This window comes from Setaria italica, chromosome II (assembly GCF_000263155.2).
Source record: "Setaria italica strain Yugu1 chromosome II, Setaria_italica_v2.0, whole genome shotgun sequence".
In the NCBI taxonomy this organism is placed as follows: domain Eukaryota; kingdom Viridiplantae; phylum Streptophyta; class Magnoliopsida; order Poales; family Poaceae; genus Setaria; species Setaria italica.
In genome coordinates this window covers 46,487,360-46,690,841 of record NC_028451.1, presented here as the reverse complement: position 1 = coordinate 46,690,841, position 203,482 = coordinate 46,487,360, and the positions used below count along the sequence as shown (strand labels likewise).

Below are 203,482 nucleotides of genomic sequence, written 5' to 3'. Positions count from 1 at the left end.
ACGAATCAAAAACTAATTCCACAGTTTTGTTATACTTTGCGAGACGAATCTTTTGAGCCTAATTAGTCAATGTTTGGACAATAATTCACAAATACAAACGAAATGCGAGTTATATATTTATGGCAAAATTCCAACTTTGACACTCCCACATTAGGAACTAAATAAGGCCTGAGAGACGAGACGATCTTGCTGATCGTGCAGTCATGCGGCCTTGATCAGATGTGAACGCAGGTTCATCATCGGACGATGCCAACTTTGGTCAAAAGGGGAAAAGAGCGATGCCACATGGCGTAATGACTTGTTTCATGTTGCGCAAGGGTACTGCTCTGTTGCTTCGCTTTCGATTAAGTGCAAAAGATAAGTTTGTCATTAGCGCGCTATTTCTGGGCCTGGGCCTCATGTATAGACCGAGGAGACTATCCTGCTGGTCCCTTTCTGGGCCTGTTTGTGGCTAATTCATAAGTATGATGGTCTTACGCCAAGCACAGGAGATAGACGCACGAGCGTGGCTTGCGGGCAGTTATGAAGCACCTTGCACATGACGATTTAATCCGGGTTGTGGTGCGACTCTGGGTAATATAGCACGCCAAGTGCAAAGCGATTCACGAGAATACGTTACAAAACCCGTTGTCGACTCACTGCTTTGTGGAAAGGTTCGTTGCTGAGCTAGAGCTGGTTAAACCATTGGGGAATGTTCGGCAAGTGGGCAAGGTTACAAGTGGATTCTGCCTCCACAAGGGGTCATGAAGATAAATGTGGATGCTGCAACATCGAAGAACTCCAATATCTTTGCAGTGGCAGCTGTGGCGTGTGACGGAGCTGGCAACTTCCTTTTCACCTCAGCTCTAGTGTTGGAAGGTATTGTCGATGCTGAAACGGTGGAAGCGATTGCATGTCGGGAAAGCCTTGCATTGGCAAGTGATCTCTTGTTGCAGAATTTTAGAGTTGCAAGTGATCGCGCCAATGTAGTAAGAAGCATTCTGGGGAAGGGGATGGGACCATATGATCCTATAATACAGGAGATTAACTCTAGAAGAAGATGTTTCGGAAGGGTTGAGTTCATCCACAAAGGTAGGCAGTCCAATGTTGATGCACACAGAATAGTTAGAACTGCAATTTTATCTTCTTTAGGAAGACATGTGTGGTTTTTATCCCCACCCGATGGGGGTTTGTAACTCTTATTCAGTTTAATAAAGGGTGAAGCTCTAAAAAAATAAGTATGATGGTCTGCTTGGTCCGGCTGAATGGCTGATAACTAACTTTGCAAAATTTTCTTCAAGATTTTCTTGCCAAAAATGTCTACACAGTTTTAGGAAGACTCTTTGAAAAAGCTGCTGTAGAATAAAAATTACGGGCTAAGTAAGAAATTAGGAAAGCTAGCGGCATTCAAACAACTTACACAAATAGGGACCGACAAAGCTTTCTAGATGGCCAAACTCAACTATGATCATGCCTAGAAACCTTGCTGTTGTTTGGCTGGAAGCCAAATTTTAGCTATCTAAGAGCTTGTTTGGATCCATGAGCTAAATTTTAGTTCTACCCTTTTAGTTCAAAATTTAGCTCTTGGGATCCAAACAGGTGGGCAAAAAGGGACAAAAAACTAAATTTTTGACTAAAATTTTTAGCCCCCAAAGAGACCCTAAATTGGGCTAAAAGTGGTCCAAGACCACAAGTTCCACCCCTGCCCCCCTTTCCTCTCTCCTCCGCGTGGTCCCTTGCCCTTCCCACACTCCCTCTCTCCTCTACCTCCAACGCCCACCGTCTCCGCCCGACCCCGCCTCCTCCGACCGGCCCGCCGCCTCTGGTTGGCCTCCCGCGGCCTCCGCCCGCACGTGCGCGGCGAGGGAGAGGAACGCCGCCAACGCCGGGTCGAGCAAGCCCGGCGGCACGCCGGGCGCGAGCGGCAACGGCGATGTGGAGTTCTGGTTGTTGTGGTGGTGGTGGTGCTGCTGGTGGTGGAGAGGAGGGGTAGGGAAGGAGGGTAATAGTGTCTTTGTTGAATGGACTTTAGTCCATTTTAGTCCATGGATCCAAACAGTCCAGGAGAACTAAATTTTAAAGGCTAAACTTTAGGAGCTAAAATTTAGCTCATGAACTACTGATCCAAACACCACCTAAATAGGGGATAGCGAGCCCGATCCTTAAATGATTTTTTTAGTATCTCATCGTACATCTAACCAAATTGCGGCCTCGTCGTGGTTAGTCACAAACAAACATTAGCCCGGCATTCAAAGGTTATATATAAACAGCTAATCTTGTGTCAATAGTAAATTTATGTAAATAGCTGCATACTTATAGGCTACAAATAATCTTGTGTGTACTAATTCATCGAGAGAAATATATGGGGATGGAATTTGTCTACAAAATACGACCATTGTTTCGAGGATGAAATTTGTCTTTTTGTTAGGGGGAAGTGAGCTAAGCTGCTAAGTTGCAAGCCATGCTCCATTTTTTAAAAAAAATTAAGATAGTATTTGGTTCGTGCTAAGGTAATGTAAACGCAAAGGGAATCAGATTACAGTGTATTTAGAGGTGGAATAGGTGATTGCCCTCTTTGTTTGGTTGCACTCTGGTAACGTAATCAGATTACTGTGTGGGTGCTATATCTGATTACGATGGGGGAGGAGGGGTAACAAGCTTGTATAGATATTATTTAGGTAAGGGATTCGATTACAGTGTCAATTGATTACAAACCACCGCAACCAAACATATGTAATGGGATTCATTACCTTCAGTAATCAGATTACGTTACATTTGAGCCAACCAAACACTACCTAAGAATGGTCACCCTTCTGTTCATTGTTTTTATTGTATATTGCTCCTACTATAGTTAAATATTTTTCAAAAGTAGCACCAATTCAACAAAAATCAAGGTATATTTAAAGTAGCTCGAAATATTAACGTGCATATAGTTTGACAACCAAAAGTGGAGATCAGCATTAATGAACGGACCTAAGCCAACGGCTTTCCCGATAACCAATTAACCATCTCTCAGCAACTGATCAACGGTTGAGCCGAAAGCCTGCGTCAGATCCAGCTCCAGAGCTCCTGGCACGCACCAGCAGTTCAAATTCGAATTGGAGCGGCGAAGACCCCATCGGCCAACGGCCATTACTGGTCGCCGCCTCTGACCGCCCCGCTCCCAGCCTCCCACTCCACACTCTCGCCACCTCACTCCGCCGCATCACTGCCCCACCCCGCCCGCCTCCGCCATGGCCGCGCCCGGCGCCAGCGCCGGCAGCCGGCGCGCCTCCACCTCCCGCCCCCGCCGCGCCTCCGCGGCGGCGGTGGAGTCCAACGAGAACGACGACCTCGCCGCTGCGCCCTCCACCTCTTCCTCCGTATTCGCACACCCCGCCGCCTCAGTTCCGCATTTCTCGCTGCCCCCGAGGTCGCCGCTCGCGGCCATCGCGGATCCCGGGCGGAACCCGCGGTCCGCGCCGGTGACGCCGAAGTCGCTGGCCGGCACGCCCAGGGCCTGCGTGGCGGGGACTGGGGCCAGGGACCGGACCTCGTCGGTTGGGGCGGCGAGGAGGGTGTTCGATCTGAGGGATCTCGGGGGTCCGGAGGTGCCTCTGGAGGTGCCGCACTTCGAGCTCGACGAGGACCCCGCGTTCTGGAAGGATCGCAATGTGCAGGTATGGGTGTCTGTACTTGATCCTTTGCCCTCCGTGATGTTTTCCACCAGCAGCAATACAAAAAGTACATAATCATCATGTGTCAATTAGATTGGCAACTGCGCCCCCCTAATAATAATGGCCTAGATGACGATCAAGTAATCCTAGTGCTATTTTGGTTTAACAACGCAAAAATCATACAAGTATATGTAGCTAGTATCATTTAACTTGGCTGATACATTGTGAAGGCGTGACATGCTCGTTGAGTTCTAATATTCCATTTGACTGGGAGTGTGCATCATGCCAGTTTGTGACTAAATATATGGCCAAATTCGATACGTATACAGACACCCTTTATGGTTTCTGAAGCTATGGCGAATGCGTGAACTTTTGTTGTGGTTTCTACAGGTGTTGATACGAATAAGACCAATTAATGATACCGAGAATGCCACTCATGGTCAGAAAAGATGCTTGCTGCAGGATAGCTCAAAGACATTGAGCTGGAATGGACCTCCCGAAACAATGTTCACGTTTGACCATGTTGCATGTGAAACAATATCACAGGTGTCTAGTGTACTAGCACTGTTTTCTATTCCCTTCTGGATCAGTTTCCTTTAGCCTAAGCATTTTTTTTTGTCAAACAACAATTTAGGAAAAGCTATTCAAAGTTGTGGGTCTGCCAATGGTGGAGAACTGCATGTCTGGATACAATGGCTGTTTGTTTGCCTATGGTCAGGTAAGACAAAGCTGTACTATACTGTGTCCATAGAATAATTCATCTATTTATATGTGGTTTGATAATGATATTCCTATAGACGGGAAGTGGGAAAACTTACACAATGATGGGAGAACTTGCCAAGTTGGGCAATGAGCTTAGTAAGGACTCTGGCTTGACACCTCGCATTTTTGAATATCTGTTTGCACGGATAAATGAGGTAAGGTGTCTGTATGTTATGTGAATACTTTACTGAACCATTGTTGATCGATAGACTTAAATGTAACAAATGTGAAGGAAGAAGAGCTCCGGAGAGAAGAAAAGCTTAAATATATCTGCAAATGCTCTTTTCTTGAGATTTACAATGAACAGATAACTGATCTACTTGAACCATCATCAACCAATCTTCAGGTGAGCTAATTATGAGTGGGAATTGCTTCCTCTTGTATGAACTAAATGTGAAATCTAACTTTCTATTTTTCACTCTAGATCCGTGAAGATATAAAGAAAGGTGTATATGTTGAAAATCTTATGGAATGTTATGTGTCATCTGTTGAAGATGTTATGTTGCTATTGCTACAGGTGCTCGAATATTTTTCTTCTTTATTATCCTTCTATTGGATCTGAATATCTAGGTGCTGTGCTTGTTAATTGATAACTTCAATGAAGTTTCTGAAATGTTTTCTAGGGGGTTGCAAACAGGAAAATGGCTGCCACAAATATGAATAGCGAGAGCAGCCGCTCACATAGTGTCTTTACTTGTGTAATTGAGAGCCGTTGGGAAAGTGATTCGATGACACACCTTCGTTTTGGGAGGTTGAACTTGGTTGATCTTGCTGGTTCTGAGAGGTGAGTTACATAATAATGTAGCAATCTTTTCTTGCTTCACAAATACTGACTGTGTTCAAACTAGGCAGAAAAGCTCAGGTGCTGAAGGAGAACGATTGAAAGAAGCTGCAAACATTAATAGATCATTGTCTACCCTTGGGTAACCTTCTGTTCTCTGACAATATTCTACATGCACTTTGGTGTCGATCATTCTCTTTTGGACCTGAGACAAAAGTAAATAACTACACATGTCAATCCAGCTGCAAACATATTATTTAGCACACGGCGCACTTCATGCTTATTGTAACCACTTGCAGAACTTATATTGGCATAGCAAATGTAAACCCTTGTACGTTAAGTTTTGCAATTCAACCTGTACTTTTTATTCGAGGAAAAGAAATCAACCTGTACTTTTTATTTTAAAAAAACTGCTCTATTTCATAACCAGACAAAAAATACTCGTGCATGATATTGTTGGTTAACATTTTTAGAACATAACATATGTGTGGAAGTTCATTATTTCTGCGAACCTTTGTTATAAGGTATTAAGGTTCTTTATTATATCAGCATATATGCATATTTTGTTACTAAGATTGATATGCTAGCATGAGAAGTTGTGGTGTAAGAAGCACCAGTGCACCAGTCACAATCATAATCCATCTAAGTCCTCTTTCAGGCTCGTTATCATGACTCTAGTGGATGTTGCAAATGGGAGAAACCGTCATGTTCCCTATAGAGATTCAAGGCTTACATTTCTCCTCCAGGTTAAAATACAGAAAAAAAAGCATGCTCCTGAATGTTTTTCCCCCTCTCACTGTGTCCATTTTTCTCTCTCTGGCTCATTATCATATCTTTCCAGGATTCCTTAGGAGGGAACTCTAAAACGACAATTGTTGCAAATATCAGCCCATCTATTTGGTATCCATCTTCTCTATGTTCATCTTACATTTAGCATTTTTCTAGATACTTCACAATGTGCTTGACTCATTTATGGATTACTATATTGCAGTTCTTCCAGTGAGACATTGAGTACATTGAAGTTTGCTCAACGTGCGAAGCTGATTCAAAATAATGTACTTATTTTTCAAGTGTATCAAATTTGTTAAGATATGTGAATTTTCCCTGATGACTTAATTGGGGATTCATTTACTTATTCTAGGCAAAAGTAAATGAAGACGCTTCGGGAGATGTTATGGCTTTACAAAGGCAGATAGAGGAACTAAAGGTAAAGGTTGTTTTTGCAGAACTCCTTTGTCAAATTAGAGGTGATTCTTTGTATAATGCATGACTTCATCCTAACAGGATCAACTGACATGCTTGAAGAAGCAGCAAAATTGTCCTGGATCACCTGGCTTGCAGCTGCTTGATTCAGACTTTGCGAACGAATTCAAATCTTTGTGTGGAGTAGATGATCAACCAGACTGTGATCTGAATGTACTAAAGCAAAAGGTCACAGTGCATGATTTGCCCTTTTGGTAATATATAGTAACATACAACTAACTACTCATACATTAAATAACAGGTTAGTCACCTAGAAGATGTCTTGGTTGGGAGCCTCAGGAGAGAGAAATCAGCAGAGACCAAGATTGGGAAACAGGAAGCGGAAATACAGCATTTGAACCGTTTGGTAATATTATATTCTGTTGAAGATATCTCAACTGCAGTAAAGAAGAGAAAATAATCGCGTATATATACCCAAATAATCTGAACACAACTTTCTCCTTATATAGGTGAGTAGTGTTTGCTTTTTCATACGGATATTAGCTATCTCTTTTGACAGATCAACCTGATGGAATCTGATGCACAACGCTTGAGGAGGCGACTCGAACTTCGTGGTGAAAAACAAAGATTGCATTCAATGGATGAAAATGCTGCATTGTACCAGGAGATTCAGCTATTGCAGGAACAAATCAATGAGAATCCTCAATTGACTCACTTTGCTTTGGAAAACAAGAGATTGATTGAGGAACTTACAATGTAATATTTCAATATTAAATTTTGAATTCCTAGTGGTTTTTGTTGCAGACAATAAATTTTACATAGTAACTTGGGATCTTTTGATCATTTGATGAATAAACCGGGTTTAGCTTATTCTACTTCACTGACATACAGGCTTCAAAACTTCTACAAGCAAGGGGAAAGAGAGATGTTACTAACAGAGATATCTCTTTTGCGCAATCATGTATATTCAACCCGCCAGAGTTTCTTTCTGCTCTTTTTTTGAAAAAAAATCTTACATGCTATTCTGATACTTTCCTTTTTGTAGTTCCTTCACATTCTTGAGCAGAAATATACAACAGCTCCGAAAAATGTAGAAACTCAGGTGTGTTCTCATTGGTTTTGGTTCTTTACTTATTTGCATCGATGTGGTTTCTGTTCTCTGTTTCAAAGGAAGCCAAAAGCTTAGCCTAAATTTTTATCGAGCAATATCATTATATTATAAGCTGTAAGGGGAAGTAGGACAAATTAGAAGTTTAACTAATTTGCTGCATCATATAATGGAGAACAACATTGTTCTAATTGGATGCAATGGCTTTAGGGTGATGAGACCATCAAGGAGCTTGACAATTGCAGGAAGGAACTGGATGCATGCTTAGAAAACAATGTTCTGTTAGCTCGGTGAGTATTTTTACATCTGTCCTACATCTCAATGTATACTTATATATAGGTTTTAATTATCACTGTTTCTGGGACCTTAAACAATCTAATAATCAATTGACCATTCATGTTGATTGCAGTGAAGTAAATAAACTTCGCTGTGAACTGATACAATACCAGAAGGCTTGCACAAATCAAGTAAGTATGGCGTTTTCACAGCCTCCATTATTCAGTGCTTGAATGCTCATCTTCTTTCATATCTTCAGGTTGCTCCTGAGGCAGAGGAGAATGTTGTGGTCACAAGCATCAATGCAATGGAAAATGTGGGATATTTACTCTTTTGTTGTATATAACCCTTAATTATAGGTTTAAGACAACACGTGACTTACATTTTCCTGTTATTTTGATCACAACAGAATCAAGCTGGACAGAATTTTTCATGTTTATCATCAGATGATGTTAGCAAGCAGTTCATGCAAGCAGGGACCATGGCTAATATTTCAGAATCATTTCAACTTGAGTTACCTTATGAAATTGATAGCGAAGATCTGGAGTCACCTTCTCATTTGCACTATCCAGAAACACATGATTTATGTCATGCCCATGAAAAAGCTCCAGTGATGGGTATACATTTACATGATGAGACTTTATTATGTCAAGAGAGTGAAATGGTGAACTCTAGGAAACATCAATCACATGAAGAGTTGGAGCGCCTTAAAAGAACAAATCGAGAGCTCACAGAAAAGTTAGTCATTATGGCTGAAGAAAGTAACAGGCTTTCAGAGATTATTGTTGCAAAAGATGTAGAAATTGCTTCTTTGTCTGAAGAATGGGAGGCTGCAATTTTTGATCTAATGAGCTTCTTAACAGATGGATGTAGATCACTAGATGATGCATATCAGAACATTGATAATATGATTAGCTCATTTCCTCACAGTAGTAGTTCTGTAAGTGAACATGTGGAGAAGGCTATGAAAGTTAGCATTGAGAAGGAAAAGATGATCTTCAAACTTCAAATTGAACTACAAGCTGCACAGAAAATTGGCAGGGAAGTGAAGGAAAAGTTGCACATTTTAAGAGGTGCAACTCTTGCTATTACTGAAGCTCAGCAGTTGGATAATGAAGAAAGCTCTCAGGAAGAACTACAACTAGTAGGTTTATTGCACCAAAAGGATTGTATAATACAAGAACTAAAGAACCATTTGAAAGCAGGAAAATGTCGCTTTGCAGAAACAGCAGAAGAACATTCTTGTAATGACCTAATATTGCCTGATAATTCAGTTGACATGATTGAGGAACAGCCTGATGAAAATGAACCAACAGGTCAAGCTAATCCAGATTACCAGGTAAGCTCCAAGCTAATAGACAGCTACATGTTTGGATGCATGCATCTGATGAGAATAGTGGCAGATATTATTTCCATAGACAACTTAACCTACTAATGTTGAAACGGAAAATATAACTGATAGGATCTCCTGTATAGGTGAACACAAGCAATGGCTGACTTTAACCTTCCAGAAGCGTGGTTCTTTATTAAAACTAACCAAGTCCATTATCCAACTTCCTACCAGCTCTCACTATCACTTCTTCAGCCCTACTGTAACTACACACCAAGTTGTAGGCTATTTATGTTTTCTTATTACATTATTTTACTAGGAAACAATCGCAATGATGGTTCACAAGCAGATCATGTACCATTATGTATCAGAACTGTAGAATGTGTCAATCCGTATTTTAAAATTCTTGATCATTAAGAAACGCAAAAGTTAACTTTTATGTGGAAATGGTACTAGTAGATTTGGCATCAAAATACACTCTCAAGTTTTGCTAACATATTATTGAAAAGTTAGTGGTCAATGATGATGCCTGTTCATATTTTGTCAGACATTTATGTAGAAACAGAGTATCATGCTAGACCAACATAGAAAAGTTAAATCGAACAGCAGTTGTCAGGCTAAGAATTATGCTACATAGACCTTTGCTATATGAAGGCTTACTATATTTGCAGCTAGACACTAGTATAATCAATCATGTTTCGTAATATGTACAAAGTGATTTATCTTCCATACCATCTTTAACATATAGTTTTACATGGGTGATGACATCAGCATCACCGATCAGAATATGCGATGGAAATTATGTTTTGATTGAAATGATATAAGGACAGAAAAAATACAAGCTTTCTTCATACACCCCAGTTGATGTTTTCTGTCTGGGTTATGAAAATATGATTGATAATGTGGAACTTCATTGTGCTAAACCTTGCAGTCAAAGCTTGATAGCATGCTACATCTTGTTGAAGACAAATCAAATAAGGTTCTGACCTTATTCTCAAATTTTGAGGCGGCTCAAGAAACCATGGAAGAGGCTGAACTTATGCTTTCAGCTTTGTTGAAGGTCAATGAAGAATTGAAACTTGAAAGAGATAATTGTAGGCAAGCGGTGGAATTGTTATTGTCTGAGAAAACTTCTCTGATCAGTGAGTTGAAGGAACTTGAAGCATCAAGTTCTTGTACATCACAGAGGTATGACAAATTGCACCAACAGATAAATGATTGTGTAGTAGAGATGGCTGAGCTTGCTTCTACAATAAGGGGGTCGTTTCAGCAAATGCAAAGGGTCTCTACAGTAGAACTCTTTGCTCTTTGCTCGGAGATTATTACTTTTGGCCAAGACTTGAAGAGATGTATAAGGGAGTCAAGGTCATATATAGTTAACATGGCATCACTTATAGAAGAAAAAGGCAGATCTACAAAGCAGTTCCAGCACCTCAATGCAAATACTTCTGGGTCTGCTTGTCAGCAGGTAGAGTCGCATACATGTCAATGCGGTAGCAGCAAACCTGACTTTTCTCAATCTGATTATAGTACAGATTATGCATCACTCAGAAGAGAGTTTGACAGGAAGATTAATATAGCAGAAGGATTGTCTTTTGACCTCAAACTACTGCAAGAGTCCACCTCAAACGCGAAAGATATGAAAGACAAAGCTGATGAAATATCTACTGCCCTTAGCAATGTTCAAAGAGAACTAGATATAAAAACTGATGCAATGGAAAACATGTTAAGAAAACAGAAGGCACTTGAGGAAGAACTGGTTGAAAATGGTGCTGTACTCACAGTTTTAAGATCAGAGTTAGAGAGATCTCAAAGTTTATCATCGGCGCTATTGAAGGAGAACAAAGATCTGAGAGTAATGTTGGAAGAGGAAACTGTGAAGAATAGTGAAATAAAAGTCCTGTTGGAAGACAAAGTTAATGTCATAGAGGGATTGGAGAGCCAGATACTTTTGCTAAATCGTTCTGAAGTGGGGCAATTAATGTCAGATATTGAAGAATTAAAAAATAACATTAAAATAATGAATAGTAATAGGGAAAATCTCCAGGCAGAGATACTTACATTAAGGGACAAGCTTGAGATGGCAATGGCTTTATCTGAGGAAAATGAAGCTGCTGCTATTGAAGCTCGTCAAGTAAGTATATTGTATTTGGTTCTTGCCCCATCCAAAACTCGGAATTTAATTTGAATGTGTTCGCTCGTCATGCTTCTGTAGACTGCAGAGATCAGTAAAATCTATGCTGAGGAGAAAGAGGAGGAAGTTAAGATTCTTGAACGATCTGTTGAGGAACTTGAAGGAACAGTAACTGTACTCGAGGAAGAGGTACGGGTTCTTTATTTCTCTTCTTCCTTTTGATGCTTTCTCGGCTTATCAGACAACTTCTCATAATGAAATACATGGCTGCTAAATAGTGATTACAATGCATATATGTCATTGATCTGAATCAAGCCACATTAGACAGCACAATTTTCCATTTGCCATTGGATTTAAGCTTTTCTGATGTAACTATGCACGGATTGGTGTGTGAACATGGAGAGCCATAGATTTGTATACTTTGTTGCATAGTATTAGCTGTGACATATTCTTGTTTTCACTGAAGGTATGCAACCTTAAAGAGGAAGTAAGGAGCTATCAACTACATAAACAATCTGAAGACCAATTACAAGCTGTTGGTGACATGCTTTCTGTAGAAAAAGCATCAAAATGTGATGCTGCTGGGGAATTGTGTCAAGGGAAATGTCATCTAGAAAAGTAAGAATTCTATTGAATTGCTTTTTTGTTATTAGGCACGCGTAAGATGTCTATGTGAGCTTGTTTCAGTTGATTGCATTTTCAATGTAGAAGATTACAAGCTGAGATTCTTGCACATCAAGATGTTAGAAAGAGGATTGAACATCTCACACTGGAAGTAAAACATAAAGATGATGAGGTACTTGTCTAACTGTTTGAGATTTTGAGTCCTGTCTTCTCTTAATAATTCTTCTAATACGTGTTTCATTTATACAGATTAGGCAATACAAAGAGCATATTGCTGAATTGGTCCTGCACTCAGAAGCACAATCTTTGTTGTATCAGGAGAAGGTATGGGCACTGCTTATGCTATTTTGTAAGTATCATTACTGCAGATATGCTAATAATTCTTGTTGTACAGTATCATGAGATGGAGCACATGGTTTCAAGACAGAAGTTTGTTCCACATGAATCCAGTTCTGATATTGTCCATGCCAAAACTGAAAAGCCTTCGGGGCGAGCAAGAGGATCTGGTTCACCTTTCCGGTGCATATCTAGCATTATTCAACAAATGAACTCTGAGAAGGATCAAGAAATTTCAGTGGCACGCCAACGAATTGAAGAACTAGAAGGGTTGGTTAGTGGTAAACAGAAAGAGGTAACATTTGATCTTTTGTTTTCGCAATAGTTTGGATTGAATTATTTGGCACTTGTCAGTATATGTTTTTGTCTCCTTTGGTAAACAGAAAGAGGTAAACAGCTTATGTTTTTTTCTCCTTGACTATAGATATGCTTGCTAACCTCGAGACTGGCTGCTGTGGATACCATGACGCATGATATTATAAGGGAGCTACTTGGCGTCAAACTAGACATGACAAACTATGCTGTAAGTGGCAGAAGTTTCTCCAAGCTGCTAAACGTTAGGTGTCACTTTTAAACAATTCATTTAGTGAGATTTGTTGTTCGCATGTCTAGAATTTGCTTGACCAAGAAGAACTGCAAAAGCTGCTAATAGCATCCCAACAACAAATTGAACAATCAAAGGCGAAGGTAGGCCACCAAAAACTCTGTGCTACAAAGTTGCATCATACAATGAGATGGTATTCCTCATTTTTCTTCTGTTTTGCCACTGCAGGACACAGAACTCGAGGTGCTCAGAGAAGAACTTGGTCGTCTCATTCTGGAAAGGGACAGGTGAAACTTCTATTCCTGAATGTTCATCTGATCATTTTGCTTTTAGCTGAAATTACTAAATCAAGTGAACATGCTGCATTTTGTTTCTTTCAAGCTTGCTTGATGACATGGACCAAAGGAAGACAGATCTATTGGAGACTCAACTGCTTGTTGAACAGCTTGAGCAAAGGGAGCAAATGTTGGAAACGCAGATCGAAATATTGCAGGTCAGCATTCGAGAGCTTCCTTCCCAACATCATTCCACTACTGACCTGCAAATTATATGGGGGCATTTCCTCATATGCCACTGGAAACTTTGAGAAACGCTGCAACATATTTCTATTCAGCCTTCCCAGACTGACAAATGCTAAACTGTACTTGTGTGTTCTTGTATAGTTGGAGAAAGATAGCCTTCAACAGAAGATAATGGAGATGGACGAGACCATGGAGCTGCTAGTCGGATCAAATCAACCAGATACAAATCTACGAATGGTGAAATGCCTTTACTAGAAAGTAGAAATGCTGACCACTCGGCAGTTAATTTTGCGTTCTGATTATCGGAATATTCCTGCAGGGTGATCATGGCAGCAGCGAGTTCAGCAGGAGGCTAGCTCAGTCGGACATGCTCCTCTCCCACGCGAGGCAGGAACACTCTCGCAGCCACGCGACCCGAAGCTCGAGGGCGCATCATGGCCGATATCGCTGAAGGATTGCTGGTGCGTCAGACGTCGGACACCGCTTGTGTTTGCAGATTGGCAGCGGCACGACCACGTAGGGACTTGTACAGATTGTTTCGAGAGCTGAGGTCCAAACGGCGATGACTAGAAAAAACTCTCGACGTGTAGTCTTAGGACCTGCGCGCCTGTAAATCTGATAAGTGAGAATGCAATGTACGCGTTGCTTTTGTGAAGTGTTCTACATGGTAGATTCCGGCTTTCAACAAAGATTTAGTTCCCTGAACCGGCTCAAAATGTCACGATCTCACCGAGATCGTTTCTGTCTTGTACAATTGTGACCGACGTTTACGGGCTACGGCTCCAGTTGAAATAGGATCGCTATCACAGGGATATGAAGTTCTGAACCTCGCTAAATATCAACAAGAGAAATGGTCAAGATTTCAGAACTCTTGAAATGGATCGATGTACATGATTCGTTCGAAAAAAAACAAAAGAATCATGCACACTCTTCGAGACGCAAATCTCAACGCGTCACAAAGCTACTGTTAATTGTGGCAATAACGACACCGAGCAAACAGCTCAGTCTGTATGACGGAGTATCAAAAAAAAAAACTCAGAATAACTGAGAGCTCGAGTACTGGGCCGCCGGTCCTCAAAACCCCTCCGTCCGTGGTGGGTGTGTGCCAGCCTGCCAGGCCCAACCCAATTCCCCCGAGCCGACGAGACCTCACTAAACGGCCGCTCCCCGCCACCGCCTGACATCATCCAGCGTCTTCCGGTCTTCCCCTCCTCGGCCTCGCCAAGTCGCCATTCCAACGGCCGCCGAATTCGAATTCACACGCACTCCAGAGTCCAGACTCCATTCCAATCTCCCCCGCCTCGACCCCTCCCCTCCCATTCCCTCCTCCCCAACCCCCGACGCTCCATCTCCGTCGACCTCCGATCCCTCTCGCTCTCCCGCCGAACCCCATGGCGTCTCGAGAAGGTACGAGCGCGCCGCGCCCGCCGCGCGGAGAGATCGCACCGCCCACTGCACTAACCCGCTTGCTCCTATCCTCGCGCAGGCGACACGTGGTCGGAGATCGTTGCCAGCGGCGGGCTCCGGCCGCCCCACATCGGCGTCGTGTACGGTCGTCGCCGGGTCGAGGAGTCGTCAGGCCGGAGGAACACGGATATGTAAGGGTTCCTAGCCGCTGCCGCTGCCGATCGTTCGGCGGTTTGGTTCTAGGTTTTGTGGATTTAGGATTGCCTCGGTGCGATTGGGTGACGCGTTTCCGGTATCGTGCAGGAGGGGCAGCTTCGGCGGCGAGCAGCGGCCGAGCTTCGCGCCGAGGAAGCGGACCAGCTGGAATCGGTCGCTTTCCATCAGGTGCGCATACCTTGGATTTCTTCAGTCGCAATATTCATAGGATGGGCAGGCGGCAGCTGTTGTTTTCACCATTTTGGCTCCATTTTAGTTAATAAATGTCCATTCGCAATGTTATATATCATCTGGGGCTTTCTGTAAAACAGATATTATAAGGCCCCCACTCCACTCCAACCTTGGTAGATATGTTATGTGTTTTTTTTGGGGGGTGGGGTGGGGGTTGGGGGTGGGAGGGGGGGATTAAGGGTCACATAAGAGTGGATAGTAGAGGATTTGATCTCCAAAGCAATCCACTTTGAGTAAAAACCGTGAGAGATTTGAAGCCGCCTCATTGGGTCCTACGATCCTACCTCTCATATTTGGCTTTATCGCATAGTGGATTGCTTGTTCAAAGCTCTTACTTCAGCATAGGAACACCCTTCGTTGTTGTTTTTCTTTCCCGGAGAATTTGCAAGTGGACACTCTACAATCGTTGTAATTGCTATAGGGTACTGAGGGGATTCTATTTGCTCTTATTAGACTGATAGAGTTATGGTATTTCGCCAGGCTCCAGTTGTGGGGTTGGGAGCTTGCACAATCACAAACAAGGGGAGACGTCCCTCCTGATAATTTTGTAGAAGGGAGGAATCAACGCTGGGTTGGTTAGCTCACCATGTATGGTGCTAGCCTGCAAGCCAACTCACCCAGATTTATTATCTTTATGTTCTTATCATTGCTTTGGGCTTCCATTTATCCCTTAAGCTTTTATGTTCAAATTATGGAATAATCATTAGGTTCATGTAATGTCATTTATTTCCATACTTAGCTAATGAATGAGGTTAAGTGGCGTTATTTTAGCAAGTTTGTGAACCCTATGCGGCATTAACTCAGCAAGATCATAGACCTCTCTAACACAGATTCCAGTTATTAAAGATTGAAACGTAAGAAACCAGTAGGTCTACAGACCTATTGTGAAAACATGCAAAACTTATGCTCAAGAGATACTATAGGTAGTTGTATCATAAAAAAATAATGGAATGCAATTATCTTCTCTGGAAGTTGACATGCACTGTCATCTGAGTACTAGAATCTAATATACTTTCTGTGATTTAGCTTGTTCCTATCATACGTGGAGATTTGACACATTAATTATGAAGTTTGGCAAGTTGTAGTGGCATTACTCTCAAGTAAAGTTTTAGCTTCTAATGATGTTTTGATTGACAGAGGACGAGAAAGTATCTTTGTTGCTCCTGGTGCACATCTTCAGCAACAGAAACCCAGCAGAGCACAAAAAAGACCACCCAAACCGTGCAACCGAGTGGTGAGTCTAATATTGCTACAGGCCTATTTATTAATGTAGTACTTTACTTGTTAAGCTTTCCAACACTGTTCACAGAAGAAAACTCCAAGTGGCCCTCTGGATTTGAGGAAGGAGAAGGCATATTTTGAAGAAGTTGATGCTTTTGAGCTCATCGAGGAGAGTCCTTCTCCGAAGACCTTTGGCTCATGGAACAGAGAAATGGAGCAGAATCACATTATTCATGATCTTCCTGCAATATTGGAGAGGTGGAAAATTTCCAAGCTTGCAAGACGTGTATCATCCGAGCCATTGTTTCACATAATGGAGACACCAATTATACCATCTGTACTTAGTAGCAATAGTACATCTAGTAGTTTATTTAGAACCCCTGAAAAAGATACATGGTCAGGGACACACACCACAGGAAGAGCAATCCCTCTAGGATACACTGATATCAGTTTAAATAGCACCGCAAAAGAAACCAACATCTTTACATCATTCAGTAAACTGAACATTAAGGAGGAGCCTGTTGAAGCCAGTATTCCATGGAGTGGTGAAGCTCTGACTGCTTTTGAGCAGCTCCTGATGGTTTGCAGGCAGTCTGAACCAGTTACACTGGCAGAAGTTTTCTCTGCTTATTGGTAGGTGTTTTAACCCTTTATTAACGTGAATATTGTTCCATTATTTTCTGTATGTTTTTTTTTGGTTCGCTGTTTTAATGAAGATGTTCATGAAAATAGTGAGCCAGGAAGCATCAAGAAACTGGGTGAAGGCACATATGGGGAGGCCTATAGAGCTGGAAGGACTGTGTGCAAAGTGGTTCCTTTTGACGGAGACTTATTAGTCAATGGAGAAACCCAAAAGGTTTATTTCATTCATTGGTGTTCCCCAGTCTGTAGAATTCTGGTAATCATGATGTGATTGTGTTTTGTAGAGATCGGAAGAAATACTTGAGGAAGTTTTGCTTTCTCTGACGCTTAATAATCTAAGATCAAACCAAGCTGATGATGAGAAAAAAGATTCATGCAATGGCTTCATTGAGACAAAAGAGTATGTGCCTTCATCATCTTTGCAGTGGGAAAATACATAGACAAATTTAACTGTAATTGTAGCTTATCTGAAGAACCTGTATGCTTTGAAACTTTTGCAACACCATTTATCTAGAAATTGTGTTGAATGATTAAAGCCTGGCATGGTTACCAATAGTTTTGACCTTGTTTGCGCAAAGGTGCATAACAGTAAATACCCTGATTTTGAGTGCCACTCAAGATTATATTTCTTGCAGCTTTCGGGTTTGTCAGGGACCATATGACCCTTATCTGATTAGTGCTTGGGAAGACTTTGATGCTAAACGTGGATCCGAAAATGATCATCCAAAGGAGTTTACAAGTGAGCAGGTAAGTCCTCATTTCACAGAAACAAAATATCATTTTACCATTAACCATTGTGGTGAATCATCAGAAACAGACCATGCCTGTAAAGTATCTATTTCTTACATAAGCAACTTTTGTTTCAGTGCTATATCGTCTTTGTGCTAGCTGATGGTGGCACTGATCTTGAAAGTTTTGCTCTGGTTGACTATAATGAGGCTCGCAGTTTACTGGTTCAGGTATGGACCATGCATTTCCTAAGAGTATATTTTTGACCTGAACTACAAAGTTTTAAGGATAACTAATATTTCTTTTATTAATGCAGGTTACTGCTTCCTTAGCAGTAGCTGAAAGTGCTTGTGAATTTGAACATAGAGATTTGCACTGGTTTGTCCTCTCATCACAGCTTCAGCTGATTCATGTTTTTAACTTAGATTCTCAGTGCCAATATCATTCCATATATAGTGAAAACAGCGCTCCGATTTATGACATAATTGAGAAAATACATCCCATACTTAAATGCATTTACTTTCACAGTTCTATGCTATTTTAAAATGCCAAAACTGTTTTTTGTCATCATTAGAGCTGTATCAGTTCATGTTGAGCTTGATAGAGCAGGTGGGTAGAAAAATATAGTCATGCCTGAATTCTAGGTATGAAAGTTTCTAGTTAGCGTTAGATTTAAGGAATGGATAGTGTGACTTGCTATGAAAGTTCCTATTGAGAATGCTACCAAGGGTGCTATAGTGTGATTTGCTATGAAATTTCCTATTGAAAATGCTATCGAGCGTGCTCATATTTTACTTACCACCACAATGTGCATGGCATGGCAGGGGTAACATTCTTTTGGCTCAAGAGGAAACTCCAGACACAAATCATACAGTGAGGTTTGCTCTTCAAGGGAAGAGGATGAATGCAAAAACTTTTGGTCTGAATGTCTCAATAATTGACTTCACCCTTTCTCGGATCAACACAGGTACCCCTTTGAATTTTAGTTCAGAATTCTTTGGTGTCCTAATTGAATCATAGAAATCTCTTAAACCTGGATGTTACAACCTACTCCCTCCATCCCAAATTATAGGTTGTTTTGGCATTTGTAGGTTCATAGTTTTTGCTGTGCACCTAGATATACACTATGTCTAGATACATAGCAAAAGCTATGAATCTAGAAATGCCAGAACGACCTACAATTTGAAACAAAGGGAGTACTAACTTATCCAAATACATTAACTTCATTTCAAGAGCAGAAGGTAGACACTCAACAAACACAATACCGACATCACCACCCACGCACACATGTGTGTGGAACTGTGGGTCTTCTACACGCTAGAAATTTACCATGGACACCAGTGTAAAATCTAGGACTCAAGCTTTGGTGGGCTGTGGTGCACACCTGTCCTATCCATGCAATCATGTGCTGGCTTCCTACAAGTATGTTAACTTAATGGTGAACAGAGAGTGGAGAATGCTTTGTAGATAATGACAAGACAATATATGTTAATTCAAGAATAGCTACCACTCTCGCTCTTATTCTACTGAACATTTTATCATCATAATTGGATCTATGAAGAGAGTTGGGGAGCACTGAGATAATATGGTGATAGCCAATGAGGTAGATTTATGAAACATTTATTGAAGTTTGTGCCTCACGCAATCAGCATCAACAACCTTTTGAAACTTCATGTTTCCTAGCGCATAAGTGATTACGGGTCATTTGAAGAATATTTGTACATCACTGTAACATTTTGCCTCACTTATGTTTCATCATCCCTTATTGTTGTTCGCAATGTTATTTTCCAGGGACAGCCATTCTCTTTCTTGACCTGTCTGCGGATCCTGCATTGTTTCAAGGGAAAAAAGGAGATAAGCAGGTTTGCTTCCGATCTTCCAGAAAGTAGTATGTTAAGACATTGTGTGTTTTCCTAATGTATATGGATATCATGTGTGCAGGCAGAAACATATCGAAAAATGAAAGAAATTACCCAGGAACACTGGGAGGGCAGGTATATATTACTCAAGCGTCCTTTTTCTATTGCACATGCCAAGTTGGGTTTCCATTATAACATGAAAAAAATGTTAATTGTGCATGAATATCAAGTAATATTTCCCGCAAGTTCGATAAATAGACTGGTAAAAAGAACTTTGAAATGGATCAGGCACTATTTTCCATCTGAAAAACATGATTGCAGGACTGTTACTGATGCTCCACTTGTTGATTGTTGTATTGCAGCTTCCCAAAGACCAATGTGGTGTGGATAATTTATCTTGTAGATATGGTGCTACACAAGATGAAAGCCCTTGTGAGTTCATCTTTCCCCTATACTTTCCAATCGTTACTGATTTACCTGTGGCCGGCGCATAGAGTCTACCTGAATTTCTAACCTTTGTGAACACCTTATGCTAGGCTCTTGGTGCCAAAGTGGACCGGGAGCTCCGCTCGTTCAAGAAACGCCTGGCGTCGTGCGAGTCCGCTAGAGATTGTCTCGCCGATCCCTTCTTCAGTGATCTGCTGTTGGAGGAGGATCCACAGGTCACTCCAATGCCGCAGCTGGAATACGATCTGTGAACTAGCAGATCGAATAGCTGTGGGGTTCAGGGTTTTAGGGTTGGTTAGGCTTATCGCCGTGTGACCCAGAAGAAACAGAACGGGTCGAACGCAGGCTCGTCAGCCCTGGGCGTGCAAGAGAGCTTGCTGTTGGCTGTTGCCCGGGCGCCTTTTGTAATTAGGGTGTGTAATTTATCTCGTTGGTCCTGGCCGTGGCCGGATTCGGGTGCTTCTGAAGCCATGTTAATTCAAGTGTTCTGCTGCAATGACCTGTCTTTCTTGGCGGATTCTGCAACCCTGCTACGTTGCTATCCTTTCCCTGTGGAGAGACGAGAGGTGTGGGCATGCTGCGCAGGTGCAGGCGACACCGGCTAGGGAAGCACGGAACCTTGCGTGACAGCGTTAAGAGCATTGAGAAAATCAATCCCCTTCCCCCGTATTCCTGGTTAAAAGGGATTGAGAGGAAAAATATAGTTCCATCAGATCCCCTTTCACAATTCTCTTTCCTTGTAATTTTTCTCAATTCCCTCTGTCCTCCTCCCTCTCCCCTTTCTTTTCTCAATCATCCTTTTTTTTTCTCATTCCCCTTTCCTCCTCTCTCGCGCCTGGCTGCCATGGCCGCCCCTCCCCCGCCAGCGCCAGGCCCCGGGCCCGTGCGTGGCCGCCGTGTCGCTGCCCGGCCGTGGCCGCCGGGCCACCCGCATCGGCGCCCGCGCGAGGCTGCGGCGCCGCCAAGGCCGCCACGCCTCCGCCCCATCCCGCTGTCGCGCGGGTCGTCATTCCCCACGCCGGCAGCTCGCCATCCCCCGCCCGAAGCTCGCCACGCTGAGCCGACGCCGCCGCTCCCACCCGGAGCTCGCCCTCGCCCACGCCGGCCGCTCACCGCCCCTGCCCGGAGCTCGCCGCGTCGAGCTGCCGCCCGGAGCTCGCCCTCGCCCCACGCCGGCAGCTCGCCGCGCCAGCCGCCGCCGCCGGGCAGCCATGGGCCACTTCTGGGGCACATGGCGGTCTACTACTGGCCGGATCGAGTGTGGCAACAGTGGGATCTTTTGCGGTTGTAGGTAGATATGTGTTTCTCAATTTGGGGGACAATTTTTTCTCAATCTGCAGAAGAAGTTATAGGGGAATGAGAGGGGAATGAGTTTTCTCAATCTCCTGGAGATGCTGAGCGGAGGTTAATGCGGTGCGGGGGGGGCAGCGTTATAATCTCTGTCGCTGAAAACCGAGGACGGGCAGAAACAGAGCAGACGAGTAGCAAACTTGACCTTCAAACAAGCTCACAAGCCAAAAGAAACATGAAAAATCAGAAAATTCACAATCTCACATCACTACCGCGTATGCACAGACAACCAGAAAGCCGGGGGGTGATCACGAGTAATACACACAACACGACTGCCGCTAGGAACACAAAGCTACTACTCACCAATGGGGAAAGAATGGATCGATGCAAACACCGACAACGAGACAATATACAAGCGAGGAAAGAATCGTGACATCGTGTTATGTGGCTCACAAGAGCCATTCGCAATGCTCAGAGTCCTCCGAAAGGGTCGATGGAGAGCAGCTTCCTGTTCATAGCAGGAGGCGCCAGGCCCGGGATGTCCCTGAGGCTCTTGTTGTGCGGGTTGACAATCTGCGAGAAAGGCGGGCTTGGTTATTGATTGTACAGTGTAGGAAAACGGAAAACCCTAACTATGAAGTAAACTGACAATGGCCTAAATGGGTTAAGGGAAAAGAGATGAGCAGGGTATGCTTGGGTTCAGTAACAGCTAGCTTCTTCACAACTGGGGGCAGTTGCATCACCATTCTTTATCACCATAGGTTAGTTTTTCAGTTAGCTGACAATTGTCTTACTTTTGCTCCTAAAGATGCAAGGCTCAAGTTGCCCACCTTTGTTTCACAATATTTAATGAATTTTTTATATTATTATTTTTTAAAAATGAGGAATTCTGAGAGAGAGAAAACGTGGACAGTCGACAGTTCTGTGTCCAACAAATGAGATTCTGGTGCTGCTATGCCAGAACTGACTCAGACACGCGGAATTGCACTACTAAAGGTATTGGCTTCTAGTTGTACTTTACCTTAACAACAATTACCTCAACTAAACACCAAGCAAAACTAATCCTGTTTTGGAAGAGCAAAAAAAGGCACCAAATGCTACCTTGCAAAGAAAATAACATTACCTTGACAACAATTATTGCAATAACACCGCATACAATCAGAAACAGGAACGCCATAATGCATTTGTCAGTTGCAACCTGAAATAACAGATCTTTTTAGTCCAAGTACTGTCATTTCACATATCAAATGAATGAACATACACGCAGACAGAGAGTACCTGGCGACCAATCTCTTTCACCATTTGACTAGCCTTCTTCAGGGAGAAATGAACAGAGTCAAGCTCATTGCCAATTCTCTTCATTTGTTCTGTCTGTAAAATTGGTGAAAGGATCTTTAGATAACAAGGAGATAACAAATTTAGACCAGAAACTAAAACTTATCAAAGCTAACCCTGAAAACCACATGTAGTACAGTTAACCTATCAAGAAATCAGATTCTAAGTAAATGGGGCTCTGCCTTTACAAACATGCACATTGATGCAAACTACAATATAGAGGAAAATGTAAAGGGGGAAAAAGCGCTCCTATAGCCCATAATAGTTCAGTAGTACATCCAATTGAAAGTCTGAGAAAATAAATTTAAGTTTTATGTTCAGTGCGTCCAAGTAGGGGTTAGCAGAAAGCTTAATGAAAAAAAATGGTGGAAAACAAACAGGCTATTACACTCATGATTGGATAGAAAACACCATTCTAGAAAACTTACTTGCTGTGTCAGAGTTGCAGCAGTCTGAGCTCCAACTTCAACAGTTTGTGCTACAACCTACGAGAAAAAGGTTCCTGTAAAATTCATTATGGAAGAGCTGAAGAAACTCACTGTTCTTTTCTTCTCCTTTTAGAGGCTACCCGAGTATGTGGAATTGTTGATAATGGAGTCTTTTCTACTCCTCAATGCAATATCAGAGATTCTACTTGTTGGTTAAAAAACGAAGAAATAAAAGGAGTGTGCTAGTTGTGTACCATTTTTGAACGCTCAATAGCTTGGTCAGTTTGATCCATTTGTTTCCTTCCAGCGCTAATGAGTTCTTGATTTGACATTTCTGTAAGGTCATGCAGGCACATCAATGATAAAGTTTTTTTTTCTCGAAAACATCAATGAGAAAGTTAACACGAATAGTGTTTCAAGAGGATTTTACTAGTAATATTAAAAGTTAATGATGACCTGATGCCATTTGAACTGGTGTGTCCTCAGCCACTTGATCGTTACCAGTGTCGAATAATTCGATCCTCTTATTACCAAGGCTACTTTGGTACCTGCAACACCAAAAGAGTTGCAATGGATACATATTAGAATGAAGTGAACTGTGATGGAGCAAAGCATCACTGCAGGTGTAAATACGGAAAGGGGCACTCAGTTTCAGCATTTGAAACATTGCATATTTCAGCTCTAAAGGCATCGTAAGATAAAGAATTGAATGTACTTACGTTTTCCTCAAGGTGACATAGGAATTCAACTCTTTGATCTGTACTAGCACACAAGAAAGAAGATTACACTTGTGCAGGAAAACGACATAAGATACACTAGTGGAGAAATAGCTACAGTACCAACCATGAACTGCTTCTTATCATTTAGCTGTTTGTTGACATCAGGAGTGTTCTTTTTCTCCTCATCTTTGAGAATGCGATCAAATTCTTTGATCAATCTGCAGAAAAACAGGACACATTGACAGAACTTAAGACATCCGCGAGACTCGAAGATCTGAATTTTGCTCATTCGAGTTCCTATAAGTTACGAATGGCACGTCGACGGGAAAAGGTAAAAGTATCGTTCAGTGTTCACGCGGGGGTGGCTGCATCGAACAGAACACGGGGTGGAGTTCAGCCAGACTCACCGCTTGCACTCCCTCATCTTGCCGGTGAGATCCTCCAGCTGCTTGGACTGCCTGTTGGAGTCCTTGATCTTGTCCATCTTCTGGAACCCCTTTCTGCAGCGAGCAGCAGCAGACGGAGTTAGCACACGAAGGTAATAAACTGTAAAGCAGCTGGCTGCAATTGCTGCAAAAAATCCCCCACTAAGGCCTCAGCTGAGTCCACTTTGTTCGAGTCGACGGCAGGTAAAAGCATCCGGAGCGCGAGCCGGGACCGAATTTGGCAGGGAGAGGAGCGCATTGCGGCGGGGGGAGATCTGACTCACTGGAGGTCGCGGAAGATGTCCCGGATCTCGCCGTCCACCTGCTCGAGCTCGGGGCTCATGGGCACGTCGCTCGCCATGGCTCCGCGCTCCGCCTCGCAGGATCCACCCACCACCCAGAGCAGCGGCGGCGGCGCCTCCTCCGGAAATCGTGTCGGGGTGTCGTCAGCCGTCAGTCAGCCCGGCATTCCGGTGGGGAGGGCGGCGGTTGGCGGCGGGAGGTGGGAGGAGTCCAGGTCCAGCCAGGAGGGGGGTGGGGTTGGTGCGAGCCGTTGGGTGTGTTGGGCCCGGGCCGAGCTGCGATCCCACGCGCATGAGCTGTGGCGAACTGTGTCCGTGTGTGAGCTCGCAGCTCGCACGCAGCAAGTCCAGTAGCTGCTCTAGATGATGATGGCACGCTAGGGGTGATAACTTGTACTCGTAGCTCAGGTTATCTTTCCGGAGAATTTGATTCTCATCTTCATCACAAAATTTAATCACTCGTTTCCATCGAGTAGCACAGAAAAGGGGACGGTGTTAGGAGGTATTTGAATACTAGTTGCTAAACTTTAGCAGTGTCACATCGGATGTTCGGATAATGATTAGAAGGACTAAACATGAGCTAATTACAAAACTAATTGCAGAACCCCTGTGCTAATTCACGAGACGAATCTATTAAGCCTAATCAATCCACCATTAGCAAATGGTTACTGTAGCACCACATTGTCAAATCATGGACTAGGCTTAATAGGTTCGTCTCGCGAATTAGACTCCATCTGTGTAATTAGTCTATATTTAATACTTCTAATTAGCATCCAAACATCCGATGTGACATGTGCTAAACTTTAGCATGGGTATCAAACACCCCTTAATCGGTGCGCGTACTGCAACGGAAAGAAAAAAAAAGTTTTTTGCGGAATAATAACCGGATAAAGGAGGAGGATGGTTTCTTTGCCACAAAGCAATGCGATGCTAGGTGGCAAGCGCTGTCACGGGCCCACACACCCTTCGTACAGTAGGAGAGTGATCATAAAAAATGTGTATAGTTTCGATCCACCTGCTCCGGCGCAGTGGGCCGCCGTGACGTCGTCCCTTAGTCCAGTGGCCCAGTACAGATGTCATTTGTGTTTGGGCCCTGTTGACCTCAGATCAGTCTCCTATGCTCTCATGACAGAATGACGACTATGCGATGCGGGGATCGGAATTCAGGTTGGTTGACGGCCGTTGGAAGCTTTGATCTGGACAAAACCACACGAGCTCCTGTAATTGGAAGGCTAGCGTCGACAGAACAGGAGAAGCAAAATAGGAAGTCTAGGATGCAAGCAAGACAAAAACAGATAGCCTTACACATGACCTCAGGTCGCTTTACAGTTCGTGCTGTACACCCCGAGGCTGCAATTTGCTTATTTGCACACGCCCACCACCTTCTTCTTCTCTGCTTGAAAGGAAATTAAAGAAGAAAAAACATGAGACGTGCTTATCTAGTTATATTCAGCCAATAGCCATCCACGGTGTAGCCTTTATCCATCCACCAAGGACTCGGCTCCATGCGTATCGACCTTTCCTGTTCCCCCGGGAGAGCGGTTGAAATTATGGGGGTGTTTTCTTCCGGTAACTTATTTTTAGCACGTGTCACATCGAATGTTTAGATACTAATTAGGAGTATTAAACGTAGACTATTTACAAAACTCATTACATAAGTGGAGGCTAAACGGCAAGACGAATCTATTAAGCCTAATTAAGCCTAATTAATCCATCATTAGCAAATGTTTACTGTAGCAACACATTGTCAAATCGTGGACTAATGAGGCTTAATAGATTCGTCTCGCCGTTTAGCCTCGACTTATGTAATGGGTTTTATAAATAGTCTACGTTTAATACTTCTAATTAGTATCTAAACATTCGATGTGACGGGTGCTTAAAAATAAGTTAGTGGAAGAAAACGGGACCTATATTTTCTCGGCAACCAGGCTCTTGCTCAGACCTCGCACGTCAGGCCCCTAGCTACTTGGTGTGTCTTTGCGACAGTAACTCGGTGTCGGTGTTTTATACCTGGTAACCTACCGAGAGGTATCTCGAGGTAGTAGATTAGTTGTTGGAGGATCGTCGGATCTGTAACTCAAAGGTAAAGTGAGGACACAAGACACAGATTTATAATAGTTCGGGCCACCAGAGTAGTGTAATACCCTACATCCTATTTGGAGTGTTGTATATTATGCCCTGCATTTGGGTGTTGTTTGGTGTTAAGGATTTAGTCCTCTATTTTGGTTCTATGAGGTCTTGGCCTACCGATCCAGGATCCCTGCCCTCCCTTATATACTCCAGGAGCGGGATTATTAGTCAGTTATAGGGAGGAGTTCTAGTGTGATTACAAGGTTGAAAGAGCATCTAGGCCCCTAATGGATTTTGGTGAGTTGAATAATAACTTGATTAAAGGTCTAATGAACTCGTTAAGTCTATGAGCAAGTATAATACTATTGGTGAATAATCTTTGTGAAAAAAATTATATTAAATGGCTCATATAGTGAAAAGAACAAGTGTGGTATATGGCATTATTCATCTAAGCATGGAACGCAAGCAATGGTGTAAAATGAGTTGAGGCTTGGTTGATAGCCTCATATTGCAAGATTGCTTGAGTTAAAAATGAATATCATAATAAGGAATATTATGTAAATTTCATGATGGTTATGTATGATATGTGACAAGCAAATTGAGTAAAAGTAGAGGCATGATGGCATTATGATATTAGTTGGTCTCTAAATAAAATGAGAAGCTTGTTATGAACAAATGGGATATAGAAGTCTAAACAAGATATGATCTCAAGTGGATTTCATTCTTAATGTCAAAATAAAGCTAAACTCAATGCGGCAGCGATTAGATGAAGGAATCAAGCAAGTGATTAGCAACGAGGTACTAAGCAAAGTTTGGTCAAGTGGTGATTTGGGCCATGAGCTTTGCTAGGGTGAAGCGGCTAGTGCTCGGAGTATCTTGAGGTATCAAGTCAAGTCTTACCGAGTATAGTAATGGGATGCATCAAATGTTTATTGAGTCAGATGAAGAAATGACTTGTGATCTAAAATTAGGTTTCATTCATACGTGGTTGAATATTGATCCAAGTCACTAGCTCAAGGTTGAAGTGCTCAAACTAAAGTGACAAAGTTGGATGCAGCTCTCAAGTGGATATGTTGAAAAAGTATGGCATGGTTCATGGTAATGAAGCTCGAGAGGATGAATATTGTATTTATATTTTGATCTTGAGTATAGATGTGCGTACTATCAAGAGGGATGCATCACATGGTCATTTGACAAAAGTCTCAGTGCTCAAGTATCCTATGTGAGGGATGAGAGACACAAAAGCCACACGTACACACTGACGGGTCAAGCAGTGGCAAAACAGGAAGCTCCGGTTTTGGAAAGAGGAGGTTCCGGTTTTGGTTGCCACGTGACCGGAGGTTCCGATTTTGGGAAATCAAAAGTGCCAGTTTTGGTCTGACAACTCTAACGACTTATTTTTGAGGGGTGAAGTATTTATACCCCACGACCTCCTCAGTGGCTGGTTGCTATTTTTGCAGTTGCTGGTGTGCTTTCTGCCTGTTCTAAGCTGAACTAAAGTCAAATAGCTCCCCCCAACCCCTTTTTGTGAGGTGGTGTGATTTTTGCTAGATCTTGTGAGTTGGGTTGTAGAGAGGAGCTATTTGAGAGCACTAGAAGAGCATTCATACACTTGAGCACTGGTTTGCTTTGTCAAGTTTCAAGTGAAGCATTTGTTACTCTTGGATGTGTTCCTCCTAAACGGCTAGGCATCACCCAAGAGCTCCCAAGATGTGATGAGCCACGGGACAGTTTGTGCAGGTCGAGCTTCACCTCCGAAAGGGAAGAAACTAACTAGTCAAGTGGGGAAAGGGTTGAGTGCAACCCAGCTTCTTTAGAAGTACCCATCGGAGATGTACGATTCGCCTGTAGTGAATCTGAAATTCGGTGAAACAAATCATTGTGTCTCCTCACAGGTTTGCATACATTTGCATGCACTTCCATTTCATTGTTGATTTTGTAATATTGGTTGATCTACTTGGGTGTTAGTGTTTGTGAAGTGCAGGAGCTTTGTGATCCTACTAAGATACACCATCGGAGCATACTCTCTAAATCTGGTTTGATTTTTACCTTACTTGCTACGCATAAGGTTTGGGGTTTTTTTCTGATCGAGCCAAAACCAGAAGTTCTTTGTTTTGGAAACCGGAAGTTCCGATTTTCAAGCAGACAGAGTTTTAGTCCACTGCTTAATGCATGTGTTTTCTATCTTCGGAAATTCCGAAGATTTCTTCAGAGATTCCGTAATTTGCGGATATTTTTGAAAAAATCCGCAAGTCGCTGATAAACTTGTTTTAAGTGGCGACATTTTCAGGTTACACTTATTCACCCCATAGGCGACATCAAGATCCTTGCATTGGAGGTATTCTGAGTAGCAATTGGCACTTAGCCGTTGAGCTGAGAGCTAGCGGAGCCATTGGAGGTACGTTGAGCGTCTTGGTAAGTCGTCGTCGAAACTTGACCTGCAAAAAGAGATGCATACATTATGTAGCGTAGTTGTAGAATTTGGAACTACTGAAATTTATTCAATGATAAATGTAATGTAAATGTTGTGTGTCATGCTCTTGTTTCATTCATATTTTTCTCGAGTAGTTAGTCTGTTACGTTTAGGCTTCCAGTCCCTGTTTAGTCATTATCACTGCATGTAAGATCTTTGTCTCGTGTACGTGTAGTGGCACTGTTGCTACGGAGATCTTTGTCTCGCATCCTAGCGTTTAGGCATGATAGAAGATCCGTGAAAAGAAGATCCGAAGCTTTCACGAATCAAGGTGTGTTCTGCTCAAGAAGATTAGTGACCGCTAAGAGAAGATATTTAAAATAAGCAGTCGACATTGCGATAAAAAGAGAGTGCGATTGCGCATAAAGTAGTCATTGAGACTTTTCTGCCTTTCGGCGAGGAGAGCGTGTGTTTGCCGCGCATGGGATTTGTACCTCCTTAGGGTGTAGCCGCTGCGAGCCTCCAATACTCAGTGCACCAAACTCATGACCATAGCTCCGAAATTCGATGTACCAAACTCATTGACGGAGCTTCCGGAACTCAGGTTTTGTGGCTATAGCCTCCATAATTTAGTGTACCAAACCCATACATGTCGGTTAACATGCCCTAGGAATAATTGGCAAAATGTAGCTCTGAAGGGTAATTTCCATCTAGAGGCGTACACAAAAAAGTAGTCGGCGCATTCACCAACCATGCTAAAAACAAGCTAGAGAAAAATAATTATTAAAAAAATAACTTAGTTTGATTCATGGACGATTGTCGATGAAGCTGCGACGGTTGTTGATGAAGCCGACTAGTTGGAGTTGATTCCGACTAGTTGTCGACAGTACGAGACCTATCGACAATCAGTTTTCTAAAAACTAGTGAAGACAGGTAGTTGAAATAGTCATTAACGAGCTGGCGTAAGTGTGCGTGTGCCCTACGCATCTATGTATACCAGACCAAGAACGGTACGTACTCTACTCGAGATAAGCTCTGCCTTGAAAAGGTTCAAGCAAGGGAAAATTGCTTACTACTACTACTACAAAGCGAGCCGATCTGGCTTTGATCCGACCGGGTCGGAACCACGGCGTACGTGTCGCCCCTCTCGGGGCGCCGCTGGCAATCCAGTGGTTGGTAATAGTGACCCATCGATCCTCTTGGGCTTTGGCAATGGCATTGGACCACCACACACCTGCCCTGCTAGCTCTCTTGCCTGCTACTCGTACATCCAAGCGCGGCTGCGCCCGCACGCAAACTCTCCTGCCCGCATCCTAATTCTATCCAGGAAGACCGTGCACCTTCCTTCCTTCCTTTTCGTTGCGCGGAGGCCGGAGAAGAACAGGCAGCTCATCATCATTCATCAGCTTCTTCTTCATCAGAGCACACGACTCCCCTCCTAATATAAGCAGCTGCCGGCGCCATGAGCTAATCCAGGTCGCAAACAGACAAGCGCACAGCGATTCCCATCCGATCCGAATCCGACCGCCTCGCTCCAGGCAGCCACACTGTGCGGCAGGTGGGCCCAACGGCTCGTACCAACTGGACTGGGACTGGGACTGGGAGCCGAGGGGATTGTGTCCCTTGGCCCTCCACGTCAGTGCTGGGGACCTGCCAATAATTCCGCCCAAAGTAATGGCTGAGGCGAACTGGATGAAAAAACCTGACAGCAACAGGAGGGAGAGGGTCTTTGCTCCTAGCCATGGATTTGATTTCATGGTGGGCTTGCTTCAGAGCCTTTCATCATCTGATTGCTGCTGCTCTCCTTCGTTCCATAATGGCCGCACACAATTTGGTACTCCTAATCATTTCATATAGTAATAATAATTATGGTGTTATATTTCCAAGTGTCCACACAAGAGTGTGGATCTACTGGGACGTAGTAAATCAGGAAGAAAAATGATCTCTTGCTGATCGCTCCGATTCTTTTAAGTGTTAAGTGTTAAGCGTAACTTGGACACGCACGTTGTATTCTTGTTTCTTAATTAGGATCGACAGTATGATGTGCTTGTCTAATTCAACCATAGTAAAGTAGACTAAAGTGTGATGTTCCCACAGTCAAGAACATATACATGAATCTCCGGTATGGTTGGAGCTCTACAAAATCAGTCAATTCACTCTATAGTTGAAAGTTGAAACTCTCTCAATGACCATACATACAACTTTCGAACCTTTTTTCCCCTTTCTCACATATTGTAGCAACTCAACGTGGATTCCCACACCACATAAGATTGAGGCCTAAAAATCCTCATGAAGCAATTGCCAGAATTCACAACAACATGGTGAAACATTTAACCTCTTCAAGAAGGAAGCATGTAGCCTCCTCAGATTTGCCTTCTATTCCTCCGCGCTCGTGAAACCCAAGGAAACCGGTCATGGAGTTGCCTTTTGCTCTATCTCTCATGTGTTTATAGAAGAGTGGTTCCGAGAGGTTGCAGCTTGCAAAATATCCAACCACTTACTCTAGTCACATCGTTTATAGATTTTTTTTCTCTCAAAGCATTTATTAACATGCATGGATAGAAGCATGGTGCGTTATCCTTATCTAATTCAACGGCAATCAAAGAAGACCGTTCAGCATAGCAATTCTTCTATTGTGCAGTACAATTGGAGGTCCTCAGAGCCACATATAAACATGTGGACTTGCTATTTTACTCTATGGTTGGAATTATCTTTGCAGCTCCTATCATAATATACAAAACTTTTGAAGATTCTAGCAATTGCGACCTCCCCTGCTCAAAATTAACCATGGATATATCCCTCGGAAAAGATTGAGGATCAAAATCCTCTTAGAGCTATGGTCACCATTCACTCCCCCACCTCCTCAATGAAAAATCATGCACCCAAAGCTCGATCAGCAACCGGTCATATTCTATGATTTGTTGTATGTGGGCCAATGGGGGATGTCTTGTGGTGTGGATCCAGCAATGGATACTGTCCATTAGTTGGTGCACATGAATCACTCCTTTTTTTAATCCTGCTAGTGGCCCTGTACCAAAAATTCCTCTGGGAGAAATCATGGTCGCCGGTGACAGTGACGGCAATGACAGCATGCTAGCTCTGGGTTCTAATTATCCCAAATAGTGGTCGGATTAGCACTGATGCGCCACTCTTTGCTTAACGATTGTTCCACCTTTAGCAAAACGGGTAGGGAAAGTCATTTCCAATTCCGTTTAATCTCACACACAATACTCTGCCTCGACACTAAAGTCTCAACACGAACACACTTTTGCCGAAGAAAATTGGTAAAGATCTCGAGATTGTTCCATGAAAAGCACATGTGGTTCTCTAATTCCCAAATCCTCGCGGATAAGCCCATGGTTCCTCGCACGCTATTGGGCCATGGTCTTAACCGCCTCCCTCCCCGATTCGGATACCGTCCGCACAAACCGTTGCAGCGTCTGACAACTGGGCCAGCACACCGGCCCACTGACAAAAGGGCCCACCACAGATCCCTTCTCCCACCCCTCTCTGGGCTCTGGCCCGCCTTTATAAGCGCTCCGCCATTTGGCTCTCTCCGTCGTGCGTCTGTTGTCCTCGTCCCGCCTGCCTTGAATGGCCGCCTCGCTCGCTCGCTAATCCCACCGGTGAGATTGGGCGGTTACTGGCTGGTTAAGATGGCGGCGAGCGGCGGCGTGGTTCGGGGTGCGATGGCGTCGGAGCCGCTGGCGAGGGCGGTGGCGGAGGAGGTGGTGCGGTGGGGGAGCATGAAGCAGACGGGGGTCAGCCTGCGCTACATGATGGAGTTCGGCTCGCGCCCCACCCCGCGCAACCTGCTCCTCTCCGCGCAGTTCCTGCAGAGGGAGCTCCCCATCCGCATCGCACGCCGCGCGCTCGAGCTCGAGTCCCTGCCCTTCGGGCTCTCCAACAAGCCCGCCATCCTCAAGGTCCGTCGATGCCTCCCACGCCTCTCTCTGTCCCTGCCTCTCCAAATTAATTTAGCTAGTTTTTACTCGATGTTTCATTTGAGTGACCATTTCGCTGTCCTGATTGTTTGTCCTTGTCTCCCATCAGCTCGTGGGTGATTTGACAGGCTTGGTGCACCTCTGTTCATCTGGGATGGAAATTTGTTTTTCAGACTAGCATCTTTCATTCACTGTGGTTGGCTTTCGGTTTAGTTCCCAAGTAACTGAAGTAGCTTTTTTGGGATTCTTAGCAGGACTTCGATTCCGAATATAAGCAGAATTTTAATTCCGAATATAATTCTGGAAACGTGGTTCACTTATGGGTAGATGCTGCTTCCTTTTCTTTCTTTCTTTTTAGGTCTGTTTCTTTCGATTCCACTCGTGGTACAGCATTCACTCTCATGTCTCATTTTGATTTGCCACTAGAAAATTATTCTTTGATTCCTCGTTCTTACGAGATTGTAGTTGCATTTGTTGGAGGAACAACAGGTTGTTTTTTTGGATGAGAAGGAATCTTTAAATGTGGGAGATTCTTCCTTTTGAAAAGCAAATTCTGGGAGATTCTTGCAGCCTTGCTTGGTGTCTTGCTTACTATTTTTTTGGCCTAGTGGGTTTTTTCATCTCCTTTACCTTTCCTGGTCAATACTATAATACCTGAAGTCAGCAAAGAATGTATATTTTACTGAGAGACAGAGATTTCGTTAACCAAATGAATATTCTTACCAAATTGACCATTCTGATGTGGAAGTGGCACCGATGTTTGGTCTATTAACAATTGTTTGTTTCTTAAGGTGAGGGATTGGTACTTGGACTCGTTCCGCGACATCAGATACTTCCCTGAAGTGAGAAATCGGAACGATGAGCTCGCTTTCACAGAGATGATTAAAATGGTCAAGGTGCGGCATAATAATGTGGTTCCAACAATGGCTTTGGGGGTGCAGCAGCTGAAGCACCACCTGTGCCGCGCAAGGAATATTCCCTTTGGATTTGATGAGATCCATGAGTTCCTTGATCGATTCTACATGTCAAGGATTGGCATCCGCATGCTGATAGGTTTGCCAACCTTCGAACTTTTTTTTTGTCAGGAGCTTAATTTGTGAAGGGTAAAATCTACTGGAAAATTCGTTCTTGTCCAGTTTAGTACTTGGACATGCTATGCCAAATCTTCTCTCATTACGTGGTAGTTTGTCTAGAAGTTACTGTAGTAACGGGAATACTACCTTTTCGCCGAAACCAGTCTAGTGACGAAATTTCTCTGTAAATCTATCAAGCAGAGTGCACTTTTCAGCCTGGTTTTTTTTTTTTTGCTAAACTCTATCTTGGGTCAGGTAGAATAGTAGAAAAGAATTAGATTTGTGCCACTGTATCAATTACACTATCCATATTTGCCACCACTGTGTAAAATTTGTTCCACTTTAAATTGAAACATGGAGCATATTATTGGCCCCATGCGTAGGTCTAAATCAAATAATTAACAGGAATCGAGTCTCTGTTGTTATTAGATGCGTGGCCTGAGTTATTCGTGCTTGCTTAATTTCAGGGCAGCATGTGGCTTTGCATGATCCTGAACCAGAGCCTGGCGTCATAGGCCTCATCAATACAAAATTGTCCCCCGTACAGGTGGCTCAAGCTGCCAGCGAAGACGCCCGTGCTATTTGTTTAAGGGAATATGGATCAGCTCCTGATATTAACATTTATGGCGATCCAAATTTTACATTTCCGTAAGTCTTATAATCTCTCGTGAGTTACCTTTGACGGCTTGATCTTTAGTGAGGATATTGTTTGTGGTTGTGTTGTCCTAAAATATGTTTTATATTCAATTTGGATGCCTCTTATAGCTCACATAGTTTGGCTGTGTTCATTTTTATTGAAAATAAATATACAAAAATGAAATGCTAGCTTACTCTTTGACTTCACTGAATACAGATATGTGGCATTACACCTACATCTGATGTTATTTGAATTGGTGAAGAACTCCCTTCGTGCAGTGCAAGAACGATATATGAATTCTGATAAAGATGTTCCCCCAGTTAGAATTATAGTTGCTGATGGAGAAGAGGATGTTACTATCAAGGTAGTAGTCTGACATCACCTATCATGCATGAACTGTTGGTACAGCTATTTACTGATGAAAGCTAGTCTGGAAAATTAGTAAATTTCAGGATATTTTTCATTGCAATACTATATTTAGCAACTTCATAGAAACCTGTAAACTTATCTAAAATTGATGGAACTTCCACTGGCATTTCGCTGAAATTTAATGCAAAGTGCAATAATATACCAATCAACTTAATTGTAACTTATACAAAGTCAAGTGCTAGATATAATTCTCTTTTATGTGACAGCTATTTTTTTTCTAAACTTGTTTGTGGACCAAGGCAATACGTATTTCTGCATATGGAAAACTAAATATGATGTTCACAATGTGATGTTTAAGCTTGAACGCTTTGCTAATGCAGGTTAGTGATGAAGGTGGTGGGATAGCGAGAAGTGGCCTCCCAAAAATTTTCACATATCTGTATACCACTGCAAAGAATCCACCTGATCTAGATGGACCTAATGAAGGAGCAACTATGGCCGGATATGGTTTCGGGCTCCCAATCAGCCGCCTTTATGCTCAGTACTTTGGTGGCGACTTGCAAATCATCTCTATGGAAGGATATGGTATGGTCATACTCCACTTGGTCGACTCATATTCAGTCAGCACGAATTAACCATGTTTATCCGCAGTTCATGTGCTACAGCAGTATTGTTTCGTTGTTGTAGGTACTGATGCTTACCTCCATTTGTCACGGCTGGGAGATTCAGAGGAGCCCTTGCCTTGACGACTCGATTTGATGTCCTGATCTTCCTGTAATTAGGATGTTCTTCTTCTTGTAATACAATCCGGTGCTGGTCTGCAAATATTGTCCTGACGGGCCAGCCACCTATAGCTATAGCTGGTTGCTATCTTCTAGTCCCCTCGATTCCATCGTTCAGCTCTGCTGCATTGGGAGCAGAGGCACTCATACTTCTGTTATTAGTATGATCCCTCTGCCGGGTTTCAGAAAAAATAGTCCATCAATCAGCATTGTTAGCAGTGGCCTCCCAGAAATTAGCATTATAAATGGGCCCTTGGAGCGTTGATGCTGATCGCAAAGTGCAGTTCACTCTGAGTAGCAGCTATTTCATCAACTGCACCTTGTTGTACAGAGTCTGAATTCAGCACTGTGCAGTATTTGAAGTGGTATAGTTTCATCAACAAACAATGAAGACCCTTTATAAAAAAAAAAGCAATGAAGACTGGGGTGGTCTCTACAACTACAAGCTGTGGTACCTCTAAGCTCTGGTCTGATGAATTGTGGGATCAGTGATTCAGTGTTGCAGTCTTCGCATTGAGCCCAGCTCAAGTTCCCGTGATGGAGAAGCACCGCCCTGCTGCATACAGGGATTTCTCAACCAACTTGAGTGATCTGCCATTCGCGTGATGAAGCTCTCTGCCTCTCTGGTCTGCTGCCCCTGCTCTGTGCGATGTAATCACTCCCGTGCCTGATTGCCTGAAGGAATAAAGTTCGGCTTCACAGAGAACGAAAGCAAATGCAGTGTCACCGCCTCACGCCTGGAACCTCTACCAGCACCAGCAGCATATTTGGTCCCTGAGAAAATCCTCGCACGATGATTAAACATCTATCTGAACTCGACTACTGCCTGTTAAATTAAGAAGACTAAAAAGTTTGAAACGGAGCGTCATCCTGTCAGTGTTGGTGGAGCCTTTAAGCTCTGCTCGTGCAGTTATTACGGGAAAGGGACACAGATTACATTACAACTACAGATCCCAAATCCCCAATCCTCTACAAAATTTTATGAGTTCTGCAAGTCACTGAGCAGTGGGCCCCCAGGCACGTGACGTGCACGTGCTAGCTCTGAACAGAACCTTCTGTTCCCCTCCGTGTGAGATTTGCAGGGTCGCAGCTGCAGAGGATGAGAAGATACAAAAATGACGCACGGTTGCGGCTCGCATGCCGGGGCTCCCCCTCGCCTGCTGCAGAAGATCGAAGGCACAGTGCCAGCAGCCGTGTAAAGCGGACTGGGAAGAGCTCCGGCAGCCCCACGAGAGAAGCAAACCGAAACCAGCGAGCAGCTTTCCGCTCTGCCGCAGTCGGTTCGGCGTAACCCTTGTGGATTTTAGCTTTCTGGTTTTTGCCTTTTGACGCGGCGGCATTGGCTTTGTTTTGCTTTTGCTTGTCCTCCGGTGGTGCAACTTGTTCTTATGCCAGTATGTTGTAGTTTTATTTGCTTTGCTTTGCTTTTAGGTGGTTTATGGTATGTACCCTCCATTAATGAAAGGTCATCCGCTTGTAAAACCCATAAATGTAACTTGGCATCTTCCATCGACCAAAAAAGTATATAAGAGCAAGATGTTTAGATGTCCATAGGCTAACATTTTTTCCAAGTAGTTGAAGGAATATTTTCGCACCACTTTTTGACGGTAGAATGTATTATTTAAGTGATCTGAATATGTTACTAGAATATTTTCTTTTTACTAGTTACACTTGAATAACCATCGAGCCTCATATGATACTAACTTTTTTCAGCATGACTTGAACTATATTAAATTGCATGACATTTTGAGAAGGTTCTTATTAATATTTTTATCTACATATCTATAAGTGGATATAGGTCCTCTTTAAGTTTTTTTTCATTAATTTTGGGAAACTTAGAAATACAAATTTAGCATTAAAATCGTAGCAAGAGCGGTACGAAGAAGGAACGAATATATCCATCTAACATGAGACGAGTTGAGGATGATATCTACTTGTCTAGTGTGATCGTCACATCGTTATGTGTGTGTAGTATTGTCCCCATGAATTATTGTTAGCTAAAATTATGTAGCTTCTTTTAGATTAAACATTTCTGGAGTAAATAGAACTATACTAGTTTTATATATCTTATATTTCCTATAGAAACACTTAGGTATTGGGTTCATTCAAAGAAGAGCTTTGTTTACATATGACATATTTATATGATTCTTAACCAAAATATAAAAATATAAAAAGCTCGATTTACTTTACTGTGCTCGTTTGCAAAGACTCAAAATTATCTAGCTATATTGGAACTATACAAATGAGTTGTGTATGAAACATTTCCCTTTAATGAAACTTTAGAGAACTATCCACAAGATTTAGGTTCATGATCTTTTGATCCTTTGGATTGGACTCCCTGCGGTTCTATGTTAGGAGAACTCTATGTTGCAAGTGACCTTATTTATACAAAATCTTTCGTAATGGAATCCATTTTGTGCCATTAGAGAAAGGAAGTTCATTACAGGAATAGTATCACAAAGCTTAATTTTTTTAATACGGGATGTAAAAACAAGGAAACCAACCTGCCCCCTTATTATAAGCTCTCCACTTGGCAGCAAAATTGCAACACTTTTTTTAAACAGAAAAACAGTACCTTCCTTCAAGGCCACCTCGACGCCGCCGCCGTCGCAAACCATAAAAAACCCCCAACCCCCCCCGTACTCGCCGGCGAAACCGGGGCGGGCGGCGGCGGCGACTATGGGGGAGTACGCAACGGTGAAGACCTCGGTGTGGTGGGACATCGAGAACTGCCAAGTCCCCCGCAACTGCGATGCCCACCTCATCGCCCAGAACATGAGTTCCGCCCTCACAGCCGCCGGCTACACCGGCCCCATCACCATCTCCGCCTACGGAGACACCAACTGCGTCCCCAACCCCGTCCAGCACGCCCTCTCCAGCACCGGCATCGCCCTCAACCACGTCCCCGCAGGTACGGATTACCCCGCTGCCCCGTACTCCCCAACCAGGCAACCACCCCCAATTGTTCCCTAATGGCTCGTCGCGAGTTGATCCGCTGAACCCTGGCCAATGCATGCGGATTGCGCCGTTCCGATTGCCTCTGAACTGAATAGCCGGGTTGCTGCACTAGTCACTTTCAACGCTTTCGTTTGCGTCTGTTCGATGGATCTGTTGTGATACTTGGGGATAACTGTGGAAGCTTAGGGTTTGGAAGTTTCCTTATCGGAGATGTGTTCATCTGATGGTTTTTACTTTTTTTGGCTTCTGGATTATGCTGGCATTGGTGGGGTTGCCGGGTGTGGGTTGGGAAAGTGATTGATTTAGAAATTTTACGATGTTTGACCTTTTGGTTTGTTCGTGGAATTTTAGAAATGTGGTTTCTCTCGAAGTGATAGCTGGTGGGATTGTGGAGTCTGCTGTGTTTGTTTGCTTTTGTTTGTTGACCAGACTATTGATTATATTTACACACTATGTTTTGAATTTTCTAATTATCATGTATTTTCCTTTGATTTAGTGTATTTAATAGGTTGATTGTTCCCATGGTATATTTTTTTATTATCCTGTTTTTTCTTAGGACTAGTATAGTATCTGAACTAATTTTTATTACAATTACAAGCATGCGTGCTAGTCTTATATCTATTGTAAAAGCTACTTTCTTTATGAATGAGCAGGGGCGGATCCAGGATCACACAACAGGGGGGCTCAATTTTCTCTTCTTCTTCCTCCCTCCTCTCTTTCCCTTCTTCTTCCTCCTCCTTTTCTCCTTCCTCCTCTTCATCTATGTCTAAAATTTGAAGGGGGGGGGGGGGGGGGGGGGGGGGGGGGGGGGCAGGGGCTTTGGGGGGCTCCCATGGGATCCATGGGAGTAGGGGGCGCTCCAGCCCCCACGTTGGATCCGCCCCTGCGAATGAGTAATGAAAAGTACTGTTTAATTAGCATTTCTATCTGTAATATTTGCCGATGTTTGGTTGACTGCACTAAACTAGGATATCCTTACAGCGATTGGCCAGCAGACTTGGCACAACTACCAATTACTGTCATCTGTTTCCAAGTTTAATTTTAACATAGCTTGCATACAATAATCTTGGCACACTCAAGCAATTTTTCTAAAACTCATGCATTTGCACTGAATGTCCAACAATTCTCTGTTCATCTATGCGATGTCTAAATGTTGTCTAATTATTATTATTGTTTGTTTTCTTGTAACAAATGACAGGCATTAAAGATGCAAGTGATAAAAAGATCTTAGTTGACATGTTAATCTGGGCTATTGACAACCCTCCACCAGCAAATTATTTGCTAATATCTGGTGACCGGGACTTCTCAAATGCACTTCATAAGCTAGTACAGAGACGGTATAATATTCTACTAGCACAACCTCCAAATGTGTCTCAAGCACTTACAGCTGCAGCAAAACATGTTTGGCTATGGAAAAGCCTTGTGGCTGGGGAACCACCATTGGCAGAGTCGCCATACATAAGTAGCATAGCAAATGGCAGCATGGATCATTCGGATGCGTTGAAGAACATGCTTTCAGATTCTTCAGATGCAACTCCACACAACAGTACTCAAGTGCTGAATAACATTCCATTTGATCAGCAAAAAGGTGGTAATGGAAAGGGAGATAAACAATATAAAGTTAGGCAACCTCGGAAAAACCAGTCAGACAATGTATCTAAACCAACAAGGACTGAGGAAAACTCAGTTGATGGAGTACCTGATAGTTCTAAAGGAAGCATTGCTAGCCAACCAAATCAATCTCTCACGCCATCATCAGCGTCATTATCTAGTTCTGATTCGCAAGATGGGGCACAGGTGGATCAGCTGAATACACCAAAAGTTCAGCCATTTTCCCTGTCCAAAAAGCCTGTAAAATCTGCTCTTTCCCATCAAAAGAGCGCTCCTCATGACTTTTATCATGGTAAGAAGCCTGGTATGTCAACCGAGTCTTCATCTAAAAATGGTGCTTCAGATGTTAATAGCCATGGTCATCCAAAGCATCAGAAACCCCAATCCTCTCAGCAACCAAGACCACAGAATCCAGTGAATCATCGTCCTCATGGTGGATCTAGCAATTTTCAATCATCAATTTCACATAGAAGCAACTCATGTCCAGCACCAGCTGGGTATAATGGTATTCCTACTGCACCGTTGCAATCCTGGCAAGGCGGCCCACCTTATCATGGACCACCAATCAATTATCCTGATATGAGTCGGCTGAATATTTCTGAATACCCTAGAGGAATTCATAATAACCAAGGTTTGAATGTCAATTACCATCCAAACCATCCTGGTGCCCCTCATATGGTTCAACCTGGTTACAGTGATCATAGTTACAGACCTCCAACTCAACCTAACATGCCTAGCAACATGCAAAATACTGGACACTGGGGAGCCAACCTGGGATGTCCACAACCATCTTTGGACCCTCAAGGTCTTGTAAGATATATCTTAGGTGCTTTGGAAGTATTGAAGACTGAGAAGATTCCCCCAACAGAACAAAATATAGCAGATTGTATACATTATGGGGATGCTAATCTACCAAATTTTGATGTCAAGAAGGCTCTTCAGGTTGCCATGCAGCATCAAGTTGTTGTCACGAAAAAGTTAGGGAAAATGTCATTCTTTCTTGGGAAGAATGAAAATCTCTGGAAATGTGTCAATATAATGGATGATAATGCAAAATACCCAAAAGAAACTCTAGATTCTGTTCATACTTTCATATCTTCTGCCCATGGCTACTCTGCGATAAAGAATTCTCAGTCTAGGTGAGGCTCCATTACCCAGAAATATGTGTCGAATTTTATCATACTTTCCCTGAGGCTGAGTGTGGTTGTACTATTGTAATTCTTTTTTGGTTGTAGGTATCAAGCTGCTGCTATGTTGAAGAAAACATGCCTGAAGAATCTTGCCCTTGGTGAAGTTCTTCAGGTTCTGAATATCATAATCAATACAAAAAAGTGGTTTGTGCCAAATTCTTCAGGGTGGCAGCCATTGTCCTTTAACATAATAGTGGCTGATGCGACTACAGATGCTAGCGGGAATGCTTAGCATTGGTACATTTGTCTGCTCATATCAAATGAACACTTTGAGGTTCTGGTGGTCGGTGCAAAACTGTGTCTGCAAAAGCAAAGTTCTGTTGAAGTTTCCTGGCACAGTGCTTTTATCTGCATTTTGCCAGGTTTCGGGATATTAAGTAGTTTTACACATATCTTAGCAGCAGTGGAATAGTAAGTACTTCATCCCATGAAAAGTGCAATCCTAGCTTTTGAAAAAAGTCCCACAAAAGAGTGCAATCCTAGAAAATAGATCTAACTACCTGCCTAATTAAGTGGTCAGATTTGATTTGCATGCTAAAACTTACTGCATGTGGCCAACAAATGAGGGTATTAGCCTTTTCACGCCACCACTAATCTGTCCTAGAAAAACTAGAATTGCACTCTTCATGGGACGGAGGGAGTAGTTCTCAGACTTGTTATGTCTTAGTGGGAGTCTGTCTGTCAATACACCATTTGGCCTGTTAAAAGAACTCCGTCGCGGTTAGCCTGGTTGCGGTTATTCTTATGGGTGCTAGTTGCTGTGGTAAGATAATTCTGCGATCGACTATAAAGTAGTTCTGAAGGACTATCGCCTTTTGTTCAGGCAGTAAATCAGTTCCTGATGCTGGTGGTTACTATATGCTCTCATTATACCTAGATGGTTTAAAAGGATCCTCAAAATATGAGTTGATTTCGAGGAAATATTCCATAGTATGAGCATAGCTGCTGCTAATTAAGCTACTCTATGAAGCCTTGAAGTCTTGAACTATCATTATTGAAGCCCCATTTTCTACATATACTCACAGCAACGAACATGAATGGATGGATCATGTGAAGTTCAGTGACTCCATGTGGCTCTGGATGATTGATCCTATCTGGATTTCTACTTTTGCTGCATGGCAACGGATTCTGAAATGCAAACAAACTGCATTCAAGACAGTCATGCTATTTGCTGCAAGGTTAGTAGGTTACCTATTTGGTGTCTGCCATTCTTGGGGGAAGGTTTGGAGTAAATCTAAACGCCTTTTGGCGTCTTTCTTTGCTTCTTCCCACTTTAGATGGTGGTATGCATCTTGTAATGCTGACAGTTCTCAAAACTATGGCTGGTTGTAAATCTCATGCTGGTTGCTGATTCTGCTCAGCCCTTTGGTTGCCATGTTGCTTAGCAGTTTAATGGTTGCTGATTTTGTTAAATGCTTTTACATTACATGTTACTGCTGTTGCACGTGTGATCCTTCTGCTGTTAAGAACTCCCTCAAACTTAGAATCACTACGTTTCTGCGAGATGCTTCACGTCTGTATTTTGTGGCTGTGCTTCGACACAGCGTATGCAATTAACAGGTTTTACATTGGTTCATATATCCCATACACTTATCTTGCACCAGAGCATATCATAATCTGAAACGACTAGTTGAAACCCTTCCGTAGTCTTAACAGATGGGTATGTCTGAATTCTGAAAGCAGCTTTTGTTGAAGGCACATTCTGACAGTTCCTTTGATCAATAAACTGTACAACCTTGTCTATCTGCCATGACACCCAACAGTTCAACATAAAGAATGCTTGCCCATGGAGCAATTTCAAAAGAAAGGTCAACCAGTGAAGATAGCAACAAGAAACAGCAAAGTCAGACGAAATTAGAAAGCCAAAACCATATGATTTCACATGCTCGGGAACAACAAAGTCATAACGCACGAAAGTTTGCTTTTATTCAGTGTGTGACTTGTTTACATCTGTACAATGTAAGATACTCTTCTTGCCTATGAATATAGACACAGTACAATGGTTTTCCTCTATGGTAGAAAGGGGTTCTGAGAGGAACAGAGTTCCTTTTGCCGTTGATACGCTCTTCATAAATCCAAAAACGATTTCATCAATTAGGTAAGAAAGAATGTGTTAAGAAAAACAAAATGGAAAAAATTCTAAGTGTGTGTTACCTTGAGGCGCTAAAGGCACCAAAAGAAACTGCTGCAAACATTATGAGTAGAAATGGTGCTTTAACCAGTGCTTTATTTGATCTTCCGTATCCAGTTGGAACACCAGACCGCATAACATGTACTGTGTGAATGATATATCTCATTAGGTTTGGTCGGGGAAAAAAAAAGCTCATTAGCTATATAGATTGTGTGAATGGTTTTCGTAATGCAATCGAGTTTACCTTCCATCCTACTCCCTGATCTTCTTCCTGCAAACGATGGAGGAGATACAACTCATCAGGGAACATCATACCACAGTAAGCAACTTACTGCCTCTAGTTTTCTCAAAGCAAGTAGTGATTATCCGAGTAAGAACATACCATCCTTCAAACAAGAATATGCTTCTGATATCTGCGAAGTATAAACACATGTTTTGTAAGTACAGGGGAGGAAAAACCAAAGCTAGGAATGCACTACAATTGCTTGTGCAATATACCTAATGTCTATGTGGACATATCAATATGGACCATCTCTGATCAGAAATGCCTTGTTGGTCAGTTAAAGAATCCTATAGATACTAGAATAGCATATAAAACTGGCAGCGATGCTTGCTGTAATGCTCAAATCATAAGTGCAGATGAGAATGAAGCAAACAGTTTCAGTCTCTGTACAGGGATTCGACGATGAACAATAGCAAGCAATATTGACGAACGTGCATGGTGGTATTAAGCTCTTTGCTAAAAATTTACCTTACCTCCTTGAATTTTGACTCAGCCTGAGATTTCAGATGCGTTGGGACACGATCGGGATGAGACTCCATGACCATTCTTCTATACGCAGCCTTTACCTGCATCGTAAAGATGAAGAGTACAAACTGAAAAATTCGGAAGCGTACAGGCAAAATCTCCTCAACCTTCGCCCTCTTTGACCAAAATCTACCAGAATCAGCTCAGAAATTGGCGGAGCAGCGACTACGCAACCAGGAGCAGTTCAGGCTGAATCGCATTCGCGGAGGAGCACAGAGAGAGATGGGAATCAAGGGCGGACCTCGGAAGGGGACGGCCGGGAGTAGGGAGGGAAGCCCAGGAGCTCCATGGCCTCGCTGCTCCTCATCGTGCCGCGCCGGCCCCGTCTCCGGCGGCGGCGGCGAGGCGTTGCCTGGTCAGGTGTCAGGTCGGTGGAGAAGGCTCGCGAGTCGCGTACGAATCGAGCGGCGAGAGCCATTCCACGAGCTTTGCTGCCCCCCGGACGCCGCGGTGGCATCTCATCAGCCGTCAGATCTCCCGTCCGCCGATCCGACGGCCAGAACCCTCCCTATGACTGAGAGTAGCAGGAAGCCCGCGCGGTTTCCCTTCTCCCGCGGTCCCGCCGCTGCAAAACTCGAACGCCTCGCGACGCGAGCTCTCTCGCGCGATGCGCGTGCGGGGCGGTGGAGGTGGAGCGGTGGCGGCGCCGCGGCCGGAGCACCTGGCCGCGCACGCGCGCCTCGTCAAGTCGGCGTGCCCGGACGCGTTCCTCGTCACCACCGCGATGCGCGGCTACCTCCGCGCGTGCCTCCCACTGCAAGCCCTCCTCCTCCTCCGCTCGCTGCTGCCGCGGGCGCCTCGCCTCCTCGGCAACTCCTTCTCCCTCTCACTCGCGCTGCAGGCCACCGCTGCGGTCTCGGGATCCGTGCCGGCCACGCTCCGCATCAGCCTCCGCGCCGCGTCCCTCCACGCGTGCGCGCTCAAGTCCGGCTTCGCCGCCGCCGACCTCTTCGTGCGCACCGCGCTCGTCGAGGCCTACGCCAAATCCGGGCGCGCGGACCTCGCGCGCGCCGCGTTCGACGAGTCGCCGCGCAGGGACGTGTTCCTCTGCAACGTCATGCTCGCGGCATACGTTGCGCGCGGCGAGGTTGTGGAGGCGAGAAAGGTGTTCGACGGAATGCGCGACAGAGACATGGTCTCATGGAACACGATGATCCACGGGTACGCGGTGAAGGGAGACGTCTCCATGGCAAGGGTGATATTCGACGGGATGGATGACAGGGACGCCTTCTCCTGGAGCTCGATGATGTCAGCATACACCAAAGGTCGGCGGTCCAAGGAGGCGCTGGAGCTGTGGCGAGAAATGTGTGCGGCCCGTGTCACCCCAGACTGCATCACCATGGTGAGCGTGCTCTCCGCGTGTGGAGACATGGGGGCGCTGGCCGTTGGTGTAGAGGTGCATCAGTTTGTAGAGAGGAACGGGATTGAGGTGGATGTCAAGCTTGGGACTGCTCTTATCGACATGTATGCCAAGTGCGGTGACATCGAGAATTCACTGAGAGTGTTCCACTCTATGCCAGCAAAGGATGTGCTGACTTGGAGCTCGATGATCATTGGGTTGGCCAATCATGGGCTTGGCCATGATGCTCTCGGCTTGTTCTCAAGGATGGTATCAGAAGGATTGCCACCAAATGAGATTACCTTCATTGGAGTTCTTATAGCCTGCACTCATCTTGGTCTCGTCAGTGATGGCAAGAAGTATTTCAGCTCAATGAGTGCAGTGCATGGTGTAGCACCAAAAGTTGAGCACTATGGATGCATGGTCGATCTTTTGGGGCGATCAGGTCATATTGAGGAGGCAAGGCAACTCATCAGGGACATGCCATTTGAGCCAGATGCAGTTATATGGAGGGCACTTCTTGGGGCTTGTCGCATCTATAAGAATGTAGAAGTTGCAGAGGAAGCTATGGCTAAACTGCGAGTATTGGATCCTCATGCCGACGGGCACTATGTCTTACTGTCAAACATATATGCACAAGCAAATTCGTGGGAAGGTGTTGCAGAGATGAGGACCATGCTTAGGAGGGAGAACATTCAGAGAATTCCTGGAAGAAGCTCGATTGAGTGGCAGAACACAATTCATGAGTTTGTTTCTGGCGATAGATCACATCCAATGTCCAAGGAGATCTACAAAATGCTGGAAGAGATGATGGATCGCTTAAGACAAGCCGGATATAGGCCAATGACAGGCTTGGTCTTGCAAGACATTGATGAGCAATCTAAGGAGCGTGCATTGGCTGAACATAGTGAGAAGTTGGCCATTGCTTTTGGTCTGCTAACCTCTCCTGCAGGGTCAACTCTCCGAGTAACAAAGAATCTCAGAGCTTGTGAAGACTGCCATTCAGCTATTAAGCTTATTTCCTTGGTATACAATCGCAAGTTAATCATTAGAGACCGTAACCGTTTCCACCATTTCAGTGAAGGACAATGCTCATGCAAGGACTACTGGTGAAGCCACAAACTTGTACCAAAACAACTGCACTGTGCAGGAGCCGTTATCTTATATCCAAGAGCTTGAGAGTTCCTTTAGTTGAACATGCATCTGAAAGGACTTCATTCGAAGTAACAGCATATCATAATCTCTTTCTTGAGTCGTGAAAGTCAGTCAGGGGCTTCAGAAGGAAAGAATCTTACATTCCAGTATCAATATATAAGAGAAACAAAGGGACCAGGTAACTCAGAAACCCTTATATGTATAGTTTACTCGTTTACATCATATTATCCATTAGGAGAAATTCCATACATGTCAGTTGCCAATTTGTTGTGATCTAAGCCTCTAAAGGCTAGATCCATGACAAAAGGCATAAGAACGCACACTTGTAATAGGTGCGTGGCCAATATACTGTTTTTTAAATTCAGTATATTGTTTTTGTTAGTTTCTGTCTACTGCTTAGTTAGCAGGGGGCTTTTTGTTAAAAGCTACTATTATATCTACCTATTTCTTGTTTAATAGAATCTTGCTTTAAAAGTTGCTGGCTTTTGCATATGCCCAAGTCCTCTGAGAGCGTCTCACACAACTGCATCATTGAAACAAGATGACAGACACAATGAATAAAATATTTGATAAAAATGAAATGACCAGTAACAAATTCAAGCCTTTCAAATACAGGATAGTCAAGGGAGGGAGCAATACCTTTCTGTACAGGGAGCAGTCTCCAGATGACTTCTTTAGCTCGACCACATAAAGAGATTCATTGATCTCAAACACCTGGAATCATAATACCAGTGTTTAGAATAAGAATGTCAAGTAGAAACATCATAAAAAAGAAACAAGAAATGTCTGATAGGAACACACTAGGCACCATTCTAAGACAGCTGCATTAAATTATTTTTAAACTATGAATCTGTTATGTAATATAAATACCTCCGCAGAAATTAATAATGATTCTTTCCCTCTGGAATTTGCTGATCCCTTGCAATCTTGGATCACTTTTAGCTGCAGGACATGATAATATGATTCTCAACGTGCTGATTCTGAACACATAGAACCAGAAGTCCATAGACACATTAGGAGATCACTTACCTTGCCATTGCTCTTATGTACTTGGAAACCCATTTTTCTGACGATGCTCCCAATCTTCTCAAATAAATAAGCTGGGGAATGATTTGATGCAAATCTGATTTTCCTTTCCGAAGCATCCTGCATTTCAAGTTGCATGCCTGACTTTAGTGGAAGGTCATAGCAACAATGAAAAACATCTACATCTCTAGAGTATTAACAGTATTAATGCTCAATATTGACACGTAGTTGTCAATTTCTGGTTCCTGGCTGTTATTCTTTCCATATATCTTTTAGCATTATTACCATCTCAATTGGGACCCTTCCAACTAAATGCAAGGAAATTAAAACACGCTAAAAATTAAATTGAAACAAATGTTGAGCTAACCTCTTTCTCAAAAAATCCAGATAAATCAAGGCAGGAGGACATCCCAATGAGCTGGAAAGCATTGATTTGGTTGATTGCTATGTTGTCTTGAATGCCATTATGCTTCAGAAAACACAGACAAATTTCAGACTTTACCACTCTGCTAAAATCCTGAACATGGTACTATAAAATATAAGTACAGCTCACATAGGTTACCTCAGTCACATTTAAGCTGCCTTCATCCATGCTGATATCTTCATCATCAGTAAATGGCACAGCAGGAGTATAACCTTGCTTGAACCAATCGTGTGCCCTTATCCCATCCACATCTATGCGGGTAATTGGGTTAGGATCCAGAATTTTTCGCAGTATATCTTGGGCACCTTGTGAGAGCCACTTTGGAATGTGAGCATTCCCCTTCAGAATCTAAGAACAAATAAATATCACACTGAGATATGGTTGCATCAAATGGAATTAGCCAAATATGTTCTTGTAATGCTTCATTCCTTGTTCTATACCTTCTGATAAAGGACAACCACATTTTGGTCGTCAAATGGAAGATTCCCTGTAAGCATTACATATAGAATAACACCACAGGACCATATATCAGCCATCGAGCCATCATAACCTTTGTTCAGAAGGACCTAAAAGTACCACTGTCAGCGTTCCCTCTTCCATGTGCACCAATCAAAACTGAAGTAGATAGTAATGATGGAACCATGCGTCCCTAAACCCTAAACAAATAGTGCTTAGGTCGTACCTCAGGGGCTATGTAGTTAGGGCTGCCACATGTGGTATGCAACAAACCATCTTTCTGGAAAAAGAGCCATCATTTTAGCCACAGGCAAAATGATTGAGATTGATTTGATGTTAGAGAAAATGCTGTACCCGTTGATTTTGTGGAAGTGCACTTAGTCCGAAATCAGATACCTTTATGTTTCCTTTCGCATCAACAAGGACATTCTCTGGCTGCAAAAGGTTCAGAAGAAAGGTCTTAATGATGGAATCTTTTTACTATTTCCATCATTGCATGGTATCAGAAAATATCAAGTCTCAAACGCTAGGTTAGTGATTACCTTGAGATCCCTATGATAAACCCCCTTCTCGTGGCAATAGCCTACGGCATCGATTAGCTGCTGGAATAGTTTTCTCCCTTCCTTCTCAGTCAGCTTACCCTTCAATGCCTACATGTATCACAGTTCACAGATTGAGTCCGATATGCATTAGAAAGTAGAAACCGTATTGAAGAATTGGCTCCATTGGTTCACAATGCATCATGACTAGTTTACAGTTAAGGGGCTGAATCCTTACGATTTTGTCAAATAATTCTCCTCCATTTACATACTCAAGGACCATGTATATTTTTGTTTTGCTTGCTGAAACCTGCACAAGAAAAGGTAAGGTTCAGTCCATTTCTGAAACGGATGAATTACGACTATATTCTTGTAGAACTCTATACTTTAATCTAGTGCCAATTTTAGTATAGACTATTACTCGGTGTAGTCCTTGTCAATAAAGGATGCCCTTATCTAACCCTTTCGCCCTTATCATAATAATGGTCTTACTTCTAGAAGTTAAAACAACTTTTCCCAGCCTACAAAGCTTTTGGCCTTGTCTATCTAAAATACCGGCCGAGTCACTACCACATCGGTCTGCCGGCAATTACCAAAGCAGGCAGGCATCGTTTTCTAATACGTATTTCTCTAGCAGGAAGCAAAGCTTGACATGGACATCACCCACTAATGAAATCAGTCAGTGAACCAAACACATTCATCTGTTACTCTGATTAACACTTCACCTATACGTTATTGTATGAAATTCTTGGCGATGTGGGAGTGAGACCATGACGCCCCAAGATGCATATGTGAAACAGTGGGCTCATGCTGTGCAGCCTTCTTTTGCCTTGCAGGACCAAAAGCTGCCTGAAGAAATGCAGAGAGGATGAGTGGGTGACGCAGCGCATCCAATTATTGGGACCGTGCACGCCACTTCTACAAGTGAAAAGCCATTTTATCCACTAGCTGGCTTCCGGACTTCGTACAGGTAACCAGGCAACCCTCAGGACAAGAAAACTCCGTCGCTATCTCGTTCATCTCGGTGTGGCGTGCTGGGAGGAACAGCCGCCATCGGATCATCAGGTCTGACGGCTGGGATCTCACGTGATCCTCGGGTGCAGACAACCCTCGCACACGATGATGATCTCGTCGTCTGCAAGAGCGCCCGATGGCCGTCAGCAGATTTGGAGGATCCGAGACGTGACATCCCGGAGGTTTGTTTTCATGGCGGGATCTTTTTCTTGAATTATTGGTACAGCCAAGTTTTCGTTGAAAAAAAATTGATACAACAAGTCTGCACTGCACCAACTGGAAATAGACCCGGATGAAGTACAATAAAATTAAAAATAAGAGCCACAAGGAAAGAAATCATTCTTGGAATGCAACAGGTGGGGCCTCTTTGTTGGGCAGTCGGAGCTTAATTGGGTTGGGTGATTTTGGTTGAGTTGGGTGGAAATTTTGTACTTCGGCAGGTCCTTTAGGGCGTCCATGTGTTTCTTTGTTTAACGTGGGTGTCCAAGTCAAGGAAAGGAAACTGAAAGTGGCATTACTTTTACTAAACATATGGAGACTATAATGTTATTCAAAGAAGCTTCTCTGATTATTTTTCGGCGAAACATTTAAACAAGAGTATAGACGACTGGGCTGCGGCCTGATTTTTCTATGTTTGGCCGCAGCCTCGAGGTTCACACGCAACTCGCCAAGTTCAACGGCACGGTAGAGCTGCTTGCTTGCCAAGTTGCCATCAGCGGCGCACGCAAATTAATTGCCCAAACTACCCATCCCCTTCCTCTTCCCCATCCAAGAACAGTATTTTTTTAATTCAGTTCAGCAGGAAAGAACGGCATGAAATATAATCTAAGAAACAGGCAGGAATCTTCAAGAACGGGCAGGAATCTTGAGAGGGGAGGATGTGAGGGTGGTTGACCTCGTAGAGCCGGACGACGTTGGGGTGCTTGAGCAGCTTCAGCGTGGCGATCTCCCTCTTTATCTGCGCCGGCCATCCCCAGCACCGGAAGAACTTGGGTGAGCAAAGGATCGATCGGAGGAAAAGAGCGGGGCTGAGAGGGAATCGATCGCCATCGACCAAACAGGACACGCACCTGCTCGTCGATCTTCATGGCGAGGATGCGCTGGCGGTCGAGGATCTTGATGGCGAAGGCGCGGCCCGTCTCGGCGTGGCGCGCCAGCCTCACCTTGCCGAAGTGGCCCTCCCCGAGCGTCCGCCCCATCTCGTACTTCCCCATCCGCATTCCTCCGCCGCCCGCCGTGCCGCGCCGCCCTCGCCCGGCCCCGGTGCCGTGCGTACGAACGGGCGTCGACGCCGGAGCTAGCTCCCTACCTCGCGGCGGGTGTAAGGGCCGGGGCGAGGCTCGAAGACGCTCTCGCGCGCCCGCGCGGGGAACTTGAGGCTGTGCGGCGCCCGGCCCTCGGCGGGTGGAAGCGTCGAGACGTCGAGCGCGGTGGTGGACTGGAGGCTGACCGGCCGGTGTAACGTTAGGTGGAGTCTGAAGAAGGGGACTTGGCTGGGATATGGAGGGAAGCTAGCGGCGTCGAGCCAAGCGGGTTTATACGATGGCGATTGGGGGTGTGTCTCGGTAGCAGGGGACGACGGCGACCGGGCCGGGACCCGCCTCTCAATAATATTCTAGCGTCCGTGTGCTAGTACTTGTCTTGGCCCCCTTTTTTCCCCCTTTCCTTGCATTTTATTTTATGAGGAAAACTGGTCCGGATCATGATGGTGTTCTTTTCATGATTTGGGGAGGCGAAATCATTTTTTTAAAAAAAAATCCTTCGGTTCGTGTAGTTGGTTTTGGTTTCGCTAATGGCCGGAGAGATGTGGGTCGATCGGTCAGTCTCCAAGAAGATAAATGCGAGGATATGGATAAGAGGAAGATGAGGTGGGGTATATGATCGTTCGAAACTCTATTATTGTATAAGACTGCGAATTACCCATTTGCTTGATGAGTTGCTTTCACAGCAGCTTGCGTTGTATCTCGTCGGATCTGCTCTTTGCTTCAGAATATTGCGTACTCCCTTCGTTTCAAATTGTAAGCTATTCCAGGAATTTTAAAGAGTCAAAACTAAAATTATAGAGAAAAATATAAAGATTTATGACATCAAATAGATATACTATGAAAATATAATTGATAAAGAATCTAATGATACTTAGTTGACATCATAAATGTTATTATATTATCATATAAATTTAGTCAAACTTGAGATACTTTAACTCTTCAAGATTCTTGGAATGACTTACAATTTGGAACGGAAGGAGTACCCTTGATTATTGACTGTTTTTTTGGCTTACTAGGTCGATAGTGATGTGAGGGTTATTCCGCCATTATTTGTTTCATTTTTTTTCATAACGTAAAGATGTGGATAAGAAAAGCTGGCGTTTGATCTTTTCAACTCTCTTGTATAAGAGTATAAGACTACTGATGATTACATACATGTTTGGCGCGCACGTTAATTAGCTTTCACTGGGCCATGCACTTTGCTGTGACTTGGCAAATTGGCTGTAGAACATCGTGTTAGTTTTCGTCTTTGCTCATCATTGTAGTGACGATGATGATGATGTGAAAGACCATGCATGCTCATCTGCGTTTTGATTCGTTCGCGATCTAGGCGGGGTTTCTTGACCAGATAGGGTTCCGCACATTTCGACATCCACATTTCATACGTGCACAGCAATGATTGATTATACGGTAGCTAGGGTGCTAACGTTACGTGGTGGTAGCAAGCGCCCGTACTGTAACCATTCCTTTTAATTTGCTGCAAAGCAAACGACCTTTTTCAATTGGTGCGCGGCTAGCGCTGCTCCGATCCTATCTTCGGCCAAGTTCCAGACCGCCAGTTGCCTCGTCGGATCCCCAGCACCACAGGAACAAAGCAAGGCGGAATTAAAATCTCGTGCCGCCGCGTGATGGCCTAACAGTGGTGGCCGGATCGGGGATCGATCGACATATATAATTCGCGTCGCGGTGGCGGGCATGCCGGTCGCCATCCGTCCGGGGTCCGGCCGTCGGCATCGATCCCGAGAGCGTTCACCACCCGCGCGCGCGCGTGCGGTGGGGGTGGGACGGGAGCACGACCCCACGGCGTGGTGGTGGTGGTTGGTTGGTTCATGCGATGCGAAGGCGAAGCTGTCTGGCGATCGGGTCACCGCGCGCGGCTGGATTAATTGGATGGAGGAGGATTGCGGGGACCGGCAGCGGAACGGAGATCGACGGATGGATCGACCGACCGCGTCGCGACGATCGACGCGTCCCCGGGCCGTCGTTGCCGCCAGCCGGTTTCTCCGGAGATTGGGCACGGCAGCAGCGGCGATTGCTATAGCTGGTGGCTGGTGGTAGCTGCTCCCGCAGCGGCCGCCCCGGGGGCGCGACGCGAGGCCAGAACACGTGCGGTGACCGCGGGCGGTGGCACCAGCGACTTCAAAATTTCCTCAGCGACGCACGCACGCATGCACAGCACGATCTCCGGCCGATGTCGTTGCTTGGGTAAATATAAAAACAATAACCGTACGCGCGCGCGGGCCTCTCGTGGCGCGCGTGAAGCACGAGCCGCACCTCAACTCGCATCGCATGGACCCGTCCCACCAGCCCACGCGGAAGGACAGCGGGAGCCACGGGCCGGGAAGATCGGCTTCCGGCCCGCGCGTACTGGGCCTTGTGCGTGTTAGCTAGCCTTTTCTCTCCACTTGTTTTTGCAAATCTTGCCTTTCTTGCAAGTTTGCGCGAGCTGTCTACTTTTTTATACCTGCTCTAAAAAAACGAGAGCCACTACGCATGGTGGACCAGCGTATCCTGCGATCCCCTGTGTCAAGCTGTGGGAACGTTTCTCTCTCAAAAAAAAAAAACAAAAACAAATTGAGAGTGTTTTGGAGGGCCAGATCCGGAAATGGCACAACCTTCATTCACACCCTACCACTTTGGCATGCAGCCGTAGTTGGGTCGTGTTGTGAGCCGTGGATGGAAAGAGGCGAGAGTACATCAAATCCTATGAATCTTTTATAAGGTTTTAGCTTATATGACTTCGAGATGAGGTGGGACTGACTGTGGTAGAACAGGCCAATCATTCATTTGCATAATCATGTGGCACATTTTGAGTGTGCATACCTGCTGGGAGGTCTGGAAAGAGCGTAACGCTCGTATTTTTGATCGCTCGGAGGCACCATCGTTTAGGATCACAACAAGAATCAAGGAAGGAGCGGCATCATGGATTTTAGCTGGTGCAAAGCACTTAGCAAGGCTTATAAATAGAATATGAGTTGTGTTCGTTTGTTTTGCAGCTTTTGTAGCTTCTTCTAGGTTGTAACCCTCTGGTCGGCCTCTTCTCCATTTTAATATAATAGGTAGCTCTCGTACCGGTTCATTTAAAAAAAATTGAGTGTATGGGATGGATGGGTGATTAGTTATTTAATTAAACTTGAAATGCATTTTTTGTTGAACTGTGAGTTTTTTTTATTCCGTTTGAACCACCATGTTAAGTATAATAAATGTAACAAAAAGAAATCCCACATATGTATTTCACACTTGTTGTTCTGAATTTCATTTGTCAAATGCAAAACCCGGGTATTTCACACATGTGGTGCTAGCTGAGGTTCTTGTTCAGAATGGTGCTAACTGAAATTTGACTCGAGGAATGCATAGTGGAAGCTATTGTGTACCACAATTTCAGAATTAATAGTAAGAAGCATTCGCATCTCCTCCTTTTTATTGAATAATGGTGAGTCAAGCACACCCATATTGCATCAATCCAAACCACACATCCCAATAACACATAAAACTAAACATGCATGATGTCAACACATAACACTAGTAAACATACACACGTGTAACTAATCCATCACAACAAGAAATGAAATCAAAACCACATTTTAACACATAAAACTAAACATGCTTGCACTTAATCAGTGAAGACACCCGTGCATCTCTGTATACTCTTAGACGAGCGAGTAGTGAGATCTGATCTCAGGCGACGTAGCACTCGTAGAGCTTGATGTCCATCTTGAGGCGGAAGTAGAAGTAACCCTCGGTGGCATTGGTGCTCAGCGTGGCGACGCCCCGCGACATGAAGAAATCACCGGTGCCACCGACGACAGAGAGGTCCCGTGTCTCCTCGGCCATGAGGTCTGCACCCATGAGGTTGAGGGTGCCCTTGTACGCCTTGGAGTCGAAGACGAGGGTGAAGGCGATCCACACGTTGTACGCCTCCTTCTTGTCGTAGAGGTAGAAGCCCTGCGCGCGCGCCACCGGCTCCGACGTCAGCGCCTGCTCCTCCGTCACCAGGTCGTCGAACACCACGAGCATGCCGAAGAAGGTGCCGTTGCTCCAGTTGGACCTGCTCAGCGCCGCCGACGGCTTCGTCACCGCCGCCGACGTCGCGTTCGCCGTGTTGTTGCTCCCGTTGTAGAGGATGTCGTGGTAGTAGACCGTCATCTTCTTGCACGGCTTGTTGTCGTCGTGGCTGGAGATGAGCCTCCTGCCACCATGAGCGACGCCTGCCAGCCCAAGAAGAAACACGACACTAGCAACGATCAGGGTGAGCTTGGAAGACGATGGCTTCAGGGCTTGCATCGTTAATCGATCAGTACGTGAACCCTGATCTCTATAAAACTAGAACGCTAAACTACACGTTGAGCAGGTAAGTCTTGGTAATTCTTTGCTGTGTTGAGGGCTCGGAGTTTTTACGCATGCCTGCCTCTATTTATAGGGCTGGTTGTGGGATTGGGTAGTACAGTTGATGTGGAGTTAATCGGTTTGGTTCAGCTAGCAGCTAGCCAGTAAGGTGAGGCCGTGAGGGGTTGTCAGATGGGTGGGAAGAAAATTCAGATGGTTGGCGCGGCAGCAGTACTGTTTCGTTGGCACTTCGTGCATCTATGTGTGTTGGTATGATTTCAGTGTCATGTGTGTACATTTCTTAACTAGTGTAGATGCTTGGTGCCATGCCGACTATGTATACAAATACAATGACGATCGATCGATCGATCTGTTCAATTAAACATTGTTGTGTGTGTCTCTCTCTCTCTGTGTATATATATATATATATATATATATATATATATATATATATATATAAAGGGCTCGAGCAGCACATGAACATGGAACGATCTGAGCGTAAGACACGTACGTACTGCGGCCGTTGTTATGTTATTACTTGCACGCTTACCTACTGCAGTGCAGGGAAATATGAGTACACTTGTAGAAAAACGGTCGTCTGTCCCCATTAAGAAATCTCGGATATCCTGATTTTTCTAACCAGAACTAATTAATTGGAATTAAAGGTTTTACGCCAAAATAATATTCTAAAGTCCCAGAGACTCCCCACACGATTTTTAGTTCCAGGTCTTTCACAAGTCATACGATTTTTCACGCGAAATATGCGTATGCGTGGTGTGTAGGATTCGAACCCACAACCTCAAGCCTTTCTTACCATCTCACCTACACAGCACATCAAACTAAGCAGGGGATGCAATCCTTTTGTAGTAACTCGTGGGGACCCTTTAGTCCCGGTTAGTAAGCCCTCGGAACTTTAGTCTGGATTTGTAACATCAACCCGGACTAAAGGATTACTTGCACCAATCGGGATTAAAGGTTTCTCTACGGACTATAAAATTTAGATCCGAGACTAAAACTTCTTTAGTCCCGGGTCTAAAAGCAATTGAGATTTTTATTGAGGATGGAAGACTGTTTTTCTACAAATGTAGCTAGGTAGGACATAGAGAGTAAAAGCAAACGGAGATTCCTTTGGAACGATTCCACTTTTGGAAAAAAGGTGATGACGGTGAACTGAGCTCTCCTATCTTTTCTCTGTAGACAATATCATATAATTAAGCATGGTGTGGTATGCATGGATGAAAAAAATCCAAATTCGGTGGGGCTGCTGATCTAACTCGTGCGCAGATGAGGAGAGAGAGGCCATGCGTCAGCGGCACGCCGCACGCCCAGCCCACTCAAGGAGTTGAGAGCTCAGGAACTTGTAGCTCAACTGCTCAAGCGGTAAACGTTCAATTGGAGGAGCGGGTGATCGTGCGTTCGCAAAGGTGTTAGCAGCAGCAGGTAGCTGGGATCAAGAGAAGAATCAGAGGAACGAATGATTAGCTTTTTTTAGTATAACTCTTTATTTGTCCATTAAAAACGTTCTTGAGGCAAATTTAACAGCCAAACTTGCCTACCAAACTCAGTATAAATCGTACTCCTTACGATGGTGTGAGCATCCACATTGAAGCGAAAATGAATAAAATCAGCAGTCCCAAACTGCACTGCTGTAGCCTTTATCTCCATGATAATATGGCCATGAGCGGCTATTTCTTTCTCTTTGATTCCACTGATCACATTAACATTGTCCAAAGTTAGCATGAAGTGTTGAACCATGAGGTCACTCGCCAATGCCAGGCCTTCCCTGCACGCAATATCCTCAACGATCTCTGCATCTAAGAGTCCACGAATCACCAGCACAGATGCTCCCAGAAAGTTTCCTACAACATCCCTAGCAGTAGCAGCCGCCACTGCCTTGATTGAATTCTTCGAAGTGGCTGCATCGACATTGATTTTTACAAGGCCCAGTGGTGGAGGGATCCACCGAGGTGGAACACCTTGGGTACGTCTCACCGATGCTGCCTACACCGTCTTGATCATCTCTAGGCCAGCTATAAAATTGTTCACAAAACAGTGAGTAGATAAAGGACTCTAAAAAGAGCTCTCGTGGATCGCCTTCCTGCGAGCATACCAGATGGCCCAAAGAGTGAACACCATCCTCATGCTTTAGCGAGCTGATAATAGCCACTAATCATCCCCTAGACTCAGTCTCCTGAGTTTCACTCGTCAGCTGTGTAATTTCCTCGCGTTCCAGAGCCCACACGCATTTCACCATATTACACTCTATCAACGAGTGCTTCCAAGAATCAGACATACTACAGATCAAACAGGTGCTTCGAGTAGCCATGTTCCTATGGTGCAGCGCATCACTTGGTGGCAAGGAGTGATGAGCAAGCCTCCACAAGAACACATGTATCTTTGATGGTACCTTAACCTGCCATAGCGATTTCCATTCATTTTCCTTAGACCTTAAATCTGATCTCCCAACAATATTCTCTAGATACGCTGTAGCTCGTTCTTTATTTACAACCAACATCTTGTAAGCTAAACGAACTGAGAAAATACCCCTCTTTTTATGGTGCCATGCCCAGAAATCCCCTTGTCTCCGAGTGCAAAGGTGTATATTCAGAATCGCCTCAACATTAGACGGATAGAAAACAACATGAAGCTTTTGGACATCCCATGAGGTTGTCGTGTGATCTATCAACCCGCTAACCATTTGCGGAGGATCTGTCAAGTCCATCCTGATGGGGTGAAGATAATTTGCTCCCGGAATCCAATTCATATTCCATATATGTGTTGATTCTCCAGTTCCGATCCTCCTAATTAATCCCCACTCCAGAACTTCCCAGCCATCAAGTATGGATTGCCATATCCGAGAGGGACCCCAGATTAGCATATAATAAATCCACATTTAGAAAGTAAACTGCTTTTAAAATTCACGCACTTAACGAGCTCTCATCCATGAAGATGTGCCATGCCTGTTTTGCCAATAATGCAAGATTAAACAGCTCAATATCCCTGAAGCCCAGGCCGCCCATGCAATTTGGTTTGATCATCTCATCCTAAGCGACCCAACACATTTTTCTTTTTCCATCCTTGCGACCCCACCAGAAGTTCCTCAATAAATTATTGATGTGATGGCATAAACCTCTAGGGAGCTTAAAGCAGCAAATCGAATAAGTAGGTATAGCCTGCGCAACTGATTTAATCAGTACCTCTTTGCCACCCGATGACAAGCACTGCTCCAGCCAACCCTTGATCTTTTTCCACACACGATCTTTAATGTATTTGAAAGCCCCGTTAATGGAAACATCCACGTCTGTCGGCATGCCCAGGTATTTTTCACTCAGAGATTCATTATGGATATCAAGTACTCCCTTGATCACCTCACGAAGAGACCATCTGCAGCCCTTCACAAAATGAATTGAGAACTTGTCCATACTAATTCTTTGTCCATACTAATTGTCTGTCCAGAAGCTTGACAGTAAATGTTGAGTACCTCCTTGATCTCCTCTGCACTTTCTCTATTAGCTCTTAAAAATATCAGGCTGTCATCTGCAAAGAGTAAGTGAGACACCACTGCCACTTTAATCCCATTGAGTACGGACGACTAATTCCTAGCTATTTGCAGGCATGAAAGGCCCTCTACTGCCAATAGAAACAGATAGGGAAAGATAGGATCTTCTTGTCGGATACCCCTCGACGGTTTAAAATTGTCAAGTTTATCACTGTTAAAAAGAAGTGAAAAAGAGATAGTAGTTACCAGGCGCATCACTATCTCAACCCAACATTGGTGGAAGCCCAATCAAAGCATGATCGCTCGCAGATAGTCCCACTCAACTCGGTCATAAGCTTTCCTCATGTCCAACTTCAGAGCACAACATCTCGATTCACGAGGTCTTCTCCACTTCATAAAATGCAGACATTCATATGCTGAGATTATGTTGTCTGTAATAAGACGCCCAGGTACAAATGCAAACTTCTCTTCTGATATAACCTCAGGCAACATTTGCTTCAGCATGTTTGCAACAACTTTCGAGGCGATCTTATACAGAATGTTACAAAGGCTTATAGGCCTAAACTGGCCCAACTCCTCTGAATCTGCCACCTTGGGGATTAGAACAATAAAAGTATCGCTTATTGATGTAGTATTCTCCTCCCCTCTTAAAATCCTCAACACTATTAAGGTAACTTCAGTTCCACATAAGTCCCAATGCCACTATAAGAAGTGTGCTGGAAAACCGTAAAGCCCCGGGGACTTTGCCAAAAACATCTGAAACAAAGCTTCTTTGACTTCCTTCTCTGAAAAGGCTGCAAGTAAGCTGTTGTTTATTGCTGCAGTAACCTTCATTAGGACTGTACTCAACACTACCTCCATGTTATTAGTCCCCTCAGAAGTATACAACTCCTTGTAGAAGCTAGTTGCTAGATCGCTCATCTCCTAGATATTTTCTGTCACCTGTCCATCCGGGTTTTTCAACCTTGCGATCCTATTTCTCCTCCTCCTTCTACTAGCTCGGATATGAAAAAACCTAACATTTCTATCACCTACAGAAAGCCACATAATTCTGGAACGTTGCCTTCACATTATTTCTTTTCTCTATGGTTTAGTTCCAAAATTTTCTCCTTGATCTTAAGCTCCACATGAGTTGGACCCATCCTCTGCGGGTCAGACTGTAGCCGCTCTAGCTCTTGTTTCAGCTTGCCCAACTCCCCACGTACATGCTCAAATGTATTCCTATCCCACCTCACAAGGTGACTAGGAACTTTCTTTAGTTTGCTCTGTAATTCCCACAGGGTCGTTGCCTCATTCTCCTTTTGCTATGACTCAAGCAGAAAGTTAGAGAACTCAGCATGGAATTCCCACATAACTTCATACCTAAATCGTTTCTTTCCTCGAGGCCGCACCTCATCCGACCTCCAGCTCAGCAAGATCAGCACATGATCCAAGGTGCCCGCCGACAGATGCTTGCACTTCACCAAAGGGAAACGCACGCTCCAGTCCGGGGTTGCCAAAGCGCAATCCAGGCGCACCCGGCAATAGGAGCCCCCAGCTACCTTCTTTTCATATGTCCAACTACGACCTTCATAACCTAAGTCATTTAGGCCACATACATCCACCATCTCATGGAATCCAACAATTTGAGCATGGCTTCTCTCCTTTACGCCCACGTGTTCCGTTCGATGTAACACTTCATTAAAATCATTTAATCATTAGTACACAACCATGGGAGGCGCGATGATGACTTGATATGTTTCAACATATCCCACGTCTTGTGCCTCTCATTTGTTTGTGCCTCCCCGTAAACACAAGTCAAGTGCCACGGGTCACCATCCCTTTCCTGGACTAATGCATCAATGTAGTACTAAGAGTAAGGCAACAAAGTCACACTTATATTATTATTCCAAAAAATACCTAATCCGCCACTGCGGCCCGAACTACTGACAGCAAAGGAATTATCAAAACCAAGAGTCTGCTTCAGTCTATCCACCGGTGTCTTGTGCACCTGAGTCTCAAGAACACAGACCATCGATGGGGCAATATCCTTCCCCAGCTCGCGAAGTTCCTTAATTGTCGCGGCATTGCCGAGTCCGTGACAATTCCAACTGAGGCAACTCATTGGGATTGGCGATGCTCCTCACTGGAGCCCGCCCTGTTGTTTGTAAAAAGCTCTTCCTTGCCCATCTTTGCAGAGGATGAGCTAGTTTCCTTTACAGATGTATGAAGTTCTTTAGACGCTTCTGCTCCCTAGGCAGAACATACTATGGTGGAAGAGGAGGCACCCCCAACACCAGTTGTTTCTATGCACTCCTCTCTTTTTCTCCATCCATGTTCATTGTTGCAGCCTTTAGGGGACTAGTTGCAGAACCCTGATGCTCTTCAGTGTTATCCTATAAGTCTGCCTCCTCCGGCATCCTCTTGCAGGAGCCACTGCCCTCAAAAACTTGCTTGTACTTCTCCTTCCACACGCCTGTAGCACGCATTCCTCCACGCCTAGCGTGTCTTCCTCCCGCCGAGCATCCACGCTCAGGTTGACCTCCAGCATTCTATGAATCACCCTTCTTAGGTACAAGATTTCCCCGCACACAGGGTGTCCTAGGACACCAAGTATCTTCTACCGCCACCATCCACTCTCCATATTGCAAGTCCTCCTCCTTGTGCTCACCCTTTCCACACTCTAGGTGGCCGTGGCCCATCATGCCGCAGTGTGCACACAAATGTGCTACCTTCTCATATTTCACCTAGAGGAGCATACTTTCATACCCCTCTGGAGACAGGGTAACAAATCTAGAAAGAGACTTGGATGAGTGGAGATTAATCCTAGCCTAATAGAAATCACCGTCGTCGGTGGTTGTCACCCTCATCTCTACACCAATCACTTTTTCCACCTTGACCGCCAATTGTTTCACACTCCTCTCTGTGTGGTATAAGGGTGCTATCCCATGGATTTGGATCCATGCCTGGACTTTGCTTGGCAGCACCATAGGGGTATCTGTTGAGCCGTCGTATTCCTCCAGCATCAGCACGCATCCGCGAAACAGCCACGACCCCTCTTCCATGATGCGCTTCCGGTCTCCCAAACACGAAGCCTGTACCGCGAGCAGATTATTCACGATAGGCCTGAAGGTGACCTCCCGCGCCGTGTTTCAGGCCGAATGCATGGTCGAGATCAGCGATTGCTTGCTAAAATGCTTCACCATCAATAGCTTCGCGACAACCATCCACTTTACCTCCAGCAAGTTTCCTCTTTCCTTCTTTGCCAGAACCACTCCTTCCCGTTCAGTGTCACTCAGACGCAATTTCTGGAGGAGTTCATTCACATTAAAAGCACCCTGCTTGGCCCTTGCTGTTGCCGCCATCGCAAACAACTTGAGCCTGGGGAATAAAATCAATCTGCACACACCCACGAGCTCTGAGAACTCCTATCCTGCCAAGGCCAGGTAGCTGAGCCGGTCAGCCCCTTGTTCAGCCAGAGCAGGAAGATAAGTAGGAGACGCGGTGCAGGGACAGGGACCAGAACCTTCGTCGGCGACAATTGCCGCTGAAGTCGCCAAACCCTAGGAGAAGCCTAGGTACCCTGGAGAAAATAAAATGAATGATTAGCTAGGAAAGATTCAGATTACATGGGTTTCTGCCTGCCCGCACAAATGCAGCATGCCGACCCAATTTTGGGCCGAAGAAGGTAGGTCTTCGGGGTTCGGCTTCCTGGGTTGCTCCCTCTCGGCCCATCATCAAGAACATCAAGGAGACAAGGATAACAGCATCATCAAGAACTTGCTCGTTAATTGTTTGGTTTAGCTGCGGCAGCTCGAGCCCGATCAGCCCCGCACGATCGATCGAGACCGTACGTCGCACACCAAACTCGGTGGAATGTTATATACTTATATTTATTACTTTGGCTCTCTGTCCGGATTAAACATCATGTACTTCTAGATCCCAGTTGTAACTTACAAAAAAAATCGAAATGTCATTTTCATGTGTTAATCGAGATCGTGTATGATAATGCGGGCAAATGGAGCTCTCGATTGTTATTGGACAGTTGGTATGACCCTTTGCTATAATAATCTATACGATAGTGTGAGCCACGCGGCTCATTTATTTCATGTGGTCAAGCCAAACGAAGCAAGCAAATGCTCACCTGAGAGCAGCAAATTAAGCTTGCCAACCGCCACAGCAACAGCAAAGGTTACATATATGTACAGTGTTGATTGCCTGCAAAACTTTGGGAATGTAAAGGTAATGAGCGATATCTTTTTTTCTTTTTTCTTTTCATTTGAGGATGTAATGAAGAACTAGAGCGCAGCTAAACCTACGTGCATCATCAAGCTCTAGGTAACTAGTCTATAAAGAAGACAGTAGGTCAAGCTACTAAACTCAAAATTCATATTAGACTAAACCTTGCATATTAGAAAATTAATCTTAGTCTTATTGGAAACCAGGACTTTCCAACAATGCAGCAAGCACTTCTTGGTATTGCTGCATGCGCATGTCATACTTTTCTCCCGAAAATGGAAATGTGGAGTCGCCTTTGCTTGCTCCTCACTCATTATCTATCCAACGTAACAGGGAGCAACCGGGCTGAGTGTTCAGTGAGAGCAAAAGAGCATCAATGTATCTAGATGTTGCAGGGGGTTAGTCTTCTGCAGAGTTTCCCTTTGCCTGTCAAATGGTTTCTCTTTCTTCCGATATAGCTCAATCATTGGAAATGGAGCCATCCTGCAAGCGTGCTGGCATATGTACTCTAGATGATTTGATTAGTTACAAAATATATTCGGGTCTATCGGGGATGAGCTTTGGATTCTTGTCACCTGTAAGTCTCTATATGTGCATGCAAGTAACAATTAATGCTACCCATCTTTCTGTGTACAGGAAACCTCTTAGGATGCAGTATATTTTCTCTGAAAATGCCTTTTCAGTAAGGAGTTTTTCACTCACACACACACACAACCTTTATTTGCAGTAAATAAAATTAACTAGTTCCATATATATTAACTTGATTGATTCATAAATAAATTAACTAGCAAACTATATGGCCAGTTTCATCTGAACACTGTATAAATAAATTGATTGATTCATCGTCATTATATGCATGGTTGGTATGACACCAAGCTAAACAAGAAATAGACACACATATATGACACCGAGATCATACCAACATATATATGCACAAAGTGCCAGAGATGAATTGAAATTGTGTTGGCGCCAACCGTGCATATGCTTCCACGATGTTACTTCCATAATTTGCTACCCGTCACCTGAATCAAACCAACTCCACATCGACAGGAGTCCCCACACCAGCTCAATAAATAGGCATGCACAACTCCAAGCTCTCCACGCAACACAACAGCAGCAAGAGCTAGCTGCTCACCTCTCCTGCAGTGTGCTACAGTAACAAGCTGCTTAATAATTAAGCACAAGTCGATCCTGCACTGATTAACAATGCAAGGCCACGCGCCATCTTCCAAGTTCATCGTCATCAGCTCGATCGCTGTGATGTTGCTGCTTGGGCAGCTGGCTGGCGTCGCCCACGGTGGTGGGCGCCAGAGGAACCCGCCGTGCAAGGAGATGACGGTGTACTACCACAACATCCTCTACGACGGCACCAACACGGCGAACGCGACGGCGGCGTTCGCGACGCAGCCGACGCTGCTGAGCCGGTCGGCGTCCATCAACGACACCTACTTCGGCGAGATCGTGGTGTTCGACGACCCGGTGACGGCGGGGCCGGCGCTGGCGTCGGAGCCGGTGGCGCGCGCGCAGGGCTTCTTCTTCTACGACAAGAAGGAGTCCCCCAACGCGTGGTTCGCCTTCTCCCTCGTCTTCAACTCCACGGCGCACAGGGGCACCCTCAACCTCATGGGCGCCGACCTCATGGCGGAGAAGACGAGGGACATCTCCGTCGTCGGCGGCACCGGCGACTTCTTCATGGCGCGCGGCGTCGCCACGCTGCGCACCGACTCGTACGAGGGCCTCTACTACTTCAGGCTCCAGATGGACATCAAGCTCTACGACTGCTACGACGTCTAAGAATGCATATCAAATAATATTGTTTTCACCAAGCACGTACATCAGTACATGTGTTGTGTGTTGTGAAGTGTTGTTAATTTCGCGTCTTGTTGTAATGCATGGATTACTTATTATTATACCTGTGGGCGTTTGGATTGTGTGTATCACATTATATTGTTGTAAGCCGACATGGTTGTATTTGCATGAGTTTAAATATAAAGAGTCAGAGAATGCTTCTTATGACTATGTTCTTATAACTGTTAAAGGACAGATCATATGGTATAAATAACTTGTGGGCAAAGATCAACTGTGTACAGTCAAAGTACGCCTTGTATATACAAATGAATGAAAAGAGAGTAGTTTGCACCGTTATATTCCAAAAATAATCTTGGTTAGCGACGTGTATGGCCAAAACTAGGTGATTTTGGACAAATTTCAGGTAAACAAAACTCTATCTTTCTCTACATATATCTTTTATTAAAAAAACCATCGTTTGGCATACAGTTTTGTTTAGTTGAGTGCTAGATGACATCATGTACACCAATTAATGGCTTGTTTAGGAATTTTTATGACTATTTGGATGGTGTACTTTGCTGGTTGAAATAAAGCCTTCTAAGAAAAGGACAGCACGGACTTGCTGTTGTAAATCCAAAAAAAAGGGAAAAATTTGCGAGCCATTCTAATATGTGTGCGATGTATTTCTTGTTCGCCCAATAGGCAACCGCAAGAAATTCATGCTTGAAACACGCTTTGCAGCATGCCACTGTATGATCGCCTATTTTTATAAAGTTAACTATTTTTAGAGGAAAACAGGTATTTTGTTCAATACCGCGCCAAATTGCGAGCTCATAGCAGCCCAGCTTCCAGCCCCCCGCGGGAGTGAAGAGGCTGACGGTGAGAAAGGCTCTGGGCTTCAATTGCCTCGCAGGCTTGGCCCATCAGCGCCCCTCCCTCGTTGGTCGTGTGCCACTGTGCCTCGTCTCTCTCATAAATGGCAACGGGTTTTATTCGAAAAATGTAATACTACTCCCGTCCTAAATTGCAGGTCGTTTTGATATATATATCTAGACATAGTATATATAGGTAAATAATTTAGAACAAGTTAAATATCAAGATGATCTATAATTTAGAACGGATGGAGTGGTTCCGACTTCCAACACTGAACGCAGTTACAACACAGTGGGAGAGAGAGGATGATCCAAACATGTCTTCGGCACTTCACTTCTTCGCTTCACATTGATAAACTTGTATTTGCAGATTGACTTTTTAACAATTTTATTGCTATTTTAAAATTTAATTCCCTAAAGTATAATAATACGTAGACTAATTCTCTCTTTATGGTGCTGAAGCCGAATACTATTTTTATTACTGAAAGAAAAAGTGTACCCCGTCTCGCTCTCGCTCCTACAAGTTGCGAGCGAACCGAAGGTAAAGCAGTGGACGACGTCCTAGTTCCAGAGCTGTGAAGGAAACGACTATTTCATCAAAGCGCGGCGCAGTATTTGTGAGTCGCCGGTCGATGCATGCAACAATGCTGACGTTGACGAGCGACTATTTTTTCTTAGCGTGCACCATCACTTTGCTTCGTCCTCGCTGGTCTCGCCCTGCTAGCTGCACCTCCAGACTGTTGGAGAGGTACGTTGCACGGACCAGCAGCAGTGGCACGTTTCACCCTTTTTTTTTCTTTATTGGGCATGAGAGGAAGTGTCACGAATAGAAGAGAGGTTGAAGAAAGCAGTACCATGATAACATCTCCCTCTTCAGATCAATTCTGTCTTCAGAACGGATGGCTTACAAACGTCGATCCAAAGAAAATTGAAGAAAAAGGGGAGACGTTAAATAAGATCTCCTTATTTCCATCGTCAGACCTCAGCTAAGACAGTGAGGTAATTAATTTAGTCATCTGCCATCTTTTTCCCTACTTGAAAAGCAGTAAAATGAGACGTAATTTAAGGAATAAAACTCACATCAAATTTTACAATCGTCACCATATACTTATGTCCATACATACCATTACAAATGTGACTCGGATGCTTCTCTTGTCCCTGTCAACCGATCGAGCGTGTCCACATTTAGACTTGCAATTACAGCTACAGTACGGTGAGAGAGGAGCAAAAGGATACGATGATCCAACCATATGGAGACAGTGGAGATGTCATCAACACTTCACTTCTTCGCCTTCCCGCTGATGGATTTACAGTTTACGCATTGGCTTTTAGTAATTTTATTGCTACTATAAACTTCGACTTTACTAGCTCATGCACTTTTTGGAAGGGGCGATCGAGCAAGCGCACAACACAACACAACTGACGCCTCCAACTCCAACCACCCCACGCGCGCAGAGAGAGCAGCCATGCCCGGATAAAAAAAGCAGACGTCTAGTTGCATCGATGCCCAAGCAATTCCTTTACTAGCTCATCAATAACCAGCCTTGCTTTGCTTGTGTCAGAGGAAGCCAAAAAAGCGGCAGGAGGAAGAGTACAGAAGAAAGCTTGCACGTTGCAGCTAAAACTAATGATAAAAACGAAGCATGGTTCCTGATTTGGCATTTGAAGCACTGAACCATGGCACACAAATGCACAATGCGGTGCGGGTGCCCTAAACGGGAACCACTCTTTCACCAAACCGCGGTGCAGTGTACAGATAACAGTGTACAGATACGTGGAAGCGCCCCCATACGCTTTTAAGAGCCAGCAGCCGGCTCACCTCTGGAGGAGGCATTAGCGTGCACGTGCACCATCGCTTTGCTTCCTCCTCACTCGTCTCGTCCTGCTGCACCTACATATACAAACTGTTGGAGAGGTAGTTGCACGGAACAGCAGCCGAGGCACGTTCACTGCACCACCTCTTTGTTTATTGTGAGCATAAGAGAGCAAGTGTCATGATATATCTGGACGGCTGGTTTCAGAACAGATGGCTTAAAAAGGTCTATACAAGGAAAATTGGGGGAAAAAAAACTACTGCATGAACGTTCACATCTTTCCACGTACGATTTAGGGTCAGTTTGGTAGGGCTCCGGCTCCTCCTAAGATGAGAAGAAGCCGCATGAACTACTTTTTTTTTTCTCCGGCTTCTCCATATAAAATGGCTCCGGCTCGTCTAGTGCTCTAGGGATGGAGCCGTTTTTGATTAAACTGTTTGGTAGGACTTTAGCTGGAGCCGTAGGAGAACACGGAGCTAGAGCTCTACCAAACTGGCCCTTGCTAAAGACACGCAGGTATGTACAGATTACCGACAGGTTTTACATTCTCTAAAAGCACGTCATGTTGCAGTTCAAAATATCTGTTTACGTGCTCGGTTAATTGGTTGATTGTTCATTAGTTGTATTGCTGCTGCAGCTCGATCACTATCAGTTCTGCATCATTGGTTGAGCTGATCGCACACCAAACCCGGTGGAATACTATACATCGGAGTGACTCAGCTCATCTGATGCTTCTCTTGTCCCTGGCGACCAATCGAGCAAGTTTACATGTATTCCATGCATGTGTTCATCATCGCGTGGTCATTTCAACAAGTAAAAGTAATGGATCCAAGTATAGTTATCAATCATATGGGCACGCGCATGAGGTTGCAACAAAATCATAATGCCCCATGACATGAGAATAAGCTGTGTTGTGATAAAATGGTCAAGTACTTCCTCCATCCATCCTAAAAATTACTATTCATTTTACCTTTTTACTTTTCTAAGTACATAGCTTTCCATATGCAAAATAAATAATAATTTGGAATGGAGGGAGTACTTAGTACTTGAGGGGGTTATTATACTCTGCACACCAAGGATCAGACGAATATAGGTTTGGCGCGTCTTAATTATGTGTGCCTCACCCGTATGGCTATTTATACAGTGGTAGGCAACTTACTAGACTATGGTAAATTTTTCAACTGCTGACCTAGTCGCTCATTTGGCAAACTATGTATATGTCGTGTATACAATAAATGTAGCGGCCGTTTGCTTTTTTCTAACAAAAATAAGAATATCCAGGTCCAAGAAAAGAGTGTTTTAATTTCATTTTTTTATGATGCGCTTTTTTTTTTGCGCTATCATGAACTTACACAAAAACTTAAGTGTCCATTAGAAATGGTTAATGTGCTGATATAAAAAAAAATGGCCATCCTGCTAGTTTGGGAAACCAAAATCACGCACCCATCTATCCCAATAAAATGTTGTGCCTGTGCTCACCTACTTATTGACAACGAAAAAGGCAAAGAAGAAATTCGAATGGTCATTTTCATGTTTCAGTCGAGCACTTAAAATAATGTAACTGCCATTGGATAGCTGGTATATACGACCATACACCAGCTATAGTAAATAGGGAAAAGAGGAGTCATGCGTGACACTGAAATCTTACCAAGACATATGCTGCTCCAAAACTTTCAAGTTACAACCATGTGCGTGTGCTTCTCATCGCATCCGCCCGTTTCACTAGATCGATCGATCGGGATCAAATTAAACCAGCTCCACATCAACACTCGGATCTACTGCATATTCCCACACCATTTGGCTCTATAAATACGCAATGCACCACTCAACTCACCAACGCAAATAAGAACAAGAGAGCTGGCTATAGGTTCTCACTGATAGTGTCTTCTAGCTAGTCTTGCACCGACGACAGTCTGACACTCAGTCTATTCACTTTCACTCAGAGTCTGACACTGACAATAATGCAAGGCCTTATGCCAACTTGCAAGCTCATCACTGTGATCCCTGCCATCTTGCTGCTGCTTGGACTGATGACCGGCGTCGCCCATGGCCGGCGGCGGCTCGTGTCCAGCCACGACGGCGAGCCGTGCCTGAACATGACGGTCTACTACCACGACATCCTCTACGACGGCACCAACACGGCGAACGCGACGGCGGCGGCGGCGACGCAGCCGACGCTGCTGAGCAGGTCGGTGTCCATCAACGACACCTACTTCGGCGAGATCGTAGTGTTCAACGACGTGGTGACGGCTGCGCCGGCGCTGGCGTCGGCGCCGGTGGCGCGCGCGGAGGGGTTCTACTTCTACGACAGGAAGGAGGCGCTCAGCGCGTGGTTCGCCTTCTCCCTCGTGTTCAACTCCACGGCGCACAGGGGCACGCTCAACCTCATGGGCGCCGACCTCATGGCGGAGAAGACGAGGGACATCTCCGTCGTCGGCGGCACCGGCGACTTCTTCATGGCGCGCGGCGTCGCCACGCTGCGCACCGACACCTTCCAGGGCCTGTACTACTTCAGGCTGCAGATGGACATCAAGCTCTACGAGTGCTACGTCTAAGACCATACTTTATGCATGCATCCGTTGGTAAAATGAAGATCGAAATGCATGACGTGCTGTGCTATTGTTACCCTGCCTTGTTTGTTTTGTTTTGTTTTTCTTTTACAAGACAATGTTACCATGCCTTGTTGGGATGGTTATTACTTCATATTTGTACGCATTTTCATTGGCATATCACGGTAGTAGAACTATGTATTGTGTGTGTACACACGTCTGGGTATGCATACACATGGGTTTTGTGTGCCCATGTGACACCTTTTATATTTTCCAATAAAAGTATAAAATCTCACTCACATAGATACTCCTAGCATCTAGAAACATGAAATGCTTTTGAGTACAACCATGCATGTATTAGCTCCATTTATCCCAGCTGATTTCAACCATTAGATCCTGAGTTGCACTCGGGTTATAGTAAAATGGGTTGTACTTGCTATACAATGCTCGAAAGAAATATGATACACAAATTTAGAATCTTACAAATCTATCATTAGTATATACAAAACTATTTGTTGCGAGATATAGTTTTCAAAACAATTAGGCCGCCTGATAACAAAAGGCCAGTATTTCTATGCTTCGTACTGTGGAAATGAATGGTCAAACTTGCGTATTCAAGACCATATCTTGTTCAAAGCGGCATGTACTATTCTTGAACAGATGAAGTACTATCGAACAGATTGCTTGAGTACTTCATGGGTAGTTCAACTTTAGGTTTGCTAATTAAATCATGTGCCAAATAAACAAATGTTCCCGGCTGTAGAAGAATGCCACCAAGGCACCAAACTACACTATTATATTATCAAAATGAGCGTGTTGTAGCGTCTCAAGAACTTGGCACATTAAACTTGCAATGGTAACAACATTTTTTGTACATCGATGATTGTTGACAAGCAGAGAAGAACATAGGCGAATATCTAAGATTACAATGGGCAATACCCAAATACCTTTGCGCTCCATTCAATCAGAGTTGCACGAACCTAACAAACTAACCTGGTCTATTCCCATGAGTATTGGCAGAGAAGGTTTCCGAGTATCGGTGTGAGAAGATTGATATTGCCACGATCTGGTAGAATCCTTTATCCCCTTCTAAAACCTCTTCACTCCATGTCCATGTTAACCCATCTCTGAGATGTCCTGGAACTCTTGCACGCCCAGGAGTTCAAACTTTTCTGTCCATCATTTTGCTGCTCTAAGAGAATTTACAGTTCATTGCTTATTACACTCCAGGAACTCGTCAATAGTCTTGTTGATTATGCTGTCTCCGGCCTAATATACAGTTGAACCCAGGTCTCATGAATACTTGCTAGACAATATAGCGTATCGGAATCAACGAGAAAAGGAAATAAGCTGACCTTTACTCCAATGGCGAGTGCTGTTCTGAGATTCACCACATGACCTAACCTCACCGAGCCTCCTTTGTTGTCCTTGAGGCACAATACTGGAACCTGCCTTGTAGATGCCAGGGTTGGTATATGTTTTGTTAACCACTTGGGATTGCAATCGGCAGCTACAAGGACAGCCTGCAATGTTGCATTATGAGATCAGGCATATTTGTCAGTTTCAGAATTCCTCATCAAATTGTGGTCATAGATGTATTCAACACTTGAAATTGCCCTTCTTTGCTCTTGACTGAACATGATCACCACATATCCCTAATTGACTCATTTAATTGTTGCCCACAGAGCTGAAACAGAATAAGCTAATGATGTAGAAGTAAAACAATACAAATGAATATGTTTGCACTTTGCAGAAGATGGTATATATTTGGTGCAATAATGTATTATTAGGCATAACATCACAGTATGCAACAAAAATATGTTCAAGTGACCAAAGTTCAGGAATTTTTTTCCTAGGGAAGCAGTAACACACTGATGTCTTCGTCTTCACTAAAACGCATAATGGATTAGACCAAATATGCTGCAATTACGATCACATCTCATTCCACCTAACATATATGCGTAAGAAACTCCAGTAGTCCAAATTCATAGGTAGATTGCTTATAGATGCAAAGAAAACTAACCTGCAGTGGCACCAAAGGAGCTCTACGCCGACCTGAGACAGTTTGTGCTTCACTAGAACTGTGAGCAGAATCAGGGGCAGCAGCGGGAGGCATTCTCTCGAGAACCCTTGTCACATCATTGACCCCGATAGCAAATTGTTTCTGCAATGGCAAAACATCATAATTGCAAGAGAAAAAAAAACATAATGTACTGAGCTTGCTCAGGAGAACAGATGGCAAAATGTTGGTGAAGCCAGGTAAGGATAACATACCTTCATCCATATCTTTTCTGGTAAACCTCCCCTTGAAGCCTTTGCAACCTCTACACTCCTGAAGAAGAAAATATTTTAGGCCTTTCTGAATCTCAGTGGGCGGAGGGGGGGAGGGGGGGAGTGATAGCTGCTGTTACCTGACAAGTTTCGACAATAGGTCGTCAAGAGCGTCTCCTACAATGTAATCTGGAGTTAGTCTGCATAACGAAAGTACACCAGTGAAATAGCAGCGTGAGGAATCGAAAGAGAGCATCAGAAATCATTAACCAGGAAAATAATAATATGGCAATGGGGCAAAGCGCTTACACTTCTTCAGCATCTCTCAACGACTTGGTTGGCTTCAGAGACTTCCTCTTCTTGCTCATCGGCACCAAACAGAGACTGCCAATAGCCCAATACCCAGGAGAGCGGAACGCTACTGCAAAGGACAGAACAGGGACGCTTACGAAACTGAACATTGAGAAATTGAGACTTGCAAGATCGAAGCGCAGTGACTAAATCAGGAACCGTTGGCGGCGCAGGGTCACAAGCTAAGGCCGCGAAACTCGAACCGCGAGCCTCAAATCCTCAGCGGTTTACCTGAGTAGAAGCCGCCGGGCGCCGGATTGAGGTCAGCCGTCGGTAGGTCGCCGGGTGAAGTCCCCTCAAGCCGTCACAGGTGTCAGCGTCGAGGTCACCGCCGGCTGTATTCGGTCGGCGGAAATTGGCAAGCGTAGGAAGGCGGCGTTGAGATGAGCTCCGTGGCCTAGGTTTTCATTTAGTGGGCCAGGATTTGGGAGGCCCTTCCTCCATTAAACTTCAGGCCCATTAACACTCTTCCTGGAGAAATCTCCCGAGGCCGTCGGCCGTCGCAGCGTCGAGGCGGCCTCGAGGTGAGCTGCCCATTGCTAGGAAAACGACAAGCACTCGAGCTGCTTAGGTTTTCATTGCGTGGGCCGGGCCCGGGATACAAGTAGGCCTTTCTTCAGTATAATACAGGCCCGCCAAGCGCTCGCATTTTGACAGAAAAGGGTGATTCTGGTACGGCCTATCTATGGCACTAGCATCTCCTCTCTAACTTTCAGTCAAAAAAATCTCCTCTATAACTTTATACAAATCTTCCCATTTTAAAAAATTATAAATACATATCAAAAAAATACAACTCCAACCTGCACAACTTCACTCAAATCAGGTGCTAAATTGTTCATGATAGAGCTAGTGCTACCTTTCAGTTCAAAAGTCTTTCTAGTACGAGTCTATGATAGTCAAAGAAATAATCTGGTCCATCAAATCGCCAGGGCTTGAAGAGCACAAGCAGATGCGAATAGAATAGAAGCAACGGGTGGCACGTTGCAATCAGCATAACAAACATGTGGATCATTGATGATCTACTTTACAAACCCGAGTTATTTGTAAGAACTCCACATGGCATTTACAACCAACCAAGAGCCAAAATACAACAACACTGCAACCGACCCTGCCGGTGCAACCACGGCTACCATCAGCCGTAATCCAAACAGAACCTACAGCACAGCCATTCCTACGCGTTCACAGCGACACATTGATCCGCGATGGTCCCTCAGAACCGAGGGTGCTTCGTGCTGGGCTGACCCTCCGTGGAGGTGCTGCACCGCTTGAGGAAGCCGTCAAGCGTCTTCTGCTGCTTTGAGGGGCTTGGCCTGGAGTCGATCTGGGAAACATCCAGCGTATTCTCCTGCCCATCCAGCATCTGAAGAACATAACAAAAGGATTGCTTTCTCAGTCGAACTCATGGTGTCGATCATTGTCATAAAAAACTTAGTGTTATGAGGGGGAGGGAGGGAGGGAGAGAACCTGTCCCAGATTTTCAAGTTTGCCTTGAACAGCGTCCCTGGGAAGCAAAGCCAGAACAAAAAACCTACTGAGTACATGACCTAAATCACTACATGTACATAGGGAAAACAAAGTTTCAGGACGTACCACATAAGATCATCTATAGTGTCATTTGAGAGAAGGTAATAAATGTTGACTGATGAAACCTGGAATTGTTAAGAAAATAAGAGTGGAACTTCGAATTATCAACTGAAGGTCCATAAATGTTTAAAAATGCTTACTGATAAATTATCACAGAAAACATTGATGCAGTCCCATCAAATCAACAAATCATAAAATTCACAGCAAAAAAATAAAGGGCTCTGCTGGCTACAAAATCACGAGTGTGATACTCACTTGACCGATCCGGTGGGCACGATCTTCAGCTTGAATAATGTCGCCAGGAGTCCATGATAACTCAGCAAAGATTACTGTACTTGCTGCTGTCAAAGTTAACCCGTAGCCTCCAGCTCTGATGGATAACTACAGTTCTAGGCTCTCATTAGATTTTAACCAAGAACACACTACAGGAAATTTGATTAAAAGAAAATTATCCGCATAGTTTTTAACATTGCATAATACCACGTATTTCGTGGCAGTTAACTAAAAATGTTTTGAAACCTTCATAGAAACAACTTGTTATCTAAGGACCCAAATTTACTATTGCCAAGGTAGAAGTTATCCTAAAAGAAACTAAAAGTATACAATTGCTGACAATTCCAGCCAACAATGCCACAGCTAGATTATTGAGCAGGAACGGCAGCAAATTTCAAAAAAAAAATAGAGAATATACAGTGACTAATTGCTGGAGCTTGAAATATCAGCCACCAGTTATCACCTTCAATATACAGTTTCTTGTTTTCTAATTTATAGAGAAAAAAGATTCTCAACAACTCTGCCAGAAACTTAATGTTCATTAAGCGGGATTTGAGAAAAAAACTAAAATTGAATATTAAGCACAGAAGATGGGTAAAAACGTACCACAGCTGCCCTGATGTCATCCTTATTTTGGAAATCTGTGACTAAGGTTTGTCTTGTAGTTACAGGCGTCTGGCCATCAATTTTGATACACTTCACTTTCTTTTTCTGAAATATGGTGATAAATAGTTGGTCCAGATGCATCATAAACAAGTAACATCAAATACATTATTAGATTCTTACCAAGAGATATTGTTCGATGGCCTCAACCATGTTTTGATGATGAGCAAATATTAAGAACTTGCAATCTGCCTGGATGTAGAAGGTAAGGCAATAGCCGTTACTTGTAAGTTTTGTTCCATAATTCAAATGAGAATAATGGGCCAACAAACGAAACAAAGATCAGCTCTAACTAGAGTTGCATCAAGTTTGTTTCAGTAAAAAAATGAAAAGGAGGGATATTGCCTCCTTTTTTCAAATCGTACACTGTTAAAATATGGTCCCCATGAAAGGAAATGGAACACAGGGAAATTATGAGTACCATGCATAGCTAGTTAGTTGGTAAAAAAATCAACAGGATTATCAGCTTCAGGAAGAAGATACAATCATCATTTGGAATCATGAAACTGGCAGTAGTTAGCAAGTTTGTGGCAGTTTTCTCAATATATGGTAGCATGAAGGTAGAACAAAAGGACAATTTAATAAATTTACAGAATCATAATATCATGTAATCACCTCAATTACAGTGCCCAGGAAATCCAACACAGCTGGAATTTTGGCTGTGGCTGAATCAGTGTAGAGCTGAAAAAGGATGAAACAGAATCATGCATCCAGACTAGTTCAGATACAGACTCATCACAGTGAGCTAAATGAAAGGGGAAAAATGTATAACATGAATCAATCTTGATGCCAAGTGCAAATAACAAAGATGAATACAATTGTATAATATGGAAAAGAATATGCTCCTGATTTCAATGCTAGCTTTACCACTTAGAAGAACGAAAAAGAAAGATGATGAACTTTATGTGAGTGTTTCAACGAATGACCTATCCAAAGATTTCAGAATTAAAATTGCAGTATTACCAAATTGGCTAATTCACATGCCAGAAGCCAACAGAACCTAAAAAAATGCAGAAACTGTAATTTTAACTAAAAGTAACGCATGCCAAGACAAGAATAATATTTCAGCTTTGGCGGAGTTACATGGTTCTGGTTTATAGTAAATAAAAAAGTAGGATACTTGCTAAGGAAATAACGCCCATGAACTTTATAAGAGCATAAAGGGGTGCACTTCCAGATTACCTTAGTGATAAGGTTCTTTTGAGTAAATTTGAGAGAGTCAATCATCTCCTTGGAGTCAGCGGACTCGATTTTGATCTTCAGAGTCTCCAACTAGCAAAATCACACTTTCCTTTAGAATAATTTCAAATAAAAAAGGTAATTTAAATGATTGCACTGATGTAGAAACGAAATAAAAACCAAGGGGAGCATACTTTCCCTCTGTTTCCATGTTAAAAAAATGAAGATGAAGCGTTTCAAAAACACCTAAATGATAGAAACATGCAAAGAAAAAAAGTCCAACGAGCATTTTACTTTTCTAGAATAATATGAGAAGAATAAAATATTCTTACTTTTGACAATTGTGCAATTTCAGTAAATATAAATTATATGACTCGGTACTGATTAAACCAGTACACCATCTGAAAGCTCTTCAGTAATGAAAAATAATCATGTATGGGAGCATGTCGCTCAAACAATGTCACTATATGAAATCCAGATGGGTTGCGCTACCACAAACTAGTTCTGTGCTCTCATATGCTACAATATATCATTTGCAGGGAAAGGATAGAAACAGATAATACCTCATGAAACAGAGCACGGACATATTTCACATCTTTCTCACTTAAATCTAGAAAGATCTGAAAGATTGACGAGAAATGAAATCATTAAGTGTAGTGTATATTCAAGAAAAATACCAGTACAATAAGAACTAAGATCACATAAAAGCTATGCCCCAAAAGATTATCTTACTGACTCAGTGTGTAAGATCATCAAAACAAAATTCAACAGATTTTCTCAATGCTATAGTTTTAACCATTGCAAAGAAACAAGAAGCATAGCCAACATAAAAAGGCACAGAAACAATTGGGCAATGAGGCACTGTTTAAAAGGTTTGTGATAGTGATCAATGGACCTGAGTAACTGTCAGTTTAAATGGAACTCTTGGAGTTGAGCAAAAAGGAATATTTCTAATTTACAAAATGAAGTTAATCAACATTTCTTATGATGATGCAAATCCCCCATGAGATTACCTGTTGTCTACGTTTAACAGGCAACTGTGAAAGGACATCTTTTTTCAACCTACGGATCATGACAGTTGCTTTCATCAGATTATGCAGCTCCTCATGGTTGCTAGCACCTTGATACACCCCGAAAAAGCCCTGAAAAATCATGTACTTATCAGTCACAGTTGGCAACAGAAAATGAAGTAATTTGATAAATCTAGTACTTACACCCTTGCAATATCTATTGCCATACTCGCTAACATTCTTGTACACAGTAGGATACAGTGCCTGGAGCTGGATATGCAGAAAAATTAGTTGTCACTCTACTTTTAAGCATTATTAAACATGTGCAGCTAAATCTGGAAACAACGTTTACCTGAGTAAACAGCTCAATCGGGCGAGACAAAGCAGGAGTTCCGCTAAGCAAAATGACATATTGAGCTTTCTGTGATTGTAAGTCACAATTAGTTCTGCAAATCCGTATATTAATTGGGTAGAAACCCCTACTGGTCACCTAATCAGGTAAGACAATGTTTCCTAAAGCAAGAATAATGTATTTAAAAAACAATGCGGCCTCCAGACCTGATAAAACTATATAAACAATTCATCACGATCAGACTAGCACCATGCAGGACTTTGTGAAAGTTTGGAACTATTTGCCAGAAGAAACTATGAAAGAACTAGGCAAGTACACAAGGCCACTCAAGTGAAGTCTGTGTTATGAGCAAAGTTGTATTGTTCATGTGAATCATATTGCACAGTGCTGTAGTATTGGTCCCAGGTTAGTTGTCTATCGTGTAGCTAACAGATTGTCTGCTAGAGAGAAGTGTTTGTAAGGGATAAGAGATAAAGACAAAATTTGGTATAGAGATTTTGTTAGGAGGCAACCACACCTATAAATGAGGGGTGGTTGGCTGCTAAAGCAAAAATGAGTTGATCTTTTCTTGACCTAAATTCTAAACCACCCGTCTGGTTATCATTCATCCTGATCCATCCAGTCATCCCCATTTGACCGTCTTCAGTATGATGTTTACCTCTAATGATCTGAGGATCACGAAATTGTAATTGGCTGTGATGTAAGCATCTTGTCCAAATTAGGACATCATATTCATGCTCCCAAAGAAAAAGCATTTTCTCATAAGAAATACCAAACCTGCAGAACAGGAAGTGAAGCAATCGTTCTCTTCGCTTGGCCATTCTTCAGAAAATGTGATTCATCAGCTATAACAATCTGGATGAAAACCATTTAAGAGGTTATAGATAGATTAAACATATAACTATTTGTATTTCAATTAAATAGAATCAGAAAACAATAGCGTCACTAGTTCTAGCTGTACATGCATGCAAAATGGAAGGTGTCTGCATTATTGTATCTCTAAATGGTCAGATATTTTCTATGAAAAGTATTTGATCCTTTTTTGGAAGGTTTAGTTTGAAACCTTATTTGTTCCGGTGCAATCAAGTGATAAATCGATCCCCTAACTTCCTAAGTATTCATAATTTAAATAAGTAGCTATACTAATCCATCCTGCAAAGACAGCAACAGAACTCTTATAATATAGTAAAAATACTTCAGACACACGTACAAAAATATCACTCCATCCAGTGCTGAGACAAAACAAAAGAAACCTCCTTCCACAGCCAAGCAATCTCTAATCTACATGAATACTCATATTTATCAAATGAGTTTGATGGTCCTATACTACCACAAATTTAAGAAAAGTGTAAAATCATTTAGGTGTAAAATCAATCCTCTGGATATATTCAATAAGAAAAGTGTTTGTATTGAGTAGATAGATGTCAAATGAAATGAAAAAATTTTTAAGTCCCAAGCAAGTTTGGGTAGGATAGAGGTGAAACCCTGACAAAAAGCCATAGATAAGAGAATAAAAGAGAGGTAGTACTAATAGTACTATAGTAGTAGTAACAATAATAGTATAAGGGGGGCCAGTAGCCTAGGTCATGGATCGGGCACATGTATTGCTGATTTTTATGCGTACCTTTCCAAAGATAGTTCTCAAATGAAATGAAATATACGACAAAATAATCTACCTTGAAATCCAAATCCAGAAGTGTGCTTTGTATTTTGGGAACTACATCGTAAGATATCACATTGAAAACCCCATCCAAGCGAAAATCTCCTTTAGTGTTTGAGTAAACCAATCTGAATCCAGCCTTATGTGATCCTCCAGTTTGTGGCAATACCACCTGAAAAGACAATAATCCATATCCTCAGCATAAGGAACGAAATAAATTTGCATATTATATGTTTAGGACTTGTCAAACTATGTGGTTTACTTCCATATCAAGTTTCCTGTATACATAAGATAATAGTGATATGTCAGCTTACAATCCAAAAAGAACTTTATCCAGGTTAGCCAGGAATTACAAAAAATTTCAATGGTTTCTTTCTTTCTTCATTATGTTGTATTTCACAATATGATCATCATGATATTAACAAATATAGGGATAATTTGCTTCTGGAGAAGAATTCACGAACGTGCTTTTAATTAAACAAGATCACTAGCAGAATAAAACTTTCTAATGGAGAACTAGTGAATGAAAAAGTTTAGGATGTACCAAGATATCTTCCATGGGGATGTTAAGCCAACTCTGAATCATCTATCAAAACAATAAATTATCAAGTTTAGATCTTCCTTTTCCATAAAGAAACTATTGCTAAATGAAAAATCGCCAGGTGCAAAAAATAAGAGGAGCTTACAGATGCCCACTGCAATCGCAAGGAAGATGGAGCGATTACAAGAACTGGCCAGGCATCATGAAGGCAAGAAGCAACAGCAATTGCCTGCATAGGAAATTAGGAAAAAAAATTAGTGCCTAAAAGAACTAACGTGCTTTACTTCCATCAAACTAAATGCCATCGATGATCAGTCTCAAAAATCATGATTCATAAGTCGATAGCACAAATCAATACCATCATGTGAATCCATTCAGCATGAAATGCTAAAGGTAAAACTATCAAACTTTTAATTATTGATTGATGGGTCCATCTGCAGTGTAAGAATTGGAATCAAGTGCAGGCCAGGGAGGTCATGAACGCAGAAAATATGGAAAATAATGATGATCATGATTCAGAGACGATGCTTTACCTGTAATGTCTTTCCAAGACCCATTTCATCTGCAATCAGGGCTCTGCCACCGTGCTGTAAAACAAACCTGCAATTATGTGAAGCATACGGTTAATTATGATCTATTAACCTTATGCAATGATCCAAAGTTCATAGTTAGGCTCCTGGCTTATGGTTACCATACTACCAAGCTCAAGATTTGGCATCTGATATGGTGAATAGTTGGATACCAAACAAAAAAAGCATGAGTAACATACTGTTCATTTTGTTTACAGTATGACTTTATGAGTCAGCAAGTCATAGGAAGTGAGCCTAGCTCAACTGGTTAGAGAGGGAGGTGTGGTCATGCACTCTAACCACCCAGGTTCGAGTCCCCTCTAGCTCGAATTTGGGTGCCTATTTCTTCTTCTCATTGTTTAAGTATGTAATGCACTTGATGTAAATTGAACAGAAAAAATATTTTGGAGGAATATTTGACCACCATCCACCGGTGATTTAACTTTTCCTATAAAATGATTTTAGGGTTACTAAGCTCAATATAATGCAAAACATGCCAATATTGGAATTGATTTTTTCACCATTATGCATAAAATAGAGTTTCAGAATGTTGAATTACCACACCTGATGCCTTCACGCTGAAATGGCATAAGCTTTGACTCAACTTCAGGGGGAATCCTGTCATAGAAACCTTCTCCAAGAAAAATGAGGTTAGCAGCATGCAAAATGTCATGTCCAAAATTCAAAAGAAAATATTAATAACAGATCATTTTGATTCGCATTCTGCATTGCACAATGAAATATTTGGATTTTCATATTTTCATTATATATTTCAAGCGGATACTAAAGAAAGAAAGAAAGTTTATATCTGACAACACCTTGGTGACAAGTGGGTGCAAAATTTACAAGTATACAGTATCTATGCATCGGGTGAATGTAAATTTTATAAGCACAATATGAAACTTTTTGATACCTCGAAGATCTTTGGAGGCTAAAGCAGCCACTAAAGCACGCTGAACTAGAGGATCCAATTTGCGAACCTGCTAGGGAAGTACACTATATGATCAGAATGAATATATGCTCAGAAGTCAAAATTACTCTGCACATGACAGAAATTTCAAGATAGGTCATGTTTGAAGTATTAAAAAACGCAGTTCTCCTGCACGTTCGAGAAAAAGGAGTCTTGAAAAGCTTCCTATGATATGGAGGATGGCATAATGAAGCTTAAAACTTGTGTCTATTGAGTTTTTGCAAGCTGAAAATACAAGCTTTGCAAACATCCTCACATAATTAAAAAACAGACAGAGCTACACAAAATGGACTTGCGGCCATAACAGCTTTGTCCTAACTTCATGCTCATACTTTTTTATGTGCTACATTGAATTGATTATGTTTAATGGCTAACCATGCAAATTATGCAGAAGTTGAGTACTTGAGTAGGAATAGCATATAAGTTAACCAACTAAGCAAGAAGGCAATAAAATAAAATAATCAAAAAGACGTTCTTGCAACAAACAGCATCATAGCTTTCGGGATTACAGATGATAACTGTTACCTCTACAGCTAATCCATGCACTGAATCAAGAACCTCCTCTGCTATTGATAAAGATGAGGGAGGGAACATCCATATCCTATTGTTTTGGATTAAGTAAAAAACGATCAGAATAAACAGTGAAGTTAACAGCAGGCATCAAGTTTTTCCATGTCTAAGAGAATATCTAATGAACATGGAAATTAAAGGAGTGTGTGAAAAGTAAAGAAAACCTTTCTTTCGCATTCCAGCTGGCTTTCGGGATCTTGCGACATGCATCCACAAGTAACTGAAAAATAAGCAGAAGCAAGCAAATTATATTTTGATACAATTCAGGCCCTGTTTGGATCCCATGGCTAAACTTTAGTCCTGCACTTTTAGCCCATTTTTTTGCTATGGGGATCCAAACAGGTGGGCTAAAGTGAGCAAATAGCTAAAATCTGGGCTAAAGTTTTTTGCTCCCAAAGAGGCCCTAAACTGGGCTAAAGTCCCTCGGGGCGGGCGCTGGACACCCCATACCCCCACTCGCATGTGCATGGAGTCATTAAATGAGGGGCAAATCAGTCGTTGTTTGATGAAAGTCTAAAGTTTAGCCCATGGATCCAAACAGCCCAGCAGGACTAAAGTTTAGGGGCTAAAGTTTAGCCCATGAACTAATGATCCGAACAGCACCTCAGTGACACTGACAACCGATTCAAGATCTATTGTGGGGAATGTACCTGGTGGTATGGGAACTTTGCTGCAATCACACCGCTAGAATGGAGGAAAAGATGTACAGATACCTTAGGTGCACTGCCCTGGCTATTATTCACTTGAATGGCAAATGAAAAGAAAAGGATAAATAAACTTAAGAATTAGTTATAGGACAAATTGAAAGCACGAGTAATGATGTTTACCTGCATTTCTCATAGGAGAAAGTGCTTCTACCTGAGAAATAAGTTGAAGGAGTAAAAGTGAAATTGAAAAGTATAGGGGTCACGTTTATTGTAAGCTAGGAATATAAAAGAATCTAAGAGCTGCAGCAGTAAAAAACATCTATGTCTAACAGGTTAACTATTGCTAAAACAGTGATCCTCTCAACACCAAAGGTATCGATAATCCAGCCAGAACCGTCGATTTTATTTTGACAAGAGAAAAGGCTATCGATTAACGTTTGCTTTTCAATCTTGCATGCTAAAATGCAGGACATATAAAAAGACTGTTAAAGAAAAGATATTTTTAACTGGACCTCAAGATGAAGACAACAAATTGGAAATAATCCTACATCAAGATTGAGCTTATTATCACCTACCCTGGTGGTACTTGAACCACAAACATCCCAACAGTAAATTGAACATAACTAGTTACAGACCAGTCGCATCAATGTTGCGCACGAAACTATGGACTTAGAAAACACAGAAAAAATCGCCATTTCTTCAAACTGAAAATCGAGTCGCCAAAAGAACCCAGTTCCACGGAATGACTTGATGAGAAAGCTCTCAAGTATACCACCACATATGCATTGATCGAAACTCGAAACTCGTATCACAGTAACGAACTGCTTCATTAACTCTATTTTTTGAGGGAAAGTCGCTACAAAGTACTAAGAGCTTAAAAGAAAAGAGATAAGAGAACCATTTTCCGAATGGATTAACATCTTCGGAGCAAAGAAACTCCTACAAGTCGAAATCCCCTCCAATCCACTTGTAGAGGGGATTGACCGAACAACAAGTCCTCGATGTGCCTTGCCACAGGGATCCACTAATCCGAGCACCGAGCCAATCCCCAATGCGCCAACAAGTAACCGCACAAAACAGCAACGGAGCAGAGAAGCCCTAACCTTGCCGAAGCGGGCCTCCAAAGAGGCCCTGGCAGCGGGGTGGTTACCCCCGAGAGGCGACGAGGCGGCCGCCGCCGGCGCGGTGGCGCGGGAGGGGAGCGGCGAGACGGCCCCGAGTGCGGGGGCGGGGACGGGGGCGGTGGAGGCCGCGGAGGAGGAGGCCTTCCGCTCGGCGAGCTGGCGGATGGCGTCCCGCTCGATCTGGTCCAGCTGCTCCGCGCTGAGGTCCCAGTCGTCATCGTCGTAGTAGCCGCCCCAGCCTCCGCCGCCGAGGCCCGCCATTTTTGGCGGGCGTTATGATGCGAGCCTTCTTTTTGAGATGGGATGGGTCGATGGGACGATGGGTGAGCACCATCCGAGATGGAGCGACTCATATGTAAGAAGTGGGCGCCCAAAGTGTAAATTCTTATCACGGCTAGCCTTCCAAAATCGTTTATAGACAGCGGATCGACTAATCACAACAGGATGATCTAAGTAAACGCACGATGAAACGTTGCTGCACCTACTAACAAACTGCCGCTACACGGTTCGACTTTGAAATAAAATCTTTGAGTGGATGACCACACACATACCACCCAGGCAGGATTGGTCTACCTTGTCATCCGTCGAGGCGGGATTGGTCCACCTTGTCATTCGTCGGTGAATGGTGGACACAATTAGATCTATGCCTGGCGCGTCCCCGAGGGTTTGAAATCCCTCATCATTCTTGTGTCATGGGAGTTTTGGAAGGAACGCAATAAAAGAGTTTTCCAGCGAAAGTTTAAAAGCTTGGACTAACTACTACGCAAAATCAAGGAGGAAGCACGATGTTAGATTTTAACGGGTGTAAGGCACTCGAGCGATATCTGTCAAATTAAGAAGTGATCACCTTTTTAAGCAAAACTGTATAGTTATCGTACAATTTGCTTTTCTTTTTTCAGCCTAGTAACTCTCTTCTCTATTAATTAATAGCAATCTCTGTCGGGCCGCATTTAAAAAAAAAGATGGATGAGGGATCCTCCGACGTAGACTTCGCGAGTGCCATAAATTTGGGTTCGCTAGATTGCATTAGGGCGTTCGCAATGGTGCTGAGTCAGCTAGCTATTTGAGTGTACAGCTCAGCATGTATCCTATGTGGAGGAAAGAGAAGATGCAAAAATATTCGAGCCGGTGACTTGCTCGTCGCTCAGCTCGCACGCGCGACGATGCGCCAAATCGCTAGCACATCCGTTCTCTCTCTGTGCATGAAAGTACTAAAAATAACAAATAGCTAGCACTATATAGATAGTTGCATGGACTGCTAGCTATTTAGTGCTGAGTTGGATGGCTCCTAGCTAGCAATTAGCTCGGACTGTTGCGGATGACCTTATAAAAACTGGGGCCATTAGCCAAAATGCCTTTTCATCATCTTTACTTTTAATTGATTTAAAGATTTCCTTTACTTCATGGCTCGTGAACAGACCATTATGCCGCTGGATCGAACCTTATCTTCATCTTTCTTCCTTCTCCCGTTCCTCCAGCCTTGTTCTATCTCTCACGACGAACGAGCGGAGCTGGGCCACCGCCGGCCAACGCGGGGCTATACGGGGCCTCGGCCCCGCCTAGCCCCGCCTGAATCGTCAGCAGCCAGCGTCCCACCGCTCCGCAGCGGCGTGCTGCAGCGCGCCGACGATGAAGCACGGGGCCACGGGCCCAACTGCCGGAGAAGAGGAGCGAACTCCGGCTTGATTCGCTGGGCCAGGAGCCATCGCGCAGGCAAAGTCGGCGGCGGCGTCCCCCAATGGCGGGGCCTGCGACGGCCAGTGATGGAGGTCAGCCTGCAGCTTGTGACGACCGGCAGCTAGATTTGCCGCAAGACTGCCCATCTCACAGACTTGACCTCGCGCTCGCTAATGATGACTGGGTGCTTTTTGTGAAAACAAGAAGGCCCCGTGGAGCAATATGAGGATGTCATGCTGTTGAACCAAACACCATAGCAGCTCAAATCAATCTCCAAACTAGCAAATCGAGACCCAATGGAGCACAAATCGACCTTTGCATTACCTAATGTTTGCCTGAATTAAGTTTGTTGCCATGGAATCAAGCATCCGTGCCTTCTATTTTGCCTCGCCGCGGTTCGAACTCCCTCCCTGTCAAGCTCGAGTGCCAGTGTGCCACCAAGGCCCGCCGCCGTGAAGCTTTGCTTGCGTGAGGGAGAAGAAGGCAGGCTGGGGGCAATTCAGCCTTTTCCTGTGGCTAAAGAGGGGAGAAAAGAAACTAAATGAATTAGAAAAGCTGAAATGGCATTCTAGCGTGCAGTCACCGTTTCATAATGTCACTCCGGCGCGAAACTCAAATTTGAATTTGCAAAATTCTGGATGATGGGAGACCAAGAGGAGATGAGGCTTCAAAGGCTTCAGGTTCTCCTCTTTTTAGGAGGAGTTGGAGCCTTATCAAACTGACCTTTAATTTTTTACCATCCTTACGGACAATCACTCTTCAAATGATAGTTTTAGAAATGCTCTAACAAATTACGAGTCCTCGCATATTTGCCAAAATCCTAATGTGGCATGACATATCAGACCTCCAAAATCCTAACGGGAGAGTATTGTACGGGCTCGTCAGGTGATAGACGCGGCGAAATTGCAGCAGAGTCTTGGCTTCCCGTTTGGCTTGGAGGAGGAGAAATTGCAGCAGAGTCTTTTTCAAAAAAAAATTGCAGCAGAGCCGATGGTGCATTGAGCTGGCCATGTTTTCGGTCCTAGAAAATTCCAGCACTGCAAATATGAATATGAATCTTTAAAAAAACAAATATGAATGAGGTTTTTCATAGGAACTGTGAAATTCCATTAACATAAAGGCACACCAAGTCACCGATGCAAGCTGATGCCGGGTGCAACATCCACTCAGCACCTAACAAACACGAGTTAGGTGACTAACATATAGGACCGGACCCACGAATCAGTGACTCAATGACAGGCACATCTACGAGGAACCTCTTCTTCACAAACATACATGAAACATCGATACCCTACCAAAAGTCAAACATCAAATATCAGGAGCTAATGCAGCCATGCGCATAATATGAGTGGTCGCTTGCACAACTGAGAAAACCACGTTAATTGAGCGTGTCATTTTTATAACCCTTCTCAACCGTTCACAAGAAACCGGTACACGATAATAGTGAAACCGATACACGATAATTGCTTAGGGCAACGGGATTCACGTTCGCCCGCTACGGAAAAAATATACACATTAGGGGTCTCGCACGGTACATATGAACTTCCAGGCATGCAACTACAGAGAACGTAACTACAGACAAAGTTCACACCTTGATCATAAGACGAAGTGTTGCATCTCATCTTGATGTCTTCCGTATAAACCAAGAGCAGTGGTAAATATGGGAGAATTACAACTGCCGTGAAGAAACCAGTCAGTCCCAGAAGTGAGCAAACCATATCAAACAAATTGAAGGACTTGGGATCGCCAGAAGAAGAAGAGGTCCAGTTCTGGTACTTCACAATAATAAATTAGTGAGGGGGCACATAGAAGCTAAGGCCAATATGATACATAAACTCCCTCGTCCGAACTGCAGTTCGAAGGTGAACAAGGTACCAACACCGAAACTAAAACAGCATCCGTTCATTGTTCAATCTTTTTCCAACTTCCAAGCAATCAATCCACACAATGACGCCATCTGAGTAAAGCAACCAAGTTCCACAGTTAAGCAGCAAATGCAGTGCGCATATATATGGGCCCTTGTTTTACTTTCCTCTTTTTTCTTACCCCTCTCCCTTCCCATGTCTCTTGAGGCAGAGCAGAGCCAAGGAGAGGGAACACAGGTACCAGAAGGCTTATAGAACAAACCAGGAGGATCTGACAACAACAAGCGTAGTGGCTGCGACGGACATCAGTGAGCTGGTGATTAGGGCTCCCTTGTGTAAAGCCCACCATACACCTGCACAGGCTACCAACATCATAAAAATAATCTGCCATACTGTCATATTCTGACATTCTGTTGTGTGCAGATATATAGTATACAAGTTTCTGTTAAGTGTGGTGCTCTGTCTCCAAATTTGATGCACAAAAACGACCTCCGCTCTCTAGAATGGCTGCGCATAATGTTGAGTAACAAGCATAACACTACTCCTACAGCTTTGCCATATTCTCGCAGTGTAAGTACAGATGCAATCAGATGGGACAGACCATTAACCATTTATTTTATGCAGAGATAACATGGCAATTCTGCATCTTTACAAAAAAGAAAGAAAGAAACATAGCCATGGCCAACAATTCAAGACAAGTCAAGCTTTCACCACTTGGTATATCCCTATTGCCTTCCCAAGCAGATCCATAAAATCGTGCTCATTTACTCTACAAAATCTCCATGACCTTACCAAACATGACTATCCATCATCAATACCACGGAACAGTTTAATCTCTTCAATATAATCATATAACTTCATGATAACACACATAAAACAGAATAAGAAGCCAAGACAAAATAAGAATAATCTGTAATCTTAATAAATTAATTGCAAATGTTCTTCTTTCTATAGGGTACTATACTGTCCACTCAAAGCATACCACTATCAAAGCAAACAAAGCATAAGGAACCTATCAGAGAAAACCAGAAATGGCAGCTAATATCACATGAACAATTAGAACCATAAAGAAACTAGTTCCAAGCCCCAACCCAGTTAACAATATTCTTTTATGGACGTAAAAATATGCAAAACACCTAAGCATCTACACTAAGAATCATAACAAGAATCCTAAAACGAAAGAGCTCTCATCTTATCATGGATCAAGTCCCAGGGGTTGAGGACTTGAGCTCCTCCAGTGTTGCCTTTGCCTGATCCTGCAGCAGCTCGATCCTCTTCAAGTACACCTCCAACTCCAAAATCCGCTGCTTCCTCCATTTCTCCCCTTCCATGGGCAACCCAAGTGGCGGCTCCGGCAGTTTTGTGCCGAAGGGGTTAGTTCCGACATTTATCACTGCACGTATCATCTCCTTAAGTAGTGGAGTCAGGCAACTCTTCTCAGCATCCGAAACACCTGATTGAGGTGACATGACTGGCAACCTGAGAGGCTCTGAGCCATCCATGGTCACTGTCACAGGCATTTGTGTCTGGGGCAGTGCTGGGAGGGAGTCTTCCATCTTGACAGGCACTGACACAGGCAATTGCACTGGCTGAGGGGGCTGCACCATGCTGGTGGCAGGGGCAGTGCCAGCGGCTGCCGCGAAATCCGTCGCGCGCCTGCGGCGTCGCTGTCGCCCCGACGGCGACTTGACTTCCCCATTGGGGCTGGTATTCGCGGCGGCGTCTTCATCGTCAGAGTCAGCCGAGGGATCGCGGCCGTGTTTATTTGTGGGGCGCCAGATGTTGCGCGCGATCTCAAAGATGGCCTGCTCGTGCGGCGAGCGGAAGGAGAAGGTGGCGCCGGACTCGCGGAGCCGGGAGACGCAATTGCGGTACTTGCGCTTGAGGCGGCGGAGCTTCTCGACGAGCTGGCTCTTGGAGAAATCGAGCTGCAGGCGGCGGCGCATGTCCTCGTAGAAGGGGTCGGTGTCGTACTGGTGCGACGCGAACGCCGTGCCGCGCGCGGCGGTGAACTCGGCGAAGCCGCGGAGGATCACGATCTCGTCCTCCTCGGTCCAGAGCCGCTGGAACAGGGGCCGCCGCTCCCCGCCGTTGCCGGAGGTGACCGGGCCGCCGCCGCTCCCGCCCGCCGGGACCGCGTGTGGCAGGCCGGTGGCGGAGGAGGTGGTGGGGTTGTGGAGGCTCGGATCGGTAGGGTCGAGGAGGTGAGCGTCGGCGAAGTCGCCGTCTTCAGAATCGCCGCCGCCGCCGCCGTCCGCGTCGGGGAAGGAGATGCCGGCGGCGGCCGACGGGTCGTCGCCGGTGGGAGGCATTGGATCGGAGATGGGATTTGGAAGGGATTAGGGCTCCGGTTGCGGGATTTGGGGAATTCAGATCGGCGGGGGTTTGGATTAGCTCGGGGTTTCCCCATTTGGGAGGTCGTCGCGAATCTCTCGTCACAGTTCAGCTCGGAGCTGTTACGTCTCCATCCCTCTATATTTTTGTTATTGCATGTTTGCCCTTGTGAAGTTCCAAAAGGTCAACCCTTTTCTGACTCTCTCCATTCTCGACCCTTCACACGCACAATGACACGAGGCCTAATAATAACAAAATTGTATTCGAGGGTTAAATTTGCAATGTGATTAGAGATTTAGAGTGGAAGCAAATTCAAAGTTTCTTTTTTTGTTTTCCGCCAATGATGTTAATTGTGTAGCCAAGTGAGTAGTTCTTGACAGCTTAGTTAAGGATCACACCATCAACCATCAAGTACAGCCACCCACCGTGTATGTGGATGATAGAACAATAAGTCAACGCAATTCATCAACAGAGATTGAGAGGACACGAGTTCATGCATATGTCAAACATGTGTGTTTGAACTCTGAAAAATATGAAAATGTATAGCCAGACATCTTTTGCTACACTTATGAGTTATGAGCATCTGACCTCTGACTAATTGGCATCTTGCAATTCATATGTCTAACTTTCCACAAGCTTTTCAGGGGTGAGAGTGAGGCCTTTCTTTACGAGTTGCACCTTACATGACAATCACTCTCAAGTCTCGAGCCTAGCATATTATGGTCTCTGTCTTAGTTTTGGCCTTCATTGTAAATAATAATAAGTTTTGTAAAAAAATGAATGCAAAATGTTATGTGTTTTAGTAATAATCACTGCTAATACGGTCCTGGATAAAAAAAGTTTTGACTTTTACTACCCAACCCAGATCATTGGGCCAAATCAGCTTTCGTTTCTCCTTAACATCTAATCTGGCCTGGCCCTTCTAAAAGCCCATCACCATGAGCCTCGATCGGCCCATTTGTCCACTCACTAAACCCTAAACCCTCCTTCCTCGTTCCCCCTCCCTCGCCGAGACAACTAGAAGGTACCCCCAATTCCCCAAGTCCCCCAATCCCCCGCCCCGCCGCCATGTCGTCCACGCCGCCGGCCGTCGCGTCCCCCGCTTCCGAGCAAGCCAAATCCAAGAAGAAGAAGCACAAGTCGAAGGACGCCGCTGCCGCCATCGATCCGCCATCGCTCGCCGAGGCCGAGGAGAAGACCGATGGCTACCTAATCAAGCCCCAGTCCCTGGTTCCGTCCCTCGACGCCTCCACATGGCCGCTCCTCCTCAAGAACTACGACCGCCTCAACGTCCGCACCGGCCACTACACCCCTCTCCCCTCCGGCCACTCGCCGCTCAAGCGTCCCCTCGCAGAGTACCTCCGGTACGGCGTCATCAACCTCGACAAGCCATCCAACCCGTCCTCCCACGAGGTGGTGGCCTGGATCAAGCGCCTCCTCCGCGCCGAGAAGACCGGCCACAGCGGCACGCTCGATCCCAAGGTCACAGGCAACCTCATCGTCTGCGTCGACCGCGCCACGCGCCTCGTCAAGTCGCAGCAGGGCGCCGGGAAGGAGTACGTCTGCGTCGCGCGCTTCCACGCCGCCGTGCCTGACACGGCCCGCGTGGCGCGCGCGCTCGAGGCGCTCACGGGCGCCGTCTTCCAGCGCCCGCCGCTCATCTCCGCGGTGAAGCGCCAGCTCAGGGTGCGGACCATCTACGAGAGCAAGCTGCTGGAGCACGACCCCGAGCGCCACCTTGCGGTGTTCTGGATCTCCTGTGAGGCAGGTACCTATGTCCGGACTCTCTGTGTGCACCTTGGCCTGCTCCTTGGCGTCGGCGCCCATATGCAGGAGCTGCGCCGTGTCCGGTCGGGGATCCTGGGGGAGCAGGACAACATGGTGACCATGCACGATGTGATGGACGCGATGTGGTCGCTCGACAACCACAAGGACGAGTCCTACCTGAGGCGCATCGTCATGCCGCTTGAGGTACTGCTTACTAGCTACAAGAGGCTTGTTGTGAAGGACTCTGCTGTGAATGCTATCTGCTATGGTGCTAAGCTCATGATCCCTGGGTTGCTTCGGTTTGAGAATGATATTGAGACTGGAGAGGAGGTTGTTCTGATGACAACAAAGGGGGAGGCCATTGCTATAGGTATTGCTGAGATGACCACTGCTGTCATGGCGACTTGTGACCATGGTGCGGTCGCAAAGATCAAGAGGGTTGTGATGGACAGAGACACATACCCGAGGAAGTGGGGGCTTGGCCCAGTGGCCCTCAAGAAGAAAAAGCTGATTGCTGAGGGCCTCCTTGATAAGCATGGGAAGCCAAATGAGAAGACCCCAGCTGAGTGGCTCCGGAATGTGGTGCTTCCCACTGGCGGTGATGTATCGATTGCTAGCATTGCAGCTGCTCCTGAGCCAGAGAAGGCAAAGGTGGAACAAGATGCTGTCGGCGGTGAAGAGGTCAAGGAGAAGAAGAGGAAGAAGGATGAGGAGAATGATGATGGTGATGCTTCCATTCCTGTGAAGAAGATCAAGGTTGAGGAAGCTGCTGAGGTAGTGGAAGGGGAAAAGAGTGAGAAGAAGAAGAAGAAGAAGAAGAAAGATAAGGCTGAATCAGGATCGGCGGAACTGAAGGAGGAGAAGGTTGATGTGGCTGACGAGAAGGATGGAAGCGAAAAGAAAAAGAAGAAGAAGAAGAGCAAGGAAGGAAGCGATGTCACGGATCCAGAGATTGCTCAAACCCGAGACAGCGCGGAATCTGAGAAGAGCGAGAAGAAAAAGGAGAAGAAAAAGAAGAAGAGTCGAGATGCAGAGGAGGCGCAGTAGGTACAACTATACTCTACCGCGGCTGGTTGTTTACTTTTTTGAAGTTGCAGGGGGCGGTGCTGATGTTTTCATTGGAACTCTTGAAAAACGGTGGCTGTATTGTTGTTTCTGTTATCATACAATGCAGTGAGGTTTTGATCTCTTCACAGCTTAGCTGTCCATTGGGTCGATAACTTTCGAGCTTGCCAAACTGTGATACTCTGCTGTGTTAAAGAGCTCAAGTAACTGTGATACCTTGTTGCATTTTGACATTTGCACCCCACTAGGAGTTTGCTCTGAGTAGCAGTCTTTCGCGATATTGTTGGATTCTCACCAGCTAGGAGTTATGCTTCTAATGTGCTTGTGCTTTAAACCATATGAGAATTTGGATCACTACCCTATATTGCTTTACATGCAAATTCACTGGTGTAGAAAAATCATATGCCAGGGAGATACTACTCTCCGCACTTGGGATGGTTTGTTTTTTTAGTTAGGTCCTAAACGTAAGCGATGCCTGCAGTGCAGATCATTGGGGTTGCCCATCTTCTCCTCTACCTGAATCCTTGGAAGGCCTTGTTATAGTGCAACATTACCCGTTGCTTGAACTGCAGTTGTTTCTGGGCAACAGCCAATTTGATTCTATGTTCCTCGTGCCATATGGTATGGTTGAGTCAGATTGTAGTATCGTCTGTGCACATCTAATTGTGTGAATTGTAGTAGGGGGGCCTGCCGTGCCAACCTGAGCTGCTTTGTTGCCATAACATCGGCTGCCATCTCTTGTTCTCTTCTGAAGTCAGAAGTCAGTCAGCTAAGGTTTCATCAAGCTCTTATATAATGTATGTGAGCATGCGTATGCACCTGTTGCTGCGCCGAGGTGCCGATCGTTTTATTAGCAGAGATCCGATCCCGAGTCGATAATCTCTTGTGCGTGTAAATAGATTTTTGCTCCGGGTGCTTGTAACTCACGCTTCGTTGTGCGAACCCCTTCCCCGCGCGCGGCGCCCCCACCGCCGCTCACGCGCCGGCCGAACCAGCAACGAACCATGCGCGCAACGGCAAGCTTCTTGGTGCGCCGCATGTGCCCGCTCCGCATGGTAACAGAACAGGAACAGCCTCCGCCGTCCGTACTCGTAGGCAGCCGCAACCGACAGGCAAGCGAAAGACGGAAAGGAGAAGAGAGAGGCGTCCTGAAACTTGTTGCCGGACGAGACGAGCGCCAACTAATGCGTGGGCCTGATCGCGTCTCCATGGACCGGCCGGGGGCACTGGGCTGTCCCCCCGCACACACAACAGGCCCAATAGCCTAGATTTTCAAACCTCCTCCCAGCGGCCCGCTTTCCACGATGGGTTTGCACAAGGGGATGGGATTCGATTCGACCAAAAATGGTTTTGAACTGAGAGAATGGGGAATCCCACTCTACTTAGCTTGTTGTTACAGTGAACCTAGGACATGAAGATACGATAGTTTAGCTGGAACCTGGTTTTCAATGGAAACAGGGGGCGTGCTCTGTTCGAGCAAATGTTAATACGGCCAAAAAAAAAAAACGGACGTCATATACTAGCAAGTAGCAACAAGTACAGAATAAAGCGTAATGGTAGAACCTACACATTCGGCTAATTTTCTTTGCGGCTTGAATAATTTTCCCATCCAATAGAAATTTGACACATAATGAATCACAGTATTTTGTGGTACGGGAAATTTTGACTGCAATATTTGATGATTTCAGTCAGTTTTTTGGAACCCAAACAACAAACAAAAAAGGTTGCTGCATTTATTTTTTGGCCGATTCCATTCAGCTTTTCGAGGGAGCATCTACTTTTCTGACAAATACCTTTCTTTTCTCCCAAGTAGTATCTCCTGCCGCCTGATCAGTGATCACAATGCTAGAGAAAGAGGACCTCTTTGCTAAAAAAAGAGTGGAGCCAAAATTTTGCGTTCAAATAGTCTCAATTGTGCACCTGGACTGTAGAACCACATAAGAACATATGAAGTCTATTAATCTGTCTATGAAGGGGAAAATAATATGTAAACTGTTGGACCTATAAAACCACCCCATAATCCCCAAAATCAGCCTGCCATTTGTTCTGATTATCTGGTATCTGTCCTGCATTACCGAGCTTGAGAGATACAATGGTAAGATTGGCCAATACTAGTTATTATGATGTCTTAACCCGTAGCGATTCTGTTAACAGGAGAAGAAACCATATTCAAAGAAACCATATTCAAGCCTGATCACCTTCCACAATGAAAAACGCTAAGATGAAATTTAACACATGCCACAACTTGCATCAAAATAAGTTTCAAAAAGAAAAACAACTTGCATCAGCATTACATACTCAGGCAATTCCATACAGATTCCTCTAGGCAACGCTAAACGTCAGTGGCAAAGATTTTTTTGGGCTGTCATAGTACCAAGTCTACATGTCAGTGCAACCGTATTCAGATCACTTCCCTAGAACATGTGCCGGGAGAATTTACATTTGTAGCACAAACGAGCAGGAAGGATGCTCGGGATTTGTAACAGCATAGCTCGGGATGAGGATCCCAGCGTGAAGACGTACAAAAACAAAACGCAGTAGAGGTAAAACTGTTGACAATATCTATCTTCGGGCAAAACTGTTCGAAGGGTCTTTCGGCACCTTTTGGCACAAAGCTTAATCTGAGGACAAGTTAGCATGTAAAATTAGAACAAAAGATGGCTGCTATTTTAATTCTCTCTTTAGTGTGGTAACATTGCTTGCGTTTAAACAATACTAGATTGCTTCTACTCTAGTTAGCATGTAAAATTGGAACTCCCAGATGAATATTGCAACTTCAGTGGTTTACTTTTACTAGGGTCACTATGTAAGGTACCTAGATAAGTAAAATTGCATCACTAGGTTATGCACTGCAGTTTCGTATGGGAAAAGAATTTTATATAACTCGTATTTTTGGTACAAATGCATCTGACTTTGTTTTGCATCTCTTTGCAGGCGTCACGAATGTTGAGATCGGTACTAGATGCAAGAAACCTTATCGAAGTTTAGGGTTTACCCTACCCTCGGTGTTCCTGCTGGGGAATTCAAAAGAGGGTTTAGGTGACTACCTCGTGACTGGAAGGCATCAACTCTTCATATGCATTGCATTATAACCAAGGGATAGGATCTGACATATCAATGTGCTATTATCATGTAAACAGATTGTGGTGTTGTCATGTTTTGGTGCGCACTCAAATTATGTTAGGCTATCCGCACCGCTGAGCGGTAAGCGGGCCTGTACGTGAAATGTGGAGGTTGAGTAGCTGCAGCGCAGGTCTCTATATGAATCTGTATGTCACCGTTCCCTACAGGGATACTGCAAACCCAGCGTCTGCGCGTTCCTACGCTATCCTCTCTCTCCAGCCCAATCTCTCTCCCACACCAGCTGCTGCCGGCGCCGCGCACGGGACCCCACGCCCACTCGTCGCTCAGCACGTGGATTTGCAGATGGGCATAGAGGTCTCCGCGCGGCAGCATTCCATGGATGGAAATCTGCACAGCGTGTGGGCCCCACGATTTTGCAGATGGGTATACCGCTCGAGCGGTGCTGATAGCCTTAAGCCCCTTACCAAACCTGTCAGTTATTCAACGTAGGTGATTTCTGAGGTGGGACTTGTAACAACTACAGTACCACTGTAGAAGTTGCAGTGCCTGTGGTATATAAATTTATATTCTGGTCAAGGCTGTTCTAATTTCTGAAGGGGAGAATTCAAGTAAACTGCTCACCCACCAGCTATGACTTGTGTATTGTGCATGCTTTATTCATGGTGGACTTTGGATGTTTAGAACTTATTGCTATATTTTTTTTCCACATGTGATTATGTGGTAATCCTAAATTTACATCTGCCTTGCGAGATTAATAAGCTAGCTCGATCGAACTATTAGCTGCTGGAGTTGATTGCCTGCGTGTGAATATAGCTCAACTGGGAGGCGTGCTGTTTGAAGTGCCCAATGAGATTATGGGGTATCGTAGGTGGGCGCTGAAATTGTTACCAATTTAGTAATATTTAAGAATGCATTTGAAATAGTTAGCTCCTGGGACATCGACAAAATACTGACTTTGATCTATTATGCAGGGCTCAGAATTGATGTCCTGCGTGGCTGTCCTCAGATTAAGCTTTGTGCCAAAAAAAAGTGCCGAAAGACCCTTCGAACAGTTTTGCTCGAAGACAGATATTGTCAACAGTTTTATCTCAGTTTTATCTGGTGGTGGTACACTGCAACTGCAAGCTAAGCAGAGTGGGATTCCCCATTCTCTCAGTTCAAAACCATTTTTGGTCGAATCGAATCCCATCCCCTTGTGCAAACCCATCGTGGAAAGCGGGCCGCTGGGAAGAGGTTTGAAAATCTAAGCTATTGGGCCTGTTGTGTGTGCGGGGGGACAGCCCAGTGCCCCCGGCCGGCCCACGGCGACGCGATCAGGCCCACGCATTAGTTGGCGCTCGTCTCGTCCGGCAACAAAGTTTCAGGACGCCTCTCTCTTCTTTCCGTCTTTCGCTTGCCTGTCGGTTGCGGCTGCCTACGAGTACGGACGGCGGAGGCTGTTCCTGTTCTGTTACCATGCGGAGCGGGCACATGCGGCGCACCAAGAAGCTTGCCGTTGCGCGCATGATTCGTTGCTGGTTCGGCCGGCGCGTGAGCGGCGGTGGGGGCGCCGCGCGCGGGGAAGGAGATTGGATTCCCCTGCCCGCTTGGTGCGACAGGGCCCGGCCCCGGCGCCCTGCTCACGGTGGCGCCTAGCCCTCCTTGGCTCCTTGCGCGCGCCACTGGTCCCGTGCAACTCACCAGAAAACCACGAGGATGGCGCGGCGTTTCTGGGGTCTGGCGATCCGATCCGCTGCGCCAACGTCTGTGCCAGTACGGCCGGCGCGTCATGACTTGGCTCGGCTCGCGTCTGGCGCCCGGCCGGGGCGGGGCGGGGCGGAGGCTGCTATTGTTAGATGGGCGGTTGCTTTCGGCCGTGAGCTGGTCTGCTAGTCCGCTCACACGGGAAAGCGAAACCCAATTCATGGCACGCGCGCTCATCCGCACGTCCGTTTCCCCCAGGATGCAGCTGCTGCTGCTGCTCTGTGTGTGCAGCGCTGCACCTGCAGAGACACCCGTCGCCGCTGGGCTCTCGCCTCCCGCTCAGCCAGGTACAGCGACACGACCAGCCATTTCTTTAATCGACCAAAGCTGCTACTAGATGCCAATGTATCTGCCCATCGCTAGTATCGACGACGACTAGCATCGAGACACGGGTCTCTCTCTCTCTCTCTCTCTCTCTCTCTCTCTCATTTTCACCGTTCACATTTGACAGGTGGAGTACATCGTCCGGATCGGACAGGTGGAGCAAATCACATGACACGTCCGGATCGGGCACTAGGCGCGCCCAGCCGCCAGGGGTCAGCTGGCATTCTCTGACTCGTCACCTGCTAGCACCGGATCGCCAATATATTAATTTCTTTGATTCGCAAAAAAAATTCACTTCTTTTTTAAATAAAAAGGTAAGTGATATGATTTCATAGGATCAATCGATATACGAACAAAAAAAAAAAGCCTCGACGGGGACTAGCCTCCCGCTAGAAACGCGACAAGCGCCCATGGTATTATTTCTTGGACGCCATTATATTAGATATTACCCTTTCCGTGATCCGTTTGATCTGACAGGCCCGTTCCGTTTGGAACGAGCACCTAGCCAGCTAGCTACCCTTCTTCCCCAAGAGGCTAAGGGCTGCTTAGTTTTCCCCAAACTCCCAACTTTGACATATGCAAAAAAGAAGATTTTCCATCACATCAAACTTACGATACATGTATGGAGTATTAAATGTAGATAAAATCAAAAACTAATTGCACAGTTTTGTTGTACTTTGCGAGACGAATCTATGAGCCTAATTAGTGAATATTTGGACAATAATTTACAAATTCAAACGAAACGCTACAGTGTGCTACCGTGCTACAACAGTGATTTTGGGCACTTAAATTCAGGCAACTAGACAAGGCCTAAGCTCACCAAACCATGGGTGATTATTCATTTATTCCCAATCCCAGAGTGCCAAGCAAACAGACAAAAAAGATATTGAAAAAGAAAGGAAAAACAGTATTAAGTAATCAATCAAGCAGCCAAACAAGCAGAGAATTAATTTCCACTAAAGAACGGACGAATTAATTAATCAATCGAAGTACAGGGACGGAAATGTGCAGAGGAACTGGGCGATACAATGGATCGGAGGAGGTGCAGCCCGTATCCCGCGGAGAGGGACGAACACGGTGCGCACCATCCAGCCAAAGGGAAGAGAAACTAGAAGAAATTACATCTCAAACGACTGCAGATCACACCAGGCACGACGAGGACACCACACGCACGAGGCCCGGCCCCATCATCACCTGCATGCCCATAATCAAAAGGAAATTAAAGCAACAATTCACTGGAAGCATCAAGAAGCGAGGTGCGTGTTTTGTTTTTCTCTACACGAGCAGTTTCACAGTAACAGGTTGTTGAAGAAGGTGCATGTAGAATAGTACCTCGAAGAGGCCCCTCTACTTGGTGATGGCCCAGACGGCGTAGATGATGCCGGGGAGGTAGCCGAAGAAGGTGAGGACGAGGCAGATCCAGAACTCAACCTGCAAGCAGAGCAAGAGCCATCTATCAGCTATAGCCCCCACGAACACAGTAGTCATAAACCAGCGCACAGTATCATGCAAGTATTTGAGCACGCTGGGGTGCAAATGAGTCAGCAAGAGCTCTGAACCAGAGCTAGTAGATTTTACTGACCCCGCAGCCGAACTTGAAGAAGACCCCGAGCGGCGGCAGGATGATGGCGAGGATGATGTCGATGCAGGTCGCCGTGCCGTCCGACATCTTCTCCTTTATCTCTCTCCTTCGTCTCCCGACCAAGGAAGGCTGACGCCGGGCAGCGAGAGGGCAGGGCAGAAAATATCAGAGCCGAGACGAGAGCGAGCAAGTTGCAGGGTGAGCTTGAGTGCGATGAGCTGAGCTCCGCCCGCCCGGCCGCTTATAAAGGCGAGGCGGCGAGCGGCCACCGGGGGGTGCCGGCACGTGGCCTGCGTGTGCGAAGATGCCAAGAGGCCGGTAGCTAGGGGTATCGGATCCGAAGGTTCCCCGGCCGCGTGCGCCGCGCTGTCCGCCTCCGACGGCCAGCGCGGATCGATCCATATCGGACGGGCGGGCGGGCGGCTGGATTTAGGGCTCGTTTATTACCAACAAGCTACTTGGCGTGCCGACCTAGCTTTTTCTCCTGGCGCAGAAATGCGCGGTGAAGTTGTTCGTCAGAGTTCCTTCTCTTTTGCGTCGATAACTTCCTTGCTGGTTACTTTTGCGATGATAGCTTCACGCTGAAGGGTTAGCGATCACAGGTCGTAGCGAAACTAGGCAGTGAAAAACGCACGCCTTCAATTCTGAACCCTGTAAGAATATTGAATTCGCAAGTCGCAACGGACTCTGAACCGTGTAGCAGGGTCTGTTCAAGAGTTGAGTGACACCTCTTGTGTTTTAATTACTACTGAATTAAGAAACGAGATGAAGGCTCGAGTGCTACGTGGAAGCAGATCCGCAGGAACCTCAAAGATAACCGCACCTTCACAGGTAAACAAAAGCACTCTGTTCGTTGCGCTGAGTCCAGAGCAGTAATTGTGATTGTTTTGACTCGAGTTCCAACGAGTTGGCACTTATGATATCTACCAGTGGTCACAAAAAGAAAATAAAGTTGGTTAATTATCATGCTAAGAACCTGTTAGTGGCGGATCCTTCTGATTTTGCTTTCATCAGGGAACAGCCTTTTGGTTTGACATGACGTTGTTTACGTTTAGTGGGATCATGTGGGGACGGTCTCCAGGATGGCCCGCGTCGATCAATCATGCACGGGCTTGATCGAAACCTAGCATCTCTCTCTCTCTCACACACACACACACACAGTGTGTGTGTCCGCTCCAATCCTCTTCTCTCCAAGCGAATCATGACAAGTAAGCAACCTGCTTTCGTTGTTACCAGTCATGTTCGCCCGGAATCGAAACAGCCGGGGGCCTTTTATTCCATCTCCTTTGCTCGGAGACTTTGAGCATGTTCTTGTGGATCTAGACTCTGGACAATGCTTGGATGACCGATCGGTTTTATGCACAACTGGAAAGTACTTTTGCTTTCATTTGTTCTTAGGTTTGTACATGCATGCTGACCAAAAAAATTAAGAAAGCTTTTATCAGTAGCTTCTACATGTACTCCATCCAGTGCAACTTGACTTGGCCTGTAAATCATGCCAGAGTTTGCGAGATAGCAGGAAGACCACCAAGAAATGAGCCCAGTTGTCCAGGAACAAGCGCACACAAAGAGGATCACTACAAGGCGTAAAATAATGCCATACTAATCTGCTCGCCCAGTCAGCAGCGTGAGAGAGGAGTTAAGGATCACATCAGCATAATTTCAAATTACCAGTGTGACATGATGCATAATGTTCTTGAAAACCACGTAATGTATAAACCTTGCTAGACAATTACAATAGTAGAATGGCCTGTGGAGTGTGGACATGTCGGCACCCACCGGCCAGGCGGCCACGCCATTGCCCATTCCAACGCGGCAACGCCCATGAATGATGATGAATGGACCCGGACCACCCCCGACAGGCCGCTATCAAACACCACTGTCCTGCAATGGCAGGCAGTGCCAACGAATCATCAGACCAAACCAAACAAGCACCCAAGCTCGTCTCTTGCAGGCTGCAGCTGCTACACGTTTACTTCTGGGTGATGTAGGCTGATAGCCAAGCGAGCCATGGCCGTGAATTCAGAGAGTCGTCGGTGGCCGGTGGGTGCAGCACGTCGAGAGGGCGTGGGCCGGTACCCCGTTCCCAGGGGCGTCCTTATCTGCCCACATGGAGAGGAGTGCTGATTAAGCTCCAGTACCCAAAGACTTGCATAGATTAGTATAAGCATCTGCCGATTTTTCGTCCTGGCAGCTAATGCCAGACTGACAGGTAGGTTCTAAATCTTGAAGAACGGTATTAATTCTGCTACTTGGGTCTTTGTGAAAGTTTGGGTAGGTAGTTATAACATGTGGAGTTCTCCAGAACAAGGCTCCACATGTGCAGCCTATCATTGCTTACTCCGGTATCTGCAGCCAGCCAGCCAACGGCTACGGGCTACCTGCAGTCTACCACTCAGGCTATAATTTCATTAACTGGACGGTTAGCAACTTGCTCGTTAAGTTTACCTAATTGTGGTTTGCAAGTCTTTGGTGATTACTTTTGATCATGTATAGGCGACTGGTTGTTAATGAAATTCAGATTCTATTGCTGAAGATAGTTACCGTTGCAGGATGGCAGGTGGTCCAAATCACATCACACCGGCCACTGGAGCTTTGATAGAGTCGATGAACAGATGTGACCTGGATCGGATAAGGATGCCCGTTCGCTTTGAGCTTTGCTTTCTTGAAGCTTGCAAGTCAATCTACTCTATCTACACAATAAGGAAATAAACAAGGTAAGAAACCAAAAGACAGGCGTAGTAATCGAAGTCACACAGACTATAGTTATACAGCACAATAGTAGCATCAATCATTAATTTTAAGTGATCTGGACTGAAATTGAAGAAGTATGTCAAGAAATATGGTATGTTGAAATCATACAGAAGCAACTGAAGCATCGGGACTGCAAATATCATAGGAAAATTTTGAAGAAAGTAACTCCCTACCCATAGATTCCAGGAAGCTGAATTGGAAGAAGGCTGTAATAATGTAGGCCACGTTGTTGTACTCAATCCTATGCACAAACTTCAGATAGCAGCAGCTCTCAGTAGGACAAGCAGGGTATCCACTATCTGATGAAGACATGAAGTGAGCCCACTTCTTCGTGTTGGCCCAGAACCTTCATTGATTAACTGCCCTTGTGCATTGCATATGATGCATCATCAGTGAAATCCGGGTGCTTTACTAATTCTACTTTTGGTGCTCTTTCTGCTTTTGACATCCATTGATGGAGACACCATTGTTGTATATGATAGCAACAAGTGAACTGATTCATGAGTAAAGACTGCATTGATATGTGAGGTCCTACTGTCTGCCTGTGCAAATAAGCCCCACGAATCACGTCAAACAATATTTCCACAATCAACAAAAAAAGTCGAACAGAAAAAAAACTGGAAGAATTCAAATTTGATCTCGTAAAATCCACAGTTCTTCTAAATTGCAGAAGCATCCGAGGGTCGTATGTGCGCTGCATTACTTCTATTTCTTCAGAACTGCAGGCAGCACAAAAAGACTTCGGAGCAGTGGATAGTGACCGCCTGCAACAAAGATACAAAACGTAATAACTGCAGCACTTCTGAAATTATCGAAATTATCTTAGTGCATGATTATCAATTTTCTTGGTGGATGGTTGGTCAATCATGAAATGATTGCAGAACATATTCTTGATCATCAATAAAGAAAATCAGAATATATTAAGCCGAATACAGAGCAATGATAAGTTGCAATCCAGAAAAGGAGTTCTTTGATTAAAAAAGAAGGTTAAATGGTGCCGAGAAAAGTGAATACATTCATCATTAAGATCCATATGAAGCATGGTGATAGTCAAACAGAACAAAATGCTGAGCTGTACATTCTGGATATCTTGTCACACCAAAAAGCCCTCTTTAGCTAATTACTAGAAAAAAGGATACAGAATTCAGATTGCAAGCATGGTAAAGAAAAGGAAAAAAAATGTTAAACCCTTCCACATGTAACACCAAGAAAAAAAAGCATAAACGGTAGAATTTAATCAGTAGTTCTGTGCACTCACCTATGCCCACAAATACGAAAATTTCCGCCAGAGAAAACCCTCTGAACAGTGTATTGATGCAGTAGCTGTTGCTCTGGTGCTCTCCCAGTCTCCCTCCCAGGCTTATCACTAATTCTCAAGTAGCTAGAGCTGTCCTTTATATCAGCAGTTTTACACTTGACCTCGCCTTATGTATCCAGGGTATGGTATTAAGCGACCATGCACATTTTTGAAAGTTCTGTATGTTACCATTGAAAATGGCAGTCACGGAATTTTGGATTTCCTATCTACTTGTTTGTTCCATGCTCTTTTTTTTTCCCTTCAAAATACACATGAATATGTATGAGGAACCACAAGCTGATGGTCAAATCAAGCTATTTCCTGTTCTCTTCTTCAAGTTCCTCTCTCCTATCATAGTTCTTATCCTAGTCACATCAGACCACATTCCAGCATTCGCATAGATGTTAGACAGCAGAATGTGATAACCAGGATCGCTGGGGTTTTGTTCAAATATTCTTTCTGCAACAAGCTCAGCAACGTCCATTCTATTATGCTCTCTGCACGCTGACAATAGACACCCAAGAACATCGATTTCTGGCACTTCTTGTAAATTTGTAATAAAACTCCAAGCATCATCAAGCTTCCCAGATCTGCTATAAAGGTCAACAATGCATGAATAGTGCTCCTTATCTGGAGAGATGTTATAGTCCTGCAACATGGAATCGTAGAAGCACAAGCCCTTATCAATAAGGCCTGCATGGCTACAACATGATAACAGAGCTACAAAAGTCACTTTATCTGGAAAAATTCTATCTCTCTTCATTAGGTCAAAAAGAATGAATGCTTGATCGTCATGACCATGCTTTCCAAGAGAAGACATCAGAGTGTTGTATGTAATGGTATTGCGCTCTGTCATTATTAGAAATATCCTGCTGGCTATTTCTAGGCAACCACACTTGCAGTACATATCTATAAGTGCATTACTAACTGAGCAAACTGAACTTATGTTATGCCTGATGGCATAAGCATGTAGTTCCTTACCCTGAATGAGCCAGGAGTGTCGATTGCATAGCGGAAGAACTGAAACAACAGTCACATGATCAGGTCTAAGTCCCACTTTCTGCAGTTCCCTTAATGCATGTAATGCAGACTCATAATCCACATTCACAGCATATCCTCCAACCATTGAATTCCAAATGACTAAATCTTTCTTAGGCGTGAACTCAAATACAGTTTCTGCTTCCCCGATGAGTCCTTGTTTACTGTAGAAGTCAATGAATGCACTCACCAGAAACTCACTGCGATCGAGTCCATTTCTTACAGAGAAGCAATGAATTGCTTTTCCATACCTGGATAACTTCAGCTCTGAAAGACTAGGAAGTATGGTTGCCAGAGTAGTCGAATTAGGTTTTACTCCTGAAGAAACCATTTCAGTAAACAATTTGACACTTGAGCAATACATTCCATTTTGTGAATGCCCCGCGATTATGGTGCTCCAAGATACTACATCCTTGCAATCAATAGACCAAAACAGAGAAGCTGCCATATCCAGATAAGCACATTTGCAGTACATATCAACTAAAGCATTAGAAACACGGGTATCATCACCGACTCCACATCTTACTGCACATCCCTGCAATGCCATTCCAGTCCTCAGCTCTTTCACTCTACCACATGCTGGAATAACAGTGGCGAAAATCACAGAATCAGGCAGGAACCCTTCTGACCTCATGCGATTGAACAGATTCATCACCTCGAACCAGTCCCCTTCATGCACGGCCCCTCCAATAATCGCAGTCCATGCAGCCAAGTCCCTTACTCCCATGCTCTCAAACACACTCCTCGCTTCACCCAAGCACCCACACTTGGCAAACATGTCCACGAGCGCACACTGCACAAACACATTGGGCACCACACTGCCACCGGCAATTTCTATCTCAATGTTCTCTCGGACCCTTCTCCCCTGCTCAATCGCTCCAAGCACCGCGCACGCTTTTAGAACAGGCGGGTACGTGAAACGGTCAGCAGCGACCAAGCCGTCACTGACCATGTCCCAGTAGCGCTCCAGCGCTTCCGAGAACCTGCCGGCGTCAACGAGGGCCTTGATCACCGCGTTCCACGCGAAGGAGTTCCTCCTAGGCATTCCGTCGAACACGCGTAGCGCGTGCCCGAGCCCTGCGTCCCCGAGCCTGGCGTACGCGCGCACCAGCTGCGCGGCGAGGACGGTGCTGCGACGGTACCCGCGGACCAGCAGGGCAGCGTGCAGTCTCCGCACCTCCGCGAGCACGGGGCCCGACTGCAGCCGGAGGAGGAGCGAGTCGTGCGAGACGGCGGCCTCGCGAGGGCCGCAGCTGCTGTGGCTGTGACAGCCGTGGCGAGGAGGAGTAGCTGGGGAGGCAAGAGGCGGGCGACGCAGCCTCAAGTTGATCCTCCTCTTCACGGCGGAGTAGAGCGTACGCATCCCGTGCGGACGAGCCGCCGGCGCCAGCGCCGGCGCGGGGCTTCGGTGTAAGGCGGTGAGTTGTTTGGAGCGGGGAAAGCGAAACGAACGGCCATGGCCCATGGGCCATGGCAGTTGAAACTTATGCGAAGGCCATAAATTGGGCAGGACAGAGAAGATATGGGGGCCTGCGGGAAGAGGTCAGGAGGAGGAGCGGAGCGAACCACGGGAGGTGCTCAACCTTGCAATTTGCAAAGGCCCTCGGCTATGACGTTTCAGCGATAGAGTAGAGACCAGCAGATGTAGCATCTTCACAATCTCAGACCCGTCACCGCTGGAGTTCGACATGATCGGCCTGGGTGCGAGCCCTGTCGCGCGGGCCTCTGCCCTCTGCCGTCCGGTGAGATGGAGCTACGTCCTGCAGGAGCCAGGAGGCCAGGAGCGCACGAGTGAATTGGCGCCTTGGTAGGGAGGATGCATGGGGCGCTAGCGCTCCGCGCTCCCGGCACGGCCGGAGGACGGCGGCGGACGTCGCCGGACGGGAGGGAGGAGGGCCCAATCCAAATTAGGGGGCAATATGAAAATATATAGGGGCATGTTGCAAATATTCGGATCGCGATCAATAATCGCGATCCAAATTAGGGGTCTGTATGCAAAATTTTGGGGGTACTTCATAAATATTCGGATTGCGATTAATAGTCGCGATCCAAATTAGGGGGCTATTAGAAAATATTCAGGGGCGTTTTTAGAAATTCCCGGATCGCGACCCAATCCTCACGCCGCGCCTCGCCGGAGCGCCGCCGGACGCCGGGAGTCCCCTGGGATAAGCAACCTCTTCCTCCTCCCGCCGGCACCGCAGCCAGCCGCGCCCAGCTCGCGTGGACCAAGGCTGGCCGGAGCCCCAAGGCGCGGTTTGTTCTGCCGTTCCGGACGGCAACAAACGCCGCCTCTGCTCGCGGCTCGCCGGAGCGGCACCTCCGTCGCTTCCAAACTGTCGTGGACCCTATGCAGCTTCGCAAAAGTGAAGTAAGACACTGCCAGTTCGCTCGTCGTTTTCTGAATGGACCGGTTCTAAAGATGTGCAGACTGCAGAGTCATTTGACGCCTGGCGCCTGACTGAATGCTTGGTTGGTTTCCTTTTCAGGCAACCTCTCTGGCTATGGAAGTATGGACCACCCGTGCACGAAGATGGTTGTGGTTGTGGATACCCAAAAGCTCGTTAGAATTTTTTTCCCCCAAACGATTAGCTTGCCAATTGCTGCTGACTGCTATGTCCATCACCAGCTGCCGAGTAATATGGATGGGTATGTAACTCAAACAGTAGAGCTCAGATTACCAAGTTTTTCATGTGCAATTGCGAGCTTGCTGCTGCTGCCCCAAGGCCTCCATCCTTAAATTGGGTTCAGATGCAACTTTGGCCTGCACTATTAGATAACATGCTCATTTTCAAGCTTATCCTGTGAGCAACATCTGCAAAGACATGGCTCAGAACATACAAAGGCATTTAGCAATGTGCAAATTAAATTATACACTATGGACCATGGGATAAAGGTTTCAGAGATGTATGAGGAGATCAGTACTGATGCACTTCTTTCTTGCACAACTGATTGGCCTCCATAAGATGCTGTACTTGGCTGGGTGCAGTGACAAACACATATTCATCTCAGAATACTCTCCTGGTGACTCCATCTCTAGGAGTGGCACATTGTATGTTGATTGGGTGTTACTAGTACCTATGATCTGCACTACCAGCAACATAACAAATAGTTCCCAAATGGTGCTTTGGCACACTGGACAAACTTAGAGCTACAATTTCTGAGGATTCGCAGATTCATTTGATTTTCTTTGGGTTGACTGAACTCTCTAATCATGAATATACTGAGAATATACAGCACAATAGGTTGATGTTTGGCATTTCAGCTGCAGTACCAGCAAGCAATCGATAGTATGGCTTCATTCAGACCCTTGCGATTTTTCAAGGCCTCTGCACATTTCTTTTTTTCGAAACATTGGCAGGAGCACTGCCTTTCATTTAAGATGGGTAGAGAGTTTTGACGTGAATTACATAACGATTACATATTGAAAATGAAATCTCATATGACACTAAGAAAACATGGAAAGCTCAGGATACTAAGCCGCAAGAATTTCTTCTCGTAGTAACGGATGACCGCACGCCCTTCTTCTCGTAGTAACATCAATCTGAATCAATCCAAATACTTGATCCGGCCTCAACGTCAAGTGTTGAAAGATCCTTCTGTTTCGTTCTTTCCAAATATGCCAGGTAGTGTACATGAGAAAGGCGGCCACCGATCTTCTTTGTCTTCCATTCAAAGCTGCCAAGGTTTCTTTCCACCATTGTTTGATATCCGAAACATTGCCTGAGATGATCAGAGCTGAGCAGCCCATCCAGTTAGAGACAAGGTGCCAAACTTCTTTCGCATAGCAGCAGTTCACTGAAATGTGTAATGCCGTTTCATCATGCTGATCAAATAGAGCACAAGTTTGGGAGCAAGGCCAATGTCTTAGCAACATTTAATCTGCCGTCAGTATCTTTCTCTGTATAAGCAACCAAGCAAAAAATTTGATTTTTTCTTCAGCATGAGCCTTCCAGATCACCTTAGCCTGCAGATTTGAGTAGGTTCCTTGTAACTGTGCTTCATACGCTGACCTGGAGGTATATTCACCATTGGCTGTCCATTTCCACCGAATGCAATCCGGCTGACTGGTTAACTGAATGTTTTGCACCATATCCCACAGAACCACGAACTCTGCCATTTCTTCAGTCGTTGTCATGCGCCAAAGTCCCCTTGTCCAGTTCTGGTTAGTAAGATCTTCCTTCACTGTTCTTTGATTCCTCCATGCCAACTTGTAAAGGTTTGGAGCAATATCCATTGGAGCCTTCCCGTCTAGCCAGCTGCTTTGCCAGAAAGTTGCAGTGTTTCCATCCCCAACCGTTACACTGGGCCTCTGCACATTTCAACACAACGTACTCATAGTATGTGATATGATTTCTCCATACTCTTGAGTCTCTGACCACCTTGCCGGTTCATCTTCATCAGTCTACACCGCACAAATCATTCTCACCTGATCGAAATTTTATCTCGAGCTAGTTCTTCACGGTTTCAAGTTGGGAATCACTTAGCCACTGTGTGGTCTGCTCTGACCTCTCTGAGTCTCTGACCACCCTGCAGCTGCAGGTGCTTAGCCTTTGCAAATGCTCCGGCTCTGCAACATTCCACCGAGCAGCTTCCGCGGCGTCCTGGAAGCCTCCATCGGAGACCTAGCGGATCTGGCATGTCTCGTCTCAGTCTCTCAGACTAGTCACCACTGGAGCTAGCCATGACCGCACGGCGCGAGCCCAGTCGCGCGGGGAATGGCGGCGCGGGCCTCTGCCTTCCGGCGTCCGGCCAGATCCCGTAGGAGGCCATGGGCGCATGAGGCTAGGTTTTGGGAGGGTGAATTGGTGTCATGGCGGGTTGAATGGGCGGGGCTCTGGCGCTTCGCGCTCCCGGCGCAGCCGGAGGACGGCAATTGGTGTCCGGCCGCTGCATTGCTCCCCAGCCCGTTCCTTCACTGGAGCTCGGAGCTCCAAACTGCCGTGGATCCTATACAGCATCGCAGAAGTGAAGCAAGACGCTGCCAGTTCGCCCACGCATCGTTTTCTCTGAATCGACCGGATATGAAAAATCTGCACAATCCTTGACTGATATCAGTACTAGATATACCTAGTACTAGATATCAGTACATTTTAAAATGGGCAAACCTAGCGATGTGTTTATTCATGGCAAACTACAACTTTTTATGGGATGACAAACTACTTATACTATTGTACAGCACTGTTCGGCGGTGACAGAGTTGACTACGCATCGGCCCTTGTGACGATCATGGGGAGCCCGTGCTTGGGGCGCAGCGTTATGACGTCTGTCGGCGCGTGCACGTACTCCGGCGAGAGCGTCAGCATGAACCGCTGCAGGATGGCGGCGACCACGGCCCTCACCTCGACCATCGCGAAGTTCTGCCCGATGCACGACCTCGGCCCGCTGGAGAAGGCCAGCAGCGCGCTCAGGTTCTTGGGCGCCGTCTTGGTGACGCCGCCGTCGAACCGCAGCGGGTTGAACTCGCCGGCGTCGTCGCCCCACACCTCCTTGTCCCGGTGCATCGTCGCGATCGGCAGCGTCAGGATCGCGTCCCCGGGCACCACGATGCCGCCCAGCTCCACCGCCGTCCTCGTCCTCCGCCGGATGAGCGGCACCGGGCTGTACAGCCTCAGCGTCTCCAGAACGAACAGGTTCATCTGCGGGCACGAGACATTTTTGCAACTCGTAAGAATTCATCAATGGCACGAACAAGACGATGAAACGTAGGCAATAATGGCATGGCGTGAGGCTCACCAGCTTGAGCTTGTTGAGCATGTCGTGCGTTGGCGCCCGGTCTTTGTCGCCGCCGCACTCCCTCCGCACCTCCTCCCGGACCTTGTCCTGCCACTCCGGGTGCGTGCTGAGAAGGAACAAAACCCAGGTGAGCAGGTGCGAGGTGGTCTCCTGCCCCGCGAAGAAGAAGGTCTTGCACTCGTCGATGATCTCGTCCATGCTCAGGAGCTGGTCGCCGCCGTGCTCCGGCGCGCAGGCCTCCAGCATGAGCCCGAGCAGGTCGTTGCCGTATCCTGCCTTGTCCTTAGCGGCGAGCCTGTTCCTGATGATCTTCGTGAGCGTGGCCCTCACCTCCCTGTCGAGTTTCCACACCCTCCGGTTCTTCTCAGTTGGGAGATACCTGAAAACGCATCCACAGATTCAGAAATGTTGTTTTTTCTTTCCTCTCGAAACAGGATTTTGGGTTCAATATGTGCAATTGCGCTCGTCTCTGCTATGCTATTACCTGAACCCTGGAATTTGGACACTGAAAAGTGTCGAGAAGGTGATGAACTGCAGCTCCTTGAGTGCCTGGAACACCTGCTTCCCTTCCTTGTAGCTGCTCCCGAAGGCCGTGTGAGAGATCACGTCCGCAGTCAGCTCCTCGAACTCGTCGCTCAGCTCGATCGTCACCTGTTGACACCCCTTCTCCCGCTGACTCGCCAGCTGCGCCTCCCATCGGGTCACCATCGACCGGGCGCAATCCGCCATCGTCGCTGTCATCATCTGGTTTCAAAAAGGCTTTAGAAGTTAGCACACAGAGAAGCGACAAACCAGGCACGCTACGTGCCTGCCTGGGAAAGCAGGAGCACGTGGAGATACTTGGGTGCCCTTGCTGCCACGCCACGGCGTTGATACCTTGAGCTTGTCCATGTTGAAGGCCGGGTGCACGACCTTCTTGTGGCGCTGCCAGTCGTCGCCGTTGGCCAGCACGAGCCCCTCGCCGAGGAGCCGGAGCAGGTTCGCGTTCATCCGGTTCTTGGGGAACAGCCCCGTCCGGTCCGCGAGCACCTGCTTGGCCATGGCGTAGTCGGCCACGCAGATGTCGGGCGTGGAGCCGAACCAGTACAAGAACACGCGCCCTGCCGTGCCATGCACGGCTAACAAATTTCAGAACAACGGAATGCACAAAACAAGCAGGAGCTCCGAACGAATGTTGCTGCTATCCCTGAAAAAAAAGAAATTCGTGTGTTACCGACCGTAGAGGGGGATCCATTCCCGGAACTGCGGCTGCGCGATGGGGGTGAAGTCGTGGTCGGCGACGTCGAGCTTCACGCCGGCGCCCGCGGCGCGGAGCCGCCTGATATCGCTGAGGTTGCCGTCGAAGAAGCTGTACCCGGGCCCGCGCACGCCCTGCGCCCGGAGCCGCCGCGCCACCGCGCGCGGCCGCCACACGAGCCGCACCAGCGCGTCGAACACACACGACGCCAGCGCGGCCGCGGCCGCTGCCGACAGCAGCCACCCGTACCCCATCGTGTGTCTGTGGTGTGATTTGCGAATGGGAAGGGGACAGCCGAGATGAGGGACCATTTATTCGAGCGGCTTTGGCCGGTGCGTTCGTGTGGGATTACGCCATGTGCCACTGCTGATCCGGTCGTGGGGACAGGTGACAAACTGAACTGCGACGCACAAGGAGGTGACGGAAGTGAACACGTAGCGGGTGATCGAGAAGCCGTGGCGTGCTCGTACACTATTTTAGGCATGGGCACGGCACGGACGAGCGGATCCATCTTTGACAAGTAGAGTAGCAGTGAATATAAACTGATCAACATTTGACTTGTTTCAAAGAAAAATGGAGGACCTTTCGTACATGCACTAGAAACCTGGCGCGGCCATTATTAGGTTTAGCCAGTGTTTTCTTGTTACGACAAGGTTGCTGATGTAAGTACCAGGAGGAACCTCTGGATTGTCGATCAAAGATATGCATTCAGTGTTCACGTCGAAACTCCGTTGTTACATATCAGGAGTTGATCTAAATTTGGAGACATAGGCGTTTATATTAGTAGAACTTGGTCAAAGGATTCATATGAACCTGCGCGATGAATGGAGCAGAGGCATGCGTGTTTATCTAAAAGAAAATTAAAGTTTACCTTTATTGGACATGTACTGATGTACATGAAAGGTGTATGTGAATAAGATATAATTCATTGAAAAGAATATTTGGTGTGAAATTGGCGTGGAGTCATCAGGAAAAGGATCTAATTTGTAATGGAAGAAAAGGAGTTGCTTTTGCTTCGAGGGTATGCCGTCAATGTTGGTTGCAGAGCATGGCATTAGTTCTGATTTTTGCAATAACATCTTGGTTATAGGTTGTTGAAGAGATTAGTTCTGTTTTTTGCACTAACATCTTGGTTATAGGTTGTTGAAGAGAGAGAGAGAGTTGCCACTTATTGCCTTCAGATCGTCCTTTGTGTTGCTGTAGGCTTATGCCTATCACCATGATACATAGTGATCTTCATTTTGTGCAATAATGCAGTTGCTCCTGCAGAAAGAGAAAACACGGAGCAAGTACATGTAAATGGAAGGGAAAACTTCCAAATCCGGCAATCTTTAACTCACTCTACAATGTTAATTGTAAAGTAGCTATTTTAGTATATATTTTAGTATATATAGCGTAGAATACTCTAGAACTATATATATTTTAGTATGGTGGAAATATAAGAAACTAGATAAGAATGAAGAGTGTTCTAGAGTTAGGATATTTTGTATGGAAGAGTGGGAAAACTGTCACATGGCAACACCACAATGATCATGAACACCTATAAATAGAAGTGCTCCCCTCCCTCCTAGCCATACCATGGCATAAGAGGTCTCAAGTAGGAGATTACAAGGTAGCTATGTAGTGTAATGGTGTCATGGTAGGATAGTCACACAAAGAGTGTGCAGGTGAGTCTTGTATCAAATTGAGTAGTGAATAAAGATTTAAGTTTCCTTGTAGAGACTTGATCTCCCACATTGGTATCAGTGCGAAGGTCTTCTTGAAGTAGTGTGGGTAAGGGTCTACAAAAGAAGTGGTAGCATACTACTTTGATGCCACTTCTAGGAACGGGGTGTCAAGTTCGGAATGCCAGATACACAAGTCACCAAGACTGTAACATACTTTTGTCAAATAATCTACTAATTCTCTGAATTAATAACCCGAGATATACATATATCAGGACAAAAAGGTCTAGAATACATTCAATTTTGTTCAAAACCAGGGTCTTTGCCATGGCCAAGTCCGTTCTGCTTCAAAAGTTCTTCTAATTCCGCAAGAGTGAGTCCTAAGAAGTCTTTTTTAATCTTAATCAAGACAATCTCTCCGTTTGACCCTACTAGATGATCAACCCTCGCAAGTCCGTGCTCCTCCAGGCACCGATTTGCCAAATCGATATTGGCCTGCAGACGATTACCCACGCGGTACCTCAGAGCTACCACACACACAAGTGGCTCCACTGCTTGATCTTGTCCCATAAATTGTCGCGTAGGGTACCCGGTGGGCTTCCATCTTGGATTCGGCGAGATATCTCATTGAACATGGATTGCAACTGCAACGGCTCACAGAACATAGCCATTGCGCAACCCTCTTGACATCCGCTCCCACGACATCATCATCAACTAACCCTCCTAAAGTATAGAAGATGTTCTCAAGTGCTAATGCTCCTCCTGGTTTGACATCGTCACTGTAGATGAGAATGCCATGGGAACCAACCATGTAATTAAGCAATTAAAATGTGCACTAACCTCTTGCCATAGGAGCAGCTAATGCCAATATCCCGTGCATTCAACAAGTTTGGTACCATGTCATTCTGGAATCTATGCCAGCGACCTCATCCCCTAATCCTCCCCTGTTGTATCTCATCTTCAGTCAACACCTCCTCTCATATCTCGTATCAATAAGTCTACACGAGAAAATACAGATCGGTATCTCATATTAATAAGTCTACACGGTATCTCCCATCATCTTCATTTGTCAACCGGATGATATGGTGACTACTCAGCTTGGTATGAGGATTGAGCAGGGGAGTAACTAGTATATCATGGTGATAACCAATAAAAAATGGTGATATCTTCTTCTTTTGCTGCTTCTTGCGCGGCATGGTAGTGAGGTAAGCATGCAATCATTGGGAGATGTCGCATTCGACGATTGGGATACTTTGGAATATATATGACATAGCATCAGTTAGAACTTGAACACCGTAAAATTACACCGTACCCATGCGTGTAATGAATAACACAATGTAAATGTGCTTACGTTAAAATCCTCATGATAAGGGCAGCAGAGCCCAAGCAGATGGACGATCAGCCTAGTCACAAGACGCGCTGTAACAAACACCATTGAAATATGTGATGCAGTCCACCTTCCTCTATGAAACTAATGCGCACACTACCCGGAAAAAAAAAAGAAACCAATGCTCAAGTTGCCTACCAGCCCATTTTCCCTCTTTGAGCTGGGTCGGCATGCGTTTGGGCCGTATTGGGCTGCACTACGGGCGACCTAACGATGACGACGAAGGTGCCATGCCACGGCAGTACGGCCGGCGACGGCCCACAGGGCGGCACCTGCCCATACCGGCGAGAAAGAGAGGCCTGGCCAGAGTTTTACCTTAGATCTTCTCTCACGTGAGCCACCAGCCTAGCCATAACGCTCACGCGCCGTGGGTTTGCAACGGATTCATCAATCCACAAAATCGCGCCCGAGAACAGGCCTAAAAACAACACTTTTTTTTGGTTTGGAAGAAGGAAGCAACAACTTCGGAGGGTTAAAAATGCGAGTCCCGGTATCACACACTGCGCCATGGAACAATCGAGGCAGCGGTTTGCATCAGATTCAATCAGGATCCATGGGCACGCACATGAATGCTCTCAAAAATGGCATCTTTTATGCGCAAAAAAGCCCAATTGAACTCCTTGCACTTGACCACAACAATCCCACCATGCGCATCTGTGAACTCGAATCCCACCCGGCAACGATCTCCCAACGAGCCTCAAAAAACCCACCAAAACAGGGGGTGGAAAAAGCTCACCTTGCATTGTGGTATGCGAAGACGACACCAAACTTGTTCGCTTGCTTCTTGCCCGGCTGCCCCCTTCCGCAGCCGCCCGCTTAATTGGTCCCAGGACATATAGTTGTAGAACGAGTTGTAGCCCAATAAATATTTTTTTACAAATCTACAGAAACTCAGACTTTTAGAACCTCAACGTTACTTTTCCGGAAATATGGGACAAATAATGTACTTTGAGACTCCAGTGAAAATAAACATCCTATTATTCTGATATGTTTCAGACTTTCAGTTGATAAGGCCGCACTTGGAAGTTGAAGAGAAGTATCCAAAACTCCAAATGCATATGGTTGACGCTGACACCTCTCAGTGGCAATAGCGATTCCTGCTTCCAAAAGGACGATCCAGCGCTTCCAAATGGGTGCGCAAGGAAGGCGCAGGCAAGATCATCACAGACTGTCGCTCATTCAGTTTATGCATGGTATATTGTGCCAAAGTGCTTGCTCTCCGGCTGCGAGCAGGCCTTTATGAACTGTCTGATCTCCAACAACCAGAGCGAGGTATTTCCACAGATCGGGAAGACGGGCACCCCGGCATTGCCGATCGAACTTGACATTGCCTATGCTTTCGATTCCTTGGGAAGTTGGGATGGGATTACCTACTTGAACTACTGCAGCGACTAGGCTTCCCCGCACGTACGATGGGCACTGGCTCACCTCCCGGGCCGATCATATTTATCGCACGCACGGCCGATCGAGCCGCCGAGGCCTACGGCAGGGGGACCCGCTCTCACTGTTTCTAAATATTTGTCCAGCCACTGATCCTCTTGTAACCTTGTTGGAACGAGCAACCGACGAGCGGGGTATTCTGACAAAGCTCAGGCCGGGGGCAACAAAGAAAGGAGAGAGGAGCCTCCGATCCGGACTCTATCCAACTCCTCATCTGATGACTGGAGCGAGACGTCGAGCACCTGCAGAAACGGTAGCGCCGCGACGGACGCCGGGAACCGGGACCGCACCCTGCAGCGCGTTACCCGAGAAGTTTGTCCATCTTGCTGAGCTTGAGAGGGAGAGGCCTCTCCAGGTGGCGTTGTTCGGCAGGAGTTCAACGCGGTGATCTGCACGGGCACAAGTGACGCAGGCAGCATGCTCACTTGTGGCGTGCAGATCACGCTCGAATGTTTGCACATCGTGGTCCTCGTCGCCGGCGAGGCGGCGGACTCCGCGACAAGCGGACAGCGAACTCGCGTCGTCGTCCGTATCGGTAGAGCCGAAGCAGATGGCGACCTCGCCGGCTCGCCGGTAGTGTCCGCGAGGTAATGGAGCTCGCCGGCTAGCAAAGCGTGGGAAGCCACGAGGGAAGACCTGAGGCACTGGACAATGGCCGGCATCGAAGGGCGGCAGCTGGTCTCGAAGTGGCAGGAAGCAGACCGCGTTCTCAGCTATACGCATATCGTTGGTCAAGCACCTCTCAGACCGCGTTATCTCGTGTCTTCCGTTGAATCGGACGATGCTATCGTTGAAGCGGCGGGACGAATATTGCAGGGGCGACGACGTCCGACGCGATCGCCGACGGAGCGTCAAGGTGAATTACTACTCGTTTATTAGTAGTATATAATAATATAATATATAGATAGATTAAGAAAGTTGTGATGGGATGGATCTAATCAGCAGCAAGCAAAATAAATAATTAAATAATACATATGTGTAGTAGTACACCATAGAGAAAAAAAAAAGAAAAAAATAGTCAACAAATACAATACGCTACGTATATGATACACAGCATGCTTGATACTTCTAGTCACTCGTACACCTACAAGTGCTTGAGGATCATTGGTAGCCCGTGCCTGGGCCGCAGCGTGAGCACGTCCATGGGCGCGTGGACATACTTGGGGGACAGCTCGAGGACGAACTTCTGCAGGATCATGGCGACCACGGCCTTGGCCTCGATCATGGCGAAATTCTGCCCAATGCACGACCTCGGCCCGCTGGAGAAAGACAACAATGCATTGGGGTGCTTAGCCGCCCTCGTCACCCCGTTCTCGAACCTCTCGGGCCTGAACTCACCTGCGTCCTCGCCCCAGACATCCTTGTCGCGGTGGATTGTCGCGATTGGGATCGTCAAGATCGCGCCCTCGGGCACCTGGACGCCACCAAGGTCGAGGTCGGAGCCCGCCTTCCGCTGTATCGACGACACCGGACCGTATAGCCGCAGTGTCTCCAGGAGGAACATATTGACCTCCTTCAACTTGTTGAGCGCGTCGCCGGTGGGGACCTCATCGCCGCACTCCCGCCGCACCTCCTCCCGGAGCCTGTCCTGCCACTCCGGGTGCGTGCTCAACAGGAACGTGGCCCAGGTGAGCAGGTGCGAGGTGGTGTCGTGCCCCGCGAAGAAGAAGGTCTTGCACTCGTCGATGATCTCGTCCATGCTCAGGAGCGGGGCCTCGCCGTGCTCCGGCGCGCACGCCTCCAGCATCAGCCCGAGCAGGTCGTTCCCGTACCCTGCGGTGTCCTTGGCGGCGAGACGGCTCTTGATGATGTCCATGAGCATTCCCCTCACCTGCCTGTCCAGCTTCCATGTCGTGAGGTTCTTCTCGGTTGGGAGGTACCTGAACGCCGGGATCTGGACGTCGAACACGGTGGAGAAGGCGAGGAACTGGAGCTCCCTCTGCGCCAGGAAGACTTTCTTCCCCTGGACGTAGCTGCTCCCGAACGCCGTGTGCGAGATCACATCGGCGGTGAGCTCCTCGAACCGCCTGCTCAGCTCGACCTCGACGTCGCCGCCCTTCGCCAGCTGTGCCTGCCACTCGGACATCATCGACTGAGCGCAGTCCGACATGGTCGCCGTCATCATCTGCCGCAATGTCAAATAACATCTGATGAGATAGAGTCCCACACGTACGTCTGACAAGAGAAACTTTTGAGTCCAAATACAGCACGTTAAACACGTGGCGTATTCCTACCTTGAGCTTGTCCATGCTGAATGCCGGGTGCACGACCTTGCGGTGGCGCTTCCAGTCGTCACCGTCGGTGAGGACGAGGCCCTTGCCGAGCAGGCGGGAGATGTGCGGGTTCATGAGGTTCTTGGGGTAGAGCCCGGTGCGGTCGAAGAGCACCTGCTTGACGACGTTCACGTCCGCCACGCACACGTTCGGCCTCGCGCCAGTCCAGTACACGAACGTCCGCCCTGCACACATCATTTGATCATCACCGCGTAAGAACACAGAACGAATGCAACGACGTGATCGATCGATCGAGCTCGAGCAGCAGGACGCCGGTGACGTACCGTAGAGGGAGATCCACTTGCGGAAGTGCGGCTGCACCATGGGGATGAAGTCGTGGTCGCCGACGTCCAGGGTGACGCCGGCGCCCTCGGCGCGGAGCCGCTTGATGTCGCCGAGGTTCCCGGAGAAGAACCTGTATGCCGGCCCGCGCAGGCCCTGCGCGCGGAGCCGCCTGGTGACGGCGTGGGGGCGCCAGACGAGGTGCACCAGCGCGTTGAACGCCCACGACGCCAGCACCGCCGCGACGGCGGCGGCCACCATCCATGCCACACCCATGGCGGCGGTCACTCTCTCTTCAGAGTTCCGAGTTCTTCTAGTAAGTCAGATCGAGTCTGCTCGTACGGAAGAGAAGGAAATCTTGTTGATCGCCTTGGTTTCTTGCTGCTGGGACTTGATCGAGGAGGAGGTCGTGCTTGTTCTTGTGGAATGGTGAGGCTGAAGTGTGGAGGGGGAGGTGGTATTTATACGGCGTGTTTGGCTGGCTGGCCGTCCGTTTGACCTTCGAGTCGCCGAGCTGCTTGGTGGGCACGCGCGGGGGTTGTCGCCTTGTCGGGTGAGATCAGCGGTGACGCATGCGAGTTTTCGTCCAGACCTGCGACAACTTTGGTAGTGGGGAAACTGGCCGCTTGGACGTCCACACCCACCACATGGAGAAGAGAAGCCGCGTCGCGCCTCCGGTTTCTGGAAGATCTAGCAATCTTACGCTGGACCTTGGAATGACGCATGATTAGTTTACTCCAGTCATCACGTTTCAATATCGTTAGTTCGTTACGGCATGTAAGTCGTGCTGACACGTGCAGACAATAATTCAGGTTCACAGCCTATTTATGCTCGAGTTGATAAAAATAACACATGCACGTGCAATCAGCAGTTCTGTTACCAAAACGTCCGAAAGGGGATAAAGGAAGGAAGCTGCTTGCGTACACGTTCACTAATCGAGGCAACAGCACCGGTTCATGGCTGACCTTTTCAAATTGACCTCTACGTGAATCTTTCAAGAATCCATTGCTTGTCAAACAGGGTACTCTCGGCCTTTTGAGCTGATATTGCTTCTAGAAAGGAGGCTGTGAAGCGGGGCACGTGGAGACTAAGGACTGCAGTGCGTGCCAGCCTGCAGCTCCGAACAAGCGTGCAGACGCTGACGTAGGTTCTGATGCCATCGACGATAGGGACATCTGAATCCGAGAGGAGTATCTTCCCTGGGTCGCTTTTGCATTCTAGAAGCCTCAATTACATGGGCATCAAGCCGTCAACTTTATCTTAATACAATGGTACGTTTTTAAGTGCTGACAACATGGGAGTGCATAGAACTTCTAGATTTCAGTCACTGTTTCGTCTTTCGTCTTACCAGTTACCGCAAAATTTAATATCTTAACAATGGTACGTTCTCCGAGGGAGTCAAGAAAATTACCACGTTAATCTAAAAAAGATAAATAATATATAATATTGGATTTTATGAAGATCTAACGGTCTAGACTATCCAAAAAATCCATGTCAAATATGGGTAATAATATACTAAGTTCAGATTAAAAAATACAACCTAATATCTATACAGATTAGGACCAAATCACTTATATATGCCATATATATTAAGCTTTGCGTTATATGTCTAAAAGAATTAATATGGCAAGAACGTGGTACTCAAAAGCCTGCCAAAGTAGCTCATGTCCACGCACAGTTTGCCGTGTGCCATAGTTGCTTTTGCGTATGTGTTGCCCCTTATCCACGGCAGCGACACGCTTTTAAAATTTTCTCAACATTTATTTTTCTTAACATAAAATTTAGTATAGGAAAAATAATTGATTATTTTTCTAAATTAAATAAGATTGTTTTGTGTGTTGCATTCTAAGAATTTTTAATATGTGTTTAGACAATGTCTAGACCCTTCTGAGAATTTTTCAGTTTTTTTCTGGAATTTATTCTCCTTTTCCTAGAGCTAAATCTAATTTTTGGAAGGCTCTAGAATCCTTTTCACGAGCTCCAAGTATTTGATTTGGACTCCTCGTATCCCAATCTATCTCTAGGAATTTTCGTAGAATTTTTGGGATTTTCAGAATATTTTTCGTGGCTTAAATGAATTATCTAGATTTTCTAGATTTTTATTTACACGGGAAATGAATTCTGAAAAAAAGAAGAAATCTTCTCTATCCTATCGGACCGAGCTCGTGGGCCCGACCCACTCCAGCCCGCCAAGCCCATCGGGCTTGCTGTCGCCGTCGCCACCTCGGCGTGCGCGCCTATAAAACCTCCGCCCGCGCTCGCCCTACGCCCCTGCCGTCCACGCTCGCCTGCGCCGCGCTCGCCCCTACTCGCCTCGCGCCGTCGGTTGGCCTGCACCGCATCACCGCCGCCGTCCAGCCTCCTGGGCCACGCCTCCACCAGCGCCGCGCCGCCCTGCGTCGCTGCCTTCCCCGGCCGTCTCACGTGCCCCTGCGCCTAGTGCCGCCGATGAGCACCGCGGCCGCGCGTGCCGCCCCGGCCCCGGCCGCCGCCGCCAGCTAGTCTATCCGGCCAAGTGGATAGGTGAGGAAGAAGATAAGCCCTTTTGTGGTTTAGACCCTGAGAAGAGTCATAATCCCGAGATCCAGTCAAGTTTAAGTTTTTAATGCATTTAAGCCCTTGGTTTTCGCAGTTAAGCCCCTAAATAGATTAGGTCCTTTCAACCTAGCCCAAACCATGATCTTTAACAGATCTAACCCTATCCTTTGGGATTTTTGCAAGCACTATTAACTGTGTCTTGCCTATCTTCCTTGCTGGCCTCTGTTATCTAGGGTTAATCACGATTAGGTCCTTAGAACCTTGTTTAATTCATAGATTTCACATTTTAGCTCCGTTTAAATCGGTTCTTATTGTGTTAGATTCATATCAACTTAAATTATGCATTACAAGCAATGTTGATCATATTCTCTATTTTATAATTTATTTAAAATATCAATATGATTAAATACTTATATACTTGCTTTTCTAATTGAAATCTAATTAGAGTTCAACCCCACATTTTCATAAATAATGCAAAATTTGGTTAATGTTTAATTAAATAACTCTTCCAATTAAAAGCTAATTAGAGCTAATTAGAGTTATACCTCGGCTTTTTATAAATTAGACTCAATTTGATTAATGTTTATTTAATTTGTTTTATGAATAAAAGGTACATAGGTTATATCTCGGGTTTTCCTTATTAAATGTTAATTTGACAAAAAGTAAATATAAATGTGTTTTGGATTATATTTGGTTAGTTCAACCCGAATCATAAAGCTATGTGCTTAGATGTTTACATATACTTTATTTTCAAATTAAAATGTTTATTTGCATAAATTGTACTTGAATATTTGTAAATAAAATTTGACTAAGTTCTACATCGTCTTTTCATATATAAATATAACTTGCTTAATTTCATATTTCTCTCAAATATCTTTACATTATTTTTCTCAACTAAAATAAATGAAGCGTGTAGCTCTTATCTTTTCTTTTATATAATCCAAATCTCTCGATAGCTGTACCTTTTCAACCTTAGTACCTTGCGCTCGCGTGATCCTAGAATCGAACCCTATCCTTTAGTACGCTCTTTTAAATCTTTTCTTTTGTTTTGATGTTTTGTTCTTAGTTGTAATTATTTGTTTGCTTGTATGTTTGTATCGGTGATTGCTTCGAGTAGAAGGATTGTTGTTCGAAAGATTTGAAGATTAAGAGTTTCAAGAGAGCAAGAGCTAAAAGAGCAGTAAGAGTAACTTTTCATTGTAGAAAGGCAAGTGTCCCTAACCATCCCTCTATCTATGCTTATTTACAAGAATATCATATATTAATTGGAACATGAAATGACCACCCAGGAAAACAGTACAACCATAAGACAACCGGACTCTGGTCTTGGCTAATTAATTAGAGACTTTGGTTTGTGGTGGTCTTACCGAAAGGGCAAGAGGGGGTCTTGTGATAGGGTATAGCTCGGCTACTTTGAGTGGTATTATCTTTGTAGATACTCACCTTAGGGTAGGGTTATGCACACGCAACTGTCGAAACCTTAGCGAACTACTACTACTAGGAAATCTTTGTAAAGGCCTCGTAGCGTCCCTATGCAGTCACACCTCGGTAGTGTGATAAGTGCCTACTTTTGCACATCATGGTTGGGTCTAAAGTTCTCTTGAACTTTTACACGACTTATGGTGAAAGTTTACAACCTCTGCAGAGTGTAAAAATGATATATTAGCCATGCTCACAGTCAAGAGAGGCCTGAACCCTCACGTGATTAATTAAACTTGAAGATGGACTTAAATCATTTATTTTGGTTATTTCTTGTGGTCTTGCTAAGTACCAACCATAAGTGTACTCACCCTTGCTTACTGGTGCTTAGAAGAGGAAGGTGTGTGAAGTTTTTTTGAAGATGATGCTGAGTTCTAGGTGTACGTAGCCCTCAGTCAATTGCCTGAGTCCTTGTAGGTTTTTCTTATTTTCCACCCATAAGCTATGCAATCAAAAGTTTGTGAATTAAAAAGAATGAAAGAAGGCGGATCAAGGTTGTTACATATAGTTGTCTTATTCAAGTTAACTTATTGCAAAATCAACATCTAGCATTGCCTCAATAAACCACATATATTAATTATTTTAATACTTAAAGTGTCATATATAATGTGATTCTAACTTAAAATAAAGTTTAGCCTCAAAACGAACGGATTATTTTGATAAATCATACGAGGTAGGTAACAAAAATAGGGTGAGATGCAAGGAGCTCTACCACCATGTTCAGCTAGCCGAATTCCATCCAAGGCATTGCTAGAAACCATGTGTCGGGCAAGCAGCCTCGCCATGTGAAGTCGTGTTGGCCAAACAAGCGTCTTTGCAATGGGTCTGAGCAAGTGTCGGCAATGTTTACATCCTTCACATCTAGCCTCCTAGATCCTGGCACAAATGGATTAGCGACCATTCGCTGCCCACTGTGCATCACTCTTCTAGATCCGAGGCATTAAAGAAAGCAAATGGGGTCATTGAAAAGTAGAAGAAGAGAAATAAAAGAACATCTAAGGTTGCCGAAGTTGTAGACAAAGCATCCTGGGACAACGCCCCAACAATAATTACCTCAAATGCCTAATGTATAAGGGCAAGAGCAAATCAGTGTTCATAAAATTAGTGTGTTGTGATAAGGGGGAGAAGCCGAGTAGATTCAATGTGCCCTTATTGAGTTGCCATCCAAACGACGGCCCGAAGAAAAAAAATTTAACCTACGGGAGGTAAGATAGCCCTGTGCTTTTTGCTAAGAGAAGACCTCACATAGGCTAAGAAAATCCCTGAACTTCTGCTCCACCCTTACACAGGGTCCGTAACCGTTGTGAGACTACCTGGTGATTGCAGCAACTATCCCAAGTAGGAGGGCCCAAACCAACCACAGCTGTGACCTTGGTCGAACCTTAACCTGTGCTTTAGTTATGGTGATAGACGAGGTGATTTTTTTTAACCCCAACCAAAAATTCGCTCGCACGAGAAAGGCCAAGAAAAAAATAGAGAAGAAATCAATTTTCCTAGAGGGACGAAAAAGACCGACGACAAACTGTTTGTGGTGTGTCCCAAGGTTATATTCCCTATAATTTTCTAAACAATTTAATTAAAAAATTTATTTATAAAAGTTTATGAATATTAAATGAATTTAAATGCTATAAAAGCAAGTATAACTGAATATCTAGGGTAACTCTAGCAAAACAATAAAAAATAAAAAATTTAACAATTTAGTTATCATATGGATTCATAATTAACTAAACTATATCAAATGCATATAATAAATACAAAATTTATTAGTAAGAAAAGTAAACTAATCAATATGCAGTATTTTTTGATATATGTTCATAAGAGAAAGACCTAAAAAAGGACTAACAATTCATGTAAAACATAACCATATGATGACCGAAACAAGTAAACTATAAACTCCACTTTACGTGGCTTACGCTTTATTCCAACCAAAGTTGGAGACAAAGCGTTGTGGGGCAATGCTTCTACAACAATTAACTCAAGAGTGCAATGTATAGGCACCATATCAAATTGGTGTTAGGGTGCATTTGGCAGAGCTCTCAAAGCTGATTCTCTGTTGATTCCTACAAAATCTCTGCCAAACAGTTTTTTTCGAGAGAAGTGATTCTCTACTGATTCTGTGAAGTGATTCTCTAAAATAAACTAAGAGGCTGGAAGCTGAAAAAAGTAGCTTCTCCTGATTCTGTCAAGTGATTATCCATCCTCATTTTAAGAGTTTATGCTAGAGAATCAAAGAGAACCACTTTTAGCTAAAGAATCACTTCTCTCAAAGAATTAGCTCCCATAAAGAATCAATCAGATGGAGCTCTACCAAACAGACTCTTAATACAATTGGTAGGGTACAATGAGGGAGAGGATAAAAGAGTCAACAAGATCTATTGTGCCATAGATTTTCACAATTGCGGGTGAACATACAAGGTAGTACCGCATTCAATGACTGACGCAAAAACCGTGCTACATATTCCCTATTCTTTTCAAAACAATTTTAAACTTAAAAGATATACCTAAATTGATGAAACAAGAAATGAATTTTAAAAAGGAGATTACGTTAGAATTAAAGTTCTAAAATGGATCCAAGCAGTTAATATAATTATGTAAAATTAGCACTTCGGTTTTCATATGGCTTTGGAATTGAAATAACCAGATAAAAGTCTATGTCAAATAAATATAATAAATACCCAAGATTTTTAGTAAAAAATAAAAAAATTCAGCATGTAGTTATATTTTCATATCTATCAAGAATAAAAAGACTTATACAAGACTCATCCAAAATCTAATTCACAATAACTAAATTGTATACGAAAACCGAACTGGCTCATCTTCTTTATGGTGGAACCTACCAATCCAGGTTCAATTGACTCGCCATGAGTTTGCATTTTTCGATTTATTCCAGGAATTAACCGGCACTAGAGATCTGCTAGCTTAGTCTTTCGGAGGTGTTCCTAGGGTAGAGTTGCGTGCGTGTATTCATAGAGTGTGTGCGGATAGGTTTAACTAACTGTCTATGTATGTACCGTGTTTGAAAAAAAATATTATACTAAAAAAGATGAACAACCACCAAGCAAAGCTGTTCGACTGTTTAGAGCTGCAATCCAACCAGCATAGATGCGCAGCACTAGCCTGCCACCTTGCTGCAGCTCCTAAAGTGATTTGGAGGCTGGCAGCTGCAGCGGCAGCGCTGCGCAGCAAAGCACTTCCAAAGGGACTATTGCTTTTTTCCTTAAAGACTAAGGCTTCTGCTATATTTGCAAGCAAGTACAAATTGATTTCCTTAGAGAGAGCCTTAAATGCTAGTATTATTATAGTTATACGTAATTTACAAAATGGATTTCTTTATCATCGTATACTCCACTTTTCTGGTCGGATGTTGGCTTTCCTCTATTCACTGATTCTTTCTCTATGTTTCATCATAGTTGATCCCATACTTTTTCTAGCTCACACATATATTATTGTTGGTATTAACATATATTTCTTCCCATTCATTATCGTTCCTCAGTCCTATTACTCTTTTCCTTTCACACCCGATTCATGCACTCTTTTCTTAAGTACAATGAGGACTTTTATCATTTTAAAACATTTTGAATTAAGAAACCAATTAATTTCTTCTAGAAAGATTTTAAAAGTTTTGCATATATTTTACTTATGTATTTTAAAATCTTCTTAAACATTTTTAGAAAAATAATCCTAGTAAGTTGTTGGGAAAATTTTCTAATATTTTTATTCATTTTTAGTTTTTTTTCCAAAAAATATTTCAAAAATGTTTTTTTAAAAATCTAAATAGGGGAATAGGATTTTTTTCAAAAAAGGAAAGACAGGAGCCAGTCGTGTTAGTTTCCTTAATCGAGAAAAATGTTCTTTAAAGTTCCTTCGGAGAAGTTTTCCAAAATATATTTTTTTAAAATAAACACTTCCTAGAAAGTACATTAATAAAATTTGATGCGCCTCTCGTATTATCAATGGTGGACTGCAAAAATATTTTTTCATATAATGTTTGGCGTACATTTTATAGTTTCATGTCAAACTTCTTCAAAAGCTACAACATAGCAAATTGTAAAGTTAACAGGCTTTTCTTGTTAAGAAAAGGACAAGCCAGATAACAACACACAAGTAGGCGAAGCAAGGGCGAGCTATATTTATTGGGTTCAGCTCTAAACCCTCACATCAATGGCTAATGGCGCTGGCGGACTGCCGACAACAGCAGACTTGCCTGTTGCACTCCACCAGCACATCACTAAGTTGGTGCCATAGACATTATCACTATGATGTATTGATGTCTTTCATGTCTTTGATGTTCAAATTAATTGATCCAAATTAATCATGGAGCTAATTCTTCCCCTTTTGAGCATTGTTATTCAGCTCATTTTACCACTTTGAGTAATTGATTGTGATGTAACAGAAACTTCAAAACTTTTACAATCCATGTAATAATCTAAAACATACATATAGGATGTAGTATATTATACATCAAACAAAATTGAATGGAAATTTTTTTTTCCGTGCATGCGTAGCACGCGACTCTTATCACTCTTTACGCCTCCAGACGCTTGAGGAGCATTGGAAGCCCATGCCTTGGCCGCAGTGTGATGACATCCATGGGCGCGTGCACGTACTTGGGGGACAGCTCGAGCGAGAACCTCTGCAGGATCATGGCGACCACGGCCTTGGCCTCGATCATGGCGAAGTTCTGCCCGATGCACGACCTTGGCCCGCTGGAGAAGGACAGTAATGCATTAGGGTGCTTGGCCGCCCTCGTCACCCCGTTCTCGAACCTCTCCGGCCTGAACTCATCAGCGTCCTCACCCCAAACCTCCTTGTCACGGTGGATCGTCGCGATCGAAATCGTCAAGATCGCGCCCTCGGGCACCCGGATGCCGCCAATGTCGAGGTCCGAGCTCGCCTTCCTCTGAATAATGGACACTGGGGCATATAGCCGCAGGGTCTCTAGGAGGAACATGTTCACCAGCTTGAGCTTGTTGAGCGTCTCACCGTTGGGCTCCTCGTCGCCACACTCCCGTCGCACCTCCTCCCGGAGCTTGTCCTGCCATTCCGGGTGCGTGCTGAGTAGGAACGAGGCCCAGGTGAGCAGGTGCGAGGTGGTGTCGTGCCCCGCGAAGAAGAACGTCTTGCACTCGTCGATGATCTCGTCCATGCTTAGCGCCGGGGTCTCGCCGTGCTCCGGCGCGCACGCCTCCAGCATCAGGCCGAGCAGGTCGTTCCCGTAGCCGGCGGTGTCCTTGGTGGCGAGCCGGCTCTTGATGATGTCCATTAGCATGCCCCTCACCTGCTTGTCCAGCTTCCATGTCCTGCGATTCTTCTCCGTTGGAAGGTACCTGAGCACCGGGATCTGGACACTGAAAACCGTGGAGAAGGCGAGGATCTGGAGCTCCCTCTGCGCCAGGAAGACCTGCCTCCCCTCCTTGTAGCTGCTCCCGAACGCCGTGTGCGAGATCACGTCGGCGGTGAGCTCCTCGAACTGCCTGCTCAGCTCGATCTCCACGCCGCCGGCCTTTGCCAGCTGCGCCTCCCACTCGGACATCATCGACCGAGCGCAGGTGGACATGGTCTCCGTCATCATCTGCCATTGTCAAACATTCAAGCGATGAAAGAGGCTCAACAACCGAAAGAAAAGGTCCACACGTACGTCCGTCCGATGATGACTTTTGAAAAAAAAAGGGTACAAAGACAACACTTGAACTGAACACGTGCTTATCGTTGAGTTTGTTACCTTGAGCTTGTCCATGCTGAATGCCGGGTGCACGACCTTGCGGTGGCGCTTCCAGTCGTCGCCGTCGGTGAGGACGAGGCCCTTGCCGAGCAGGCGGCAGAGGTGCGGGTTCATGAGGTTCTTGGGGTAGAGCCCCGTGCGGTCGAAGAGCACATGCCTGACCACGTTCACGTCCCCCAAGAACACGTTCGGCGTCGCGCCGCTCCAGTACAAGAACGTCCGCCCTGCAGATCAATCGAGTGATCAATTAGTTCGTTCGCTCGCCACGCCGCGCAATAACAACAGCAGATCGAGGCCAATCAACAACTTACCGTAGAGCGAGATCCAATTGCGGTGGTGCGGGTGCACGATGGGGATGAAGTCGTGGTCGCCGACGCCCAGCGTGGCGCCCGCGATCCCGGCTTGGAGCCGCCTGATCTCGCCGAAGTTCCCGTTGAAGAACCGGTACCCCGGCCCGCGCACGCCCTGCGCGCGCAGCCTCCGGGCGACGGCGCGGGGGCGCCAGACGAGGTGCACCAGCGCGTTGAACGCCCAGGTCGCCAGCACCGCCGCGGCGGCCATCCACGCCGCACCCATGGCGCCCGCGCGCGGGGTCACTTGTACGGCCGACGACAGGGTAATCTTCCTTCGTGGCTGCTAGACAAGATTGCTTTTGCTGGATCTGGTTTGTACGGGTCTTTGTGAGGCCGCTCGTGATTGGTCTGGTTGTGTGGGAATGGAATGGTGGGAGAGGCTGGGTGCGGGAGGGCGGAGCCATTTATACGGCGCTCCCTGGCCGATTTGACGCTGCACGGATCGGGTGGGTGTCGAGTCGAGGTGCCATCGGCGATGATGCACTCGCGTCTTCGTCCCGGGCTCCCCAACAGCAGCAACTTGGAGTGGGAACGGGCGTCCCCACCGGCCATTGGCGCTCACGGGCTTCTGGACGATCTAGTAGCCATCTCGTTTGCTTGCAGTAGAGGGGAAGATTCCGTGTCGACCACGTGCCAGTTTCGGCAACTTCGCATTCAAATAGTAAAGCTGGAAACGTGAAAGTATTCGGATCCATGGCGTCTTAGAGCAGCGAATGGCGAGTTAACTAATGGATTCAACGCGCTGTGCCATTCAAATGATAGCTGACTTCTCTGCCAGCTTATGGGATCGCCAATGAATCCGTTTCTTGTCAAGCAGGGCACCTTTTCTTTTTACCAAAACCCAGTAACCCTCTGTAAAAAAAAAAACAACAGTAGCCCAGTTTCGCCTGCGGGTCTTGTCCATTGGCTTCTGGCAGCGTCAAAGCTAGACCGGTTGCGAGGCTGACGCCGAGTTCCCGAGTGAACAACTGAGTTCCAGCTTCTGGTCGCTTGCGGCACACGTTCACACGTGTTCTGTTACTTTTGCACCGCGTTCGTCTCGAAATATAAAACTCAGACGCATTTTAAAGATCTAAACATTGTAACCGTTGATCAGCAATCAAATCAGTCTGTCTGTCCACCTTAATTAAAAATAAAAATAAGATTCTGCCTGTCCCAGCGCCCACGCCGAGAAAGAGGAAGCTTCCTGCGCTCCTAAATTAATCGGTTCAACGCCTGTCCCGGTTTATCTACTCCTTGGGTCGCCAAGATCCAATCCGTTTCCCGTCAAACATGGCATTTTTCTGTTTTTTCAAGGTAAAAAACTAGGACTTGTCGAACGGGCAAATCCGCAAATGCTTCAAGAAGGAGGCAATAATGGAGGGAACGGAGAGAAGACGGCCGATGGTGACTGCAGCACTGCTGTGTGTTTTCTCAAAACTCCAGTGCTGCTCACGGACGCTTGCACATGGGACATTGGGAGCCGTACAGTACAATACTAGGCTGATGACCTGGGTGGCTGCTGGGTCCTCAACTCCTGACGCCACCAACGATCGAGTCGAGCCTGATAAGATTTTTGAAAAAGAAAATCGAGACTGGAGAGGACACGGACACGGTCCACGGAGTCCTCATCGCAGCGACGGACCACGGACCACGGCCTCGCGTCGTGATTTCTTCCGATGGATGGACGCGAAGGGACCGTGCCCCGGGCGTGCGGGTGCGACCTGCGTCTCCCTTCGAGCTCTCTTCCGGTTTAATTTCGTCCAGGCTCTTGGGTATTTGGTTTCCACAAGCTAGCGTGAATGACTCTGGCGGGCAGCCTGGAGCTGAGTTTCGGAGTAATCAACGTACAGTACTCGGGGTAGCTAGCTAGACCATCGGAGGACAATTTGGCAGCCTCATCTCGCCCGAGGTTCCCGGAGAAGAACCTGTAGCCCGGCCCTGCGCACGCATCCTCCGGGAGACGCCGTAGGGCCGAAAGACGAGGCGCACCAGCGCGTTGAACGCCGACGACGCAAGCACTGCGGCGGCGGCCGCGGTCACCATCCACGCCACACTCATGGCGCCCCCGCGCGCTGTCACTCACTCTCGATCTGTCGACCCCTCTGGCGGTCCGAGAAGGGAATCTTCTTGATCGCTTTGTTGAAACTTTAAACTGGCTTCTGGATGATTGAGGATTTGAGAAGCAGCTTTCGTGTTTGCTTGTGTGGAATGGTGAGGCTGGCGTTCCGTACGTGGCCGGGTTTGGCGCTCCATGGAGCCGTTGGGCTGGAGCTGCTTGCCCGTGGGAACGGGCGTGGTCCCCGGCCCGGCGTCCCCATAGGCCATCGGCGCTCATGACTCATGAGCGCTAGCCCATGGGGCGTACTCCGTACAATACAGGAGCTGATGACCTGCGTCCTGATGCCACCAATCATGAGACTGAAACTGAAGAGGACACGGACACATTCCACAGAGTCCTTGTCGCAGCGACGGACCATCGCCTGGCGTCGCGATTTACCGATTTCTTCCGATGGGTGGTTGCGATTTGCGACGCAGGGACGCGAACGATTGAAGCGGAGCTGTAGTGCCCCGGCCGACGCCCGAGTGGGTGCGCGCTCCCAGGCTCCCAGCTAGCGAGCTGCGTTTCTTTTCTTTGTTTTTTTTGAAATAATCGCGAGCTGCGTTTCTAGTGCCAGCGTTTGCAATAAACCAATAACTTTTGCCTAGGCGATACGTGAACGTGAGAGGGAACAGAAGAACGACTACGAGATCTTCCCTCCGTTCTAAATTGTAGATCGTTTTGATTTTTCTAGGTGTATAATTTTTTTATGCATTAAGATACAATGTATGTCTAGATGCATTGTTGATAAAACAATCTACAATTTTTTTTAAACTAAAATGACCTACAATTTGGAACGGAGGGAGTGGAAGACTACTATTACCATGGATGTTACATCTTGGTTTATGGACAAGTACTTGTCATTAGATATCTAAGCAATGAAGAGATAAGTATCTTTTGTAAAGAAAACATGACAAATTGCAATATAGAAAATAGGGAAGGGAAAAAAAAGGGTTTGACGCAGAGCAGGTCCATGGGCCCATTCTGGAACCAAGGTTAGTCCTCAGCCTACCAAGTTCTCTACGCGCTCGCTATTCGGTGCGTGTGAATTTGGGCGCGACTTAGGCCCAGCCGAGGAATGGGCCGCTTTTCACATGAATCCTTCCTAAAAAACCTCTTGTGTACGTTAAGCTGGCAGTTGATTCTCCCCAGGACGTTAGTGAAGTTTTGACCTCCACATCCTCCGGACAACCGTCGTTGTTCATCTGCCGCAGCCGTATCGCGCATTAGCAACCCGGCCGATCAGCCATTCGTTCGAATCAAAGCCCACCACCAAGTACACGCACCGCTTCGCGCTCCCTCGCCTATACTAGCGTCCGGGCTGCCACGTCGTCGTCCCCCACGAGAAACCGCTCCGTCGCCTCTCAAACAGATCGATTAATCGCTGCTGCGCCCGGACGTGAGCACACACATATGGGGCTCCCCCTCGAGCCGTGCTGCGCGGGCGCGTCGCCGGCGCCGGCCAGCCGCCAGCGGCCGTGCGGTGCCGTCGGCAAGGAGCCCGCGGCCGCCATCGGGTGCCGGACGCCGCCGAGGAGGCAGGGAGGCGTGGTGGCGGGCGGCGGTGGTGACGGCGAGGCGGGGGTGCTGGTGTGCCCGCCCGCGCCAAGGAAGAAGCGGAGGCCGGCGGCGCCCGCGGCCGGCGCGCAGCGGGCGACGCCGGAGTTCTATACGGGAGCCGACCTGGAGGCATTCTTCGCGGCGCACAACGTCTGACACGTGATGGATCGCACTGATCGATTTCTACAAGCCCCAGTGGCGATGGCATATAGGAGGTGCGTACTGCGTAGTACAGAGTGATTTGCATTTGCGACTGGCCAGCAGAGCCTATAGACTATGGTTGTTGGATTCATTCGGAGACTACGTGACGTACATGATGTAGGAACGGACGTGCTTAATGTTAATTAGGGAGATTTGTTTACGTTACATTCTCTGGTGCGCAAACTGACCTCATAATTTTGAGCTTCTTTAGCCGTTACACACTTACACTAGATCGTGCGTGCACGGGCAAAGCAACGGCTGGGAATATCCCTGACCGCACTGTTCGGCATTGGGCCCAATTGCTCGGCACTGTTCTTCTTTTACTTCACTCCCACGATTTATCTTTCCCGTCGAAATAGATGTATTTCCTTCGTTAAAAAAATGAAGAAACAGATGCTTTACTCCCAGTTTCAAGCTCTAAATGAGTACAAGGAAAATGCTTCCTTCCTCATTATTGTGTTTTGAAAGAATTAACAAGAAACCCATAATAATAAAAAAAAAGTTGTTAGAGCAACTCCAAGAAGCTGCTAATCTTACCCCCAATACCTTTTTTAGGAAAAAAAGAGAAAAATGAACTCCAACAATCCACCTAAACCTTCCCCAATTTTTTAGCGACGCTAAAAAACAGCCTGCCACCGCGTATATTTTAGCGTTGGCGTCCCTCCCCCAATTCTGATTCCCGCACGCCCGCGCGTCCCTTCCGATGGGTCCAATACGATGACGTGGCCTGTGTTTGAAATATTGGGGGCTATTTATTAGCGATCTGCTGTGGACTGATATGTTTTTTGGGGAAATTTTTTTGGGAGAACCCCCAATACATAGTTTTGGGGAAGAATTTTTTAGGATACTCTTGGAGTTGCTCTTGCGCAATTATTCTTACGCAATTGTACTAGAGAGTCAACCGCCCAATTATTATGTAGTCCTCTACCACTCACAGACTGAGCTAGTTGGGGGGCCATGGTCCCTTACCATCTATTTTCATTCTTGTGTATTATGTATTTACTATGTTATAATTTGATTTTGTATTGTCCATTGCGAAAAGGTTACTAGTTGGCCATCTTTTTATACGATTTCTTATTCCGTCCTTGTGCCGGTTCTTCAGTTTATCTCCAAGACCGCCGAACAATAGAGTCCAAAAAAAAAGCTAGTTTTGAGACCTTACCAAAAAAATTTGAGAGTGAAAAAGACTTTCCATCCAACAATTGGTAAAAAAACTATTCAAAAAAATTAATTGTTGCTGCATCATCTATTCGGACCCAGTATTTGATTTTTCAGTTCACAACTCACATCATTGAAATTTTACTTCTTATTTTAAATTGTACGTCGTTTACAATTTGGAACGGAGGATTGGATATTCAAAGAATTTCCTTCTTTCCCGTGGCCATACAGAGGCAGGGCAGCAGCGTAAAAGTGTGGAGGATACCGAAGCAGCGTCAAATGGACACCACGCATTGGCGGCGGCTGGTGAGTAAAACGGTTGCAAGCAGCCTAGGGGCGCCGCGCAGAACTCAAGCTCCGGCCGTGTCTCCTCTCCTCCTCACGAGCGCTGACGCTAGGGGTCCAGGGCCTGCGCGCTGCTCCGTATCCACGCGCAGCTGCGCCAGGGCCCTCTGCTCCGCGTCCCTGCAGGCTGCAGCGATCACCTGGCCTCAAAGCCGCCGAACCAATCCTTTTTCTCGTCGTGGACCTGCACCATGCCTGGAGAAAAAGCGACGGCCTGCAGCCGCTGCCGAACGAAATGGACGAAGACAAGCTAACAGTGTTGGCCCCGGATTCAATGACCAGCGGCGACGCGCCATTGCAATGCAGGAAGGCGCGCCATTGCGTTTAGGGTTGGTTTCTAAAATTAATTTTTTACGGATAACTTATTTTAATATCCTTGAAGATGTTCTCGTGGATGTCAATATGTCATTCTCTTGCACAATGGTTTGGAGCGTCAAAGTGGTTGGCATCGACGATCTGAAGAATTCATTCGAGCTCTGCCGTGTGCAAGTTTTTTTTTTGTTTTTTTTTGGGACGAGTCTTCGAGCGAGAGACCCACAGGAGTCCTTGTCGATCTCTCTTTGATACATCCCGTGATGGTACGTTTAACCACTGGCCTCGCTATCAACAAGCTAGCTTGGGCCAGCACGCGCGCAGCGTGTTTCTGATGTCTCGCATACGTGTGCTCCACAAATATACAGATACAGTCACGGCTACGGCCTTGCTACGATCCTTCAACGTCCACAGGAGTTAACCGAACTGACCACCTTCGCGGCACGTTCCATCAGCTGCAGCGATCGACCAAACCGTGCAGTATAATCTTCACACTGCAGACGCATGAGGAGCATGTCGTGCATTTGTCATGTCACATGTGGGTATCCTTAGACGCCGGATCGATCGACGTGAGCCACACAGAACACGTAACGCTTCTGCCCTGCACAACAATGCTCGCTCTAACCGAATTAGTAAGGAATAAGCCCGCGGTTGTGGACCAGTTTAGGCCTCGTTCGTTTAAGCCGGATTGGATTCCGACCAGGATTACTTTCAGGCTCGGTTTGAGTGATTCCACCTGTGTCATTCAATCCGGTCAGGATTTAATCCTGCAATCCACTCAAAACGAACAGGTCAATCCATCTGGCAGAGATGGAATCAATCCAGATCAATCCGATGCATGTTGGAAGAGCATACAGATGTGTTGACGTACCAATGGAATCATCCGAGATCAGGACTGTTGCTAGCTTCTTGCAGTGGAAGAAAGAAGAGAGCAGAGGTATATCTGATTTTCACCTTGGCGCTCAACAAGCCGGTCTCGTTCATGACGCAGTTGACGCTCAGGTCGTGGAGGTAGAGCCACCGCCACGACGCTGTTTTGCCTGCGCGCCAATCACGGTCGCGGCCGCCACCCACTCGCCGCTCCACTAGGCTATTCCGGCCGCCGCGCTCCCTGAGCTCGCTGCGCAGCCGTGGCTACTGCCCGCTCCATGCACCATCTTCAAATCCAATCGCCACAGGCAAGAAAACGAGACTTTCAAAAAAGATTTGCCAAGAAACAAAACCAAGAAAAGAAGAAGAAATCCTGGTGTGCCAAGGAAATTAGCGAAAGAACACACCTGAGGGCATCACCGATGGAGATTCGGGGGACGGGGCACGAGCGCGGCAATGGCATCCCTCATGGCGTTGTCCTGCAGCGGGGTGCCGCTGACCTCCAGCACGCGGAGCTGTTCCATCCGGCGGCACGCCAACGCGGCTGTGAGCGGCAATCCCAGAAGGGAGAGAAGAGGGCGCCTGCTCGGCGGACCTCCATCTCACCCGCCCCGCGCGGAGCTCGTGCCGTGCTCGCCTGGCCGGTGGAGCTCGCCCTATGCAGATCTAAGGCCGGTGGAGGTCGGCTGGCCTTCCACGACTCGCCTCGTGCGCTGCTAGCTCCTCTTGTCATGGCCAGGAACCGATTCGGAGGGGAGGAGATGGGGCTTCAAACCGGGCCGTGGAGGGTGGGGGAAAGCCAAACCGGGTCTGTTTTCATTCCGAGCCAAGCCTAACCGAACAGTGATTCCGATGCAAACCTAGCTTGGAAACGGGCCGTTCCAATATGCCCAGAACGGGCCACATTCCGGGCCATTCCCAGGAAACCGAACGGCCCTTAGTGTGGTTTATGACGGCATTGATTCAATTGGTCCTGCACGCTCCTGAGGCGTCCTCCTCCGTGCATTCATGGATGGAGCAAGCATTGGATGCTGGCCTGACGGATGCCTGCCAGCCCTGTGTGATGAGGATGTAACGTCCGTGTATCTCGTTTGTCAATCAGTCAGAGCTGGCCGGCTCTATGCGTGCATGGGCCAACAACAAGCTGCTGCTTGAATTGCATTGCTATCTTCACTGAAGCGTCAGTGGTCGGATCCCATGAGCTGCATGTGTCGCCCGATCGGCCTCATATGGTAGCCCTAGCGACGTCGAAAGCACGGCGAAGCCAGGCCACCTAGGGCGGATGAGTTGCATGTGTCGTCCGGGCTTTATTTAGTAACCTAGCGACGATGAAAGCACGATGAGAGCAGGCCACCTATGACCTACACTACAGTGACTCGTGACATGCGAGGAGGTGAACCTTGGTCAGAGTGAGAGGTGGGCGCCCGTTTTTTCTGTTGAAACACAGTACATATGCGTGAACGTTCACATGCACGCACGCACATTCATCCCTGTAAATACACGCATACAACACTACTCTATGATGTTAAATTACAAGTTCAGTCTGAAAAAATGTTAAATTACAACGAGTTATAGGTTCATTTCCTCCAACTAGAATTTAGGCGCACGTTTTCTTCTTCATAAGAAAACTCATATTCCTCCTATGATGGATCTCGCTCATTATGTTTGTTAGGGGCGCCATAAGAGAAAGTGAAAAACATAGTTTCTTCTCATAGAAGTATCTGTGGCTGAATCTAACTTCGAGGAAAGAAAAAAAAAATAAGATAATGCATGTGTCGGCAGGGAATACTACCCACATATCAGCTCTCAGTCTCCACACTACAGAGGAAGTGACCTTCAGTACCAGTCAGTAACTAACCAGTACCGCTCGTTCAGTCCTAAATGCCACGCCATTTAGTACCGACCTTAATGTCTGGTACTAAATGCGCCATTTACCGACCGGTCCTAAACGGCTTTGCGCCCAAAAAAATAAGGAAAAAAATTAACGAACAGACGGGAGGTCCTCGCACATTCACTTGTAATATGCGAGTGCGCGGTCCGTGGAATTCGAACCCTAACCTCAAGCCTCGTGCGAACCATCCTTACCATCTCACTTACACAACACATTTGATTGAGTTAGATATGCTTTCCTTTTGAAAGAACCCGTGGAGCGGCCTTTAATACCGATCAATAACACCGACCAGTACTATTGCCCGGTACTAAAAGACCTCTGAGGACCGAAAATTTCTACATGGTACTAATTTCGCGCGTTAGTACTGGACGAAAAGTTGTCCGGTACTAATGTCAAGTACGAGATGCTTGTATTTCTAGTAGTGTCACATGCTCATCATAACTAATCACCACGGTTGTGTAGGCCAGCAAATGAATTATATGATTGCTAGGTCATATCAGTGGACCTAAATAAATTTGAGCCCATGAGTCTTGAATTCTAATGTAAAATTTATGAAAAAAAATCTGAATTTCCAGTTCCATGTACGTGCAATTAATCTTGCTTAGTAGTTTCGTATGGCAATTGTGAGTCATATTTACTCTGATCGCACCCTCATTATAAATAACCAATAAGTTTTCATTGAGTTATTTCATAAAATGCTGATTGGCTTAGATTTGTCATTTGTCCAAAATGTTTAGGGTTTATGGTCCCCTTCTTAAATAGCATCCAATAAATTCGAATTGACATGTCCAAACTTATTTAGGTCCTATCAGTGGTGTTCTCCATTTCATTGAAAGTTGCGACTTCGTCACAACTACTGTGAGCCACACTTTGGCTTAGAACTCGTTTTCAAGCTAACCAACAAGTGCAACAATTGTTGTTGACAAATTGAACCTGTTGGCACCCCATACTTGCTGCACTTTCATGGCAAAACTTTGACTTGACAATCATTTAGCCCCATGTAGTCTTGTTGGGCATCCATGGTGAAAGCTCATTTCGAGCTGGGGAATCCATAGCACTCTAGTATGAGAATCATCCGGTATATAATTATGAAACATGAGAGAACCCCAACTTTGTTGTCGAACATGCATGCCTCTAGACTTAGGCATGCATGAAATTATCTCTAATAAACTCTTGCATGGCAACCTCGATAGAGCTCTCCAAATTTCTCCAGAATATTTTCAAGTATGCATCGCTACTTTTTAACAATTGAATTTCCAGGATTTTGTGTTCTGAAAAATATTTCATTAGCTATACGACAAAAGTTTTACAGGAGAAAAAACTAATTGCAGTACAACACTCAATGATAACCAAATTGGAACACGGGCGATGCCGGGACCATCACCTACACCATCACGAAAATAAAAAACTAGAGGACCCCATGATAAAGCCAATGCTGAAGTAGAGAGATCACTGACCAATCACCACTCTTTTTTATTAAATTAACCACATAATTTAATTAATTAAACACCTTTCTTTTCACATATATATATCTATATATCTATATAATTCTTTGTCCCGTCGTCACCAATTCACCATCACCACATGCACTTTACATGTCGATCGCACCGGAAAATTAACACGCAACGCAAGCCCGGTAATCCAAAAGAGGAAGAAATTTACAAACCAGAAGCTCACCACCAAACATTAGCTATCAACAACCGTGTAGGCACATACACGAGCACATGTACGCGTATAAAGTGTTGGGGGGTTTGATCGATCGATCGATCGATTAATTGCTCGCCGCCGTGTGCGTTGGCTCGAGATACGATCAATTCAAGCACCAACTGCTGCTGAGTCCGCTGGCGTCGACGAACTGCACGGCGTCCTTGCTGTCGCCGTAGATGCACTGTCCCTGCTGGTACTGCCCGCCGCCGCCGTAGCCGTCGAACACGTAGTCGGACCACTTGAGCTCGTCCAGCGCCGCGCCGTACTGGTCCAAGACGGCGGCGGCGCCGCTGCTCGTGCCCAGCTCCAGCCATGGCAGCTGGCTAGCGCTGCAGCTCTGCTGCGTCGACAGCTCGAACGACCCGTTGCCGCCGCCGCTGCTACTGTTGTTGTTGCACTGTTCGTCGGTGGCCGTGGTGGCCGGGGGGCTTAGGCCAGCCATCGAGTTCAGCGTGCTGGAGCTCGACACCGACGGGAGAACTACCGCCGGCGGGCCATCGGAGGGGCCGCCCTGCTGCAGCGCGTCCGGTTCCTGCAGGTAGCCCGCGGCGAAGTCCCCGTTGTACCCGGACAGCGACTGCAGGGAGCCGTCGCTCACGCCGCCGTCGGCGCTGATGCTGCGGCTGTACACGTAGCTCTCCGCCGTCACCGGCGGCGGCGGCATGTGCTTGCCCGCCGCCGACGACAGGATGAGCTCGGCGTCGCTGAACACCGCCGTGCGGCTGGCTGCGGCGGCGCCGCCCCCGCGGCTGCTGCTGGCCTCGGCCAGCGGCTTGTGCGTGTCCGGGTCGATGCCGCGCTGCCGGAGCTTCTTCTTGATGTACGAGTTCCAGAAGTTCTTGACCTCGTTGTCCGTCCGCCCCGGCAGCTGCGCTGCAATCTGAGACCACCTGTGTTATTCGCGCACCGACAAGCAAACAAAATTCCCAATTTGATCAGCTAAATTGGCAAAGCTTTGGACTTAATAATCTGATAGAATGCATGGATGTTGAGTCAAAATGGCACGTACTTGTTGCCCAGCATGGAGTGGAGATGGATGATGAGGTCCTCCTCCTCCTGCGAGAACGCGCCCCTCTTGAGGTCCGGCCTCAGGTAGTTGATCCACCTCAGCCTGCAGCTCTTTCCACACCTCTCAAGGCCTAATGCAAACAAACCCCACGAATTCCATCAATTCAACTAGAAAGCAACTTCGAATATTGTCGGAACGATGACGCAAACATATATGATCCTTTCTTAATTAGGCACAATCCTAGAATTATAATCTTTCTTAGCTGAATAGTAACCATGCTGCATTGCCTTAAGAGAGACCCGAATTAACAAATTCTAGTTAAGGTGTCTGGATGGTACACAGTAGTGGTACCTGCAAGCTTGGGGACGGAACTCCAGCAGCCATGGCCATACTTGGCAATGTGGTTCATCAGCTTCTCATCCTCCTCCGGCGACCAGAGTCCTCTCCTCAGCTTCTTCTTGGGACCGCTCGTCCTCCTCGCCATGATGCCACCCCCAACCGATGAGCTACCGCACGCAAAGGAGAGCTGCGGCGGCCGTTGCGGCAGTTGCTGCCAACTACAACGGCGAAGCTCTGGGAGGAAGAAGACGACAATGAGGAGAGGGAAGGGTGGGGGGGAAGAAGGTGAGGTATAAAAGAGAGCCCGGACGTGGCGGGCGGCAGGTCGCTCTCTAGTAGGTGCAGGCCACTGTACTGTAGACTGTAGGGAGTGTGTGATCGGTGTACTCTCCCTTCCTCCTCAGCTCGACCCCCTTCACCTTTTCAGCTCCATCGATCTCCTTTAATTCCTTTGCTCCGAGCAACAAAGGTTGTCCATCGTGAAGGAAATCATGCACGAGAAAAAGGCTACATCACTTTCTAGAAATGTTTTTTCTTCAACGCTGAAATTAAGTTAGGGCTACAATATCTTTGGATTAGGTGCATACCGTAACACTGTCCACCGAACTGTGTCCTTGTTATTGGTAGGGCAAGGCTGCCTCCCACTAGCCACTACTCCGCCTGCACTTTCTCCAGCCGAATTATTTTCACCTTTGACACTGGGGTGCGAGTGCATGCATGGCCCTGTTGGGCTTTGCGCACACACAGCTCGACTGATCCATCCGCTTTGCGTTAACATCACTTCATGATATCACCTGTTATTTGCAACGCAAGCAAACAGCATGGCAGCAACATGCACACACACATGCATGGCCATTATCGATCGGCATTGCCACGATGACGAACAACGTATAAAAAAAAGGCCGTTGCTGTCAGGGATTAATTGCGATTAATTAGAGGCAGGATCTAGCCAATAATGGCCATGGTAGGCTAGGCAGCTAGGTAGGGGCACAGCAAGCACACGATTAGCTAGGGTTTGAAAAGGCCACGATATGCCCAAATGGGGGGGTTTGGAGACATCACAGCGCAGCGCTGCGTGTCAGCGTGTGTGCAAGAGAGACGACAAACCAATGGTAACCACATGTTGATGCTGTGTGAACCTTTTTTTTATGCACTTTTCGAGCCCTGCTGGCGGGCTGTTTGGAGTGTACATGCAGCAATCTAATCTGACCTGATTTTCTAAACATATATTGGTGATTGTTAGTGTGTGTACGGAGTGTATGATCTCTCCTTGGCCACACACACACACCTCCCAAGGCTGGCCTTTTCTTGCTGGTTTTGGAACAGATCATTTTCACTGGCAGGATTCGGGTCGCCACCAGATTGTTACCTCATCAAGACAGGATAGAATAATCCCACGTGTCTTTTTGTTAAAAAAATATTTCCTCCTCCACACCGACAAACTATGCCCTGTTCTCACTGTAAGCATCAACTGATAGATAATTTTTTTCACGCTATATATAAACACACACCAAAAAATTGACAATTCAAGCACGCTTCCGTGCTCAAGCAAGACTGTCTGAACTCGAATTGATAGGATATACTATACTATGACTAATTTTATTCAACTAAGTATACGTATACATCTTTATAAATATAAAAAAGTATATACCATATATATGCATGTGCGAATCTGTTGGAGCAAGTGGCCTAGAATTGTGCAGCTACGTATGTCTACGTTCATGCATTAGACAGCGACTGCACGTCACATTCAGGTCACTGGCTGCACAATCACGCATGCGTATAGAGTACATGATCATCCTGAATGTCTAACCGAGAAGCTATTCGCTAGCTACTGTATCCGATGCAGCTATCGTCTTTTCCCAATTTATGCTTGTTGCTTTCACCTTTTAAGTCCATGAGAATTATTGTATGTATTTCTTTTATTTAATTCATGATTGTATATATATTGCTTGTGAACTAAAATAGTGCCATTTGGGTCGGCATACAACGACAGAACCGTGTACCGTCTGTATCATGAAAAGTAAGCGATGAATATACTAGTCTTGCAGTCTTGCTTGTTTCAAGAAATTCTCATTTAAATCAATGACCTGGCAAAAGATGCATGGACAACAATAATCATGTGTTGTATATTGTTCTTCCGTTTGTTGGTATAGCTTCTGGGTGCCAATTGTTTGAGGCAAAGCTTCAGGATGCTGCATTGGTTGGTAATGCACGAAACTTCTTTTTCAATGAAATAATATATACGGTTACAAGTGAGAGTAAAAAAATTAGGAAAAAATCACTTTACTACCCTCAAGTATAGCTTAAGTCCAAATAACCTCCTAAAATAACAAAAGGTTTACTAAACCCCTTGTTTAGCTAAACCGGTTCAAACCACACCTTTCATGCAATGGCAAAACTGAAGATGCGGACGTGGGAGCTGGCAGGCTGGTTTTGCTGACGAGGAATGCCACGTCGGCGGACCTACGTGGCAGGTTTAATTACGTTTTGATCAAAATATAAAAATTAAATATAAACATTATTTCAAAATAAATAGTACAAAGAAAGCACATTATGAATTGACAACAGCGGACTGTGTATACCAAAGTATCCACAAACGGATTCTCCATCGGGAGAAACTGTGCTAATTATGATTTGGAGTTATCTGAGGAATTGAAATATGCATATGAATATAGTGTTATTTTTTCTCCATCGTTTAACAGATATGCATTCCGGTTCGTTTAAAAAAAATAGATATATATGCATCGACAATTATGAACACACGTCCATCGTCAAAAGTAGCGTAATTGCGCAGGCACTATTGGACGTTAGGGATTCCTTTGGTTAGAAAGGAGATTCTGTTTTAGAACAGAGTGATTTGTTTTAATCAAAACAGACCTGGCGGCCGGCATAAAGATATAACAAAAGCATGTTAGGTACGGCTCAATTATGCATGTATTATTTGGATTGCAGAGAGATAGAGACGAGGGCACCTGTAACTGCGAATAATGGAGACCTGCATAAAGTTTCCGACGAGAAAGAGAAATCCATGTTGCTAGTAATAACTGGGTGGATGAATACTGCGATCTTACCTATTTCCCCCTGCAGCCACACATTCCGCACGTATATGTATAGCAGTATAGGAGACCGATGGATACAGCAATCTGGCACGGAAACGGTTAGTTGGTGCTACTTCATATACTTGTCTAGCAAGTTCCTAATTCTGAAATTTAATTTGATACAATACCATGCACCTTCCACCAGTCCACAAATACAATGCTCCCTCCATTCAAGAATGTGACAAATTCTATCTCCGTCTTCAGGCATAGACTTTAACCATTGTTTTCAATCGAAACCTATATCACTTCACTACAACATAGTCAACATTGGTCGGGTGTTTTCTCAAATGGACGAAGGTTATTATTTTTTCTCAAGTCGAGTATTTTTAGACTAACTTGGACGACAATCCCTAGTTCCCCAGCCAACGTTTCCCAACAAAAAAAAAAGATCATCGGTCACTTGGCAAATTACTCTGAGGAAATGTATTAATTAAACTAAAAAACCTTGGGCGTTTGACAAAAGATCCTAAAGAAGACCAATGACAATTAGCCGTTGCAAAAATAACAGAAAATTTTTAATCTAGTAGCGCTTATAGCTAAACCCAATATAGTGTGTAAGTATTTTTCCAATTAGAATATAATCTAATTATCCAATTTTTATATACTAAAGATACTTATAATGACATTGATTCTTTTTGTCAAACACAGTCGCAAACACTCATATACACGCACGTAAACTTATCCCTATAAATGCACACACGCAACCCTACCTAATGAGCACCTCCGAGAGATTAAGTCAGCAGATCTTAAGATTGATGAAATCACCATAAGTGCCTCATTGTCGACGGGTACATGGCCTATCACTTAAAAAATAGGGTCAATTAATTCCTAGAATAAATCCACAAAAATACGAGCACCCGTACTGAGTCGAGGAGTCAAACCCGGATGGGCAAGTTTCACCATAAGAAACCTACCAGCTGAACTACACTTCCGCTGCCGCAATAATATTGGTTTTTGTTCAAATATATGAACAAAGTTTTGAGTTTTCAAAAACAGATATGCCTTTATATCATCTTGAAGGCGGTAGTTCATATAAGCCAGCTGGTCTAATTAAGAACCAAGTGAAGCTCAAAAACATGTTGAAAGGCTGCCAAATATGGCATGCATATTGTATTCTGTATATAGTCACTAGAGAAAGCAACGTCGCAACGACCCTTGTGGAGCATATACCCAATTAAGGCGCCACTAATAGGAGCAAAATTGTGGCGATAGAGGTAAAAGGGACAAGCGAGGGGGGGAACTGCAGCCACAGAAAATAGTCTTGCTATGGCCTGCTAGCTTTGGCTTGTTGACTCAATTTACGAGCATCCTTACATTTCATGAAACTTATATAGTTATATGTAGCTAGTAACAATATATAAGGTCTAGCATACACGAGGACAAAAAGATTACTTCAGTGTTACATTAGTCAGACATTAGTTGGTAAAAGTCAGTTAATTATCACTGACAAAAACGTCGATCGGTTGCTAAAGTTGGGTTGCTAAAATAGCACATATTCGGACCTGCATCCATCGATCGTGTATGCATGCATGCATTCAGCTCGATTATTCTCTGGTAACCGACGTTCGTGTACAACTGAAGGCACCTCAGAAGAGGCCCCTCCGCCAGCACGGCGTGCGGCGCCGTACCCAGGCGCATGGATGATGTGTGTAGACAGGCTGGCTGGCTGGCAGGTGCCAACAAGCCATTGACCTGACCTCCAGGCATCATCTTCCGTTCCGCCGCGGTGGTATTCCGATACTCTGATATCTCCATGCACGTACGACAGCCGCGGCGGGACAGAATGTTAAAGCCGGCCGACCACCAAACACGGGCGGCTATGTCCTGCACACATCACGGCGCGTACCACACGAGCATACACGACGGAACGCCGAACGCAACACCCGCCCCGGCCCGGCATGCACACCTGCCCCGCTTGGCACGACGCGAGAGCTAGGCGCTAGGTACACACAAAACTACACTATTGCTATACAAGGAACACGCGTGCGCACAGGACCAACATTCCAGGCCACTCAAGTTTGTCATCCACGCCGATAGGCATGTATGTATGGCAGGTCATGCATCTCCACCCGTGATGGATGAGATTTGTCAAAGCATCCGAGCAGCAGCCGGTCCTGTCGAGCTACAGGGCCATGCACCGCACGCGCGCGTACGCCCGGCTCGATCCCCCCGCGGCGGCGTCCCCACGGCGGACGCGCACGTCCCACCTGCCCAGGCGGCCCCGCGACGGCTCGCACCCGCTCCCGTCGCCCTCGGCCCCGTCCGATCACAGCAAAGAGCGGGACGGGGGCCTGCACGGCGCGTCCCACTCTCTCTCTCTCTCTCTCTCTCTCTCTCTCTCTCTCTCTCTCTCTCTCTCTCTCTCTCTCTCTCTCTCTCTCTCTCTCTCTCTCTCTCTCTCTCGTGGAGCCGTGGGCGCGCGCTAGCGATCCCTCTTGATGCGCGCGGCTCTAGCTGCCCGGCCAGCCGGTGCGGGTCTGGCTGGCCGTGGGCGCGCGCGCTGGCGGGGACGTCGCTGTATGCAACCCTGTGTGTGCGCGCGCGCGCGCGCGTCGCCGTCGCGTGTGCGTTGTCCGTCCGTCCGGGCCGGGGCGGTGGGAGTGGGAGTGTGGGACACGGACTCGGCGCGCCGGGGATACGTCCGCGTGGAGGGGTGCTTTCGGACGTTCGATGCTCAACAGTGAACAACACGACGGCGGGGCTCCGCCACTCCGTCGTATACGAACGGTATACACCGGACGGGCTCTCCTCGCTTTCCGGTGACCGGGCGGGGGCACAGGCCGCACAGAGGAGCGCTGCCAGGTAAAAGCTGCTTTTATTGGCGCGATTCATATGCATGCAGATGGATGCATCATGCTCTGATACTCAAGTACATGTGAAAAATTATCTACCTTTTCCTATCAGATATACTGTATCAGAAACATACGTCCTGAATTCGAATCTCGACGGTTACGATTAAATATATTAATTATAACCGACTCCTATTTTCACGCTTGAGGGAGCCACATCAATTTTACAACTTTCTCTATTAACAAATTCTTTGAGTTGAATCGGTTACGTGTGCATTCAACTCAATGCAAGTTCAATGTCAATGAAAGGTGTACGGTCGAAATCAGAGATTAATGGTCATGTATTATTTTTTTCCCCGGACTGTCAAATTGAATTTTTGTTCTAGGCAGGGACTGTCATCAGTTTATTTGGGAAAGTTTCTCGAGCCATCTACCGTCAGAGAGGATGCCAGTTTGGACAAGGTCTGAACAAGGCTAGAATTTGTTGAAACGCGGAGCAATAATCTGACAAAGCTTATTCGTCGTTTGTTAAAAAAATATATAGTGCCTGGTTCTCCGAGGATCATGTGATGATAAGGGGGCGCTGCCATTGGGGGCGCTGTCGTTGTCATCAAAAACATTTTGGTCACGCCAAATGAAAACTTGGCCCATTCTTTCTTTAATAGACGGATCGATGGCGATGTTTTTGACACCATTCCTTTCTTGGAAGTGCCGTCTTGCATATCCTTCCGCTCTACTGCTCCGGCTCGGGTGACCTCAACGTTGTTCTGTTTGTTTGGCAGTTCTGTAGGTAATCTTTATGCTGTCTTTTTATTCTTGCAGGTTGTCAGTTGCTTGGGTCATAGCTTTCAGCTATTTTGGTCACTCCTTTTTATTTTGGGTGTTGTTGTGGGGTGAGTGGTGCTTTCTCATGGTCGCTCCATGGTCGTCTTTGGTTGTGCCTGCGGATGTTCCTCATTGTTGTCGTCGTGGATTACTCGCTGCCATCCCATCACTTTGGCTCTCATCCAGGCATTGGCAGTTTCCTATGTGAAGACTTGGTCTGGCCCTTCGTGGATAGATGGACGATGGCGGCGTTGGCGGCGCTAGACATCATCTTGCATGACTCCCTCACTCGGCTTCCGCTGGCTCAGGTTATTAGGCATTCGGTGATGTGCGTGTGTTCTTGGCGTCTCTTTCTCCTACAGGCTTCAGGCAGTCATCTTGATTGTGTTTAGTGTGGTCGTGGTGAGGTGGTTTCTTCTTTTCTGTTGTCGTGTTTGTGTTGTTTGTCGCCGGTGCGTCTTGTTACTTTAGGAGTTTTTTTTTAAGTTGCATCGTTGTAATTCTCTTATTCTTAATAAAAAATCGTGCTATGCAAAAGAAAGCGATGATATAATAAGGGATGATGGTGCTGGTGCCTCCAGGCTCCAGGGCTCACCACGCCGGCGGCGGGAGTCGACGACGGCTCGAGGGCTACGTGGACCAAATTCCCCGACGCGGGCCTCAACAAAGAAAAGATGGGATGGGCTCAGGAAACTGGGCGGGCCAAGCAACGCTGCCGTTTCGGCTTATAACAGATCGAATCGCCTCCGAACCCGCGACGGTAAATGAAATACCGTCGGGTGGACGGGAAATGAAATACCTTCCGGGCGGCCAGACCTTCTGGCGAACGCTCTCATGCTCGCCGCGCTTGGTATCGCCGGCGCCCGCGCCGTCACAGCACGTTCCCTCCTCTAGTGTCATCTCCGATGAATTCAGTGCCGCCGCTTCAACACTCTCCCGCGAGCCTCCCCTCGCCGCATTCCGCTGCACGGCGGCGGCCGGCATCTCGCCGCCGTGCCCGTGCCCGCGGCCAGCGCCACTGGGACGACACCGACAGTGCCGCCGCCTGCAGCCCTTCCGCATCAATCTACGTGGTCCAGCTCCGCTGCTTGGCGATGGAGGTCCGCGCCGATGCTGACCACCACGTCCATGGCCTGCTGCACCGACACAATGCAGTCTGTCAAAGTGGATGTCATCATGCCTGCGGGCTGTTGCTGTACCCTTGACCTTGAGGTGAGGAACGCTAAAAAAATTCCCAATTTTCAGGTTCCCGATCCATGACGACATCGGCAGCAATGTGGCAGTAACAATCCGCTGCTCTCAAAGATCCAATCAGAAATGTATCCATCTGAATGTTCAGAACTTGTTGCCTCCAACGCTCAGCTCGTGACCTGCACTGCCATCCCTGCTGCAGTCTCTGCTTAGCACTGGAGATTCAGGACACAACTTCTATAAGTCCAGATTTTCAGAACATCATCAAATCGTGAGCTGAACTGCGATCTCTGCTGCAGTTTGATAAGACAATGTGCTCACACGAAAAAGAAATGGCACGCCTGTCGCCTACTCGCCTTATTAGCACTTCTCGGATGACTTGCTACAACGATGGCATGCTTGCAAGTGTATGCATGTATATGATCAATCCCCATGATCTGGAGTAATGCCAATCACCGGTGATATGATCCTCCAGTGCTTTGATGTCTTGTATTTCTGTTCACTGTAAAATGACAGTCAGTCCTGCATTTCAGAGTGCAATCAACCGATGAACTACTGAGCTGTAAATGCCAGTAGGCTGTGCATGTAGCAAACCGGCGTGTCTCAGCATCAGAAAACATCTCCAGAGCTATCATTTTCCACAGGCTCATACATTGAGATGCACCAAATTAAGCATTGAAGGCAACAAGTTTGAACATTTAGATGCAGCGTCTTTCGTTCCCCAATTCCCCTCCATTTCTGACAGGATGTCTGACAGTACTACTAAATTGTGACAAGCACGTTGCTGCTCCTGCTGCTGATGTTTTCATGCATCGAGAACTCGTAACCCTTCCTCACCTCAAGCGGATCAGTCATCGGCCTGAAGGTGCAATCGACTTTCGCAGCAGGCCACGGACGCGGTCGTCAGCATACATCGTTGAGGCCCTCGATCCAAATCCAACTCCAAGTCCAAGAGGCGGCGCTGTAACATCTCGACGCGCCAGAGCCACGGGCGGAGGAAATGCGCGCGACGGGGCTGGGCGGTCTCGTCCCGGGCGGCGCTGACCGCGAGCACGACGGCGCGGGAAGATGTCGGACGCGACCGCGGCGGAGCGCAATGCGGCGAGTGAAGGCGCGCGGGAAATGCCGCATGCCGCGGATATTACACTGGGGGATCGTGGTGTGACGTCGCCGCCTCGCCGGCGCCGGCGATGCCAAGCGCGACGGCTCGGCGAGCACCAGAGCGCGCCAGGCCAGGAGGACCCTTGGAATATTTCTAGCCGTTGGATCGAGAGGTTGCGGTCACGATTCGATCTGCTGAAGACTGAAGGGGACGCGGCAGCGCTACTGGGCCAACGGGGAGGCCCAGTTTATTGAGCCCATCCCTCTTTTGTTGAGGGCCTTGAGGCCCCTCGTAAGCCTCGTCGGGGAATTTGGTCCGCGTGACCCTTGCGCTCGCCGTCGTCGATGCGCCCGCGGTGTAGACGTCGACCGTCGCCTGCCACAGTGCCACCACCATGCGGCCAACCGGCCGCCGCGGAGGCACCATCAATCCACGAGCCCCATGCGCGTCCAGTTTCGCTTCTCCTTGGTTGGTGATCGCGTGAGTTGTTGGCCGTCGGTGCTAGTTCTGCTCTGGAATCTCTCATCGTACTTTCGCAGACTGCAGACACTCAGATACCCCGCATGTCATAAACCAGAATCATTGCCGGAACAACCACCACGACACATTTCACAAGGATACCAAGTACAATTGGCACCACAAATTAAGGTACTTCACCGCACAAATTCTCTTCACACTATTATCACGTTTCATACATGAATGTATAACATTATACAGTACACCAATAGGGCCAAATGTTCAGGCACATGATGAATGATGTGTGCAACGAAAAGAATCGATATCATGGTATGTGGAACTAACGCAGAGGCCTCCTCGCATTTGCGGGCGAGGCCCCTGCCCTATCAATCATATCATCGTGATGAACAAGGGCAAGCCATGACGCTTGCACCCTCTCTATATCTATACCTTGTTTCTGAACTTTTGATTCTGTACCCGTTGGGGTATGTTCCTTTCACCATCTGAATCATGGGTGGCAAAGAATAACTAATATTAATGGTCTCCCCTGAACACGAGATGATGGCAAGTGTTATCGCAAGGGTATGCGCAGTCTGTGTACTTCGCGTCTCCCCTCTGGAAGTACCAGTCCCCGACAGCTTCAGCAATTCTCTGCTCGTAGTAAGCAATGGAAGTATCATCAGAATAGGAAGAACACTCGGTTCGTGAAGGAAATTTACCATGAAACTGAGATAAAGATGGTTTGTTGTTTGCGTTGCTGCAAGCGTACCTTGTTACCAAGACGTGGCGAGTTGCTTGCGTACCATGTATCCTGCCTCTCACTCTGACAATGAGCAAAACATGAGTTGATGAACACGCCATTTTGCCTTGACGCAGAGAAACCCCTTACAGAGTCGAGCATTTCATTCCTGAAACCTGCATCGCAAATAGTAGGTCAGCCTATTTTCCTTTAGTTAATAAATTATTACAATCAAAAGGTCTGGTGAAACAATGAAATACCTTGTAAAAACTGAAGTTGGTTGCTATTACAAAAAGCGTGGTTCGTTCTACATTTTGACCATAGACCTTGGGGGTCAGCAGCTTTGGGGGCCACACTTTGTTGAAGCTGGAAAACATAGGACACTGAATTACTTCACTGAAAAGTTTAGCTAATAACCCTTTCAGTTTAAATTCCAGATAAGTTACAGCATAGCATTATATGCATAACAAGTACCTGCCACACATCATAGGCGGTGTTCAAAATAAAAGTTGGAGTCTGAATGTTTGGCACCACGTTCTGCGGGAAAAAGCACTGTAGGAACCACTAGTTAGAAAAAGGAAATTTTCACATGTTTTAATCTTTGATGGATAGTCATTGATGTTTGCATTACCGAGGTTTTGTCCATGCGAGAGGTGCAAGACCTAGGCAAGCTTCTTCCAGAACCCTGAATTTTAGGTGAATTTTTATTAGAGCTGTGTAGGCAAAATGAAATTACTGCTATTGGCACAAAAATACATGAGTAACAAAAACAAAACATACCTGCAATCTCACAATGCCATTGAAGAAGGATCTCATTTCTCGATGACCAGAAACATCAATGCTGCAAATGGTTGGATGATCTATTTGCATTAATATACAATTGAGCGAATACACTTTATTGATAGGAAATAAATAATTACATGAGTAACAAAGATTATAGGAAAGCGAGTTTCGTCTATTTGCGTGAACATACGTGTCAAGAAACATTCCAGCATCAGCCAGGCATTTGACTCTGGTGTTTGATGGAAACAATCCACGGAATTCATCGCAGTGAAGTATGGTAGAAACACCACCAGCAGAGCATCCAGCAAGAAGGGCCTGGATCGATAAATTGCATCAGGAGATGAAATTGAATCCGCAAAAGCTAAAGCAAAATGAGTCAAAAGTGGAAGGAATGAAGGATAAATACCTGATTAGCATAACGCATTCCTTGTGCCATCAGGTCATCCATAGCAGCCTGCCAAATGCGCTGACCTCGGAAATAAAGGCCTGCAGCCTAAAAAAAGAAGGAAACTAGTGAATTGTTGTGGTTCCTTAATAAAACAAAGGCAACATGGATTGTTGGATTAACATCCTCATAGTGCATATTTAGTTTAGTGAAACTAAGGAAACAAAACGCCGAGACTCGAGACAGAATCTCACTAACCGCATTAGAACCATCACCAGTGAAGGATCCGCCATCACAGTACCGGACCTTCACTCTGTTCCAGTTGTAGAAATCTAAGAGACCAAAAACATCAATACAATTACACAACTATAAGTAACAACTAATTAATCAACAGTGATATTTGTTTTTGGTGTCAGCAGAGGCGCAGTATGAAGTTTGAAAAAAAATCTTAATGCAGATTAGCTGAGAACAATACCAGGATTCTCTTCAGGTCTGTTACTCATTATCCCAGTAAACTGGAGCTGCCTCTCCATGTGATTTGATGACCCACGACGACTGCCCTTGCGGAACACACAGCTGCTAACATCATTGCACCAGCCTCCACCCTGAATGCCATATTCATGTTAATCCTAAATGGAACATTGCAATGCTAATTGTACAATTGCCATTTTCATGAATTTATCTGTGACTTCACGTCCGTGTGGTTGTAAAGTATTTCTCACCTCCAGGTTGACAAGCCAACTGTTTGCTCCTGATCCAAACCCTCGGTGCAGGTGGTAACCCGGTAAGCTTCCATCCAAGCACACTGTAAGATAGTATAGCACGAAGTAAGCATCAACTTATACTAGTCTACCTCTGCTACATGCTCGAATAAATTTTCATGCACAATCAAATTCTGATGTAAGCTGAATTAAATTACTGATGGACTACTTCATCAGTGCTATTATTTAATTGAACATCCAAAGCAATGGCCACTCAGCAGACTTTCTTCAATCAAGTTTCCACAAACAAGACTATCGCAACATAAATCCAAAAATAAGCAGTCGCAAAAAATTCGAATCTTGACCAACTGACTGCACCTAAACAAAGAGGAACCCAAGTCGTTAAATTATTTGATACTTACCACAAGCAGTCACAAGGCAATCAATCATAACAACTTGCAAATGACATGGGACTGATGGTATTGAGCCCCTTTTCCCCAATCAGGTAGCAATAATTCATCCTGACAGTTCTAAGGAGCAATAATTCATCATGGCAACCACCTACAGGGCCAAGGTTAGATCCACACCCAAGGATCCACACATGCTGCATGATCACCCAATCAGCATGCTACCTATATAAAGGGGTACATGAGAGGGGCAAAAAAAAGAGCAATCGCAACCAATCTAGTAATACTATATAGATGCGCTGACCAACCAGGGTCAACACAGGAGAGGAACATGCCTCACACAACTCAATGAGCCAATCCAGGCACTCACACTCGAGTCTCACACACTGACTGAGCCCGAGAAGAACTCGCGTGACTGCTAATAAAAAACTAAACTTTGCAAGGAAACGGATTAAAGAAAGGAGCGATTCTGCTTCTGGGACAAGAGAAAACCTCACCGGCTCCCTTGGCGGCCGCCGACTGGATGAGTGTGAGGCCAACGAAGACGCCGTTGCTGCCGCCGGAGCTGGCGGTGGTGCCGTACACCTGCGTCTCGTTCAGCCACGGCTCGGAGCCATGGGCCGCGCTCGCTCCTGCTCCCACAAGGAAGGCAAGAATCACGGCAAAAAGACGAGAAGCCATGGTTCTTTGCCTCGCCCCGCCTCGGCCTCTCCCTGCTCTGTCTCGCCGCAGGGGAGGCGTGAGCACGGGGAGGAATGGATCTGGGGAGGTCTCGGGAAGTCGGGAGGGAGGGAGAAGAGCGGCGAGCGCAGAAGCGGCCAAGGCCCAAGGGAGGAGAAGGAACTTTATACGCAGAGACAAGCGCGGCGCAGCTGGCTGGCAATGGAGATTCTGTAGCGTAGCGTAGTGCTAGCCGGAACGTGTAACGCGGCGTGCCGCGGCCCTGTGCGGCGTTACAGGTGTGAGGAAGTAAAGCATCTCTCCCTCATTTGGAGTGAGCAGGAAAGGCGAGGCTTTAGTGAGGGTGAGGTAACGGAATTACAGCACAGGGAGGGAGGGTGGAGGAGGAAGAAAAGGGTTCGAGGATGGGAGGAGGTCTGTGTGACCGCATTTACGCTTTGGGAGCTCGGCCCGCCATTGCACTACAGCTGTGCGCTCTGGCTGCGGTAGGCTGGTTGGTCTCCCGTGCTTCATTGCGACTTGCGCGAGCGCAGCTTTTTCGTTGGGAGGCGCAATACAATTAGTGGTGTGCTGGTGTCGGTTTCTACTACCGTGACGTGACATGAATGAACCGCGACAATACTGCTACGCAGTGACCGGCCGGTAGCTTCTTTTGTTTCCATTCTCCTTCGATCCATCCGCGTATTATACAGTATTGTACACCGTAGCAACTAGCAAGGTAGCAGGTCTCAGATCGTGTCTGTAGCAGTCTACGTACATATATGTAGTCAGAAATAGTCTTTTTGGATGGAGGAAATCCTCTTGTGCGCAACCATCAATATCTTCGACCTAAGTCATGATCCGAGCAGAAACAGCGGAGTATAATAATTAGTGGCGTAGTACCAACCCAATGACTGTCCATAGAAAAGATAAAAGATTATGTGGCTAAGGAATAAATGAAAAAAAGAAGGAAATCAAGTCTTACGATCTAATTTCTACCCATCATTCAAAATATAATGAGAGATGAATAGTATATTAAATTTAAATATGAAACAGTGATGTTTGCATCGGAATTTGATGCGGAACTTATGGAAATTTAGGCCTTGTTTAGTTCCCAATTTGGGAGTGGCAAAATTGGTATTTTGCCATAAATACGCAACTGTAGCATTTCGTTTGTATTTGTGAATTATTGTCCAAACATCGACTAATTAAGCTTAAAAGATTCATCTCGCAAAGTACAACAAAACTGTGCAATTAGTTTTTGATTTCGTCTACATTTAGTATTCCATGCATGTACCGCAAGTTTGATGTAATGGGGAATCTTATTTTTCATAGTGCCAAAGTTGGGAATTTGGGGGTAATTAAACATGGCCTTAGGTCTGATTTGGTTCCACCGACTTATTTTTAAGCACCCGTCACATCGAATGTTTAGATACTAATTAGGAGTATTAAACGTAGACTATTTACAAAACCCATTACATAAGTGGAGGCTAAACGGCGAGACAAATCTATTAAACCTAATTAGTTCATGATTTGACAATGTGTTGCTACAGTAAAATATTTGCTAATGATGGATTAATTAGGCTTAATAGATTCGTCTCGCTGTTTAGCCTCCACTTATATAATGAGTTTTTTAAATAGTTTATGTTTAATACCTCTAATTAGTATCTAAACATTCGACGTGAAACGTGCTAAAAATAAGCAAAAGGAACCAAACGAACTTATAGCTGGGACTGCACTAACCACACTTTGATGACAAGATTAATGCTCCACTGACGGACCTGACGTGCCCAGGATCATCTGCGGCGGCCGCCATGTGGTCACGTGGACACCGCCCGCCGCCACCAGCTGCTGATACGAACAAGTTGGACCACCGGTTTTGCAGGCCCGTGCGAAGCTGCATTTTTGTCGTAGCGGCACGCTGCATGCATCCACAGCACGTACGTCGATGGACAACGAAACCTGACCAACTTTGCAACCGACCGGCACGTGCTGCCCTAGATGGCGTATAGCCGTGCACCGGCGCAACCCGCCCTGCCAGCTCAGCTGAGCCTCAAGAGGGAAATGTAGAATGCCTATGCTTGGAGCATGGCTCAATGATTCTCGTGGTCGTGGAGAATCCAGCTAGAGGAATCTAATCATGACAGCGACATGTAGGATTATACGTGTATAGCGCTCTCTCTGGTAAATCTATTGCATGCCCAATGATCATCAGATAAACGCTGTCATGAAAAGCAGATTGGCTCCGGTCATGGTCAAGAAGCCTGAAGAAAAGGAGGCTATGCCTACCACTTAGCCACATCATGGATGTCGATCAAACTAAGTTCAGGAAAGTTGGGTCCTGAAGAAAGGGAGCAAACGAGGAGTGAGTGACTGGGTGACACTCAGACAGTGGGACATGTTGAGTTGCCCGTGATTGCAGGGCCGGTAGCCGGTGTCAACTGACAATTTTTCTCTACGGCACACGGCGTCGATAGCGGGCTGGAGTCGGATTACGCCGGCGGCGAGCCGGCGAGCCCTACAGCGTTGAAGAAAAACCAATCAAAACGCATGGTCTGGGGGCTATTTAAAGAACTAAATAATAAAAATCCTGAGCTGGCACACGGCAGGTGCAGTGCATGGTGGCCTGGGCAGACCGGATGGCTCCGCTCTGCGACGGCAACAAAAGGTGGCCAGGTGGGGGGACGCACTGAAGAGCGGAGACGAAACAGAGCTAGGCCGGTGGAATAGATCGCCCTGCCGACACGACGTGATGGGACAGTGCTCCGTTCGCCACTCGGCGGCGGTAAAGCCGGAAGCTTCTTTGCCGGCTTTGGCTTTCGCGAGAACACGCTGCCGGTGCCGGCCTGGTGCAGTTTTCAGGCCACAAAGCGAGGCCGAGGCGCCTCATCCAGCGGCCTCTCATCAGAACTCAAAAACGATTCGGCGCAAAAAGTGAGCTCGGCACGGCGTAGGAATAGGCAGCTGGTGTGTGCGCCGATGGGGACATCCGGACATTATGCGCAGATGCTCTTGTTCTCTTCCCCAAGATCGATGCGTGCGTGTTAGGTACTCCTCTTTAACAGTCAGTCAGTCCATCAGAATAGAGACGCATATAGCACTAATCCCTCTGTAGATCCGTGCCACGCAGATTAATTTACAGCAGCAATGCTCGGGTAGTGGCCGTCAATCAGAGCGTAATCTCAGTAGCTATCCCCGGGAGCGGGAGCACATGGACCTGCAGTGCCCGTGCTGCCGCCTGCCGCCCGGCTCGCCGTAAACAAATGGTGGCGTGCGCGTCGCCTCCTCGTGCCCCCGCGCAGCGTGCAACGAATCGTGCCTGCCTTGGATCGCGTCGGCGCGGGCGCTGGGAGTCCCTCCTGCCCTGCAGAGTGCAAGACGGCAGACGGCAAGGCGACGAGGTAGAGAGAGAGAGAGGAGTAGATTCAGATTGGCGTGGGGGAGATTGGATGCGTGATGACAGGCGTCGCCTCGGGTCAAAGTTAGGCATGTTCCGCTGCTCATCCGTCGACCAGCAGCAGAGCAGCAGCTCCAATAGAAAAAAGGGAGTAGCGTGATAGCTTGATGCAGGTTTGGACTAGTTGCTCAATTTTGGAGTGCCAAAATGCATCATAGTACACTGTAACGTTTCGTTTGTATTTATGAATTATTATCCAAACATTGACTAATTAGGCTCAAAAGATTCGTCTCGCAAAGTACAACAAAACTGTGCAATTAGTTTTTAATTTCGTCTACATTTAGTACTCCATGCACGTACCGTAAGTTTGATGTGATGTGGAATCTTCTTTTTGCGTAGTGGCAAAGTTAGGATTTGGGGTGAACTAAACAAAGCCTTGGTACAGCCTGCGTGCATTAGCAGTAGCACAGTAACGAGACGGACTTCTGATTAAAACTCCAGTTAGGACCGCAAGCTTTGCACTGAAAGGGCGAAAGGCTAGCTGATTAATGGGAGCAATTGGAGGCTGGAGCGTGCCATTTCTGGCTGGCAGATGGTGATGGTTCGATGTGCATCGTCGGTGCAAGATAACCACCACGCCGTCGGGTCCTTTCATGGCCAACAGGCCGGCCGGGCGAACCACTGGAGGCGGATCGGAGGCCTATACACAGCTACCTACCTTTGCATGGTTTTTCAAAATGAAAGATGCAGCTGTCGTCTGCCTGTCTGGATCTGCGCCTCCGTGCCACTACGTAACAGTTTTTTTTTTTTTTTGAGGGGGCTGAGTGAAGCCGTCCATAAAAAAAAATTAAGAAAGGAAAAGATTGCGCAGATATGAGCCATAAATGGAACGGAATGAAAAATGCAATGCCGGGCTACACAGAACTTGGCCCAGATTATAACAGAAGAAGAAGCCCGACAGCCCACCACTTCAGCACGTCCACAACAGAAGAAGAAGGATAAAATAGTTGGATAAAAAGATTATGTATGTGTGGCTGCTGGGATTCGAGCCCAGGTCTCCACGGCCACAACGTGGAATTCTCACCACTAAACTACAGCCACATTTGATGCTTAGTTTTAAGCTTCAACTTATATAACCATTTTTATATCCGTTGTTTGCCAATTTTTTTTCCTTTCTTTGATAGAACCTTTTCTCCTTTCTAGAAAACGAGGAGATAAACATTACGACCTCTGCATCATGCCGAGATGCTATGCGCGAATCCTTTGTTTTTAATCATCTACACATATTATTTCAGTATTTTTGTATTCTGAATTATGCTATGCACAAGGTGTTAGCTACTTAATTATCTTATGACCTGGAGTATTCAGTTTCCGTAGCTCTCTCTATGGTTCTGGAAAATCTTAAAGACTTGGCTTTACCTTCTCAATGCTTCCTTTCTCTGTTTTGGATTGCCTTTTCCTCCATTAGACTACGACCATCATAAATCGATGCCACTGCCACGTGATTCTTTCCTCGAATCAAATCTCTTCAGGGATTTTGTCGAGATTTGATTCGAATGGCAGAGTAAACAAGGCACAAGCCACTGTTCTCCTCAACACTGATCATGCCGATCACCTCAGACTCAGAGCGTAACCAACATACCCTTGTTATCACATGGCCTGTGAGGCTGTGAAGTGACCAAACGAACAGACAACTCTGAATCTGATGGAGCGAGATAATTCAGTTCAGCTGCGTGTTGCAACAAGCAGCACCGCTGCACCGCACTGGCTGATAAAGCAAGTCGGCGAGCAAAGTGAGGGAGTGACAGACAGAGCAGATCGCCTCAGCCATGCACTACGGCATCATGATACGGGAGGCTCCCCCCAATGTTTAGCGAAAAGACAGGCTCCCTTTGCGCTGGCTAGTTGGAATGAGGACGCAGGCAGAGCCCCAGCCTAAAGCCACCGCCAGTGCTCAATCAGATTCAGTGGCCAGGTAGCTCAAATCCACTGGATAAGGTAGGCAAGTAGGCCTAACGCCTACCCATGTACTGAAAACCATGGAGAGTTGCAACTGTGAACAGGACTATGTGATACAGAGAGTTCAGTTCTCAAGACTCAAGAGATAGTGGTGTAAAGGCTGAAGAGCACCTGTATCAATTAGGTACGGAGTATGTATAAAGAACAAAAGAAGGCACGCAACATGAACAGAAGAGCATTTGGCCAAAAGAAAGCCCCAAAACTGTGAGCCTGAAGATTGAGCAGCAGGGTCACCACAGCAGCTGAAATCAACCACAAACAAGGAATGAAAGCGATGCGATCTCTTACCGCACTAGTCGCCTGTTCGTGGTAAGAAATGCCGTTACGAGACACATCAAACGCTTGACCGCTTCTGTCCATGTACGAGCTCAACAAAGCAACCGCACCCATCACTTTCAGGAACGCTCTGATAGCACGAGTGATCGATCCCCATCCCAGCAGCAATCCCCACGAATTATTGCCGATTACGACTGGATCCTTTATCCTTGCACTTGCATCCACGCCCAGTTGTCTACCAGGTCGGTTGCATCCGAAGCCAAAGTTAAAGCAGGCATTCCAGCTCCAGGAGGACTTGGAATTGGACGCCGCGTAGGAGAGCACTCTGATGAGGCTCTTGATGGAAAATGACAAGTAAAGCAGATGCTAGCAAAGCAGGAATCCGCGGAGTAGTTTAAGGTTTATTCGGTGGAGGGGATGGAGATATGCTTCCCTCAGACCCCCACTGATGTCGCTGCCATACCATGTGTCATCCTCCAACAAACAAAGCCAGCGGCTGGGCCTTCTCGACTCTCTGTATAAATACGGTGGGAGCCGATGCCAAGTGCGGCATCGACTTGCAGCGCATTGTGGCTGTGCTTCCCTTTGGCATCAGGGTGTTTAGTTGCTGTTTCAGATCAGTAATCTGTGAAGATGGAATCGTACGCTGCTGGAGCGAAATTTGATTGCTTGCTGTTTGGTGAGGACCTGGCGATTTAGATTATCACTGATTTCAAGCATTATATTCTTTTTTGTCAGATTTGTGAAAATGCTGCCCCATATATGCAGACATGGATGACACACTCTACCCACTGAGCTTAGGCATCAACTTGGCATGCCGCAAGAACATACAGGGTGAGTAGCACCTATGCCGATCCAAAAATGTTTACGCTACAAAATATGTCTGCTCATACACTTGCAATGGCCGACTTGCAGGCTACATGCTGAACAAGTTGCAGATTGAAGAGAGCCAGGTTCCCAAGATGTGCCTAGATTTGTACAAGGAGTATGGAACCACAATGGCCGGCCTCAAGGCATGTCTTGTTGCCACCGAATACTGATACATTTGCCACTTTTCCTGTTCAAGATTCTTTTTCGTAATCTCTGAAAAATCATCCAACTTCCATTATCATGTGGTAGGTTTTGGGCTATGATTTCGACTATGACGACTTCCACGCTTGTGTCCATGGTGCACTGCCGTATGAGAAGCTGAAACCTGACCCTGTCCTGAGGCAGCTGCTACTTTCCTTGCCACAGAGGAAGATAGTGAGTCCTTCCTGACGCCCATTTCCTTTGCATTCGTTGAATCATCATCAAGGGCAGTTACTGCACTGCATCTGTATTTTCTCAGACTGAAACTGTTGATCCCGCCACAGATTTTCACAAACTCTGACAAGGCCCATGCGGCAAGAGTCCTGGAGAAGCTCGGGCTAGAGGACTGCTTCGAAGGAATCATCTGCTTCGAGACCCTGAACCCGTCAACCCAACAAGATGCCAATGACCAGAACCAGAAGAATGCAGGTGAAGCTGACACTGATGGTGGCAGCAGAGCTGGCTCTGACGACCCAGCCCCTCCTCGCAGGGGAATCCTGTGCAAGCCGTCTCTGGAGTCCATGGAGGCCGTCATCGAGATCGCCAAGCTCGACGCCAAGAGAACGGTAATTGATCAAGCAATGAAGAAGCACTTATTTTTCTTCCATATTTCTCCGATCCATTGCGATCATCATGAGAGAACTCTCTCTGCGTGCATCCATGGCAGGTGTTCTTCGACGACAGTGCGCGCAACATCGCCTCGGGGAAGGCCGCCGGCTTCCACACCGTCGTTGTAAGCCCTATCACCGCGTGTGCCCTCTGCAACTTAGCATGCGGCTATCACTTTTCCATGGCTCATTATCCCACATGGAACGATGCAGGTCGGGACCTCAGCGCTGGTGCCTGGTGCGGACGTGGCGCTGGAGAGCATCCATAACATCAAGGAGGCCCTGCCGGAGCTCTGGGACGCCGCCGGCGAGCACGTCGAGGCGGTCCTCCGGCCCGCCGCCGTCGAGACCACGGTGCTCGCATGAACACGGAACCGTCACGGCCACGTAGTACATATGTTATATGTATCCTGTGCTGTGCGAAATGTGCTGGAACGCAATGTGCCTGATCAGTGATCAAGCATGGTAATATAACAACCAATATGTGGAACTAATAAGTTTGGATAATGTACTTCTATGTGGAATTCCTGTGCTTTTTTATGATGGCACAACCCGTTGCGAAAATGAATTTGTTGTGCTATATATCATGAGGAAGCCCAAAAGCAAGGTAAGTGGAGACAGAAAGCCCAACCAGCCTAAGTAGGTGTCAACCAGGAAGCCCAAAAGGTGTCCAGCCTTTTTTTTAAAAAAAAAAAAGTCCTCCCGGCTAGTTTTTGAAATTTAGGTAGTAGTAAAAATCCAGCCTGGTGAAGGAATTCTAGCTAGTTCTAGTGATCTGGAATCGACCCGGCTAAAGTTAATTTCTAATCAAGGGGATGTTAAGGAAAACCAAACACTTAATCACAATATGCCGTGACATCAGGTGTAAAAGAAAAAAATTCCTTGAGGGAAGACGGTTCGACACGGTTAGAATGTTTTTAGACTTTTTCATTACTTTCTTTCCGTATAGTTTTGGTTATATCTATTTCACTCATTAGTCATTCTTTTCTTTCTTTCTTTCTACTATTTCTGCTCACTTTTTTTTTGTGTACCGTGTTCCTATTTCTTAGAAAAATCTTAAAGAACACCAATTGTAGATTAATGGTATATTGCCTATTCAGGCCTTGTTTGGATGTAATATAGATTATTAGACAATGACTTAAGATATTCCTAACCAGCTGTCAAGAAAGAAGTGTGATTAAATAATCCAATGATTTGCAAAGTCTCCAAGCGCATGTTCCTTCCATGGAATAGAACTCTTGCAAGATGAGCTAGAGACAGGCTTGGTAGTTGGTCGTTATGTTTTTTAAAAGAAAAAAACTCAACTTCTTTGTCAGGTTTTATTCGCTGAATGTGTCACTAATCCGTTTGGCTCCCTCGGGTATTCCCTGGCACATAATTTACTCCCTCGGGTATTCCCTGGCACATAATTTAGAACGAACACAGGGAAAGGGCTTTGAAAAATTCTATCTCAGTTGCTCTATTTTATTCTACTATGATCCTATATGTCATTGTGATGTTATTTGGTCTGAACTACTATGAACTAACAAAGTATGCAGTGCAGCTGACAATGTCAAGTGACGCATACTAATCACAAATCATATTTACATGTCCAACTTTTGGCCCGAAATAAGTTCATTGAAGTGTGACAAATACCTAATAATGCTAGAAGAAAAGGTTACTCGCGCAGAACCACCTCTTAATCAAGTGGTGAGAAGCCGTTTATGTGTTAGGCCATTCTCAGTGTAAGTTTTACGGGGTTCAATCCTTTTAAGCAACTATATATTTGCATAGTCAAGTCACAGTGCTACAAGTTCTTATGCACAACTACATATATTTGCATAGTCAAGTCCTTTTAAGCGTCGTGTCTTAACTCTTAAGCATGTGTCCGTACTATTTAATCAAATATTCAGATCTGATCTAATCCATTCCATCATTGAAGCTGGGAATATATATATGTGCTGTTTCATCCATTGTCCTCTCCTATCTTCCCATCCTTGACAATCTATAACTGATCCGTGAACCAAGGATGAGTGGATGAGTGCCTGGTGAGTGGATGGTTTTAGAATTCTGAAAAAATCACACGCGGAAAACGAAACGCGCATCTGCTGCATAATTAAGTCTTCCTGGACTAATTAAGCATGCAGGTTTGGCTAGCTTAGTGTGCTTTTGGTGAGGCGGCACCTGTCATGCGTTTCGTGAGCCTTGCCGTTTTCTCTCTTCTTTTTCTGCCGCTGCATGCTGACAAAAGTAGCAGTATTATTCCCGTCTTAAATTACTTTTCGTTTTGACTTTTCTTTGCTACGTATCTAGACATAATATATATCTAGCAAAAACTATATATCAAGAAAAGTCAAGATGAATAGTAATTCGGGATGGAGGGAGTAGCTTATTATACGAATATAGGTAGGTAAAAGTAAATAGAAGAGCAAATTTATCTCAGACAACCGTGTGGAGAACATATTCGAAAAAACAGTAAACTTGAACAGGTAACCACAATGGCACAACACCTCAAAAGTGTAAATAAGCAATGAGAGCGACGTGATTTTACCCCACACATATGTCGTTAGAAGAAAAAACACTTTTTTTTTTTTACTTTCTCCAAACCAGACATCATTTCGAGCAGCAAATTGAACTGTGTACTCGCTCACCCCTTTTCAACACGCTCTAACCTGAGTTGAGTGGTCGTTCACCCAAGCAATAATCACCACGCATTATGCATGCCCACAACCACTACCACTTGTAAAGTTAAGGTTACACCACTGCATCACTCGTGCACAATTTTCTATTAGGTCGGTTGCATCCAGTTAAGCCAAAGCAAGGGCAGTTCGTGTAGGAGAGCAACTAAAGCGAGATTCTTTGGTCGGTTCTTGGTGAAAATCGGCAGCTAAAGCGTATAGCAGGTAGTAGAAAAGATTGGAAGGACTCAGGCCGTGGATTAGTACTTTAAGGCCAGACCCCCACTAATGTGGCTAACCATGTGTCATCTCCCAACAAAGCCGGCAGCGCCTCCCAAGTGTATAAATAGGGAAAGCCTATGCGAGTTGTGGCATCAAACTCTGCGAAGACTTTGTGCTTCTCCTTTAGCTTAGCACCTAGGTACATGTCCAATTCTGCTGCCGTTTGAGTTCTTTCTTTCTGGGAAGAAGAATATTTCCCTGAAATTTCGTTCGTCTTGTCACAAAAAAAAAAAAAGAAATTTCGTTCGTCAAATTGTTGATCTTGGTTTGCACCGGCTGATTATTTGTTTTATGCGTAATTTTTCTGTAGTGTTTCTTTACTGATGAACATCATGATGATCTCTGGGCTCACTCTAGCTTCTAGTTGTTGATATTTATGGTTGTTTTTTGTCTGATTGATCGTGCATAGTAATTTCTTAAAAATATTTTCGCAACTGAAACATCCTATAACATTTTTGTGCATCCACAAGGCAGTAATTTTTCCTAACTTTTCCACACTTTAACATGGTTGGATACATGTTAAGTTGTAATCACTACTTGCTTAACACATCCTCGTATGGCCATTTTCTTTGTCTTGGCCGCTTGGGCAACAATTGATCTACTCAATCAATGAGTCGGCTGTTGCCAGATGAACCTTATGTTTCACTTCAATAACTATATCATTCTGGGTTTACAAGAACTAGTCAACACGCAAAACGGCGTGTGAATCTCCAATTCAGCAATATCTAACCAGATGTGCTTATGAGCATGGACTTGACATCTGAAGCTATATGAAAAGATGCAACTATAATCTTTTAATTTTTTCGTCCAAAGGAAAAAAGTCTTATCGTATTTCCCCTAAAAAATTTTCATGTGCTTTCGCAGACACTAATCTGTGAAGATGGAATCATACACTGCTGGAGCCAAATTTGATTGCTTGCTATTTGGTGAGCACCTGACATACATGTTGAAATGGATACCTGTTTGCACAGCTTTTGTTTTCCTTTCGGATGATTCTTTAACTTCTCTCTGCCCCTTGCATATGCAGACATTGACGACACCCTCTATCCACTGAGCTTAGGAATCAACCAAGCATGCCGTGACAACATACAAGGTAACAATAACATTTATTTCCATCCACAGATTCAGTCATTGATACAATATTATTTGTTCATACACTAATGTGGAATTACCATTATGCAGAATACATGCTGAACAAGCTGCATATTGAAGAGAGCCAGGTTCCAAAAATGTGCCTCGATTTGTACAAGGAGCATGGAACCACAATGGCTGGTCTCAAGGTTTGTCTGAATACTGGTACTTCAAGGTTCACCTTCAGAGGTTTTGATCCATCGTTTGCACACGTTTTATACTTTCCATAATCATGTGTGGTAGGTTTCGGGCTACGATTTCGACTACGATGACTTCCACGCTTGCGTTCATGGAAGGCTGCCGTATGAGAAGCTGAAGCCTGACCCTGTCCTAAGGCAGCTGCTGCTCTCTCTGCCACAGAGGAAGATAGTGAGTCGTTCTTGAATCCTGCTATCCTGTGTCAGCAAAGACAGCTAGTAGCTTCATGGCATCTGAATTTAGTCTGAAACTGACTGCTGCTCCGTGTGCAGATTTTCACCAACTCTGACAAAAACCATGCGTCTACGGTCCTGAAGAAGCTCGGGCTCGAGGGCTGCTTCGATGCCATCATTTGCTTCGAGACCTTGAACCCGCCAACTGAGCAAGACGACATCAATGGTGGTTCTGACGACTCAGCTCCTCCTCGCAGGGGAGTCCTGTGCAAGCCGTCTCTGGAGTCCATGGAAGCTGTCATAGAGATCGCCAAGCTCGACGCCAAGAGAACGGTAATTGATCAAGCAATGAAGAAACACTGATTTATTTTGTATTTCCCGGTTGCAACTATCGTGAAAGAACTCTCTCTGTGTGCATCCTGGCAGGTGTTCTTCGACGACAGCGCGCGGAACATCGCCGCAGGGAAGGCCGCCGGCTTCCACACCGTCGTTGTAAGTTTTTTTTTTTTTGTCTCTGCAATTGTGTGTCACACTGCCACTCTGCAAGTGCAGCACCAGCACCTGTCGAACAGTCGAAGCCTAAATGAGCGTGGTGTGCATAACGATGCAGGTCGGGACCTCAGCGCTGGTGGCAGGCGCGGACGTGGCGCTGGAGAGTATCCACAACATCAAGGAGGCCCTGCCGGAGCTCTGGGACGCCGCCGGCGAGCACGTCCAGGCGGTCCTCCGGCCCGCCGCCGTGGAGACCACGGTGCTCGCATGAACAGTTGAACACGAAGCTGTGACGGCCACGTAGGGCATATGTATCCTGTGCTATGCAAAATCTGTTGGAGCGCGGTGTGACTTACCTTTGGAGAATGAACTTCTGTGCCAGCTGTCTCCTCCGACACCGGGTCCATCGCAGTAATACCCCTATGTAAAATAATTTCCAATAGCAGTGTCATGGACAATAAATAGGCTATTATGTAATAAATTGTGATGCCATTTACAAGATAGCTTTTATCTTATACTAGTTTCGAAAATAATAAAAGATGAAACAATGCATTGTGTGGGCTATTTCATCTATGAACTAATTACGCTTTGTTTATGTGTTGTTTTTGGAAATATAAATATGAAACCTTACACAGATGATGGCTTAATTGGTACGCACATGTTAGCATGTTGTTGCTGCATGAACGGCTAGCTCGTGTTTCCACGTGAATTGGTCCATCCACATTGTCTCCGTGCGAAGCCTCAAGAGCATGCTGCCATCTCCGACACTGTATCCATCGTAGTAATTCTCCTAGTCTATCACTATTTCCAGCGCATGCTAATAATTTCAAGTCTTTGTATTAAAAAAAACGTACTTTAGCGGGCTCTCTATAGGCTTCTCAAGATGAGAAGACCTCCAAATTTCTCCCTCCCCCGTCATTCATGGAGGTCTCCAGAAAGCCCTATATCTAAGAGGATTATTGTTGGATTTGGATACAATTTTTTAATCCTAAAAATAGAAAGAACCTTATATGATTTTGAGTGCTTTGGTTTGAAGGCTATTGCTGAAGCCTAAAGTTGCTCTAAGATGTTTCATCCTCCAAGAAAGCCAGCAGCGCCTCCTAGCATATAAATAGGGGGAGCCTATGCGTGCTGGGGCATCAACCTCTGCACGACTGTGTGCTTCTCCTTCAGTCTAGCATCTAGGTACATGTCCAATTCTGCTGTCGTTTGAGTTCTATCTTTTAGGAAAGAACATTTCCCCAATTTCGTTCTTCGACTGTCGATCTTTGGTGTGCAACGGTTGATTTGTTGTCTGTGTAAATTTCTATGATGTTTCATTACTCATGAATATCATGATGCCCTCTGGGCTCACGCTACTTTCTAGTTTTTGATATCTACAGTTGTTTTTGGTCTGATTGATCATGCATAGTGTTGCTAGAATTGGTTGCACACGTTCTGCAATTTACCCATTTCAATTTACTAACTTCAGGCAACGAATCTCCAATTCTAGCAATAATCTAACAAGATTTTCTTATGAGAATGGACTTGGCATATGATCTATTTGGACAGATGCAACTGGAATATTTTTTTGTCGTCCGAAGAAAAATGTCTGCCGATGCTGAAATAATCTAACCATTGTTTGTTGGTTGCAGACACTAATCTGTGACGATGGAATCATACACTGCTGGATCCAAATTTGATTGCTTGCTATTTGGTGAGTACCTCTACCTGACATACATGATACATGGAGAAAAGACATCTCGTTGCCCGGCTTTTGCTTTCCATTTTGGACTATTCTTTAACTTCTCTTTGCCTTGCATATGCAGATCTTGATGAGACTCTCTTTCCACTGAGCATAGGACTCTACCTGGCATACTGTGCCAGCATACAAGGTAAACAACATTTATTTCCATCCACAAAATTCAGTGCTATAGTATTATTTGTTCACACACTAATTTGGAATTGCCATGACAGAATATATGCTGAACAAGCTGTATGTTGAAGAGAGTCAGATTCCAAAAATGTGCCACGATTTGTACAAGGAGCATGGAACCACAATGGCTGGTCTCAAGGTTTGTCTCAGTACTGATACTTCGAGGCTCACCTTCATAGAGTTTTGATCCAGTTATCGTGTGTTAGGCTTTGGGCTATGATTTCGATTACGATGACTTCCGCTCTTGCGTTCATGAGAGGCTGCCATATGAGAAGCTGAAGCCTGACCCTGTCATAAGGCAGCTGCTGCTCTCTCTGCCACAGAGGAAGATTGTGAGTTCTTCTTGATGCCCTTTCGCATGCCCTTTTTGTCAGCGAAGACACAGCTAGAGCTAGTGGCTGCGTGGCATCTGCCCTAGATCTAGTCGATCTGAAACTGACTGCTGCTTCCATCTACAGATTTTCACCAACTCTGGCAAAAACCATGCGGCTACAGTCCTGGAGAAGCTCGGGCTCGAAGGCTGCTTCGATGCCATCATCTGCTTCGAGACCTTGAACCCGGCAACTGAAAAAGACGACACTGGCAGTGGTTCTGACGGCCCAGCTCCTCCTCGCAGGGGAGTCTTGTGCAAACCGTCTCTGGAGTCCATGGAAGCTGTCATAGAGATCGCCAAGCTCGACGCCAAGAGAACGGTAATAAATCCAGTAACGAACCACAGTGATTTCTCTCAGATGTTTACTTCAGATCCTCGTTAGCTGCAATGGTGAAAGGACTCCCTTTCATTCATGATTCATCCATGGCAGATGTTCCTCGACGACAGTGCGCGCAACATCGCCGCAGGGAAGGCGGCCGGCTTCCACACCGTACCGTCGTTGTAAGCTCTTGTCTGCCATTGTGTTCCACTCTGCAAATTAATGCAGCGCCTGTCGAAGGGTAATCCCCATGTGTACATGGAACGATGCAGGTGGGAAGCTCGTCGCTGGTTCCGGGGGCGGACGTGGCGCTGGAGAGCATTCACAACATCAAGGAGGCGTTGCAGGAGCTCTGGGTGGAGGCCGACGGCGAGCACGCCGACGACGCGGTGCTCCGTGCCGCCGCCGTGGAGACCACGGTGCTCGCATGAACGCGTCGCACTCGCACCCTGCCTACTCAGACGTGCGCTTACTCGCTGCTGAGTGAACCTGTCCGCTGTATAGTGGACAGTGTGCGTGGGTGTGGCGTTGACCCGGCGATAATATGTCTGAAACTCTGAATCAATAAATAATCATGATGCTTCAGCCCATAGGCCGAAGATAGATGGCCCACACGTAGGCCCACAAGGCAGACGTGTGTATGATGCAGATGGGCCACGTATCCAGCCCATCGACCGAAGATAAATGGCCCACACAGTCATTTGGGAAAGATTAGCGCTCAGCCCACCAGAAAATATCCGTGATCACAGCCCGGCCCGTCGACCGTCCATGCGGTGGCAATTTTCGCCTTCCCTGCTGTGTCCTCTCACTCTGACCGTCTGACGCATCGCCTTGCATCCCCCCACTCCGCCGCCGTCGTTGCCGCCATGGGCCGAGGCCGCAACCGCAAGCCCCGCAACTTCGCCACGTTCCGCCTCTGCCCGCGCCCGGGCGCCGCCGACGCCTCCGACCGCGTCTTCGTCCGCGTCGACGACAACCCCTACTCCGTCCCCGGCTTCGCCGATGACGGCTGCGGCGGCCCCTCGTCCTCCACCGCCGTCGGAGGAGACGATGAGCCCTCATCCTCGTCGGCCGACGACGGCGGAGGCGCCCTCCCGGAGCACGTCCGCCGCGAGATCCTGGAGCTCGGCCTCCCCGACGACGGGTACGACTACCTCGCCCACCTCCGCGAGCTCCGCCCCTCCCTCTCCTCCACCGGCGGCGGAGGCTCCTCCGCCGTGTTCCTCCCCAGCCGCCGCCGCCCCGCGCGCTCCGGCCTCCCCGTGGACGTCATGGTCTGTCCGCTTCACCATTAGTCCGCGCCATTTCATCTGTCTGCCGGGTTGGCTAACTCTGTTCACTCGCGCGTGGCGCAGGCCTACGACTTGAGTCGTGCTCCGATTGGTTCCGGGGAGGTTGCGGTGGCGACGAGGCGGGTCGAGGAGGCTATCGACCTGGATGTCGCGAAGCTGCTTGACGGGAGTGATTTGCCGGCTGTTGAGTCCGGGGATGAGGATTTGGAGGAGGATTTTGTTATCCTTGCAAATCAGTCAGATGAGGAGCAGCAAAATGAGGAGGAAGAGAAGAACATTGGTGAGGGAAAGGGAAAATCGCAGCAGCTACATCATGAGCAGTTTGATTCGGTGAGCTCAGGGGCTGCTTCATCATCATTACTGCCTGTCAAATCTTAAATAGAAAGTGCTGCTGATCTACTAGCAATAGCAGCAAATCATTCTTACTATTGTTCATGTCGACAATCAACATACCATCCATGGTTGCTGTTTAAACATTTGAATTTATTCTTGTCAACACTTCACTGAGTATCCTGCCAACTTCATCTAACATGGATGCGAATTACGCTTAAGCTTTTTTGCATTCTAATTCTTTTGGCATGCTATTGAGCATTCAATGTTTATATGTACAAGTTTGGCACCTTTTTCCTATTACTCATTCAGGTATCATCTGGAATATGTTGATCCCCGATATCCAAGCATTTGACTTGTGTCCAATATGCAATTTTCAGCTTGCTTTGGAAGAATGTGCTGGCGGTGAAGACGCTGTTAAATATTGTGCTACTGCTACCGCTGTTTCCAGATCATATCTCAGTATTCACTCTCAGAAAACTCTAGTCCCAGAAAATGCAAAAAAGAAACTTCCAAAATTTTGTACAGGAGAAACAAGTATGAAAAAGGCTATCATCAAAAAAGGAATTGAGAACCTTCCTGGAGAGTACTTACCTCAGAGGAAAACCTTGAGTGGTGAGACTTTAAATCAGGGACCCTACAAGGAACTGCAAGAGGAAGCGAAAGAAACCTAGGTAAAATTGATGGTTTGAGATTTCTCATTTGAACTCTTGGACATTTAGTTCACGTTTGTTAATTTATTTATCTGAGCTTTATTCGATTAGTTGATAATGGAAATTAGAAAAGGAAGGAACACTATCGCATTTTGGTCTTCTGTATTTTAATCTGTTCACGTTTGTTAATTTATGTATTTTAGCTTTATTCGATTAGTTGATAATGGAAATGAGAAAAGGAAGGAACACTATCGCATTTTGTTCTTCTGTATTTTAATCTTGATTCATACTTTTGTTTTAATAATTACCAAACGTGTTCTCACATTATTCTGTTACAGCATTATAGGTTCAACAAACCTGTGTCTTCAAGATTTATTTCAAAGAAGTAAATCACTTTGGTGTTTTTCCCACTTCATGTTGATACGATGATAACCATGCAGTTCCATGAAATGCTTGAAACCGTGGTGTTTCCTGGCTTGTGGCTCCCCCCCCCCCCCCCCCCCCCCCCACACACACACCCCAAAAGAACATGTTTTCTTCTGGCAGTGTTGAATCCTGAAAGATCAAGGCGCAGAGGCAACGAAAGATGCCAAGGGCTTGTATATATGTGAAATACAGAAGGCTCAGCAAGTTGTTGCTGTAACTGGATCATATTCTTTACGCCTTATGTATGTCCTGTAATCTGAATGTCTATCTTGAACCATGTAGTATCAAACTTCAAGACAACATGGATTATGGCTACATTTTTGTCTCTTTACCATTCAGATCCTATCAGCATTTTTAGGAGCAAACGTTTGCTGTGGAGCAAACTATGAAAAGAAAAAAAATATACGGTTAACTAAGGGGGCTTGGCAATGAGAACTTGGTTAAAGTGAGAAGATAGTAAATTATATATCCGAGATATCCAACCAGTTGAGGGAACTGCAAATTGAAGAGAGAACGACGGTGACCCATGGAAGCTACCAACTACTGAAGAACTGCTGTGGTTGCCATCCAGATTTGCCAATGAGAGCTTGGTTAAAGTGGGAACAAAGTAAATTATGTATCTGAGATATTTCAATCAGTTGAGTGATCTGCAAATTGAAGGGTTAACGGCGTGTTCCACCATGGAAGCTACCAACTAGTGAACGACTGCTGGGGTTGCCATCCAGATAACTATTTGATGCACGGCATCTGTGTTCACTGTTCAGTCCGCTGTTGTTTGGTTCATGAGATGGACTGGAATTGGCATGCGTGCATCAGAGGGAACGCAGAAGATGTGAATCTGCAGCGGCACTGTTCCTAGCGATGATTAGCGATCCGTCCTTGTGGTTTCAACTTTGAAACGTTTCAGTCAGCTTTCATGCTTGCTGCTGCTGCTTGGCTTTCACGTTGCTATCGCGCTCCAATCATGATGATACTGCTCCCAAAGACGATGACATCTTATGATGTCCTCATCATTGACTGTGCTCGGTAACAAATGATACTGTTCCTGATCCTGCATATCATGATCACTTGCGATATTGTTGTCTAACGTTTGATATTTTCATTTTTCTTTCTGTTTTTGAACTTATCTGCCTTGAGTCGCTACCATCGACAGTTGTGGTATGGAAGCAGATGCCACTATGTCGCTATGACAATTTAGCGTATATTTCGCAGCCATTCCCTGGAACCTGAAAATCACCGTACGAAGGTGTCCTGGGGGCTAGGATGATGTAGAATGAATGAAAGAACGGTTTCTTTCTAGACTAGAATGATGCAGAATGACACAACAGTCGGTCGCACTTTCTCTTTACACAATCATGTATATCAATACCTTCCCAAGGATCAATCGAACTATACATTGATTTCCTCATGACGGAAAACACAGCTTTCATACAAGCAGCCTCGCCCCACCTCACCCTTTAGAACAAGAACATGGAAAAACAACTTTTCACAGACTTAACCTTACATACCCAGATGTGTCTCCCAATCCTACGCGTTCAACGCAGGCTGCCCTGGAAAGATAGATTATTCATCAACACAAAAGTTTGGGAATAAGACGATGCTAGCTGGATTCGATGGTCAAGAGAACAGAGATGGAGCAAGCTTAAGCAAGGTCAGAATATGAGAGATATCTTACAGGTTATGAGGAACAGCACCACCTCCCACCACTGCTTGTTTCATTGGTCTCACCCTGCAGCACCACAGCCTTCCCGTTGCTCAATGACTGCAGCTCGCTTCTCTTCTGCTCTTGAGATTGAAATACCTTCCGGCTTAGTATGCTGTAGATCTCCTTAACAACAGTTTGAAAAGCTGCTGCAACGTTTGATGAGTCCAGGGCCGAGGTTTCCATGAAGAAGAGGCCCTGAGCCTCAGCCAGCGCTTGGCCTTCCGCAGTGCTCACCTCGCGAGCATGCTTGAGGTCGGTTTTGTTACCCACCAGGATTGTGACGACATTCATATCGGAATGAGCTGTGGTAAAAATGAGTCAGAAATAAATTATGAGGTAAAAGCATAAACCTATAATAAGAAAAAAGGCCGAGTGTTGAAATCTAAAACTAAGTGCATCTTGCTTTTGTCCATGGTCGGCCATGAGATAATTGGTTCATGATGGCAAGTGCATTAATGCTAAGAACTCAAAAGTCATTCTAGATGACTAGGAAATTGTGACTTGTAACACACAGCCCCATTAATCGAAAATAAACTAGTGAAAGATTCATTGGAATGAGTGTATTCCATGCTTAAGAATTTGGTAAATAGTGGATCTTACTGTGCAGTTCATTAAGCCATCGACCAACACTATCAAAAGTCTGGCGTCTGCTAATATCATAAACAAGGAGAGCTCCGACAGCGCCTCGGTAGTAAGCAGATGTAACTGCTCTGAAGCGCTCTTGTCCAGCAGTATCCCATATCTGAGCTTTAATTTCCTTTCCATCAATTACCAACTTTTGTGTCTGGAACTCCACTCCTATAGTGGACTTGGAGTTTGGGTAGAACTCATTCCTTGCAAATCTTGCTAGCAAGTTTGATTTACCAACAGAGGAGTCACCGATCAGAACGATTTTGAATAGATAATCCTGGCTTTGTTCTCCATCTCCATCATAGGCCATTGTGAAACAACTCAATAAAGACAAGCTGCCCTTCTAGGGCTTGACAAAATTACAACAGCCCTGTCATGGTTATAAAGTTATACAATGAGATAAGTAGATGAACAGTGGGAAATGATTCAAAGTGTAACAGAAATATTTCTTAGTAATATCAGGAAATAAAACCCATAGATCTAGGAATATATTACATGCAGAATGGCTTGAAGAAATCAAAACAGTCACATGAAACTAAATAATCCTGATAAAACCTCACATTGGCACAGTAAAACAGTAATTAGCTATGCTTGATTAGAAGTTTATGATTTCAAGCATTTTCACCATCCACAGCTCAAGCGATATCAACAATATAAAAATTTCTGTACTGCCAACTTAACAGCATGTATCCAACAAAAGATCTTTCAGATCAATTGGAATTCAGAAGTAACAAGTGAACATTCTGTTTTCTGCCAACAGTAACAAGTTAACAACACCATGTTGATGAATGAAAACTATGCATACAACTAAGACTCATCAGAAAGGATAAATTTTATCACTCAAACTCATATCATAGTAATAATGGCAAGTTTGAACCCAAGCATCACATGAATTATAAGCAAACTACAGTTCATATCTACATAGAGATGATCTACAGCAATCATCGATGTGTTCGTATAGTGTTTGACTCTTGAGCAAATTTGATTTAAGCTAATCCTCTTCCAATCTCAGTCAATCAGAAACCCACAGAAAGTGGCATATTGTCATAATGTGGATTACTGTAGTACATCTGCCCATAAATCAGATCAGAGTGTCCTGGATCTGGAAAGTTCAGGCAAGCCACCACCTAGTGGATGTGAAGATCCTGGAAAAGGCCAACAATGGCACTGGATCGACTGATAATTTGTTCCAGCAGAACACCAATAGAACAGTGTGAAGTTTGTGTGGTCCTCAACAATCCATGCACGAAACCATCGATCGACATGTAGTTAACCCAATGAGGCACAACCCATTTCCGAAAGAAAGAAAGAAGGGAACAATGTGGTAGTCAGATTAGTGTTCTCGCCTAGCATGAGGCGCAAACAGTCGTACAATCGTCCACTATTTTCCTTAGGCTGGTGATCAGCTACCCATGACATCAACAGTAATTTGCCCAAAACCCGAGAGATTTCGATCACCCACTACCCGCGCTCACATTCTCAGAACAGGGCCCCTGCCCCCTTGTTGACTTACTTCCGCATTGCCCGCCAAATCACACAAACCCAGGTGGCTGTCCTGACACGATGCTCAGGCTCACCCAATGCAGCACTGGGGGCCAGCAGACACCCGCGAATTACCGGGAAAATAAACCGCGCCCGCACCTCGGCAGGCTGATCTCGCGCACTCATATATTACGGAAAACAAACCAAGCTACTGACGAACGCAAGGATTGGGTCAGTACGGCGCCAACGCGGCAAACCAATCCGCGACGAGACTAACCGGATGCAGATTGCAGACTTGCAGAGGCAGAAGCAAAAGCAGGCCGTGGAGAGGCAAGCGAAATCCATTCCATCGGAGCGAGCTCGAGCTACTCACCAGCACGAGACGAGATCACCCTCCGCGCCCCGATGGATCTCGACTCCACCCCGACTACGCCGAGGGCGGAGAACCGGCGCCAACGCGGCGGCGGACTGGCGGGCGGGCACTTCGGCCGGCTGGCGGCGGGAGCGGGCCGACCCGTACGGCCGGGCGGAGGATCCGGCAGCTGGAGGGAGCGTGGCCGCGGCGCGCGCCGGGAGGAGCGGGGTGTGGTCGACGGCGGCGTGGACTCGGGGGAGGCTAGGTTTGGACTCGGGGAGAGGAGGGTGCGTGCGCTGGTGGAGTGGAGGTGAGGTGAGGTGAGAGATCTAGATCCCCGGCCGTCCTCCCCGCCCCCGCGTCCACCGCTCTCTCGCCCGCGCCCGCTGCTGCTGCTGCTGCCCGTGTGTTCCGCCCGTGTGGTGGAACTCACGTACCGCGTGGTCTGTTTGCCGGAGCACCAGTGCGCAACGCACCGTCCGTCCCTTTAAATTTCTGCCGCGAGCCCTTTTACCGTCCTGTCCGAAAATGTTTTACCTCGGCACGAAGTAGCTGGTGCCTCGTCATGGTGATTATAAAAATGTGCGTAGGCTCATAAAATTTACTTCTATACTATCTGAAATGTTCTCCTTTCTTTCCTTCTCGACTCTGAAACTGGGAGTTTTTACCAAGCTGGAAGTGCAACTGGCCTCAGTTCTTCTACAACCAGATCATACTATGATCGTGTACAATGGCGATTACTAGTAGTTGTAAGTTTTTAACGAACCTTTTACGGAGTAACCGTCGCAGATTTTTTTTTTTTTACCTTGCGAAGAGTCAGTCCCCGGAGGCCGGAGCTATCAGTGGACTGTATGGCGGTTCGCTGCATCTTGGACCGGTGGGGGCACGAGGAATTGAAAGCACCTGCAGTCCTGTGCAGCAGCGGCTGCCGGGCGATGGCGACGCTGACGGTGACAAGCAAGTGAGGCGTCGTAGCCCCCGCCCCCGCCACCGGGGAGCCCTGTCCTGCTGCTGGTCTGTTCCCGCGCAACAACGCCGCCCCCCCACCCCCCGGGTAGCGGTAGTACGAGCAAACCAACCCAACCGGTGTACCACACGGCAATGCCATCGCATTGCATTATGCATCGTCGCCGGCGGTCAGTCTCTGCGACTCTTGCACCATCTATCCGTCGGTAGCCATGGCCCCAGGCTGCAGCATCATCTACCTGTAGCCTGCTGTGTCTGAGCAAGAAGATTACAGCGCTGTGGTTTAGCTTGTAGGGAGGTTACGCAACGCCTGTTGAGATCACTGGGCCAAACTGCCCAATCTGTATCTAGGTGAGAGCAAGCCAGCCACCGGCCAAGTGCTTAGCCTCACTGATCAGTGCTTGGGGTAGGATAGGAGCAGCAGCACAGAGGCACGTGATGTGATGTGAGAGAGTAGGATAGGAGCTGAGAGGCACGTGATGTGATGTGAGGAGCTGAGGATGGATGGATGGTTTGTTGGCAGTGAGTTGAAGTAAAAGGAGCCTGCTTGCGTTGCGGTTGCAGTAGCAGGAGTAGGAAGCGAAGCACCTAGGATCATTAGCCATGGCTCTTTGCTCTTGAGGTGGATGCAACTTTACGACAGCACAGATGATCGATGGATGGTCCATGCCACGCCCCCCTTCAATTCTTTGCTTGCCATGCCATCTTCCTTCTTTTATTCTTTTGCCCTTTTTCCCTTCCTTTTCTTCTTTGTTTATTTTAGTATTATAGTGGCACTGCTCAGCAAGTCAAGATCCTAGAAAATGCAGTTGTTGGTATACCAAAGCTGCGGGTTAGGTTATTCTTGGCTTTGAGAGGAAGAAATGCATTCTATCAGCACAGAAAGAATCTGCATGCTGCAACCTTTGTTGATTATCAGCACAAAGCATTTCAGCTTGAAACCTTTGCTGCATCTTTTACAAAGGTATAAATAAGTGTGGCGCTTTGGCTAAAATATTTTTCCGTCGGAATTGACTGAAAAATGAGAGGGAAATAAGAAATTCTAGCTGCCGCACTGTTTTTTCACAGCATGCAATGGCAAGGCAATGCATTGAATCTCGATGAACCATCGTGTCCACAGAAAATTTTTTGCCCTCCTCCCAGTGGCCTGGGGGGTAGCTGCTGCCTGCCTCCCTGGCTGTGCCTACGCACATGGACGCTGCGCGGGGCAGGCAGCACAGTGTGATGCACTGCACGGATGCTGCAGCACCCACTCGCGCAAGCTAGCGCGGAGACAACCAGCCACAGTGCCCGCCTGCCCTCCCTCTGCACCCCTGCAGGCAGGAGGAGTGTGCGACATGCAATCGCCCACGCGTCGGCTCCGTGCCACTGCCTCCCCCTCTGCCGCCGCCGCCGCTGCTGCTTCTGCGCCACTGAGCTGAGCTGACCCGTCACAGCACGTCGCCTCGTCGGCTTCTCTCTTCTCTCCTCCATTTTCCTTTTCGGGACAGAGGAGCTGAGGAAGGAGAGAGAGACGCAAACGGCAAAAGTGTACTCTCAAAGGCCCTCCGAAGGCCCAGGTACTCATGGGCCTCTTTTGGGCCAGCCCGGTCTACTCGAGGGTCTTGTGGGCTAAACTCGGCCCATCCCTTCCCTTCCCTTCCATCTGCCGCAATCGTCGCGGTTGCCGGGAGGACGAGGCCGACCTTGTTCCACTCCAACTTGATCTCTTCCTTTCCCTGTCGCTCTCTCTCCCCCCTTTCCCTCGCCATGACGGGAGTCCCACCAGCTGCTCCCGGCGCCGAAGCAACCGCGGCGGCGTCCCCGGCGGGCGAGCGCGATGAGCAGGCAAGCACGTCAGTACGCGTGGGGCCTCCGCTATCCCCCCCTCTTCTTCTACAGTTGTGCCTGCGTGGCGATCGTCTGATTGAAGCATTATGCGTGTATGTGGTTATTGGTTCAGCTCGGGGGCGACGGGTTCGCGGGGCGTGCCTGGCCGTCCGGAGGCGCCGAGCCGCGGGGGAGCCGGAGGTGAAGGGCCCGGGCGGAGCGCCGAGGGAGACGAGCACGCGCGGCTGGTCGTGGCGATGCCGTCGCCGCCACCGCCGGCGGGTGTGAACGCAGCGTATGTGCCTGCGCCCGTACCTGTGCAGGCGCGGCCTTGGCCGGGGTCGAGGTCGTCCATCCCATGGGTGAGGCTGGTGGTTGGATTGCTGCTTCTGGTGCTGCTGGGCTACGCGTTCCTCAAATGGGGCCTCCCCTTTCTCTCCGAGAAGGTGATGCTCCTTGTCTGATCTACCATTAGAGGACTTATTAGTGCAGGAATTGCTCGCAATCGGTCGATCCTTTCGGATTGGCAGAGAAATTGTTCCATCTTCTCTTTCAATCCGAAGAGATTGTGCCCAATAATCCCCAAAATCCAGGCAAGCTTCACATATGATTTATCAATCAGATGATGGTTAATCACACGATTCATATACTTCTTAAGAATCTCCAATTTGATGCAGTATAGATGCCCCCATACGTTTTCCACATCATTGTGATGGTAATGCTTCGTGTTCCATTTTCTGTACGCCTGATATTGTAGGTGATCATGCCGATTATTCAATGGGAAGCAAAATCTTTTCGAAGGCCAATGTTAGCGGTCGTGATAATTGCTTCTCTAGCACTCTTCCCAGTGGTGTTCCTGCCTTCTGGTCCAGCAATGTGGCTAACAGGAATTATTTTCGGCTACGGCTTCGGTTTCTTAATCATCATGGCTGGGATCACCATCGGCATGTCGATACCTTATTGGATCGGCTTATTGTTTCGTCACCGCCTAAATGTAATGTTTCTAAGCACTGTTTGATTATGAGCGATGGTTGGGTTTAATTTCCTTAGTGTATTATAATTTGCTACCCTTCTGCTCTTGTTTGTTTGTCAACATGCAGCTTTGGTTAGAAAAGAAATGGCCACGGCAGATTGCTCTGATTAAACTGGCTGGTGAAGGGAGTTGGTTCAAACAATTCCGTGTGGTTGCATTGCTAAGAATTTCACCATTCCCATATGCACTGCTTAACTATGCTGTAACTGTCACTGAGATGAAGTTCAACCCTTACATATGTGGCTCACTTGTCGGGATGATTCCTGATGTGTTCATCAACATCTACAGGTTAGATTCACATCAACACCTCATGGCTTTAGTTAGTGACTTGAAATAAATTTTATTGCAATCAGGATACTAGTCTAGTTCAGTAGTTGGGCATGGACTGTACCATTCATTCAGAGTCAAAGTCATTTATTACTTAGCAACTGCTCTTGTAAGTAATCCAAAAGTCCAAACTATCATGTCATCATATATTTTTGCACTACTTTTGTGCAGTGGGCGCCTGATACGCACATTAGCAGAGCTGAACTATCACAAGCATCGAATGACAACAGTTGAGATAGTGTACAACGTCGTATCTGTTATTGTCACCATTGTCTTTGCGATTGGATTTACAATATATGCAAGAAGAACCCTGGATAACATGGAACGTTCAGAAGGCATCTGCGTCGAACCTGTTGGTGTCCCTGCTGTCTCAACTGAGTTCAGAGATAACCTTCAAGGTTGCTCAACTGCACGTTCTGTGCCAATTGATGTTGTATAATAACAAATACATTACACCTCTATGGTCTGGTTAGTTTAAGGTTCCAATCATGTACATACACCACACTAGATTGGTGCAACAGAAACGTTAGCAGCACGCTTATGGGATGGCCTGCTGCTGCATTATGCAACCCTGTATATATAAGTGCTACTTCTGTAATGTGCTGATGCTGTTAAGTCGTTGCTTTTCAGACGTTTGATTGCTGCTTCTTCAGGCATGCATGTCGTGTGATGGTCTTAGCCCTTAACGGATTCTGCCTCCTGTTATCACTCACCAGTCAAGCATGTTGATTGTGTGCCAACCGGCTCCCAACTGAGAACTTGAATTTGGCTAGTGGTTTCGTTGCTGTCTATTATTGAAACAACAATAGCATGTTAACTGTTGGTGCGTGTGTAAACTGTGAAACCATCAACAATGTCAGATCATGTACGTTGATGCATTGAATTTTACCATCACAGTTACTAAACGATGCTCAACTGCTCATGTCAAAGAAATTAGGAGCCATAACGTACAAGACAGTCTTGCAGAGTCCTGAACTGAATCTCAAGTTGGCTTAGTTTAACGTATCCAAAGTACTTGGAGAGTACAGTACAGTCTTGCAAGCTTGCTAGCCATGTGCATGGCGTACTGCCACTAAACCTTTGCAGATTACTACAATGGGGAGCGAGGTGGTTGGTACGAGGCTCTCCACTGCAGCTTGCGACCAACCATGCAGGCCTGGTCGGCGTCGGATCGGAGCGACCGGCGCTTGTGTTCTTGATCGTCAGCACGGCGAGCCGGTGCCGTAGCCGGCGGATAGGCTCCTCTCGAGGTAGAACGCCCGCAGCCTGGAGCTCCTGGTGGTGCTCGCGGAGTGCGACAGCACGGGGAGCCCCCACTGCGAGGAGAAGACGATGGCGGGGCAGTCCGCCGCCGCGTTCGCCGCCACCGCCGCCGCCAGGCGCCGCACGAGCTCCGCCACCAGCGCGGCCAGCCGCCGCGCGGGGAGCAGGAGCACCAGCCGCATCAGCCGCAACCGCAGCGCCTTCCTGCCGCCGCCGGCCACCGTCGTCGCGTTCCTCCACCTCATCCCGGCCGCCTTGCAGCTCCTCCTCCGCAGCCGCAGCGGCCGCGGCCGCCTCGCCATGACACTACCCCTAACCACCCCGGCTTCCTCCCCCTCGCCACCGAGCTCGCCGCGCAGGCGCTGGTACCGGCACGCCGAGCGCGGCAGCTGCTCGTGCTCCCTCGCCATGAGCATCTCCACACCCATGTGATCTGACGAGCTAGCTGCTAAGGTGGCGTGGCAACAAGTTAAGCGCGTCGAGCGAGGACGCTGACCAATGCGAGCTGAGGACTTGAGCTCGGTGATTGATTAGCTGTGGGGAGGATATGGAGCGTACGTGACGTGCGTATATATAGCCGTGGAACTTACGGGGGCAAATTATTGCTGATCGGGGGCGCGGAGGCACATGGAACGAATCGTGTCCGGAGCGCGCCCAGTTGGGGGGCAGAGGAAATGGGCGGGGGCAGCGACCGGGGCGGCGCCTACACGGCCTGATTGCCTTTGACACATGCTTTCCGCCACCAAAGATTATATAAAACTGGTGGTGTACGCATGCGTAGTTGTGCTGCACCTGCACTCTTCTCCCTTCATGATCCGTCTCGAGAAAATTGAAAAGAAATGAGTAGTTAACAGTTGATACGCATAAACATATGGTGCATTAGTGTTAAGCTGATCAGTTTCTCTAGTTCGGTTTGGGCATTGGTGCATGTATATGCATGATTGTACAGATGTTTTCTCTTTCTTTTTTGGTAGAGTAGAGCATGATCTCTACCGGGACCAAATGCCATGATCACGAATACAAACTCCAATGATACGCTACATTGGGACCATATAGGGTTCGAGTGCGAGTCGGTGCAAAATTTCGATGTTTTAATTGTACATGATCTGAAGGGAATGCAATCTTTCGAAGATTGTAACTGTGATTGAGAGTGAGTAGATGGGATTGGAAGCTGTGGCCTGTGGCGTATGCCGAATGCACCTCCACCAGCATGATCTTCTTGGTCCGGTATGTGTGTTCGATCAGTAGGAGTTTAATTACAATAGCGTTGCGTACCACAAAAGCATATTCTTGCATGCCACGCGATGATTGAAGCGATCATTACACCATCACTTGACAGTTCGTTTACACGTACTCCTCAGCCTTTTTGCGTTGCCGTAGCACAAAGAAACTACACTGCCTTTTTGCCAAAACGAGAGCCTGGCATCGTCACCAGATGTACTTCTCGAGCATAAACAATTGCAACCGCAAGAAACTGTAGGGAGATTCTCACAAATCAGCAAGAGCACATACATGGACATGGTTAACTCCATACAAATGCAGCGCATGACGATTAGGGTGAAGGCGTATGGTAGGTTTTATCGTTAGGCCGTGTCATGTGCCATCATTAGCGCGAGGCATAAGAAAAGGTCACTAGAGGCCAATGCAAATCATGGCCAATGATTGGGAAACGGCCGGCCTGGATGATTGCTTATGGTTTTAGTAATGGCTAAAGGTATACGATGCAGCTTTGACAGCTCGAGTGTAAGCTTAATAACATGCATCACATTTGGTAGGACGCAAGTTGCGCCGTAGATACAATGGATACATTATTCAAGAGGAGAATAATATGGAGTAGCAAACCAGCTGCTGAGTCAGTGACCAGTGTAGATCCTCTCTGTAAAGTGTGTGAAAGAACAGACGCGCAAGCCGTACAAGTTACAACTAGCAGTTCAAGAAGTGGCAAAAGCAGTACAAATTAAGCATGTGGCTGCACAGGATCCATCCATGTAGAACAAGAAATTAACAGCCACAAGTTGGAATGCAAGTACCGAAACATTCTTCATGCTAGGTTAAGAAACACAAACAATCAAACATGAGCTCCAAAAGTTTATGAAAGAAACTCAGCAGTAGGTATTAACAAGGTTCGGTGCCAACATGCAGCCAAGATCTGGAGCACTCGCATAACTAAATTGCTGTCATCGTCACCATAGAGTTTTATAACAGGCCAACACAAGGTTCAACGCCACCATGCAGCAATAACTGGAGCAATTGCATAAACCAGATTATAAACAAGTCCAGACAAATATTTGTGCCGCGTAGAAACCATGATGTACCATGCAGCTCATCTCTAGAGGCACTGCAACTCAGACAAAATTAAGCAAAGAATGAATTAGCACACCAGTTCAAATGTGACATGGACAATGTTCTATGTGCACTTGCCCTCTATAAATCTCTACATCAGACAATGTTTTTCAAAAGAGCTCATTGTACTTCATTGCATTTAAACAGCTGCAGAATTCAAACTTTACTGGTTTTGCTATGATTATTGCATTTTAATCTGTGCAAAAATGTAACAGTATTCAACTTGGTTTGCACTGTGATCATTCCCAATGGCATTGGATCCCCATTAAATTAGCAGAAAACATTAAACAACTGAATCTTTGGTCAAAGATAAGAGAACTTACTACACAAGCATGAATTTCTGTGTCACATATCGACCTCTTGACTCTCGAGTCTCAAAACAGGTTATTTATATCTCTTGCTTATGATAGCCTTCAGTTGATTTAAATCAATTATATTTTTAGTCGAGCAAAACAAAATGTACGTTATATGCACATATAAAATGCACAACCCATAACTGGTGACTGGTCCATGTAGAAGCACATGATTTGTCTAACAAGAGATTTTAGGGTGTACCCTTACTAAGTGTAATCTTGCACTGTTTCAGGCTGAAGACAAGGTGCCAGTATCTTACCTTGTAGGGCATGAAAGATCAGAGGTTTTCCAACGCAAAATCACGCCATACATCCCCTTGTGCTGGTTGGCTTTCCTGATCTGTTAAGTATTTGGAGCATCATATCAGAAAATTCAAGATCAACCGTAGATAATGATCATATGAAACTTTCTATGGTACTCTTCTTGAAAAGACAAAGATGACAGTATGTAGACTGTGGGGAGAATTTTATCAAGAAAAGTAAAACAGATTTAAATTTGCACTTCAAACTGCCATCTCTTCTCAAAACATAGGGCACCCCCCCCCCTCGGTTAATTTATTGCTATTGAAACCGCCATCAGCATGTTAATTCAAACCACAAACTCCATACAGTATTGAAACCAACACTTGACTAGATTACAGTTCTGGACAATGTAACTAGCATCCACATTCCACGCCATCAAGTGCTTGCTTCACATTTTCATATATGATTTTAGTGTATGACAGATGGGGACTTGTGAATTGAAGAGGCCTAAGAGTCTCTTGCTGACCAAAAGTATCCTAAGAACTCAATTCCTATGAACAACTTTATTTATTGGTAAACTATCGTTTATGCCCATTGGAACTGCTGGGATTTTGCGCATTGTGTTTACTAATTTGTAACTCTAGTTTTTAGTTTTGGGGTTTTGCCAACAGATGTTTAGAACTGCAGTAGTGCAGTTAGAAACCGTGCCTGTAGCCTAACCCCCATTTACATAGGTTTCCTCTTAGCTATCGCCTTAACCAGATCGGAATCGGAACGAGTCGCAACATTGAGGACTGAGCAACAGAGTGAAAGGCAGCGAGAACGTGAGCGTACTGGCAGGTGCTGGATCCTCGGCGTCCTCGGTCTTGACGGCCATGGCCGGCGGCACGGGGATTTCTGCAAAACCAGACAGGGTGAGGGACGGATCCGTTGGGGAGTAACGGATTAGGTCACCGGCGCAAGGAAGGGGAAGGGTGGGGACGCACCGTCGGCGGGGAGGGTGTCGCGCATCCACTGCTCGTCGACGACGTCGATGAGGACGCCCAGGCTCAGGCCCAGCTCCTGCTCCAGCCCGCTCATCTCCTCGCCCTCCTCTTCTTCCCCGGCCACGCTCTGCTCTCGTGTCGAGACGTGCTCTCGTCGTGTCCTCGGCAATGGCGGCGGAGTTCGTTCGGTCTGTTGCTCTTCGTAGTCGAGAGGTAAATGGGCTATATTTTGCCAGCCCAATGATCTATTTAGGCTATATTTTTAGTATTTTGGGCCTCTATCTCCCAACATTTTGTTTTTTTCTGCGCTCGATCTGTGGGCCTCCGCACTATCGAGAATCTCCGAAAGTGTGGTAAATTAGGATATGCTTGTTACTAGCCACCGCTATTTGCCTCACTTAAGATATCTTAAGCAAGTGTGGTAAATTATAAAAAATGTGGTTAAAAAATTGAAGCCATACTTTATTATATTTAAGGAAAATTTACTTCACCTTTTTCACTCTATAGCATGCGGTGCTCAAATGAATATTGCCCAAAGTTAATTATGAACCAAAAACTTATCGGTGTGGTTAAACTTACTTAAGTTTAAGTCCGGTATTGTGGCTAGGAACAAAACATCCTTTTATTCTTTTAATAAGGTGCATAGTCTTTTAGTTAAGTTGGGATTTTAGAGTAACCTATTTTTATACGAAATAGTTAGTACAATGAGATGTTCGATCGCACGCTCGTACCCTAACTCATATTAAAATTTATGGATAGGTTTTGAAATTGACAAATATTACCGCCTAAAGAACACAGGTGCATTAATAGGACACCACATCATTGCATCGAGCTACTGGATACAGGGGTACAACCACATTTGTGAACTATCACTCGGTTCGAGAGTAGCATGTGTCGTAGGTGTACAGGGTCCCATAAGCGGTCCTAATTATGGAGCTGAACATCAACGCATCCAATATAAAAATTATGACGTGGGATGGTATAGTCTATATGAAAAGATAGAAACTAGTCGAGGATTAGAAAAGTGCTCGTTGTAATAAGAGTAGAACTCCTCTAGTCGTATCCGACTAGTATTCTTATAACCAACCGACCTATAACCCTACTCTCAGCAATATAAGGCGAGACAGGGACCCCCTCCACAGCAATCAATCCAACCAACACACAGGACGTAGGGTATTACGCTATTCAGCGGCTTGAACTGTCTAAATCGTATGTCTACGTTTACCTTCGAGTTTCTAATCTCGACGAGCCCTACCAACCAAAACACTACTTTGGGCACCCTCCTCAGTAGGTTGCCAGGTCTAAACACCGACAGCTATCACGCCAGGTAGGGGATCTCATCGAGAATCCACTGACGAACTCGATGGCACAAGTCATCATCAAGCCAATCGTCACGTTTAAAGCAGGCGCGATGTTCGTCTTCAGCTCCTGGGTTTGCGTCGCAGACGGCATTGGAAATTTCCGCTGTCACATTGCGCCGAGCCTGGAGAAGAAGTAATAAACTATGAAGCTCCAGCGCCAAGCTTTGAATGATTTCGTCGAGAATTTCAGCGAATTTTCAATTTCTAACCTAGTCAGAGGCTGGGGGACGAGTCCGAGTTCAACTCGACTTCTTCCGCCAGTCGGATTGACCTTCACGAGCCGGCGCGTAACCCATCATGCGAGTTGGATTACCACTAGAGTCGATTCCCGTCCGGACTCTGCAACACGACCACTGTTTATCAGGCGATCCTGTCCAGATCACAATCCGATACGGATGTAATCGATGACCTCGACTACTACTCGTATCCAAACGAAGAGACTCCTTTGTCGGGTCCACAGCAGGACCTGATAATCACATCAAGCTCTCGAGGCAAATTCATCTACTGGTCCAACATGAAACCACCCGCTCTCGCCAAACACGACGATTCACGCCTCATCACCTACCTTGACACTCTCCCATACTAGGAGGGAGCTCCTCTATCGTCCATCTACGAGGAAGGGGACACCACGAAGGTCATCACTTCAAGCTCGGGGAGCTACTCTCCAGAGAGAGAACTCTTCACCCTCATTACTAGACAAGAGGATGAAGAAGAAGAGCAACAGGACAGAAACCCACGACATGAGCATCACCCAGATGACGTCTTGCAGGACGAGCTCACCGCCAACGTTGTTGAAAAAGAGACTGAAGCTCAAAGAACTCGACGACGAGCAAGAGACTCTGCAAGAGTAGAGCGTCGCCGCCACCCTGCAACGGACCTACCAATCTAGAACCTGGATAACACCTTTGAAGCAGTTCAAACGCGTCACCATCGTACTCCCCCAGCTACCATCGTGTCTATTAATCTCATCACTCGCGTGATGCCCCTGAACAAGTACACTAGACAGTTGGCTGAACTGGCGTAACTCACGTACGAACAACTCGATTAGCAGAATTCGATACATTTAGTCCAACGCTCCGCATCCCAGCGAAGTCAACATGGCAGCAGCCATAAAGGCCCTCCGTCCAGACCAAGTCAACTCGGAGGCGCCAGACTAAGCCAAACTGGAGCTGAAGTTAGTCAGGTAGGACTCTCGGGAGGCCCTGGCCACCGTGGGGCTAACCCAAAGCCTGAACGCCCAGTAGGAGGCTTTCGCAATAAAATCAACGCTAGCCGCGACACTCGTACCCTCATCTATGGATGGCGCCACGAGCGCGAGCAAGAAGTCGAACACCCAGGGGATGATACTGACGGATTCCCCGCCTTCTCCAGACGTGTAAGGAGGGAAACTCTACCCGAAAAGTTCAAACCCTTGGGCATCACCAAGTACAATGGCAAGCAAGACCCAATCCAATAGCTCCGGTGCTACTCACTATCAGTACAAACAACTGGAGGAAACGACGACACCAAAGTCGTCTACTTCCCCATTTGCATGGAGGTTGCACCACTCACATGGCTCGAATCGTTGGACAAAAACTCCATCGACTCATGGAAGGACCTCAAGGTGGCGTTCACCAACAACTATGCAGGGGCAATGCAGCGTCCTGCCAACAAGATCGACTTGTCTTAGGTTAAGCAACAAGAAGGCGAGACCCTGCGGAGCTACTTACATCACTTCTTTGACAAAAAAGGCGACATTCATGGATGTCTCGGAGCGCGACGTCATTGACTATTTCCAAAACGGCCTCTACGACCGCCGAATGTTTCAAGACTTCAGCAGAAGATGCCCTGCTGATGTCAAATCTCTCAAGATCATGGTACAGACATGGGCAGATGAAGAAGACAGGGAGATCAAAAGGTTCGAGTCCAATCGCAACAAGGGCCAGAACAACAGCAATCAGAATAATGGCCAACACAATGACAAACCGCAACGATCGCCCCAACAATGACAACCGAAATAACTACTTGGGAAGTCACAACCGCAAGCGCAAGCCAGACAATACTATCGCGGCAATCTCGCAGTCATCCAAGAAGGGTGGCGGCAAGAACCAAGACAGGCCCTCGTTTAACGAGCTCCTGAAGAAACAATATATATGGCACCCATACCACAAGCACTCTGCGATAGATTATTTTAGTCTGCGCAGAGTCATGAAGGACCTGGTAGAACCATCTGGCACCAAAGGCAAAGGCAAGGCCAAGGAGGACGAAGACGATGGTGACAATCGCAGGTTTCAGAACCCATCCAACATCATCAACGTCATCTTCGACGGAACCCCGAGTACTACTACCAAGTGGTCCTAGAAGCTCACCCTTCGAGAGATAATGTTCATTGAACTTGCGACGCCAACATTCCTCTAATGGTTCGAGGTGCCAATTACCTTCTCCAGGAAAGATCAATGGACTAATTTATCAGACCCAGGACGGTATCCTCTCGTCCTAGACTCGGTTGTCACCGGCTCCAGACTTACTAAAGTACTCATCGACGGCGGTAGCGGCCTCAACGTCCTGTTCTCCAAGACACTGAAGAAGATGGGCCTCGACATCACTGATATGCTCACCCCAACGAACTCCCTGTTCTATTGGATCATCTTGGGCAACGCGGCTGTACCCTCGGATAGATGGTTTTGCCAGTTACCTTTAGAACCAAAGAATACTACCGGACATAATACATCCCGTTCAAGATGGCGGACTTCGACACATCATACCACGCCATCCTCAGAAGACCAGCATTGGCCAAATTCATGGCTATCCTGCACTACGTGTACTTAGTACTCAAGATGCCGGGACCCAAGGGAGTACTCTCCCTGCGCGGAGATTTGAAGAGGTCGTACAACTGTGACATAGAAGTTGTAGAGCTAGCAGCAACCACTCAAGTACCAAACTCGATGATGCAAGTCTTCGTCACATCCAAGAAGCTGTCCTTGTCAGAACTCGAGATTCCAGAAAAAAAGTCGGAGGCAACCAAGGTCAAATCGGCAAGTGAAGTAGACATCAAAGCCATTGACCTTGAGACTAGTGATAGCTCCAAGATAGCCTTGATTGGCACATGGCTAGATCCTAAATAGGAAAGCGCGCTCGTCAGCTTCCTTCGGACCAACCAAGACATCTTCGTGTGGAAACCAACAGATATGCCGGGGGTTCCCATGGAGTTGATCGAGCACTCACTCAACATGAATCAAAAAGCTACACCAAAGAGGCAACGCCTACGACGATTCACCCAAGATAGGAGGGAAGTCATCAAGAAAGAGCTGGACAAACTACTCGCAGCGGACTTCATAAAATAAGTTGATCATCCAGAGTGGCTCGCCAATCCAGTCCTAGGGTGAAAGAAAAACAAGTATGAGTAGAGGATGTGTGTCGGCTACACAGACCTCAGCAAGCACTGTCTAAAGGATCCCTTTGGACTTTTTAGGATTGATCCAGTCATCGACTCCACAGCTGGATATGTCCTCCTCTGTTTCCTCGATTGCTACTCGTTCATCACCCCATACGGAGCCTTTTGCTACACGACAATGTCTTTCAAACTGAAGAACACCGGCGCAACGTATCAACGGGTCATCTAGGAATGCTTTAAGAAACAGCTACACTGCAATGTCGAAGCGTACATGGATGACGTGGTCGTAAAGATCAGAAATCCTGACGATTTGATCACTGATCTAGAAGAAACCTTCACCAGCCTGCGAGCATTCCGATGGAAACTTAACCCAACAAAGTGCGTCTTTGGTGTGCCATCCGGGAAACTACTTGGTTTCATAATCAGTCACCGGGAGGATTGAGGCAAATCCAGAGAATATCTCCGCCATCACCGATATGCATGCCCCATCAGGTGTCAAGGATGTCTAGAAGCTGACTGGATGTATGGCGACTCTCAACAGATTTATCTCAAGGCTTGGAGAACGGGACCTACCCTTCTTCAAACTACACAAGCGGCAAGAATAGTGGACCGAGGAGGCAGATCAAGCCCTACAATAATTAAAGGACTTCCTATCAAAGCAACTCGTTTTGACGCATTCAGATCTCAAAGTCGTGAATGGCAAATTGGATGTTTTCATGTTCTTATATTGGTCGACAGCTTAGGATCTCATTTGGAACTTGAAAGTAGAAAGATAGAATAAAAGATAGTCTCGAAAGTTTTTGTCATGCGTTGGGAGTTTACAACTTGGAAGCTTCTATAGTTCTATGCCAGACACTGATATTTCCATCTAGGAATTTGATAGTTCATCGCTCATATCTCTCTCAACTCTACCGACAATCAAAAGCCCCTCGTCCCCAATTGATCAGGCACGTCTAACGTAGTCAAGCCGCGAAGTTACACACCAGTAACAGTCAGCGGTGACTCTTTTAGGCAAGTATACCTCTGTAACTACACAGGCTATTAGTCGTCTTAGGTCGTTTTAGTGGATTGTGGTGTTGTGGGCTTCTTTGTGTTGTTGTGTTTGAGTTGCTAGCATGTTGTCACCTTCCGCGTGATAACTATTATAACTCGATACTTAGGAGGTTCTTCAGTAATTACGTCATTATAATTCTCTTCTTTTTAATAATGATAGGTGCTCAGCCACGTTCTCGGGGGAAAAAAACAGTCATCACAAAACTTTCGTTTTCGGGCGGAGCACACGGGAAATTGTTCCGTGCGTGCGCAATCTTTCTTTCCCTAAAGATACTCCGGCGCCGCGCCGACACAACCAGGCAGCGCGCCAGCTCACCTCCTCCTCTCCCATCCCACCACACTCTACCCACCGCCCCCTCCCAAATCTCTCCGCCGCTCCCAGATCCAGGATGTCCTCCTCCGACCAGGACGACGCCCCCGACGGCGGCGAGGACTCGCCCCTCTTCCGCCGCCGGGGGTCCCCCTCCTCCGGCGCCGGCGGCGTCGCCGACGTCCCCGTCGCGCAGTCGCTCATCAAGGCGGCAAGCAACGTCTGCTTCTCCCTCTTCGTGCTCGCCGTCCTCGTCGTCACCGTCGTCGCCGTCACCTACCAGCCGCCGGACCCCTGGCTCCAGTCCTCCGCCGCCATCACCACCTCGCTCTCCCGCGTCCTCCCCAACTCCACCTTCCTCGTTCCCGACGACTCGCTCCTCCCCACCGGCGAGGACTCCAACTCCTCCTCGGCCGTCCCGGCCCCGGCGGGCGCCGACGCCAACCAGGACGACGCGGCCACGGCCGTCGCCGCCGCCTCCGCCGCCGCCGCCGCCAACGGGACCTGCGACCCGGACGCGCCGCTCAACTGCTCCGACCCGCGCGTGCTCGCCGCCGTCAAGGCGTTCAACGCCAAGGCCTTCTTCCGCAAGTCCATCGTGTTCCTCAGCTACGAAGCGCCGGTGCCCGGCCCCAAGCCCGGGCAGTGTGACGTCGCGTGGCGGTTCCGGAACCGGCGGGAGAAGTCGTGGCGCCGGTACAGGGACTACCGCCGCTTCAGCCTCACCTCGGGCGATGGGTGCGCTCTTGACATCGTTAAAGTCGGCAAGTTCCGTTCTGGGACCAATGCAGCTCGCCGGCCATATCGGAAGGGAGGCAAGGGACCGAAGAACCCTCTTGCCATGGCGCCACCAGTGGATGCAGATATCAACGACACGATCCCGGTGGTCGGATCAGAGGCAGAGTTCAAGAAGGGAAAGTACTTGTACTACATGAGAGGTGGTGACCACTGCAAGAGCATGAACCAGTTCATTTGGAGCTTCTTGTGTGGGCTTGGTGAAGCCAAGTTCCTGAACCGGACATTCGTGATGGATCTGAATTTGTGTTTGTCTGGGGCGCACACGGTGGATGGAAAGGATGTGGATGGCAAAGATTTCAGGTATTATTTTGATTTCGAGCATTTGAAGGAGAGTGTATCTGTGGTGGAGGAAGGGGACTTTTTGAAGGACTGGAAACGCTGGGATAAGAAGAAGGGTCCAGGCCGGATCACAGTCCGTAAGGTACCGTCGTACAAGGTGACACCAATGCAGCTTAAGAGGGACAAGAGCAGTATCATTTGGAGGCAGTTTGATGGGCAGGAGCCTGAGAATTACTGGTACAGGGTCTGCGAAGGGAGAGCTGCCAAGGTCATCCAAAGGCCATGGTATGCTATTTGGAAGTCCAAGAGGCTGATGAACATTGTAACAGAGATTGCTGGCAGGATGGACTGGGATTATGATGGTCTGCATGTGGTCAGAGGGTGGAAGGCGCAGAACAAGCAAATGTACCCAAACTTGGATGCTGACACATCACCTGATGCACTCGTGAATAAGGTGACCAAGCTTGTTAAGCCAATGAGAAATCTATACATTGCAACTAATGAGCCATTCTATAACTACTTCGACAAGCTGAGATCACACTACCATGTACATTTGCTTGATGATTACAAGCAGCTCTGGTCAAACACTAGTGAGTGGTACAATGAGACGACAACTCTCAGTGGGGGTAAGCCAGTGCCATTCGATGCGTACATGAGGGTGATTGTGGACACTGAGGTATTTTACAGATCAAAAACACAAGTTGAGACATTCAACAACTTGACGAGAGATTGCAAAGATGGAATCAACACGTGCAACTTGTGACACATGAGTTCATGTTTTGATAATTATTGGTGTTTGTATACTCTTCCAGTGGCTGGCACATTAAAATTCAGAGGAACTTTACCCAGGGTTTGTCTTTTGGCATACCATCTTAATGTATTTCCTGTCATGGAATGTTTAATTGGTTACTCGTTCATCTGAGTTGTGTGCCCTCCATTCTATTTTTTGTGTAGTTTATGTATTACTCTTCCAGTGTTCAAAAGTACTTAGTCGGACATTTGCAATATCTCTGCTCTCTGTACCCAGCTAGATTAGCTGAGGACTATAGTGTTCTCATATGCAGCTTGCCAAAATATTTTAAGTAGGAAATGAATTTGTTGGCAGACATATACATTTTACATTAGAGATCCATGATACCCTTCATATTGTGAAATGACTATATATGCTATTTTATGACTACTGAACAGCTCAAGCCACAATGTTGAACCTGTGTAATCTAGGGCATACTAACACTAGCAGTCTTCTATTATGGTCATCTGGCATTACTAATTGACCAGGATTAAGCTATTCAAGTTCATGTAGGGTGTGGGCATGGAGCAATGAGAACCAAAAGTTCAAACTGAATTTCGGGTATAGCTTTTTCTTGGGTGGCAGCTAATATTTAAGGGTAAATCATTATAATCAGTTAGTTCAAAGGAAAGATATCAATCAAATGCCAACGAGTATTCTTTTAGGTTGTCAGTCCAAACTTCACTATCAAGAGAGGTGGTAGGTAACACAAGTCTTTCACAATGATAGTGCACGAATTATTAGATCAGCTGTCATTTTCAGTATGTTATCATCACTTGGAGCAGCTGCAGTGCAACTACATGTTGAGTTTTGACATGGTAGTTTGTCGCAGTTGCTTCTATATAAAAGTTAACCCTTGGCAGTAAACTTACGAGATGATGTTTTTAGGTTTGTTACCTGACATATTTACATGATCCTTGAAATGTAAGTTGAATAATAACTATGGTTGTTAAATTGTTATTGTGACTCAGCTCTATCACATTTTTTGCTTAGTTTTAGTGTCAATATAAACATACTGAGCGATCTCGGAGATTTAGGTGGGATTTTGCTGCCAAAGATGAGGTAAAATAAAGTGGAGATGGAAATTCAGGCAAAATATGTGAAGTTAGTCTTTGTGAAAGCAGAATATTCGTATCATGATGTTTAGTTACCAGTTCTCACACCTAGGTGCAGCATGTAATTGGTCAAAAGCACTTAAGAATGGTGTAAGCACATGTTCATGTAGGTGTTGGATGGAACATCTCTGCCCCATTACATATTTGAAGGAAGCAGTTGTATTGACTAAAATCTGACTGATGAGAGAACTATCGAGATTGCAAACGGAGAATGATCGGTGCTTGTTTGCAATTTCGTAATTTCATTTCCAGGTGACTCCCCAGCTGTACTTTCTCAAGGCGCATCAATCTAATAGTTCTAGTTTAACTGAATCTCTCAGCTTTTTAAATTGCAGCTGGTATTGGTGTGCACCTCACTCTAAAAGTTGCAGCTCTCTCTGGGGCTCCCATGTAGCTTCCGTGTGCTGGATAATCCATATGGTTTTGTGCTGGATAAGCAATATGGTTTTAAAGCACATTAGGCCCAACTTATATGTATTTGTGCTGGATAAGCAATATGGTTTTAAAACTCATTAGATGTATGTAAAAATTCAACATTTCAAAAGATTACATTCAACATTTTCTGAGAAATAGATCAACATTTAGAAATACTACATTTAACATTTTTGGAAAATGTATACTATTTTCAACAATTTTCACAACCCGTTTCAACATTTTGAAAAAATGGATTCAACATCTTGAAAGAACATGTTCAACATTTTTTCTAACTAAAAAAATTATGCCCATTATTTCATCTTCTCCGGGGCTGACGGGCGCGACGGTGCCGGCAGTAGGCGCGGCGGGAGCGGCAACAGGGCCGACGAGCACAGCAGCGGCGGCATGCAGGAGGCCAGGAGAGAGCTAGGATTGAGGGAGTATGAGATGCATCCCACGAATCATACATTACACACGAATCTCAAACAATGAAAACCATATATATTTGGAAGCCATATAGGCCTGTTTGGTTACAGGGTGTTAAAGTTTAGCACCCGTCACATTGGATGTTGGATACTAATTAAGAGTATTAAATATAGGCTAATTACAAAACTAATTGCACAGATGGAGTCTAATTTGCGAGACGAATCTATTAAGCCTAATTAGTTCATGATTTGACAATGTGGTGCTACAGTAACCATTTGCTAATGATGGATTAATTAGGCTTAATATATTCGTCTCGCGAATTAGACTCCATCTGTGCAATTAGTTTTGTAATTAGCTCATATTTAATCTTCCTAATTAGCATCCGAACATGTGAGGTTAGCACCCGATATCAGACACGCCTATGGTTAACGATTGGCGCTCTCTACGGGGGTCGCTTCAGGGCCCAATTAGCCTTTGGCGGACTCCGCACTTTGGGCTAGCAGTAGGTAGGCTTCAAGTCACGCGGTCTGGGCAACAGGCAACGGCCCGACTACGCTGGCTACTACCCGCGCACCGGCCACACCTCTCTGCGCCGCCGGCCTAAACCTAGCCATCCGTCCGCCCGCCATCCCGACGCCGGCCGCACTCCCAGTCCCCTCCCCTAACCGCTCGCCGCTTACCCCCTCTCTTCCTTACAGCGATTCGGTGGCGCGTTCGCTCGCCGCTTCTCCCCGTCTCTCTTCGCAGCGATTCGGTGGCTCGTCCCCTCGTGCTCCTGGTCTCCACTTCCATCTGCAGCGCCGCTTTCTCTCCGCCGCGTGTGACTCCGTCGCTCGGTCACCGCTTGCTGCTGCGGCGATCTGGGTGTGAATTGAGGTTTAGGAGTAGTTAGTACCGACCGCCAGACCATGGAGGTCGACGGCGAGGCGCGACCTTTCCGCCTCTTCTCCAGCAGGGCCAAGACCAAACCGAAGCTCAAGCCTGAACCCGAGGTCCGGACCCGGCCGGAGCCACGAAGCCCTGACACCGGCGCCGTCGAGGCCGACCACGCTGGCTCCGATCCGGCCCCCACCATCGTGACCGAGACCGGCCAGGCCGACGACGCCGAAGCCGCGGCCGGCGCGGCGCCGGCCACGTTCTCGGACCTCGGCCTGTCGCAGTGGCTGGTCGACGCGTGCAGCGCCCTGGGCATGGAGCGCCCGACGGCGGTGCAGCGCCGGTGCATCCCGCGCGCGCTGGCGGGGGAGGACGTGCTCGGCATCGCCGAGACCGGGAGCGGCAAGACGGCCGCGTTCGCGCTGCCCATCCTGCACCGCCTCGGTGAGGACCCCTACGGCGTCGCCGCGCTCGCGCTGGCCCCCACGCGCGAGCTCGCGGCGCAGCTCACCGAGCAGTTCCGCGCCCTCGGGGCGCCGCTGGGGATCAGGTGCCTCGCGGCCATCGGAGGGTTCGAGTCACTCGCGCAGGCCAAGGGGCTCGCGCGCCGCCCCCACGTCGTCGTCGCCACCCCAGGCCGCATCGCCACGCTCGTCAAGGACGATCCTGACCTCGCCAAAGTATTCGCCCGCACCAAGGTCGGCACACGACGAGTTACATTTTGAGCATCAAAACAGAAATTATTGTTGGTTGCAAATGCTTTTGTGTGATCTATCTAGTACCTACTTAAAATTTCTATTCACCTTGCTCAAAATTTTTGTTTCGGTTTGCTCTCGACTGCTCACGAACGTGTTGCTGTTGCAAGTTGGAACTTATGCCCATATGGAACTTACACTTCTTTCTTGCTTATTCCTAGAGAATTTGTGTTCCCAAACTAGAAAATATTGCTGGTGTGTTCATTTGCAACATAATGATCCCAAATCTTTATCTGCTTGTATAGAAGCAGGAAATGTCGTATTGCTTATTCAGTGGTCTTTCGCTGAGTTTCCTTGGAGAGCAAAATCTGTACTACCTTAAATTGGTTTACACCGACACATACTGATTTCGTGCACTTAGATGTTCTTTGGTGGAGCTTTTTTCTGTGTTTCTAAAGGTCTAATGTCGTTCATTAATACCATCATAGTATCGAGTAACTATGTTATTGACACACATTCAAGGATTGATGCAAATTATGCATACTGTTGTATATGATATGAAACGGTAATTTCAATATTATGCTCTATGGGCGCCCTTTGAACCTTTTCCTTGGGTTGTGTGGTTCATGTTTGAGTGTGTGTGTCTGAGAGGGTTATCCCTTTGAGTGATTTGTGTTTTACTGTACTTAACTGCATCCTAAGAAATGTTCCATTACCTTTAGCTGCCAGTTCCAGATTACTGAAGTTGTTGCTTTTGTATCACAGTTTCTTGTGTTGGACGAGGCAGATAGAGTACTAGATGTTAATTTCGAGGAGGAACTCCGGGTGATATTTAACTGTTTACCGAAGAAGCGGCAAACCTTTTTGTTTTCAGCAACAATGTCAGATAATCTGCGATCTTTGCTTGAACTTTCTGGCAACAAGTCATACTTTTTTGAAGCATATGAAGGATTCAAGACAGTAGAAACCTTAAATCAGCAATACATTCATGTTCCTCATGATGGAAAAGAGCTTCATCTTTCATATCTTCTGTCAAAAATGAAGGACAAGGAAGACCCTATTCATAGGATGGGAGACCCTATCCGCTCAGCCATCGTATTCGTTTCAAAATGCAGGTATGCTATCCTAAGTCCCTAAACAAGAATTTGAAGAAACTATGTTCCCCCACATAATCTTTTCATTGCTCATGTTGTGTGGAAGTAAGAAATCCTCCTGGCTGTGCGTGTCTATTTTTTTATCAATATAAGTGCTAGAAGCCAGATATGTGCAGTCCCCGTTGCTTTTAGGTTATTAAATGTTTCTGAATTTTAAAAGAAATACAGAGTTGCTTAACCTTTTCTTGACATGTTGTCGTGCACTTCAACAAAGTTTTTGCTCCATTTTCCACTAATGTGTACCTATAGCTTACATTGTGTTATGTTTTAGATAAAAGATTTCAAGTGAAATATTTGATTCTTTCCTCCCAAACATGTACTGTACACTCCATTTTGAAGTTTGATGCCTTCACCTCATTTTATCTGAATTGATTCCATTCTTTCGCAGAACTTGCTTATTTTTGGATCTGCTGCTGGAAGAGCTTGGCCATCCTGCTGTTTCTTTGCACTCTCTCAAGTCTCAAGCGCAAAGGCTCTCAGCACTTAATCGTTTTAAATCCGGTCAGGTTCCTGTACTGCTAGCTACTGATGTGGGCAGCCGTGGATTGGATATCCAAACAGTTGATCTTGTCATTAACTATGACGTTCCATGGTGTGTTTTATACTAACTTTACATACAATATTTTAAAATTCTTTGGAAACACTTCATTTCAACATTGACATTTTTATGTTCTTGTAGGAATGCACGCGATTACATCCATAGGGTTGGACGAACTGCAAGAGCTTCAAGGGGAGGGCTCGCTATAAGCTTTATTACTCAGGTTTGCTGAATTCTCTGAGTGATGATTTTACCCATGAAATTATCATTTGTTCTACTACGTTAAAGAAACACTAGCCTAATTTTCCGCTGATGGTTAGCATATCTAGATTGTCATAAATTGATGTGAATAAAACTTTTGATCAAAGGTCATCCGGAAGGTAAGTTATTCAAGAATTTTGGTTGAATAATTCCAATAGAAGAAATTGTGGTAGTTGCCTAAATCGTGTATAAATTAAAAGTCATAGGCTACCAATTAATTAGTTGTACCTCTACCCGCAAGAGCGGTATGCCTGTACTTGAAGTGATCACAGAAGCTTAAATAAACAGTACATTCAAGGTTGTTGGAACATGCTTCAGTTTTTGTCCCTGCACCATGACGATTGCCTTAGTGAAACTTGCATGCTTATCTGGTTGTGTCTGCAGAAGGATATATGTCTTTTACATGAGATAGAAGATATTGTGGGGAAGCAGTTGGAGGCCTACGAGTGCAGTGACAAAGAAGTTACTAAAAATATTACAAAGGTACATACTTCCGCCTGAAATAGCTGAGTTCTGCATCTGTCCCTTCAATTTCCCTATCTATTATAGTATCTGTTTCTGTGAGCACTGAGTTATTCTCAACTGTACAATCATACAGGTATTCAAAGCAAAGCGTTTTGCGAAAATGAAGATGGATGATGAGGGCCATGAGGAGAAAGTACAAGCTAGAAAAGAGCAGAAGAAAAGGGATCTGGCGCGAAAGCGGAAACACGAAGAATGAAACCATGGAACCGGCTGCATTGATGGTTCATCGTTGATTGATGTTCCCAATACATCTGTTGGGGTGGCAGCTTTGCTTAGTGTAACTCGAGGAATCGATGGTGGCTTATTCCAGTGAGCTCATCTAGTCGACTCTTCACATTTTTGTCGATGAGGAGATTAATAGCGGCGCATGTAAAATTCTACTGCTAGATTCAGGTGATGTAGGCAAATGCTCTACTGAGTTCATGGTTTGCGCTATTGGCGCTGGACGGCAGCAGTGATGAATTCACCATTACTGCCCAATGCCATAGATCACAGGTCGAGGAAAAAAAATCATGTAATGTACCATTGACTTGTTCACAGAGAGCAGCAAGCTAAAAATGCATGTCTTGCTGTTTAGTCCTCTTTCGTGGTGGTCGTGACCTAGTTTTTACTACCTGTTGCAAAGTGACCATTATGATCAGGCACTTTTTTTAACTAAAGATTATGATCTTGCACTAGCTCCTTAGTTCTCTCGTGGTTGTAATTGTCGTGTGCTCGTCGAGGCCTCAAGGGCGACGGTGGTGTTGAGCTGCAATCTGCTAACCTGCAGTGTCGACTCGACTGTGTCGTCTCCGAGCGCAAGTGGGCTTAAACTGAGAACGGTGATGGGCTAGGTGGGCTTCCTGGTGAGGCGCGCGGGCTTGTAGCACTTGCAGGCCCAAAGGGAAGAGATCAAGAGAAGTGTTGCTGGCTTGCTGCGGTGTCTAGTTCCACCTCGGCAGGCGAAGCGAGGACCAGGCTGAGCGCCGGCTACATAAGGGAGCAGGTGGCTGCCTGAGGAATGCACGCAGCTGCGTGGTGAGCACAAAGCGAACTATTCTTTCGCCTTTTACTAAAGAATACCGTGTGCACGCCACAAATAGCAGCATACGCTTATTTTTGGAGGGTGCTCTTCTCTGAGAGAAGAGCCCCAACAATATCGAAGTTAAATTTTTAAGCGAAGCATTCCGAAGTAAATTTGGCCGATTATTCTGTCAGATTTAGTTCCCCCTAAATAAGAAATTGATTACTAAATGAGCTAGTGGGGGTCTGAAACGTTGTGCCAGGTTAATTTCAGATTTAGTGAATTCTTTGCGGTCAACTAAATTCGAAGTCAGTGTTTCAGAATTGGACAGTTGGAGCAGTACGCAATGAAGTAAAATAATTTGTATTTCTCCTTGCATTATTTCATCAGGGTTACAAAGAATTAAAGAATTTTTGTGTTGATCACGTATGTTCACCACTCTACAGGATCTACACGGGGAGCAGTTTTTACTCCCCATTTTATTCTTTCGTCTATGCACAATCCGGCCCACCAAAACGCTCAAGAAAAAAGTCACTCCATTCATCGAAACTGAATGGCCGATCTGATTCTGAACTTCTGATCATCCTCTCGCCATCAGATGCGTCCGGAACGCCTCCCTCGCCGTCAGCGGCTCGCACCGCCCCCTCGCCATCGGGCTGCTGGACCGCTGCGGCGACGCGAACCGGGACGACGCCGCCCTGCCGCCGCTGCTGCCCAGCGTCAGTTGCTCGCACCGCCCCCTCGCCATAGGGCTGCTGGACCGTTGCGGCGAGGCGAACCGGGACGACGCCGCCTTGACGGCGCCGGCACCGCCGCTCCTCGGCGACAGGTGCATTTGCTCCAGCGCGCGGAGCTGGAGCTCCGACGGGTAGTCCCGGACGCACACGATGCGGGGCCCGGCGCCCGTGGTCCACTTGAAGGACACCTGCTTCCCGAGCTGGTACGACTTGGTCTCCTTCTTCGAGCTGATCCTCTGAAGGATCTTCTCCCTCGGCACGGCCGCGTTGTCGCCGTCGCCGTTGTGGTTCTCCTCTTCAGATGAGGCACGGTCGCTGGTCGTCGAAGTCTCGGCGTTTTCGGCGGCGTCCTCTGATGAATCTTGCCTCGCGACAGTCGCAATGGGTTTCGGATTCGTCCTGGTTTCTTCATGCTCTGGGACAGACACTTCTTCAGGTGTAGTGGCTTCAATTACTAGAGGCGCCTGGCAAGGGTTGGTATCTTGAGTTGCAACAATTTCATCTTCTTCAGGTTTGTCAGCAGAGGCGCGGCAGTCCGAGGGGATGCTTTTGAGCCTGCTCCAGAACTCCTCATCATTTTCATCTGGGCTCATCTGCAGATAGACATCGAGAAGGTTCAGAATAGGCATCTTGCAACACTTTGTGAAGCACCACATTTTTAAGGCAGTGGTTATACAATGCTCACCTTGACGTCAGTAAGATCGACACTTTTGTCCTTGAGGAAGCTCTGGAATTCCTGGAAGTTCTCTTCAGTCGGGCGGTAGTGACCGCTGTGAGGCCAAATAGCCTGTGAAAAATCATCTGAATGTGTCAGGGTGTTTGTTATCTGACAAATTTCTGAGTTGGACGACAGAAATTAAAGATAGCATCAGCAGTTCAGCACCACTGGATGTTATGAATATTAAGCAGACAAGTACCTTCAGAACTCCATCTTCCACAACTAATCGGCCAGCAGCAGATGTAGCCCCTCCGGCGAGGAAGCTGGAGTGCTGAAATGTGCCCTTTCTCTTCTGCAGTAGTGATTCATGGACAAATGTTACATGATGAACCGGTGCACAAAAGGCTACTACATTGTGCTGGTAGTATGAAAGAAGCTGCATATTACCTGTCCAACATATAAATTCTTGGATGTGCTTAGAACAAAAATCCACTTGGCGTCCCTCGGTCCACCAGAGGTGTCGAGGATTTGCCTGCTGTTCTTGAACATGAACTTGCCATCCTCAATCACAACCTCATAGTCCTCTCTTTCTTTCTGCACAAATACAGCTTGGTTTGTTATTTTCTGAAAAAGCAAAGCATGAGTCTAGAGATGCTCTCTTCAGATTGTTTGCGGAGACTCACCGGACCAAGGTACTTGATGCACTGGCTCAGAAGCTTCGATCGCGGGCACCGCTCAAGATTAATTTCCCTGCCTTCTCCAACGTCCAGCCTGAATAAGGTAAACAAAAAAGTCAAATTTCAACAACTGACGAGATATTTAGAAGATGCAAATGCCATGGTCAGACAGTGACACTAACCAGTAGAAGAATGGCTCCTTGCTTTCGCACCGCAGCCAGCAGTCATAGTAGTAGTGAAGGTTATGGCCGTACCGGTGGCGCGGGTCAATCTGTTCGTCAGAATTCCAGCATTTGACATCAGCACAGCTTCGCATGACACCCTAACCGACACAAAATTGGGAGAAAAAAAAAAGAACATCTCCAGCGAAATGGCTAATACTCACAGCTTCAAGCCAGTGCTGCAACGCGAGTTTCTGGGCTTTATCGTCCTTGGACAACCCCTTGCCAACCTGAATTCGGTGGAATTTGCAAATGCCATCAGTACGGTTTTCGCCAACCTCACATCAAATGATTTGGAACTGATGAGGAGTGACAGATTGGCAGGTGCGAGACGATGATGCAAACCTTGGCAGCTCTGGTTCTTGCCCTCGCCCACTTGGACACCGCGGACTCCTGCCTCTCGATGTCAAAGAAGGAGACGGAGCTCCGCCGGAGCAGCGCGAAATCCAGCAGCTCCCACCTGCAAAGAAGACGGCGTTTTAGGAGCAAGAACAAGCAATGCCGCTGCCGATTCGGGAAGAAGAGAGAAGTCTGTGCAGGTAGATGGAGGTGGGGTACGCACCAGCTCTGCTCGACGAGCACGGCGCAGTCCGCGAGGCGGCGGCGGGTGCGGAAGCTCTTGTACACCTTCTGCACCGTCACCGCCGCCGACTCGTGCTTGGGGCTCTCCGGCGCCGGGCACGCGGCCACCGCCGCGTCGGCGAACCTGGTCCGCGCGAGCTCCCTAGGTATCATCGTCGGCACGGGCGCCACGGTGGCGCGCGGCGACGCGACGGAGATCTTGGCCTCCACCTGCAGGACCGCGCCGGGGCTCTGCTGCTGCTGCTCCCGCTTGAAGCTGAGGGAGCCCTCGAACCGGAGCTTCCCGGAGCCCAGCGACGCCATCAGGACCGCCGGCTCCCCGGCATTGCCGCCGCCCGGCGGCGCTGGAACGCCAGCCTCTGCCGGCACGTCCTCCTCCTCCACGGGGCAGGAGAAGAGCATCCCCATCACTGAACGCAAAGCAAAATCACCCGCCCGCCTTCTTCTTCTCTCCGGAGCGGCAGGTGACTGCGAATTATCTTGGGCTCGTGGTTGACTCCTCTACTGAAACGCGGCCTCGAGATCAGAGTACAGTGAGGATCATTCAAGTCTGAGCTAACTACCCAAGGTGGTAGAGCGAGGCGACGGCCATATATAGCGCGCGGGGGGGGGGGGGGGGGGGGGCCCGGGGCGCCCGAATCCGAAAAAACCCGGGACCGGATGGGTTCCCCGGTCCCCCGGTTTTGTTTTTTTGGGAAAATTTGGGGGGGGGAATTTCCTTCGATTTTCGGGGGGGTTTGG

At 46.2% G+C, this 203,482-nt stretch overlaps 29 protein-coding genes, 2 long non-coding RNA genes, 1 other non-coding gene and 1 pseudogene across 49 annotated transcripts; 15 read left to right on the top strand and 18 right to left on the bottom strand.

The window, feature by feature from the left end:
- The first annotated feature begins 3,105 nt into the window (after positions 1-3,105).
- LOC101757795 (kinesin-like protein KIN-12E) lies at positions 3,106-14,048 on the top strand. Of its 4 annotated transcripts, none has more exons than XM_022824552.1 (33): positions 3,110-3,638; positions 4,026-4,181; positions 4,270-4,353; positions 4,433-4,493; positions 4,607-4,743; positions 4,822-4,914; positions 5,021-5,181; positions 5,246-5,320; positions 5,837-5,924; positions 6,020-6,078; positions 6,170-6,233; positions 6,320-6,385; positions 6,463-6,609; positions 6,683-6,787; positions 6,941-7,137; positions 7,273-7,342; positions 7,427-7,483; positions 7,700-7,779; positions 7,899-7,956; positions 8,025-8,081; positions 8,175-9,104; positions 10,027-11,229; positions 11,311-11,418; positions 11,696-11,847; positions 11,938-12,025; positions 12,103-12,177; positions 12,248-12,484; positions 12,614-12,712; positions 12,802-12,876; positions 12,962-13,020; positions 13,115-13,226; positions 13,396-13,491; positions 13,574-14,048. In XM_022824552.1, exons 1-33 carry the CDS (start codon positions 3,213-3,215, stop codon positions 13,703-13,705), a joined length of 5,607 nt encoding a protein of 1,868 aa, XP_022680287.1. In that variant the 5' UTR covers positions 3,110-3,212; the 3' UTR covers positions 13,706-14,048. The 4 variants fall into 4 exon arrangements, with proteins under 4 accessions (XP_022680288.1, XP_022680287.1, XP_022680286.1 ...); XM_022824551.1 differs by having other exon boundaries at positions 3,111-3,638; positions 4,433-4,552; positions 4,630-4,743; positions 11,941-12,025; XM_012843780.2 differs by having other exon boundaries at positions 3,111-3,638; positions 4,433-4,552; positions 4,630-4,743.
- A 417-nt stretch (positions 14,049-14,465) lies between these two features.
- On the top strand, positions 14,466-20,502 carry LOC101756830 (serine/threonine-protein kinase haspin homolog). Its single transcript, XM_012843781.2, has 15 exons — positions 14,466-14,661; positions 14,741-14,852; positions 14,965-15,045; positions 16,246-16,342; positions 16,418-16,962; positions 17,062-17,185; positions 17,256-17,371; positions 17,607-17,718; positions 17,838-17,930; positions 18,017-18,078; positions 18,525-18,667; positions 19,492-19,562; positions 19,642-19,694; positions 19,922-19,991; positions 20,096-20,502. The coding sequence occupies exons 1-15, from the start codon at positions 14,646-14,648 to the stop codon at positions 20,255-20,257; spliced, it is 1,857 nt and encodes a 618-aa protein (XP_012699235.1). The 5' UTR covers positions 14,466-14,645; the 3' UTR covers positions 20,258-20,502.
- A 984-nt stretch (positions 20,503-21,486) lies between these two features.
- LOC101756429 (novel plant SNARE 13) lies at positions 21,487-24,860 on the bottom strand. Its single transcript, XM_004958404.4, has 10 exons — positions 24,488-24,860; positions 24,186-24,278; positions 23,903-23,996; positions 23,779-23,816; positions 23,516-23,607; positions 23,314-23,393; positions 23,060-23,116; positions 22,575-22,667; positions 22,420-22,494; positions 21,487-21,869 (listed from the first exon to the last, which is right to left on the bottom strand). Exons 1-10 carry the CDS (start codon positions 24,562-24,564, stop codon positions 21,768-21,770), a joined length of 801 nt encoding a protein of 266 aa, XP_004958461.1. The 5' UTR covers positions 24,565-24,860; the 3' UTR covers positions 21,487-21,767.
- A 7,675-nt stretch (positions 24,861-32,535) lies between these two features.
- On the top strand, positions 32,536-37,342 carry LOC101756026 (pyruvate dehydrogenase (acetyl-transferring) kinase, mitochondrial). Its single transcript, XM_004958403.4, has 6 exons — positions 32,536-32,914; positions 33,724-33,985; positions 34,473-34,653; positions 34,859-35,006; positions 35,392-35,596; positions 35,699-37,342. Exons 1-6 carry the CDS (start codon positions 32,645-32,647, stop codon positions 35,755-35,757), a joined length of 1,125 nt encoding a protein of 374 aa, XP_004958460.1. The 5' UTR covers positions 32,536-32,644; the 3' UTR covers positions 35,758-37,342.
- Positions 37,343-38,338: 996 nt separating this feature from the next.
- Positions 38,339-42,945, top strand: LOC101755349. Of its 4 annotated transcripts, none has more exons than XR_001163309.2 (4): positions 38,339-38,704; positions 39,950-41,501; positions 41,598-41,963; positions 42,578-42,945. XR_001163309.2 is itself a non-coding variant. In XM_004958401.3 (3 exons), exons 1-3 carry the CDS (start codon positions 38,473-38,475, stop codon positions 41,782-41,784), a joined length of 1,971 nt encoding a protein of 656 aa, XP_004958458.1. In that variant the 5' UTR covers positions 38,339-38,472; the 3' UTR covers positions 41,785-42,945. The 4 variants fall into 4 exon arrangements, 2 of the variants coding, with proteins under 2 accessions (XP_004958458.1, XP_022680386.1); XR_001163308.2 differs by having other exon boundaries at positions 42,376-42,945; XM_004958401.3 differs by having other exon boundaries at positions 41,598-42,945.
- A 511-nt stretch (positions 42,946-43,456) lies between these two features.
- Positions 43,457-44,905, bottom strand: LOC101754946 (chaperone protein DnaJ). The gene is made up of 6 exons (XM_004958400.2): positions 44,733-44,905; positions 44,440-44,532; positions 44,066-44,096; positions 43,928-43,954; positions 43,707-43,827; positions 43,457-43,617 (listed from the first exon to the last, which is right to left on the bottom strand). The coding sequence occupies exons 1-6, from the start codon at positions 44,796-44,798 to the stop codon at positions 43,563-43,565; spliced, it is 393 nt and encodes a 130-aa protein (XP_004958457.1). The 5' UTR covers positions 44,799-44,905; the 3' UTR covers positions 43,457-43,562.
- Positions 44,906-44,995: 90 nt separating this feature from the next.
- LOC101754152 (pentatricopeptide repeat-containing protein At5g48910) lies at positions 44,996-51,075 on the top strand. The gene is made up of 2 exons (XM_012843782.3): positions 44,996-47,163; positions 50,267-51,075. The coding sequence occupies exon 1, from the start codon at positions 45,099-45,101 to the stop codon at positions 46,941-46,943; it is 1,845 nt and encodes a 614-aa protein (XP_012699236.1). The 5' UTR covers positions 44,996-45,098; the 3' UTR covers positions 46,944-47,163; positions 50,267-51,075.
- On the bottom strand, positions 47,157-51,950 carry LOC101754539 (CBL-interacting protein kinase 21). The gene is given in 14 exon segments (XM_004958399.3): positions 47,157-47,508; positions 47,625-47,654; positions 47,657-47,699; positions 47,856-47,927; positions 48,015-48,131; positions 48,379-48,480; positions 48,574-48,783; positions 48,876-49,001; positions 49,118-49,171; positions 49,246-49,326; positions 49,434-49,541; positions 49,669-49,740; positions 51,340-51,402; positions 51,515-51,950. Coding segments are annotated over 14 exon segments (1,236 nt in total). The 5' UTR covers positions 51,665-51,950; the 3' UTR covers positions 47,157-47,500.
- Positions 51,951-55,190: 3,240 nt separating this feature from the next.
- On the bottom strand, positions 55,191-56,078 carry LOC101753748 (dirigent protein 5). Its single transcript, XM_004958397.2, has one exon. The coding sequence runs from the start codon at positions 55,991-55,993 to the stop codon at positions 55,388-55,390; it is 606 nt and encodes a 201-aa protein (XP_004958454.1). The 5' UTR covers positions 55,994-56,078; the 3' UTR covers positions 55,191-55,387.
- An 8,738-nt stretch (positions 56,079-64,816) lies between these two features.
- On the top strand, positions 64,817-65,697 carry LOC101757392 (dirigent protein 5). The gene has a single exon (XM_004959792.2). The coding sequence runs from the start codon at positions 64,959-64,961 to the stop codon at positions 65,544-65,546; it is 588 nt and encodes a 195-aa protein (XP_004959849.1). The 5' UTR covers positions 64,817-64,958; the 3' UTR covers positions 65,547-65,697.
- Positions 65,698-70,078: 4,381 nt separating this feature from the next.
- On the top strand, positions 70,079-71,084 carry LOC101753337 (dirigent protein 5). Its single transcript, XM_004958396.4, has one exon. The coding sequence runs from the start codon at positions 70,188-70,190 to the stop codon at positions 70,779-70,781; it is 594 nt and encodes a 197-aa protein (XP_004958453.1). The 5' UTR covers positions 70,079-70,187; the 3' UTR covers positions 70,782-71,084.
- A 510-nt stretch (positions 71,085-71,594) lies between these two features.
- LOC101752648 lies at positions 71,595-73,784 on the bottom strand. Of its 2 annotated transcripts, none has more exons than XM_004958394.3 (7): positions 73,629-73,784; positions 73,356-73,467; positions 73,187-73,246; positions 73,050-73,107; positions 72,799-72,939; positions 72,131-72,298; positions 71,595-72,044 (listed from the first exon to the last, which is right to left on the bottom strand). In XM_004958394.3, exons 2-7 carry the CDS (start codon positions 73,412-73,414, stop codon positions 71,985-71,987), a joined length of 546 nt encoding a protein of 181 aa, XP_004958451.1. In that variant the 5' UTR covers positions 73,415-73,467; positions 73,629-73,784; the 3' UTR covers positions 71,595-71,984. The 2 variants fall into 2 exon arrangements, with proteins under 2 accessions (XP_004958451.1, XP_004958452.1); XM_004958395.3 differs by having other exon boundaries at positions 73,356-73,464; positions 73,629-73,775.
- A 523-nt stretch (positions 73,785-74,307) lies between these two features.
- Positions 74,308-84,865, bottom strand: LOC101786528 (DNA annealing helicase and endonuclease ZRANB3). 2 transcript variants are annotated; one of them, XR_002676499.1, is made up of 24 exons: positions 84,519-84,865; positions 83,596-83,626; positions 83,419-83,510; positions 82,933-82,988; positions 82,724-82,799; positions 82,142-82,208; positions 81,793-81,859; positions 81,193-81,259; positions 80,805-80,888; positions 80,663-80,704; positions 80,135-80,290; positions 79,236-79,313; positions 78,459-78,527; positions 78,311-78,376; positions 78,110-78,238; positions 77,660-77,716; positions 77,100-77,189; positions 76,533-76,598; positions 76,041-76,109; positions 75,861-75,965; positions 75,237-75,370; positions 74,988-75,046; positions 74,862-74,898; positions 74,308-74,757 (listed from the first exon to the last, which is right to left on the bottom strand). XR_002676499.1 is itself a non-coding variant. In XM_004958392.4 (24 exons), the coding sequence occupies exons 1-24, from the start codon at positions 84,798-84,800 to the stop codon at positions 74,608-74,610; spliced, it is 2,121 nt and encodes a 706-aa protein (XP_004958449.1). In that variant the 5' UTR covers positions 84,801-84,863; the 3' UTR covers positions 74,308-74,607. The 2 variants fall into 2 exon arrangements, 1 of the variants encoding a protein (XP_004958449.1); XM_004958392.4 differs by having other exon boundaries at positions 75,237-75,362; positions 84,519-84,863.
- A 1,001-nt stretch (positions 84,866-85,866) lies between these two features.
- LOC111256479 lies at positions 85,867-86,815 on the bottom strand. The gene is made up of 2 exons (XR_002676582.1): positions 86,541-86,815; positions 85,867-86,452 (listed from the first exon to the last, which is right to left on the bottom strand). It is a non-coding gene; the product is annotated as an uncharacterized LOC111256479 (long non-coding RNA).
- Positions 86,816-87,581: 766 nt separating this feature from the next.
- On the bottom strand, positions 87,582-90,547 carry LOC101786126 (probable transcription factor At3g04930). Its single transcript, XM_022823780.1, has 2 exons — positions 88,344-90,547; positions 87,582-88,173 (listed from the first exon to the last, which is right to left on the bottom strand). Exon 1 carries the CDS (start codon positions 90,391-90,393, stop codon positions 89,284-89,286), a length of 1,110 nt encoding a protein of 369 aa, XP_022679515.1. The 5' UTR covers positions 90,394-90,547; the 3' UTR covers positions 87,582-88,173; positions 88,344-89,283.
- Positions 90,548-91,433: 886 nt separating this feature from the next.
- Positions 91,434-93,472, top strand: LOC101785718 (H/ACA ribonucleoprotein complex subunit 4). Its single transcript, XM_004958390.4, has one exon. The coding sequence runs from the start codon at positions 91,484-91,486 to the stop codon at positions 93,227-93,229; it is 1,746 nt and encodes a 581-aa protein (XP_004958447.1). The 5' UTR covers positions 91,434-91,483; the 3' UTR covers positions 93,230-93,472.
- Positions 93,473-99,326: 5,854 nt separating this feature from the next.
- On the bottom strand, positions 99,327-100,255 carry LOC101785319. The gene is made up of 3 exons (XR_001163436.2): positions 99,981-100,255; positions 99,731-99,829; positions 99,327-99,592 (listed from the first exon to the last, which is right to left on the bottom strand). It is a non-coding gene; the product is annotated as an uncharacterized LOC101785319 (long non-coding RNA).
- Positions 100,256-101,614: 1,359 nt separating this feature from the next.
- On the bottom strand, positions 101,615-107,065 carry LOC101784794 (pentatricopeptide repeat-containing protein At1g11290, chloroplastic). 4 transcript variants are annotated; one of them, XR_002676605.1, is made up of 4 exons: positions 103,993-107,063; positions 102,908-103,498; positions 102,525-102,673; positions 101,615-102,082 (listed from the first exon to the last, which is right to left on the bottom strand). XR_002676605.1 is itself a non-coding variant. In XM_004958388.3 (2 exons), exons 1-2 carry the CDS (start codon positions 106,532-106,534, stop codon positions 104,673-104,675), a joined length of 1,530 nt encoding a protein of 509 aa, XP_004958445.1. In that variant the 5' UTR covers positions 106,535-107,065; the 3' UTR covers positions 104,544-104,672. The 4 variants fall into 4 exon arrangements, 1 of the variants encoding a protein (XP_004958445.1); XR_002676606.1 differs by having other exon boundaries at positions 102,908-103,453; XR_002676607.1 differs by having other exon boundaries at positions 102,908-103,276.
- A 2,989-nt stretch (positions 107,066-110,054) lies between these two features.
- LOC101784390 (cytochrome P450 709B2) lies at positions 110,055-112,309 on the bottom strand. Its single transcript, XM_004958387.4, has 5 exons — positions 112,020-112,309; positions 111,679-111,902; positions 111,287-111,546; positions 110,803-111,181; positions 110,055-110,705 (listed from the first exon to the last, which is right to left on the bottom strand). The coding sequence occupies exons 1-5, from the start codon at positions 112,291-112,293 to the stop codon at positions 110,271-110,273; spliced, it is 1,572 nt and encodes a 523-aa protein (XP_004958444.1). The 5' UTR covers positions 112,294-112,309; the 3' UTR covers positions 110,055-110,270.
- Positions 112,310-117,459: 5,150 nt separating this feature from the next.
- Positions 117,460-119,501, bottom strand: LOC101783984 (cytochrome P450 709B2). The gene is made up of 3 exons (XM_004958386.2): positions 119,088-119,501; positions 118,765-118,988; positions 117,460-118,655 (listed from the first exon to the last, which is right to left on the bottom strand). The coding sequence occupies exons 1-3, from the start codon at positions 119,359-119,361 to the stop codon at positions 117,615-117,617; spliced, it is 1,539 nt and encodes a 512-aa protein (XP_004958443.1). The 5' UTR covers positions 119,362-119,501; the 3' UTR covers positions 117,460-117,614.
- Positions 119,502-127,400: 7,899 nt separating this feature from the next.
- On the bottom strand, positions 127,401-129,681 carry LOC101783586 (cytochrome P450 709B2). The gene is made up of 3 exons (XM_004958385.4): positions 129,136-129,681; positions 128,825-129,048; positions 127,401-128,674 (listed from the first exon to the last, which is right to left on the bottom strand). Exons 1-3 carry the CDS (start codon positions 129,398-129,400, stop codon positions 127,628-127,630), a joined length of 1,536 nt encoding a protein of 511 aa, XP_004958442.1. The 5' UTR covers positions 129,401-129,681; the 3' UTR covers positions 127,401-127,627.
- Positions 129,682-139,043: 9,362 nt separating this feature from the next.
- Positions 139,044-140,926, bottom strand: LOC101783180 (transcription factor MYB61). Its single transcript, XM_004958384.3, has 3 exons — positions 140,662-140,926; positions 140,311-140,440; positions 139,044-140,191 (listed from the first exon to the last, which is right to left on the bottom strand). Exons 1-3 carry the CDS (start codon positions 140,792-140,794, stop codon positions 139,405-139,407), a joined length of 1,050 nt encoding a protein of 349 aa, XP_004958441.1. The 5' UTR covers positions 140,795-140,926; the 3' UTR covers positions 139,044-139,404.
- A 9,363-nt stretch (positions 140,927-150,289) lies between these two features.
- Positions 150,290-154,279, bottom strand: LOC101782770 (pectin acetylesterase 12). Its single transcript, XM_004958383.4, has 12 exons — positions 153,626-154,279; positions 152,743-152,825; positions 152,496-152,625; positions 152,279-152,352; positions 152,042-152,128; positions 151,826-151,950; positions 151,633-151,693; positions 151,484-151,537; positions 151,327-151,404; positions 151,113-151,218; positions 150,883-151,028; positions 150,290-150,764 (listed from the first exon to the last, which is right to left on the bottom strand). The coding sequence occupies exons 1-12, from the start codon at positions 153,807-153,809 to the stop codon at positions 150,648-150,650; spliced, it is 1,245 nt and encodes a 414-aa protein (XP_004958440.1). The 5' UTR covers positions 153,810-154,279; the 3' UTR covers positions 150,290-150,647.
- Positions 154,280-158,214: 3,935 nt separating this feature from the next.
- On the bottom strand, positions 158,215-158,286 carry TRNAH-GUG. The gene has a single exon. It is a non-coding gene; the product is annotated as a tRNA-His (tRNA).
- Positions 158,287-160,008: 1,722 nt separating this feature from the next.
- LOC101782079 (uncharacterized protein C24B11.05) lies at positions 160,009-161,741 on the top strand. The gene is made up of 7 exons (XM_004958382.2): positions 160,009-160,159; positions 160,249-160,314; positions 160,396-160,493; positions 160,600-160,725; positions 160,836-161,117; positions 161,219-161,284; positions 161,373-161,741. Exons 1-7 carry the CDS (start codon positions 160,114-160,116, stop codon positions 161,523-161,525), a joined length of 837 nt encoding a protein of 278 aa, XP_004958439.1. The 5' UTR covers positions 160,009-160,113; the 3' UTR covers positions 161,526-161,741.
- Positions 161,742-164,091: 2,350 nt separating this feature from the next.
- LOC101781676 (phosphate metabolism protein 8) lies at positions 164,092-166,670 on the top strand. The gene is made up of 8 exons (XM_004958380.2): positions 164,092-164,237; positions 164,963-165,024; positions 165,126-165,191; positions 165,281-165,378; positions 165,473-165,598; positions 165,700-165,933; positions 166,027-166,092; positions 166,211-166,670. Exons 2-8 carry the CDS (start codon positions 164,979-164,981, stop codon positions 166,361-166,363), a joined length of 789 nt encoding a protein of 262 aa, XP_004958437.1. The 5' UTR covers positions 164,092-164,237; positions 164,963-164,978; the 3' UTR covers positions 166,364-166,670.
- Positions 166,671-167,742: 1,072 nt separating this feature from the next.
- LOC101781280 lies at positions 167,743-169,130 on the top strand (annotated as a pseudogene).
- A 370-nt stretch (positions 169,131-169,500) lies between these two features.
- On the top strand, positions 169,501-171,738 carry LOC101780873. 4 transcript variants are annotated; one of them, XM_022824483.1, is made up of 5 exons: positions 169,501-169,973; positions 170,055-170,321; positions 170,702-170,995; positions 171,415-171,453; positions 171,515-171,738. In XM_022824483.1, exons 1-3 carry the CDS (start codon positions 169,566-169,568, stop codon positions 170,993-170,995), a joined length of 969 nt encoding a protein of 322 aa, XP_022680218.1. In that variant the 5' UTR covers positions 169,501-169,565; the 3' UTR covers positions 171,415-171,453; positions 171,515-171,738. The 4 variants fall into 4 exon arrangements, with proteins under 4 accessions (XP_022680218.1, XP_022680219.1, XP_022680217.1 ...); XM_022824484.1 differs by lacking the exon at positions 171,415-171,453 and having other exon boundaries at positions 171,521-171,738; XM_004958379.4 differs by lacking the exon at positions 171,515-171,738 and having other exon boundaries at positions 169,502-169,973; positions 171,313-171,465.
- Positions 171,739-172,674: 936 nt separating this feature from the next.
- Positions 172,675-176,044, bottom strand: LOC101780471 (ras-related protein RABA5a). Of its 2 annotated transcripts, none has more exons than XM_004958378.2 (4): positions 175,591-176,041; positions 173,706-174,105; positions 173,076-173,407; positions 172,675-172,950 (listed from the first exon to the last, which is right to left on the bottom strand). In XM_004958378.2, exons 2-3 carry the CDS (start codon positions 174,043-174,045, stop codon positions 173,079-173,081), a joined length of 669 nt encoding a protein of 222 aa, XP_004958435.1. In that variant the 5' UTR covers positions 174,046-174,105; positions 175,591-176,041; the 3' UTR covers positions 172,675-172,950; positions 173,076-173,078. The 2 variants fall into 2 exon arrangements, with proteins under 2 accessions (XP_004958435.1, XP_022680220.1); XM_022824485.1 differs by having other exon boundaries at positions 172,715-172,945; positions 175,591-176,044.
- Positions 176,045-178,217: 2,173 nt separating this feature from the next.
- On the top strand, positions 178,218-180,363 carry LOC101780070 (TVP38/TMEM64 family membrane protein slr0305). Of its 3 annotated transcripts, none has more exons than XM_004958377.2 (5): positions 178,218-178,373; positions 178,481-178,793; positions 179,105-179,341; positions 179,448-179,668; positions 179,879-180,363. In XM_004958377.2, the coding sequence occupies exons 1-5, from the start codon at positions 178,288-178,290 to the stop codon at positions 180,144-180,146; spliced, it is 1,125 nt and encodes a 374-aa protein (XP_004958434.1). In that variant the 5' UTR covers positions 178,218-178,287; the 3' UTR covers positions 180,147-180,363. The 3 variants fall into 3 exon arrangements, with proteins under 3 accessions (XP_004958434.1, XP_012698891.1, XP_022679656.1); XM_012843437.2 differs by having other exon boundaries at positions 178,231-178,383; XM_022823921.1 differs by having other exon boundaries at positions 178,235-178,365.
- Positions 180,364-190,947: 10,584 nt separating this feature from the next.
- Positions 190,948-193,095, top strand: LOC101778870. The gene has a single exon (XM_004958374.3). It carries the CDS (start codon positions 191,072-191,074, stop codon positions 192,830-192,832), a length of 1,761 nt encoding a protein of 586 aa, XP_004958431.1. The 5' UTR covers positions 190,948-191,071; the 3' UTR covers positions 192,833-193,095.
- A 2,298-nt stretch (positions 193,096-195,393) lies between these two features.
- On the top strand, positions 195,394-199,476 carry LOC101779279 (DEAD-box ATP-dependent RNA helicase 36). Its single transcript, XM_004958375.3, has 6 exons — positions 195,394-196,388; positions 197,151-197,500; positions 197,928-198,131; positions 198,219-198,300; positions 198,723-198,821; positions 198,937-199,476. Exons 1-6 carry the CDS (start codon positions 195,723-195,725, stop codon positions 199,057-199,059), a joined length of 1,524 nt encoding a protein of 507 aa, XP_004958432.1. The 5' UTR covers positions 195,394-195,722; the 3' UTR covers positions 199,060-199,476.
- Positions 199,477-200,213: 737 nt separating this feature from the next.
- LOC101778472 (IQ domain-containing protein IQM2) lies at positions 200,214-203,296 on the bottom strand. The gene is made up of 9 exons (XM_004958373.3): positions 202,722-203,296; positions 202,505-202,619; positions 202,324-202,389; positions 202,121-202,209; positions 201,945-202,032; positions 201,709-201,855; positions 201,521-201,613; positions 201,289-201,390; positions 200,214-201,196 (listed from the first exon to the last, which is right to left on the bottom strand). Exons 1-9 carry the CDS (start codon positions 203,147-203,149, stop codon positions 200,447-200,449), a joined length of 1,878 nt encoding a protein of 625 aa, XP_004958430.1. The 5' UTR covers positions 203,150-203,296; the 3' UTR covers positions 200,214-200,446.
- Positions 203,297-203,482: the final 186 nt, after the last annotated feature.

Excerpts from the sequence above, each read along its gene's own strand:
- LOC101757795 (XM_012843780.2), top strand. The coding sequence starts at position 3,213 with ATGGCCGCGCCCGGCGCCAGCGCCGGCAGCCGGCGCGCCTCCACCTCC. Across the intron at positions 5,321-5,836 it reads AGATCATTGTCTACCCTTGG|GCTCGTTATCATGACTCTAG; the intron begins GTAACCTTCTGT and ends GTCCTCTTTCAG. Across the intron at positions 6,788-6,940 it reads TACAGCATTTGAACCGTTTG|ATCAACCTGATGGAATCTGA; the intron begins GTAATATTATAT and ends CTCTTTTGACAG.
- LOC101756830 (XM_012843781.2), top strand. Across the intron at positions 14,853-14,964 it reads GGCCGGAGGAACACGGATAT|GAGGGGCAGCTTCGGCGGCG; the intron begins GTAAGGGTTCCT and ends GGTATCGTGCAG. Across the intron at positions 17,372-17,606 it reads GGCTTCATTGAGACAAAAGA|CTTTCGGGTTTGTCAGGGAC; the intron begins GTATGTGCCTTC and ends TATTTCTTGCAG.
- LOC101756429 (XM_004958404.4), bottom strand. The coding sequence starts at position 24,564 with ATGGCGAGCGACGTGCCCATGAGCCCCGAGCTCGAGCAGGTGGACGGC. Across the intron at positions 23,817-23,902 it reads ATGATAAGAAGCAGTTCATG|ATCAAAGAGTTGAATTCCTA; the intron begins GTTGGTACTGTA and ends GTGCTAGTACAG. Across the intron at positions 23,608-23,778 it reads TATGTCACCTTGAGGAAAAC|GTACCAAAGTAGCCTTGGTA; the intron begins GTAAGTACATTC and ends TTGGTGTTGCAG.
- LOC101756026 (XM_004958403.4), top strand. The coding sequence starts at position 32,645 with ATGGCGGCGAGCGGCGGCGTGGTTCGGGGTGCGATGGCGTCGGAGCCG. Across the intron at positions 35,007-35,391 it reads AAGAGGATGTTACTATCAAG|GTTAGTGATGAAGGTGGTGG; the intron begins GTAGTAGTCTGA and ends TTGCTAATGCAG. Across the intron at positions 35,597-35,698 it reads CATCTCTATGGAAGGATATG|GTACTGATGCTTACCTCCAT; the intron begins GTATGGTCATAC and ends TCGTTGTTGTAG.
- LOC101755349 (XM_004958401.3), top strand. The coding sequence starts at position 38,473 with ATGGGGGAGTACGCAACGGTGAAGACCTCGGTGTGGTGGGACATCGAG. Across the intron at positions 38,705-39,949 it reads CCTCAACCACGTCCCCGCAG|GCATTAAAGATGCAAGTGAT; the intron begins GTACGGATTACC and ends AACAAATGACAG. Across the intron at positions 41,502-41,597 it reads ATAAAGAATTCTCAGTCTAG|GTATCAAGCTGCTGCTATGT; the intron begins GTGAGGCTCCAT and ends TTTTGGTTGTAG.
- LOC101754946 (XM_004958400.2), bottom strand. The coding sequence starts at position 44,798 with ATGAGGAGCAGCGAGGCCATGGAGCTCCTGGGCTTCCCTCCCTACTCC. Across the intron at positions 44,097-44,439 it reads CTGAGTCAAAATTCAAGGAG|ATATCAGAAGCATATTCTTG; the intron begins GTAAGGTAAATT and ends TATACTTCGCAG. Across the intron at positions 43,955-44,065 it reads ATATTCTTGTTTGAAGGATG|GAAGAAGATCAGGGAGTAGG; the intron begins GTATGTTCTTAC and ends CATCGTTTGCAG.
- LOC101754152 (XM_012843782.3), top strand. The coding sequence starts at position 45,099 with ATGCGCGTGCGGGGCGGTGGAGGTGGAGCGGTGGCGGCGCCGCGGCCG.
- LOC101753748 (XM_004958397.2), bottom strand. The coding sequence starts at position 55,993 with ATGCAAGCCCTGAAGCCATCGTCTTCCAAGCTCACCCTGATCGTTGCT.
- LOC101757392 (XM_004959792.2), top strand. The coding sequence starts at position 64,959 with ATGCAAGGCCACGCGCCATCTTCCAAGTTCATCGTCATCAGCTCGATC.
- LOC101753337 (XM_004958396.4), top strand. The coding sequence starts at position 70,188 with ATGCAAGGCCTTATGCCAACTTGCAAGCTCATCACTGTGATCCCTGCC.
- LOC101752648 (XM_004958394.3), bottom strand. The coding sequence starts at position 73,414 with ATGAGCAAGAAGAGGAAGTCTCTGAAGCCAACCAAGTCGTTGAGAGAT. Across the intron at positions 73,247-73,355 it reads TTGAGAGATGCTGAAGAAGT|ACTAACTCCAGATTACATTG; the intron begins GTAAGCGCTTTG and ends TTCGTTATGCAG. Across the intron at positions 72,299-72,798 it reads CTCCTTTGGTGCCACTGCAG|GCTGTCCTTGTAGCTGCCGA; the intron begins GTTAGTTTTCTT and ends GCAACATTGCAG.
- LOC101786528 (XM_004958392.4), bottom strand. The coding sequence starts at position 84,800 with ATGGCGGGCCTCGGCGGCGGAGGCTGGGGCGGCTACTACGACGATGAC. Across the intron at positions 82,800-82,932 it reads AGCTGGAATGCGAAAGAAAG|GATATGGATGTTCCCTCCCT; the intron begins GTTTTCTTTACT and ends CCAAAACAATAG. Across the intron at positions 74,899-74,987 it reads ACTATAGATGATCTTATGTG|GGACGCTGTTCAAGGCAAAC; the intron begins GTACGTCCTGAA and ends TTTGCTTCCCAG.
- LOC101786126 (XM_022823780.1), bottom strand. The coding sequence starts at position 90,393 with ATGCCTCCCACCGGCGACGACCCGTCGGCCGCCGCCGGCATCTCCTTC.
- LOC101785718 (XM_004958390.4), top strand. The coding sequence starts at position 91,484 with ATGTCGTCCACGCCGCCGGCCGTCGCGTCCCCCGCTTCCGAGCAAGCC.
- LOC101784794 (XM_004958388.3), bottom strand. The coding sequence starts at position 106,534 with ATGGGCCATGGCCGTTCGTTTCGCTTTCCCCGCTCCAAACAACTCACC.
- LOC101784390 (XM_004958387.4), bottom strand. The coding sequence starts at position 112,293 with ATGGGGTACGGGTGGCTGCTGTCGGCAGCGGCCGCGGCCGCGCTGGCG. Across the intron at positions 111,903-112,019 it reads GGAATGGATCCCCCTCTACG|GGCGCGTGTTCTTGTACTGG; the intron begins GTCGGTAACACA and ends ATGGCACGGCAG. Across the intron at positions 110,706-110,802 it reads TGCTCAACAAGCTCAAGCTG|ATGAACCTGTTCGTTCTGGA; the intron begins GTGAGCCTCACG and ends TCGTGCCCGCAG.
- LOC101783984 (XM_004958386.2), bottom strand. The coding sequence starts at position 119,361 with ATGGGTGTGGCATGGATGGTGGCCGCCGCCGTCGCGGCGGTGCTGGCG. Across the intron at positions 118,989-119,087 it reads CAAGTGGATCTCCCTCTACG|GGCGGACGTTCGTGTACTGG; the intron begins GTACGTCACCGG and ends TGATGTGTGCAG. Across the intron at positions 118,656-118,764 it reads TCAGCATGGACAAGCTCAAG|ATGATGACGGCGACCATGTC; the intron begins GTAGGAATACGC and ends ACATTGCGGCAG.
- LOC101783586 (XM_004958385.4), bottom strand. The coding sequence starts at position 129,400 with ATGGGTGCGGCGTGGATGGCCGCCGCGGCGGTGCTGGCGACCTGGGCG. Across the intron at positions 129,049-129,135 it reads CAATTGGATCTCGCTCTACG|GGCGGACGTTCTTGTACTGG; the intron begins GTAAGTTGTTGA and ends ATTGATCTGCAG. Across the intron at positions 128,675-128,824 it reads TCAGCATGGACAAGCTCAAG|ATGATGACGGAGACCATGTC; the intron begins GTAACAAACTCA and ends TGACAATGGCAG.
- LOC101783180 (XM_004958384.3), bottom strand. The coding sequence starts at position 140,794 with ATGGCGAGGAGGACGAGCGGTCCCAAGAAGAAGCTGAGGAGAGGACTC. Across the intron at positions 140,441-140,661 it reads TTCCGTCCCCAAGCTTGCAG|GCCTTGAGAGGTGTGGAAAG; the intron begins GTACCACTACTG and ends TGTTTGCATTAG. Across the intron at positions 140,192-140,310 it reads CACTCCATGCTGGGCAACAA|GTGGTCTCAGATTGCAGCGC; the intron begins GTACGTGCCATT and ends CGAATAACACAG.
- LOC101782770 (XM_004958383.4), bottom strand. The coding sequence starts at position 153,809 with ATGGCTTCTCGTCTTTTTGCCGTGATTCTTGCCTTCCTTGTGGGAGCA. Across the intron at positions 151,029-151,112 it reads CCAACTTCAGTTTTTACAAG|GTTTCAGGAATGAAATGCTC; the intron begins GTATTTCATTGT and ends TTTGCGATGCAG. Across the intron at positions 150,765-150,882 it reads CGCCACGTCTTGGTAACAAG|AGAATTGCTGAAGCTGTCGG; the intron begins GTACGCTTGCAG and ends TACTACGAGCAG.
- LOC101782079 (XM_004958382.2), top strand. The coding sequence starts at position 160,114 with ATGGAATCGTACGCTGCTGGAGCGAAATTTGATTGCTTGCTGTTTG. Across the intron at positions 160,160-160,248 it reads ATTTGATTGCTTGCTGTTTG|ACATGGATGACACACTCTAC; the intron begins GTGAGGACCTGG and ends CCATATATGCAG. Across the intron at positions 160,494-160,599 it reads CCACAATGGCCGGCCTCAAG|GTTTTGGGCTATGATTTCGA; the intron begins GCATGTCTTGTT and ends ATCATGTGGTAG.
- LOC101781676 (XM_004958380.2), top strand. The coding sequence starts at position 164,979 with ATGGAATCATACACTGCTGGAGCCAAATTTGATTGCTTGCTATTTG. Across the intron at positions 165,379-165,472 it reads CCACAATGGCTGGTCTCAAG|GTTTCGGGCTACGATTTCGA; the intron begins GTTTGTCTGAAT and ends CATGTGTGGTAG. Across the intron at positions 165,599-165,699 it reads CTCTGCCACAGAGGAAGATA|ATTTTCACCAACTCTGACAA; the intron begins GTGAGTCGTTCT and ends CTCCGTGTGCAG.
- LOC101780873 (XM_022824484.1), top strand. The coding sequence starts at position 169,566 with ATGGGCCGAGGCCGCAACCGCAAGCCCCGCAACTTCGCCACGTTCCGC. Across the intron at positions 169,974-170,054 it reads GCCTCCCCGTGGACGTCATG|GCCTACGACTTGAGTCGTGC; the intron begins GTCTGTCCGCTT and ends CGCGTGGCGCAG. Across the intron at positions 170,322-170,701 it reads ATCATGAGCAGTTTGATTCG|CTTGCTTTGGAAGAATGTGC; the intron begins GTGAGCTCAGGG and ends TGCAATTTTCAG.
- LOC101780471 (XM_022824485.1), bottom strand. The coding sequence starts at position 174,045 with ATGGCCTATGATGGAGATGGAGAACAAAGCCAGGATTATCTATTCAAA. Across the intron at positions 173,408-173,705 it reads ATGGCTTAATGAACTGCACA|CTCATTCCGATATGAATGTC; the intron begins GTAAGATCCACT and ends TTTTTACCACAG.
- LOC101780070 (XM_004958377.2), top strand. The coding sequence starts at position 178,288 with ATGACGGGAGTCCCACCAGCTGCTCCCGGCGCCGAAGCAACCGCGGCG. Across the intron at positions 178,794-179,104 it reads TCCCCTTTCTCTCCGAGAAG|GTGATCATGCCGATTATTCA; the intron begins GTGATGCTCCTT and ends CTGATATTGTAG. Across the intron at positions 179,342-179,447 it reads TGTTTCGTCACCGCCTAAAT|CTTTGGTTAGAAAAGAAATG; the intron begins GTAATGTTTCTA and ends GTCAACATGCAG.
- LOC101778870 (XM_004958374.3), top strand. The coding sequence starts at position 191,072 with ATGTCCTCCTCCGACCAGGACGACGCCCCCGACGGCGGCGAGGACTCG.
- LOC101779279 (XM_004958375.3), top strand. The coding sequence starts at position 195,723 with ATGGAGGTCGACGGCGAGGCGCGACCTTTCCGCCTCTTCTCCAGCAGG. Across the intron at positions 198,132-198,218 it reads ATTAACTATGACGTTCCATG|GAATGCACGCGATTACATCC; the intron begins GTGTGTTTTATA and ends ATGTTCTTGTAG. Across the intron at positions 198,301-198,722 it reads CTATAAGCTTTATTACTCAG|AAGGATATATGTCTTTTACA; the intron begins GTTTGCTGAATT and ends TTGTGTCTGCAG.
- LOC101778472 (XM_004958373.3), bottom strand. The coding sequence starts at position 203,149 with ATGGGGATGCTCTTCTCCTGCCCCGTGGAGGAGGAGGACGTGCCGGCA. Across the intron at positions 202,390-202,504 it reads CAAGAACCAGAGCTGCCAAG|GTTGGCAAGGGGTTGTCCAA; the intron begins GTTTGCATCATC and ends CACCGAATTCAG. Across the intron at positions 201,391-201,520 it reads TGGAAGATGGAGTTCTGAAG|GCTATTTGGCCTCACAGCGG; the intron begins GTACTTGTCTGC and ends GATTTTTCACAG.